At 32.6% G+C, this 259,828-nt stretch overlaps 16 protein-coding genes and 2 long non-coding RNA genes across 29 annotated transcripts; 8 read left to right on the forward strand and 10 right to left on the reverse strand.

The window, feature by feature from the left end:
- Positions 1 to 14,191: 14,191 nt before the first annotated feature.
- Positions 14,192 to 14,995, reverse strand: LOC129895357 (uncharacterized). Its single transcript, XM_055971069.1, has one exon. It carries the CDS (start codon positions 14,725 to 14,727, stop codon positions 14,434 to 14,436), a length of 294 nt encoding a protein of 97 aa, XP_055827044.1. The 5' UTR covers positions 14,728 to 14,995; the 3' UTR covers positions 14,192 to 14,433.
- A 1,595-nt stretch (positions 14,996 to 16,590) lies between these two features.
- Positions 16,591 to 17,387, reverse strand: LOC129896096 (60S acidic ribosomal protein P1-like). Its single transcript, XM_055971919.1, has 3 exons — positions 17,305 to 17,387; positions 16,980 to 17,189; positions 16,591 to 16,816 (listed from the first exon to the last, which is right to left on the reverse strand). Exons 1-3 carry the CDS (start codon positions 17,371 to 17,373, stop codon positions 16,763 to 16,765), a joined length of 333 nt encoding a protein of 110 aa, XP_055827894.1. The 5' UTR covers positions 17,374 to 17,387; the 3' UTR covers positions 16,591 to 16,762.
- Positions 17,388 to 18,333: 946 nt separating this feature from the next.
- Positions 18,334 to 24,902, reverse strand: LOC129894476 (serine/arginine-rich splicing factor SR34A). 2 transcript variants are annotated; one of them, XM_055970186.1, is made up of 14 exons: positions 24,734 to 24,902; positions 23,080 to 23,445; positions 22,814 to 22,932; positions 22,076 to 22,141; positions 21,854 to 21,928; positions 21,633 to 21,750; positions 21,471 to 21,517; positions 21,342 to 21,399; positions 20,551 to 20,600; positions 20,177 to 20,233; positions 19,556 to 19,635; positions 19,403 to 19,474; positions 18,825 to 18,909; positions 18,334 to 18,663 (listed from the first exon to the last, which is right to left on the reverse strand). In XM_055970186.1, exons 3-14 carry the CDS (start codon positions 22,898 to 22,900, stop codon positions 18,643 to 18,645), a joined length of 816 nt encoding a protein of 271 aa, XP_055826161.1. In that variant the 5' UTR covers positions 22,901 to 22,932; positions 23,080 to 23,445; positions 24,734 to 24,902; the 3' UTR covers positions 18,334 to 18,642. The 2 variants fall into 2 exon arrangements, with proteins under 2 accessions (XP_055826161.1, XP_055826160.1); XM_055970185.1 differs by lacking the exon at positions 23,080 to 23,445 and having other exon boundaries at positions 24,734 to 24,901.
- Positions 24,903 to 37,242: 12,340 nt separating this feature from the next.
- On the forward strand, positions 37,243 to 44,015 carry LOC129894359 (polyadenylate-binding protein-interacting protein 12-like). Of its 3 annotated transcripts, none has more exons than XM_055970020.1 (11): positions 37,243 to 37,421; positions 37,531 to 38,120; positions 38,444 to 38,557; positions 38,662 to 38,706; positions 38,823 to 38,895; positions 38,990 to 39,102; positions 39,219 to 39,278; positions 39,368 to 39,415; positions 39,500 to 39,568; positions 43,512 to 43,573; positions 43,667 to 44,015. In XM_055970020.1, the coding sequence occupies exons 2-11, from the start codon at positions 37,620 to 37,622 to the stop codon at positions 43,725 to 43,727; spliced, it is 1,146 nt and encodes a 381-aa protein (XP_055825995.1). In that variant the 5' UTR covers positions 37,243 to 37,421; positions 37,531 to 37,619; the 3' UTR covers positions 43,728 to 44,015. The 3 variants fall into 3 exon arrangements, with proteins under 3 accessions (XP_055825995.1, XP_055825996.1, XP_055825997.1); XM_055970021.1 differs by having other exon boundaries at positions 38,447 to 38,557; XM_055970022.1 differs by lacking the exons at positions 43,512 to 43,573; positions 43,667 to 44,015 and adding an exon at positions 42,067 to 42,508.
- Positions 44,016 to 45,558: 1,543 nt separating this feature from the next.
- Positions 45,559 to 51,904, forward strand: LOC129894361 (polyadenylate-binding protein-interacting protein 12-like). Its single transcript, XM_055970023.1, has 11 exons — positions 45,559 to 45,825; positions 45,952 to 46,581; positions 47,053 to 47,163; positions 47,269 to 47,313; positions 47,430 to 47,502; positions 47,594 to 47,706; positions 47,824 to 47,883; positions 47,973 to 48,020; positions 48,105 to 48,173; positions 51,345 to 51,406; positions 51,492 to 51,904. Exons 2-11 carry the CDS (start codon positions 46,039 to 46,041, stop codon positions 51,547 to 51,549), a joined length of 1,182 nt encoding a protein of 393 aa, XP_055825998.1. The 5' UTR covers positions 45,559 to 45,825; positions 45,952 to 46,038; the 3' UTR covers positions 51,550 to 51,904.
- A 1,131-nt stretch (positions 51,905 to 53,035) lies between these two features.
- LOC129895785 (small heat shock protein, chloroplastic) lies at positions 53,036 to 54,238 on the reverse strand. The gene is made up of 2 exons (XM_055971550.1): positions 53,818 to 54,238; positions 53,036 to 53,583 (listed from the first exon to the last, which is right to left on the reverse strand). Exons 1-2 carry the CDS (start codon positions 54,092 to 54,094, stop codon positions 53,144 to 53,146), a joined length of 717 nt encoding a protein of 238 aa, XP_055827525.1. The 5' UTR covers positions 54,095 to 54,238; the 3' UTR covers positions 53,036 to 53,143.
- Positions 54,239 to 57,675: 3,437 nt separating this feature from the next.
- On the reverse strand, positions 57,676 to 60,347 carry LOC129895409 (growth-regulating factor 7-like). 3 transcript variants are annotated; one of them, XM_055971125.1, is made up of 4 exons: positions 59,651 to 60,347; positions 59,270 to 59,431; positions 58,778 to 59,183; positions 57,676 to 58,667 (listed from the first exon to the last, which is right to left on the reverse strand). In XM_055971125.1, the coding sequence occupies exons 1-4, from the start codon at positions 59,823 to 59,825 to the stop codon at positions 57,944 to 57,946; spliced, it is 1,467 nt and encodes a 488-aa protein (XP_055827100.1). In that variant the 5' UTR covers positions 59,826 to 60,347; the 3' UTR covers positions 57,676 to 57,943. The 3 variants fall into 3 exon arrangements, with proteins under 3 accessions (XP_055827100.1, XP_055827101.1, XP_055827099.1); XM_055971126.1 differs by having other exon boundaries at positions 57,676 to 58,664; positions 58,778 to 59,186; XM_055971124.1 differs by having other exon boundaries at positions 58,778 to 59,186.
- Positions 60,348 to 93,159: 32,812 nt separating this feature from the next.
- LOC129895882 (protein CANDIDATE G-PROTEIN COUPLED RECEPTOR 7-like) lies at positions 93,160 to 94,917 on the reverse strand. Its single transcript, XM_055971663.1, has one exon. It carries the CDS (start codon positions 94,718 to 94,720, stop codon positions 93,398 to 93,400), a length of 1,323 nt encoding a protein of 440 aa, XP_055827638.1. The 5' UTR covers positions 94,721 to 94,917; the 3' UTR covers positions 93,160 to 93,397.
- A 10,311-nt stretch (positions 94,918 to 105,228) lies between these two features.
- On the forward strand, positions 105,229 to 106,895 carry LOC129894542 (LRR receptor-like serine/threonine-protein kinase RGI1). Its single transcript, XM_055970243.1, has 4 exons — positions 105,229 to 105,685; positions 105,842 to 105,931; positions 106,044 to 106,490; positions 106,561 to 106,895. Exons 1-4 carry the CDS (start codon positions 105,229 to 105,231, stop codon positions 106,893 to 106,895), a joined length of 1,329 nt encoding a protein of 442 aa, XP_055826218.1.
- A 13-nt stretch (positions 106,896 to 106,908) lies between these two features.
- Positions 106,909 to 124,235, forward strand: LOC129894543 (receptor-like protein kinase). The gene is made up of 7 exons (XM_055970244.1): positions 106,909 to 107,204; positions 107,286 to 107,592; positions 110,672 to 110,789; positions 110,836 to 111,697; positions 114,818 to 115,011; positions 120,758 to 123,736; positions 123,853 to 124,235. The coding sequence occupies exons 1-7, from the start codon at positions 106,909 to 106,911 to the stop codon at positions 124,203 to 124,205; spliced, it is 5,109 nt and encodes a 1,702-aa protein (XP_055826219.1). The 3' UTR covers positions 124,206 to 124,235.
- A 4,467-nt stretch (positions 124,236 to 128,702) lies between these two features.
- Positions 128,703 to 131,017, reverse strand: LOC129896120 (uncharacterized). Of its 2 annotated transcripts, XR_008767911.1 has the most exons (3): positions 130,836 to 131,017; positions 129,930 to 129,971; positions 128,703 to 129,089 (listed from the first exon to the last, which is right to left on the reverse strand). It is a non-coding gene; the product is annotated as an uncharacterized LOC129896120 (long non-coding RNA). The 2 variants fall into 2 exon arrangements; XR_008767910.1 differs by lacking the exon at positions 129,930 to 129,971.
- A 10,441-nt stretch (positions 131,018 to 141,458) lies between these two features.
- On the forward strand, positions 141,459 to 143,535 carry LOC129894544 (leucine-rich repeat receptor protein kinase EMS1-like). The gene is made up of 2 exons (XM_055970245.1): positions 141,459 to 143,478; positions 143,528 to 143,535. Exons 1-2 carry the CDS (start codon positions 141,459 to 141,461, stop codon positions 143,533 to 143,535), a joined length of 2,028 nt encoding a protein of 675 aa, XP_055826220.1.
- A 69-nt stretch (positions 143,536 to 143,604) lies between these two features.
- Positions 143,605 to 145,267, forward strand: LOC129895497 (receptor-like protein kinase). The gene is made up of 2 exons (XM_055971220.1): positions 143,605 to 144,480; positions 144,603 to 145,267. The coding sequence occupies exons 1-2, from the start codon at positions 143,613 to 143,615 to the stop codon at positions 144,938 to 144,940; spliced, it is 1,206 nt and encodes a 401-aa protein (XP_055827195.1). The 5' UTR covers positions 143,605 to 143,612; the 3' UTR covers positions 144,941 to 145,267.
- LOC129895498 (uncharacterized) lies at positions 144,775 to 147,628 on the reverse strand. 2 transcript variants are annotated; one of them, XR_008767782.1, is made up of 4 exons: positions 146,569 to 147,628; positions 145,765 to 145,845; positions 145,274 to 145,621; positions 144,775 to 144,878 (listed from the first exon to the last, which is right to left on the reverse strand). It is a non-coding gene; the product is annotated as an uncharacterized LOC129895498 (long non-coding RNA). The 2 variants fall into 2 exon arrangements; XR_008767781.1 differs by lacking the exon at positions 146,569 to 147,628 and having other exon boundaries at positions 145,765 to 146,553.
- Positions 147,629 to 157,349: 9,721 nt separating this feature from the next.
- LOC129896111 (GRF1-interacting factor 2-like) lies at positions 157,350 to 161,240 on the forward strand. The gene is made up of 4 exons (XM_055971937.1): positions 157,350 to 157,653; positions 158,278 to 158,354; positions 160,559 to 160,643; positions 160,715 to 161,240. Exons 1-4 carry the CDS (start codon positions 157,558 to 157,560, stop codon positions 161,054 to 161,056), a joined length of 600 nt encoding a protein of 199 aa, XP_055827912.1. The 5' UTR covers positions 157,350 to 157,557; the 3' UTR covers positions 161,057 to 161,240.
- Positions 161,241 to 163,469: 2,229 nt separating this feature from the next.
- LOC129894149 (uncharacterized) lies at positions 163,470 to 171,040 on the reverse strand. Of its 3 annotated transcripts, none has more exons than XM_055969689.1 (17): positions 170,945 to 171,040; positions 170,605 to 170,791; positions 170,440 to 170,490; positions 170,083 to 170,319; positions 169,897 to 169,995; positions 169,742 to 169,797; positions 169,425 to 169,536; positions 167,890 to 168,048; positions 167,463 to 167,720; positions 166,313 to 166,525; positions 166,043 to 166,228; positions 165,828 to 165,953; positions 165,372 to 165,680; positions 165,144 to 165,242; positions 164,561 to 165,057; positions 164,427 to 164,459; positions 163,470 to 163,733 (listed from the first exon to the last, which is right to left on the reverse strand). In XM_055969689.1, coding segments are annotated over exons 2-17 (2,577 nt in total). In that variant the 5' UTR covers positions 170,746 to 170,791; positions 170,945 to 171,040; the 3' UTR covers positions 163,470 to 163,732. The 3 variants fall into 3 exon arrangements, with proteins under 3 accessions (XP_055825664.1, XP_055825665.1, XP_055825666.1); XM_055969690.1 differs by having other exon boundaries at positions 170,605 to 170,838; positions 170,945 to 170,998; XM_055969691.1 differs by having other exon boundaries at positions 170,083 to 170,313; positions 170,605 to 171,010.
- A 13,647-nt stretch (positions 171,041 to 184,687) lies between these two features.
- LOC129894310 (CDPK-related kinase 3-like) lies at positions 184,688 to 193,109 on the forward strand. 3 transcript variants are annotated; one of them, XM_055969939.1, is made up of 12 exons: positions 184,688 to 184,712; positions 184,877 to 185,558; positions 186,438 to 186,568; positions 187,077 to 187,118; positions 187,194 to 187,302; positions 187,410 to 187,488; positions 189,177 to 189,473; positions 190,912 to 191,021; positions 191,124 to 191,228; positions 191,352 to 191,414; positions 192,290 to 192,457; positions 192,538 to 193,109. In XM_055969939.1, the coding sequence occupies exons 2-12, from the start codon at positions 185,007 to 185,009 to the stop codon at positions 192,676 to 192,678; spliced, it is 1,797 nt and encodes a 598-aa protein (XP_055825914.1). In that variant the 5' UTR covers positions 184,688 to 184,712; positions 184,877 to 185,006; the 3' UTR covers positions 192,679 to 193,109. The 3 variants fall into 3 exon arrangements, with proteins under 3 accessions (XP_055825914.1, XP_055825913.1, XP_055825915.1); XM_055969938.1 differs by lacking the exon at positions 184,688 to 184,712 and having other exon boundaries at positions 184,808 to 185,558; XM_055969940.1 differs by lacking the exon at positions 184,688 to 184,712 and having other exon boundaries at positions 185,452 to 185,565.
- A 37,044-nt stretch (positions 193,110 to 230,153) lies between these two features.
- Positions 230,154 to 231,966, reverse strand: LOC129896491 (uncharacterized). The gene has a single exon (XM_055972412.1). It carries the CDS (start codon positions 231,602 to 231,604, stop codon positions 230,483 to 230,485), a length of 1,122 nt encoding a protein of 373 aa, XP_055828387.1. The 5' UTR covers positions 231,605 to 231,966; the 3' UTR covers positions 230,154 to 230,482.
- Positions 231,967 to 259,828: the final 27,862 nt, after the last annotated feature.

The raw sequence follows: 259,828 nt of genomic DNA on the forward strand, positions 1-259,828 counted from the left end.
GTATCAAGTGAACCATAAAGGTAAACTGTAACTACATCTATTAGGTGTATTTCAAGATTTTTATGTACAGCTAAACTGATGAGATATCGAAAAGTTATTCCATCCACAACAGATGAATGTGTTTCTTCATAGTTGACCTCGAGTCTTTAAGAGATTTCTTGTGCGACAATACGTGCCCTATATCTTACAATTTCATTTCATTTTCACACTAAAACCCATTTGTAGCCAACTGGTTTTACACCTTTAGGAGTTTGAACTACAGGTCCAAAAATCTCACATTTAACAAATGAGTCTAATTCTGATTGAATTGCCTTTTGTCATTCCGACTAATCACATCTACGTCGATATTCTTTGACGGATTTAGGCTCAAAACTTTCACTATCTTTCATAAAGTTAAGTGCAACATTATATGCAAAAATATTATCTATCGTAATTTTTGATCGATCTAAATTTATCTCATCACCGATAAAACTTATTGAAAGTTCTTCATTCACTTAAGTCTCGGGTTCACTGATTTCTTCAATATTATCAGGATTACTCAAATCTTGACCTTCTTTGGGAGGTTCTTCTTTAGTATCATTTTTATTAATACTTACGCTTCTTTTCTAGAATTTTTATCTTTTGAACCCAATGGTCTACCACACTTCAGGCGTATTTGGGATTCAGAAACTATGATATTAGTAGATGGTCCTTTTGGGACATCAATTCGGATAGGCACCTTCACTGTACGGATATGTGATTTAATTATCCATTTTAAATCAGTAAATGCATCTGGTATTTAATTTGCTATATTCTGTAAGTAGATGATCTTCTGGACATCCTGCTTACATGTGCGGTTACGTGATCAAAATGAAATAGTGATAAAACCTTCCACGCAATTTCTCTTTTGAGTTCCTTTTTCTCTCCCCCTAATGGCAGAAAAATTATTTAATCAAACTGACAATCTAAAAATTAAGCAGTAAATAAGTCTCCAGTCAACGGTTCAAGGTATCAAATTATGGATGGTGAGTCAAACCCAACATATATGCCCAATTTTCGTTGAAGGCCCATCTTTGTATATTGTGGTTGTACTATATGCACGTATACCGCACAACCAAAAATTCATAGATGGGCTATATTTATCTCATGATTAAATACTAATTGTGACATAACATATTTATTATAACGTGTCGGTCTGAGATGTATCGGTGCTGCGGCATGTAAGATAGCATGACCCCAAACAGTAATTGACAATTTTGTTTTCATTAGTAGAGGTTTTGATATCAATTGTCGGCGCTTAATAAATGACTTTGCAAAGCCATTTTGAGTATGAACATGAGAAATATGATGTTTAATTTTTATCCCAATTAATAAGAAATAATCATCAAAAGCTTGTGATGTAAATTCTCCAGCATTATCAAAGCGAAAGGCCTTAATTGGATAATCTGGGAATTGCGCCCTTAATCTTATTATTTGTGCTAACAACATCGTAAACGCCAGGTTGCGAGATAATAAGAGGCACACATGAGACCATCTAGATGATGCATCTATTAGGACATTAAAATATCTAAACAATCCAATAGGTGGATGAATAGGTCTTCATATATCTCCATGTATATGCTCTAAAAAGCCAGGAGATTCGATGTCAACCTTCAGGGTCAATGGTTTGGCAATTAATTTTCCTTAGTAACAAGCAGCACATGAAAATTCATCATTCGTAAGAATCTTCTAGTTCTTTAACGGATGTCCAATTGAATTTTCAAGGATTCGTCTCATCATTATTGATCTAGGATAACTTATTCGATCATGTCATACCACAAATGTATTTAGATTAGTAAATTGCTGGTTTATGATCAAATGTGCTACAATTGCACTAATTTTTGCATAATATAGGCCAGACGACAGAGTTGGTAATTTTTCCAAAATATATTTCTGACCTGAGACACTCTAGGTTATACCAAGATATTCAGTATTCATTTTATTTAGTATCTCAACATGATATCCATTCTGCGGATATCTTTAAAACTTAACAATTTTTGGGGGGTTTAGAAAAGAATAGTGCATCTTCTATAATAATTTTTGTCCCCTTCAGCAGAAATATAGTAGCTCTTCCGGAGCCTTCTATCATTTTTGAATTACCAAAAATTATAGTAACATTTGCTTTTCTTCTAAGCAAGTTGGAAAAATATTTTTCGTCTTTCAAAATAGCATAAGTTGTTCTACTATCAATTACACAAATATCGTCGTGATTGATCATTGATCCAAATAAAATTTGAGGCATATCCATATTTTTTTTCAAAAAGGAAATAAAGTAAATATTATAATTAATACATGGTTCATTACACAAATTTTACTTGGATTGAAAAATACAAACATAATATTTACTACAGATAAATAAAAGGAAAGTAAATATTATTAGACTTAACAATATTCATATAATCTTCTAAATAATTAAAGAAATCAGCTACATCAAGATGCATAGGCTCAATATTATCTTCAGCGATAAAATTTATCTCTAGATTATTTTCTGCTCTCCTCAAAGATACTTGATATACCTGAACCAAATATTTCGATGACCTAAATGTCCGTGACCGGTGCCCCATACATCCACATCTATGACATATACTTTCTGAATTTTCTTTGGAAAAGCTTCTAGCTTTTCACTCTTTTTTTTGTACTGCTGATCATTTCTCTATGCCAGGCGAGCATCATGATTATAATTTCTTCTTCGATCATAACACGACCACGATTGGGGCAGTGACCTCTTTCTCGTTGGTTATAATTTGCTTCATTCATTTCAGAGAGTGGAAAGAACAAACGGGTCGACTATCATAATTTTTCATTAGCAGTTCGTTGTGGCGTTCAGTAATCAGAAGGTGAGAAAGTAATTCAGAATATTTTGTAAACCTCTTTTTGCGATATTGCTGCTGCAGGAGAATATTTAAGGGTGAAATGTGGAGTATATTTTTTCAAGTTTATCTGGCTCAGTGATTTCTTCTCTGCATAAATTTAACTAAGGTATAATTCTAAACAAGGCAGAATTATATTCAGTTATACTTTTGAAATTCATTAATCTCAAATTTAGCCAATTATGACGTGCTTGTGAAAGCATGACCAACTTCAAATGATCATATTTTTCTTTTAAATTTTTTCACAGTTTAAGGGGATCTTTTAATGTGAGATGTTGTAATTTTAATCCTCGTCAAGATGGTGGTGGAGAAATATCATGGTTTTGGCACGGTCTTGACTAGATTCCGTATTGTCATCTTTGATGGTGTCTGTCAGAATCATCGATTCTAGATGTATTTCGAGATCTAGTGCCCATGTTGAGTAGCCTTTTTCGAATATATCAAGAGAAAAAAAAATTCAAGTTTAGAAATATTAGACATTTTAAGAAAATAAAATTCTTATCCCTTTTTATTACCTTCTAAAAATATAGCGGAGGCTCGTGCTGATAACATGTTGTAAAAAAACTTACTTACCATATTAACAAGAAGTAGAAAGTAAGAGAAAAGGAGAGAAGTTTTAATATATTATTTTCTTCTGCCTTCTTCATTCTCTGATTTCCAAGGCTATTTATAGCCAAGGAAATCAGAGAAAACGCGTGAAGCAAATGGAAACTTATGGCAACTTGCCATGTTGGTGGGTCCCACTAATTAGTGGACATCCACTACACTTTCCAACAGTCTTAGCCCCCGTGAGTCTTTTTTTTAGTAATGATAAGTTATAGAGGTTGTTTAAAAAAATTATATAAAGAAGAATTATTAATACATATGTCTCAAACAAAATGAAATGGATTGATTACATTATTAATTAAAGTAAATATGTCAATATATATATATATAATAAATTATTAATAATTTTGTATTTCAAAAAAAATATTATATAAGAATATATTAAATTTTTTTAAAATTTAAAACCTTCCCTCGATTTCATTCGATTTTCAATTCAGCTCTGATATCTTTGTAGTCAGCCTTCAAACTAAAACAACCATGATTGACTTAAAAGGAGGCCTTCAACTTGTTGTCATCAAGAAATATTTAAATAGATTGTGTTGGTCTTCAGCATTTTAATATTAACTTTTAATAGTATTAATATGCAATTAGTTTTGAATCAAACTGCTGCATTACTCTATTTGGAGTTAGTACATATGTTACTCATTCTATTATGTTTTTTTAACCTAATTATCATTAGTAAGTGGTGCACTAAACGATAATTATATACTAAATGTTAATGATGGCATTTTATTATTATTATTATTATTAATATCCCTTTCTCTCCTATAAATAAAGAGGTCTTCTTTGTTTTGAAATGGAAGAAAATTGAGAGTGCATTAAGTTTGTCAAAAAAAAAAGAGTTCTTATTAGTTAAAAGGAAAGTGTTCTTTTTGTAGAGTTTTAGACTCAACTCTTGTTCAGAGTTTGTTGAGTTACACTTTTGATAAGGTTGTTGTATCCTGGAGGGGACAAGTCAAAGGAACTAATACTGGATTGGTGAAAAAATTTGTTGCAATGGACTAGAATTTCCTTAAAAGAAGTGAGATATCCGCGCCTTAGCCTGAAGAGAATTTATCTTCTTCATTTTATTTTTTCAGTTGTAATCAGTAATTTTGTAATTTTCACTAACAATTTTAAGGGGATTCAAATGGCTACAATTGAAAAATACACGAATATCAAGATGAGAGATCTTAACAAGCCATTTCGGTTCAATGGTAATCATTTCAAGAGATGGAAGGATAAAGTACTTTCCTACTTAAGTCTTCTCAATGTTTCATATGTGTTAACTGAGAAAAATCCTAATAAAGTTGACATCCTCTCCATGAATAATGATGAACTTATTTCTTATCAAGAAAAAATGGAAAGTACAATAATGATTTCTACAAGTGTCGATATTATATTCATAATTGTCTATCTGATAATTTTTATAATTATTATTACAGAACTTATTTTAGTGCAAAGAAAATTTGAAAAGCATTGCAGAGTAAGTATGATACCAAAGAAGCTTGAGCGGAAAAATATGCTGCTAGCCGATTTTTTTGTTTCCAAATGATAGAAGACAAATCAGTGATAGACCACGCTCAATACTTTATGATTATCGTTGGCGAGCTCAGGTCCGAGGAAGTCAAAATTGGAGATAACCTTCATGTTTGTGGCATAGTAGATAAACTTTCACCTTCTTAGAAGGAGTTTCAAAAAATAATGCGTCACAATCAAAAAGAAACCTCTCTTAAGACGTTGATAATGAAATCCGCATGGAAGATGTGTCAAGGGGCCAAGATGCACTTTTACAAAAAGAAGAGAGCAACATTACAACGATGATAAATTTAGTTATTTCAAATAATACTACTTCTGAATCTAACAAAAATGCCTCTTTGAAGCCTAAGAAAAAAAAGTTCAAGAAAAATAATAGTAAACCTCCTTAGAAAAACAATGGTGAAAATAATCAAGTACAAAATCAACAAGTTAAAGATAAGGGACCGTGCTTTGTCTATGGAAAGAGTGGGCATATTGCTCGATTTTTCAAATAGCAAAAATGTGGTCCTACACCTCAGGCAAATGTTACCGAAGAGTCTTTTGTGGCAATGATTACAGACAAAAACATGGTTGAGAATGTTGATGAATGGTGAGCTGATTTCGATGCAAATCGTCATGTCTGTTATGACAAATATTGATTTAAAAAATATACTCCTTTTAAGGAGTTCAAAACCATCATGTTTGGTGATTCTCACACTACTCAAGTTCTTGGAACGAGAGACGTGGAATTATATTTTATCTCTGTAAGGTGTTAACTATAAAAGTTGTGTTTTATACTCCTTCCATTAGAAAAAAATAATATTTAATTTTCTTCTTAATAAAGCAGATTTCAAACAGATTATTGAATCTGATCAATATGTAATTGCGAAAAAAGATATTTTTATGGAAAAGAGGTATGTTTGTGATAGGATGTTTAAGTTGAATGTTGAAATCAATAAAGTTTCTATTTTTGTTTACATGCGCTCTTCTACTAATTTTTGGCATGCTCGTTTGTGTCATATTAATGATCGTTATATTGAAATCATGAGTAGTTTAGGATTAATCCCAGTGATTAAAAGGAATTTTGAAAAGTGTAAGGCTTGTAGTAAAGCCAAAATTACTAAAAGGCCTCATTTTCAAGTTGAAAGAGAAACTGATTTATTAGAATTAGTTCACACTGATATTTGTGAACTTGGAGAAATTTTAACTCGGGGAGGTAATAGATATTTTATCACTTTCATTGATGATTTTTTTAAGTTTACATATGTTTACTTAATGAAAAACAAAAGTGATGCTTTCGAAAATTTTAAATGTTTTTTCCATTAGATTGAAAATCAGTTTGGAAAGAAAATAAAAAGAATTAGAAGTGATCGAGGCCGTGAATATGAGTCAAATGAGTTTAATTCTTTTGTTAGATCATGGAAAATAATTCATGAAACTACTCCTCTCCTTCATCTAATAGTATAGCGGAAAGGAAAAATAGAACTTTGATTGAATTGACTAATGTCATGTTTATTGAGTCTAATGCACCTCTAAATTTTTGGAGTGAAGCTATTTTGACTGCGTGTTATGTGTTAAATTATGTGCCTTATAAAAAGACTAAGTTGACACATTTTGAGTTATGAAAAGGTCACAAATCAAATTTGGGATATTTAAGATTTGGGGTTATCTTGCATTTGCGAGGCTAATGAATCCCAAAATTATAAAATTGGGTAAGAAAGTTACTACTTGTGTTTTTCTTGATATTGCTTCAAATAATACAGCCTATAGATTTTTTAATCTTAAAGATAATATTATAATAAAATCAGGTGATGTTATTTTTCATGAAATTAAATTTTCTTTTGATACTAAAAGTAGTGGTAAAAAGATTGAACAAAATATTTTGTCACTACCTAGTTCTTCTACTTCTACTTTAAAAAAAATAAAGAAATTAATGATTTTGAGTTAAGAAGAAGTAAAAGAGCAAGAGTAGAAAAAGATTTTGGTCCTGATTAATCTTGGAGATGATCCTATCACTTTACAAGAATCTTTATCTTCACATGATTCTATTTTTTGGAAAGAAACTATAAATGATGAAATGAAATCACTAATTTCAAATAAAACTTGAAAGTTAGTTGATTTATCGTCGAGTTGTAAAAGAATTGGTTGCAAATGGGTCTTGTGAAAAAAGTAAAATTGGATGGATCTATTGATAAAATATATGGCTAAACTAGTTGCTAAAAGTTTTAAGCAATTACAAAGACTAGAATTTTTTGATACTTTTTCATCGGTAACTAGAATAACATCCATTAGACTTTTAATTATTATAACAGTAATTTTTTATTTGCAAATTCATCAAATGGATATAAAAAACTATTTTTTTAAAATGAAGACCTAAATAGAGAAATTTATATGAAATAATCCGAGGATTTTGTTGAAGCAGGCCAAGAAAGCAGAGTATGTAAGCTTACTAAATCTCTATATGGCTTGAAACAAGCACCAAAGTAATGGAAAGATAAGTTTGAAGCCAGCATGATTGAAAATGTAAAAACAAATGAATGTGATAAGTGCATATATCATAATTCTTGAAATAATACACATGTTATTATTTGTTTATATGTTGATGATTTATTGATCTTTGGCTCTAGTCGGATGATTTATTGATCTTTGGTTCTAATATAAATGTTATTGATGATACTAAAAATATTCTTAGAAGCCACTTTGATATGAAAGATCTTGGTGAGGCAAATTTTATTTTTGAAATAAAATTTACTAGAACATGTGATGAAATTTTTCTTGACCAGTCACATTATGGTTGAGAAAATTTTGAAAAAAATATAATTTTCTTGACTACAAACATGTTTTAACTCCTTTTGTTTCAAGTGTACACTTATTTCCTGTTCAAAGTAAAAATGATATGATAAATCAAAAAGAATATGCTAGCCTAATTGGAAGTTTGAGATATGTGATTGATTGCACTAGGTCTGATATAGCATATGTAGTAGGAGTACTTAGCAGGTTTACAAGCAATCCAGTAATGAATATTGACATACTATAAAAGAGTTATGAGATATTTAATTGAAACAAAAATTTATGGTTTGTTCTATAAAAAATATCCTATTATATTTGAAGGCTTTTCTAATGCAGATTGGAACACTTTAGCAGGTGATTTCTGTTCTACCACCGGTTACATTTTTACATTGGAAGGTGGTGCTGTTTGTTGGAAATCAAAAAAGCAAACCATAATTGCTAACTCTACCATGGAGGCTGAACTAATTGATTTAGCTTCAGCTAGTGAAGAAGTAAATTAGTTAGGAGATTATTATTTCAAATACCTTATTTTGAAAAATAAATTTCTCCTATTTTAATTCAATGTGATAGCACCGCAGCAATTGATGGATCGTTATTACAACAACAAATTCAGACCTATAAGGAGAAAACATAGTAATGTAAGATCGTATTTGATAAGTGGTACCATTAATGTTGAGTATGTCAAATCTTGTGATAATCTTACAAATCCTCTTACTAAGGCCTTAACAAGAGAAAAAGTCTGGAGCACATCGAGAGAGATAAGACTGAAATTTATAAATCCATGAGTCATATATGAGGAAACTCAACCTAGAGACTAAAGATCCTATAACCAGGTTCAATAGGAAAAACAAATCATATGATGACTTGTTGTGAAAAAAAATGCACTATTTTTAATCCCTCCCTATTATGTTAGTGCATTGTTTCCTATAGTGATTTATGGAGATTAAATTTACAAAATTATTAATGAAAAATCTGTAGTCCGTATGAGTGGAGTGTTAAATTTACAGGAGCACTCTCGATAGATTTCACCTATGTGAGTGTGGAAATAAGCTATTTCCTATGAAAAATGGGCTTATTCTCAAAAGCACTCATAAAATTAAGATTGCACAAGACCGTAATGTGCTGGCTATTAAAGCTCATGTCAACACTTTGATTATTATGTGTGAGCAGTAATATTTTATGTCCGTTAAGTAATCATAATTCAAGTCTGAAATCACTACGACTCTGAAGTAAAAAGTATTGTTTCATTAAATGAAGGTTCAACGTAGAGCACGCCTTCATTATGCATAGTAATCTTCCTTTAATTCATAAACTATCTTAAATAATATTAAAACGAGTGGAAAATTATTGATCTTTAGCATTTTAATATTAATTTTCAATAGTATTAATATGCATTAATTTTGGGTTAAAGTGTTGCATTACTTCATTTGAAGTTAGTGCATATGTTACTCATTCCATTATGTTTTTTAAACCTAATTATCACTTACTAAAGTTAGTGCATATGTTATTCATTCTATTATGTTTTTTAAACCTAATTATCACTTACTAAAGTTAGTGTATGTTATTCATTCTATTATATTTTTTAAACCTAATTATCACTAGTAAGTGATGCATTGAATGATAATTATACACTAAATATTAATTGTGGCATTTCATTATGTTTTTTTTAATGTCTTCCTCTCCTATAAATAGAGAAATCTTTTTTATTTTAAAAAAAAAAATTGAAAAGACATTAAATAAAAAAATTGAAAAGACATTAAATTTATCAAAAAAAGAGAGTTCTTATTAGTTAAAAAAAAGTATTTTTTTATGAAGCTTTAAATTCAACTCTTATCCAAAATTTATTGTATAATGAAAGGAATAAGTCAAAGAGATTATTACTGAACCGATAAAAAAAATTACTACAATGAACTTAAATCTTTAAATTTAAAGAGAGCGAGAGATATAGGGCCGAAAAAAATTTATTTTTTTTATTTTATTTTTTCAGTTATAATTTGTAATCTTGTAATTTTCCTAAAAGATTGAAACAAGCATATGGTCTTATACTATTTAAATTCTTTCAAATTTATAATATAATATTTTTATTTGATTTTTTATAATATTATCAATCAATGCATATATGTATCAAAGGTTAGTAAGAATAAAATTTAGTATTTCTTAATTTTAGGCATGTTTCACATTAACGCCTATATGAACGATGTGAAACAGAGATATGAAACAAAAGAAGTTATGAATTGAAGTTTTATAAATAAGCAAAAAGAGTGTATCAGAATCCAAAAATTTTAACTATATATCAATCTCCTGAATTTACAGCAGAGAATATATGACATATAATCATTGTTGACACCCAATTTTGGCTCTCTGTACTCAAAATTAACGTCTTCAGACTACTTGATCGTTAAAGAACACAAAATATAATTTTTTATATATTTTTTAGTTTTAATTATTTTTTTTATTAATAATTATCCTTATTTTAGCATTTTTATGATTTTTTATTTTATTTTTCCCTTTTAATAATTTATGGATAAACATTCTTAATTTCGTAAATAATAAGATTCTTATGAATTTATTGTCATTTAAAAATTTTAATAGTCATATTATTTTTACAATCATCTTTAAACGTACACAACATAACACTGTAATTTATTCTCTACAACACAATATATCTTAAAAAATATTGATTATATTTTTTTATTTTTTGTGTTACATATCGATATATATATATATATATATATATATATATTTTAATGACTCATTAAGTCATTTTGAGAATGATTTCTCACTCATGTTCAACAATTTAATCAACACAATAAACCAAATAACTTTTTATTAACACAAGAAACCAATTAACTTTTCTTTTAATTAACATAAGAAGCCAAAGAAGTTTTTTTTTTATCAATACAAGAAGTCAAAGAACTTTTGATTTTTGGTTGATTAATTGTTCAAACAACTTGTTTAGGGAGTCTAAGATAGAAGATTTCATCCAAGCTAAAATTAAAATTTTAAAACAAAATTCTTTCAACACCACTCTCTCCATTATCTTTTCTTTTTCTCCCTCATAAACAAACTATTCTCTCCATTCTCTTCTCTTTTTCTCCCTTTCAACACCACTCTCTCTATTATCTTTTCTTTTTCTCCCTCATAAACAAACTACTCTCTCCATTCTCTTCACTTTTTCTCCCTCAAAAAGTCTTCAATGAAGCTTGTCCTTTCAGCTAGAACAAAGCAACCCCTCCCTTGTTGGTAAGTAAATCGAATTCGATTTTTGAAACTGCATAGCTGTTAGTAATTTTGGCGTATCTCATTGTATAGATCTTTGTTTTTAGTAAATAAATATGTTTTGGAAAGATAAAACACGTACCTACAACTTTTATGTTTATGTTGGAGCCTAGATCTGCTGTTATTGGGTCGAAAAATAGGACGCAACATAGGACAAGTTTTGTCCAGATTTTTATTTAAAATTCCAGCATGTACAACCGCTAGTATTTTGATCATATATTTTTTTACAAAATGTATTTTGTGATGATTCTTTTCTTTTTGCAAGCGTAAGACATATATCTACAACTTTTATGAAGGACATAAAGCCCAATTTTGCCGTTTGGAGTTTCAAATTTTAGATACAACATGAGGTACATTTTTGATCGGATTTACTGTTTTGATAGCCTTAAGTGTTGTTGTTTGTTGTTGTTGTTGTTGTTGTATAGCCTTAAGTGATAATATAAAATATTACTTCAAATTTATATATAGTTCAAATTGTAATTGGCCAATGAAAAAATCTTTCCGTCGATTTTCGAGGCCTCCCCATTAAAAAAAAAGACGGAGATTTTAGTTTATATTTTACGTTATATTTTGCAAGCTAAAACAAAGTCCAATAGTTTTAAATCAATAACCTCCGGAGTAGCTCCATCTTCGGGAAACAACAACTAGCTATCGCGATGGTAAATCCGGTAAGAAACTAACAAGTAACAACTCTATCTCTCCTTTGTTTTTATTTTTTTTACTTTTTCATTGTTGTTTTTTTTTGTTTGTTTATAGATCTATTTTATTTTATGATAGATATAATTATTGTGATTTGTTTCTATTATTTTTTTTACTTATTGTTGTTGTCTCCATCATATCTTTTATTAGTGACATCTATTGTCATATATATTTGCTTTTGATTATTTTAATTGATTGTTTTAAAAGATATGATAGTTTTAATCTATTTTGTTTGATGATAGATATAATTATTGTGATTTGTTTCTATTATTGTTTTTACTTTATTGTTGTTGTATCCATCATATCTTTTATTAGTGACATCTATTGTCATATATATTTGCTTTTGATTATTTTAATTGATTGTTTTAAAAGATATGATAGTTTTAATCTACTTTGTTTGATGATAAATATAATTATTGTGATTTGTTTCTATTATTTTTTTTACTTTATTGTTGTTGTCTCCATTATATCTCTCTATTAGTGATATCTATTGTTTGTTGAGTGAAAATTATTATTTTGTTTTTGTTTGACTACTTTTGTTAATAGTTTAACTTCATTTATTTTGGCTATATTTATTCATCACTTTTGTTTGTTGGTGAATTATAATTGATGATTAGTGTATATTTTATTTATTTATAGTTATCTTGTATCTATTTTTAACTTTGTTTGACTACTTTTGCTAATAGTTTAACTTCATTTGTTTTGACTATATTTATTCATCAAAGGATTATAATTGATAATTAGTAATAATTTATTTTCTTTAATACATGATTTCTTATTTAATGGATGTTGATATTATTGTTTTTATTCTTTTTGATTATGTAGGATATACTAAAGCTAGGTTGATTCACTTGTCATTAACTTTAGTATTACTATTTTATTTTTTATATTATCATGTGTTTAAGTTAATTGATAAAATCTTCTCACTTATTTTTTTGTCATATTGTACCTTTATTTTTGTGGGTGTTGGTGCTTGATGATGTAAATATTCACTAGTTGTTTTTTTTTTCTTTTGTTATTTTGTTTATGTTACTATTTTTTTTTGTTGAATTATTGTTGTTGGTTTGAATTTTACATCTTTTATCTAGTGTATTTCTTATTATGTTATTAATTACGCTATTATTGTTTCACTTTTCAAATATCCTATATGTTGTCTCTATTATGTCGATTGTTTCATCAATTATTGGTTGTCATGACTTTCACGCCATTTTATTGAAATAATTTTATTATTTTTAATTATTATTGTAATTCATCATATTAAATAGAGATTACACCTAATAGGTCGATGAAGAAATTACCGTCGATTTCCAAGGCCTTCCATGTTTATAAGACGGATTTTATTTTTAGTTATTATTATTATTATTATTATTATTATCATCATCATCATCATCATCATCATATTTATTCCTTAATAACACTTCTATTAAGTCTTTTACACGTACTCGAAATTTGATTCCTGAGAAAGCTATTCGAATTAAGTTCGAATAATATGTTTAATTTATTATTGTGTATATTATTGACGTTAGGCAAACATTAGGCCGTTCCTTATATTATTATTTTAATTTATTCTTTATGTATATTTCATTACATATTTGCGCAATATTTTCATCTCCTCAATTTAAAAGTTGAGTTTAACTGGGACCTGCAGTTGTGAATTTCGAAGGATGCAGATACCTTCCCTTTGAAATAACTTGAACCACTTACTTAGGATCCATTGAATTTGTAGACATTTTTAAATAATTGATTGATTTCTAATTATCCTAAAATTATGGTGACTCCTTAAATTAAACTATTTTCTTTTAAAATCTCTTTTGAACAATTGAATTGATTTTTTTTACGAATCACCATGACGTTCTAATAGGAATGTAACACTTATTACAGTTACGCCTCTGAGCTTACTATAAAATAGAATTCTATTTTTTGTAGTATATATACACACATATTTTAAAATTATTTTGATAATAATTTATTCATTATTAATATTTTACCAAGTGTCTGTACATGTATTCGGAGATATTTTCTGCAAATAATATTCAAAATTATTTTTCATTTCATATGATAAAAGAATTCTTTGTTCATATGAATAAAAGGCTATTCTTTTAATATTGCATAAAAACTACCTTTTTTATATACATATACCTTTCTCATATTTTTCTACACATAATTGGTGATAATATACTTTACTTACTTAGAACATACTTTTTTTTTATACATATATTCTTATACAATTTTAGTGTATATATTTTTATATATATGTTTGTTATACTTGCAAATAATAATTTTATCTCCTCCCTTTTTGATGAATTAAGTCTAGCTGGGTACCACATTTTGTGGATTTCGAAGGATGCCTAACACCTTCCTTTTGGAATAATGTAAACTCTTACCTAGAATCTAAACTGATTTTTTGCAGATTAAAACGTGAGTCATACAGGTCATGCATCAAATAGGTTTTCCTTATTTTCCTTAATAAATTAGGTGGCGACTCTATACAATAATCAATCTTTTTTCAGAGTTCATAGCATTGATGGAACGGGATCGCATCCCGGGCTCGATCTGGTTTAGTATCAAGGTGTTGTGCTTTATCTAACCTCGATTAAAAATAGGGCATAACAATCATGACTAGAGAAGAATAAATGAATTTTCAATCTCGAAATTTTAGTAAAAATACAAAAAATCAATAGGGAACGATAGTTTCGAAACAGTGGACGCCGTCGAATTCCAGTGCAAACCTCTGCCTCTTTTGCTGCTGTTGCCGCGAAGATGACGGCGGCGTTGCCTCTCCGGCCTTCTTCAGAACACCAGTCGAAGAAGTAGACAGCGGAGAAGCAACGGCTTTGTGATCTGATACAAGAGTCCCAATCCCTTGTTGTTGTTTTGTCTCAGTACTAGATGCCTTAGAAAAACTCAATTTCTGCCCAAAAAGTTCAGCAGAGAGGGCATCAAAGGAACTGAAAATTGACATCATCATCGTCGTTGGTGTATTTATTGCTTCAAACTTGCAAATTACTAGTCCACAAATAACAAAAGAAAATTAAGAAAGTAGTGCTTTGTTGATTGATTTATTTATTTTTTATGTAAGAAATGTGTTGTTGAGTACGAAGAAAAGAAGTTGCAGAAACAGGAGTATATATAGTGGGGAGTTGGATTAAAGAAAGATCTGGAAAGTGGGAGTAGGAGAAACGAAATTTCCAATACTGTTTCTCCAATTCGTTGAACTGGTTCACAAGGCACTTGGTAAACTAACGCGTGTCATTTCGGTCTCCTTGTATATTTTAAAACCGCATCATATCTTCTGGATTTAACTGGAAATTGCCTAATCAATTTTCATCATATAGCTCATATATTTTAATACATTTAACAAAAAATCTGAAAACATCTTAATTTACGTGATATCGTTCAATATTTTATTAACATTTAAGGAAAAATTTAAAAAAAAAATTATATTTAAATCTATAATTAAAATTTTAAAATGCGAACCTAAAAATTTCGTGATATAAATTGAGACATAAAGAGTATTTTTTTCAGTATGAAATTGGTTTTAAATGAAAGGTGAAACGTGTCATGTTTGTTGTGGTATGAGGCATGAATACGTGTTCTTTTACCCCTTTTTTAGAGCAACGGTAGTTGCCATTGTCAAGGCAGTGTGGATAAGCTCAAGGGACCAATTCTATATTGGTGGGCCTGACGTGATCAATAAAGTTAGTTTGAAAAGCTGTTCAACTTGTATATGGATTTTAAAATAATATGTGTTTTTAATTATATTTTTATACTTCATTTTCATCTATTGGATAGTATTTCATTTTCAAGAGACTTATTAAATAAAAATAATTTAATAATTATATTTATTTACTGTATATTGAGTATATTTTTTTATTAAAGTGACATTTATTTTAAAACGGATGCAGTATTAATTATGGGTTCTCGTAGTCAAACTTGGTCAAGAAACAGCCATGATTGACTTAAAAAGGAGGTTTAAGTCAAAATCTTGACGTTGCTCTGTTTGTTAGCAAGTAGTGAATGAAGGAATCTTCTTCGACCATGATTTTGTTCAATATCTAAGACGTAGGAGTTGTTTGACAAGGCGTATAAAGATTTTATTGAAAAACAACATGCATTATATAATTTGTTAAAAAATAAATATTTGTTTGTAAAAGAAATACTGTTCACATTCTTAGTTAGTTTTATACACTTTCAAAGCAATCGTGTCTTGAAAAACTGTACCAAACAAGAATTAATAATACTAAAACTAATACATGCATTACTTTTTCTAATATCTTCGGTCAAACACAATTAATGTAATATGTTACTTACAAACCTGGATATAATGTAACGTACGGGTAATTTGCAATACCCCAACTTCCAAGAGTACATATATATAAGGCAAGCAATTATGAAAGTGAATATACGAAAGTGATCTATTTAGATAAGTTAACGGTAGTGATTAATTAGCTGATCTGATCCTATCTTGGGTAAACTAAGATAAATAGACAACAAGGCAAATCGTGTGAATTATTCTGTTCTCAGTTTAAGAGCAATATACGTGGGCTGATCATCCGGAGTTGCATACTTCCAATAAATCCTATGATGAATAACAATATACATAGTGAAGAGCCACAATTTATATGCAACTCGACTATGAGTCCTTCTTAATTTGCTTAAAGAATCACCTAGCATTTTTGTTTTTATTGAGATTTCCACCCTGACCCTCCATAGTTCTCATGGAAATAGGACATAAGTTGTAGTCTGTGTAACAATCAATTCAGATAGGACATTATGTCTAGTGTACCAAATCACTATCAACATATATTACTCAAAATCAATTCACAAAAACAATGAGAGAACAATATCGGCAAAGCACAGTAATATTTAGACATCAATTTAGTGTCTTCAACACATTCCATGAATGATAAGAATAATGAGCAATTAGCCAATTAACCTTCTCAGGAAAACACCTAATTAAGCCAAATATGAAAAGCCAACAATGTCTTAAAAGAGAGAAACTTCTAATCAAACAAGCTTAATCCCAAGTCCTCGTCACTGTCCTCCTTTATCTCCTCCTGCAAGCACACGTACAATCAAACAAACACGTCATAATAGAATTAAATAGTTGTTAAAAAGGGAAAAGTATCATTCTTTGTTAAACAGACAGACTAAAAAGTAAATAAGTAAATAGTTCAAACGAATTGAAATAAATTACATTTATGACAAATTTGTTGTTACCTTTTTCTCCTCAGCAGCGGGAGCAGCAGCAGCACCACCACCTCCAGCAACCGGGGCAGCAGCAACAGCTACGGCTGGACCGCCACCTGTCCCAACAGTCAAGATGAGATCTTCAATGTCCCTCTTCTCAAATAGCTTGGCGAAAAGACTGGGCCAATAAGACTCCACTGAAATATTGGCTGCCTTCACCACCGTAGCAATCTTCTCTGCCTGAAATTCCATATATATATATATATATATATATATATATGCAACAAATATTATGTTATTAAAAGATTATGAAAAAACAGAAATTAATTAGCGGGTGATGAAAGATGATTATTACAGTAATTGGAATGCCATCATCGAAAAGAAGTAAAGCAGCGTAGGTACAACCAAGTTCCCCAACTGACATTTTTGCACGATTGATAAAGTTGTAAAGAATGATAAAGAGGAAAAAAAACAGTTTTTGTTATAGAAAAGACGTTACTATTTAGAGGACTGTAAATTAAAAGGTACGAAATATTAGGCGTACGTTACGAATTTCAGGTGCTACGAGTCTAACGGCTTTACACAAGAATAGATACTTACCTGTTTACTCTCTTCAATATTTATTTATTTTCCACCCAACTAGTGAAAGTGTCAAAAATTAGTTAGATTATGTTGTAGCGTCGTTAGTTGGATGCCCTTTGAAAATATATTATAAACTTCAGATCAAGCAAATGCGATATAGTAACTATTTTACACATATTAGTAAAGCATATGTACTTCACAAAATACACATCAATTAATACATTTTTTTCTCAAAATGAGTCATTATTTAAATCAATTCATCAAAATAATATGTTTTATTAGAATTTACAAAACTAGAATAAACATATTTTACAATAACGTATAAATTACTTATTATTTTGGTGAAGCGATTTAAATAATGGCTTAATTCGATCAAGAATAAATTCATGTTCCTAAGATTTTTAACGAAATTGCCTCTTAAGCTGGTTACGGTTTCTAAATTTTGCGAGAAGTGACATGCAAGACTATAGTTCTCTCTTCCATATGTCAGGGTTCTTACATATATATCCTTGAACAGTGAAGTGGAGTTCGACTATCCCAAACTCCTCACTGTTTGTGAAATCAAACTTACATGATCCAACTGCATCCCACCCTTAATGTACTAACTAGCTACCACTTAACCCCAACACATGCACTTCAGAGGCAGTTAGAGAGATCACAATCATTGTGATCAACACCACACCGGCGGTCCTTCCCGCCAGTGCCTTTCCTGTAGTTAAGACGGATCACAATAGAATAATTTACGGTTCGGCAATATCAAAAGCCTCAACAAATACCAAGTGCGAGAAGAGACAACCAGATATAGTATCACATCAGCAAACAAATGAAATGAACTGTCTCAACAAGCAAATGTTTAATAGTCGGAAGTGAATTAAGCAGAAAAACCACTGTGCAAAAGTCTACATGTTTGATTGGCCAATGACTAATGACAGCCGAGAGAACAGGATACCGCAGCTCTCAGATAAAACAACACATTACTAGAACAGACCTCCAAAGGTTCCAGTCTTTAATACAGCTCTAGTCCATAGCAGACTCCTATCAAACTTAGAACATAGAGTTTCAGATTCTCCTTTCAAGAGGAGAACACCACTAAACAAATCTTGCATCAGCATTAGCCACTGTTCGATCGTGCCTGAAAGAAGACCATAAAATGCAAACATTAGAAGAGTCCAAACGCAAGGCCAATATGAAGCATCCAAAATTCTAGTCGGGACCATTTGCAACCAGACAACAAAAAATAGAAGTGATCATCCAGAGGCAAAACACTAAATAAATACAAAAAAATAGCCTAACCTGCTGCGGTGATGCCGATCTGGACCTTGACAGTGACCTAGACCTTGACCTTGACATTGATCTGGACAATGACCTGGACCTGGACCTGAACGCAGATGATGAGCTCGTGTTAAAAAACTTAAAGCTAAATTGAAAATAGAAAAGAAAAGGTTATATTAGTACCTACTTAAAAAATACAATTTGTGTGCTTGGTATGACGGAAAATGTTTTCTTGGAAAACAAGTGTTATTCTTACTTATTTTCTAGTGTTTGGTAAGTAAGCAAAAAAATCTCATTTCATGAGCACTTGCATATTATATAGCAATGGAGGCACGATGGGATGGAAAGTGGAGGTTCGGGGGTAGCAGGGGGTGCGATGGTCAAGGGGTGGGGATCGGCGGGATTGGGATGGGTGGGTGGAGAGGAGACAATAAACTTGGAATGTCACTTACACAACTTGTTTTTTCCTACTATTAGGGAAGTAATTTTCCTCATTTTTAAGGAACATGTTTTCCTAGAGAAAATGTGTTCCAAACATATTGACCAACCAAACATAGGAAAATTGGAAAACTTTTTCAGTAATATGCAATGTCATATACCTGGTAGACTTAACAGGAGATGCAGATCTAGACTTCGGCAGTGGTGATCTCGAAACTGAACGGGCAGGTGATCTGAGTAAACACCCAGTAAGACATCAATAGAAAAAGGAATGTACATAAACAAGTTCATTTATTATCTGCAACTTGATATACCTCCTACTCTTCCTTGGAGTTCTACTCCTGCTCCTGCTCCTGCTACGACTTCTTGAAGGACTGCCCTTGTATTCTCTTACCTATATATGAAGGAACAGAAAATTGAAATGAGCATCAACGTAAAAATACATTGTAAATACGAAAATCCCTGCTACTACTAACTCTAAGTACACACGTTCACTGGATAATTGTATTGTAAAAATCCTAGATATCCAATACTTCCTCCGTTTCAATTTGTTTGTCTTAATTTGACTTGGCATGAAGTTTAAGAAAGTACAAAAACTTTTGACTCTTGTGGTCTTAAACTAAATAAATGCATAATGTACCAAAAAACTTAATCTTGTGGCCTAAACATGCCTGGTGGGATGTTTAAATTAAAGAGTTGTCAAATTAGAAAAGAGACATTCTTCTTTAAACAGGCTAAAAGGATAGTAAAACAAACAAATTGAACAAAGGGAGTATTAAAAACCACCCATCGAATCAGGAAATCACCACCATACACCGTGAATATGCTGAGAGATTAAGCATTGACCTAAACTTAAAAGTGTTTCCAAGAGTTTGGGTTGAAAGAAGAAAACGAAAAAAACTGTAGTGTAAAGAAAAACAAGTATAAACAAATACCCGGATGTAGGTTCTTGTCCAAGGATTCCTGAACTCGGTATCATCAAGTTTTCTTATCTGAACGAAAAGAAAGCATGTTAATCACAAGCTTGGACCTTCTCTAAAGAGACACAATAAAATAAGAAACAATCACTATCAGGGGAGTTGTAGATTTAAACATTCATGAGCAATGAAACATGCAAAACACAAGAATTACTTGCAGAGGAAATTATTAAAAAACGACAAATAACCATCCTTCCAATGGTTAATGAACCAAGGAACTTAAAAGTTTGGGAAACTCAACCATGCGAGTAGGGTCGGACTCCTCAATAAAAAGAAGATAAAATATATTGAGTTTAAAACCCATTATATAATGAGGCAGATAAGAAACTTACAGCATACTTCATGTCTTCATAATTTGTGTAGTCCACCAAGCCAAAGGTTCCTGATATGGACAAGAAAATTTAGAACTACAGACATAAACCCAGCTAGCACAAGAACAAAACACAAATGTCACTTAAAAACAATTTTCCTGACTATTCAATTCTTACAAAAATAAAAATACAACATTTGCATTTTTCTTCTTGCACTCCAGTTTTTCTCAAAGGTTTGCTTGAGGCACAATAAAGGCCAAAAGACAAGTGAATTGAAGCATGGCCTCAGCCTCGCTGTCTCAGCACTTCGCTACGAAGTGCCAAGGTGCTAAGATGTACACCTCATTACACCAATGCACCGTCTCAAAGAGGGGAAAACTATTAGTGTTGGCAAAGTGAGATATTAATCATTAAAGAAACATTTTATGAATGAATAACAAAGTAATTAGGAATAAAAAATTGGAAATTTAACATTAAGAAAACTACGCACTAAATCTGAAGAACTTAGAGCTAATAGCATTTGCATTAGAAATTTAATATGGTCTTCAAATGGTGAGTGGTTTCTCTGTAGCACTTCTTTTCCTTAAATTGCATGTGTAATTAATTTTCTTTCTTCCTTCCTTGATAAAAACCTGGCACTTTTGTTGCACTTAAATTCTTGGCAAATTTTCTGATTTTAATTTCCTTGGAGATCAGAGTCGCATTCATGCAGTTTTTTCACCATGATTCCAGTATTCTCGAGTATTGTTTAAAATTAACAAGTAAAAGGATCCTGTTAGATATGTCTTTGAGCATGTAAGACTTGGTCATACCTTCACTGTCACGAGAAACCTCAGCAAAGCACACATCCCCAGCTTTCCGCATATGATCCTGACACATTTTCCAGCAGGTTACTGCAATTGTTACAGATACAAACTACCATAAGGAAATATCTTACTTACCTTCAAATCTTGCCAAGAAGCAGAAGATGGAAGACCTCGAATAATAACTGTATATAAATGACAAGAATAAGTCAAGAGACATCTGTATGATCAGGGACAATTACAACAAAGGCAATCAAGACAGTAAACTTCAAGAGACATTCAAATAAGTTATATTGGAACCTCGGTAATCAGAATGCCGAGAAATGCCATGACGCCCTCCACCACCACCACTGCTGCCATAACTGCCTCGGCGATCACTTGAAGATGATGGCCCTCTTCCTCCATGAGCAAGCTCAACCTATATCATGCATCTAAAATGTGAACCACGTGGAAGCTCATATTTCCTACATAGATCTGTGTATCTATGAATATGAGAGAATCAAGAAGGGAATAGTTTTTACCCTCAGCCTACAGCCATCAAAGTTGTAGCCATCTCTACCCCTGATGGCATCTTCTGCATCTCGAGAACTTTCAAACTAAAGAATTCAGGGAAGGGAAATGCCAGATAATCAGCAGACAAAAGAAGCAATTGACAACCAGAAAAAAAAAAGTAACTGACAGCACAAGGTCAAACTTCAAACTACAGAAAACTGTTTACATGTACATATGCTGAATAAACATACCTCCACAAAACAATAGCAAGGAGGACGAGGTGGAATCTTCAACTCAATGTCCAATATACGACCATACTGCAATACAGGAGAAGTACTTTTTAAGTTTAGGATACAGTGTTTCTTTTATAAGGAAGATTAGGATACAGTGTTAGCAAGAACATATGCTAAACCAGCTCTATATTTCAAGACAAGTCTGGATGCTTCCAAATCGATGCCCTCTAACTGTTTACTCTCAATCGGGTAAACAGTATACTAGTGGTATTGAGCACCACTGCCTCTAGCCTAAAGTAGCAAGTAGGGAAGAAAGACTGAACCTATAACAGGAAAAATAAAAGGAGGCAGGGAGGATGCAGTGCAGGATACCAAAGAAGAAGCCTCCCTCACCATCACACTTTGTTTTCAACCATAACTTAATATTGTTACTAGTACAGCAACATTCTCTTACGAGGCTACACTTAGGCTTTACAACATCAACAACACTTAGACAATAAGAGGCAAATCAAAAAATTTCATCCATGTATACAGATGACATTGTAATGAAATTCACAGAACGAGCATATCTAGGAATGCATTCATCTGCAATATAATCTCAACTGAGGCCGTTGTTTTTTGTTGTTTACAAGTATAACTTATGCATTGAAGGTTGAATCCAGAGACCTATGAGTTAAGTACAATTGATGACTAACTTCTCCACAAGAAAATAAGCCTTTGCAGCTAAGAGTGTCTAAATAAGTGAGTGTGACTGACCTTGTAGAATAGATCTTCAACTTCCAGTTCCTTTATATCTGCTGGAAGGTTGCCAACGTAGATTGAGCGTGAAAAACGGCTACTCATTCTCAGCGATGAAGGGAGAATTCACAGCAAAACTGCACGTAGATGTAACTTATAAACAATTTTTGAGATTCCAATTAATGCTGAAGAGAAATAATTAAACAGTTATTATGGATAAACTTCTATCATTCTGTATATGACTTGACAATAACAGAATCGAGCAGAAAAAATCTGAAGCAAACCAAGAGAGCAATCCTTCAATTGAGCTGTACTCCACAAGCTCCATTGCTCAAATGCTCCATGATGCTCCAAAATTATAGATTCAAACAGAAAAATTATGAAACCAAGAGAGCAATCCCAAGTTAAGCTAATGCTCCACAAGCTCCATTGTTCATATGCTCCAAGATGCTCCAAAGCAAAAATTATTTGAACTAATATTTGATCTCCTCATCCACTCAATATTTTTGCAGATGATAGCTCTTCTGAGAGTGAGGAAGAACCTCCAACTATACATAAAACCCAAATACTCCACCCTGACTTGTCCCACTCCCCCAAATACATCCCTATGTATGATTCCAAAGCTCATTTTTGTTCCAAGCGCTTGAAATCTATCATAAAGAAAGGATTTATGTCATAAGATGAGGTGAGATCGCGACACACTAATGCATTTTACCTTTTCTTTATTATTTTTAAGAGCACTGAGAAATCCTCCTACAAGGCATGCAATATATTCCTTTCCCGTTTAAGTTTAACAAAAAACCAGTTTAGTGCAACTGATGTCATTTCCCTGAACCCTAAGATAAGATAAGATTTCTACATCACCAATTATCAGTAAAGCATTGTTTGAACTGTGGAAACTACAAAGATGAGAATTGGATATGATGCAACATATTTTCAGCGAAAAAGGATTTACTTTTGCAGATCATTGCCTAAATTGTTTTTCAATATTTGGTTGGATTAAAAATAGGATTATATGGCAACCATCAAGTGCGCTAGGATTTTGAGTTTACAGGTTCTGAATTTTAGAAAAGGCATCTGATAGGATTCTAGGTAAATTATTTATTTATTTTGAGAATGAAGAGAATGGGTTCTAGATAAATTAATTATACATATTAAGTGAATTTTTTAATATAAAATACAGGATTTGGGCCAAGGCTACTGGACCCATAAACTGTAATGTGACTCCACCCTGGCAATCATAAAAGATGAAGGATGGTGTTTTGGTGAAATCTTTGAATATTAAAGTTGACAACGACCTTGATGAAGCAAGTGATATGGAGTGAGATAAGAAATATTCGTGATGGAAAAAGACTTCAGTTGTTTTCAACTTTTGGTGGTGAATTTTCAACCATTCAAGATAACCAACATTGGAAAATGATTTCAATGAGGAAAACATTATTCAATAAAATATTCTCTGCCATACCAAGGACACCCATCAAGTATTTTTCATGTTACACAAGTAGAATTTCATCTTTCAATTCCAATATTCCTATTATTTCCTGCCTAGCAAAGTCCGATATGATGGTAGCAGCTCTCTGAAGGGGGAAAATGCTATTGAAGTTAGAAATTCACTGATGAAAAAACTAACACACCGTTATGTACCACAAGAGATACGACCAATAAAAGTTCGAGCTTTTCTAGCAAAAGTCGATGAACAGTGAGAAATACACCCAGGCTAAAACCAACCCTGCGATAAAGAAATGAACCCATTCTGCCACACACAGAAAACGATCAATTTGAACACAGAGCACCCGGAAAATACAGAGATAGCTAATTTCAGTAAGAATTTTACAGATTCGTAACTAGGGTTTCTTCCCCCTCGACCCTTTTCAGGGATTAATAAATGTACCCTAATCGTAGAACAGGGCTCTGAGTAAAAAATCTATTAAATATTACCTGGAATTTCAATTCGGAATTGTGATGAATTTGACGATCAACTTCTTCTCCGGTTCTTGTCGGGTTTCTCTCCTGGTGCTGTGCTGCACTCTTCTTCCAGAGAGTTGTTGATTTTAGGGCTTTTCTGACTATAAAGCAAACGGTCTAGGATCTGTTCCCTTGATCTTTTACTTTAGTTTCTTTTAACCCCTCAGTTTTGGTTTATATACACATGTTCCCTTTTGCAATCTCACTTTCTTCAGGGTCATTTGGTAGGATGTATTATAAGAGTAATGCATGTATTATTTTTGTATACTATTAATAACTTATTTGGTATATCTTTTTTAATCTGTGTGTACTTTATTTGGTAATATATTATGCATAACTAATATCTCACAAGGTATTAGCAATGGATGTATTAGCATGGTTAAAAACGTAATTATCTTTTAAACCCCTTTTCACGTCTTTTTCATCGTATTTGTGAATGGTATTTGTGTGAACAAATAATTTTTAAAAAACAATTATACATATAATGCATATTATTTTAATTCACCGAAATAAACAATACATGAAAAAATAGTCTCATCGTAACTGATATCAACATTAGTAACATCACCATTACTAATGCACTTTATTCAACTCTATTCTTATATTCACTATCAAACGATCCCTTTATTTGGTATTGTGTTATGTATAAATAATACATGACAAATTATAGGATTAATAATAGGTCAAAACTATCCAATTATACGGAAAAAAACTACTATAGTCATTAATCATCCCTATAGTTTGAAATAATTACATATTGTCTCATTAAATAATAATTTTATACCATATTACAAGTCGGATACACGATAAAATACAGATACATAGAAGAGAGGCGAATGAGAGAGGGAAAGAGATGAACTAGAGAGGAGAGCACAGGGGAGATAAGAAAGAGTGAGAGAGTTAGTGTATTTCAAATACATACGACTAGGAGAGAGTTAGTGTATTTCAGATACATACGACTAGGATTACCTAAAATAAATTACACATAATTTTGACCCTATTATCTGAGATACATGTATATAGACGTGCCGAATACACGTATCTAGTGATCGAAATCTGACACGAATGGTAATTTTAAAAACTCACAGAAGACACATATTTAGGTCCTAAACTAGTGGAATTTGTGTTGCTTGCTTTTAACAATACAAAAATTATCAATTCATCAATTAATATGATTAAACACCCAATTGTTGTTCAAAACATTTTTCACATCTATTCCGATGTATTTGTTAAGGTACTTATGTATATAGGGAAAAAAATACATTACATAATGTGTGTATTTTTAATACACCAAATTAAACCGTGTATAAAAAATAATCTCAATTTAACTAATATCAGCACAATTAATATCATTATTATTAATACACCTCAAAAGCAAATTGATGTTCTATTAAACCCTATCTCACTTTAATGGCATAATTAAAGGAGAAATACTTTGATTGTTGATTACTGAAGTTAAATTATTTGATATAACGTAAATAATGGGGGTCAAAAATAACAAGGAAATAGCCTAAGGTTACTAAAGCTGAACTAAGTTGTCAGGGCTCGTTTGATTTATAGGATAAAATTAATAATTTTGTGATAAAATGCAAAAGTATTTCATTTCGTATTTAATTATGGGGTATTATTAGTTCAAAATTATTCTATACCAGGATGTATATTAAAATAATGGAATTAAATAGCTTATATAAAGGATAAACAGTTAATCCCATAAAATTATTTATTTTTCAATCTAATGACTTTTTTGACTTCAAAAAAGACTTTCTTTATAAATATATTGTTTCTTCAGAAATGTTAATAGTTGAAATTCATTAATTATAGGAAAAAGGAATGGCCATTCGGAATGGTCATTTTACTAACAAAAATTAGTCAAATTATTAATTTACTACTCAATGATTATTGTACTAATCAAATTTAGCCCAATTGTTGGTTCATTATCCTATGTAGTCTTATTAATTTTTGGTCTCCATCCCTTTTTTCACTCTAATTTTTTTTTCGCATTTCTTAAAAGATTCTTTAAATTATATAGGTGACAGTAGGGAGTTTGCAAATGAGTTGTTCCGTGAAACTCACTTCTAGTGGTGCAACACCAATCATGTAAAAACGATGGTAAATTTTTACTAATTTAGTGATAATTTAAGTTTGTTGAAGCAATGATTATCGTTTAATGAAATATATGCGAGTTGATTATCATAAAAATCGCCTTTATAAAATTTTGCAAATTCACAATTTAATAGTTCTCATATTGTGCATAATTAACAAATAAATTACGAGGTAAAATTGTCGCAATCATGAATCGTTTTGAGTGAATAATATGTTAAAAAAATGAAATTATCAAGAGGATCTCATATCTAAATTTTTGAACTGTTTAAAAAAAATTGTGTTGGTTAGGACTTGAAAAAAAATGATTTGCAATATCTACATTACTGTATCAACAATGTGTATAGATGTATTTTTTTTGATGCATGTATCACTCATTTGAGGCTATTTTTTAAAACTTAACCATATTTAGTGCAAAAAAAAAACTACTCTATTTTTATTTATGAAAGTTTTCCTTAGAAATATTCTAGGAAAAATTACACAAAATAAACTCAATTGTTAAATTATTTATTTAAATTGGACTCAACCCAAACTATTTACCCTTAATAAATTCATGACCCAAACTATTTACCCTCTTACCCACTTACTCTTTTTAATTTCGCGCATTACGTCATGCTGACGTTAGCATCACTGCTATGAAATAATTCTCTGTGATACTCCATCGGTATATTGATACCATATCGGTATCATATAGGATTGAACTTAATTTTCTATGATACTTCGTCTGTATATTGATACCCTATCAGTATCATATAGGATTGAACTCTTTTTTTAAGAAATAAAAAATAAAAAATTAAGAAAAAATTATTAAAATCACAATCTTATTTATTAAACTCTAAATTAGTAAAAAATATTTTTTTTGTGATATTAATACCATACCAAAATCATATAGGATTGAGATTAATCTTTTGTGATACTTCGTCGGTATATTGATACTCTATTGATATCATGTAGTTTGGCGCTAATATCACGCGTGAATTTTAAAATAAATATATGTCATTTTGAAATAAAAATGAAGTAGAAAAGTAATAGGACATTTAAGGATAAATATTTTTCCTTTTTAGGGTATAGCTGTTATTTTCCCAATATTATATCAGTATTACTGGCCCATTGGGCACGTCAAAAAGCAGATAAACGATACAAGCCCAGTAAGCTTTCATGTATATCCTTAGTCCACCAAATAATCTTACTTGTTTGGGCCTTCCCTCTTATATATGTAGACTTGGAGGAAGTTCTATGTATACAAAATTGGATCATGTTATTAAAAATTGCGAAAAGAATATTTAATAATATAAGCAAGAAAGAAGACAAAAAATATAGAGACACGAAAAGGAGAGTTTTTTTATTCTTTCAAGTAAATTTAAATATGTTCAATATAAGCATTTGAACCGTTATTTATAGTGTTCATAAAGGCATATAAAATGTTGTCTTCCACACAAAACCTTGCTATTCAAAACCAACAAGGTTTATGAGAGCCGTTTCGACCATAAGGTCACTAAAGCACTTGTTTGAGGTCTTAATTTTTTTGGGGCCCCCATTTTCTTCCAAAAATATATGTATATGTATACAATATATATTGTTAAAAAATCTTATATGTTTTTAAATTTGAAAAGATTTTTTTGGGTATAAAATATAATAATTTTTTACCTCATTTAATATAGGAATCATTGTAATAATTGAGAAATGAAATAGTGTTTAGTTAATTATAGCATTCTTTCTTATGTAGTTATATTTTTTGTTGCCTCTTTTATATTCTGACGATTATCATGAACCAATATTATTATTCTTACATTTACTTTTTCGTTCCCCTTTCACTATTTTTATTCTCTCATTATTGAATATTCTAAAGCCTCTCAAACAGTCAAACCTTCTACATTATTCAAAATCTATTGTTGTGTGTTAATAAAAAGATAAAATTTATTTTTTTGTATTTTCTTCAAATTTCAAGCACTAAAACTAATCAACAATTCAACACTATTTTAATAACATTATACCAACTTATCAAATTCAGTGCAACGCTATTTCAATATTTATATAAACTTTTTAAATGTTTTAGTTAATTTTTTATTATTTTAACTTTATATTATATATTTTTTATTGAAACTTTACATTGTTCCCTTCTTACAATAGAATGTCCGTGTATATCCTATCTCTCCAGACCTCATTCATAGGATTGCATTAAATATATTATAATTATTCAATTTATATATGTCAATTAAAAAATATAAGGTCTTTCTATAAAATTTGGCTTTAGGCTCCTAAGCTTGTTGAAACGAATCTCTCAAGGCATAAAAGGTTGCAAGTTGTTTTCCTGTTTATTCTTGCTAATGATGTTGACTTGAAAAAAAGAAAATAGTAAGTACTACAATACATGAAATACTAGATATACATTGATTACTTAATTTGAAGACATTTTTTTTTTGGTAAATATTATCTTCTTTTTTATTTATTTGTAAAAGAGGTAAATATAGTAGTCTTTGGGTACAAAAAAAGTTACTGCAATTAACCTACCCACACTTTCCCCTTTGGAGCCCTAATTGCTATGTTCTTCTTCTTCTTCGCTCTTCTTTGCCATTTTTGTTGTTCTTGTGAAAATGATGAAGAGGCCAAGAGATGTTGCTATGATGGTTTTCTTCTTATTCACACCTGATTCTTTGCTCAGCATGTGTGTTTGTTGCCTTGAATAGGCAGAAGATGACCATTTTCGTCGTCTTTAGTTTTCTGTTTTTGTGCTCTTCTCCTCTTACTGTTGAAGATGATGAAGAGACCATTTGATTTGATGGATTCTTTCTGATTCACATCTGATTGCTCTGCATGTGTGTTTGGTGCCTCGAATTTTATTTTGAAGATGAACCTTTCCTCGTCTTCTTTCTTTTTCTGTCTTTGTGCTCTTCTCCCTTTAGTGTTGAAGATGATAAAGAGACCAAGTGATTTGATGGTTTCTTCTGATTCTCATTTGGTATAGTTTGATTTTGGTGTGTATTGTACCTCTCTGTTGATCTTGTTGTTTTTGTGTGTTTTCTGAATGTTGTGAAATTTGTGATATGCCTTCTTTGCCTTTGATACAAATAAGTGTAGTTTGTAGACCTGCAAAATGACCAAACAATTAGTAAAGAAACCAAACTCATTCTCCTTTCCTGTGTCTCCAGTTTCCCTTTTCCTTTTTCCTCCCTTTCCTTCAATATTTCTTAATTCTTAGATACGGAATTTGACTCTTATCACTATTTAGGATTCTTCGCATCTGCACATTCAACTCCTCAAACAAATAAGACTACAGGGGACCCTCATCTAGGGCATAATTTGCTAAAGCATCTACCAGTTTATTTGCTTTCCTTAGGGTATGTTTGAAAATGACCTCCAAATTTCTCTTGTATTCCTCCACCTCATCTACCCAACCTGCAATATTCCATGGAGGTTTCCATTCTCCGTTCAAAATTCTTTGAATAGCTTGGGAATCTGTCTGAAAAATGATGTTATTTAACCCCTGTTGCTTACAGTACTTCAAGGCTTCCAAAAGAGCCACAATTTCTGCTTCTATACTGGTGGCATAACCAATTTCCTCACCCTTAGCATATATTAAGTTCCCTTCTGCATCTCTCACACAAAAACCATAGGCACTCCTCCGTGGGTTGCCTCTAGAAGCACCATCTGTGTTGCAAGCACACCAACCAGGTGGAGGTAGATTCCATCTAACTTTTGTTACCTTCACTCTTGCCTTGCCTCCCTCTAGCATTTGGACCAGATTTTTCCATCCAGGAGGGATAGTTCTAATTGAGAGATTTCTATATTGTACTAGTCTTTAGATAGAAATTAAGACTAGATAAATAACTGAACTATTAATCTTTCTATGTCCATGCTTGATACCATTTCTTCTCTTCCAAAGTTCCCACATTATAATTGATGGCACTGCAGCATAAATCTGTTTCAATCTGTTAGTAACTGGTGCCATCCACCATTTGACAATTAGCTGTTGCAGTTGCACCCCCTCCATCCTTATTCCTGCAGCCTTGCAGAAAAAGGACCAAGTCCTTTTAGCTGTATCTGATGTTAAGAAAATATGGTGTATAGTCTCCTCTCTAGGATTTATACAACACCAACACTTAGACACCAAAATAAAGTTCATCTTCTTTAAAACATCATCTGTAGGAATTTTGTATTTCCAGCATCTCCACATGAAGAGGGAAATTTTAAAAGGCAAACCCTTTATCCACATGAACCTGTAAATGTCCAGTTTTGGTCCCCTTAGCCTAATAAAATCCCAAGTTGATTTAATTGTAAAATCTCCACTTGTATCTAGAATCCACCATGGTCTATCAAAGTCTCTTTCTTCCTTGGGTGTGGTTATATTGTCTATTATATGATCAACAATATCTTCAGCAATTACTTCCATAAGTTTTTCTCTATTCCACCTCCCCTGTACTATCATTTCATTAACATTTTAAATTCTTGCATCATAAGTATTCCCTGGATTTACATAGTATAAAGCTCCCAATCCAGTCCAATTGTCAAATCAGAAATGTGAATCTCATTTCCTCACTTGCCACCAAATTTGGTGTTCTATTAAGTCCCTGGCTTCTAGCATTCTTTTCCAAGTCTGTGACCCCTGTTTCCATTGCACCACTATAGCATGCTCTTTCTTACAATATTTGTTGGTCATAAAATCTCTCCACAGGGAAGGTTTTGTCCTAAAGTTCCACCAGAGCTTACAAAAAAGTGCTAATGACACATCATGTAATGATCTAACACCTAGGCCTCCTTCTGTAGTAGGAACACACACCTTATTTTAAGCCACCCAGTGTCTACTTCTGCCCCCAATTGTGTTGCTTCAAAAAAACTGAGCAAACATTTTGTGAATTTGTCTGATGATTCCAATAGGAGGGTTAACAGCTGATAGCATGTGTATTGGCATGCTTTGAAGTACATGTTTAATAAGAATTGCCCTTTCTCCAAAAGATAACATTTTACCCTTCCATCCTTGTAATCTATTCATGATCTTAAGAGTCAAAGTATTAAAGAATTCCTTCTTTCCCCTACAATGATAGATAGGGCAGCCCAAATACATAAAAGGAAATTCTTTTCTATTCATGCCAGTGACAATCTCCACTATTATACTGATGTCTCCTGCTACTTTATTATGCATATAAACAACACTTTTGTTCATATTAATCTTTTAGCCAGAAGTCTGCTCATATTTTCTCAAAATCCTCATTATTCTTTGCAAAGAAACCATATCTGTTGAAGTAAAGATGATCATGTCATCAGCATATGCAAGATGATTTATTTTTGGACTCCATTTAGGCATGCCATAACCTTTAAACTGCATATTATGATGAAGTGCATTTAAGCTCCTTGTTAAGACCTCTACTGCTAGTATGAATAAAGTAGGGGATAGAGGGTCCCCTTGCTTTACTCCTCTGGTTGATTGGAAGAATCCTTGTTGTTGCCCATTAACCAAAACAGAGTACCATTTATTGCTAACAATCCTATAGACCATGTCTATACTCTTCTCTGAAAATCCCATCTGTCTGAGTACCTTAGTTAAGAACAACCAAGATACCCTGTCATAGGCTTTTTCCATATCCAGCTTTATAATAACATTTGCCTCTTTTGTTCTCAACCTTATATCAGAGACAATTTCTTGAGTCAATAGTATGTTCTCCACAATACTTCTATTTTTGACAAAACCAGCTTGATTGAGAGATACAATATTAGGTATTTTGGCAACCAATCTCTCATGTAACAGTCTCGAAAAGATTTTGTTCACAAAATTGCTCAAACTAATTGGTCTCATATCAGAGAAGATGTTGACCATATCTTTCTTTGGTATTAAGACCAAATTAGTATGGGTGACAAACCTGGGTAGTTCTGCACCACAGAAGAAAGCCTTCATCATATTGGTAACATCCTGTCTAATGATATCCCAACAGGCTTGATAAAACACCCCAGTAAAATCATCAGGTCCTCCTGCACTGTCACTATTTAATTGGAAAACCACTGCCTTCACTTCTTTTTCAGTTGGTTCTGCTTCAAAAATCACATTGTCTTCCTCAAAGATCATTCTGGGTAAGTGATTTAGAATTTCATAGTCCTTAGGATCTTCTTCTTTTGTGAACTGAGCAGTGTAGTATTTGATGGTTTCAGCAATTATTCCCCCTTCTTCTTCTATCCAGTTCCCATCTTCTCCTTGAATTCTTCTGATCTGCATTCTTTTCCTTCTTTCCTGTACATGAGCATGGAAAAATTTTGTATTTCTATCCCCATCATGGAACCACTGCATTCCAGCTTTTTGTTTCCAAAAATCTTCCTCTAAGTGTAGATATTTGTTTAAATCAGTCTGAACTTTATGCAATTCTTGTCTGTTAGTAGATGTTGGACAGTTTCCAAAAGATTTAATTTGAAGACATGTTTGTCTTTGAATAATGTTTTTATACACTATTATTTTATTCAAAATTTTATATTTGGGCATATCTTTCCATATATTCCTCCAACCAATCAAATGAACCCAAGAACCGCCAAAAATTTAATGTTACTAAACTCTTAATTAAAAAGTCTCCTTAAATAGGGAGCATCTTTCCTTTTAACCAGCTATTCAAATTATTTGGATCAAAAGTATCAAATATAGGGTGTTGCCATATTCATGTGTGTGTTCATTTGTGTTTTGGTGCAACGTTTTAATGATTTTCCTCTCATGTTACTGTCTAACCCCTAATAAAGTTATTTTTTGGCTCGTTAAATTATTATGGACATTAACAAAATTACAAACCATCATTAAAAAAATAATATTAAAATTAGCTACGAACTTTATCTATAATCCGTCATTAAATTGCTTTTAACTAAATGATTATTCTGACATTTCGTCACGAAAAAGTTTAATTAATGAAGAATTTTATTATTTAGCTATACAATTTATCTATCACCAATTTCAAATTGTTTTAGTAGTGTATTCACTTTTATTTGTTCAAATTTTACACTCTTATTAAAAAATAATAAATAAAGTGCTTATTATACCATAATGTCCATATTAATGGTGAATAAAAGGACTTAGGAAATGATTCAGAGATCAATGGATTGTTAATGTCAATGGTAAAATAAAAAAATTAAAAAAATATTTTTTTCTTAATATACTAAAATCAACAAGTATAAATAAAAATATATTTATAATATACTAAACACATAAAACTAGACAGAGGAAATAAAAATAATTTACCAATTTCTATAAGAATCACAGGGAAACCATTACCCTTGATAATCCAGGAGAAAGTATTATAAGGTTGTGACGCATACTAAAAATTACTAGCATATACTTTCTTTCTTTTCATTTTAATTGATCTTTATATCAAAAAAATAATTATATCATTTTATTTTCGTTTATTTTATTTATTTGACTTTTATATTAAAAATAAATATTCTATTTTACTTATCTAATTTAACAAATCAAAAAAAATTTATTACTCCACTTTGTTCCAATACTAGCCTTAGTACTTCTCCGTTCACTCTTATTACTTGTCACTTTTTATAAATCAAGAGAAGAGTATATATTTTTTCTTCACGTAGTACTCTCAATATTAATTAGCTATTCCCCAAATTATTTTTCAGTAATTAAGATTATATATTAATTAATATAAATATTATGATTAAAAAAAATCATATAATCATTATTTTTCAAAGACGTGGAATATAACTTTAGTCATATTTATAGTTCCAAACTATCATAAATAAAATTAATTTAATAAAATATACTTTTAATTAAAATTTTCTTAAATAATGTATTAACTCAACAAGTTCAAGTAATATAAAATGGAGGATATATAATATTAATGCTAGGATATATAACTAATTATTGGTGGGTTTGGTGGATCCTTCCTAAAGAATATCGGTGCATGCAATAATCGTGCTTTAGTGCACGCCAAACTACAGACAAATTAATAATTGGGATGAGAAAACAACTTTTGTGAACTTATTCTGATTCTTTGCATCTTTTTTCGATTTTGTTGATAAATTAATGACCCAATTAATTTATAAGCTTTGCATAAACCTCCCACTTAACCTAACACAGACTTTCTAAACTACCAACTTTAGTTTGGCTCTTTTTAAAGTATCTACGCTACTTATTTTATCATATCATTATGGGAAGGGACGAAATTAATTTATTTTTTTAATAAGGTCCATTTAATTGATGGAGGAGTTTAGGCAAGACTCCTAATTTGTATATTTATCAAAAAGAATAATTACATGGATGAGGACATTGTGAAGGTTGGTAAAATCAATCTTTAAAGATATTTGAGTACAACAAAAATAGAATATTCTGATTAGTATTCTTGCTGCTGATAATTAGTTTGTAGTTGTTGATTAATATCAATTATGTTATAAATAATATTTTTTGAAACAGTCAAATATTCTTAAGAAAATTTATGATTAAATGTATAATGAAATTTCACAAAAAATTCACCAAAAAATAACTTGCCAATAATATTTGAAAATTTAGGACCAAACACTAGCTAAAGTGTCCGTCTCCATCAGCTTATAGGTACCCCCTTACACCTGTCCCAATTGAAATAGTATTTTGAAAACATATTAAAATATTTAAAAAAATTTATGATCTTAAATATAAATTCGCTATTGGAGGATGTTGGGCGTAAAAGTATTAATCTACTAAATATAAATGTGACATTTATTTTAAACAGATTAAAAAAGGAAAAGTAAAACTAAAAAAAAATGAAATTGTGGAAGTACTAGTCCCACATATCAATTTTGTGATGTGATTTCCACGCACATGATTCATGCTGCAATTTGCAATGTCATTCCAAACACTAAATGCTAGATAAATTGACAAAAAAACTGTTTAAGATATGTACCTTCCATGTATGATAAAAATGATTTTTCATAACTTCTTTATAAATAAACTACTACATAGAAGAATATTGATAATTAAAGAAAATAATTATGTAACTTGTTGTAGTGTTTAAATGTGCATTTCATTAATAGTCTAAACGCGCATTTATGTGATAGAGATTGCTGCTTAATGTTTATATTAAAAATAGATGTCAAATAATACTTATCAAATTTATGAAATCAAGAGATAATTTACACTTAGTTTTTAATTTATTTTTATCATCAATTAGTAGTCATTTTCATATTACACTTTTCAAGATATTGTATTTATTATATTCAAAAAGTGATATGGTAAAATTATCTTTTTATTTATAATTTTTTTAAAATTGTATAAAATTAATAATAGACAAGTATTGTTGGACGGAGAAAGTATTAATTAGGATTTCACAAATTGTTTCAAATAAGCACACACCAATTCATAAAAGCAGAGCAAACTTACAATAGTCACATTTATTGTTTGCCTTATTTAATTAAATAATATAGTCACATGTTTACGTAAAGGATTTCATTTATCCTCTACAATTTAACATGAACCTTTTCCTTTCTTAAATTGACAAATATAATATTTATGGTTTTGTGCTAATAAACATGGTAAGAATTTTCACTGAGAGAGTTTGAAAAATAAAAATATTGTGCATAGAATTTAAAATATCAACATAAATTTTGAACTTTCTCAATAGTTGAGCTAGTCTTGTGTTGAGTGGATTCAAAAATTACATATATACAAATAAAAAATAAAAAATTACTTTATACATTGTAATATTCTGTCGATGAGATTCGAGTGAACACTTTAATGTTATCTAAGATCTGGACCTTATCTTATATATTTACACATTAACTTATCTTGTATTTGTATAGAGAATTTATTTATATATGTTTGATTGCGAGCTACTTATTAAAATGAAGAATGAATTTGATGGCGTATTTATAATTAATTAATCTCAATACTCTATGATAATGATATATTCAGTGTAAATTAACAAATGGTGGTGCGAATGACTCCATACTATGTCTAGAACATATTATGCATATGCCTATATGGTGTGTTTAAGTGTTTCTTTATTTGAAAAATTTACATACTTCTGAAAAAAATTCCAGTGAAGGAATTGATAAGGGGGTTGTTTGGTGCAATAGTGGGATATTCCATGAGGTAGGATAGACATTTTTAAAATGGGACAATTAATTTTATTGTTTTAATATAAAAATTGTTTTGTAATATTTTAAATTAAATATGAATAAAGTTAATTTTAAATTTCATTCCAACATTATTATCTTTATCTCATGTATTTTCTCTATTTCATAATTAGGCACTTGGCTTTTATACTTCTTTTCTTTCAAAATAAGTCACTTTAACTGTATAATTTGAAAAACATATTAATTTTTTATTTATTTTGGGACGGAAAAAATCACCAAACGACCTAAGGAGTTGTTTGGCCAAAAAAACTATAAACACAACTAAATACTCTACTATTTCTCCCATTTTCATTTTTTTTGCCCCCTCTCTCGCGTCACAGTATTATCTTTTTTCTGCAGACTCAGTAAAATAATACATCACTCTAAAAGAAAAAGAAAAGTCTTACCCTGTTTTTGCTCTTCCCCCAGCTCACGATCTTTGAGTTTGGGTTTTGTTCTTTTGATTGATGGATAATAATACCATTTAGACCATCAGGTACTATTATCGATTTCCAATTTTTTTTCCTGAAAATACTATTGGCTCATGTTGTGTATATATTGGGAATGACAGGACTGATCTTTTTTTCTGTTTTGCTTTTTCACAGAAGCCGAATTTGGAAAAAAGGGTTAAAGAAGAAGGAGAAAAAGGAGCAGTCTTGGGTACTTTGACACAGTTTTTGCTGAAGGAACAATCATGGCCGTGGATGAGAATGGCTCGTTGAATCGGACGGACGAGAGTGCTGTAAAGAATGGTTCCGGTGCCGTCGATCATCAGCCTAATCAGAACGGTGTGCCACAGTCAACGATACCCACTGATCAGAATATTCAAATAATGTCTGTTGATCATCAACCCCAGAAAACCAGTGTGCAGCATAAGTCTCAAATGGGTGTTTTTCAACGGCTGAAACAAAGCATCAACGGCAATGGAGTGCTGGGTCACCTGAACGGTGTTGATTTGAGAAGAAACGGGGGGCTGGTTGATGAAGATGATGGTGGGGAAGGGTTTAAGAAGGAGATGAGGGATTTGGAGGAGATGCTTTCCAAATTGAACCCCATGGCTGAAGAGTTTGTGCCTCCCTCACTCTCCAGCAACCACGGAGTAGTGCCAATCCCTTCCGGTGGAGAACAATTTGGGTTTGATGCTTTCAATTTTGTAATGCAAGCTGGACTCAGCGATGGAAATTTCAACAGAAGGGTATCTATCTCAGCACTTTTTCTCTTTACTAATTTTTCATGTTTTTCATTCAGTAGCTACTGGAAGACAGCTCATTTGCCTTATGCATGTTAAATGTAATCCATAACTTAATTTAGGAAATTTTATAATTGGTACTATATCATGCAAGAACATATATTGAGGAGGATACAGTTATTGAGGTCTAAAAAGGAGAACATTGATGTTTTTATCTGCCCCATTGTCTGAAAATAGACAAATTTATTGTATCTCACCTTTTTCAACCTTGTTTGTAATGGATCACTGTCATGGAGTCGTGGCTAACAATTCTGGTTGAAATGCACTAGCAGAAGAGAAATGGCTATGGTCTTGGTAGGAGACGGACGAATGTCCGGACGAGCGTGGCCCAGCGTGAAGATGTTATAAGGAGAACAGTTTATGTGTCTGAAATTGATCATCAGGTACTAAAACGAGGGTTATTCAGGGCACCGGGTACTTGTTCATTATTTATTGATTATTTCACCTTTATCTTTTTTCGGGGACTTATTGTTCTTATTTTGTGTAGGTGACTGAAGAGCAACTTGCTACACTCTTTCTTACTTGTGGGCAGGTGAATATGTTTCCCGTTCGGTCATGCTTCCGCATTCAATCATAATTTACAGCATTTTTAAAAATGTTAATGAAATGATATGTTGCCATTATTCGTCTAACCTTTATGTGCTGAAGGTGGTTGATTGTCGCATATGTGGAGACCCCAATTCTGTACTCCGTTTTGCCTTTATTGAATTTACTGATGAAGGTATGTTGAACCATAATCTTTGGTTTGACATTTTTCATTTTTGGGTAAAGTTCTTGTTGTCTAACAGTGACATTCTCCCATGTATGGTCTGCAGAAGGTGCAAGGAACGCTTTGAGTCTTGCAGGGACTATGCTAGGGTTTTATCCCGTGAGAGTGCTTCCCTCTAAAACTGCAATTGCACCAGTTAATCCAACATTTCTTCCAAGGGTGAGAATTTGTGTATATTTCTGGTATTTTCTTTTTGCAAAATTGCCGTTGAAGGCGATGAATGGATACCTCTCCGTTCTAGTACTGAAATTCTTACCTTCGGCATGGATATGTAGTCTGAAGATGAAAGGGAGATGTGTGCAAGAACTATATACTGTACAAACATTGATAAAAAGGTAATTTTGGGTTTGTAATCCTTGTTTCACATGGTTGAAGAGCATCTATGGAGATATTGCTTTATGACTTGTTCATTTTTATGAAATAGGTTACTCAAGCAGATGTCAAGCTCTTTTTTGAATACTTTTGTGGAGAGGTTTGTAGCTTCTCACCTAACTTTTCTGCAAGTGCTTGTCCTAGTTAATGTCCTTACTCTATGCGGTTTTCTTCTCTAATGCAGGTTAAGCGCCTGCGGTTACTTGGTGACTATCATCATTCCACTCGTATAGGTTTTGTTGAGTTTGTTATGGTAACTTCCATGAGCTTTTCTTGGTTTTGCTATCTGATATATCTTACTGTTGTGGACATTTGCTTCTTTCTACTCTTAAGAACTACTAGAACTTCCATTCAGAATGTGTGGTCTTTTACTATCCATGTTTGTAGTTTAGCATTATTTTGATGTTATTACATATTTGAGTGTTTCACATTCAGAGTGTCAAAACATCAGTTTTGTCCCATTTTGGATTTCATGTGGACGAACTAAGTTCTTGGTAGTAGTCTGGCCGTTTATGTGAATTTTTGATAATGTTAACTGTATTTGATTCGAAGTTTTTCTAAGCTTATGTTATCTATCTTCGTCACCAGAAACTAACCTAATAGTCTTAACTAGATAACATGAGCTATGCGAGCATTCAATTCTCTCTGGTAATAATCTTCGGAGGAGACCTATCCTATGGGGAGGGGGGGGGGGGTCACAGACACCTATTAACCTCGGAAAAAATCCCGTATATATCCTTAAGTATGTAGATATATTTCACTAGGCACCCTAATACACAAATGGTAGAAGTGGTCACTAATTGATGGGGCTCCTTAGCTTTGCCCTTAGGTTCAGTGACCAGGTTCGATCCTGACTGTAGCATACCCTTTTTTTTTTTTTGGTGTTGAACGGCTTATTTTAGCATACCAGATTATTCCTTGTTCTTCTTACAAGGAATCTAAAACTTCTAAAATTGAATCAAGATCATCAATATTCTGATTTACACCAATAACTAAAAAGGAGAATATAATTCATCTTGATCATTTGTATGGGACTACTTGTATTTTCAAAGAGTCTTGAATTCCTTTCCTTCCACATTATCCACCAAATGGTGGTTCGAACAATTTCCCATCTGTCTTTGTAAGTGGTAAAGTCACCCCCTGTTCCACCTTGACAAGAGTTCCGAAGTTCTTCCCAGCATTCCCACCTAATACCCCTGAGGTTGATGGGCAAATCCCATAGTTAGATGGCCACTTTACAATGTAGAAACAGATGGTTGATGTCTCAACAACATCTTGAGCAAAATTGTGTTCCCCTCTTCCTTAGATTTTCCTGAGTAAGGACAGCTTTTTTAGCTACCAACCAAGTAAAGCAAGCCTTTGCATTGTTCCTTTACTTTTTATATATGCTTCCAATGCCATAGACTGTTTTGGGATCCCACCTGGTTCATATCTTTATATGTTGAGCTGACTGTATACATTACATTGCTATGCTTTTGCCAGCTAAGTATATCTTCCCCTTCTTGTAGTCCTTTGAATTGCTTCAGATTTTAAAAAAATCAGAATCCACTTTTCTTTTTCGTTTCTTTTGAATTAATCCCTACCTCAAAAAGTCCCAACCCACTTCTCCGTCCATGATAGAAATAAGAAACTAAGAAACTCTTTTTCCAATTCCAAACTTAGCTTCTCTCTCCCTATCTCATATTACCAGTCCCAGGACCGCAATCCACCACCGGAAGTTTCAATGTTTTTTTTCCGAAAGACATCGGTGCCCCCTCCATGCTTAATTCCTGGTCTACCTATGATGATCTTTACTATAATTGAAATGTTGTGGTATGAGAAAGGTCCATCATCTGCAGGACGGTTCAAAGTTCAAACTGTGGATACAATGTAACAACAACAACGACATATCCAGTGAAATCCCACAAGTGGGGTCCGGGAAAAGTGTGGATACGATGTGCTTGTGTTTATTTCTCTATAGCTAATGTGCATGATTTTTATTTGGATGCTTCGTTGTTAGAGTAGTAGAGTGGATGACAAATATTGGATATGGTACCCACTTGATGTTCAGTAAATCTTTGAGGTATATAGTTGTGTAGTTTGAGTTGCTGGACTTATATAGGATTCTATTATCATTTTATGTGGGATAGAATATGGTGTAAAAGTGTGTGACTGTCTCATCTATTATTATTTTATGCGGGATAGAATGTGGTGTTGAAGCATGTGACTATCTCATCTAAAAGCTTAAGCGGTTAGAGAGAGAGAGCACACCTTTATTTATTTAATTATATTCTCAACACGCCGCTTCACGTGTGAGCCTGATTCTTTTTTCATGGTCAAGCACGTGAAAATTCTTTTTGATAATGGGTGACATTGAGATTCGATCCCTCTACCTCTACCTGCTTTGATACCGTGTTGAAGTGTGTGACCATCTCATCTGAAATATTAGACTGTTAGAGAGAACACATTTACTTAGTTATATTCTCAACATGTGGAACAAAAATGCATTTATTAGCAGTATCTCTATAAGAATATCTACAAAATGCCTTTAAAGTAAGATAAATCCTATGTATTATCATTTACAATATAGTGATAATATTTACATTAATATTATCTGGATAATAATTATTTATTGACAAGATACAATCTTTGCATTATTATCCATCGCATAACAATCCTTGTTTTATAATTCTTGCATAACTAATGTGTGACCAAGATCCTTAATTCCTTGACGAGGATGAATATGGGATCTTTTGTCTTTCTATGTTTTAGTTATCCAGGATACATATGGAAGGTCTCAGAATCACCAGATTTGGATAAGCTGGATGTTCGTTTAAAAATAAAAAAATAGATTACTTTATGGAAGAAACCCGACGACACTTAGCAAATTTAATCACTAATGAAATGATTCCTGGACTACAGGAAAACAGAAAAGTTGCCTGTGTTGTCGTTTTGATCAGTTCAACAGATATGTGTATTTGACAGCTAAAGAGTATATGCCAGTAGATTATTAGCAATTCACAGTAATGTGGGTTAAATAAAATTGCAATCTCGGTGATTTTGCGGTTGGCCAGCTTGTTCTATTCTCCATCTCTCAGTGACCAACTTTTGTGCTACGTTTATGGATGTTGCTGTGATGGGAGCCCTTACAGCTTTATTATGTGGATTCTGTACTTTTTGATCACTTGAATGAAACTGGAAAAGAAGTGCTTTATACTTGGTATTACTATGTGAGATACTTTTGTTATAAGTAGATCAGCTTTACCATCCAAACAATCTTCACACTGGAGAAAGTACTACTACTTTAGTACCTGGAATGTCGTGATATCTGGTTCCCATGACTAAGTATCTTTAATATACTTGCATTAAGATATATGATTATTTTTCTGTTCCAAAGGTTCTTTCTACCAGCATGCTATCTCCTCATCCACATCATTCATTGAGAATGTATATAGGGAACCATAAAAAGCATCTATTAGTCTCTTTGGTGGTGGAGGTTCTAGAATTGAACTTACTCACCGTACTCGCTCTAGGTTGCGGTTGCAATCTGCATCCAGTTCTCCTTGATGCCTTTTTTTTAGATGACCGTGGTGTTCAGGCTAGCTTTCACGCATTCTCCTTGATGCATTGCAAAGCTGTTTTCTGTTTGCTTTAAACTCCGGAATTTATATTTTGTGCCAGTGCTGCAAGTCAAACAGGAGATTTCTATATTGTCACACTTTCTGTTTTTGGATGGAAGAATGCCACACTTCTGTTTGCTTCCTCCTTGTGATTAGCTGTAGGTGTAATTTGTTTCAAGGAGGACAATTCTAGCTGTGGCAATGACAAATTTTCTCTATATTAGACTTAATCTTTGTCTTGACCTATTCTTCTTGCCGATTCTTTATTGTCTTCGGAAGATTTATTTATAGGCTCTGTTGCTTACTTTAATGTAACATACATGGTATGGATTTATCTCACTTTGCTTCTTACTCTAGATTAATTTGCATTGATCTTCCATGTTATGATGTCAATGATTGATGCCAAAAATCCCCTGGACTCCTCGTGATGTAATGTAATATATTTGATGAAATTCAAAGTACAAAATTTTGAATTACTCCATTGTACCGCTTATTATGTTTGTTTACCTTTCCCTTAAAAAGGAAATTTAGCACGTCGCATTTCACGGCTATTGCTGTTTAGTATAGTTTTCATGATGAATATTCTGATTATTGCAGGCTGAGAGTGCCATTGCTGCACTGAACTGCAGTGGTGCAATCCTGGGATCACTACCTATAAGGTTTCTCTCTGATTCCAGTAGACTTCGTGATGATGTTTCTTCTATATTTTACTGACATTTCGGTTAATCTTAAACTTTTTCCATATACTGCAGAGTAAGCCCATCAAAGACTCCTGTCCGACCACGCGCTCCTCCTCGCTCGTCAATGCAGTGATATATCACTTTGCGTTCCTCATCTGATCTTATATCTAAATACATATGTAGATACAGATACCATCGAGTACCTCGTGGCATGTGTCTTTTAGTTTATTCTCATTACTCAGCCGGGCATCTCTCACCCACAGGATACTTGTTCTTAATTAGGCTTGTACTGTTGGCTGGTTTATGAGTGCTTATGTTGATGTAGTTTAAGTTTGGTATATTTATGTTCCTCTAGGCAATGCCTCCAGTACCAATACTGACTGATGTTCTAACTGTGACATTGATCCAATGAGTTCCTTGATATTCGGCTACCCCATTTGTGTTCCTGTGTTTTGCTCTTCCTTTCTACTCTGTGCAAGCTGTACTTAGGGTTGTTTGGTTTGAATACAAGTTATGTGGTGATAAACTATTTTGATGTAACATGTAATTCATTCAAGGAAGAATAGACAGTACAAATTCTAAAATAAATATTGTAAAAAAGAAAAAGAAGACATAAATTCCTTTTGTCCTTTTGTTAACGTCTGATTCCGGACATACTTTATTCTTTTGGAAAGAAAAATGTCCCCATACCTCCACTTGTATATTTGCAGAATTTTGTCATCATAAATACGGGTCTGCTGCTATTTGTACTGCTTCATCTTCTACAACCCATTCATTACGAAAATCAGCTTGTATCAATATTAATAAAACATAAATATATGTAAGAATCTAAAACATTGTGATAATCAAATATACTTACTGTCTGAAGTAAAGAACAATAATGAAAACCTAAAACGGGACTCCAATGAAAAATATAAAACTAGTAGGCAAAATGTTTTCAAAAAACTATTTTTACGATAGTAATTTTTCCTAAACTGTGCAAATAGTTAAAAGGAAAATTTATCCTCAAAAAAGTTAATGTATCTCAATCTCTCTCTAGTCCATTTTTTTTTAGCAATTGTGGAGTATACAGGATTCTTTTATTTTCATTTTCATTTTTTCTTAATCACTGGCTATATATTTTATGTTTTCCTTTTCACTTTAAATACTTGTCTTTATGAAAAATTCCAAAGTCATGCCTTGATAAGTAGGACAGTTTAGTACTTACATATATTTCTGACACCATTTTGGTACTTCATAGCATTTTAAATATATTATGCACATGGTTTTTGGGAGTGCTCCGTTATTTGGAAAATTTATACATTTTAGGAATAATTTGTAGTGAATTTGTGCTAAATTATCGATATTTTTGAATTTTTTGTCCAATCGATGTTTTGATGTAAATGGAAAACTCAAGTTGTTGCGTAACAATAAAATGCCAAATGTATGATACCTCGTTTATGTACGTATGGATAACCTGCAAATTACATATCATTGAAGTGTAATACGCTTTAAAATGATGATGACAAATGATATATCATGGGTAAGCCATGAAACAATCTCTTTATTGCTCGTCCATCTCAATTTGTGCAACTTTTTTAGATTGTTAAAAAGAAAAATATTTTAATTTTAAAATTCTTCTTTTAGTTTTAATAAAATAATTTATAGTCATATAAATATCTAACATCTTTTTAAATTATAAATTTTGAAATTAATTTTTTTTGGTGCGTGTGTTAAATCAATATGAAGTAACAATTATCATTTATGAACAACATGAATAATGTAGGTTCTTTCATACATTCTCTATTTCAATTTATGTATTTTTTCAATTTTTTTTATTTAGTGCGAGTAATATCTTATTTTCAACATTTTATATAACATCCTTAAAACACAAGATCTAAAATGTGTTTTTATGCATTATAATATTAATTTAGATTATAAGATTTGTTTAAAAAGAATTCTATTTTGCGATAATAATCAAATTTTAAGATGGAAAGATAAAGTAAATTGTGTTTGTCCTTACCTGCTGTAAGAAAGTCCAAAAACACACACACACACACAGCCGTGGCGAAACGGACCTTCCGAAGAAGCTCGTCTGTTTTCTCTATGAGCTAAATACTCCATCTGTCTCTCTCTCGCGTCATCACTCCAAAGAAAAAGATAAGTTTTGTTCTAATTTCCATTTCCCCCAGCTCACCATCTCTGAGTTTGGGATTTGTTCTTTGATTAATGGACACCGCTTAGACTATCAGGTACAATTATCAATTTCCAATTTATATTTTTTCTCTATTGGCTCATATTGTGGAAACTGTGATATTAAAACCACAGATTGATAAATTGGCAAATGACAGGACCGATTTTTTTTTTTTTTTTCAAAGAACCCGAATTTGGGAAAAAGGGTTAAAGAAAAGGAGAAAAAGGAGTCTTGGGTACTGTGACACATAGTTGTTGCTGAAGGAACAATCATGGCCGTGGATGAGAATGGTTCGTTGAATCGTACGGACGATAGTGTTGTAAAGAATGATTCTGCTGCTGTCGATCATCAGCCAAATCAGAACGGTGTGACACGGTCAACGATACCCAATGATCAGAATATTCAGATGACTATGTCTGTTAATCATCAACAACAGCAGCAACCCCAGAAAACGAGTGTGCAGCATAAGCATGAAATGGGTGTTTTTCAACAGCAGAAACAAAGCATCAATGGTAATGGAGTGCTGGGTCACAATAATTTTCAACATCAGCATCAGAAAATGAACGGTGTTGATTTGAGAAGAAATGGGGGTGTGGTTGATGAGGTTCATGGAGGGGAAGGGTTTAACAGGGAGATGAGGGATTTGGAGGAAATGCTTTCCAAATTGAACCCCATGGCTGAAGAGTTTGTGCCTCCCTCACTCTCCAGCAACCATGGAGTAGTGCCAATCCCTCCCGGTGGAGAACAATTTGGGTTTGATGCTTTCAATTTTGTTATGCAAACTGGACTCGGCGATGGAAATTTCAACAGAGGGGTACCTATCTCAGCACTTTTTCTTTCCTGTTTTTTCATTTTGTAGCTACTGGAAAACGGTGCATATGCAAATGTTAGGTTCTCCAGTTTGCTGTTTGTTCCTCTTTTGGTTGCCTTATGTATGGTAAATCTAATTGATAACTAGCAGTAGGAAATTTGATAGTTGGTATCGTGCATGAACATATATTGAGGAGGAGATAGTTATTGAAGTCTAAAATGGAGAACGTTCTCTCATTGTGACAGAGCTAACAATCTCGCTCTTTTGTAACTATTTTTCCATATGCATCTCCTTGACGCCCTTTATAATACTTCTTCATAAAAGTCAAAATTGAGGACGTTCAATGTTTCTCTGTCCCTGTTGTCTTAAAAAAAGACAAGTTTATTTATTGTCCGTCACTTTTTATAACCTGGTATGTAATGAATCACTGTCATGGAGTCGTGGCTAACAATTCGGGTTGAAATGCACTGGCAGAAGAGAAATGGCTATGGTCTTGGTAGGAGAAGGATGAATGTCCGGACAAGCATGGCCCAACGTGAAGAGGTTATTAGGAGGACAGTTTATGTATCTGACATCGATCATCAGGTACTAAAAAGAGGGTACTCAGGCACTGGATACTTGTTCATTATTTATTGGGTTTTGTCACCTTCATCTTTTTACTGTGGGACTTATTGTTCTTATCTTGTGTAGGTGACTGAAGAGCAACTTGCTACACTCTTTCTTACTTGTGGGCAGGTGAATATGTTTCCCGTTCGGTCATTCCTCTGCATTCAACCATAATTTATAGCACTTTATAATATGTTCATGAAATGTTTTGTTGCCATAATCTGACTAACCTTAATGTGATGAAGGTGGTTGACTGTCGCATATGTGGAGATCCCAATTCTGTACTCCGTTTTGCATTTATTGAGTTTACTGATGAAGGTATGTTGCCCCATAATCTTTTGTTTGACAATTTTCATTTTGGGTTAAAGTTGTTATCTAACACTGACATTGTCCCATGTATGGTTTGCAGAAGGTGCAAGGAATGCTCTGAGTCTTGCAGGAACTATGCTAGGGTTTTACCCTGTGAAAGTGCTTCCCTCCAAAACTGCAATTGCACCAGTTAATCCAACATTTCTTCCAAGGGTGAGAAATTGTGTATATTTTCTGTACTTCCCTTTTGCAAAATTGCTGTTGAGGGTGATGATTGGATACCTCTCTGTTGCTAATGCTGAAATTTTTACCTTTGGTGCTGATATGTAGTCTGAAGATGAAAGGGAGATGTGTGCAAGAACTATATACTGTACAAACATTGATAAAAAGGTAATTTTGGGTTTGTAATCCTTGTTTCACATGGTTGAAGAGCATCTATGGAGATAATGCTTTATGACTTGCTCATTTTTATGAAATAGGTTACTCAAGCAGATGTCAAGCTCTTTTTTGAGTACTTCTGTGGAGAGGTTTGTAGCTTTTCACCTGACCCATCTGAATGTGTTTGTCCTACTTAAAGTCCTTATTCTATGCGGTTTTCTTCTCTAACCCAGGTTAAGCGCTTGAGGTTGCTTGGTGACTATCATCATTCCACTCGTATAGGTTTTGTCGAGTTTGTTATGGTAACTTCCATGACCTTTTCTTGGTTTTGCTGTCTGATATACCATACTGCTCTGGACTTTTCCTTCTTTCTACTCTTGAGAACTACTAGAATCTCCATTAAGAATGTGTGGTCTTTCACTATCCATGTTTGTAGATTAGCATTATTATGATGTTATTTACTTATTTGAGTATTTTACATTCAGAGTGTAAAAACATCAATTTTGTCCTGTTTTGGATTTCATGTGGACGAACTAAGTTCTTGGAAATAGTTTGGCCACTTATGTGAATTTGAGATAATGTTGACATAAACTGAATTTGATTCGAAGTTTTTTTACCCTTGCTTGCTGGAGTGCCAGTCTAAGCTTATGTTGTTATCTAATCTTCGTCACCAGAAACTAATCCTAATCCTTTTTTAACTAGATAACATGAGCCATGCGATCATTCCTTTCTTTTTGGTAATAATCTTCACTACAGTTGAAACTTTGTGGTATGAGAAAGGTCATCATTTGGAGGTCAGTTCTAGTTGTGGATATAATGTGCTTGTGCTTATTTCTCAGTATAGTTAAATGTCCGTGCTTGTTATAGGATGCTTCATTGTTAGAGTAGTAGAGTGGACGGCAACTATAGGATATGGTACTCACTTGCTGTTCAGTATTAATGTTTGAGGTATTTTAGTTGTGTAGGTTGAGTTATTGCTGGAAGGAGAGGGGTCCTTTTGTCAGTCGCACAAAAACCAGTCCCAATATAAAAATCCGCATAACTAATAGTTATTAAGTAAAGTAACCGAGGGTGTAGCCTAGTGGTCAATGAAGTAGTTCAGGATTGTGAGGTCTCAATGGTTCAAATCCCAGCAGAGCTAGAAAAACACTAGGTGATTTCTTCCCCCCTCTGATTTTCATCTCTGCTGGGACAAAGAACACTCACAGACGAAAAGACCCCATATTCACTCCAGATTAATTCTGCACAACTAATCTGTGAGCAAAGAACCCCTTATTTCCTTAACGAGGATCAATATAGGGTCTTTTTGTCTTTCTATGTTTACGTTATCCAGGAAACATATAGAAGGTTTTAGAATCACCAAATTTGGATAAACTGTAAATTTGTTCTAAAAATTGAAATTGGACTACTTATAGAAGAAATCCAACGACACTAAGCAACATTAATCACTTGAATAATGTTTCCTAGACAGCAGGAAATGAAGTGGCCTGTATTGTTGTTTTGATTACTTCAATAGGCTTGTGTTATATTTGGTAGCTAATAAGTACATGCCAGTAGATTATTATGAATTCACATTAATGGGTTGGGGGGGGGGGGGTAAATACAATTGCAATGTTGGTGTTTTTGTGGCTGTCCATCTTGGGATGTTCTGCATCTCTCAATGACGAACTTTTGAGCTGTTGCTTTGTGTTGGGATCATGGATGTAAAATACATTTATAACTGTTGCTTTGATGGGAGCCGTTGCAACTTTTACTATGTGGATTCCGTGTGTATTGATCACTTGAATGAAGTTGGAAGGGAAGTGCTTTATACTTGGTGCTCCTCTGTGAGATACTATTGTAATATTTAGAGCAGCTTTGCCATCCAAGCAATCTTCACACTGGAGAAAACTAGAAAAGTATTACTCCTCCTATCCCAATTTATGAGGGCACTGTTCGTTTTCGAGAGTCGAACTTTTTAATTTTGACCTTGAATTGGGACATGAAATCTTTAAATATTCTAAAATAAAATTTACATAATTTGAAAATTATATAAAAAGTACTAAAAGTCACAATAATTGACAATTCAAAATATTTGTAATGCATATGAAAAAATTCCTTGTCAATCAGTGGCAAAGCTAGGATTTTTGTCAAGGGTGTTCAAAAGTTCCATTTTTTTTACAGACAAAACAGAATATTTTCTTTTGAAAAATAGAACACCCCTGTTAAGGCTCGAACCCAGGTCTTCAAGGGGAATTGGCACATCCTTAACCACTGGGCTATCATTCTTAAGTATGTGAGGGTGTTCAACAATTAGTATATATCCTACAATATCAATATTTAACATATATACCTGCAAAATTTTTCCGACGAAGGTTATTCATCTGACCACCCTTAGTTAGGTGTAACTCCGCCCCTGTTGTCAATGAAAAACTCGTTTGACTTACAAAATCAGAAAGGTGCCGTTTAAATTGGGATGGGGAGCGAGGATTACTTTAGAACCTGAGATGTCGTGAAGTCTGGTTCCCTGACAAAGTATCTTCAATATACTTGGATCAGCATATCTGATTTTCTGTTCCTCAGTTTCTTTCATCTAGTATGCTATCTCTTCATCCACGGCATTCGTTGATAATGGATAGAGGGAACTATAAAAGAGGTTCTATTAGTCTCTTTGGTGGAGGTTCTCGTTTTGAACTTCTTCACCGCAGTCTCTCTAGGTTGCAGATGTAATCTGCATCCACTTCTCGTTGATGCCTTTCCTTTTTAGTTGGTTTCAAAATGAATGACACACTCCTAAATTTCAAAATTATTAACTTTTACACTTTCTATTTTACCCTTAATGAGAAGCTTTGATTAGCACACAAATGTTATAGCATGTTTAAAACCCTAAGTTTCAAAGTTTTACAGCCACACAAAGGCTATAACATATTTAAGATCAAAAGTTTCAAATGTTCTTCATTTGTTTCTTAAACTCCGTGTCGATTCAAACTATGTCGCATAAATTGGAATGGAGTGAGTAGAAGATTTCTCTAGTGTCACACTTTCTATTTTTGGATAGGAGAATGCCACGCTTCAGTTCACCCCCTCCTTGTGATTAGCTTAGGTGCAATTTGTTTCTAGGTTACTTCTTGCTGTGGCAATGACAAACTTTGTTGGTGTTAAGAGACCTAGTCTTCTTGCTTATTCTTTGTTGTCTTGGTAAGATCTATTTCTAGGCTCCCTTGCTTACATTAAGGGAACATAAATGGTGTGAATTTATCTCACTTTGCTTCTTACTCGAGATTAGTTTGCATTGGTCTTGCATGTTATGATGTCAATAATTGATACCTCAAATCTGGACTGCCCATGATGTACTGTAGTATATTTAAGGAATTTCTAAGTAGAAAATTTTGAATTCCTCCATTGTATTTCTTTTAAAGGAAATTTTGCACGTTGCATTTCACAGCTATTTGCTGTTTAGTATAGTTTCATGATGAATTTTCTGATTGTTGCAGGCTGAGAGTGCCATTGCTGCTCTGAACTGCAGTGGTGCGATCCTGGGATCACTTCCTATAAGGTTGCTTCTGATTCCAGTAGACTTCCTTTTGTTACTTCTTTTTACTGACATTTCCATTAATCTTAAAACTCTTTCCTTACTGCAGAGTGAGCCCATCAAAGACTCCTGTCCGACCACGTACTCCTCGCTTGGTGGTGCAGTAATATATCACTTTGCATTCACCGTCTAATCTTATCTTTAAATACATACGTAGATACAGATACCATCGAGTACCTCATGGCGTTGGTCTTTTAGTTTATTGGCGTTACTCAGCTGGGCATCTCTCACCTTCTGGATGGATACTTGTTCTTAAGCTTGTACTGTTGGCTGTTTTGTGAGTGCTTATGTTGATGTAATTTAAGTTTGGTATATTATCATGTCTCTATAGGCAATGCCTTGAGTACCAAAACTGCTAACGGTGACTTCCTGTTTTCTGAGCAACTTCAACTTCAAACTTGAGACTTGAAAGGAGAGTATTCTCCATCTTTGTTCTATATAGCAGGATGATTATTCAGCCCATTAATGTCTTAGTTGGCCCATATGCGTTCTCATTGTTTGTATGTCTTGATGGTTTGTAATTTGCCACAAAACAAGTGTCAGGTCCTTAATGCCACCTTTACGAGGATTTAAGAGAAAACCACCCTTGTTATATACCCTTTAAGGAACAATTTCAAATATATATAATAAATTAATTAGTTTAAAATAAAATAAATTAATTGATTTAAAACAAATATAATCATATTTTATTTACATAAAAATTAGTCAAAATAAGAAAAAATATATATTAATTATATAATATAACTTATCAAAAGTCATAAAAAATATACATTGATTATACATGAGTTATATTAAATATAGCTTATGATACACTTAAAAATTGAATATTACTTAATTATATTTAAAATATACATCAACTATACATGCCTATACAGCGAATGACTTTTTTTTTTATAATTATGTTTACCGATGTGACATAATTATCCCAATACCTTATTATGAAGATATCAAGGGTCATAATCCGTTGGGTTTGTACCAAAATAAATATATAAAAAAAAATGAAAAAGAGTGGTAATTGGGACTTTTCCTGAACGGTTAATATCCATTTAGGAGTAGAAAAAAGTTTTTGATGCTTCTACCCCACCCACAATAACATAGTCAAGTAAGGTTTAATGAGGAAGGTTAAACGCAGTTTTATCCTTATCTTGAAAATTGAAAGGTTTAGATTCTTGATTTAAGTAAAGCTATTAAAATTTAAATATGTTAAATAAATATAATTCTAAAGAATTCATACGGAAAATAAATAGAGAAAAGGAAAATAATTAAAACAAAATAAATATAATAATCAAAGGCAAAAAAAAAATAATGAAATCAAAGAATAAGATATTGAAAATGTAACAAAAACAATACTAATGAAAAAACTAGAAAATTTGATTATATACTAAGTTTTCAACTCAACTATTGGTAAATTGATCTCCTCAATAAGTCGTTCATGTCTAATTACCTCTTCCTCCTTTTTTTTACATCTAAATTTAGCTCTTCTGCTACTTATAGATTTGGAAACACATACACATGCATCAGGTAACAATACTCTAGATTCTAGAACGAGGAAACAAGAAGAGCACAGAAGAGAAGAATGGCAAACACACAGTATAATAGCTAAGCTCATACCATTCTCATATTTTATACTTATATGCAGACTTACATTTCACACAAGGTTACAAAAGAGCCAAGAAAAAGAAAAGCTTAGGAGTTGTTAATTTAGTTGATTTGCACGTCGACCACCTTCTTCTCAACTTTGGTCTTAGGAATCGAGATGAAAAGAACTCCATTCTTCAATTCCGCTTTAATTTTATCTTTCTCAACGTTATCCGGGAGACTTAAACGAGTGTCATAAGAGGTATAATTCCTAGCCCACGAGTGTTCATCATTTCCGCCTTCTTCCTTTTTGTGTTCACCTTTAATGACTAGCATGTCATTTTCTATAGATACTTTCACATCTTCCTTGGAGAGCCCCGGCATATCGAAACGCATCTTGATTTCATTTTCGTCATCATGAATGTCCCAAGGAATGCGTATTTCCCCTGCTGCTCCTGATGCCCTCTTCCTTCCTGTAAATGTCATGGTATCCTCGAATAGTCTGTCCATAGTGTCTATCATCTGCCGCATTGTTCTCATGGGTGACATTGGATCTAACAGTCCTGTTTGTCAGATGAAAAACAAATACAATTATATCAGCTAAAGGAACAGAACAAATTAATCAAATGCAACTACCACAACACTCTCCGGGGTCGTAATGAGACTCACGAGAATATTCCATGTATTTATTTTATCCCACCTTCCATATGAGATAAGTACTAATTTCACCAAAATGGTGGGATAAAATAATATCAAAATTTTAACAAAAATGGAATGGAGGGAGCAATGAGACTTACCAAAAGGGGAAATATCAAGAGCCATCCTCATAGGACGGCGGTGTTCAACGGCAGTAGATTGATTGTTTCCTCCTTGACCGCTGCTGTGGTGTACGTCCACTGATGTATCTTTGTTATCTCCGGTGGCCTGAGCTACGAACAGCCTAGTCGCTGCTGGCCTTCGCATGGACGGAAAGAAAACAGAGCAAGGTGCAGCTACCTTGTTGTTAGTCCTAGAAAAAGTGACATTTGACGCTAATGGAGAAGCTGATGAAGATGTAAAAGTTGTGCAAGCCATTATTATTATTAGTTAGAAAATTAAAACACTCAATTACAGGATATCTTCTTCTTTTTAATTTGCAAGTCGATGATTTTTTGTTGGTTAAGTTGTGCAATAGAAGGAGGTATTTATAGGGAGAAAAGAGGAAGTGTGTGGAGGAATCGTGAAAGTTATAGATAAAACTCTCAAGTGCTGATTGCTACGGTGCTTTCTTTTGCCTTCTCGAAACATCGCATATTTCCCAAATAGGGTCTTTCTTTCAGCATTTTTATGTTTTCACCCCCCTTCTTTTCTCAGGAGGAAAAAAGTAAAAATTGTATAGGTGTTTGATACGATTTAGAGTTTGGAAATGAAATTAAGATTATTTTTAATTTTGTGATTTAAAATAAATCATTCGTAAAACGAAATAACAATAACAATAATATACTCAGTGAAGTAAAAATTTAGAGCTAAATTGTAACTAAATATGAAATGGTATATTTTAGGGCTTTTCGAATGAATCATTTCAGCTATGCGTTAAAAGGTCGACCTAAAAGCTATGTTTCTCTTAATCCGCTTCTATTAAATATTTCTTTCATTTTAAAATAAATGATGTGTTTAGCTTGTACACATTTCTTATAAAAATTATTAGTTCCTAGAAAGTAAAATACATTTTTACTAACTTATTCGTGATACATACCTTGAAAAAAATGAAGCTCTTCAATAATTTGAGTTTTTTTTAATTTTTTTAAAATAAGAATAAGATTGAAAGAATGTCATTACTGTATGTGAAACATCATTTATTTTAAATCAATAAAAAAACGTCACTTACGTTGAAATGAAGGGTGTACATTTTTACTTTACCATTCATCAAATCAAATTTGACAGTAATTATATAATTAGTAAGTACTTAACATTTTTCTGAGAAATAAAAAATGTTGCATTATTTATTAAATTATATATTTTTTAAAAGTGAATTAGTTGATGTCCCATTTTGTACCAAACACCAGTTCAAGTGAAGTGTTAAACCTTCAAGATAGACAAAATAATTTGGCCATGGGAAGAGTAAATAAGCACATCAATGCATTTCTTCATCTCAACTTAGCTTCCCCTAGCCGCTGGAAGGTGAAAAACTCCACCCCATATCTTTCCACTATCCCCATTCTATGGAGCCTATCATGACAGTGGATGATGAACTCATAAACATTCACAGAATTAGTACCATAAAAAACGGGAGGCTTCATTTTAGTGAACCTCCAGAATATATCATGCTCCTCCCCTGTCATACCAATAAAAGGAAAGTATCACTTCGAATGATGAACCAAAGGAACTGATCGATCCATTCATCTCTTTCACGTCCATTTCCAGAGATTACTATGATATGTAGTATTTATATAATTTGTTGAAATTGGCAAAGGTGATCATATCTTAGATCATTTATTCTAAACTATTTTTCATTGAACCAAAAGTGTGGGGAAAAAAACAACAATTTGTAGCAAAACAGATTAAAAAAAATGTGTGGCCAAAGCAATTGTTTTTAAAAAGGGGAAAAAAACTCCTGTTGAGATTGGCAAAGGTCATCATATCTTAGATCATTTATTCTAAACTATTTATCATTGAACCAAAAGTGTGGGGAAAAAAAAACAATTTGTAGCAAAACAGATTAAAAAAAATGTGTGGCCAAAGCAATTGTTTTTAAAAAGGGGAAAAAAAACTCCTGTTGAGATTGGCAAAGGTGATCATATCTTAGATCATTTATTCTAAACTATTTTTCATTGAACCAAAAGTGTGAAAAAAACAAAACAATTTGTAGCAAAACAGATTAAAAAAATGTGTGGCCAAAGCAATTGTTTTTAAAAAGGGATAAAAAAAACTCCTGTTGACAGTGGGATTAGACCCCACGCCTTTTTGGACCAGAATCTTAATCGAGCGCCTTAGACCAACTCGGCCATCTTAGCATACAATTTTGTTATCTAGTTTTCTTATTTAATACAAATACAACTCTTTTTTCCTAGTTTTATGCAATAATAATGTTGCCGATTCTTCAACTCTTTTGATAATAGATAAGATTATGTTGGAGAAATAAAATCTTTTAAAAAGTTTTACAAGTTATACAATTAGTTCTAAATAAACTATTTTGTAATTTTAATAGTTCATTTGTTTGACGAACTCCACTTTCACTAGGTTCATCCCACGCTTTGTAATCTTCTATTCCCAATTTTTTAAAAATAAATTATGGTAGAATATCACTTTCTTTCACTCATTAAAAGCACATAACCAAATTATGGAGCAGAGGGAGCACGATCTAGCTTTTATTGTCGTCTCCATGTATACCCAGTATTCGCCAACATTCACAAAAACTCTTTAGAACTGCTTGATTCCTTGCATGGATATTCACTTTCTTTAATGTTTTCTACTACCACGAGTGAATTTATCATCTTCTATAATCCGGGTTGATCGAATATTATAAGCTCCTGGTTCCAATATCTCAAGGAGTAGATCAAACTCGTCCACATTTTTTTCCCCAACGGAGGGAAAGGGCTTCAATTTTTCAAAAGCAGTAGCTAATAAGGGGTATAGTTGTGTATCTATCAAATCAAATTGAGATATTTTTCAGCCAAGGCAGAGTCCTAAAGACCAGCCAGCTCAAAAAAGAACAGACGCCAGTAGGGCCATTATGAAACTTTAACATGTTATCTCCAGTATTAAAGTTTGCAAATAAAAAATAATAAGGATGAAAAAAAATATATTTGAATTCACAACATTTATTGTGTGTTCTTAAAAAATTTAATCTCGTATCCGAGATTATGAATTATTTTCTCTTGAGATAAAACGGATAAATCATTAAAAAAGTAGTAGTAGTTCAAACTTCAACAATTCCAGCGAACTCAAAAGTTAGCAACCAAATCACATAAAGGCACAACTTTGTTTGTAAGAAAATATATGCAGAAGAGGAGAAATTTCGATTTAGAAAACTAAGAGGAAGCCTCTCTATTTATAGCCGACAAAGGGTGCGAACTCAGCTATTCAGAACAGCTTCATCTGTTCAGAACGGACATAGTATTTTTTGGAAAAGGCAATATTTGTTCAGAAGGGACAAGCCTTTCCGAATCCGCAAATTTTAAATTAATTCTATTTTGGAAATTAATTAGTTAATTCAGTTAATTAATTCATAGAATAAATTAATTAATAAATAATTCAATGGATTAATAATTAATATTAAAATAAATAAATTAATTAATGAGATTGAAACAACGACGGCGCGAGGAACCCTTAAAAGCTAAAGGAAGTTTCTTCACTTGATTCCCCGCATTTTTCGATTCTTATTTCTCATTCACACCTCACTTAAACCCAACACATCTTACCTAATGTAATCTCAGTAAGATATACTAAGAACTTAACCTAACACATCCTACCTAATGTAGTCTCACTGAGATATACTAAGCACTTGCTCTCCTTTCTGTGGAAAGTAGGACCATTATGCCTTTCTATCAAAAGGACAAAATAAGTAGGTCCCTCTTTTTCACACTCAAATTCCATTTCATCAAAGTTGTGTTGTAAACTGTACAGATACGGTGATAAAGGGTAGTTAAGAATCTCAAGTGTTGATAATGACACAGTTTATTCTCATGATAAACCCGAGATTAGATCATTTTAAAGTGTTAAGACGCACAACACTTCAGGAACATAAACAAGTGTACATATTTCCTAAACAACTTGTACGATAGTAATAGTATAAAAGTTCTTTGATCTTGTGTTTGGGAATTGAGATTTGCCTGAAAGTGAAGACAGTCACTTTGGAAACTTGTAGCACCATTGGATTGAAAGCAAGAAAAGTAAAACAAACACAAAAAAAAAGAAAAAAAGAGGAAGAGCCATTCTGGCATTCTATCTTAACCACTGGAATTGAACCGTCTCAGGTGTAATATTAGTCGGAGCTGCAAGAATTGGGCTGTTGCAAACACTGCCATCCGAGTGCGAAAACAATGTCTTTTGAAGAACTCCAGAGGGTGATGAGACGGTCGTTGCTGCAGGGCTGATCGAATCGCCATTGCTTGTGTATGATGAGGCTGGGTTGTCACCAAGACTAATAGATGAGCTAGGGTGTAAAACTTCAGCCAATGGTCCTCCAGATGCAAAAGGGAAACTGTTCTCCCAAAACTTGTGCTGATTAGCATTCATAAATCTACTATCCAAACCCATATCCTCATCAAGGGCATCACCAGCAGCCATAGCAATAGACAAATTAAGCGATGATGGAGAGATATTCCCTAGCGATGGCCACAACGAAGCCTCCATATTCTCATTGTTACTATTGTTGTAAATATTATCATTGGACCATGTGTTAATCAAGTCCCTAGAGACATCCTTTACTAATTCAGGATTTATCATGAAATTGAACTCACCATTGTGCTTGACACTCACATCTTCAGTTCTTTCCAAATCTCTACTTGCCAATAAATTCAATGCCTCTTCCTTGTAGCCATGCTGCAAATCTGGATGAAACCTTCCATCAGCTGTGAAACCTGCGTTTGAGTCCATCAAATGTTCCCATTGTTGTCCAGCATTAGCCTTTGCTACCAACTCACCTTCCATCATCCAGCCCGAACTTCTTTAACCATACATACAAAACACAAAACAATATAACATAGGTAAATTGGGACTCAAGAAAATGTCTTAACATTCACAACAAAAAGAGTAAATCAGCAGCTAAAAGAGAACCTGTGTAGTTCATTGAAAGAGGGATCAGTGGAGATATTTCCCCCCATCTTATCATGGAAAAACAGGGGACCCTGAATTTGCTGAAAGGTAGATCTAAGAGACTGCTTTGTTGAAGGGCTGTTGATTTGACCAGCAGGTGTGGGCATAGGAACAGCTACCGGAGTAGATTCAAGAGGAGCAACGTGAATGCGAGTCTTCTTATTGTCACTGGCGTTGCTAACAGCGGCATGAACTTCCACATGCTTTCTTGAACGGGGACGACCTCTATGCATATGACGCTCACAGTACTTCTGATGAGGGGCTACATCTCTCGAGCATCTCCATTTTTTGCCGTCAGTTCTTTTGCACCTTCCAGGCTCTATATCCCTTATATTTGTGTATCGCTGGCCTTTTACCGATCCAGTAGCTGCTGCACCAAAAAACTTTATCAATCAGGAGGAAACAAAGGCAAAAAAATTGATGAGACAAATAGAGGAAAACAAGAGTTGTTACAGGTAGTATGTGAAGCTCCAGAAGAATTTGTGCAAATTGATAATAGGAGATCTGGAGGAACAGATATAGCTGAGACCATGTACTTGTAGATCATAGCTTGCCTCTCAAGTTCCTTCCACTGCGCCCATGTAAAAGGATACCCTAGTGCAGTTGCCATCCCTCCTACAGAGTTAACAACACAGAAAATTTACACTCTTTTCCCTCCGCTTATTCACTATCTGTCTATTGTTCTTTTTAGGAAGCAGCAACAACACAACAGTAGTAGTATTAAATTCAGATCTTTCTTTTTCAACAAAGGGTTGAAAAGGAAACATGAAGAACAAAAGAAAGTACTACTTTAAGGTCAAGGGGACAAAGGAAAAAAGAGAAAAGCCTTTTTACCTTGGGAGTTGGTAGAAATATCAAAAGGCGGCAAAGTCCTTGCACCACCACCAGTAGCTGCAGGAGGAGGAGCTGGAAGAAGAAGACTAGCTTCATCAATAGAAGAAGTTATTTTGTTAGCCCCACCATCAGAGGAAGAACAGTGAGGATCTTGATGATGATGATGACCCATCATGATCTTGGAAGGGAATGATTCAGTATTCTACAGTTGGTAACTGTAACAAATGATATAGCAATTTTTTTCCACCATCTAGGGTTGATGTTGCCTTGTCCAAAAGGCTAAAGCCATTAATAGCACCCTCCTCCTCTACACACACACCCCTAAAAATGGAAAAAGAAAAAACTCTTTGAAAGTCACTGGCTTTCCTTGTCAATGACTAACAAAAAAGGTAAAACAGAAAAGGAGATATAAGACCAAACCCTGTTAGGAAACTCTTCACTTTACCCTCACCTTCACCCTCACCCTCACCCTCACCATCTTTGATTTCAAACTGTTCTTGTTACTACTACAATGAAGACAAATGAGGCTAAATATTACTTTAGATAATTTTAGTATATTGGGTACTTATGAGGAAGATGGGAATTATTTTGGAGATTTATTAAAGTTTTTTTTTTTTTTTTTGTTTTTGCCGCCATTCTTGGCCTTTGGTTTGCTTCCATTCTTCCAACATTCGCACCGTTGTGTTGTAAGGCAGAAAAATACAAGTAGTAACAAATTCAAACACTTGTTCTCTCTCCTTCATAATTGCATTATTTATCGTTTTCTGGGAAACAAAGTTTCACCACCGTACTACCCCTTTTTTCCATTATTTTATCATATTATTTTTGTGTTTTATTACACATCGTTTGTTAAAAAAACAAATATATGATCTGAATTAAAAGTGTGTTTAAAAAAACTATATAGTGTGTAAATAAAAATTAATATTTTAAAATCGTTATATATAATCTAGACAAATACATTACTATGAATATGAGGTACGTATATGAGATGATGGGATACATGAGGGGCTAAGCGAGTAGAGCCAAGATGAGATATGAGGATATAATATGGAATATCAATAAGTTATTTTTTCTATTTCTACGTAGAAAGTCATTTTAATTATATAATGAATCTTTTTTCTATGAAATATATTTTATAAAATCAAAAAAAGGGCAGTCCGGTGCACTTAAGCTCCCGCTATGCGCAGGGTCCGGGGAAGGGCCCGACCACAAGGGTCTGTTGTACGCAGCCTTACCTTGCATTTCTGCCAGAGGCTGTTTCCAAGGCTTGAACCCGTGACCTCCTGGTCACATGGCATATTTTATAAAATCAAATATGAAAAAAAAAAAAAAAAAAAATTAAAAAAAATTATATCAATTCAATCCAAATTTTAACTATTTGTGTGATTGTAATTATTTTATTAAAGATAAAAAGATAATTTTAAAATAAAACTATTTTTAATTATAAAAATATAATATCAAATAAATTAAGACAAATGGAATAATTTTAATACTTTACTTATGGCTAATACATAGGCTAATCAATATGACACTTTACAGATAGACAGGATTATAGAACATGAGAATATGTTCCAAGGGTAAGTTGCAATATTTGAGCAGTCAATATTGAATACCAAATGTACTTGCATAAAAAAAACTTAATAGGCATCTGGACTTATATTTATTCGTAAAAATTTAATTTATTGCTAATTAATGTTTGATTTACTGTTTTATTCATCATTTTGATTTGATTTGAAAAGTGAAAATTTGAACTAAGACAAATCTATTTGAGAAGCATTACATAAATAAGTTAATCTTGTTATTATGGATGTTCATGAATCGATTTGAATCGGTTATAAGTCAAAATAAAAATTAAATCAATTTAATTAGTTTTAAAATTTATTTAAACCAAATCAAATCAATTAAAATATACATCTATCGGTTTAGATTTAGTTTGGTTCGGTTATTCGGTTATTAACCATACACAAAAATAAAATAAAAGATTCATTCAAAAGAGAAAAAAAGACAATAATTCATTCAAAAAAAATAAATTGTCTTCGTGCCGTTTTGGATCTTATAATTCTTATACTAGAAATTTAATTATGTTTAAATTTGTTTATAGTGTTAGTTAATCCAATGTACTAAACAACATAAACTTACTGAATAATGCATAAGCTAATGATATGGTTCTACAAATAAAACACGTATTATACCTTAATATTTTAAATTAGTGTGATGTATATTTTGCATAAAAAGTATTCATAAAAAATATTATATTATGTATATATAATTATAAAAAAAATATGTATATAATTTGTCGGTTCGGTTCGGTTATTTCTTCAATTTTTTTGAACAAAACCCAAATCAAATCAAATATTTTCGATTTTTAAAAATGTAAAACCAAACCAAATCTAACTAAATAAAAAAATTATTTATTTAATCGATTTGATTTGATTTTTTGATTTGGATCGATTTACCCACCATGAACACCCCTACTTGTTATCTTAAAAATATGGTAATCATTTAAATCTTATGACTTAAACTTATTACATGAAATATCAAAATATAAAAACTTACTAAATATAAGAAAAATAGTTCTTTAAAATAAACCCCAAATACGTAAATAGGACACTTACAGTTACAAAACTAGGAAGAGGAGGAATTTTCAAAGGAAAAGAACACATATTCATATGTACTAAAACAAAATATATCTACCCGTAAATAAAAGAGGAAAATGGGGCACCACCGAAAAATACAATTAATGAGGTCTTTTTTAATTAGAGATTTTGAGTTCGTTTAGGATGGATAAGAGCAGTTAATCCTGAGATAATTTTTGAGTATCTTTAAATTTCTTGTTTGATTGTAAAGGATAGGATAACTTATCTCAGGATTAACATTTAGTACAGGAATAAGTTGTCCCGAGGTGGAATGGTAATCCTAGGATAACTTATCCTGGGATAAAGTATTTGAAATGATGAAAATATCATTCTTAAACTCTTTTTTATATACCACTTTCACATTCATGTATATTAATATAATTTTTAATAACATTTATAATAACACTCACGACCTTAATTAATCGTTGTTTTTATGATAATATATTTTTCTATTAAAAAGTTACATTTTATAAGTTCAATTTGTATTTATGAATATATTATAAGTTGAATTTATTTGTCTAATTCTTATGTTTATTTATATTTTGATTCCTCTTAAAATGTTCACTCCACTACTAAATTACATATTTTTAATTAAATAGTTTATTACTCACTTAAAAATTATATTTATATATCAATTAAAATGTAGATAACTTTAAAATGTAAATAATTTTAATAATAAAAATTCTTTTACTTTAATAAACTTAAAATTGAAGTTTTATTTTTAAGCTAAATAAGATGAAAATTTTATTTTTATCTAAATAAGATGGAAGTTTTATTTTTAGCTAAATAAGATGGAAGTTTTATTTTTAGCTAACTAAGATGAAGGTTTTATTTTAAGGTTAAATAAGATGGAAATTTTATTTAAAGCTAAATAAGATAGAAGTTTTATTTTTTAAATTAAATAAGATCAAAGGTTTATTTTAAAACACATGGCACAATCATGGAAATGCATACATAAAAAATATTTAAGTTAAATAAGATGAAAATTTTATTTTTAAGAATGAATAACTAAAACTTGCAAAGAAAATATATATAAAAAATTAAAATAAGATGAAGGGTATTTTTGTAAACAAATAAGTTATTCTTAGAAATTATGCAATGAATATAATTTTGAATATGATAAATCAAACAAAAAATAAAAACTATTTTTAATATAATTAATCTCAGCATAACTTATCCCAACATAATTAATTCCATTATAATTTGTATCCACACCAAATAACCCCTTTGAATTTGAGTTATGAATATAGAATGCTTTTTAGTAAACTATATTTTTTCTAAAATAAAATTTTATGCCATGCAAATTTAAATTAATCAAATTTTGAATATGAAATATGGAATAAATAAATAAAAGTAGGGCGGGAGAGAGGGGCACAATTAATGGGCAAGGGACAGTTGTGGAGTAGGATGAGCTGTCCCTATCCTTCTAATAAGACAAAGAGGGTAAGTACTATTGCTCCTTTCCCTTCTTTCACTTTTACTTATAACTTATTTTTAAAATAAATTTTTATTTTTAATTATCACTTTTGAAAAATATTAAGAAAAGATAGTTTCTTTTTTATATTTTATCTTTGGCATTAAATATTATGTATTTTCTAAATTATTTTTCAAGATCTAATAATAAATATCAATTAATAAAAATAATATGATAAAATACTTATATCAATAATTATTTTCTTAAGGAAAAAGATTCAAATTTTCCCTTACTTCCACATATTCAGTCAAAAATGTCCCTAATGTATTAGAAATGGTTGAAAAATGTCTTTCTTTCACCTATTGAATCAAAAACACCCTTAATCTATTAGAAATTGTTCAATTTTTTCCCTTCCCTCTACCTATTAGATAAAAAAATTTCTTAACATATTAGAAATGACTCAAAATTTACTAATTTTAATTATATATGTCAATAATTTTTTTAACAGTACTTTGACAATTATTTAGTTTTTTTATTTGTATTCTTTTTTTGAAAAATTCTTGCTTGTTTGTCTTACCTAATAGAAGTATTTGCTTTAAATAAAATATATGAACTAACGTGCGAATTAACCCGAATGTATGTTGTATAAAAATATTATTTTAGTCACGGAGAAGAGAAATTTCGTAATGTATGCCCATAAAAAGATAATTTTTGTTGAATTTTTTTCTGAGTATAAATACAGTATCAATTAACATAATCTATACAGAAAATTCAGTAGTTTTAAAAGACTAAAATTGTTAGACAATGAAAAATATAATAACTTATAAGATGCTAATAGAAGTAAAATGAATTAAAAAGTTGAGTTTTAATTTGTTCAAATTTGAAGGCTAAAAAGAATTTTTAAAAATATTTTGATGTTATAAAAATATTATATTTATTGATAAAATATATTAAGATCGCACGAAATGCGGGCATATTAAATAGGTTTTAATAGTTGATAAACATACTTTTAGGTAGAATAGAAGAAGGGCAAATTTGAACTATTTTTAACAGGTTAAAAACATTTTTTTATCCAATTGGTGAAAAGAGGACATTTTTGAACTATTTCTATACGTTTAGGGCATTTTTGATCAAATAAGTGAAAGGAGGGCATTTCTGAACCATTTCTAATACGTTAAGGATATTTTTGAACCTTTTTCGTTTTCTTAATAGATGTGCTAAGTCTAACAATGACAAGTAAAATTGAATGGAGGGAGTACTTAGGGGTGTTCACAGGTCAATTTGGATGAGTTATTGGTCAAAATTAAAATCAAATCAATTTAATCATTTTTAAAATTATTAAAACCAAATCAAACCAAGTATAATATTTATTTATTGATTTGGTTGTTATTGATTTTGGTTCGATTTGATTTGGTTATGCAATTATTAACTATACACAAAAATAAAAAAAACGATTCATTCAAAAGGAAAAAAAGACAATAATTCACTCAAAAAAATAGTTAAACGGTTGACATTACAGAAATTTCGATCATTGAATTTACATTGAATAAGACTTCAAAATTCACCAATATGGCCTAGACAAGGAAGATACAATGACATACCTAGTCCCACCCAAAATTGTCATAAACACTCGTATACATAAAACGAAGAAGATAAATGTTCTCCTCTTGGGCGGTTTTGTTTTCATAAATAAATTTTAATGAAAACATATTTAAAATTTAAAAGTGTTTGTAAAAAATAATATGTTATATATGTATGATTATAAAATATATGTATATAATTTATCGGTTCGGTTCGATTAGGTTATTTCTTTGATTTTCTGAACAAAATCAAAATCAAACCAAGTATTATCGATTTTTAAAAATCTAAAATCAAACCAAATCAAACATAAATAAAATTGACTTATTTAATCAATTTGATTTGACTTTTCGATTTGAATCTGTTTTTATCCAAACCGTGAATACCCGTGCCTACTCCATCTAACTATTTATCCTCCTTTTGAAACTTATAAACATTTTTAAAATTTATTTACGTATTTAGTAGCTACTTAATATAAATTCTATAAGTCAAAATAATCAAATATAAATTATACATATTGTTAAACTAGGTTAAATAAGAAGTTTTGATAATTACCAGATGTAATAAATGTTATATAAAAATTAATTTTTAAATATTTTTTAAATAAGAAGATAGTATTTTAGATTGTTCAACAAATTATTTTAAAAAATCAAACTCTTATCATATCTATTGAAGGAACTGGATTACAAAAATTTTATACACAATGGAAAGAAATCAGATCTTATGCAATACATGGAAAATAACTGACGATCATTAAATACTAATCGAATTTTAAGTTCAAGAAAGATTTCTTAAGAAATTTGATTTATGGAAATTAGAAGGTCATATGTGAAGGTTGAAATATATATGAAACCCAAATTCAAATGGGATTCGATTTATTTCTTGATTAAGTTCAAATGGTTTTGGAGCAAGAAGACGAGAATTTCGATTATTACTTCTGCTATATAAACTAGTCATAAAAGATCCGTGCTAGCATGGGCCTAATATATGTTATTTTTTTTTCTCGATTTGTGTGATATTGAAAATTATTTTTTTATATTTTAATTTTTTTTAAATTGATAATTATTATAATTTATACATTTTATGTCATTTTAATTAATACATATTATTTAGTTTGTTTCATTTTATGTAGCATCAAAATTTTATTTGTCTTTTAAATATTTTAGATTATTAATTATTGTGGTTTATAGTACCTTTTACATAATTTCAAATAATGTATGTTACTCTTTCTGTCTCAATTTATGTGGCACTGATAAAATTTCAAGAACCATTTAGATTTTGTCTTTGTCTTTTAAATTTTTAAGTTGGTAATTATTGTGATTTATTATACCTTTTACTTCATTTCAAATAATATATGTTACTTCCTCCATTCCAATTTAAATTGTTAATTATTGTAATTTATAGTACTTTTTACATAAACTTTTGAAATTGCTAATCACTGTAATTTATAATACTTCACACTTAATTTTTTTAATATATAACATATTCCAAAAGAGTAAAAAAAATAAAAATAAAAAATATAAAATGAATATAAGTAGACACGTCAATGACCAACTGCCTGCTTCAAACAGCTGAAGCAGGCAGGACAATCGAAAGCTGCTTAAGCAAGTATTCCGAAAGAGTAAAAAAGAAATTAAAAGAAATTAAATACAAAAATAATAAGTAGACACATCAATGATCAACTGCCTGTTTTAAACAATTGAAGCTGGCAGGACAACCGAAAGCTGCTCAAGCAAGTAGCACGATCGGAAGCTGGTGAAGTTATTCCTTTATATATAAGTACATACTAATACAATATTATTGAAGATAAACGTTGTTCACACCTATTAAAATTTATTCCTAGCAAATAGTAGTTATTGAAAAATTTATTTCTTGATTAAGTTCAAACGTTGTTAATTACATTTTACACTTTATTTCTTCTTTTAGTTGATTGAAGAACCTGGTGGCTGATTCTACAATGCATTGTATGACAAAATGAAATAGTAGCAAATATTTAAATTTATCTAAGCATTTTATTATTTTATTTATGTATGATATCTTTTTAATTCTCAAAATACCCAAAAAAACTATTAACTTGCTTTGTTCTTATTTTGCTTAGATATTTTTTAAATTATAATTTTTATAAATAACAATAAGGACACGTTAGTTATTTTAACAGAAAAGTTATTGCTCAACACTAACTTTAATCAAACACTAACTTTAATCAAACTCGTCAATTTCTTATTACTATTAGTTTCAGTAATATTTTAACAAAGATACATGATTGCTTAGTTGTAATATCAGTTTCAACATAAAAAATCTTTGCTTATATTTAATATTTGTCAAGGCTAATCTCAACCAACTATTCCAAAAGAGCTATTTCTTTGAAATCTCAGTCAGTTTACACTACAAAATTTTGAAACGGTCGTTTGGTAGCTGGTTAGAATTATTCAGATATTAGTTATGTAAGTATTAATTATATATGTGGTATTAACTATGTTATCTTCTAGCCAGCATAAGATTAATACACAAATTTAATGAAGTGTGTACACTAACTTGTTTGCAAACCGAAGTTGGTACAATGGAAGTCTACAGATGGAGGTGAAGATGAAGTATGTTGGAGTGTGCGAGGACGCGATTACTATAAAATGTTACTTGTGCAACTTACTTTTACACTAGAGGAGTCATTTTTTTTCTCAATTTTTAGATTAGAAAACTTATTTTCAAAAATTCTGACCAACCAAACATGAAAATGTTTTCCTCCGGACCAAACACACCCTTATGGGAATGAGCATAGTAGATCAAATATTCAAATTAGAGTGCCCCCATGTTAGACTATTGACAATTTGATTTGCATTGTCTCCCTCTTCCCCTCCATACACAAGTTATCATGTTAATATCACAACCAAAAGGTCCTAGCTCCCCATCCCCCAACAACATCAAGAGTAATAATACATTTGAATTATTGTCACTTTTTTAGGTACATTATTGTTACCCTAGTTAGGTGCAAAGAGATCCGAACAATCTTCAATTTGTACTCTTCTTCAATCATTAGTCATATCGGTATGCTTTATTTGATCACTCTAAAGATTGCCACAAAATATCTGCCTAAGCATGCCAACAGCTAATTGGTTAAGCCGTTAGTTTTCTTTTTCTTCTTGTTTTCAAATATCTTTCTCACTGAAAATAAAAGTTACTTTTGTTTTTTTAAAATTTCACAATGAAACATCACCAACGCCCACTAATCTACTTTCAAGTTATGCCATTGAAAGAAGACGGAAATAAACAAAAAAAAGAGCCTTAAAGATTACGAGGATTGATCAGAGTTGCAGTCATGATATGAAATTTATGAGTTTAAAATTTTAGTTTTTTGAAGTTACTAAATTCTAAATCATTATATATATATATATAAAATTTGTATCAAAATTATTGTCTTCGGTCGATTATAAAAACTACTAGTGATAGAGGTCTTTTCCGCCGTATTCAAGGAGAAATTTGTGGTATGCCACATAATTTTTCCATCCATTTTTTAATTTGTGCTATAAAACATGATTTTCTTACCCATTTTTCACAAACTAGCTCACTGAAAAATAAATGGTCTGGAAAAGATTCTCACTATAAACACTGAGAAATTTCCAAATTTTTACACTACTATTTTTTCTTTCCCAATATCGTGAAAATAGACACTAAACAATGGGAAATTTAAATGGAAAAATAATTATATTTTTAGTAGTGAATTAGAAGTGAAGCTCCGCCACTGGAATTGACATAGTGCTGATTATTGGTCAATAAAAGTAAGATAGTGAGAATTATTGGTTAATGGAAGAGTAAAGACTAAACTACCCAACCAGACCAATGGACCGTGCCCAAAATTAGCACAAACTTGCAAGCTTATACATTAATCGACTTGCTTCGCAACTATATGTATCCACTGCAATGGACATTATACACACCGAGACAGATTCAAAATTTAAAATTTATGAATTCATATAATGATTTTGAGTAATATACAATAATAATTGAGTTCAAAGTAATATCAAGTTAATATTTTGATACATATATAAAATTTGAACAAAAGCTATTGAATTCTCGTGAACCCACATCCGAAAGCTAGATTTTCCCATGTACACACACATAGCGATCGTTTGGTTTAAAAGAAACTTGTGGGGAATAAATTATGTAAAAATTGTAATGCATTTTATTTTGTTGTAATGAAAATCATCATGTAGTGTAATTTTAAATTTGTTTTTATACTACATGAAGGGTTATTTTTGTGATTCAATAGTTTTAATTCATATATTATTAATCTCCGTATCTTTTTACATTATATCTCTCGTATAAAATAATATATATATTCCTGCATAACTAAGTCATATATTACTAATTCCGAAAAGTAAATTAGTAACCAACAAAGTAACAGATATGCTGAATTATACGCGGCATTATATTGGTAAGTGGTAACTAAACAAAATATTAACAATGTTGAATTGACACCTTGTGCACCCAACCAAACGGGCCTTTACAAGTTTCAGTTATGTTTGATAAACAATGGGCTTGGACTGATTCATTTGATTGCTCAAGGGACAACTCCAGTCCAAACATATTCAGAAATGTTATAAATAAAATGTAAGCCAAATTAAGAAGAGGGAAGAGAGAGCGAGTAATCTATGTATTTTCTTCTCTTTTCTATATTTCATCCATGTTTATAATAATGGCTATTTATAGGTCTAAAAGAAGAACAATTTATAGTGGAAACACATAATAGTGGAAACCAAATGTGGTAGAAACAAAATATAGTGAAAAAAATTGTGGTTGTGGATAGCATGGACATATATTATTTTACAACACTCCACCTTAGATGTTTATGTAAAATAAAAGTTCTAATGAAAGAAAAAATATATATATTTATTCAAATACGCATTGTTTGCGGCCTCGTTAAAAATCTTATCAGAAAAACTCAATGGGATAAAAACCTTGGTTAAGAAAAAAAGAGTGCAGTACGTATTTACTCCCCCTGATGAAAACATCACTTAATATCTCGAAGCTGACGCATTTCAATTTTGTATCTCATTTTCTCAAAGGCTGAAGTTGGCAACTCCTTGGTAACCATATTTGCTAAATTGTCACTTGAAAGAACTTGTTGGATATCTATTTGACCCTTATTTTGAAGATCATGAGTAAACAATGAATTTTGGTGAAATATATTTTGTTCTGTCTTCTTTGATATATCCTCCCTTCAGTTGAGTTACATGCAACATTGTCTTCATACAATATTGTTGGAACGTCTCTTTTCAAAGAAAGGCCACATGTTTCTTGAATGTGTTGAGTTATTGACCTTAACCAAATGCATTCTCAACTTGCTTCATGAATGACTATTATCTCTACATGGTTTGATTAAGTGGCAACCAAAATTTGTTTTGTTGAACGCCATTATATAGTTGTACCACCACATGTAATTAAGTAGTCCGTATGCGATCGACCTTTATGAGAATTAGACAAATATCCTGCATCTGGGGTATCTAAATATATGCTTAATTTCATTCAAGTGTCTTCGTATTGGAGAAGAACTAAATCTTGCTAACAAGCTTACAAAGAAAGCTTTATCTAATTTTGAATTATTGGCAAGATTCATTAATATATCAATTGCACTATGATATGCTATTTCAGCACTAACAAGCTGTTCACCATTTTCAAGAGGTCGAAATGAATCTTTATTAATATCAAGAGATCTCACAATCATTGGGATACTCAATGGATGTGCTTTATCCATGTAAAATCTCTTTAAAATATTTTCAGTATATGTTGACTGATGGACAACGGGTTCAAGCCTTGAAAACAGCCTCTAGTAGAAATGCAAGATAAGGCTGCGTACAATAGACCCTTGTGGTCGGGCCCTTCTCCGGACCTTGCGCATATCGGGAGCTTAGTACACTAGGTTGTCCCTTTGTTGACCGATGGACAAATATTTCATTTTCAAAATGTTTAATTTGTAGACCAAGATAAAATTTTGTCTTTTCAAGATCTTTCATTTCAAACTTTTTTTTCAGACAGTCTTTTGTCTTTGAAAGTTCTTCAGGAGTTTCAATGATATTTCAATCATCAATATATACTACTATTATGACAAATTCAGATTTAGACCTTTCTATAAAGACATAAGGACAAATTTGATCATTTTTAAATCCTTCTTTTAGTAAATATTCCCTAAGACAATTGTACCTTCGCCCTGATTGTTTCAATCCGTATAAGGATTTTTGAAGCTTTATTGGACAAATTTCTCGAGAATTCTTATATGCTTCAGGCACTTTGAATCCTTCAAAATTTTTTATAAAAATGTCCTGCTCCAACGAGCCATATAAATAGGCAGTGACCACGTTCATTAGGTGCATTTTAAGTTTTTCATGAACTGCCAAATTCATTAGATACCTAAAGGTAATTGCATCCAGCACAAGAGAATATGTTTCCATATAGTCAATGTTGTGCCTTTGCGAAAATTCTTGGGCTACAAATCGTGCTTTATATTTTACGACTTCACCTTTTTCATTTTGCTTATACACAAAAATTCATTTGTACCCCACTAACTTGACACCTTCAGGTGTTCGGATCACGATTCGAAAACTTCACATTTTTCAAGTGAAGTCAACTCTACTTGAATTGTGTCCTTCCATTTTGGCCAATCATTTCTCTATCTACATCAACGATAGATTTTGATTCAAGATACTTCCCTTGTTGCATTATTTCAATGACAACATTATAAGCAAAATTTTTATCGATCACAATATCATTTCGATTTCACCTTTTTTCTGTCGAGACATAACTTATTGAGACTGTTCATTCTCATTATTTCCAGGCATCTAGACCTCTTCTGTAGTCTCTTTATTTGTTATATCTCGAGGCTCTCCTTGAGCAATCTCTTTCATATTATGATCATTTTCTCTTTTTCTTTTTTGAGGATTCTATCCTTAGAACCAATAGGTCTACTACATTTCAGACGTGTCTTTGACTTATTTGGAGCATTTGTAGTTGGAACATGAGATTTAGTAACCTTTGGAAGGTTAATAAATACATTCGGCAATTGATTTATAATATTTTGCAAATAAGTCATCTTTTTAACCTCTTGCTTACATTGATTTGTTTGAGGATTTAAATGAGATAGTGATAATGCATTCCAATCTATCTTCTTTTCCAACTGCTTATGTTTTCCCCTAATATTGGGTATTCAGATTCATCAAAGTGACAATCAACAAATTTTGCCATAAATAAATCTTCAATTATAGGCTTCAAATATTTTATAATAGAAGGAGATTCATACGCAACATATATTTTCAATCTTCTTTAGGGATCCATATTTGTGTGGTGCGGTGGAGCAATTAGAACATATACCGCACATTCAAAAATTCTAAGATGGAAGATATTTGGTTCCTTCCTAAAAGCCAATTGTAATAGGGAGAATTCATGAAAAGTTGTTGGCCTTATTTGCACAAGTGCTGCTGCATGCAAAATAGTATGCCTCATACTTAAAGAGAAAGTTTTTTCCTCATTAGCAATGGTCTAGCTATCAACTGGAGGCATTTAATCAATGATTTTGCTAAACCATTTTGGGTATAAAATGAGCGATCGGGTGCTCAACTGTTAATCCAACTGACACAATAATCATTAAAGGTCTGAGATGTAAATTTACCAGCATTATCAAGACGAATTGTCTTTATTGCATAATCTAAAAATTGTGCTCTTAATCTTATAATTTGAGCCAACAATATCACAAAAGTCATGTTGCCAATTTATAATAAACACATATGAGACCATCTTATATATGCATCTATCAAGATCATATAATATTTAAATGGTACACATGAAGGGTTAATTGACCCACATATATCACCCTGTATACGTTGCAGAAATACAGGGGATTCAATCCCAATCTTAGTTGCTGATGATTTAATAATCAATTTTCTTTAGAAACAAGCAACACAAGAGACAAAGGCGTATCAAAGATTTTGAGAGTATGGATGAACTATTACGAAAAGATGGATCTAAGATATAAATTTGATCCATTCGACTTTAGGTTTTTAACACTACACTATTAAGAACATATGAAATCTAAGATAAAAATTTGATCCATTTGACTTTTAAGTTCTTAACACTGAACCTGTTACAGTGCTATAAAATATTAGTAATATTCAATGTGACACACTTGAAGTTTTTGAAAGATTAAAATAAAATACAAAAGAAAAATTAATTGAAACGCCAAAAGTGTTATCGATAACCACTTGGAGAGGTGTTACTAAACTTTAGAAAGAGAAAAAAATAAGATAGATATAAGACTTAAATTTCTAAACTAGAGAGGTGCATCCAATCATCATCACGTAATATGATACTTTGAATGTGGGTTCACACATCTATGTTTAAATATATATTTTAAAAAATATAACTATATATGATCTAGAGAGGGGAACATGGGTTCACGTGAACTCACAGAACCCCTCCGAAATACGCCCCTGACAAGAGAATTCTTTAGATTGAAGAATTTTCTTATTCTTCAGAGTGTTTCCATGTGAATTCTCAATAATTCTGCGCATTATATTATAATTGGCAATGTCCCAACTGGTCAAGACAAATGATAAAATTATTATGATAAATAAATCATTTATTTATCATGATATGTGATTCAACCACATCAATACTTGTGTGGTATAACCAAAAGAAAGTGCAGGTAATTTTTCAAGCACAAATTTGTTTCCGCATTTATTGTAGTAATATAAAGGTATTCAACCTTTTCTTCATTGGCAGTCTCAATATGATAGTCATTTTGACGAATAATCTTTAAACTTAATAAATTTCTTTGAGACTTACTACAATACAAAATATTATTAATGGTCAATACTGTTCTCCAGGTAGTGATAAGGTTGTTCTGTTAGTGCTCTCAATTTTTTTTGCACTACTAGATATTGTATTAACATATGCCCTTTCATAATCAAATGAGAAAAATATTTTTTTGCTCTTAATATAGTGGGAGTAGTAGCACTATCCAAAATGCACGTATCTCTATTAATCATCTTGGATCCAATTGAAAATTGAGAAATTTATTTATCTTCATAAAATAAAAGTACATTATAAGAGATAAGGTAAGTAACAATATTGCAAGAAAACTTAAGTTTTTTTTTAAAATTTGTTTATTTTAATAGATAAAAGTAATGATAATCAAAAGTACATAAAAATGACAACATATTTTAAATCATACAATAAAATTAAACATCAATTACAATTCCCAAAAAAGTATTCAATCTCCAAATGAGTAATATCATTGAGATCATTAAAATCGTCATCCTTCAATGCCAAATTTACTTTAATATTATCATTGTATATTTGCGAAAATATTGTCTCAACATTATTTTCAAATGTCAAGTGTGACTCTATCCGGACATTAGAAGAAGATACAACATCTCTATTTGTCTTTTTTTAAAAGAAATTTTGATAAAGCATGACAAATGCTCAGGCGTTCGATATTCATTTTTTCAGTGGCCTTTCATACCACAACGATGAAAGTTACTTCTTGAGAACTCATATTGTTCTTCCTTTTATATTGACCATCACTGCGATGATTATTTTATCATCTTCTATCATTGTCACGTCTACGCACATTATTATGGCCTCAATTTTTATTTTTTCTTCTTTCAGGGCCATGTGTTTTACCCATATTTGTCTCCGATAATGGAACAGTTCCAGTGGGACGAACTTCATAATTTTTCAACAAAAGGGTTTTATGTTGCTGAGCCACAAAAAGGCATGAGATTACATCAAAATATTTTCTAAATCCCATTTCACGGTATTACTGCTGTAACACTAGATTTGAGGCATGAAAAGTAGTAAGAATCTTTTGCAACATATCCTTGTATGTTATATTTTTTTCACATAATTTTAATTAAAAAGTTATTTTATATACAACAGAATTATATTTTCATACAGTTTTAAAGTCTAGTAATCGTAAATGTATCCAGTCATAATGAACCCGTGGTAATGCCATTACCTTAAGGTAGTCATATCTTTCCTTCAAACCAGTCCACAATTCAAATGGATCTTTCACTATCAAATATTCGGCCTTTAATCCTTCATCCAAATGACGACAAAAACAATCATAGCTTTTGCTTTGTCCTGACTCGATGCCTCATAACCTTTAGTAATGGTGGTACCAAAACCTTTAACATCTAGGTGAATTTCAACATCGAGTACCCATGATAGATAATTTTTGCTAGAAATATCAAGTGCCACGAACTCCAATTTTGACAAATTTGACATAACGAAAACTTATAAGAGGCTTCGTGTTGAACGTGTTATAAATAAAATGTAAACCAAATTAAGAAGAGGGAAGAGAGAGCAAGTGAGTAATCTATATGTTTTCTTCTCTTTTCTATATTTCATCCATGCATACAATAATGACCATTCATAGGCCTAAAAGAAGAATAATTTGTAGTGGAAACACAAAATAGTGGAAACCAAAACAAAATATAGTGGAAACAAGTTGTGGTGGTGGATAACATGGACATATATTCTTTTAAAATAAGAAAAGCTTAAGGAAAAATTATTTGAGTGAGTACTTTTTAATAATAATTGCTGATTTTATCAATATTTTTTATTTATTACTAACTATAGCAATACATAACAATGCTACGATAAATTTGCTATGTATTAAAAGTAATTACGCATGCAACATAAATGTATTATAAGTGTTTTAAAATATATTATATTTGTTTATTAAGAAATTGACACAATGTATTATAAGTGCATTAAAGTATGTGATAAATGTATTATATGTATTATATTGTCTATGAATAAAACTTATATTATATGTGTTTTATAAATTATTCTCAATAATGTGTATTAAAATTATATTATAAATATATTATAAGTGTATAATAAAAAAATATATTATTGCAATAAATAGCAAATATTTATAACTATATAAGTTTCCCAAAGTTTAATTGGCATCTGCTAGTGAAAAGTTTTAGTTTTGATAGCTAGTTATCCAATTAAATCGTATATATAGGTAAGATAATCGTTACGTTCCAGCTAGTCATATTCCTTGGTATACAACCTACTTGGCTTAATCGAAAACACACCAGGCTTCCTTTCATACTCTATTTAATATATTTATCATAAAATTATAATTTTCTTCAAGATTTTGCACTTACTTTAAACATTTTCCTATGACTCTTTCAAATTCACTACCCTGTACGTAGTCTATGTCTGGGAAGCATACTTGATAGGAGATAGACACAGGCGATAGAGGGGTCCCAAATTAGAAATTCCTTGTCACGATCCAACCCATTAGGCCGTGCGGGCACCCACTATACACCCTAAGTAGGAGAACCCTTACAAAATACATGCAGAAGTTTGACTAAAAAACCATTAATAGCCAAAAAGAGTAGTGAAAACACCGTAAATGAAAATTTTTAAGACTCCAACTTTGGTTACACTTTAACACCCCAAGGATACTAGTTTAAACAAGTATAAGAGCTTCTAAAGATACAAAGTATAAATATGACACAACTCCAACCAAATGAAAGGAAGAGTAGAAGCTGTTGGAGAATCATCTTCGTTTTCACCTAAGAAACACTGACCCTGCAACCAAACTATGCCAAGTGGCATAGCAAGAGTAGTATCATACAAACAACACGTACTGGCAAGCATCATCGGTCAACCCGATACCCATCGCATAATATAAGGAAATCAACGAGAAGAAAATATGCTCTTAAGAAATACACCAACAAACCTTTATGCGCAACTCTTACTATTCTCGATAACCTCATTAAATTCATTCAAGCCTAATTCTCATCCCTTCTAGTTGGTCTGCTGCCAACTCTAATACAAATCAAGAGCTAACCCTTCTATCACATAAAGGAGTTTCCAAACTACGAGCCACTACAACTCTGTCTAACAAGTCTATTACCTTTAGATTTCACACCAACACCTGGCCCAAAAATAATTAACATCTCACTTGGAAAAGGTAAATATTTAAGTAAACTAAGATTTTCCTCTTAACTGTACTGCCTATTGTGGTGGGACCTATCCCACTTTGACGGCCTCGCCACAACGGGATTTCTCCCGCCAGAGCGGCCTGGCCGAAGGCAGTAACTCTGACTTCTCCCTCAATCCCCTTTTTCACATATACCAACATGACACCATTAATATCTGACTCTAAGTCACTAATTTTACTAAACCATGCATCAATTGCTCTCCGCTTGTTTACCACGGTCTCACACCTACAATACAGATGCATCTAGCAACCATAACATAACCTAAACATGCATATTTAAGCACATTACCAATTTACCATTTTAAGAGCAATATACAATTCACCGTGTAATTCTCAATTACAACTGTTAACATAGTAACACCTTGGACTTTCGGTCCTTTCATATCAATTATTACACAAATTGGGCATGCTCAAATATTCATCAAGTCAGTTTTTCTATTATCACATATATAGTTAAGATCAATTTACAGATGATAGCCATATAATATTTCTCTTATGAAACCCATACCCAAACTATTAGTGTGTCGGCGTAACACCCAATCCAATTGTGTCAAAATATGAAATTTGATCCAATATATGTATCGAAATGCGACACCCAATCCAATATCACAATCACAACACATAATCACAGTCCACAACAATAGTTCACATACTTGCACAATCAAGTAATCAGGCTCATTGCATGTAGTTGTTCACAATTAATCATTTCATTAGTTTTATTTCACTTTATTGCATGAACGCGCATTACTCAAACATTTTACATGCAACTATCACTATAAACACCCACATGTAAATATATATATATATATATATATATATATATGGATCAATAGTCCTATACTAGACCCCCCTTAATTATCACAAGTCTCAGGATCTCACTCTAACCCAGCAATTTCCTTACACATTAACTTTACAAGGACCATCAACCATATCAACAAGAAGTATTAAGGTTAACTGTCACGACCTAGCCCCGTAGGCCGTGACTAGTGTCCGAATTGGACACTCGTATACACACATATTATCTATTATCAATCGACAATTAAACACGATATAGAATTTATATGGGTAGCACGTTGTCTCAAACGGTCACTTATATATATACCAAAATTAGCTATTTCTTGGGGAGTCTTAATTGTCAAAAATAAGATAACATAATACGTAAGCCGACAAGGCTTTCACTCCGAATGTAAATGTCCAAAAACATAAGCCATACTAGTACATCAGACAATATCTACATACAACCCACTCATGTGTCTACAGACCTCTAAGAGGATTAACAATAGCATATGACGAGACAGGGCCCCGCCGTACCCCCAAAATACACAAATATATACATTATAAGGATTAGTACCAAAAGTTTAGGCTCCGAGACAATGGAGCACTTCAACCCGTTGAGTAGAATCCTAAGGTGGCGGCTCTTCAAAATGAGTATCTGTACCTGCGGGCACGAAACGCAGCCCCCCAAAGAAGGGGGTCAGTACGAAATATGTACCGAGTATATAAAGCATAAAATATCGTAAAGGAGATCACATCTGAAATAAAGATTCAGGAGTCAAGTATCATAATCAATAAATCACTGTACCTGTGTCTTATAAAATAAAGACATGCATATCATCATCATATATCGTACCTGGCCCGTTATGGGACTCGGTGTCACAATTATATCAATATATCATCATATGTATATATATACCATACCCGACCCTCTAGCAAGGGACTCGGTGAATAGAGTAGTGTACACTGATACCGTACCCGGCCCATTATGAGACTCGGTGCCATAATCATATCGTCATATCATTATAATATCATATTATTATATCACGTACCCGGCCCTCTAGTAAGGGACTCGGTGAATAATGTAGTGGAATCCATACATGATAACATACCCGGCCTATCGTAGGACTCGGTGAATAATACCATAACAATATGCACGAATAAGGTATCATTAGCAACCTTGTGAAATTTGATCATTATCGGAGACTTAATAGAATAAGCAAAATAGTCCATCATTTGAAACCCAAGACAATAGTCATTATGAATCACACCAATTATGGATTATACTAAAATATGAATTATACCACAACATGAGTTATACCAACTAGGATGGCTGGAATCATACACATGAGTCAAGACATAACAATATAAATTTTGAAAATCAAGAACGGTAGCCATCCGAGTATATCTACGAATAAGAGTTTCTTTGGAATTTAAGCATACGTCATTCGTTCGTTTCATATGGATCGTGCCAAAAGAAGAAAATGTTAACTTTACATACCTTTAGCGTTTATACGTATATGTTGTCCAATATTGTCTCAACCTATATTAAAACGTTAAGCACTATGATTAAGCTATGGACAAGAATAAAACGTAGTCTATCGTTAGTAGGTTATTTCTAAAAAAAATTGGACAGCACCTCCCCTATACCGCTCACTTTTCCCACTTTCAAACCAGCCATATAATCATCAACCAACATCAACAATCCAAAATATTGACACAAAATAAGATTTATTATTCATGTTACCAAAGCAGTAAATTCGGAAGTCAAGTACCTCACGTTGTATCTAAATTTTGAAAATGAAAACGGCAAAACTGGACTTTATAACCTTCATGAAACATTTAGATCTCTGTCTTAAGTTTCCAATGCAAAAGAAATCAACTCAAAATTCATTTTCTACAAAGAGATATCATCAAAATACGAACAGCTATACATGAAGGAATTTTCAATCCAGAATTTGGACAGAATTTGTCTTATGATTCATGCTCCGTTTTTTACATAATAACAGCAGATATAGACTAAGACGTAAACATAAGAGTTGTAGGTACGTGTATTAGCTTTCCAAAACATGTTTAATATCTAAAATCGAAGGTCTACACAATGAGATATTCCAGAATTACCACCAGCTACTCAATTCCAAAAACGGGTTTGAACATTCACAATCTTCATACACCTTTTTCCTCCAAATTCAAGAACAACAACTCATCAACAACATCAAAACAATATCAACCATTATTATACATCATCACTAAGATAATTCCATCTATTTAATCTACCTAAAACAACCCTTTAACCCATAACTCTCAACAAATCACCAAACTAGTTTATAACACTATTTTCTCCGTTCTAATCCGTTAAAACTCTAACTAAACTTGTTAACAATGAAAAGGAGACTTTAATATTACCTTAAATTTGCAGCACCACATAAAATCTTCTCCTTATTGGCTGATTTCTAGCTCAAATTGAAGCCAACGCGACATACAACAATTTTCTCTTCATGAGCTTCGGATTTCGGGACTTGAATTTTGGTCGGATTTGGGATTTCTCTCAAGAACTCCCTTTCTCTCTCTCTCTAGAAATTTCCAGAATTATGTTGATCTAAAGTATGAAGGAATAGTTACAAAAAATTAGATTTAATTTCGTGGGCATTGGGCCTGACCCGAATTAGAATTGGGTTGGGCCGAATTCACTATTTAGTTTGGCCTGTCAGACTTAAAACGTCTATATCTTATTACTCCGATATCACATTTCGTCCCACGACCTATGGTTGGAAAGATATTTCAATTATCTACAACTTTCATGTTGAGAGTTTTTCCAAATTCTCAAATTATAAAGAGGTTATGGCCTCCCGAAGTCAGCTTACCCGAAACGTGACTTTAAGAAAAACATATTTGATGGCTTCTATTTTGATTTGGCTTAAGGGTCCTTCTTGAGATGTATTTTACTACACATAAATTATTCATATAACTTGACATCTACAACAAATCATGTCCTTTTAAAATTCAAAATTAAAAGTCCTTGAATTTATAATCGTTAGCTTACGAATAATCCAAAATGCAAAAATACGGAATGTAACATTAACAATCAAGAACTAGACTATTATCATTAGTCATAATATAATCATAACCCACACAGTACATTCCTACCATAAACAGTAATAACAACACATTCAGCCATCTAGACTCCGTGCCCGAAGGACTAAATATGAAATCTCCTGTCAATCTACGATACATTATATAATGGAAACAGATTTATAACTACTCAATTGAGAAACCTACCCTACCTGGCGCTAAACAACTGGTGCAGAAGTTTGATCGCGAACCTTGACTCCTTTAATGAAACTTTAGCTTGTTCTTGATCTAAAATAATGGTATAATACAAAATCAATCACAAATGGTCTAAATATTTTCAGATTATATGCAAATCTCAAATCCTAGGCCAAACTCATAATTTTCCCCACTCAAACTAGGATTTTTCTACTATTAATTTACCTAAACTACCAATTTCATAATAACATTAGAGAATTGTGATAAATAAATCGAGATTAACCATTCTTAAGATTATCCCAAGATCTTACACCCTAAAATCCTCATGAAATCATATTTTCCCCACCTTCGAATGAATTTAAACCATCTCCTAAGGCCACAATTATGTTTTCTAAGGACTAAAAAATCAAACGAGTGTTAGATTGATGAAAGCATTTACCTTGAAGGAGGAAATCGATGGAAAACTAAAAAAATAGCTCCTCCCTTACCATAACCTGACATTGGATGAGTTTTGGGAGTAAAATAATATTTTAGGTCTGAAAATAACATTTAACTACGCGTAGCCCACTCTGGCGGTCCCGCCACAACGGCTTAAATCCCGTTCTAGCTGCTCAGTCTGGACAGTATTTAGTACAAGAGTCATAACTTTTTATTCCAAACTCTGAATGATGCAAAATTTATGGCATTGGAAAGAAAACTCAAAGACTTTTAATTTGATAAGTTATGGGCCACCTAATTCATTATAGATTGAGAGATATGGTCATTTGAATTTGACCTTAGTTTAAACTCAAGTTCAAAACTAAATCGGAAAGACACTTTCAGCTCAACTTTGAGATAAGAGCATAACACGACCTTCATTCATAATTAATGCACTCACATACTAAGGTATTGATCCTAACCTTATGATGAATGAAATTTGTATTCCTTTATCGTAGATATTTTTAAGTAACGATGGACTTGGTCGTTACATTCTTAAAATCGAATTGGATGATAAAAGAGAATATCTTTGTTTGTATTTCCTTCATTTCAAAAAAAGTGAATTGTTGAGGCAATATAATTCACACTCATTAAGAAAAAAAGTTTAGCACAGAAATTGAATATTATTTTTCAGTTTTGCCCTTTTAGTTATTCTGAAATTATAAATAATTCAAAATAAAATCATATATATGAGCAATTAACTCTCTTGTAATTATCACCTATAAAATGTAATGAGGGTAAAAAATGAAAGAAATTTCAATAGCTCTCTTAAATTTTGAATAATTCACTTATTTTGAAGTATTAAAAAAGATCTAACAATTTACTTAATTTGAACTGGAGGGAATAGTTGATAGTTCATGTTCTATGCACATGTTGAAGGGCTTCCGTTTATTTTCACTGGAAAAATAGCTATAGTCGGATCTGACTGCTCTCGTTTTCATTTTCTCCATGTTTTCCAAGATCTTATTTGGATGAGAGTCACATGCTATGAGGTAAACATTAATGGTTAAGATTTAGAGCCCGTTTGGATGGGCTTAAAAAAGTGACTTTTATTTATGAAGTGCTTTTAAAACTTTTAAGTGCTGAAAATTATTTTTATAAATAAGCAGTTGAGTGTTTGGATAAAAGTGTTTATGCTGAAAATAAATTATTGATGTGTTTGGCAAATAAGTGCTGTTAAGCACTTATTTTCTATCAAAATGACTGAAATACCTTAAAGACTCCCTGATATATCCATAATCGGAAGATCCCTGGCTTTGACAACATTAATATACAAAAAATGCATTTGCTCCACCAAATCATAAGTACTAGCATTCTTATCTCTACCCCCAACACCCCATTCTTGAAGCCAAAGGTGGCCTTGTTTTCACTAACCCAAATTCAGGCCTTGGACCACCACCAATTTGCATTTGCATTACATTGCTAGCCATAGATCCACCAGTCTTTGCAAAATCAACCCTTTTCTCTATAACCACCGGAGGAGGTGGTGGGCCAGACGCCAGCGCCGGTGCCCGTGTCCGAATAGAATGAAAAGTTCTTACCTCTAGTTCTTTCTTCTTCTTCGTCTTCTTAATTTCAGTCTCCTTCTGTACTGTTCTTCAAATTGTTGGTGTTAATTTCTTGAAAAGGGGTTGCTCGATTTTTACCATTATTCACATTCTGCTACTCCGTTGTTGCTGAAGAAATGAGAAACATATGTGAATTTAGGGCTTTAGCTGAGAGGGTACTTTGGAAATTAAAATAAAATATAAGGGATATAAAAATAATTTTCATGATCAACGAAAATGGCTTTAAGCCCTCCAAAAAAAAGTTAGGATTTCCAACTTTTTATTTTTGGGTGACTTTAAGAACTTTATGGCTTAAATTTAGCATTTTAAGTTGGTAGCCAAACACCACAACAAGCTAAAAAGGGCTCTTAGTTAACTAAAGTAAGATTCTAACTATTATTTGGATAATATATATTTTACTCCCTGTTTCAAAAAGAATTACCTAATTTGACTTGATCAGAAGTTTAATAAAATAAAGAAAAAATTTTAATCTTGTGATCCTAAATTAAAATTTTATCAGATGTACCAAAATACTCTTTAATCTTGTGGCCTTAAATATGTTGCGTGGAAAACTGAAATTAAAGTGTTACCAAAAAAGAAAAATGATCATTCTTTTTTAAACAAATTAAAATGAAAAGTAGGTTATTCTTTTTTAAACAGAGGGAGTATATATTTACTTTCAAAATTTATAGCAATCCCACGATTATAGCTACAAAATTATTTTATCCAAATATATATATATATATATATATATATATATAATAATAATAATAAACACACCTAGCACTAAGTGGGGTTTGGAGAGAGTAGAGTATAAGCATGACTTACCACTACCTCTTCGAGATAGAGAAATTGTTTCCGAAAGACCCTCAACTCAAGCAAATCAAAATAGTAATTAAAAGAAAATAATAGTAGTGAAGATTAACATGACAACTAATAGCAAACAGTTCAGAGCATATATGCAATGAGCCGTAACAAAAACAACAAAGTGCGATCACATAAACACCATAAACCACAAATGATATCAAATACCAAAATACGCCGACTACATAAGACGGCTAATACTACAACCAACAAGATGCGTTATACTACCACCAAGACAAATACAATTGTGAAACCATTAGAGAGAACATTTGGGAAGAACAACAAGGAATCCATGAGAGGAACCATTTGAGGAGTTCTCAAATGAGCCGCTAGATGAAACAATTGTTGGGGCCATTTAGTATGAGCGGATGAAAGAACTGTCGATGGAGCCATCGTTCTCAATAAATAGGAGTCAATCCTAGACAAAGATACATTCAATAACATAGCCATTTGATCCCCATCTAAACAAACACATCCCTCCTCATCTTTAACCATGACTAGAAAAAAAGTGATGTTTAATTTCATTAAAAGTCAAATTGACAAGGAAGTGTCATACAAGAAAAGACAAAAAGGGTTCTTGAAAAAGGCTCATGAACTCTAACACATTTTATGATATTAAAATGGCTACAGTCTGTTGGAGAAGCTTACAGAGACAAAGAAAAAGAAGAGAAGAAGCAGACGATGAGGAAGCTGAAGAACTCAGCAAAGCACAATGAGGAAAGAGGAAGAAGCTGAAGAGTTTAAAACTCTTCAGCCCTCACATTTGGGGCATCCACGTGGAACCTCCCTCTCCACATAAATATATATATATATATATATATATATATATATATATATATAAAATCTGCCACAAATACACTTAAATTTAAATATATTTATGCCCATATATTTATGGGTAAGTAGAATATAGTTTTGCACAAAATTAAAAATAGCCCATGTCTTCTTGTCTCCATTTTAGCTATTGTACAATTCTATATAAACTAATGTACATACTAAAGATGAATATACAGAAATTTGATATCTCAGCATCTTCCCCTCTTCAATTCTTTACATGGTATCAGAGCTTATCTGAACTCAATCCAGATCCGTATAAAACCCATCATCACCATCTTCAAAATCTGTATCATCATCTTCAAAATCTGCATCATCATTATCTTCAGAATCCCTATTGAAACAAAATGCCTGAAACAACTCAAATTAAGTCGGGAAATGGTGAGAAAGGAACCATGTATGAAAGCAACCACCCTTACCATCTAAACAATTCAGACTCACCTGGTATGACTCTGGTCAACAATGTCTTCGATGGAAGAGGTTATTCAGGTTGGAGGAGATCCATCCTTTTATCCCTATCAGCCAAGAAGAAACTTGGTTTCATCAATGGAACCTGCAAGGCTCCAGAACTGGAATCTGCAGACTTTGAACAATGGAGTTGTGTTAATGACATGATCATATGTTGGATATCAAATGTACTCTCTAAGGATATTGCAGATAGTGTGATGAGTTCCAAAACTGCTAAGGAACTTTGGGACAGCCTGGAGCAGAGGTTTGGCAAATCAAATGGTGCCAAAATCTACCACCTGCAAAAGGAATTAACGAGTCTAATACAAGGGAATAGTGACATTGCAGGTTACTTCACCAAACTTAAGAGATTATGGGATGAATTGGATGGGATAAATGTAATTGCTTGCTGCTCATGTATATGCACTTGTGATGGAAAAGCAAAGTTGACAAAATCACTAGAAGATCAAAGGTTAATCCAATTCCTAATGGGACTAAATGATGTATATGCTCAGGCAAGGGGAAATATACTTATGATGAATCCCTTACCTGGAATGGATGTTGCATATTCATTACTTTTGCAGGATGAGAATCAAAGGGAAGTGTATGCAAACACAAACTGCATCTCTGATTCCGGATCATTTCTGGCAGCAAGTCAAGCAAAACAACAAGAGAACAAACTAATTGCTGAGTTTGCAGCATTCATGGCCAATGGACAGGGAAGAAATACACAGAGATTCAAACACCAAACAATGAAGGGAACAAACACATACCAGAACCAGAGGTATACCAACCCAGCTCAGAACCAGAGACATGATAAGTCACAGAGCAGGTTTAAGGGTAAGAAGAAATATGATCCAAACCTGTCATGCACCTATTGTGGGAAAACAGGACATATACATGATGATTGCTACAGGCTGCATGGATTTCCTGCAGATTTTGAGTTCACCAACTCCAGAAACTATCAGCATCAGATTAAAGCAAATGCAACCTTGAATCAGCAAGCAGATGAAGGCACTGGGAGGACAGATCCTGGAATCAGTGATAAAAATTTTGAAGAACAGTTTAGCAAAAAGCAGATTGCAGAGATGATACAAATGTACAAACAGACTAAGCTGGCAGAAACAGGAATCAATGCAAATGCAGTGGCTGGTACCATTTTTAAATACTCAAATTCTGTACCCACTAAGCTTAAGCAGAATACTTGGATAATTGATTCAGGAGCCTCAGAACACATGTGTTTTGATCCCAATTCCTTCTTATTTCTAAAACCTCTGCCTATGCCTTTGAACATTAATTTACCCAATTCTTTCAAGGTAAGTGTGACCCATATAGGGAGCATCTCCATCTTGCCAGGGCAAGTCATAACTGATGTACTGCTTGTACCAGATTTTAAGTATAATCTACTTTCAATTCACAAGTTCTGTGTTCAGTTTCAGTGTAATGTCCTATTCACTGCTACTGGATGTTTCTTGCAGGACCTTTCAGTGAGGAGTCCTCAAGCTTTTGGTGAAGTTAGAGAAGGACTCTATTTATTGGATTCCAACACTGACAAGTCTAGAAATAGTTTCAATTCAAATGATGTATCTTCAGATCCCATCCCACAATCATTTTCAGTTTTTAATTCAGTACATGTTAATGCTACCCCTAGTGTGAAACTTTGGCATGTAAGGTTGGGACATCTTCCATTTTCAGAAATGAAGCATTTAAGTTTCCTTCCATGTGAATCCACCTCTGATTTTGTTTGTGACATATGCCCTAGAGCTAGGCAAACTAGACAACCCTTTCCTACTAGCAACATAAAATCCACACATATCTTTGATCTCATTCATATAGACACTTGGGGACCCTACAAGTGTAGTACTTACAATGGTTTCAGGTTCTTCCTCACCATAGTAGATGACTACAGTAGAGGGACATGGACATTCTTGCTAAGCACCAAAAGCAATGCCTTCTCTGTACTGAAAAGTTTCCTATCCATGGTAGAAAGACAATTCAATGTCAGAGTTAAGACAATCAGATCTGACAATGCTTTAGAATTAGGGAAAGGGACACAGGAATCAGCATTTCTTGCTTCTCAAGGAATTTTACATCAGTTGTCCTGTGTTGCTACACCTCAACAAAATGGAACTGTTGAGAGAAAACATAGACACCTCTTAGAAATTGCAAGAGGATTGATGTTTCAGTCAAAATTGCCTATGACTTACTGGGGAGAGTCTGTTTTAACTGCTACTCATATCATTAATAGACTCCCATCTAGTGTTCTAAAGGGACAAACACCCTATGCAGTACTTCTTAGACAAGAACCTACCTATGCTCACTTGAGGAATTTTGGATGCTTGTGTTATGCCTCTACTTTGGGACAAGGGAGAAACAAGTTTGATGAAAGGGCTACTGTCTGTGTTTTACTGGGATACCCTTTACAGCAGAAGGGGTATAAATTGTTATCTCTTGATACAAGGAAAGTGTTTGTATCCAGAGATGTCAGATTTCATGAGTCACATTTTCCTTTCAATTCACCTGATAGCTCCCACACACCTATTTTTTTGAACTACCCTTCTTCCTCAGATCATGATCCCTTTTATCCAGCTACACCCTCAGTACCACCACCTCATACTTCTACCTACAGACCCCAATCAGAAGCCACACTTCCTCAGCAGACATCCCCACCTACATCACCAGATACTTCTGCCCCTGCTCCTGTCACAGACCTACCAAGAAGATCTAGCAGGATGTCTCATGAACCTGGGTACCTAAAAGATTACATTTGCAATAGTGTAATATTCACTGATTCATGGATACCTTATCTTGATCATTCTCATAAGCCAAAGGGATATGCTTTCTCCTCCTTATCCCCCCATAATCAGAAACTAATTCACTCTCTCTCTAATATCACTGAGCCTAACTGCTACAACCAAGCCTCCCAACATCCAGCATGGAGAGAGGCCATGAACTCCGAACTTCAGGCCTTAGCAACCAATCACACCTGGGATGTTGTCCTGCTGCCTAAAGGAAAGAGAGCTTTACCTTGCAAATGGGTATACAAGATAAAGCATCTCTCGGATGGGAGGATTGAACGACTCAAGGCCAGACTAGTCGTGATGGGGGATATACAAAGAGAAGGTATAGATTATGGAGAAACATTTTCACCTGTTGTGAAGATGACCACTATCCGGTGCCTCCTGACCATTGCAGCTAAAAAGAAGTGGTCTGTTTCACAATTGGATGTCAACAATGCATTCTTGCATGGTGACCTCCAAGAAGAGGTTTTTATGAAGTTCCCAGCAGGACTGACACCTCCTAGCCCTAACCATGTCTGCCTCCTGAAGAAATCATTATATGGCTTAAAGCAGGCTTCCCGGCAGTGGTATGCTCGGCTTGCAGGAGCCTTAGCTTTCAAAGGCTATTCTCCCTCTTTAAACGATTACTCTCTCTTTTTCAAGCACAACGGGACACTTACTTCTATCCTAGCAGTATATGTCGACGATATTCTCCTCACTGGAAATGATCTGTATGAACTCGAAACTATCAAATGCTTTCTCAACACAGAATTCAGAGTTAAAAACCTAGGTGAAATTCACCATTTTCTTGGGATGGAAATTTTGAGAGAAGATCAAGGATTTATTGTGAATCAACGGCAGTTTACCATGGACCTTCTTCATGAGTTTGATGTCTCTCATCTGCCTGCAGTTCATTCTCCGCTGGATCCCTCCTTCAAGTTTCGAGCAGACGACAGCCCTCGTTTGGATAATCCCACTCTCTATCGTCACTTGGTTGGCAAGTTGAATTTTTTGACCAACACTCGCCCAGATCTATGCTTTGCTGTTCTTGCTCTGAGTCAATACATGCAACGACCCTGTTTGTCCCATTTCTCGGCTGCCTTGCGCGTGTTACGCTACCTGAATACAGATCCAGCTCAGGGAATCCTCCTTTCTTCCGACCCCTCATTTTCTCTACTGGCCTTTTGCGATGCGGACTGGGCATCTTGTAAAGATTCACGAAAATCGGTCAGTGGTTTTTTTATCACCCTCGGAGGAGCCCCAATCTCTTGGAAATCGAAGAAACAAATCTCGATCTCCTTGTCCTCCGCCGAAGCAGAATACAGGTCCATGCGCCGCGTTACTGCTGAACTTACTTGGTTAGTTCGGCTTCTTGAAGACCTTTCTGCCCCAATTTCTCTTCCGATTCCGCTACGCTCAGACAGTCAAGCAGCCATCCATATAGCTCGAAACCCGGTCTTCCATGAGCGCACTAAACATGTTGAGCTCGATTGTCATTTTGTGCGCCAACAGGTTCAATCTGGCCTGATTACCCTCTCATTTGTTCCTTCTAGAGAACAGCTCGCCGATCTCTTCACTAAGCCCCTTTCTGGGGTTTCTCATCAAGCGATCCTGCGCAAGTTGAAGGCACTGACACTCCCCTCCAACTTGAGGGGGGATGTTGGAGAAGCTTACAGAGACAAAGAAAAAGAAGAGAAGAAGCAGACGATGAGGAAGCTGAAGAACTCAGCAAAGCACAATGAGGAAAGAGGAAGAAGCTGAAGAGTTTAAAACTCTTCAGCCCTCACATTTGGGGCATCCACGTGGAACCTCCCTCTCCACATAAATATATATATATATATATATAAAAAATCTGCCACAAATACACTTAAATTTAAATATATTTATGCCCATATATTTATGGGTAAGTAGAATATAGTTTTGCACAAAATTAAAAATAGCCCATGTCTTCTTGTCTCCATTTTAGCTATTGTACAATTCTATATAAACTAATGTACATACTAAAGATGAATATACAGAAATTTGATATCTCAGCATCTTCCCCTCTTCAATTCTTTACACAGTCATCTATTGTCTGTACCACAATGAACCTACGATGTTTTCAAATTATGAAGCTGTAGTCAATATTTTTTACAAAGTTTAGGTATTTTCAAACGTTGTTCAATGAAAAAATATGGTAACAAAAAAAGAGTTTAACAAGCAAAGAATTGAAAATAAAAAGGAACAATTGCGTAAGGTAAAGACGAAATTTACACTATTGTTCCTCCATTATTTCAATTCTTTGTTTGATGACCCTTTTTTAGTCATCATATATTTTGATTGAACTAATGCTGGAAGATCCCTAAACTTCGTAAAAATATTGATTGCAACTTCATAATTTGAAAACACCAGAAGTGCATTGTGGCACGGACTGTAGATGACCGTAGCCATTTCAATATTACAAAATTTGCTGAGTTCATGAGCCTTTTTTGAGGAACTCTTTCTATCTTTTCTTGTATGAGACTTCCTTGTCAATTTTACTTTTAACGAAAGCAAACTTCACTTTCTTTCTATTCATGGTTAGATAGAAGAAATGTATTTGATTGGGAGGAGTCAAATGACTATGTTACTGTTGTTGTGAATTTCTTTATCTAGGATTGGCTCCTATTTATAGGAAAAATTCAGATTTTGTAAATTTTTGAATAGTTTGAATTAGAGAATACTAAGTTGTCGAAAGTAACTATTTTGGCATGTAATTAAATAAGGATGTGTCGAATACAAGTTGGATGTTATCATCTTGAAATACATGTAGTCAATAATTTCGATCTTGTCCGGATCAATTTTTTTTAGTCAAACTTTTCATATTAGGAGAATAAGTTAGTGGTTTAATCTGAGTAAGGTAGTATCCACAAAAGAGGTCATCTAATAATAACAAATGTTTTCTTACTCATTTCAGTAATCAAGAAAGTTAATGTTTTTGTATATTTTAATTTATGTAAGTACAAAATTAAATATTAAAACAAGAGAACATTTAAAATATTAACTATCTTGAAATATAAATTTCGAAAACATTTAAAACATGCATAACAAATAATCAATTTAATAGTTAATCTTTCTAAAAAATAAAAATAGTTACTGAATTTTAAATAGTCATATTTGAATGATTATCGCGGTTACAATGCTTATAAAAGCACATTATAATTTTCTCTAATTTTGACAAAAAACATATTCATAAGAAATTTTATGCTTAAATATATTAAAATTAAATCCTCCTTAAATTTATTTTTCTATCTGTCTAATACTCACCAACATGTCACTCAACTCACATTAAATTTTTATTAAAATTAATTGGGACAAATTAATATAAAATAACTTCACAAAACACTAATTAAAACAATGTATTTACATATAGTGGGAAAGGAAAATAAATCTTTTATTCAATTCTTTAAAAAGGCCACTCAAGAAGAAGAGAATAATAAGTTACAGATTGTCTTACTAATTATTTATTAAATAAAAATAGATATTCTATTCTAATGAGATATATTCTTTTATGTAATTAAGTTAAATTTTAATCATCTTGGGATACATATTCTTTCTAGGCTCATGTCCATCAGTATAAACCGAAGAAACAACAAATTCTATAGTTTTTAATGAGCATTAGGCATATTTCCTTTAAAATGAGCTATAAGTAGAGGGTGACGACACTTCAATATTTTTAATAATCAGGTACTTGTTAATCTTTATCTTTTGCTAACTAATTAGTTTTGGAGTTGTCAATTTCTTTTACAACAAATATTGTTTTGGACAAAGAGGAGAAAGGAGAGTTCGGAAATTTGGCAAAATGAGCAACAATAAAGTTTTTATACTGATAAGAGCCTATCTATTAGTTATTTAATCATGGTTAGAGTCTTAGTTTGGTTAATTAATTTTAACCTTTCATTTTTAATCTATGCCAAAGATCCGAACTCGAGAAAATGGAGACAATGAATGGAGAGGAGCAGATCCGCTATTATCTGTCTTATTTGACAAATTCAACAATCCCGTCATACTTTTAAGGAGGACTACTATTAATTTGGCAATAACAATCACTACAATTGTGCCTCTTTACTTTTCATCTTGTACTTTCATGGAAGTTTGGTTTATATACCCTTCCATGACTTTTTTTGTGATCTACACACAGGTTTGGTATGCCTAACCTCCACTCCACCAAGCTATAGGGTACTTAAGATTTAAAAAATTCTGGAAAGATCTTATTTTTGCACAGATGATACCATTGCTAGTGTCCAGAGCCCACATTAGAACCCCAATTAAATTAGAATCGCGCCCATTCGGGAATGACACCCAACAGAATTTTCTCCATACCCAGTGCTCAAATTCAAAACTTTTGATTAAGGGTAGACCCGTCCCACCACTGCACCACAATCCATGTTGGTCAGATGATAGCATTACCTTTTGCAGTCCAAATTTTATTAGACTTGATCTTAGCCAAAAATGTAAGTTATAATTATACCCTCCATTAAATACTCTGCTGCATTAGCGGAGACCGTTGAGAAATGTAAAAGACGTTACAAAAAACTCATACTTACCAGGTTGAGAACCTACAAAAGGACAAGAGCAAGCAGAGCCCTCATGCAGTGTGTCAACCAAGAGACCATCCGTGGCCAACTCATTGGCCATTCGGAATGCAGCATAACCGGCTTTTAGTCAGCCATCATCCATCTCTTGGTCCTTAAGTAAATCCAAATGCAATAGACACACAAAGACCTCCGATGTATTAAAACACCACATGCATACTCTTTATTTAGCTAACCATGTGAACTATACTGCAGAGCAGCCTATTCAAAATTATACAAAGCAAACGAAGACTAATCCCTAGTAGGGTCACCATATGAAGCTGGTCTCAAGTTTAACAAGAAGGCTAATAACATTTTTATGACTTGATGATCAACATCTGAGTTCAATGCATAACAGAATAGTGCAACATTATAGATAAAGGCACAACAGATATCTATTTAATTGAATATACACACTAATGAACAAACAACTAGGCAGTGATTTCAAAAATGTTAGAACCTTCACCGAGATTGAGTATTTTCAACTTTGCCTCTTCAAGCGTATCCGCATAGTGCGAAGAATAACATTTTTATAATTCAAATTCATCTTCAAGCTTGAGTGCCTCAGAAGCAGCTTCTTCCTCCTCATCATCAATCGCAAAATATGGATTGTGTGCCTTAGGCCTGAAGTTAAATCCCGTAAAGACATAGAAGGCAAGTGTTGCCGCTTCAGCAGCCACCACACTAGTCCACTGATACCGATAGGAGGTAATGGTCTCCAGAGCATAAACCACAACTCTTGTGAAGTATATGTAACATATAACAATAACGTAGTACTGCCTAAATAACGTTAACTTCATCAAATTCACTGCAGCTTTGCCATCAGTCTTAGCTGCCTCACGCAAGTTCTTAATCGACCACACAATAGGAAACAACACAGCACAACAACACACAATATCAACAAGCAGGAAAACCTGTTTCCATGTGTATGAATTTTCACCAAAGGGACCAGTTTCATCAATCACAACCTGTGCAAGATTGGCTACAACTTGCAAAGGAATAACAATCATCAAAACCTTCTTCTCTTTATCTTGCAAGTAAGGCTTCAAAAATGACCAACCAGTTCCAATCAAAACTATCAGAGTGAAGAGAGTAATACCCTTCAAGAAGCTAAATATATAGAACAAAACATCCCACCCATGAGCAGTACCAGTTTTCTTAATGTAAGATTTATCCTCAGCCTCACATAGCAAATTCAATGCTTTCAAGATCACAACAGCAAGCATAAAGAAATGAATTCCATAAACAGATAGACGTTTCTTGTAAAGTGCAAAAACCCAAAAAGCCCCCATCAACACATAGACTAGGAAAAACAAATAATAAATCACTGGAAGAGCAGTCTTGCCTGCAGACAGAAAATCAAGCTGCCCACTTTTCGGGTTGAAATTGTACATAACCGAGTGAACATTCATAGAAATCACCAAATTAGGCATGCAATTGGCAAAAACAAGAGTGAATTGATTGGCATCAGATACACTGAAGGAAGTTGTGAATTGACGAGCAGAGGGTTGCAATTGGTCGAAAGTGAAAACCCTTTTGACGAGATCTGAATGGAGAGTACACCGGATATCACCATCTTGGAGTTGTTCAAGAACGTGCTGCCATGCTTCACGGGTGACAAGGAAGAAACCCAATTCGGATGGAACGGGTTCGGGTCCGGATTTCGGGTTGGAGAATGAGATGTCGGTGACGGTGAGATTGAGACGGCCGAAATGGGTGTAGCCGAATTCGTCAAAAGGTATGGTAGAACGAGAATCGGATCGGATCTGGGTGAATCGGATCTCTGCCACGGCGGTGGCAAGTAAGAGAACAAAGGCTATAGAGAAAAGGGAAGAATTGTACAGAGCAGCCATGTTTTAGGGGATTAGTCTAAACAAAAATGTTTTGGAAATTGAGTTTGGGGTTTTAAGATTTTATGAAAAGGGGAAGGAGAAAGGTGAGCTGGAACTTGCAAGTTAAGATGGGCATGGACTTTATGGTATTCGAGTTAGACTACAATACAATAAATTCTAGATCCATCTTTCGACTTTGTAACGTCTAGTGTGGGTGGAAATTGACCCCATTACGACCCTAAAGACTTGGCCAGCATATCGCAAGTATGTGTATAAAAATAATATATTAATAATATTTTATTTAATTATTTTTTATATAAATATATTTATTTATAAAAATATCCTTTATAATTATAATGAAAAATATGTAAAAGAGATTTTGAAGAAAAACATAAGCAATATGGGAAATTTTCCGTGTATCTTCTCTCAATCACCTCAAGAATATATAGTATTCTATCCTAAAAATGTATAAACTAGGAGATTAATGTAATATGTATTTACACTTGTCACTTTACTATTTGTTTTCTTGTAACAAACTCCAAACGGCTATCACGTGCCATAATTATGCAATGGCTGAGAAATATTTAGAATTATACAGCTGTTACACACATGTGGATGATTCTGATTAATTTGATCAAATAGGTGATCTTTGCCTCTGATTTCAAATAAAATTATTCTTCTATTTAAGAAATTTCTTAAGAAGTGTGCAAAATCAAAAGTGAATAAGTATTATTGGAGTATATAGAGCGTGAGAAGGAACAGGCTTTGCTACAAGCTAGTATGGTGAAATGAAGTAGATGTAAACAGAAGAAATGAAGCATTTAGTAGTGGAATCCGTGTTCATTTTTTATTTTTATTTTCTAAATTCCGACATAATTATCAGTTTAACATTTTGAAATCCGATGGAGCAACATTGTTTGATTTCGCCGCCTAGCCATAGCTATTTTTATCACGGGTCATCTTCCCTAATCAATTTTTGTCCAATTACTTTCTCCAGCTGCTCCAAAATTTGAACAGATTTCAGGTTCCAAACTTCCAGTGACTGAATTATTTTCAGATAAGAAAATCATACAAGTGGCTTGTGGACAATCATTACAGTTCATGCAAATACAGATATCTAAATAGATATACCTCTTGAATGAGTCGCCACAGAATTTCTAACAAGATTTAGACAGAGGAATGGCAAATCAGATCAGGAGAGTACAATAATAGTCCTTGATAAAGAGGTTGTTTCTGATAGACCATCGGCTCAAGAAAAGTATTTCCAAAACAGGTCTGCAAAAAACGGAAAACCAAAATTGAAGAGGAAAAACTTCTGCATAGTTTCTCTTAACAGAACAAGTGATGATCTCTCAAATAAAAGAGCTGATCATATTCTACATCGAATCTCATTGCTTAAGTTAAGAGTATAGATAAAATTTTGAAAACACTAGCGTCCAAAGATAACAAGAAGCTACAGAAATGCAATAAAAAATGTAACGAACAGAAAAGCTTTTCGAAATAGCCTCAAGATGAAATATTAAAACAAGGTTAGACTTGTCACTTCCTACGTCCAATAAAGCAGGGTTCAGGAGTTTGTCTACTCTGAGGAGAGCGTACAAATTTAGAGAACTACTCCATTACTGGCTGTTACCTATGCTAACTTGATTAAATTAAAAGCTCAATGTACATAGACATGGTGTCTTGGATATCGGATACTTAAGAATGCTGAATTGAAGAATAATTCATTAACATAGATGATATATGGACTGAGGCACGGAGAAACCTCCCTAAAGAGGTGAAAAAGGACTATTTCTACGAGATAAGGGGAACTCCTTGTTGGGGGGAGGAAGCACCACAACTAAAGTTTGATATGATGAAAGTATTGAAAATAAATTGGACACGAGAATTTTACGTGGAAACCCCTCTAAATGATAGAAGGGAAAAACCACGGGGTAGAAGGATCTCACTATATTTTTATGGAGTACACAGCTCTCAAATAGAAGGAGAAAACAACAATTAACACTTCTCTCTTGTAAAAGGAACAACTACTAAAGAGGACACTCAAGACTACAATATTTATCTTGGTGTATAACTCTCTTTGTATTCTTACTCTCTCTTTCTGGGATGATATAAATGAGGGCAGGAAGCCCTCTATTTATAGGAGGATGAAAACGCGTATACATTTTTCTGCTTGCAGCCATTCTTGACTTTCATTCTTTTCATTGCAGATTGGCAGCCATTCTTGATTGGCAGCCATTCTTGACTTTCATTCTTTTCATTGCAGATTGGCAGCCATTCTTGATTGGCAGCCATTCTTGACTTTCATTTGATTGGCAGCCATTCTTGACTTTCATTCTCCCACTTGAAGATTTAATTGAGAATCAATTAAGTTTTCACACCATCCTTTCTACCCAACTACTGCAATGTTACGTTTCTGCTAGGCCAATAGAAGATTGACACCATATGAACTTGTTACTGTTGATCGGCTTCGTAAACATATCTGCCAGGTTGTCATTAGTGTGAATTTTCTGAATATCCACACTGCCTTCTTCCACCTTCTCATGAACAAAGTGATACTGAACTCGTATGTGCTTTGTCCTTGAATGAAATGCCGGATTCTTTGCAAGATGCAAAGCGCTCTGACTGTCACAAAATAGAGCAATCTTCTCTTGTTTGTGCCCGAGTTCCTCCAATAACATTTGCATCCATATTGCCTCTTTGCTAGCTTGTGTAGCTGCTACATATTCTGCTTCCGTCGTAGATGTAGCCACGATAGACTGCAGTTTTGAAACCCAGCTTACAGCTCCTCCAGCAAGAGTAAACACATAACCTGTGGTGGACTTGCTTTTATCAAGATCACCTGCATAATCTGAATCAACATAACCTTTAACAATAAAGTTTGATCCTCCATAACACATTGTAACATCTGAGGTACCCTTGATGTATCTTAGGATCCTCTTAACAGTATTCCAATGCTCTCTACCAGGATTAGCCATGTATCGACTAACCACTCCCACTGCTTGTGCAATGTCAGGTCTTGTACATACCATGGCAAACATTAAACTTCCTACTGCTGATGCATACGGTACTCGAGACATCTCCATCCTCTCTGCTTCATTGCTAGGACTCATACTTGAGGATAACTTGAAATTAATAGGAAGTGGGGTAGAAATTGACTTACAGTCTTGCATCTTGAAACGTCTCAAGATTTTCTTCAAGTAGTTCTTTTGAGAAAGCCAAATCTTCCTATTATTTCTGTCTCGGTGAATTTGCATCCCTAAAATCTTGTTTGCTGGTCCCAAGTCCTTCATTTCAAACTCCTTAGCCAACTGTGCCTTTAAATTTGTGAGACGATCTTTGTTGGGGCCTACTACCAACATATCGTCAACATACAACAGCAAAATAACAAAATCTTCATCACCAAATCTCTTGTAATAAACACAAGGATCTGAACTATGTCTGTTGTATCCAAGGCTTATAATGAAGGAATCAAATCTCTTATACCAACATCTCGGCGCCTGTTTGAGACCGTATAGAGATTTGTTCAACCTGCAAACCAAGTTCTCTTTTCCATGTTCTTCAAAACCTTCTGGTTGGAGCATATAAATTTCTTCTTCAAGCTCTCCATGAAGAAATGCAGTTTTGACATCTAACTGCTCCAAGTACAAGTCAAATATAGCACACATCGCCAGGACCACTCGAATTGTTGTGAGTCGAACCACTGGAGAAAATATCTCATTGAAGTCGATACCTTCTTTCTGAGCGAATCCTTTCACCACCAATCTTGCACGATACCTCTCCACTTGGTCATTACCATTGCGTTTGATCTTGTAGACCCATTTGTTTCCAATGGCCTTCCTTCCTTGTGGTAATTGAACAAGATCCCATGTTTTATTTTTATGAAGAGCTTCAATTTCTTCTTGCATTGCTGCCACTCACAGAGATGATTCTTGGCCTTTCATAGAATAATCTTCTGTTAGTAGACAGTATGCAATATTACTCTCCATAGAATAATCTGAGTGCCAAGCTGGTTCTCTTCTCTCCCTAGTTGACCGTCGAACTCCTGGAGTTTCGATCTCAGCTTGCTCTTGTTCTTCTTGCTCTGGTGCTGCTTCAGAAGAAACTGGAACTTCTTCTATTTCTTCAACTTCAGCTGTAGTAGTCTCTGATTTTTCTTTTGAAGTGCTACCTTCTTTTGCTTGTATTTTGTTTTCAACAAATACAACATCCCTGCTGATTACCACCTTGTGGGCTGTGGGATCCCACAAGCGATACCCCTTGACTCCATCAGCATACCCTAAGAAAATGCATTCCCTGGATTTTGGATCCAACTTTGATTTTTCTTGGGTGTTGTACATAACATAAGCAGGACTTCCGAATATATGTAAGCGAGAATAATCAGCTGGTTTTCCTGTCCACATCTCCATTGGCGTTTTCAGATCAATTGCGGTTGATGGTGACCGATTGATCACATAACAGGCGGTTTTGACTGCTTCTGCCCAGAATGGTTTTTCCAACCCTGCAGTTGCCAACATAGCTCTTGTCCGTTCTAACAAGGTTCTGTTCATCCGTTCTGCTACTCCATTTTGTTGTGGAGTATATGCCACCGTAAACTGTCGTTTAATACCTTCTTGTTTACAGAAGTTATTAAATTCATCAACAGTGTATTCTCCTCCATTATCTGTCCTCAAACACTTGATCTTTTTCTCAGATTCAAGTTCCACCCGCGCTTTGAATTCTTTGAAAATTAAAAAAATATCTGTCTTCCTCTTGATTGGATACACCCAACTTCTCCTAGAGTAATTGTCGATAAATGACACGAAATATTTCGCTCCTCCTAGAGACTCCACCGGTGCTTGCCAAACATCAGAGTGAACCAGATCTAGTATTTTCTTGCTTTTAGCAGAGGAACTGCTAAACTTCAGTCTATTTTGCTTACTGATAACACAATGCTCACAAAAGGGTAGTGAGACCTTTTTGAGCCCTAGAAGAAGTTTTTGCTCAGCAAGAATCTTCAAACCTCGTTCCGACATATGGCCAAGTTTACGATGCCACATTATCGTTGATTCTTCAAGTGAACTTGCTGACGCGGTTGATGCTTCTTCTTCTTGGTGTGTTTCACCTTTAAGCACATATAGATTTGCAGCAAGTTTTTCTGCTTTCATCACTACAAGCGCTCCTTTGGATATTCTCATGACTCCACCATGAGTCTTATATGAACATCCATTATCATCTAGTTGTCCTAAAGACAATAGATTCTTCTTCAAGTTTTTTACATGTCGTACCTCCTGGATGGTGCGAACCGTGCCATCATACATCTTTATTTTGATGGACCCAATACCAATAACATCCAAAGCATGATCGTTTCCCATGAACACAGATCCTCCTGAGATAGGATTATATTGATGGAACCATTCTCTCCTGGAAGTCATGTGCCATGTTGCTCCTGTGTCCATGATCCAGACATCAGCAAAACGTTTTCTGCCTTCATTATTTAATATTGCCTCACTGCATAAAATATCGCCATCATCCGAGGTACATGCAACATTCCCTTGAGCATTTGATGGCTCAGGGTGTTCACTCTTCTTCTTGAACCGACAATCTTTCTTGAAGTGCCCTTTCTTGCCACAGTTGTAGCACTTGATATTCTTCTTACTCCTTGATTGAGATCTGCCATGATTGTGACTCCCACTGGGGCCACGTTCCATTGGTCTTCCTCTCACCATCATCAAAGCTTCAGCTTGTTGCGAACTTGCTTGTCTGTCTTCCTTATTTTTGCGCCGATTTTCTTCTTCCAAGACAGCAGCTGTAATTTCATCGAAAACTAGACTATCTGTATTGTTCGTCAGGTTGATGATGAGTTGATCATACGAGTCAGGCAGACTTTGAAGTAGAAGCTCCGCATGTTCAGTCCACTCTATTTTGCAACCCATTGTTGTAAGTTGCGAAAACAGAGTATTCAAAGTATTGATATGTTCAGTAACTGACATGGACTCTGCCATTCGAAGAGTATACAATCTTCTTTTTAAGAAAATTTTATTATGCAAAGACTTGGCCTCATACAACCCTGTAAGGGTATCCCATATTTCCTTCGCCGTCCGCTTTTCCGCTATACTAGACAACACTTGATCAGCTAGTGCCAAGTGTAGATCAGCAACTGCGTTGCTGTCTATGTCGTTCCACTTGCTGTCATCAACAAAGTCTGTGGGCCTGCCATCAATTGCAGCTAAGCAATTGTCTTTTCTCAATATCGCTTTTATTTTCATTTTCCGCAATGAGAAATTAGACCCATTGAATTTTTCAACATCAAACTTTGTTGTACTTGACATTGTTATTTGCTTCACACCCTTCTAGATCGTTTCTGAATATTTTTGCGAACAGTCGTGACAAACTGTACCGTCACCGAAATTTACTATTCACGTGAATAGTAATATTCACCGAATTTTACTATTCACGAAAAGTTACTATTCAATGATAGTATCTTTGCATAAAATAGACAGAATAACCGAGGGCTCTGATACCACTGTTGGGGGGAGGAAGCACCACAACTAAAGTTTGATATGATGAAAGTATTGAAAATAAATTGGACACGAGAATTTTACGTGGAAACCCCTCTAAATGATAGAAGGGAAAAACCACGGGGTAGAAGAATCTCACTATATTTTTATGGAGTACACAGCTCTCAAATAGAAGGAGAAAACAACAATTAACACTTTTCTCTTGTAAAAGGAACAACTACTAAAGAGGACACTCAAGACTACAATATTTATCTTGGTGTATAACTCTCTTTGTATTCTTACTCTCTCTTTCTGGGATGATATAAATGAGGGCAGGAAGCCCTCTATTTATAGAAGGATGAAAACGCGTATACATTTTTCTGCTTGCAGCCATTCTTGACTTTCATTCTTTTCATTGCAGATTGGCAGCCATTCTTGATTGGCAGCCATTCTTGACTTTCATTCTTTTCATTGCAGATTGGCAGCCATTCTTGATTGGCAGCCATTCTTGACTTTCATTAGATTGGCAGCCATTCTTGACTTTCACTCCTTAGCATAAGGAGAAGATACGACAAATGTAATAATCTTTTTGTTAGTTGAACCATTGTATTTTGCTTATAGTATGAAGGCCTATATCATTTTAGCGTCTCTATCCTTGTTGTTCTCTTTCAGAGGTTAGGTCCATGCTCCCCTCTGCTTTCGTAACTTTTTTGATGTTAGAGACATGGTAGGGGTCAAGCCTAACCCCTGATCACACAGTTAGATATGCTACATGAATACCTCAGCCTAGCATATCTTTTGCCATTTGATTGTACCCATGGTAAATGAAATAAGGGTCCTGTAATATGTTCTGTGCCGCATCTTTTTAACTTCAAACTCTTCTTGTCAATCAATACTATTATACATGACAAGGGGACAAGGTCAAAGGACAATATTATACCCGAACTTTTGCATATGATCGACTTGTCAAAGGATCGATCAATGCCTAGTTGGTGAGATACAAACCAACTAAACCTATCCCCAGCAGCTTATTGAAGTCCACTGCCCCCATAATGGAAATGTGTCCTTTCAGCCATCCCAGTTCTTCTTTCAAAGTAAAACTGAAATTTGAGAAAACAATTAACTAGACTAATCAGTAAACATTGATAACAGAACAATCATTAACTCACAAACATAACTGAGGAGTAGACATCTTCAGTCACAGTTAATATTCAAGAAAAATAAGATAAAAAAAGATAGACAGAGAGATAAAAGCCTTCTCACTGAAAATTATTAAGAATGCTGGTTTATTCCTCCTGATTGGGGTGTCCTAGGGAGAAAATTATATTTAGGTTGTCATATGTGGTGGTGTTGGTCAATAACGACCTGCGGGCACTTGTTCTGAACACGGTACTAGGGTGCATTATTAAATAAAATTGAGAGAGAGAAAAGAAACATGGGGTTGGCTCATGGCCAATTCTGAAAAGCATTGTCGTATACCTTAGGTTGTACCTATATTGCTTGATTTGGTGTAAATATTGAGTGTTACTTTTATGAAAAAATTATCAATTTGTTTATGAAAAATAGCTATAGTTTCAAAAAATTATTAAAAAGAGTAATATTTTGGTTATATAGAAAATTAATGGTATCCTAATTTGATACCTCTCCTCCCTCTCTCTCTTGCCCTCTCCTCTCTCCTCTCTCTCTCCTGCCAATAAGAAGAAATATATTTAAATTTATTATGTATCAATTGTATTCAATAAATATAGGTGAAAGTTTTATATTTTATTTCAATTGTATTCGAAAAACTATATTTTTGTATCAATTGTATTTGTATTCATATGAATACATCACGCATTTATCTTCTCTGTCAAATGTATTTTTATCCAATCAAAGAGATAATGATACAGTTGTATTTCGAATATAATTTATACAAAATAAATACAGAATACAATGCAAAATAGTTATATCAATTGTATTCAATAAATACAGGAGAGAGTTTTGTATTTTATTTTAATTGTATTCAAAAAATTGTTTTTTATATTTTTTTTATCAATTATGTTTGTATTTATACGAATACAATATGCATTCATCCTCTTGTCAAATATATCTGTATCTAATCAAAGAGTTGTATTCATTGTATTTCGAATACAACTGATATAAAATTAATATAGAATACAATGCAAAATAAATATAAAATACAATGTGTTGTATTTTGAATACAATTGATACAAATAAATACATAATGTAATGCAAAATAAATATAAAATACCATCCTCTCTCCTCCCTCTCTCGATCTCCCTCCCCTCTCTCCTCTTAATATATATTCATTTTGATACAAATTAGTTTGTTTTGTATTTTTTTCTCCAAAATCACAGAAAAAATATACTCTCTCCTCTCTCTCCCAGATCTCGCTCGCCTCTCTCCTCCCTCCTCCCCTAACATTTTGCTATTATCCATAAGCAAACTATAGCTATAAAGTCCTATTTAATGCTAAAATGTTGTTGTTTTGATAAATTTTCCTATTTTTATATGCCTCTAATGTTTTCCCTTTATTTATATTTTATAGTGTCTCTATCTGGAACTAGCTCGAGATTAACAACAAAGTTAATGAGTTTATATAACTTGACAATTGTTAGAGTGGATTCGAGTTTCATATCGGATAGGAAATAGATTGATTGTCTATTTATATGAACTTGAGCAATGATCAATCGTACCCTTGTGAACTAGCTTTTAAGATAGTGCCATATCTTTATCATCTTTAGGTTCATTCATGTTTAGGTTCAAGTGCCATATTTTTACAAAATCAACAAGTAATTTTCTAATCGTAGTCTGGAGTGGACTCTCAATGAGAGGGCTTGAGACTTAAGAGTTCATCTTCCCAATAAATCATCATATATATTTTACACTAAAAGTGGGAAGATTGTTAGGCAAAAGTTAGATTAAGGTTTTACCCCTATATTAAATTTTAAATGTTATAAACTGTTTAATAAATTAAATATTAAATAGTAAATCATCATATCAGTACATGAATCAACCACCATAAAATCTCTTGAATATGTATTATTTGTATTAATTCCATGTTGGAGTAAATTCATGAATATTTTGTTTTGTTCACAAAAAGAAAAAAATCATACAATTCTATATTATATTTTTTATATATATATAAATATTTGTATTAATGTGAATTACATTACATAAATTTTATTTTCACTAACTCTCCATTATTTAAATATATGTAACTCTCACTAATAATTATATTCATTATGTTTTTTACTCCCACCTTTCATCTATGATCTCAAATGGATTAATGTCATATTCATGACAACTATTTGTATTCTTCAATCCTATCCTATAAATAGAGACACTTGACACAATATTGTACACACTTAAAATAGTTGAAAAATTTTATGAGAAATTCCCTCGTCTCTTTTTAATTGTTTGTTTAAAGTTTATGTTTCTTGTTTGTTTTAATTGTACAGGTTTCTATTGTTTTGTTATTATTATTGAGAATTTACGGTAGTATTTTAGTATCCTTATTTGAATATTGTATTTGTACAATAGTTAGTTATTTTTAATTTCACTTATTTTTAATCAATTTTATAATTAAGGATGTATTTTTTAGTAAATACCAATAGATTTGAAGGGAATAAAATATGTCATTTGCAATATACAATTTATATGAAGTATTTTGAATAAATGTACAACGCACGTCCCCACAAACATGAGTCTAAAAAAAATAATCACGCGCATGGATCTCAAGAACGTGTTGCATTATGTAAAATGAGAGAAACATGGCAAATTTTAGTAGCATTATTCCCACCTTCACTGGAAGCTTCATTTTTTGACCGGCCTCGCTCATAATTCAATAACTTTGAAATCTAATCCAAATTTTCACAAACCAACATAATCACAACATTGAATACCTACTACCGCACTAAGCATCATTAGCTGCCCATACATGTTATGAAACAGCAAGTCTCAAGTTTATGCATAGACAACACTGAAACATTATACTCAGGTTCCAGCTGAAAAATTAGTACTTGAACTATTTACAACACTGAATTAACAATGTTCTTCTTGTTTCTGGTTAATTGCCTTCTATTCGTTGTCAACATCTTAGCAGTATTTTCAGTCTCATTGCCTCAAGATTCTATTCATCTACTTGGGTTTCGGAGCAGTCTTCCACAGCTCTCTCAACAATTGCTCCCTTGGAATCAGTCTGTCTCACACTGCCAATGGAAGGGTGTTTCCTGCTATTCTGACACAACTTCTCATGTCAAATCAATAAACTTCACGGACTTCATTCTATCTGGAATCTTGGACAAGGCCTTTCCCAATCTTTGCTCTCTTCCTCACTTGGTCTCCCTTGATCTCAGTGGCAACCATTTCACCGGTAGCATCCCTGCTATGCTCGCAAACTGCAGTCAACTTGACACCATTCTCCTCATTGACAACAGCCTTTCAGGATCTATCCCACCAGAGATTTTCAGCTCAAGCAAGCTTCTGAAACTCGATTTGGGTGACAGTATGCTCTAGGGCGCCATTCCTTCTGAGGTAGGCCTTTCTACAAGCCTTCAATCTCTCGGACTGTGGAACAATTTCCTTAGTGGAAACATTCCAAAAGAGCTATTTGATTTGCCTAACTTGACACATCTCTACCTCTACAAAAACGTTCTAACAGGACCTCTCCCCGACCTACCATTGTCGTGCTCACTTTATGAGCTTTATATTTATCAGAATCGCTTCTCAGGTTCTTTGCCAATTACCCTAGGTAATTGTCATAACCTTACAGCATTCTGTGCAACATCTGCTAATCTTGGAGGAGTTATTTCCCCAGAGGTCTTTAATTAGGGGCCTTTCAGCTCTCGAATATCTCTATTTAGATGGTAACAACTTTGAAGGGGAAATTCCTGATACCTTATGGAATGGGAGCTTACAAGAGTTGCTTCTTTCCACGAATAAATTTAATGGAAGTATATCTGTAAAGATTGGTGGTTGTCATCAGATAAAATACATTGATTTGTCAGTTAACAAATTAACTGGTAACATTCCCAAGTCTGTAGGACGTCTGAAGAATTTGAACAATCTTCTTTTGTATGATAACATGCTTAGTGATTCATTACCGGCAGAACTTGGAAACTGCACTTCTCTTGCTGAGATCAATCTCATCCGTAACTTCATCAGTGGGGAAATTCCTTCAGAACTTTGCAACCTTCAAACCCTAGCAATATTCAATGCGTTCGAAAATCAAATGCAGGGCCATATTCCAGAATGCATATGCAGAATGAGTGGGCTGGAGGAGCTAGCTTTTTATGAGAACCGATTGACCGGCAAGATACCACCTGGAATTACAAATATGACAACTTGCATTTCTTTCTTTGGCTCGTAATAACCTTATAGGGGAGGTGCCTCGTGGTCTTGGGGAAAATAGTTTCCGTGCTTTGGTCAAGATTGATTTAAGTTATAATAACTTCAGTGGACAGATTCCTACTGAACTATTTAATGGCAACAGTCTTGCAGTGCTAGTTCTTGAAAACAACCGTTTCAATGGTAGTTTCCCAACATATATAGCAAAATTCAAATCTCTATATAGGGTGAACCTTGTTAACAACCATCTGCAGAGGAGTATTCCTGAAGGCATTGAAGAACATTGCGTACGTGAATATTCGAGGAAATATGCTTACAGGAAAGATTCCAGCAGCCTTTGGTTGTTGGACCAATCTTTCAATGATTGATCTTTCAAAAAATATGTTTTCTGGCTCCATACCTGCAGAATTCGGAAAGCTGCAAAAGCTTGAAAGATTGAGAATTTCTTCAAACAGTCTGACAGGAAAGATTCCCCTTCAGTTGAGTTACTGCACAAAACTGGTAGAACTGGACCTCAGTAACAACAATCTTACAGGACACATTCCTAAAGAAGTTGCATCATCTTCAGCATTGAGAAATCTTTTACTGCAGGATTACAAACTTTCTGGTGCTATTCCAGAAAACTTCTTTTTCACGCAAGCTCGTGGAGCTGCAGCTAGGCGACAACTTACTGGAAGGTCCAATTCCATGTAGTCTGCGTAGAATCTTACTTCTGCACTGAATCTGAGCATGAATAAGTTAACTGGTGAAATCCCCAGGTGCCTAAGCAATCTAGGCAAATTAAAGGTCCTTGATATATCAAGCAACAAATTGTCAGGTGTAATACCATCAGAAGTGGACAGAATGATGTCCCTTTCGTTTCTCAACATATCATTTAATAACTTGTCAGGGAAGACCCCCATTTCATGGGAAAAATTATTAAATTCACATCCAGGATCTTCGATGGGAAATCCAGGACTGTGCTTATCAGGCACTGAAGGAAGTCACTGCAGCAAGCATGTGAAAGGATCACATGTAAAATGGAAGATCCTGGCTGGTGCATTTGGTGGGGGAGCGCTCTCAATGGTAATCATAATGTGACTCCCAATTTTGATCTTATATTAGTTATTGAGCTTCTTCAATTTTAAATAATATGAAGTAATTACTTTTATAAAATAACAAAATATTTTCAAGTATATTTTTAAAGAAATTTTTATCATTCTTATAATTTTTAATGATATATATATAGTTCTATATAATTATTAATTTCTATAAATATTCAAAATAAAAATAATTTTATTGTTTCGTAAATTAGTAGCTTATATTTTTTTAGTTTATAACTAAGTTAATTAATTCATTCCGTTAGAATTAGGAAAGCTCGTTAATTAATTATTGTCGATTCGTCTTATCTAATTTTTAGCTGAATTCACAATTAAATCAGTTTGACTATTTTGTTAAGCTTAAGGCTAAGTTATCAATTTTCGTGTGACCATTTTCCTTATAAATTTCAAGTCATTTTTTAGCCCAAATTCGGGCTCAAAGTCATTCCAACCCAATGTTGTCATCCCCTTCTCTACATACCCAGTAACAATAACAACCTACACTACTACAACATACTAATACCTATCCACCTAAATCAAATTATTATAATAATGTTGGCCCAACACTAACTCACTACAATACATATATATTATACTTGTACAATATTAACCCCCCCCCCTTCCTCCTTTTTTCCTTTTCCACCTCCCAATCCCACCTAAACCCCACTTTTTAAAAATTCTCAAACATCATCATTTTCCTACCTCCATCCTTTTTCACCCCACCAAATTCATCATTATTCAAAAACTTCATCATTACTCTCACCAACCTCACTCTTTTGTAAAAAATTCCTTCATCTTCTTCATAAGAAAGGAAGAACAATATCAAAGAAGAAGAAATTAATCAACATTCGCCATTTTTCATCAAGAACACCAAAAAACATTCAATAACATACAAAAAAAGTCAAGAACAAAAATACTGCAAAAACAAAAAAAAAATAGAGAAGAGAAATAGGAGCTGAATTTTACACAAAAAATTAATAAGAATAGAAAAACAACATTTTAAAAAAAATAGTATTCCTATAGCAGAAAGATTTTGAGTCCATTTATTTTTGAATTCAAACTTTCATCGGAACTTCATTTGTGGTGGTGAAGAAGCTTCAAATTCGTCGTTTCAATCACTGTCCAGAAAGAGGTAAAATCTTTTCTCAATTTTATTTTATTTAATTATTTCATGTTTTCTATTTAGTTGATTCCTAATCTTTTTTTTTAGTTGGCATGTGTTATAATGAATTAAATTAATGATAGAATTTTTTTGTCTTGCTTGAAATGTAGTGATATTTTTATCAAATATGTGAAAGCTCTTGGTTTCGTTCATTATTTTCCCAAGTAATTTTCTTTGACGATATAGATTTTCATATTTTTAATTTTTTTTCTTTTCTCATAATTTAGATAATAAATATATGCTTAAATTACTAGTTAGTTAGAACTTTCATGACTTAATTCATTTAAATCTTGCTTTAAAATTTGAGTTAGTATAAGGTTAATTTCATGTTCTTTAGTTACTTGAATATATATATATATATATATATATATATAGATATAGATATAGATATTATATGCATGTTGTTAGTCATTATGGTATCTTATTTTGTTTATATGTGATCATTTTAAGTGTTATGCATATATACATATGTGTGTTTTGATATTTCATTGTGTGTTTTGATATTTCATTCTTATGCCTCAATTACTCACCATTTCAAGTTGAATTTAGTGGTAATTGGATCATGAGTTGTGTTGTCCCTATTCATTTACTGTGAAATTGTAATGCATATGCCATATATATATGTTTGTTTGTTAATATACAGTAGCTCATATTTGTATTATTAAATGTTATGTATGAATTGGTCTCTTAGTACAACACTTGATGAATTAGAATTAATGAGGTATCTCCTCCTTAGATGCAAGTTTCATAGTGGTTTACTTTAGATCTTAGTGATTGCACTTAAAATTAGATGTCTAAGTATCATTTATTCAATTAATAGGAATCACATCTCAATTGCTTTCTCTCTATTCATTTACTAATTTTATCCTTTTTGTTTATTGTATGAACCATCGTCTGGGTCCAATATGGACTTTCTCCATTATTTGCATTTCGACGTTGAGCCACGGAGGTTCAAATGCCCTTTTTTTGAGTCATCCTCTTAAAAAATTAAAAGGAATGCTGATTTATAGCTTGCTGGAGCTGAAAATAGGTTGTATATGGTGTATATACAGTCCGATATACATAAAAATAGTAGTGTATACACTGATATACAGTATATATACATCCGCAATATATAGTGGAATTGGGCCTAAGGCCCAAAATGCAACTGACCCAAAACTTATTCCAGGCCTACAGAAACAAAGTGTTGAGCTAAGTTTTTATACTTTATTCATTTATATTTAATTCAGATTGTAATAATTTATTTATTTATTTACGTTTATTTATTACTTGTGTAGAAGTTGATTTAGTTTGGTTTAACTTAATTGAACTCCCCTAAAAGAGAAATTATTTTTCTGTTAATTTGTTATTTAAAAATGAGTTCATTTAAGTGTTTTCTTTAACTTAGACATTTCAACAAATATAATTTTCTTCCAAATTATCTTAAAGGTTTTAAGTTGATGTTCTTTTAAACCAATTAAGTCTAAAGTGTATTTCCCTAAATTGATTTTTCCTAAATAGCTCAAGTGATTTTCCTTATTTAATCAAAGTCTTAATCGCCTTTAATTTAGTTAAAATACATTAGATCTACTACTTCTCTTTAAACATATTTAAAATTCATTTACTTAGTCATTTAATAGAGTATATTTTCTTGATAAACTATCTCAAGTATTTCAAGTTGATTTATTGCTCAAATAAATCTATTTCTCTTTAATGGCCATTGTGAGTGCTAACACCTTCTCAAAGTGAAAATTTGAACCATTATTCATTTTCTCTAATTTTTAAAATTTAAATATGTTAAGGTCTTTTAAATTAAGTTTTCTTAATTTCTTTAAAAAATTAAGTGGCGACTCATTTTTTCTCTAACAGTTGAAATTAATTTTAAACCGTCTTTTTTCGACATAACAATACTTGGATTCGGCAGAATAACCATCGGCTTGACAAGCGCCAATCAACGTTTAAAGATCTGCCTGATGGTATAAATTTTGAGGACATTCTACGTGCAACAGAACGCTGGAGTGATAAATACGTTATCGGCAGAGGCAAGTATGGAACCATTTATAAGATGGAATCTGTGAAATCCAAAAGGCATTGGGGCTATCAAGAAGTTTGACGTAACTCAAAAAGCATTTCATAATGAAATAAGAGCCCTAAATTCAGTCAGATATCGCAATTTGGTAAGACTGGGAGGATACTGCACCACACCTGATTATGGCTGCATTCTGACAGAATATATCCTTAGAGGGACTCTTCGTGATGTCCTTCACCTGAGAAAACCACCTGTGATCTTGGACTGGGAATCTCGCCACTGTATTGCTCTTGGTATTGCTCAAGGACTGTCATACCTTCACCACGATTCTGTGCCTCAAATCATTCACAGGGATCTCAAATCAGATAATGTAATGCTGGATACGGAGATGGTGCCAAAGATTGGTGACTTCGGGATTGCTAAGATAGTATCAGATTCTGATGATAACTCAACAAATTCCACATTTGTTGGTGGAACCCTAGGAAATAGGATACATTGCTCCAGGTTAGCCACACTTTACTATGCTAGTTTTCAAAGTATACTTCAGTTGGCAAACTACTTTGATGAACTAATAACTTTTAATACTTCCTGCCCCCCTTACCTTGTCTCCATCAATTCAGAGAACGCATACTCAGTTCAATTGACAGAGAAAAGTGATGTCTACAGCTATGGAGTTCTTCTACTGGAGCTCTTCTGCAGAAAAACACCAGTAGACCCCAGCTTTGAAGAAGGATTATACATTGTTTTCTGGGTGAGGAAGAATTTGCAGAGAAGCACCAACAATTTCCTTTGTTTTCTTGATGAAGAAATTAGTCTTTGGGATGTAGAAGAACAATTGAAGGCCTTGAAAATAGTGGATCTGGCACTTCAATGTGCTCAACTTGAGGTAAACACCAGGCCTGCCATGAGGGATGTAGTGAGGTCTCTTATCGAGTTAAATCATAGATGTAAATAGAAGAAATGAAGCTTTTTTAGAAATGATATCATGTTCTTCAGAATTCCAACATAATATGTCATCCTGGGTCTTTCAAAAAATTTTAACATGCAATGCAACAACATCGAATAACAATGCATGATGCTTCAATATGAATGTAGATTGTGTCCTAGTACTTTCTCTAGCTGGTCCATAATGTGAAGAGTTCTCGGATTTTAGAATTAAAAAGAGAGTGAGAAGGAACAGACTTTGCTACAAGCTAGTCCTGATCTTATGGATTACAACATCATGGATTCTAAAAAATTATTCAAAGACTCGAAAAAAAAAACAGCACATCACAATCAGCAGAAAAAGATGATCACTTGTTGGATTTTGATCGAACTAAATGATGGCAACACCATATTACTTGCCAAAATTTACCTTGAAATTGTTTTCACATGGCAACACCATATATATTGACAAGTCCCGGACTTGTCTACAGCTTCCATTTTGGGGTCAATCCTCCCAATTCCCAACCTTCTCCCCTTAGATTGTCACCAACTCCAGGAATTCGGTGCTGGTCTAATATCAAAACTCAAGGAAGTAGCTCAACAGAGAGAATATAGAACATTAACCATGTTAAACGATAAATTTAGATAAAGAATATCCAAAATTGAAGAAGACCACGTAAGAATATAAATAAATTCTTGGAAACAGTGATGTTCACAGAGAAGGCCTCTATAAACTGAAGATTAAGAGGGGGGGGGGGGGGGGGGGGTGATTTAAAAATTTCGATAGTAGACCGTTAAGTCGAATTAGCCTGCAGATAGATGATTTAAACAATACAAAATATAAATGCGTAAATTAAATGAAGACATAAAGATTTATGCTAGTTCGGAACACCAATGTGGTGTCTACTTCCAGTCCCTTTGGGTTACAAGGGTTTCCCCTTGACCTACACTTCTCTCTTTCTTTCTCCTTTTTGTTTACAATTGTATTCTTATAGAAGTACAGAGTATTTGAAAAATGAATGAACTAAATGATTACAAGTTCAAGTGAAGTTGTGTAGTTTTTTTGGAGTAGTCGAGAGGCTTTTTATAACTGGCTTCTGATGATGATTTAGTTGTTAGCTATGAAAGGAATAACCAAGGAATTTTATTCAATCCAGGATTAGTGATTCCTTGATTGAGTATACTTGTCCATATCAGATATGTCCATGTGTTTCCTTCCTGAAGATATTCTGCAGAATACTTCTTTCCTTGTACGTCTGATCCTTTTTTCATTGTGCTATCTTCTTTCCTTCCTTTAGTGTTTCTTCTTTCTTGATCCTTCTTTTCTTGAGTGATCTTTTTCCTTTCATCAGTGTCTTTCCTTTCTTGAATCATGGAAGTTGATTCCTTGATGTATGAGAAGTTTAATTCTGCTTCCTTGATCTGGATGCTAATTGATTTAATTAGCTTCTTTCTTGTCTTGATTTATCTTTTTCTTTTTGATTTGTGTGTACCTATTTCGTGCAATAGAAGGTCTAGTCATTATTCAAAATATCTTAATGCTAACATAAACAAGTGTAAGTGTTTAAGCACTTTAATATCAATATTAAGTGATATTAATTTGCATAAGTGACATATGTTATTATTCTCTCTTTAGTGCATAAAAATGTCTTTCATTATCATCTTTATTTAGTGCAAGACTAATTCATTCCATTATGTATTTTTAATCTAATTATCACTAATAAGTGGTGCACTAAATCATATTATTATGTATTTTTAATCTAATTATCACTAATAAGTGGTGCACTAAATCATAATGGTGCACTAAATGATGATAATGATGACATTCTATTATTTTTTCATCTTTGTATGATTTTCTCTCCTATAAATAGAGAGGTCTTTTTTGTTTTGAAATGGAAGATAAGAGAAAAAAAAATTGAGAGAGTTAAGTTTATCTAAAAAAAAGAGTTCTTATTAGTTGAAGGGAGGTGTTCTTTGTATAGAGCTTTAAACTCAACTCTTGTCCAGAGTTTGTTGAGTTACATTTTTGTGATAAGGTTGTTGTATCCTGGAGGGAATAAGTCAAGAGGACTACTGCTGGACCAGTGAAACGATTTACTGCAGTGGACTTGAATCTCCTTAAAGAGAGCGAGATATCCGCGCCTCAGCCAAGAAGTGAAGTTAATTTCTTCATTTTATTTTTCAATTGTAATTTGTAATCTTGTAATTTCAACAACAATTTTAAGGAGATTCAATATGGCTACAATTGAAAAATCTGCGGATATCAAGATGAGAGATCTAAACAAACTATTTCGGTTTAATGGTAATCATTTCAAGAGATGGAATGGTAAAATACTTTTCTACTTAAGTCTTCTCAATGTTTCATATGTGTTAACTCAAAAAAAATCCTAATAAAGTTGACATCCTCTCCATGGATAACGATGAACTAATTTTTCATCAAGAGAAAGTGGAAAAGTACAATAATGATTCCTACAAGTGTCGGTATTATATTCTTAATTGTCTATCTGATAATTTTTATGATTATTATGATAGAACTTACTCTAGTGCAAAGAAAATATGGAAAGCATTGCAGAGTAAATATGATACCGAAGAAGCTGGAGCTAAAAAATATGCTGCTAATCAATTTTTTCGTTTCCAAATTATAGATGACAAATCAGTGATAGACCAAGCTCAAGATTTTATAATGATCGTTGGAGAGATCAGGTCCGAGGAAGTCAAAATTGGAGACAACCTTATTATTTATGGCATAATAGACAAACTTCCACTTTCATGGAAGGAGTTTCAAAAAACTATGCGCCACAAACAAAAGGAAACCTCTCTTGAGACTTTGATCATGAAAATTCGCATGGAAGAGGAGGCAAGGGGCCAAGATGCACTTTTACAAAATGAAGAGAGCAACATCACAACGAAGGTAAATTTAGTTACTTCAAAATATGCTACTCCTGAATCTAACAAAAATACCTCTTTGAAGCCTAAGAAGAAAAAGTTCAAGAAAAATAATGATAGACTTCCCAAGAAAAATAATGGTGAAAATAGCCAAGCACAAAATCAACAAGTTTATGATAAAGGACCGTGCTTTGTCTGTGGCAAGAGTGGGCATATTGCTCGATTTTGCAGATACCAGAAACGTGGTCCTATACCTCAGGCAAACGTTACCGAAGAGCCTTTTGTGGCAATGATTACAGACATAAACATGATTGAGAATGTTGATGGATGGTGGGCTGATTCTGGTGCAAACCGTCATGTCTGTTATGACAAAGATTGGTTTAAAAAATATACTTCTTTTGGAGAGCCCAAAACCATCATGCTCAGTGATTCTCATACTACTCAAGTGCTTGGAATGAGAGATGTCGAATTGTGTTTTACCTCTGGAAGGATATTAACTTTGAAAGATGTACTTTATACTCCTTCCATGAGAAAAAACTTGATGTCAAGTTTTCTTCTTAATAAAGTAGGCTTTAAACAGATTATTGAATCTGATCAATATATAATTGTGAAAAAAGGTATTTTTGTGGGAAAGGGGTATGCTTGTGATGGGATGTTTAAACTGAATGTTGAAATGAATAAAATTTCTACTTCTGTTTACATGCTTTCTTCTACTAATTTTTGGCATGCTCATTTGTGTCATATTAATGATCATTATATTGGAATCATGAGTAATTTAGGATTAATCCCAGTGATTAAATTTTTTTTTGAAAAGTGTGAAACTTGTAGTAAAGCAAAAATCACTAAAAGGCTTCATTTTAAAGTTGAAAGAAAAACTGATTTATTAGAATTAGTTCACACTGATATTTGTGAACTTGGAGGAATTTTAACTCGTGGAGGAAATAGATATTTTATCACTTTCATTGATGATTTTTCTAAGTTTACATATGTTTACTTAATGAAAAATAAAAGTGATGCTTTTAAAAATTTTAAATTTTTCCTCAATGAGGTTGAAAATCAGTTTAGAAAGAAAATAAAAAGAATTAGAAGTGATAGAGGCCGTGAATATGAGTCAAATGAGTTTAATTTTTTTGTTAGATCATTGGGAATAATTCATGAAACTACTCCTCCTTATTCTCCTTCATCTAATAGTATAGTGGAAAGGAAAAATAGAACTTTGGTTGAATTGACTAATGCCATGCTTATTGAGTCAAATGCACCTTTGAATTTTTGGGGTGAAGCTATTTTGACTGCGTGTTATGTGTTAAATCGAGTGCCTCATAAAAAGACTAAACTAACAATTTTTGAGTTGTGGAAAGGTCACAAGCCAAATTTGGGATATCTAAGAGTTTGGGGTTGTCTAGCCTTTGTGAGGCTAATGGATCTCAAAGTTACTACTTGTGCTTTTCTTGGTTATGCTTCAAATAGTACAACTTATAGATTTTTTAATCTTGAAGATAATATTGTAATAGAATCAGGTGATGCTATTTTTCATGAAAATAAATTTCCTTTTGATTCTAAAAATAGTGGGGCTCAAAGAATTGAACAAAATATTTTATCACTACCTAGTTCTTCTTCTTCCATTTTAAAAAATAAAGAAATTGATGATTTTGAGTTAAGAAGAAGTAAAAGAGCAAGAGTAGAAAAAGATTTTGGGCCTGATTTTTATGTTTTTAATGTTGGAGATGACCCTTTCACTTTACAAGAAGCTTTATCTTCGCATAATTTTATTTTTTGGAAAGAGGCTGTAAATGATGAAATGGAATCACTAATTTCTAATAAAACTTGGAAGTTAGCTGATTTACCACCAGGTTGTAAAACAATTGGTTGCAAATGGGTCTTACGAAAAAAGTTAAAACCAGATGGATCAATCGATAAATATAAGGATAGACTAGTTGCTAAAGGGTTTAAGCAACTAGAAGGCCTAGAGTTTTTTGATACTTTTTCTCCGGTTACAAGAATTACATCCATTAGACTTTTAATTGCTATGGCTGCAATTTTTGATTTGCATATTCATCAAATGGATGTAAAAACTGCTTTTTTAAATGGAGAACTTAATGAAGAAATTTATATGGAACAACCTGAAGGTTTTGTTGAAGCAGGCCAAGAAAGCAAAGTATGTAAACTTACTAAATCCCTATATGACTTGAAACAGGTACCAAAGCAATGGTATGAAAAGTTTGATTCCTGCATGATTGAAAATGATTTTAAAACAAATGAGTGTGATAAGTGCATATATCATAAGTCTTGGAATAATACACATGTTATTATTTGCCTATATGTTGATGATTTATTAATCTTTGGCTCGAATATGAATGTTATTGATGATACTAAGAACATTCTTAGAAGTCATTTTGATATGAAAGATCTTGATGAGGCAAATTTTATTCTAGGAATAAAAATTACTAGAACATGTGATGGAATTTTTCTTGACCAGTCACATTATGTTGAGAATATTTTAAAAAAATATAACTTTCTTGATTGCAAGCATGTTTTAACTCCTTTTGATTCAAGTGTACACTTGTTTCCTGTTCAAAGTGAAATTGATGTGATAAATCAAAAGGAATATTCTAGCGTAATTGGAAGTTTGAGATATGTGACTGATTGCACTAGGCCTGATATTGCATATGCAGTAGGAGTACTTAGCAGGTTTACTAGCAAGCCAGGTAATGAACATTGGCATGCTATAACAAGAGTTATGAGATATTTAATTGGAATAAAAACTTGTGGTTTGTTCTATAAAAAATATCATGCTGTACTTGAAGGCTTTTTTGATGCAGATTGGAACACTCTAGCAGGTGATTCCTGCTCTACCATTGGTTACATTTTTACATTGGGTGGTGGTGCTGTTTGTTGGAAATCAAAAAAATAAACTATAATTGCTAACTCTACCATGGAGGCTGAACTAATTGCTTTAGCTTCAGCTAGTGAGGAAGCGAATTGGTTAAGAGATTTATTATTTCAAATACCTTATTTTGAAAAAATAATTCCTCCAATTTTAATTCATTGTGATAGCATTGCAGCAATTGGTAGAGTTCAAAATCGTTATTACAACTGTAAATCCAGACCTATAAGAAGGAAACACAGTAATGTAACATCATATTTGACAAGTGGTACCATTAATGTTGATTATGTTAAATCTTGTAAAAATCTTGCAGATCCTCTTACTAAGGCCTTAACAAGAGAAAAGGTCTGGAGCACATCGAGGGGGATGAGATTGAAGCCTATAAATCCATGAGTCATATATGAGGAAACCCAACCTGGAGACTAGAGATCCTATAACCAGGTTCAATGGGAAAAACGAATCATATGATGACTTGTTGTGAAAAAATGCACTATTTTTATTCTCTCCCTATGATGTGAGTGCATTATTTCCTGTAGTGAATTGTGGAGGTTGAGTTTAAAAAAAAACTCTTAATGAAAATCTGTAGCCCGTATGGGTGGAGTGTTAAACTTACAGGAGCACTCTCGACAGATTTCACCTATGTGAGTGTGAAAGTAGGCCGCTTCCTATGAGAATTGGGCTTATTCTCAAAAGCACTCATAAAATCGGAATAGTTGAAGGGAGGTGTTCTTTGTATAGAGCTTTAAACTCAACTCTTGTCCAGAGTTTGTTGAATTACATTTTTGTGATAAGGTTGTTGTATCCTGGAGGGGACAAGTCAAGAGGACTACTGCTGGACCAGTGAAACGATTTACTGCAGTGGGCTTGAATCTCCTTAAAGAAAGTGAGATATCAGCGCCTCAGCCAAGAAGTGAAGTTAATTTCTTCATTTTATTTTTCAATTGTAATTTGTAATCTTGTAATTTCAAGAACAACAAGAATCTACAAATTTGGCATCTTTTAAAATGCCTACTCCAATTTAATTACCACATGAGCTAAAGGTGTATTTTTAATTGTCCAACCAGTTGACTAGCGAAAGAAATAAGCAAGGAAGATCTCATAATATTGTTTGACCAATAAAAATTGGGAAAGGGGAAGCATTGTTTGATTGCATTAATTATGAAGCAAGGGTACACAAGAAAAGAAATGCAGCAACATCAGACTTCAGTCACATTCATAATACGCCATATCGATCTTTGGTTGTTTTCCATTTGCTTCTCAGCTTCAAATTCTTTTAAAAGCTGATACACTTTCAACAGATGTATATATGTATCCCTTTCACCTAGTCAACATTAAGCCATCTCAGAATCATGTGTTTTTAGAGAATAATTAAAACTAGTTTATAAAAAAATGTGTTTGGTATGGAGGAAAACTGTTGTTTTTTTAAATAAAGAAATTAAGAAAATAACAAAGAAAGACTTTGAGAGAAAAATATTGCAATGAGGTCAAAGAGATTTTTTTTTATTTGTTTTTTTGGACTCTATTTATAAGAACAAAAACAGTAAAAAGATAATAATAAACTAGCCTAGAATATCTCTGTAAAATATCTTAATAAACTAATTACTAATAAATAGAAAAAACTAGCTAACCAACTATTAAGTAGGATTTATTCAAAAAAACTAAGCAGTAAGATAAAGTTACTGTTGTTCAAAAGCATAATTCTAATGGTCCTCCTTGCTTGAGGAATTGTAGATTCTAGATTTGACTGAAATTGACCTCATTAATAAATCTGCCAATTCATTTTTTGTCTTGCACGGCTTGTGTGCATCTTCTGTTGGATTAAATGAGAAGCTTTTATCTCTTATTTCAACTTGTAAAATCTCTTGTTTATTGAAATCAAAGATTCGACAATATTTGTTTTCAAATAATAATTTAAATTCTTTTTCCATTGACCAACACTCAACAAACTTTTATCAATATCAGGCACATAAAAAACATCTTCAATTATTTTTATACCTGAACTTGAATTGATTGCAATAAACAACATCTGAAATACATGCATTTTCATTTCTGAACATAAATATTTGATTGATATAATCTTCTGAAGGGAAAATCAAGTTAGCTTTGCTTCATGAGCTAACATCACGCCACTACAAATAAATGTTGATCCCCAGGAATTAGTAACAGGTTTAATTCAAAAAACTAACAATGCTTTACATGTCTTTACTGACTGCAGATACCTCCTACCCAAGTTGAATGATCCGGAGCTCACTCATGTGTACTAGGGAGCAAAACAAAGTTGCCGACCAACTAGCTCGTTTTGGTACAACCCTGACAGGAAGTAGCATCACAAACTTGATCAACCTCCTCTTTTTGTTAACCAACTCTTACAAGCAGATTAGGGAGGTAAAACCACATCACGATTAATCTCTGCAGATATTGTGTCCTTCCACCAAGAAAATAGTTCCAACTATAATTGTTGGAAATCTTACGGAAAGTATTTCATCACGAACCCTTATAGAAAATTCTCATAGCTTGAGGCATATCTAAAACACCATACTTAAAGATATTTCACCCAATATAGATGAATCTTCAGTGAGGATGAATATATAATCTATTACTATTCTTGTAAGGAAGAAGACTTTCACTTTATATAGATGAAGAAATCGTCTTTTTGTTTTAGGCCGAGAGACTCCAATAAATAAGAAATATCCATGTCAATAATAAGTAGAGAATAAAGGTAAAAAAAAAGTGGTTATAATGATCTTTTAATTTGATGAAAATGACATTAGAGAGCTTTTAACCTCCTTTCATTAACCACCAATTCAAGGTTAATTAATGGTATGTTAAAAAGGATGAATAAATAATATTTTTTTGAGCTATTAAAATATTTTCCCAACAGTAATCACCCGTTGGACTTTCTCTGACCTGAAATGCACATGGCCGACACACATATAAAAATAATCGCGTGTATGGATCTTAAGAAAACGTGATGTATTATATTTTTTAAAAAAAAACTGAGAGAGACCGACTCCCTCATTCAGAATTATTGAACAACTACCCAAACAAAAACATTAAATATTCTTCTCCTTTTTCCATTGTTTCTTTACTCATTCATTACCTGCTACCCCACTAATTAATAAAGCATATCGTTAGCTGCGGACCACATATTATGAAACAACAGGATCTCAGCCCAAAAAATTAGTTCTTGAACTAGCAGCTCCTACTATTCTCAAAGTGTTTTAAAAGGACAGAAATGTTCTTGTTTCTGGTTAATTGCCTTCTCTTCTTTGCCAATATATTTGCAGTCTTTTCGGCCTCATTGCCTCAAGATTCTGTTCATCTACTTGGATTTCGAAGCAGTCTTCCAGAGACATCTCAACAATTGCTCCCGTGGAATCAGTCTCTCTCACACTGCCAATGGAAAGGTGTTTCCTGCTATTCAGATACAACTTCACATGTCGAATCACTGAATCTAACAGACTTCCTTCTATCTGGAACCCTGTACAAGGCCTTTCCCAATCTTTGTCGTCTTTCTCGCTTGGTCTCTCTTGATCTCAGTGGCAACTATTTCACTGGAGGCATCCCTGATATGCTCGCAAACTGCAGCCAACTTGACACAATTCTCCTCAATGACAACAGATTTTCAGGATCCATCCCACCAGAGATTTTCAAATCGAGCAAACTTATAAAACTTGATTTGGGTTACAATCAGCTCAAAGGCACCATTCCTTCTGAGGTAGGCCTTTCGACAAGCCTACAATATCTTGGGCTGTGGAACAATTTCCTTAGTGGAATAATTCCAAAAGAGCTATTTGGTTTGCCAAACTTGACAGATCTCTACATCCACACAAATAATCTAACGGGGCCTCTCCCAGACTTCCCATCCTCATGTTCACTTTCCCAGCTTCTTATTCATCAGAATCACTTCTCAGGTTCTTTGCCAATTACCCTAGGCAATTGTCACAACCTTACTTCATTCTCTGCAGCATCTGCTCATCTTGGAGGAGTTATCTCCCCAGAGGTTTTTAGGGGCCTTTCAAATCTCGAATTTCTCTATTTAGATGAAAACAACTTTGAAGGGGAAATTCCTGAGACCTTATGGAATGGGAGCTTACAAGAGTTAGCTCTTTCCTTGAATAAGTTTAATGGTAGTATATCCGAAAAGATTGGTGGTTGTGATCTGATAAATTACGTTGATTTGTCAGTTAATAAGTTAACTGGTCAGCTTCCAAGATCAGTTGGACGTCTGAAGAATCTGAACAAGCTTTTTCTGTATGGTAACATGCTTAGTGGTTCATTACCAGCAGAACTTGGAAATTGCACTTCTCTTATTGAGACAAGTCTCGTCAATAATTTCATCGGTGGGGAAATTCCTCCAGAGCTCTGCAACCTTCACGCCCTAATAAAATTTCAAGTGTACGAAAATAAAATTCAGGGCCAAATTCCAGAATGCATTGGCAGAATAAGCAAACTGGAGGAGTTAGCTCTTAATGAGAACCAATTGACCGGCAAGATACCACCTGGAATTACAAATATGACGAAACTTATGTTTCTCTCTTTGGCTAATAATAACCTTACAGGAGAGGTACCACCTAATCTTGGAAAAAATAATTTCCCTGGCTTAGTTAAGGTTGATTTAGGTTATAATAACTTCAGTGGACCAATTCCTTCTGAACTATGTAATGGCAACAGGCTTGGAGTCCTGGTTCTTGAAAACAACATTTTTAATGGCAGCTTCCCAACATATCTAGCAAAATGCAAATCCCTCTATAGAGTAAAACTTCCCAACAACAATCTGCAGGGGAGTATTCCTGACGACATTGAAAAGAATGAGAACATTTCTTACTTGGATGTTCGACAGAATATGCTTGTAGGAAGGATTCCAGCAGCATTTGGTTACTGGACCAATCTTTCAACGATTGATCTTTCCGAAAATATGTTTAATGGCTCCATACCCGCAGAACTTGGAAAGCTTCAGAATCTTGTAAGACTGAGCATTTCTTCAAACAGACTGACAGGACAAATTCCTCTTCAGTTGAATTACTCAGCAAAACTGGCAGAGTTGGATCTCAGCAACAACAATCTTTCAGGAAGAATTTCGAAAGAAATTGCATCATCTTCAGTATTGACAAAACTTCTACTCCAGGACAACAAACTTTCTGGTGCTCTTCCAGACACTTTCTCCTCCTCACAAAAGCTTGTAAAGCTGCAGCTCGGGGACAACTTGCTTGAAGGCTCAATTCCTTGCAGTCTGAGTAAACTTAGGGAACCTAATTTTGCACTGAATCTGAGCATGAATAAGTTTAGTGGTCAAATTCCTAGGTGTCTGAGCAATCTAGACAATTTAGAAATCCTTGATATATCAAGCAACAACTTGTCTGGTGCAATACCATCAGAAATGGACAAGATGAAGTCCCTTTCGTTTCTCAACATATCATTTAATAACTTGTCAGGGCAGATACCCATTTCATGGGAAAAACGATTAAGTGAACATCCAGGATCTGCCCAGGGAAACCCAGGACTCTGCTTATCAGGCATGAAAGGTAGTAACTGCAAGAATGTGAAAAAATCACATGTAAAATGGAAGATCTTAGCTGGTGTAATAAGTGGATGTGTGTTTTCCGCGTTAGTCATAGTTGCAGCAATATACTTGCTAGTGACTTGGATCCAACACCCTTCCCTGCTGAATAAGCACCAGCTCGTCAAGTGTCAGTCAGAAATTGAAGATCTGCCAGATCGTATAAATTTTGAGGACATTGTACATGCAACAGAAGGCTGGAGCGAAAAATATGTAATTGGAAGAGGCAAGCATGGAACTGTTTATAAGATGGAATCTGTGAAATCCAAAAAGGTTTGGGCTGTCAAGAAGGTTGACTTAGCTCAGAGAACATTCAACGATGAAATGAGAAGCCTAAATTCTGTCAGACACCGCAATTTGGTAAGATTGGGAGGATACTGCACCAGACATGGATATGGCTTCATTCTAACAGAATTTATCCCTGGAGGGACTCTTCATGAAGTCCTTCACCAGAGAAAACCACCTGTAATCATGGACTGGGAGTCCCGCCATCGTATTGCTCTTGGTGTTGCTCAAGGCCTGTCTTACCTTCATCATGATTCTGTTCCTCAAATCATTCACAGAGATCTCAAAGCAGATAATGTAATGCTGGATTCTGAGATGGAGCCAAAGATTGGAGACTTCGGGATTGCTAAAATAGTATCAGCTTCTGAAGAAAACTCGACAAACTCCAAAATTGTTGGGACCCTAGGATACATTGCTCCAGGTTAGCCACACTTTACTATGCTAATTTTCAGTACAATTCATTTGGCAAACTACTTTGATGAACTAATAACTTTTAATACTTCCTGCCCCCATTACCTTGGCTCTCCATCAATTCAGAGAATGCATACTCAGTTCAATTGACAGAGAAAAGTGATGTCTATAGCTATGGAATTCTTCTATTGGAGCTCTTCTGCAGAAAAATGCCAGTAGACCCCAGCTTTGAAGAAGGATTAGACATAGTTTTCTGGGTGAGGAAAAACTTGCAGAGAAGCAACAACAATTTCCTCTCTTTTCTTGATGAAGAAATTAACCTTTGGGATGTAGATGAACAATGGAAGGCCGTGAAAATAGTTTATCTGGCACTTCAATGTGCTGAACTCGAGGCAAGAACCAGACCGGCAATGAGGGATGTAGTAAGGTCTCTTGTCGAGTTGAATCATAGATGTCAAAGAGAAGAAATGAAACTTTGATCAATGAAAGCCATGATCAACTTTTCCAAATTCCAAAGTCTTTTTTTCCTATTTGCTTACATAAAAAAGGGACAGTTTCTCGATTAGGGTATGTCATCCTTGCGTTCAGGGCCAAATTCCATCATAACCTGATCCTGGGTGTTCCTGTTTAACTTTGTGACATCCAATGCAACAATATAGACTAAGAAAATGCATGACATCCAAATCAATTTTCGGTAAAAGTGGTTTTGGCGTTCTAGCCCTAACTCTCTTATCATGGGTCACTGTCCGTAATCAACTTTTGCTTGTTACTTTCTCCAGCTGCTCCAAAATCTGAACAGTTTTCAGGTATCAAAATTAAAAAGAGAGTGCAAAAGAACAAAGATTTGCTACAAGCTAGTACTAATCATATGGACTATGACGTCACGGATTATAATAAAAAAACAGCACTTCACATTCAGCAGAAAAAGATAAGCTTTTGTTGGATTTGGTTATAATACTGATGACGTCCACCTTACCAGTCTTCTTTGCATTCCAAACTTCCAGTGACTGAATTATTTTCACAAAAAGAAAATAAAAAAACAGCTATGATGAATAGAAATGGCTTATGGACAATCATTGTATTTCATGCAAATGCAGATACTTTAAAATAAGGTAGATATACCTCAGGTATGGGTTACCGCAGGACTTGTAACAAGACTTGACAGAGGAATGGCAAATACACAGGAAAATCAGATGAGAGAGTAGAGTAATAGCCCTGGGAACAGAACAGGTGATGATTTCTCAAAAAGGTGTGATCATATTGTACATCCAATCAGATTGCTGAATTAGAGTGTTGGTAAATGTTTGAAAACCCTACTGTCCTGAGATAATGTCCCTAGAAGCTACAGAAACTATCCAAGAAAAAATGTAACATAAAGCTTTTTGAAATAGCCTCAATGTGAAATATTAAAACAAGGTTCGACTTTTCTGCTTCCTATGGACAATAAAGCAGGGCTAAGGAGTATGTCTACTTTGAAGAACACATACGGATTCAAAGAACCGGCTAACTTGATTTAATTAACAGCTCACTGCACATAGACATGATGTTCTTGGGTGTTGGATACTTAAGACCGCTTAATTGAAGAATAATTCATTAATATAAAAGGCATATGGACTGAGGTCCTGAGCATCAGGAGAATATTCTCGAAAGTAAAAAAATTATCAATAGGAGGATAGAATGTCCTCAACCACATTATAAAGAATCAGATCCCTACAAGTTAGCAGTCACAAGCAGAATTTGATCTTCACGCATTTCTCAGGCATGCCGAGACAGATTCGAGGGCTTCTACAACTTGATAGGATGGAAATGGCTTCGTTTAGAGTTAGACAAAGGAAACCCTCTGAGATTGTCTTTGAACCCCCAACCTCTATAATGATTGGTGTGGTCTTAGTTGCTTTCCGTTTCATGGTAATACAGGCGTGTTTATCAAACTTACAAATGTCATGGAAGAGCTTGGCATTATGTCCCCTCTTTCCCAAGTGTAAATTTCTTTTACTATGAAATAAAGAAGGGTCAGTTGAAGGGGAAAAAAAAGAACCAGATGCCTAAGTGCATCTCCAACCCTTAGCACTAAATTTTACACAAACGAAGAATTATTTTTTTCTCTTCATTATTATATTATTATTTTTTATTTCATTTATATTTTCTTATTTCATAAAATAAATTTTTTTCTAAAAAACATTCACTATATATAATTTTCGTATTGATTCAAATTATAGTTGTTTAATATAAAATTATTTTATATCATAATTTTTGAAATAACATAAATTGCTAGCAAATATTACATATTATACATAATAATAGATAACACAAATAAAGTGAAATCATTAATGAAATATAATTAAATAAACATTACACAATCGAAAATTTTATTTTAACTTCTATATGAATATTCAACTTTCAAGATCACTATGGTGCTTCCATAAATGCTTTATTAATGCATTACGTAGTTTAAAATGAGCTTCTTTGTCCTTACATATTTAATTTTTGTCAAGGTTAATTGTACTTATATCCAATTCAAATATATAGTAGAACTAACATAAATTTAATTTCAAAAAAAATCAATTAAAGGAAAATAATATATAAAAAATTAAAATTTTAATCTAAAATTAATATTATAAAAATATTACGTAAAACTAATAAAATGTTTTAATTAAAACATACCAATTTATATAATATTTAATGAAAAGTATTGTATAATAAAATAATAATAAAGGTGCTACACTATTCACACACCAAATTTGATGCAAAATTTGGCATAGATTTGAGTAACTTTATATCAAATTTTACACCAAATACTATATTTAATGTAAAATTTGGCATGAATTGGAGATGGCCAAACAGATGCCATTCTTTTTTATTAACACTAAATAAAGCTAACTGTTGCAAAAATCTCGAGTTCTATAACTTGCTTACATTTTCTTGAAAAGAATTATTCCAACCAATCATGATAAATGATAAATATCTCAACGTGACATATCAGTTGTCATTTGATTGTACCTAAGTTAAATGAATAACGGAAGCTGATAGTCAGGTTACCAGACAATCTACAATATGTCCCTTAAGCTGCTTTTCACCTCAAACTCTTTTTGTCAATCAATATTTTTACACAAGACAAGGCAATAACATTAACAGCTTGTTTAGATGGTGATTTTCCACGGTATCGTTAGTAAGAGAATTATGTTTGTTTTTATTGTTTCTTTAATTACATGATATGATATGGTTTGATTTCATGGTTTTGTAATCATGAATACCCCCACTTTTTAAAAATACCATTTTGGTGGTATCCCATTGTTTCCTTATTTTTTCTTCCAAATATACCCTTACTTAATTTTAAATAATTTAATTTATTCTTTATTCTCTATTAAACGTTATCCTAATATATCTACTACTTCTACCGTCGTATTACTCATTCTCCTCCGCAACAATTTTTGAAGCTTTTAGGAATTTCAAATTGAAATTCTCTCTTCAATTATTATTAATATTTATAATAGTTTAGGACATTTTCATAAATTTATCAATTACGATACAGTGTCATATAGTCAAACCAAACAACAAAATTATCATTAAATAATAATAAATCATACAGTCTATTCAAATATAATATTATATTATACAGTACCATATCATACCATACATTATGAAACCATTAAAATCACCGTCCACACTGAGTGTAAAGGACAATATGATACACGAGCTTATGCATATGATGAAGGACCAATAATGCCTAGTGTGTGATATCGGAACCCATTAAACGTATTCCCCGCAGTAATTGAAGTCCGTCAGGAAATGTGTCCTCTCAGCAATCCCAAATCTTCTTTCGAAGTAAAAACAAAACTGAAATTTGAGAAAACAATTAGCTAGACTAACAAGAAAACATAGATATTTATAACAGCACAAACAAAATTGAGGAGTAGAAATATTAGGAAAAGCAATAGCTGGCTACATGTAATTTTGTCCGCTTATTAGAAAACTAAACATTGCCCTTAAAGGTACAAAAACAGTGTAATAAACAAAAATAAGATGAGATTGGGAATGGCGGTGGTACCTGTTGATTAATGGAATCAAAAGCAAATCGAAGACAATGCATAGCAATAGCAATTACTACTACATTTAAGAGATATCGCTTCTCAACATTAAGTAAACTCGATGAGGAGGGGAAATCAACCATCCGCAGTGAATTGGAGGAAAGAAGGGACAACAGAGCTCAGGTGGAAGTTGCCGGAGACCCTAGCACGCGTGTGTGTATTTGTTCACGAGAAAAAAAATATATTCTTAATTAATAATTTGGTCTAAAAAATATATTTGTCGTTAATAGTTTAATCCAAAAATATCTCTATTATTACTTAATGTATCAAAAATATATTATTTTATTTCTTTTTAAACACATACTTTTCTTATTGATAATTTTTTTATTAGCAAATATTTATCTTACTTCAATTCAGAAAAAAAAATAAAAAATACAATTTTTTTATTAGGTTTTTTTTTATCGTTATCGTATGAATCTAATGATGAGGTTACTATGATCTTATATATGACTTATATTATCAATTAAAAAAATACATGTAAGTATTCTACATTAATTGATAAAAAGAGATTAAAAAGAAAAAAAAGTTAATTTTTACTTAACCTATTTTCCTCAAATTTAAGGAAAACTACTTATATACCTCCAAAGAAGTAACAACTTTCCATCGTAACTTAAGTCTCAGGTACGGATTCTTGATACTAATGCAAAATTCAATTTTTGATTCTCAATTCGAGATCTGACTTCCATTCTCGATTCGAGACGCAATTTTCGAATTTCGAATCGGGTCCCGAGTCAGCGTTTAAGGTTAGATCCCGAATTGGGTGTAGGGTGGGGTTCCGACTCGGAGTCGGGTTGTCACGACCTAGCCCCGTAGGCCGTGACTAGTGTCCGAATTGGACACTCGTATACACACATATTATCTATTATCAATCGACAATTAAACACGATATAGAATTTATATGGGTAGCACGTTGTCTCAAACGGTCACTTATATATATACCAAAATCAGCTATTTCTTGGGGAGTCTTAATTGTCAAAAATAAGATAACATAATACGTAAGCCGACAAGGCTTTCACTCCGAATGTAAATGTCCAAAAACGTAAGCCATACTAGTACACCAGACAACATCTACATACAACCCACTCATGTGTCTACAGACCTCTAAGAGGATTAACAATAGCATATGACGAGACAGGGCCCCGCCGTACCCCCAAAATACACAAATATATACATTATAAGGATTAGTATCAAAAGTTTAGGCTCCGAGACAATGGAGCACTTCAACCCGTTGAGTAGAATCCTAAGGTGGCGGCTCTCCAAAATGAGTATCTGTACCTGTGGGCACGAAACGCAGCCCCCCGAAGAAGGGGGTCAGTACGAAATATGTACCGAGTATATAAAGCATAAAAATATCGTAAAGGAGATCACATCTGAAATAAAGATTCAGGAGTCAAGTATCATAATCAATAAATCACTGTACCCATGTCTTATAAAATAAAGACATGCATATCATAATCATATATCGTACCTGGCCCGTTATGGGACTCAGTGTCACAATTATATCAATATATCGTCATATGTATATATATATACCATACCCGGCCCTCTAGCAAGGGACTCGGTGAATAGAGTAGTGTACACTGATACCGTACCCGACCCATTATGGGACTCGATGCCATAATCATATCGTCATATCATTATAATATCATATTATCATATCACGTACCCGGCCCTCTAGTAAGGAACTCGGTGAATAATGTAGTGGAATCCATACATGATAACATACCCGGCCTATCGTAGGACTCGGTGAGTAATACCATAACAATATGCACGAATAAGGTATCATTAGCAACCTTGTGAAATTTGATCATTATCGGAGACTTAATAGAATAAGCAAAATAGTTCATTATTTGAAACCCAAGACAATAGTCATTATGAATCACACCAATTATGGATTATACTAAAATATGAATTATACCACAACATGAGTTATACCAACTAGGATGGATGGAATCATACACATGAGTCAAGACATAACAATATAAATTTTGAAAATCAAGAACGGTAGTCATCCGAGTATATCTACGAATAAGAGTTTCTTTGGAATTTAAGCATACGTCATTCGTTCGTTTCATATGGATCATGCCAAAAGAAGAAAATGTTAACTTTACATACCTTTAGCGTTTATACGTATATGTTGTCCAATATTGTCTCAACCTATATTAAAACGTTAAGCACTATGATTAAGCTATGGACAAGAATAAAACGTAGTCTATCGTTAGTAGGTTATTTCTAAAAAAAATTGGACAGCACCTCCCCTATACCGCTCACTTTTCCCACTTTCAAACCAGTCATATAATCATCAACCAACATCAACAATCCAAAATATTGACACAAAATAAGATTTATTATTCATGTTACCAAAGCAGTAAATTCGGAAAGTCAAGTACCTCACGTTGTATCTAAATTTTGAAAATGAAAACGGCAAAACTGGACTTTATAACCTTCATGAAACATTTAGATCTCTGTCTTAAGTTTCCAATGCAAAAGAAATCAACTCAAAATTCATTTTCTACAAAGAGATATCATCAAAATACGAACAGCTATACATGAAGGAATTTTCAATCCAGAATCTGGACAGAATTTGTCTTATGATTCATGCTCCGTTTTTGACATAATAACAGCAGATATAGACTAAGACGTAAACATAAGAGTTGTAGGTACGTGTATTAGCTTTCCAAAACATGTTTAATATCTAAAATCGAAGGTCTACACAATGAGATATTCCAGAATTACTACCAGCTACTCAATTCCAAAAACGGGTTTGAACATTCACAATCTTCATACACCTTTTTCCTCCAAATTCAAGAACAACAACTCATCAACAACATCAAAACAATATCAACCATTATTATACATCATCACTAAGATAATTCCATCTATTTAATCTACCTAAAACAACCCTTTAACCCATAACTCTCAACAAATCACCAAACTAGTTTATAACACTATTTTCTCTGTTCTAATCCGTTAAAACTCTAACTAAACTTGTTAACAATGAAAAGGAGACTTTAATATTACCTTAAATTTGCAGCACCACATAAAATCTTCTCCTTATTGGCTGATTTCTAGCTCAAATTGAAGCCAACGCGACGTACAACAATTTTCTCTTCATGAGCTTCGGATTTCGGGACTTGAATTTTGGTCGGATTTGGGATTTCTCTCAAGAACTCCCTCTCTCTCTCTCTCTCTGGAAATTTCCAGAATTATGTTGATCTAAAGTATGAAGGAATAGTTACAAAAAATCAGATTTAATTTCGTGGGTATTGGGCCTGACCCGAATTAGAATTGGGTTGGGCCGAATTCACTATTTAGTTTGTCCTGTCAGACTTAAAACATCTATATCTTATTACTCCGATATCACATTTCATCCCACGACCTATGGTTGGAAAGATATTTCAATTATCTACAACTTTCATGTTGAGAGTTTTCCCAAATTCTCAAATTATAAAGAGGTTATGGCCTCCCGAAGTCAGCTTACCCGAAACGTGACTTTAAGAAAAACATATTTGATGGCTTCTATTTTGATTTGGCTTAAGGGTCCTTCTTGAGATGTATTTTACTACACATAAATTATTCATATAACTTGGCATCTACAACAAATCATGTCCTTTTAAAATTCAAAATTAAAAGTCCTTGAATTTATAATCGTTAGCTTACGAATAATCCAAAATGCAAAAATACGGAATGTAACACGGGTTTTGAATCAAGAGTCAAGCTTAGATCCCAAGTCAGTTATTAGGTTTGGGTGTTGGATCAATCGTTAGGGCCGAGTGTCTTGGTCAGGTCCCAATTCAAAAGTTGGATTCTGAATCAAATGGTAGGATTGGATCCCGATTAGAAAGTCGGGCATCTAATTGGGAGTTGGATCTTGGATCGAATGTCGGGTTCCGATTTAAAAGTCAGGTCTTAGATTGGATGTCGGTCAGATCCCAATTTGAAAGTTGGGTCCTTAATAGAAAGTCGATGTCGGGGTCGATTCTAGTTTGAAAGTTGGGTCCTACATCGAATGCTGGGTCCCACTTCGAATGTCTGGTCCCAGGTTAGAGCCGTGTATCAGAATTGGATCATGGATCATTCATTATGATTGAGTGTCAATGTCAGGGTCGAGTCTAGTTAAAATGTCGAATCTCAGATCGAGAATCAGAGTCAGGTGTCGAATTAGGTGTTAGGAAAGAATCTAAATGATTGTCTAGGTCATGTCCGGGTTTGAATATCGAGATTATATATAATTCAAATGTTGGATCCCGAATGGAAAGTCGTAGGTTAGGTCCTTGATCGGATCTCGAGGTTGGATCTCAGATTAGTCATCAAGGTTGTGTCTCGATTTAGGTGTCAAAGTCGGGGTTAGGTTTTATTTCAAATTGGGAGTCAGGGTTAGATCTCGAATCAAGTGTCGAAGTTGGATCCCGAATCGATCATCAAAATTGTGTTTCGATTTGGGTGTCAAGGTCGGGTCTCGAATAGGTTATGGGGGTTGGTTCTAGGGTCAGAATCTAGTTTTCTAAAAAGTATTTTCGACTTTCTAGCCAAATATAAAAGATATTTTCTAGAAAATATTTTTCATTCACCAACCAAACACTTAAAAATATTTTTCACTCACCAACCAAACATGAGAAAATAAGTTAGAAACCAACTTGTTTTCCAAGAAAACATTTTTCATGGATAATATTGTCTTTCATACCAAACACACTTTTAATACCTCGATCTAACCATTTTGATGAAAGTTTCTTTATTTCTCATTTCTCACGAATATTAATGTTATAATAACGTTTCCAACAAAAAGTCGGGATCAGATCCCTTATCAGAAATCAACATAGAAATATAAAGAACAGAAAGGTAAAATCAGACTCAAGATTTTACATGAAAACTCCTTGCTCAAGGGAGAAAAACCACGACCTGTTCCACAGGATTTCAGCTCAAAGCTTCACTAAACAACTTAGCCAAAGATTCAGATTACAAGCTCTTGCAATATAGGAATTGCACTCACAATCCCTTTCCTCTCCTTGTAACAACTCTGTTACAGATCTGAAGCAATAACTCTACTGCTTCGTAAATCACTAGACTCTTAGCTGATTTAGACTTCAAGTAGTCCCCATAACTAACTCTAGTTATTTTGACTAGATAAGAAAAACAAAAACAATGGACTGATATAATTTCCTTTATAGATTAGGAATAGACATAACAAGATTAAGACCTAGAAATTACAACTCTAAACAAGAACAAAATGACTGCTAACTCTATCAGGTCCTTGATCTTTTTCAAGAGCAAAACTTTAGATTCTTAAGAGCATGAGCTTCAATGGATTTTCTTTTTTCAGTGATTCCAAAAAAGGCAAAAGAGAATGGTTGTAAAGAGTGTGTATATCAATGATATACATTGCGTTGGACGATTAATTAGCAGACCTACAGATTTGGCAGAATCTATTTTGTACTATTTGTATGTTGTAGTTATCAGCAAGGTGTCCTTAAAGGGACCAGGTCCTTTACCTGTTCCCTGAGTTTGTTAAATCATTAAAAACAATTAATACTCAACATTATCAATTTCCCCTTTTTTGATGATGGCAAACTCCTTTACAACATTTCTCCTTTATCACCAGAGCTAGAAGCAAGTCTCCCTATAGCCAATATTTCCCCTTTCACCAATATCTAGATAAGCAGTGCAGAAACAAGAATCAAAATCCATTCCCCCTATCACCAAAATGAGTTCATTCCCCTGTCACAAAAATCCCTTTCTCCTATCAATCATTATCTCAGCCTACAATATTCCCCCTTTTGACATCATTAAAAAGAAAAAAAAGTCAATTAAAATCAAAGCATGCATTATTATAGAAAAATCATATCCACTAAGGACAACACAAACACAAGCCAATAAGTAAGGAATTATGAGATTAACCGGAGAATTCATAACCAGAAAAAGGCTAATATTCAAAACATTACAATATAATTGAGAATGTAAACCATTGTGATCAGTTCAGGAAAGAAAATATGACAGCATATAATGACACTAGGTGGATGGGGGGTTTTGAGTGGGGAATTTGGGAAGAAGGGACATTTGATCAGCATGACTTTCATGATGTAGAAGCAGTTTGTCTTTGAGACTGCTGACTTGTGCAGCAAGGCTAGCATTTTCTTCTTTAAGTATTTGCAACTCAGAAGAACCTGGTACCTCTGATTATGTTGAAGCTAGTTGTGCCTTAAGCCTCGCAATCTCAGCATCTTTAACACTTAAGAGGGTTATCATATCTTTCAACTCATGCTTCAACTGCCCCAACTCAATCAGCAATTCAGATATCTTGCTTATCTAATTTTTCCCTCAACATATACGTATTTAACCAAAGTGTTCATGAAAAATGATTGCTTAACAGTTTTTCTTACACCAACACCCAGAGGAACTTTAAAATATTGAACACTTTAGTAAGAAAATATCCATGCACCATTCCATGCTTACCATCCTTGGCAGAGATAATTTTATGCATATGCTCCAAAATGATGACTGATAAGTTCATAGTGTCAAACGTACTCAAGGCTTCCATGATAAACAAGTCATAGGCAGATGTCACTGTCCTTTTCTCTGATCTCGGAAGCATTACTTTGTTCACAAATTCAAAATATAGTTGATACACTCTGTTGAGAAACTTCTTAGGAATCCTGCCGTATTCAATTTTTGAAGTTTCCTACACTCCTGAACAAATTTCTTAGAACACCCCATACTTATAACATATCTGATCCCCTCAGTTTTTACATTCAAAATTTTACTAAGCACAAATTCATCCAAATAAATACCTAATCCTCCAACATTGGTGTATGGGTCATCCCTAAACTCAACACTATAGTAAAAGTCACGAACCTGTTGTTCATGCAGCACATGAACATGGTCTTTGAACAAATGTATCCAATCTTGAATCTCCACAGCATCAGCCAATTCACACATTCCTGGCTTGTCCAGGATATTAGTGTCAAATATCCTCCATTCAAAAGCTTTTGAGTTCTCAGAATTTTGACTTTTTCTTCTTTAGACAACTCCTTCTCAACCTTCATTATTTTGTTACTTGAACCTGATCCCTTGTCAGATTCAGGATCAGATGCAATAAATAACTTATCAGTATCCATTTTTTTAGTATTAAGAGAGGATTCCTACTTTCTGGAGACTGCTTAGAGGATGTCTCTCTTTTCCTCTTGATTTGTTTTTTTTTTCTTTTTCTTCGTTTGTTTTCTTCTTCTTGCTTGTTGGATTTTTTGCAGAGTCTTTCTTTGTCCTAGGATTTGTGACCCTTTTACCTCTAGAATCAGCCTTCTTCAAACTTTTTTCAACAATTTTTTCGCCCTTCTCTGCCTTATTTTTATTATCATCTTCTCCTTTTGATACTTTAATCATTTCATCTTCTTCAGGTATAACAGACTGATCAACTTTTGTAGGGTGGGGTTTTGACTTTGAACCTGCAGTCTCCACTACTTTCTCTTTCCCTTTGCTTGAAACTGGCACCATTTTTCTTCTCAATTCCCAAGATAAGGGCATATTGAACTCATCGTCGTCATCATCAAGAGTACTTATAAATGGTAGGGAAGTTTTTGGAGTTTTGGTCAAGTTAAGAGATAGTTCTTCACAGAGAGAAGGATTGGCATTACATGGTTCTTCTTCCAAAAATGAAGGTACAATTTTATTCTTCATGGTTGCAAGACTTTGTGCAGCCAAGTTTTTCACTACTAATTCTTCACTCATTATAAGAATGTTTGACTCAGTCTTTTTTATTTCTAGAAGATCTCCTTCAAAATATTTCTTTATAACATCATTTGAAGACGTGTCAGGCAAGGACAAAGATAACTCAGGTTCAAAAGAGGGTTTGGGATTAATAGACTCATCTGAGGACAAATTATAAAGTTCATTCAGGTCCAGAGTAGAAGAAACAATGGGAACATCCAGTTCATTTACTTGACTGGAAGCATAAAAACAGGGTTTTGGGGCACTTCACCCGAAAGAAGGGTTAAAGAAGAAGTAGAAGAAGATGGAATGTCAGAATTGCTAGGAAATGCAGTAGGATCAATGTCTTGAAGAGGTTTTAGCATATCCTATGTATTCAAACTTGGGTTAGACATTATAGTATTTGAAGGCAAGGAATGAGAGATAGAAATTTTAAAATAAGATGATGGATTTGCCTAGCAAAAGTTAGGGTTTTGATTTGAAAATTTTGAGAAATTAAGAGGGTATATAAAAGGAAAGGAAGAGGTGTGTCAGGTCCCTTCGAAAAAGTCACGATGATTGAGTTTTAACTGATGGAACAATGGTCAAAAAATAAATGACTGACACGTGGTGATCACAACAGTTCACACAAGCAGTTAATAAAGCAATGTAAATAATACTAACCTTGAGATAGGACCAAGTCCCTCTCCAGAGTTTTAAGAAAGAATTTTCCTCTCTTCAAGTTCTCCTTTTATTCAAGCTTACTTCTTATGAATGTATACCTGCAAATGTACCAAATTGACTTTTCACAGATAAGGCAATGCAAAGATTAAAGATACCTGCATCCTAATCATAGTCAAGCAGAGTTGCAAGCAAATGAAACACCTTCTCTTTAAAGTGCCTTAAGTGAGAGGAAGTTTTTAATCCTCATAGACACGTACTTTATTCATATAGAACGGAAGGAGACAGCCAAAGCAGGAATTGATCTATTCTAAAACCACTAGGCAGGGACCTATTCCTAAGCCATTTTCAGTAGACAGACAGGGAAAGGGACTAAAAACATTCTTCACAAGATGAGAGAAAGCATTAAATGAAGCCGACTTTGTCCATCTCGCATATCAACTTCCTCTATCGATAGCGTAAATCCGTCCAACACAAAGAACGAACTTCGACATAAAACAAGCACTGGCTTACACTTCCCTGCAACACCCCAGTAATCAGATAATGGCACAGTCAATGAATTTTTGGTCTAGTAAGGATAGATATCCTTTCTCATACTACTCTTGTGTCCAGAGTTAGAACAAGGTCCCTTGCTCTGTTTGGACTTTTGTTTAAAGTAGTTTGAGAAGTTTTCTTGAGATTTCTTCCACGCAGAACACTTATTCTTCAGAAGATCATTCCTTCCACAATGAAGATATAGGAGATTATCAAATACAGAGACATATTTGGTATGAGGATTGTAAGGAGGACTGATGTTCAGGCATCCTAATCCTCTTCCACCATTGTGCTTCTGACTTGTCATATTAGCAAGCATTTTTTATGAAGCAGTCTATTTCAAAAACTTTCTCAACTTTTCTTCTGCCTGGACAAGATCTTCTTCAAGTTAAACATTTCTTTCAAGAGCCATGGCTAACTTTACATTAGCTTCATTCAACTTATCTTCAAATTCCAACTGCAAATTATTAGCTTCACATTTTCCTCTAAAGCATTTCTTGTTGAATTTTTGAAGCTCGTGATTAAGTTCTGCATTTTCAACCATTAACACCATAATTTGCTCCTCTAGATCAGATAGTTTCAGTTCAGCTTCATTCAACTTCTCTTCAAGCTCATCATCTACATTTTTAACCTCATTATTGCAGTTTTCACTGCTCTTGTTCACCTTCTTGAGTTCAATATCAAGCTCTACATTATCAGCCACTAAAACCATTATTTGTTATCAAATATTTTCATCTCAGCCACCTTTAACTTTACTTCAAACTCAGCTTGTACACTTCTAGCTTTATTTTTGCAATTTTCATTGCTTTTGTTCAAATTCTTGAGCTTAAGATCAAGGTCTACATTATTACCTATCAGGACTATAATTTGCTCTTCTAGATCAGTGATTTGAGCTACTAGGACAAGCTTTTCATATTGAAAAATATCATTAGGGTTATTCATCATGTCCTTCTCATTTATTAACTCAGTGACTGAGTCAATCAATACTGCTGCTAAGCTTCTCAATTTTGTAGCAGATTAAGTGTGCAGATTCTGTCTAAGGTTAGCAAGAATTACTTCTGTTTCATCTTCTACATTAGCTTCTTCATCATCTGACTGTGTCATGAATGCAAATAATGAGTCAAAAAATTCTTCATCATCTTTTACAGCTATCGTGAAAGCATTTTCTTAATGAATAGACCCCTTAGAGTCGCTTCAGGAGTTTCCCCAAGCAGCAAGAGCCCTTTTTACAACATAGTCAGCTTCAGCCCTTCTTTCTTTTTTATCAAGGACCAGGTCTCTTTTTTGTCTACTCTATTTTTTACATATTCTTTATACTCTATCTTATGCATTGGACAATCTCTAATGAAGTGTCCTGGCTTGCCACATTTGTGACACGAGTTTGTGGCATTTGAAAGTCGACTGGAGTTACCCTTCTTGACAAATCCTCGATGTTTTTTTACTATCTTATGAAATCTCTTTGTCAAATATGTCATATCCTCATCCTCAACTGAAGTTCGCTTGAAGCGACCTTAAGAGCAAGTGTTTTCTCTTACTTCGTCTCTTTTTTCAGACCATCCTAAGCTCGATTCAGTTCATGTGTTTGAAGACTCCCAATCAAGGCATCCATTATGAGAACCTTCAGGTCCTTTGCTTTAGTTACTACATCCATTTTGCTAGCCCATGACTTGGGAAGAATACTTAGAATTTTCCTAACTTGTTTGCTAGGATGAACAGGTTCACCCAGGCTTCGAAGCTCATTGGTAATGGAAGAAACCCTGGTGTGTATGTCATAGATTGACTCTCTTTCCTTCATGGTAAAATTTTCATATTAAGTGGTCAGAATATCCACTTTTGATTCTTTAACTTGCTCAGTTCCTTCATGAGCAGTCCTCAGACAGTCCCAATTTTTTTTTGCAGACTCATAAGCAGAAATGTTTTTGTACTCTTCAGCCTCAATGCCACATACCAGCAGTTTCTTAGTCTTGTAGTTTTTCTCAATCTTCTTCTTGTTAGCCTCAGTATACTGCTTACGAATTTTAGGAATGATCATGGTAATCTCTTCTTCTTTCTCCTCAGTGGTGGGAACATAAGGACAATCAAGAACAATGTCCCAAAGTTCACTATCCTCAACCATGAGAAAATCATGCATACGCGTCTTCCACCAGCTGTAAAATTGACCATTGAATTGTGGAGGTCTGGTTGAAGACTGACCTTCTTCTAAATTTAGTGGATCTGCCATTCTTGCAGGAACTTCTCTTGGTGTTAACTAGATAGAGAAAACCTACTCTAATACCAATTGTTATAATGTACGCCTCCACCAAAACAGTTGGGACCAAGTCCCTTATCAAAAATCAGCATAGAAATATAAAAAACAAAATGGTAATCATACTCAAGATTTTAGGTGGAAACTCCTTGCTCAAGGAAGAAAAATCATGACTTGTCCCACAAGATTTCAGGTCAAAGCTTCACTAAACAACTGATCCAAAGATTCAGATTACAAGCTCTTGCAATCTAGGAATTGCACTCGCCATTCCTTCCCTCTCCTTGCTATACTCTGTTACAAATCTAAAGTAATAACTCTACTGCTTCGTAAATCACTAAACTCCTAGCTGATTTAGACTTCAAGTAGTCTTCATAACTAACTCTAGTTATTTTGACCAGATAAGCAAAACCAAAATAATGGACTGATCTAATTTTCTTTAAAAATTAGGAATAGACCTTACAAGATTAAGACCAAGAAATTATAACTCTAAAAAAAGAACAAAATGACTGATAACTCTATCAGGTCCTTGATCTTCTTCAAGAGCAAAACTTCAGATTCTTGAGAGCATGAGCTTCAATGGATTTTCCTTTCAGTGATTCCAAAAAGCCAAAAGAGAATTATTGTAAAGAGTGTATATATATCAATGATATACATTGCATTGGACGATTTGTATTGGGTAGAAAACTAACCCTCTGCACAAGGAATCGACCGCGTACACACAGACCTGCAGACTTGGCAGAATTTGTTTTGTACTATTTGTTTGTTGTCATTATCAGTAAGGTGTCCTTAAAGGGACCAGGTCCTTTACATGTTCCCTAAGTTTGCAAAATCATCAAAACCAACTAACACTGAGCATTATCAATTAAGTTATAGAAATATATGTTGAGTCAATCCCCAAAATGGACACTTTTTGGGCGCAACATATCCAAAGGCACCTTTCTTAAAAAACACAGACCAAAATGAACAATTCGCTCTCAAATGAGCGAATTGTCCTTTACCAGTTAAGGTTCGTCTACTTCCACCGGGAAAAAAACATAAATATTCTAAAAGGGTTGTCCATAAATGGGTGAACTACAAATTTTTTAAAAAAATTATTAGCTTTTCATGTGAAAGAATCTTTGTTCTAAATTTTAAGTGAACTGTCACGTCTAGTTTGATACATAGAATCGTGAGCTTCTTTAGCAATAAATATATGTTCTTATTCACTTCACATTCTCTCATTATGTTAATATAATATATTTGATCTTTGAAATAAATAGTCATGTCTCACCAATTCAGAAGGTTTATATATTCAATTGAACTAGATTTATGTAAATGCAAAGAGTAATTTATAATGAAAACATAAGTGCTTATATTGTATTGACGTCAAAATAACAAAATAAATCAGAAGTCATTAGTTTATCCAAACAAGCACTAAAACTTATTCAGACAAAAAATGTGCTTAAATCTTAATAAAAACACGTGCATTTAATAGTTTAAGATTTGAACCATTTAGATTCAAACCTCCATTAAGTGCAAAATGAAGGCTAAGAACTTTCCAGCTCTCTAATGATTCAAACTTACAATTTTAATATTGAAAGTGAATGATACTACCACCTAAGTAATGTCTCTTCTCCAAAGCCGAACATCTTATTTAGACATTTGTCAGCTACACACCTATTACCCCTAAGGAGACAGGAGTAGCACATATATTTCAGTTTTATTGACGTGCACATATAATATAATGCAATATGACATAAATAGCTCGTCACTTATTTGCGCAGTGGCAATTGAAGGCCCTCCCACCAAAGGAAATCCACATCTTAATGGAAAATGGGAAGAACAATCTGAAAGCGATGCCTTACTAGAGGACAACCAGATGAAAAAGCCATCATTTTTAGTCATTCAACTTATGGTTTTTAGTTGACTTTGATTTTCACTCAAGTGGTGTATTTTATATTGCGGAAATGTGAAATTGGTCAAGACCCACTGACGGCCACTTGCTAGTCCTAGTTTGAAATATAGAGTCAAAAATGCTCATGAGTCATGGTCCGACAGCCATATAAAAAAACAAATTGCGTGAATCTCAAGAATTTGCTATATACTATTATATAAAAATGAGTGAAAAGTATGGAGCTGACCCTCGTGATCATGGGCCATTTTTTAAAGCATTATCGTCCACCTTCCCAATTTTTTAAAGCATTATAAATACTTCCACTTTCAATTGGATGCTTCATTTACCACCTATTAATAACAATTATTCACCTTTCAAATCTAATTTTCAAAAACCAACCTAAGCACTACTTAAAGTATTCTCCTATCTTCATTGTTCCCTGGGACATTCATTACCTACTACCCCCACTATAAGCATCATTAACTGCCCACACGTGTCTTGAAAAAAACAGGCTGATCTCAACTTAAAACCTAAATTATAACAATCTCAGGTCCCAGCCTAGAAATTAGTTTTTGAACTAGCTCCTTATTGGATGCAACTTCTTTTAAGGAAGTGTTTTAAGAGTTCAGAAATGTTCTTGTTTGATCTTGTTCATTGTTTTATCTTCTTTGCCAGCATTGTAGCAGTCTTCTCGGCCTCATTGCCTAAAGATTATGTTCATCTAATTGGGTTTCGAAGCAATCTTCCAGAGCCCTCTCAACAATTGCTTCCCTGGAATCAGTCTGTCTCACACTGTCAATGGAAAGGAGTGACCTGCTATTCAGACACAACTTCACATGTCGAATCACTGAATTTCAGAGACTTTCTTCTATCTGGAACCTTAGACAAGGCCTTTCCAAATCTTTGCCGTCTTCCTCGCTTGGTCACCCTTGATCTCAGTGGCAATCATTTCACTGGTGGCATCCCCGCTATGCTCGCTAACTGCAGCCAACTTGACACGATTCTCCTCAATGACAACAGGTTTTCAGGATCCATCCCACCAGAGATTTTCAAATCAAGAAAGCTTTTATACCTTGATTTGGGTTACAATCAGCTCAAAGGCACCATTCCTTCTGAGGTAGGCCTTTCGACAAGCCTACAATATCTTGGGCTGTGGAACAATTTCCTTAGTGGGATAATTCCAAAAGAGCTATTTGGTTTGCCAAACTTGACAGATCTCTACATCCACACAAATAATCTAACGGGGCCTCTCCCAGACTTCCCATCCTCATGTTCACTTTCCCAGCTTCTTATTCATCAGAATCACTTCTCAGGTTCTTTGCCAATTTCCCTAGGTAATTGTCACAACCTTACTGCATTCTATGCAACATCTGCTCATCTTGGAGGAGTTATTTCCCCAGAGGTTTTTAGGGGCCTTAATCTCAACTTTCTCTATTTAGATGATAACAACTTCGAAGGGGAAATTCCCGAGACCTTATGGAATGGGAGCTTACAAGAGTTGGTTCTTTCCATAAATAAGTTTAACGGAAGTATATCCGAAAAGATTGGTGATTGTCATCAGATGACTTACATTGATTTGTCAGTTAACAGATTAACTGGTCAGATTCCCAAGTCAGTTGGACCTCTAACGAATTTGAACAAGCTTCTTCTATATGATAACATGCTTAGTGGTTCATTACCAGCAGTAGTTGGGAACTGCACTTCTCTTGTTGAGATAAGTCTAGTCAGCAACTTCATCAGTGGGGAAATTCCTTCAGAAATTTGCAACCTTCAAAACCTACAAACATTTAATGCATTCAAAAATAAAATTCAGGGCCAAATTCCAGAATGCATTGGCAGAATAAGCGAGCTGCAGGAGCTAGCTCTTTACGAGAACCAATTGACCGGCAAGATACCGCCTGGAATTACAAATATGACGAAACTTGCATTTCTTTCGTTGGCTCATAATAACCTTACGGGGGAGGTACCACCTGATCTTGGAAAAGATAATTCTCCTGGCTTAATTAAGGTTGATTTAGGTTATAATAACTTCAGTGGACAGGTTCCTTCTGAACTCTGTAATGGCAACAGGCTTACAGTCCTGGCTCTTGAAAACAACAGTTTTAGTGGCAGCCTCCCAACATATCTAGCCAACTGCAAATCCCTCTATAGGGTAAAACTTTCCAACAACAATCTGCAGGGGAGTATACCTGACGACATTGAAAAGAATGAGAACATTTCTTACTTGGATGTTCGACAGAATATGCTTGTAGGAAGGATTCCAGCAGCATTTGGTTACTGGACCAATCTTTCAATGATTGATCTTTCCGAAAATATGTTTAATGGCTCCATACCCGCAGAACTTGGAAAGCTTCAGAATCTTGTAAGACTGAGCATTTCTTCAAACAGACTGACAGGACAAATTCCCTTTCAGTTGAATAACTCTGAAAAACTGGCTGAGTTGGATCTGAGCAACAACAATCTTTCAGGAAATATTCCGAAAGAAATTGCATCATCTTCAGTATTGACAAATCTTCTACTCCAGGACAACAAACTTTCTGGTGCTCTTCCAGACACTTTCTCCTCCTCACAAAAGCTTGTAAAGCTGCAGCTGGGAAACAACTTTCTCGAAGGCCCAATTCCATGCAGTCTGAGCAAGCTTATGCAACCTGGTTTTTCTTTAAATCTGAGCATGAATAAGCTTACTGGTGAAATTCCTAGGTGCCTAGGCAATCTAGACAAATTGGAGATCCTTGATATATCAAGCAACAACTTGTCTGGTGCAATACCATCAGAAATGGAAAAGATGATGTCCCTTTCATTTCTCAACATATCATTTAATAGCTTGTCAGGGAAGGTACCTAATAGATGGGAAAAACTATTACGTCCAGGATCTGCCCTCGGAAATCCAGGACTCTGCTTATTAGACACTGAAGGTAGCAACTGCAAGCATGTGAAAAAGTCACAAGTAAAATGGAAGACCTTGGCTGGTGTAATTAGTGGATCTGTATTTTCCGTGGCAATCATAGTTGCTGCAATGTACTTACTAGTAACTCGGATTTGGTACCCATCCCTGCTGAATAAGCATCGGCTCGTCAAGTGTAACTCAGAAATTGAAGATCTACCTGATGGTATAGATTTTGAGGACATTGTACATGCAACAGAAGGCTGGAGCGAAAAATATGTTATTGGAAGAGGCAAGCATGGAACTGTTTATAAGATGGAATCCGCGAAATCCAATAAGCTTTGGGCTGTCAAGAAGGTTGACTTAGCTGAAAGAGCATTCAATGATGAAATGAGAAGCCTAAATTCTGTCAGACACCGCAATTTGGTAAGATTGGGAGGATATTGCATAAGACATGGATATGGCTTCATTCTAACAGAATTCATACCTGGAGGGACTCTTCATGATGTCCTTCACCAGAGAAACCCACCTGTAGTCTTGGACTGGGACTCCCGCCATCGTATTGCTCTTGGTATTGCTCAAGGTCTATCATACCTTCACCACGATTCTGTTCCTCAAATCATTCACAGAGATCTCAAATCAGATAATGTAATGCTGGATTCTGAGATGGTGCCAAAGATTGGCGACTTCGGGATTGCTAAAATGGTATCAGATGAAGAAAGCTCGACGAACTCCAAAATTGTTGGGACTCTAGGATACATTGCTCCAGGTTAGCCACACCTTACTATGCTAATTTTCAGTATAATTCCGTTTGCAGATTACTTTGATGAACTAATAACTTTTACTACTTTCTTCCCCGGACCCCTTTCTCTTTTTTGTCCATCTATTCAGAGAACGCATACTCAGTTCAATTGACAGAGAAAAGTGATGTCTATAGCTATGGAATTCTTCTATTGGAGCTCTTCTGCAGAAAAATGCCAGTAGACCCCAGCTTTGAAGAAGGATTAGACATTGTTTTCTGGGTGAGGAAAAACTTGCAGAGAAGCAACAATTTCCTTAGTTTTCTTGATGAAGAAATTAGTCTCTGGGATGTAGATAAACAATGGAAGGCCCTGAAAATAGTGGATTTGGCACTTCAATGTGCTGAACTCGAGGCAAGCACCAGGCCTGCAATGAGGGATGTAGTAAGGTCTCTTGTCGAGTTAAATAATAGAAGTAAAGATAAGTAATGAAACTTTTAGTAGTGAAACCTGTGATCAATTTTCCAAGTTCCAACATCTCATTTTATTTTTATTTTTTTGCTTACATAAAAAATTTGGACAAAGAACCCGCAAATATCGGAAAAACGACAATTACTGTTAACCAAGGAAAATAATTCGTAGTAAAGACAAGATACACTTGGACCGGGTAAATCCTTAACCCTTCCCCCTCTTACTAAGACTACAGAATGTTCTTGTGAATTTTGGCCAATACCGGGTTTTAAAGAATCTTTTTTTGTCCAACTAGATTCTCTTTGAAACAGGTCAGATCATTTTAATAATAATAAGTTTGATCTGTTTTACCGATAAGGTCTACGGTTCGAGTCCGTATAGCCCTATAAAAATTGGGCAAGCTTTGATGCCCCTACTCCCAAGAAGTTGCTGGGAGGAAAGGCATGATTTTCGTCTTGATGAAGTGTAGAACGGGGTTGTCTTTCCATTGAGCCGGGGAGACAATCCAAATCGTAGTCAGTGTCCATTATTTGAAAATGAGCATCCCATGGGGCAGCCATAGCTTGAACCTTCCTTCTCGCAGTCAGCTATATAAATCAGGCAGCAAAGGTTCGAGCAGGATGGCGGTTAGTCTTCCTCGTCTCTTTTGGGTGGGCGGCAGGAATAGCTCTTCTAGCATCAGCATGGATTGACCAGGGACTGGGACGTAAATGCATGATGTTTCAGTATAACACAATCGTGATCTTGGGTTTTCAGTTTAACTTTGTGACATCCAATGTAGCAAAATAGACTAAGAAAATGAATGATGTTTCAAATCAATTTTTGGTAAAAGCAACTTTCACCTTCTAGCCATAGCTCTTTTCATCATGGATCACTGTCCATAATCAGTTTTTGCTTATTACTTTCTCCAGCTTCTCCAAAATCTGAACAGTTTCAGGTATCAAAATTAAAAAGAGAGTGCGAAGGAACAATGCTTTGCTACAAACTAGTCGTTATCTTATGGACTATGACATTCCAGATTATAAAAGAAATCTAAAGAATAACCCCCCACTCAAAACGATAAGCTTTTGTTGAATTTGGTTGCACTAATGATGGTTCCTGCAAAAGAATGCAGAAGACCACCACCTTACCGGTCTTTCTTTGTGTTCCAAACTTCTAGTGGCTGAATTATTTTCAGAAAAAATAGTTATGATGAATAGAAATGGCTTGAGGACAATCATTGTATTTCATACAAATACAGATATTCAAATAAGGTAGATATAACTCAGGATATGGCTTACCAACAGGACTTCTAACAAGACTTGATAGAGGAATGGCAAATACATAGGAATATCAGATCCGGAGAGTACAATAATAATCCTTGCAGAATTAATCAGAATTCAGTATAAAGGAAATATGCAAGAAGTGCATGAATAAACTGGCAGGGATACTCTGCAAGTGACAAATAGATAACAGACATACCTCAGTTACGAAAACTGCAACACAAAAGCACAATACAATGTGCACCTAAATAATCATCAGAGTAGGAGAAGCCCAACTAAAACGTTCCAGATTCCTTTTTCGTATTTTTTATCTAGTTGACTTGGATGTGCATTACAAGACAATCCTCACAACATATTAAAAACATTTCATGTTAAAATATTCACCAGAATTTGCATTGGATATATTCACATGGCACCACATATGCTGACAAATCTCAGACTTGTAATAATAGAGCTCCCATTCTGAGGTAGATCCACTAAATTCCCAAGTTTCTGCTCTTAGCAAGTGCAGCACTATCACATATGATGACAAGTCTCGGACGTCTAGTAATAGAGCTTCCTTTCTGAGCCAAATCCCCTAAATACCCAAGCACTTTTGTGCCACAAAATTAGAGACGAACTCCAGGAATTTGGTGCTTGCTCTAAATTCTAATACCAAAGTTACAAGCAGCTCAAAAGTGAAAATATAAAACACTAAAGCACGTTAAAGAATAGCTAGGATAAGCGAAAACCAAAATTGAAGGAGGAAAAGTTCCGCACAGTTTCTCTTAACAGAACAGGTGAAATTTCTCAAAAAGAGCTGATTATATCCTACATCTTATCACATTGCTGAAGTTAGTGTATTGAAAACCCTAGTGTCCAAAGATGGGGACAACAGAAATATGAAGCTATAAAATGCTAAAAGAAAAAAAAAATCAAATTACTGAAACGATTTCGAAATAGCCTCAAGGTGAAATATTAAAGCAGGGTTCAGGAGTTTTACTTTGAAGAGACCGTACAAATTTAGAGAACTACTCCATTACTGGCTATGTTACCTATGGCTAACTAGGTTCAATTAACAGCTCACTGTGCATAGACATGCTGTTCTTGGGTTATACTCAAGACCAGCTAACTTGAAGAATAATTCATTAATATAATGGTCTATTGACAGCAACATGACAATATTTCAACGACAGAAATTACAATTAGAATAATCAAAATCAATTTGCTCCTAGCAACTTCTAATTTTGAAATCCCTAAGATCATAAAGGGGCTGTGCCCACGCATTAGAAAACTAGCATTGCCCTTGAAGGTCAAATTATACATTTAATCAACGGTACAGACAGCTTTTAGAAACGGATAAAAAGGTGAAATTCGGAACAGTATTGTACCATCTATATTATTAGGGCGCGGGGCGAGGAGGATGGTTTTGAAATGAAGATAAAGATGCAGAAATTGAGGTTAAGATGTTTAAAAGCTAAAAAGGGGTTTTAGTTGGTTTTGACCAACTTAAAGTCTATTCAAATGGGCTCTATATCTTCTTGGTTAGAAGGTGTAAGATGATGGCCGTGGTAGGCTTGAGTAAAAGTAGAGGCCTAAGAAGTATTGGAATAAAATGATTAAAAATGATATGACGCAACTCTAATTCAACGAGGACATAATCCTTAATAGAAGAGTATGAGAGGTTAAGGATTAAGATAAAAAGTTAGTTAGTTATCAAGAATTTTTTTATTCTGTTTTCCAAATTTTAGTATTAATTTTTTCTTTTTTAGTTTTTAAAATTTCGCCTTGATATTTTATTATCTTATTGTTATTTCTGTTTATAACATTTCAATACACACCATCCTCTTCAAATACTAATTGTGGAATTACATTTTTATAATGCTTTAGGGAGTGGTGTAAGGTGCTCAAATCACATATTTTGACCCTCACCCAGCTTAAACTACGTGTTTCATTGAGAACTCGTTAAGTTAAAAATAAAAATTGATTTTATAAAATAATGTGCAAGTAAAAAGGTTAATTTGAGTTTTAAAAAAAAACATATGGTGGTTTAATCATTTATCAATTGTCTTTATTATAATGTACCACCCAAAAATATTTTCTCGTTAATTCGGGTCACTGGGAATAACTTGCCCTTGTGACTCTCATCGTACTAATTTAGCATTTTGGCGTTTTCGCCCGTAACTGCCGGCTTTGGTCTTGCAATTAATTGTCGTCTTCTATTCCATAGACAATTTATATTGGCACAACACGGTTTTAGGCTTCAACGCTTATTTTCTTCCTTATCAATAGTACTCGCTCCATTTTAAAAGTGGTGTTTAAAAGACATTAATAACTTCTTTTTTTAATTTTATTCTTAGTAAAATAATTATTTTATACATAATCAAGAAACTACTAAAGAGTTCAACTATATACTTTTTAAAATATTTATTAAGGATAAGTAGTTATATTTTTTCTATTTTATTTTATTTGTCTTACTTTTATTTTTAATTCTTTTAACAAAGAATGTTTTTTCCTTTTTGACAATTCTTTAATTTTAATTTTCATGTGACATTTTTAATACAACATAGCATTTTAGTATATTTAACATACTTTCACTTAAGACTATAAGATTCAAATGTCTTATTCACTTTCTTAAACTCGATGTTAAGTCAAAACTGGACAAACAAATTAAAAACAAAGGTAGTACTTATTCCTCTTAGGGGATATGTTGTATTTATTTTGAAAATGAGAGAGTAATAGTATTATGATAACATTATCTATTTCTTCGATTTTAGTATTAGTGTATTTATTTTTATTATCTTTTACAACTTTTGTTGTCAATTTCTTTTTTCGATAATATTATTATCATAATTTATTTACTCTTGTATTCATTTTTTTCTTTAAAACTATTTTGGAAAACAATTACTCAATGAGTTTTGATTTAACACATACTTTTAAAAAAAGTAAATTTTTTTAATCTTATGGTGTTAAACTAAAGATACATAAAAATGCACTAAAATATCGTTATTAAAAATATCACATGAAAAATTAGAACTAAAGACTTACCAAAAAGGATAGTAGATATTTTTTTAAATAAATTAAAAGGTAAAGCAAGACATACAAATCGAGACATAGGGAATACTCCCAATATCTTACTGCACAGGCCTATGACAATCCTGCACCACCTTTGTCCGCATTTTCGAAGGTACCCTCTCTTTCAAAAGAATTTTTGGCATGGCGAATTTTTCATCTCCAAGGAAAAACGCTTTGATCTCCTATCATAAAAATTTTCAAGGCTTAGCTCAGGACCTATTACTCATCGTATTTAATTTGATGTTGCTCCTAAAAATTTAGTTCAGAAAACAAGTAGAATCTTTTCATTCCATAAAATATCTTGCTAGTTTTTTAATACAAGATATCCATCATAGTCACTGTGATGTATTCCAATTGATACATATAAGGAAACCAATGTTGAACTTAGTGAAAAACTTATTCTAGAAGACACTGAACAAGAAGCAGCAATTATGCCAAATTTGAACACGGCTCAACCGAAAGAGACTGCTAAGGATGAACATTTGAGTAACAAATTGGGAATAACCAGGATAACTCATTTGATAGAGTAAAGGACTGAAAATCCTCATGTCACATGTTCAAATCTGATTCCTAACACATGATTAATTTGTATGGATCTCGTCATAGAGAATTGAGGATTTAAAGTTTTTTTAACTCTTTAAATTAAATAGCGTCTCGATATAAATTCAGTATTTCGCAATAAAACTAGAGTGATAACGAATCAAAAATCAACTCAGACCAAAAATAAAATAAAAACAAATTCAGAAAGAAAAAAATGAAATTTGTAAATTTTATATTTGCAAACTCTGAAAATAAATCTATTGAAATTAAAAAAAATTAACAAAAAAAAAGTACCTCATTCGTGTATCAATGGATCATCGACTTCTTAAAAAAATATAGATATTTTTACACTGGTAATTATTTTCATACTGTTATAAATTAATTAACTTGACAATTTTATAAAGGAAGAAGAACAAGAGAATATGTATATAGAAAGTATTAATATAGAGAGTAGTAATATAGAGAGAGTAATAGGAATTCTCTTCTTTTATGTGTTTTGTGGGTATTTACATTGAAGTTTAAGGCTATATTTATAGCCATATTTACAAGTGGAGGAAAATATTAGTGGGCAATTTACCCACTTAAAAAGTAAATGGACTATCCACCATTTTAAGTGGACAACCATTTTACTTGGTTGATAATACTCCCCTTGGATGTCCACGAGAAATGTGTCTCGTTAAAACTTTTCAAAAAATAAAATAATATACATTGTTATTTTGAACATCCATAGATGTTGTGCCTCGTTAAAACCTTATTAGGAAAAACTCAGTGGGAAAAAGCCTAATGAAGGAAAAAGAGTACACACATCTGATAATACGCCTTGAGTGCTGCCTCATTAAAAACCTTATCAGGAAAACCCAGTGGGACAAAACCTTGACTAAGGGAAAAAGAGTACAACGCGTATTTTGCTCCCCCTGATGAAAATATCACTTAATATCTCGAAGACGACGCATTCCAATTTTGTATCTCATTTTTTCAAAGGTTGAAGTTGTCAATGCTTTGGTGAACATATCCGCCAAATTGTCACTTGAACGAATTTGTTGGACATCTATTTCACCCTTCTTTTGAAGATCATGAGTGAAAAGGAATTTTGGTGAAATATGTTTTGTTCTGTCTCCTTTGATGTATTCTCCCTTCAGTTGAGCTATACATGCAGCATTGTCTTCATACAATATTGTTGGAGCGTCTTTTGTCAAAGAAAGACCACATATTTCTTGAATGTGTAGAGTTATTGATCTTAACCAAACACATTCTCGACTTGCTTCATGAATGGCTATTATCTCTGCATGATTTGAGGAAGTGGCAACCATAGTTTGCTTTGTTTAACGCCATGATATAGTTGTACCACCACATGTAAATAAATAGTCTATTTGCGACCGACCTTTATGGGGATCAGATAAATATCCCGCATCTGCATAACCGATCAATTGTGATGTGGAATCATTTGAGTAAAACAATCCCATATCAATGGTACCTCGAAGGTATCTGAATATATGCTTAATTCCATTCCAGTGTCTGCGTGTTGGTGAAGAACTAAATCTTGATAACAAGTTTACTGAGAAAGCTATATCTGGTCTAGAATTGTTGGCAAGATACATTAATGCACCAATTGCACTAAGGTATGGTATTTCAGCACCAATAAGTTCTTCATCATTTTCATAAGGTCGAAACGGATCTGTATTAATATCAAGAGATCTCACAACCATTGGAGTACTCAATGGGTGTGCTTTATCCATATAAAATCTCTTTAAAATATTTTTAGTATATGTTGACTGATGGACAAATATCCCATTTGTAAAATGTTCAATTTGTAGACCAAGACAAAATTTTGTCTTTCCAAGGTCTTTCATTTCAAACTCCCTTTTCAGATATTTTACTGCCTTTGAAAGTTCTTCTAGAGTTCCAATAATATTCAAATCATCAACATATACTGCTATTATGACAAATTCAGATCCAGACCTTCTCATAAAGACACAAGGGCAAATTGGATCATTTTTATATCCTTCTTTTAGCAAATATTCGCTAAGACGATTGTACCACATTCGCCCTGATTGTTTCAACCCGTACAAGGATTTCTGAAGTTTTATTGAGCAATTTTCTCGAGAATCCTTGTACACTTCAGGCACTTTGAATCCTTCGAGAATTTTCATAAAAATGTCGTGGTCCAATAAGCCATATAAATAGGCAGTGACCACGTCCATTAAGTGCATTTCAAGCTTTTCATGAACTGCCAAATTCATTAGATACCTGAAAGTAATTGCATCCACCACATGGGAATATGTTTCCATATAGTCAATGACAGGTCTTTACGAAAAACCTTGGGCTACAAATCGTGCTTTATATCTTACGACTTCACCCTTTTCATTTCGTTTACGCACAAAAACCCATTTGTGCCCTACTGGCTTGACACCTTCAGGTGTTCGAACTATTGATCCGAAAACTTCACGTTTTTCAAGTGAAGTTAACTCTGCTTGAATTGCATCCTTCCATCTTGGCCAATCATTTCTCTGTCTTCATTCATCGACAGATTTTGGTTCAAGATCCTTATCTTGTTGCATTATTTCAATGGCAACATTATAAGCAAAAATATTATCGACCACAATATCATTTCGGTTCCACCATTTTCCTGTCGAGACATAACTTATTGAGATTTCTTCATTCTCATTATTTTCAGGTACTTGGACCTCCTTGGTGGTATCACCATTTGTTGTGTCTCTATGCTCTTCTTGAGAACTCGCCTCCAAATTATGATTATCTTGATCATTTATTCCTTTTCTTTTTCGATGATTTTTATCTTTGGAACCAAATGGTCTTCCACGTTTTAAGCATGGTCTAGACTCATTTGCCTGAACAAGTTGTCCTACCAGGATATCAACTCGAACTTGAGCATTAGCAGCTGGGATATGCGATTTAGTAACCCGTGAAAGGTTAGTAAATGCATCCGGCAGTTGATTTGCAATATTCTGCAAATAAATCATCTTTTGAACTTCTTGCTCACATTGATTTGTTCGAGGATCTAAATGAGATAGTGACAATGAATTCCAATCTATCTCATTTTTCAACTGCTTATGTTCTCCCCCTAATGTTGGGTATACTGATTCATCAAAATGACAATCAGCGAATCTTGCCGTAAATAAATCTTCAGTCATAGGTGTAATCATTTACAATTTATTAAATATAAATTTGTAGAATGGTTCAATTTATATTAAATTCAAGATATATTAGTCCAAATAAATATTTTGGATTAATAAAATTGGGTCGATTATTTAAGCCCAATAAATGTGGATTTAATTAAAAAAACTAAATCCATTGATTTGGGCTATAAAGATGATTCCACTTTGTTAAGCCCAATATCATCTCATCCTAGAGGCCCAAAATCATGCCACATGTCAAAGTTAGGTGGCAATTCAAGTCAAATTAAATAAGCCACTAGAATTATGCCATGTGCCAAAGTTAGGTGGCAATCCAAGTCAAATTAAATAAGCCACTAAAATCATGCAACATGTCAAAGTTAGGTGGCAATCCAGGTCAAATTAAATAAGCCATTAAAATCATGCCACATGTCAAAGTTATGTGGCAATCTAAATCAAATTAAATGAGCCACTAAAATAATGCCACGTGTCCATGTGACATGTTCTGACCAATCAAATTAAAACTCTTCAACAAAGAAATTGATTGGTCAGTTCAAACCAACCAATCAAATCACACCCTCATACCACTCCCTACAACTATAAATAGAGGTCCTCATTATTCTGAAAGAGGGGAGGTTTTTGGAAGAACAAGAAGCAAGAAGAGAGCTTGTGGATCAAAGACCGCAAATTCTCTACAAAGCTACAAAGTTCAAGCAATCAAATTCAAGTTCAAGATCAAGAACGAAGAAGAAGATCAAGATCAAGTTACTTGTTCATCTTTACTGTTCGTCATAACCATACAAGTGTTCGTGACGAATAATTCAAATCCAAATTCGAAGACGAAGATTCAAGTTCAAGCTATTCAGGCCCTTGACTCTAAATCACATTCAAATTCAAGTTCAACGTGTTTCATATTATTTGAAGAATCAGAGGATTATTATAGAGATTGTAACCGCATCATATTTTGAAATCAAATATTACACTTTGTTACTCCAATTTTCCGGTCTTGATTATTTATTTTTCTCGGCTCGAAAATTTGTTGTTTACAATAGGTTCCAGATATTTTATAATAGAAGGAGATTCATACCCAACATATATTCTCAATCTTCTTTGGGGACCCATCTTTGTGCGGTGCGGTAGAGCAATTGGGACATATACCGCACACCCAAATATTCTAAGATAGGATATATTTGGCTCCCTTCCAAACGCCAACTGTAATGGGGAAAATTCATGATAATTTGTTGGCCTTATGCGCACAAGTGCTACTGCATGCAAAATAGCATGCCCCCATACTGAAATAGGAAGTTTTGTCCTCATTAGCAATGGTCTAGCTATCAATTGGAGGCGTTTAATCAATGATTCTGCTAGACCATTTTGAGTATGTACATGAGCGACCGAATGCTCAACTTTTATTCCAACCGACATACAATAATCATTAAATGATTGAGATGTGAATTCACGAGCATTATCAAGTCGAATTGTTTTTATTGCATAATTTGGAAATTGTGCTCTTAACCTTATAATTTGAGCTAACAATCTCGCAAAAGTCATGTTGCGAGTTGATAATAAGCACACATGTGACCATCTTGTAGATGCATCTATCAAGACCATATAATATTTAAATGGTCCACATGAAGGGTGAATTGGCCCACATATATCACCCTGTATACGTTCCAGAAACGCAGGAGATTCAATCCCAACCTTAGCTGCTGATGGTTTGATAATCAGTTTTCCTTGAGAACAAGCAACACAAGAGAATTCCTTAGATTGAAGAATTTTCTGATTCTTCAAAGTGTGTCCATGTGAATTCTCAATAATTCTGCGCATCATATTATAACCGGGATGGCCCAACCGGTCATGCCAAATGATAAAATCATTAAAATCAGTAAACCTTTTGTTTACAATGGCATGTGATTCAACAGTATCAATATTTGTATGGTACAACCCAGAAGAAAGTGCAGGTAATTTTTCCTGCACAGTTTTCTTCTCCATATTTATTGTAGTAATATAAAGGTATTCAATCTTTTCTTCATTTGCAGTCTCAATATGATAGCCATTTTGGCGAATAACCTTGAAACTTAACAAGTTTCTTTGAGACTTACTACAATACAATGCATTATCAATTACCAATATCGTTCCTCCAGGTAGTAATAAGGCTGCTTTTCCAGAGCCTTCAATTAATTTTGTACTACCAGATATTGTATTGACATAGGCCTTTTTCATAATCAAATGACAGAAATATTTCTTTTCTTTTAATATCGTATGAGTTGTGGCACTATCCAAAATGCACATATCTCCATTATTCATCTTGAATCCAATTGAAGACTGATAAATTTATTTATCTTCATAAAATAAAAATGGATTGTAAGAAATAAAATAAGTAACAATTTTGCTAGAAAAACATAAGTCCTTTTTTTTTAAAAGTTAAATTATGGTTATTTAGAATTTAAAAAATTATATGATTCAATTATGATGAATGTTACAATAATTTAGTTTATCGAATTATATACTTATTAACCTTAAATAAATATTATACGTAAGTATTAAAAATAAATATAAAATATTATAAAATATTAATATAATATTATTCATCATGTATAGATAATTTGTTTATTGACAAAAATAATACAATCATTATAAATTATTAATGTCTAAAACATCAACAAGAATAAACAATTAGTATAATGACACTAAATAAGACGAATATTATTTTTAGTAACAATATGATATTAAGATTAAATAATAGCACACTAATAGTAATTAATTACAACATTGTAAAATAGCATAATGTAATAAATAATATACAATTATCATAAAAATGTGGCCTTGCTTTTTTTTTTCTTCAAATACATAAACGTAAAAACACAATAATTCGAAGTAAATGACAACATATTGAAAAACATGAAATTAAACACCAATTAAGATCCTTCAAAAAAATCTTCAACCTCCAAATGAGTAATATCATTGAGGTCATTAGAATCATCATCCCTTAAAGTCAGATTTGCTTCAATATTATCATTATTCAAAGGCCTTGCCTCAATATTATTTTCGAACGCCAAGTGTGACTCTATCCGAGCATTAGAAGAAGAGGCACCACCTCTATTTGCCTTTCTTTTGAAAGAATTTTGATAAAGTCTTACAAAATGTTCAGGCGTCCGACATTCATTTTTCGAGTGACCTTTCATACCACAACGATGACAGTTACTTCTTGAAGGGCCATTTTGAGAACTGATATTGTTCTCCCTTTTATGTTGACCACCACCTCGACGATTATTAAATCGTCTTCTGTCATTGCCACGTCCACGCACATTATTGTGGCCATAATTTTTATTTTGTCTTCTTTCAGACTGGCCATGTGCCTTTACCATATTTACCTCCGGTAACGGAGCAGTTCCAGTGGGACGGGCTTCATGATTTTTCATTAAAAGGGCATTATGTTGTTCAACCACCAGAAGGCATGATATCAATTCAGAGTATTTTTTAAAACCCTTTTCACGGTATTGCTGCTGTAATATTACATTAGAGGCATGAAAAGTAGTTAGTGTCTTTTCTAACATGTCCTCATCATTTATAGTTTCCCCACATAATTTTAATTGAGAAGTTATTCTAAATACAGCAGAATTATACTCAATTACGGTTTTAAAATCTTGAAACCGTAAATGCATCCACTCATAACGAGCCCTTGGCAATACCGTTGCCCTGAGGTGGTCATACCTCCCTTTTAAGTCTTTCCACAATTCAAGTGGATCTTTCACTGTCAAGTATTCCATTTTTAGGTTTTCATCTAGATGATGACGAAGGAAAATCATAGCCTTTGCTTTATCCTGACTTGATGCTGTATTTCCTTCAATTATAGCATCACTAAGACCCTTAGCGGTAAGGTGAATTTCAGCATCAAGTACCCATGATAAATAATTCTTGCCAGAAATATCAAGCGCCACAAATTCTAATTTTGACAAGTTTGACATGATGAAAATTAATTTGAAAGTAACAAAGACAACTTAAAAATTAAATTTCTTTAGTAGATATACCTGATATAGAAGTTAATTTTCTGAAAAATTAGAGCTTCGTGCTGATAACGTGTTATAAATTAATTAACTTGATAATTTTATAAAGGAAGAAGAACAAGAGAATATGTATATAGAAAGTATTAATATAGAGAGTAGTAATATAGAGAGAGTAATAATAATTCTCTTCTTTTATGTGTTTTGTGTGTATTTACATTGAAGTTTAAGGCTATATTTATAGCCATATTTACAAGTGGAGAAAAATATTAATGGGCAATTTACCCACTTAAAAAGTAAATGAACTATCCACCATTTTAAGTGGACAACCATTTTACTTGGTTGATAATGTATTTATTAAAACCTTTGTGTCATCGCATATATATGAATAATTTGAGTAAATATATTATTATTTCTTATTCACCCTAGGGTATTTTAATTTTGCCTACAATCCACTCAAGCCGAATAAAGGAAACAAGTCTTCTCTTTCTCTTTCTTCTTTGCCCCTTTTAATCAGACAAATTCTCCTTTTACTCACAGCCCCCTCCTCCTCTTCTTCTCTCCAAAATCACAAGTAAAGGGGTTTAAGCTTCTTCTTCTAGGGTTTTTATTTAGAATTTGGGTGATTATTTTCTTTAGCGAAAATGCAACAACAGCAGCAACCACAGCCACAACCCCCAATCTTGAACTCTGCTCCTCCGTTGCCTCTAAGTGCCATCACCACCGAGCAGATTCAAAAGGTACATCTTATTTTATCTCTTTTTTCTTTAATGTTTGCCTGTAATATATGAAAAATTGTACTTGAAATGATCTTCGTTTAATGTCACTACTGAAGTCAAACATGTTAACTGGAAAAAAAAATAATCTTTCTTGAAAAGGGTTTTTGCCCATATTCGTTTTTATTTGTTTTATGATTGCCCACAGAACTATTAATGCTATGTGTTTGTAGAAAATGTCAACATTTTCCTATTTGTTCATTTGTTGGCTATACTTGTATCGGAATGCTTAGCCAAAAAGAATGCTTAGCCAAAAAGAATGCTTAGAAGATGCTTGTAACCAATTTATGTGTGCTTTCTGCAGCCAATACACGATTGTTCTTTTTTCCCGATCCAACAGTTCGAATTTAAATGCATTAAGAAGGAAGATATTTGTGGATGGTCTTACACATAAATCAGTATTTGTTTGTGTTTGTGACATTTTATTAGTACAACTCTTTGAAGTAGTTTGTTAGATTGCACAAAACTAAGGGTCTGTTTGAAGTTATGAACTACCAATGTACCTCAGTTGAAATGCACGCCCACACGTGTATTATGTTTGGACTGTAATATGTTCTCTCTAATTCTCTGGATTTGTTCTTGATACAGTTCTTGGATGAGAACAAAAATTTGATTCTTGCCATACTGGAAAATCAGAATCTTGGAAAACTCTCAGAATGTGCCCAGTGAGTTAAAACTTCAATACTTCCTACTTATGACATTGGGATTTATGAATATTATTTAAATGGTATGATTAGTTTTGTGTATCTGACATATCAAGGTAGCTTTATTTTTTGGTCGTACTGTTTTCCTGTTATAACACATCATTGCCTCTACATAAAGAAATGTGCTCTCTTTGAAAACTATTGAATGGTAAAGAAATGGTTGGTCAGACTGAGAACATAATAGATATTACCTTGTTGTTTGATGATCAAGGATGTATACCACACACTCTTCGCTAGATAATCTCTTTTAACAGTTCAATTATGGTACTTCATTCGAATTCTTTTTCTTGATCACAAGTTTTGCAGCAGCTAGATTTTGAGGGTCTACAGATTTCCATAAGATAATTGGGTTTTCCAGTTGTAAAATCCTAACTGCATTGAAGGGCCTAGAAGCAAAGGAATTTGATTTATAAATTCATTCTAGAAGCTCACACCCTCTTCATGAAACATTTGAAGTGTTGTTGGAAGCACTAAAGTGTGATCAGTGTGTTTAAGTAAATTGACTCTTGAGATTGTTTTTGTAATTTTCTGATTCCTATGATTTCTTTTTTAACTTTTTAATATCTAATTTCAAATTTCTATCTCCATTTCCTTATAAAAAAGAACTATCCCCTTATGAATTCCAAGACCTAAATGTTTTGCTAAATGAGGAGCTCTACAATAAAATTAAGTAGAACAGCATTGCTCATGGTTTAGAAACTGTATTATTCAGTGTAAAAGACTGTGGCCTTAGAAGTCTCAAAATAGCAAGTGAGCAAATCCATGTTGGAGCTTGCAACATAATTTGTAGGACTACGAAGTACTCAGAAATTGAAAGAGAAAGAGAAAGAGAATGGGTTATAACTGATGAATGAGATTGGAAATGCATGAATAACCGGTTATCTCAGACATGTTCCATGTCTGCCTGAAACTTGAGCAGGTCTGAAATATTTTAGGCATCTCGTGGGGGTCAGATGAGGAAAAGACCAAGAGACTAATGAAGCTATTATAATGGAGAAGGCAAGAGACAGTGCACCAAGTAATAAGGCTAGGAAAAACAGAAGCAACAAAGCAGGACTGTACGTGAATTTAAAAGGTTTGAATGCACTTTCCACACGGAAAAGAAGCTAGTAGCAAATTATATGCAGGGAACAAATTGTTTTTGGACATAATCTTTTGCATAGCTACGTGTATACTAGGAGATAGTTCTGATGATGCTATAAAATAGACAGGGTGGATGGTTCAGGTATATGTAATATGTTTGCTATGTATACTAGTTTCTGCACTCATTGCATCTCTTCTCACACCCAAACGCAGATTAAATCATGAAATAAATGATAGAATAGCGTAAAAATATAAAGTCCAAGGTTAGATTCTTACCCCCAACTCTAATCATGAATTTCATCTTTGAAATCGCCTAACTGAGCTCCCAAAGTCCGAAATGAAATCATAATAGGAACTTGAGGGTTTGTCTGCCCAAGTGTTCTCGTAGAAACGGAATTCTCATCACACCTGCGAGCTCACAGAAGCAGAAAACAAAGCATAGTAGCAGAGGCCACTTCTCCTAGATGACTTTGTTGAAGCTTAAAGATTTCCACGGAAGCGGACTCGCCGATGCGGAACATCTTCCGTATTAACGGAACTCGATGCACAATGCATCTTCTGCAGAAGAGGAAACTTCTTGAGACTATAGTTTATCTATTCTGCATGATGTTGCTGCATAAAGAAATTAATTAATAATGCCCCAGCCCCCAAGTTTGATTAGACCACTCAACTTACTGGGTTGTCCATCTTCGCCTTCAGGACGAGTTCTAGTGAAAGTATTCATGAAGTCCAAAATGACTTAATAGGAATGAAATTGCAATTTAGTGATTCTGACATGCCCTTGTGATTTGCAATCGTGTTTTCTACTGTTTGTTTAGTTCTACGTGTTAGAAAATACATTTTGTGATCTTGTTCAATAACAAGTCTTTTCATGAGACACATATTTAGAAGTTGATTGTTGCTTGTTTAGAAGGGGCACACTTTCCCCTTCTTGAAGTTGGATAGGAAAAAACCGTGTTGTGTCGCTAAAAGAAATATAATTGCATATTCACTTTCTATCTTATGGACTCTGTTTACTTTGCATTATCAATCTCATGGCAGAGTATTGTTTCACACTATTAGAAGTAACTTTTGTGTCTTAGGTATCAAGCCATGCTTCAGAAGAATTTAATGTATTTAGCTGCTATCGCTGATGCCCAACCACAACAATCATCAGCAACCTCACAGGTGGAATAGATGTTTGATTCAGTGTTTCTTGTGAATTTACTTGTCTTTCCCTAATATATAAGTAGCTGCAGGCTCCATCTACTCCCCAACTTGGAAATCAGATGCAGCAAACTCAGGCTGCTCTGCAACAGCAACAAGGTGCCGCTATTTCCAAACTGCCTTTCCAACTCAATGCCCTTCCGTCCCAGGAGCAGCAACAGCAAATGCTTCAGTTTCAGCAGCAGCAACAATTCCAAGGCCAATATGGCTTTGGACCTACTGCCAACAATGCGATGCGTCAACTTATGCAACCTGGACTAAGCAGCTCAGGAACTCTGGATGTACGAGGAAATAAGCAAGGCAGCTTAGAAGGTAATCCTAGTGATGGCCTTGGAAAATCAGCTGGAAGACATGTTAATGGTGAGAGGGAGTAGGCTTTTATTTACTTTTTTCTCAAAATTGTTATGCACCCTATTTTGTCGGTGTAGGTATGTTTGATAAGGATGTTTTAAACTGAGGAACACCTAAAATTATGTTATCAAAGGCAACTCATGGCAAAGCTTTGTTATAGTTTTAAAATCTTGACCTATTGGTATCAACTATCAAGTTTACCTTCCACCGGCATGTCTTTGGTTGAAACACTCCCCCTGCCCCCACCCCCACCCCCTAGTCCAAGCAGCTCGTTTTGCATGGCCAAGTTAAGTTTTAGGATCATAGGTCACTATGGCTTGTGGAATTGACTCTTTTTATGTTTCCCATGAATTTCGAAAGGAACCGGCAAGGCTTCAGACCTAGTAGCTACAACTTGCCTTTGTGTAGCCATTGTGAACCATCACTTTTATCATAATTTTATATGGGGTTGTCTGATTGAGCGTAATGACGAAGAATCAAAGTTGATTTGCACGAATATGCCACTCAAGTAAGTTTTTGAATAGTTGTGCTGAAATTATTTTGGTAACAAAATAGTGAAGTAGATACTATATGATGATTCAAGGTGACTTGTTCTTGTTATTATATGATGATTCAAGGTGACTTGTTCTTGTTATTAAAGACTAGTATACGTACCCGCGCGACATGTGATCAAGAAATTTTTTTTAAATGTTTTTGTTATAAAAATTTAGTCCTGACTAATCAAATATAAAGATATTTGGTCAGCTTTAGTCTGAAATCATTATTTGTTTATTTTCATTTTTTAACCCCTCCCCTAAGAGCCCACACTTTTTTGGTTCAATTGATAACTCGAACTCACAATCTTAAGGTTGGAAGTGAGGAGTGTTTACTGTCCCAACAACTCTCTCTAGTCTTGAAATCATTATTTCTTCATTCAGTTGAACTAATGTCATTCCTTCAAAGCATGATATGTGGATTAAGCATGCATTACGAGTTCAAAGTTTGCAGGGGACTTAAAAACTTGATAACGAAACAGAGATGGGTAGATGAGCGAGTTCATTATTAGTCAAGTTTTCTGTGCATCAGTTGGTTCTGAAAATTTAACATTTATAGAAAAAAAATTAACTTTATGTCATTTAATTGGTCATGAAATTTAAGGTGCTTTTTGTATTATTTGGCCATGGTGAAAGAAAAAGTTGTCATTGTCATTGTCACCGTTTAAACAAAAAGATTATTAAAGTTTACATTTGAATAAATCAGAAGAATTCTATTTTTTTGAAGTTTTAGATAAAGTTATGAAATAAAGAAAAGAAAGGATGTAAAGAAACGTTGGAACCGTTTAAATGCATACCACCATAATTCTATTGCCTGGACCAAAAAAGAAAGAAACACGGGAAAAGAACACTTAAACCTCAAAAAGAGAAAACTATTTATAAATAACTATCTCCTTACTTTCATATCCCACCCTATTTTTAACTGTTAATTTACGTTCACTGTTTGATAACATCGGAGTATATACGTACTATGATGGTATCAAAGAGAAGTAGAGAACACTACTCAGTAACTCCTTAATACCATTAGAGTATATATATAACATGCAATGTTTGAAAAGACTATTCAATTACTGATTGATACAATTAAAGTATACAAATACCATCAAAATATATAAATATTATCAGACTATAAATATAAATATCATCAGAGTATATACTCTGATGTTATCAAGAATGAAAAAGCTGTGATTCACTGAATAGAACAAGGAAGCAGGCGGGTAATTTGGGCCGTAGGTTCAACTCGAGTAAATAGTTTGGATTCAGTGTCAGAGCCAGAATTTTCAATAAGAAAATTCAAAATCTGAAGAAATAGACAAACGAACTAACCAAAGAGAGTCCGACATCTATTATTTATACATTAAAAATTATTTTAACCATGTATAAATAGTATAATTTTTCGCTGAAGGAGATTCGAATGAACTCCCTAACCACCATGTGGCTCCGCCCCTATTTGGATTAGGTGCAATTTGAATAAATACTTTGCTTAATGAATCCAAGTTGTGCAATTTTCCCTTAAAAATAAGTAAATCCTAAACTAATAAAGAACCCAATAACTCAAATAATCCAATTGTTGAATCAATTGGGACTAGTAATAATATTTAACAGAAAAAACATAGCATTTTCAAACAAAAAAAATGACTCATTTAAAAAACTATTGCTCTGACGATAATAATGATCCACATAAAAGGGCTGCATATAGCAACCATGAAACTTTCAGACATAACGTTGCCACTGAAACAACTCATTGTCAATTCAATCCGTTTTAATCAACCCAAAAATAGCCCAACCTGTCTTTTTTTTTACACCCCCAGCCAGATCCTGCAATTAACCTCGATCATGCAGATCATCACATTTTTCCAAACGTTAAATTTCGACAAGAAGCAATTTGCAAATCAAAGCTAGATTCCCAGCAAAATGGAGGATGCCATACTTAGATGAACAATTGTTTCCACTTGATATGAGAAAGGGAACATTACAGTACATTCCAATTTGAATTAAATATAATTTATCCCTCTGGATAATTTCAAATGTAAATGATCAGCCATATCCATCAGCATCCAATATCTGTCCTGCCACACCTACCTATCAGCATCCAAAATCTGTCCTTCCACACCAATCAGCATCCAATATTATGTCCTGCCATACTCGTCTGCATCCAATATCTGCCCTGCCATGCCCAAACATGACTTGTTAATCACCAAATAAACTGAACGAACCAATGCAAGAATAAGCTGGCTTTCAGCACCATCCAAAATTTCCAAGTCAATTGTGCAGACAGATTTCTACTACGTAGGATGAAAATTCGTAAGTAAACCCTCCCTCGCCCCAAATCTAAAAGGAAAGCGAAGTATTAAAAAAGGATGGCAGGTTTGTCAGCAACAACATAAACTTGCAACAGTTGAGCAGGCCACAGCTGATAGAACTAAAAAGAACACAAGTAAAACATTGGGTGTGTTCACTACGAAGGAAAATGTTTTCTTGAAAAATATTTTCTAGAAAATAAGTAACTTTCCTACTTGTTTTCTTGTGTTCGGTGGGTAAGCAAAAACTATTATCCTAAAAGCATTTGTATATAATATATAGACAAATACTATGGGAGGTGGGTGTTGGATGGTGGGGATGAGGGCTATGGAAGGTGGGGGTTGAATATGAGGTGTGTTGGAGAGTGGGGAGGACACAATCAATGTGGAAAGACTAGTAGAGCTTGTTTTCCCTACGTTCATTAGGGAGCTCATTTTTTCTCATTTTTAAGGAGCTTGTTTTCCTAGAGAAAATATTTGACCAACCGAACATGGGAAAATTGGAAAACATTCCCTCATATCGAACACACCCATTATCCAAAATTTTCATTAACACTTACTATCTTCTAGAGCCTGATGAAATCCCAGCATTCCTGAAAAAATAAAAAAACATTTGGTATGAGATTCTCCTAATGGTGGCACTGGAAACAAAACAACAGCTCTTCGAAGTTCAAAACATGATGATAATAGATACCTGCCCTGTCTACCCACTAAATTTGTACCAGGTCTCCCATGAGATGAAACCTTGTTTTGTGAACTACCCATGTCATTTTTGTCAGCAGTAGCTCCATTTCCGAGGCTCAATTGTACGGATGAGGCAGCCCTAGATTCAGATGCATTTAGCTCCATCTGGTCTCTCGGCTTTGTCAAAATTTTTACATTTGAGATGCCCCCAGTAATGTTGAAAGAGGCACCATTAGAAATCTGACTTTGAAGGTTGTCACTAGAATTTGCAGGTCTGACGACAGCATAGTCTTTGAAAACTGCCTTCTCAGATGTTGGTTCAACTGATGGTAACCTCTTCAAACGGTGATTTTGTGGCATAGGGGTGACTGCAATAGGAGGCAAAAGAGAGGAGAATGACGAAGGCGCTGCAGCTGCAGCAGCCACTTTAGCAGCTGCAGCTGTGGCTGCTATAATTTCTTGAGCACCTCCTCGAAGTTGAATGAAGTCTCCATCAATTACAAATAACTAAAAAGGTAGAAAGATTAAATTAGTTACTGATAAAGCACCAGTTCATTACAGATCCACTAAACAAGACATAAAGATGTACATACTTCAGGATGGTTTGCCACAAATTCATCAAGTTTTCCATACTTCTTTTTGTAGTCATGCCAGTGCAAGGGGGCAAGCATTTTACCAAGTCTATTAGGAAGCTGCACATCACGCCATGCATTAGGAACTGAAATCATAAGTAGACAAAAACAAACAAAAAACGAATATGGACTAGAAGAAGGAAGTGACAGAATCCAAAAACAGCTTTCACACTAATTAGCATTACTAACCGTAGAACTAATCCTGATTCTACCACCAGAACCAGGAGGAATTGTACGGACTATGCAAGCCAGTAATGCCTTTTCGTCCAGGAGATTAACCTCTGCTGATTTACCAACTGCGTATGCATTCTTCTGTCCTCCAGCAACATATGTTTCTGTCAAAACAACGCCTGACACGGTATCTGTCACCGACTCAGTTGAATTATGCACATTATTTGGAACTTCGGCAGACGATTTATCAGCATTCGAACTAAACTCTCCCATTCTTAACCCTTGAGACTCCAGCATGTAATTAGCTGAAGAGTTGACAGTGTTCACCTGCAGCATTAGCAATGAGTGCAACATGATTCTGCTTATTAGCACCGTTTAAACACCACCACCCAAAACCCTTCCACCAAACACAAACAACACAAACACAAGTAGCAAGCAAAGATAATTGGAATGGCTTCCTTTTCAGAGGAGTACCTCTGTCTCATTGTTATGTTCATGAGAATCCAATCTTAAAGCACCATTGAATTGCGAAGAAATCTGATGCAAAGTCTGATGTGTCTGTACACCCGAGAGGTAATTTTTATCCATAGCTTGAAGTTCCTACAAAATTATGGTGGATCAAGAAATTAGGCATACTAAACAGGAGAAAAATACAGGTAACTGCAAACAATAGATGTCGGGTGCTCAACCTGTCCGTCTTCACTTGAAGCTGGAACCACTGGATCCTGAGTTTCAATTCCTTGGTTCACATTGAGAAGAGTTTGTCCATTGACAGTTGCTTCATGATCATACTGAGAATCTGATCTTGGCAAGGTTGACTGGGGTTGCAAAGAGTACTGATTGTGACTAGAGATCTGTGAACCCTCTGGTGCAGCCTTGAAACCAATAGGATTAACAATTTAACTTCACAGTGAAAGCAAAAGTAACAAGGAGAACTAGACCGAGATTCTCTACTTTACCTGTTGGTTTGGCCAATGCTGAAGAGACGATACTGCTGGTACTGAGTGAAAATGCCCGACATGAGATTGAGGAACATGTGATGGTAAAGGAGGAGGAATTCCCTGTTGATGCATTACATATGGATGCAGAGCGGCAATTTGTCCAGGTGGAAGGTAGGTTGTCATCCCAAGCAAGGATGAAGGAGCAACTGGCATACCATGTACATGATCCGACTGGTGGAACCCAAGAAAGAGAATATTAAATGTTGTGAGCATAGAAGCAAGGAAAAGCAAAGGAGACGTAGAACGATGTATTTTCCTTCTATTTTTTTTTCTTTATAGGGTGTGGAGGTGGGATTAGGTTAATTCTTAGTCATTTAACGTCATCACATCCCTAGTCAGCAGCAGGCTCCAGATAACATCCAAATAATGTGTTACATTGTTTTTGTTTAAACACAAACCCTTGGCAAAATTCGAGGAAAAAAGCTATATTAAGATCACGCACAACGTTGATAACGATTTGCTCTCTTTTCTGAAGCTAATTAAGCAAGAATCGATACACAAGGTTACACCTCTCATGAGTATCCATTGACCAATAGAAGCTAAGGAACCTACATACTAGGCATAGCTCATGCTTTTTCTTTTCAATGCATAATTCATGGTTCAATTATCAAAAAAGCAATCAAACTTAAGCTATTGATAAAACTACAAGTTTAACGAGAATGAGGACTTTGAAATTCGGTTCAACAAGTTAAATTAGATATGGCATCCTTGGGTGGAATTTTACACAGAAGATACAAAAATCCTATATGCTCACACAGCAAAAGAAATGATGGAACCAAACGCAGCTGTAACTCATAAGTTGTTGCATTATTGTAAACTCATAAATAACTACAGCATAATATTTGACCACGCTCAGTGTTAATTCAAATACAATATAATACGACCAAAGATGAGAATAAGCACCCATTTTCCAATTTCAGACTATTATGACCATATATGACAAAGAAAACACACACACACAAGGCCCTTGGATAATACTTCTACAGCAAATCATCAAGTCCTTACCGACCACTTATTAACAGTGCCTATAACATTGATATAACCAACATAGTTCTAGAAAATGCAGCTCTGGTCAAAAGAATAATGTGAACAGAATGATGATTTGTACCTGAGTCGACACATTCCCAGTTGAAGCAAAAGATGGAATATTTTCAACAGTTCCATTTTGTAGGCCTATAGAACTTTCACCAGGTGTACTGCTTCCACTAGCATTAAGTTGGCTTCCATTGCTCTGCCCAAGATGACTAGCATCTTTAGAATTCAGATTGGATACTTGTGAACCATCAGAGTAAGTTCCACCCCTTGCCTCAGCCAATTCAAGTTGGAGCTGTTGCATGTGCATATGCAAGCGCTCCATCTCACCAAACTAATGGGAAAAAAATAAAAGAAATCTTGTCAGCAGAAGTAACTGCAATATATTCAGCACTTAAATCACTCCAATTAGGAGCATAATAAGTCATATTAAAACCATATAATCAAGGATATTAGAGCAAGTGAATCAACTAAAGTGGATGAATCATCCATCGCTGAAGCACCTGTCGTTGGTAGGCAAGCCAAAGCTGGTTATATTGTTCTGTGCGCTCCCGTAATTCACCTTGCTGCACAGCATCGAATTCCTGAACACGAGTCATCCAAGCCTGGGCCTCCCTTATTTGTTCATCTTTGAACAGGATTGTTTCCTGAGCTATCCTATTCTGAAAAATAACGGTGGCAACAACTAGTCAGAAAATGACATACAACTTAAAGAGGTCAAAAATGACATTATAACCATGGTCTTCTTACGCTACAACAAATGAAAAGGCTCCAACTGATTAAAAATGGAACAGAATAGCTCCAGTATTTTTGAGTAAATCATTTCACAAATGAAACACCCAAAAAAAGTTTGCAAAGCATTAACAAAGTTCTACACATAGTCTACCCTAGCAAGTGGACTAAACATTCAAGTAATATAGAGGTGAAGAGAGGTTGTCGATCCCCTGACCTAGCACAAATTTAAGAAGCTGCAAGTTTGAACTTGTAAGAAGTTGAAACTGGTTGGTACTTGATCAATTTATGAGAAACAAAATAAAAACTCCATGAAGAGAACTTAAACTACAAGAGATTACACTTGAGTAAAACCAATAAGATGAAGTTTAAAAGGTCGACCGAACTTTATGTTTGTTGATGATGGTTTTAAAATAACAAGAATTTCAGGATGCCTAATCTCCCAAAGTCAAAATCATTCTTTCATGGCGTCATGATTAATTTCTAGTAATATTAACTACCTTGAAATTCCTTATTTTTAATGTCCCTTTTGGATGAAACCTTTGCTAGTACAGCCAAAAGAATATTGGGTCAAGTTTGGTTGGAAAACTGTGGAAAAGAAATTCCAAAGTTCTAAAAAAACAGTTCTTCATTTTTGAAAATGAAAATATGTTTGGAAAAATATTGAACATGAAAAAAGAACTTCAATCAAAGTTGAAGAAGAACTAGAAAAACAAGTATTTCAAGGTTAAATTGTTTCTTCAATTTATTGGGGAAAAAAACAACTTCACATTTTAGCTAGTTCTTGAGCCAACATATGTTCGCAAAAAATTTAAAAAGAATTTGCAAAAAAAGGCAACCCATTAATGTTTATGGAACTGTATTACTCATCACACAAATCTCCTGAAGACCTTAGCTAGTTTATTCAAGTTAACGTTATATTCTATGATTTGTTGGGTTTTTTATAAGTGAGGCTTGCATTGATAAATTGCACCAAAATGATGCATATCTATGATTTATTGTGTGAACTTCAACTTAATACTACACTTTACTTGCCTGAACCTAGTTTGATTATATATAATCCCAGTTAAACCACCATGTTTGGTCAAGTGAACATAACTACACCAGAGTTTATGTTACATTTCACAAACCATGTATAATATTCACAAAAACAACAGAGACAGACACACAATGAGGCACAAAGATGAAACTCTATTAATAACATCAAAAAATAAACACAAGTCTTAGTTACAAATTTAAAAAGTAAAGAATCAGAAGGAAAAGAAGATAATCTTCATCATCCCTAATCTAAAAGAGAAAAATGTACCTGTTCCTGCAGTTCAATGAACTGACGCTCCTTTTCTTGAATATGCTCTTGGAGGTCGTGAATTTGTTTCATATGCTGAGCTCTTTCTGCTTCAGAGTTGTCCCTCTCTCTCCTAAAAAATGACAAGTCTTGTTTGGATTATGAGATTGATTTTACAATATCATGCCAAATTTGGAGGATAGATGTAAAAATCATTTCTAAACTTCAATCATTGAGCTAGACAGAACAAGAGAAGATATAACTTGAGTACTACAAATGTAAGAAAACATCAATACGAAAAAGTAGAAGTTGCTCCTCATTTGCACAAAAAAAGCAACCTGTAAGTTTGTAGTTCTTTACTCTGTTCTCTAAGGAGATCCTCTTTTGCCCATGCCTGGTAAAGCAATGAAAAGGATTAGATTCAATAGAACATCAACTACACTCCAAAGGAATCAAGAAATAAAATATATAAGAGTTAGAACTATCAAACAACCGCTTCATGGTCCAGTCTAATTGCATTGAGTTCCCTTTCTTTCTCTTCCATCCTCCTCTCCAACTCATAATTCCTCTGGTCCCTTTCATGTATTTGGTCCTTAAGAAGCATTAAACCAACAACTTGATCAGTAAACCCATTAATGTCCTAAGCAGTAGTCAAAATATTTGTCGAAGACTATAGAACCTGAAGCTTAACATTGGCAGTGGCATGTTCTTTTATCTGAGCATCAAAACTATTCCGGATTTCCATAATCTCTGATCTTGCAATGAGCTGAGCTCGTAGTTCAACCTCCATTTGATGCAACTCTTCCTTTTGTTTTACCACGCTAAGTAGTCTCTGTTGCAGAATATCATTGTTTGAACTTCCATCAATAGTGATTGAACAGAAGTCCACATCAACCGGCTCTCTCCCTTGCTGCACCTTTGTCAAAATCAAATCATCTTCGTTATACTCGCAAGCAGGTTACAAATAGTAATGCAAATACTTCTTCTCGTTTTCCTAAGCTTATCTTAACGTTTTCTCTTAATTTAAAATCATTACCTCATATATCAGTCTCTCATCCGATTGACCTAATCCGGACCGTTCCGTTTCCTACATTTGATACATCGACAAAAAGGTGTAAAACGAAAATGACAATGAAAACACATCCGTCTGGATCAGAAACAAAAGCAATGCGAGAAGGAATTCGCATCATCGATAAGTTACCTCACTACTGGAATTCCGAACCGATTGCTCGGAGACAGCACGCCACTCTTTGCGAGCAGCCTGAGACGATGATACAGGAAGAGCAACACCGCGTGCAGCGGCGGCGGCGGCGGCGACACCAGCCGCAGCCGAAGTCTCCATGTCGGTACGATTCGGTTCTACAACTCCTCCCGCTTTACTCAAAACCCTAAAACGAAAATGAAATCGACGAAACAGATGATGAAGATGGAAACCCTAGAGTAAGAAAGAGTTAAAATGGAGGTCAAAGAAAGTTTGAATCGGGAATGGATATTGGATGATGGGGGGGAAGACGGAGCACAGTAAGAATAAAATGTAGTACCTTTAGAGCAGCGGTTCGTCTCTGGATTTGGGGGGGGTTCGAGAGTAAGAGGGGTTTTTGGGGAAAGAAAGGGGTTTTGAAGAGGACTGAAAAGTAAAATGACCAAATCCTTGACGACTGAAATACTCAAATACTGTGCTGTACTGTTTTTGTCGTTATATGGATTGGATATAAGGATACTTTTATTTTAAATTTTTAAATTTATATTAGTATTTAAAGATTAGCGTTTTGCTATAAAAATTTCAAATATAAATTGAAATTATATCCATAATTATATTTTCAATCTTTTCACATCTATAAAAAAAATTAACTTAAATTTGTTGTTTATACAAAGTAACCTCATTTAAATTATATTTCAACTTTATTAAAAAAAATGCATTCAAAATTTAAATATTTAATTCAAAAAATTTGATCAAGCATAACTTCAATCTTGAAATTTTAAATAAAGTAATTTTTTTTAGTTTTCATGGCCTAACGCACTCTAAGTCTTTCAAATATCAATACAAATTTTGATCGGAGGGAAAGTTATTTGATGTGCAGTTTAATTTATTTATTTATTTGTTGAAATTTAGTTATACATCAATAATATATTCATGGTAATCTTAAAAGAAAGGCTTGAGAAAGAAAAGTGTATGCAAACTTTATCGCTACCTTGTGAGGTAGAAATATTATTTTTAATAAAGCATCGGCTCGAGAAAAATATTTTCAAAAATAGAATAGACAAATACAAAAATAAAAGCATTGGTAAAACTATCATTAAAAAAAAAACTTGACAACAGAAAAAGGTAAAAAAAAAAATAATAGTAATATAATTGAAGAATGAGAAAATAATAAAAATGTTGATATTGATAAATAGACGAGGGAGCATGGTGCTCTAAGCTAAAATCATTTTCTCTCATAGGAAAGAGAGAAATCACTTGATCATATACTAATCATCTATCTTAATCCTCAACCTCAATACATTTATATCTAGAGTTATGTTCCTGGTGAGTTGAAAAACATGTCATGTCGTGTATAATAATCTCTCCCTAATTCTTTCTCTGTCTACCTCTACCTCTTACTCTTCTTGGACATGTTACTATAAATTCCCGCACATTCCCCATTGGGGCATTTATACTACTTTTTTTTTTATAAATTCAGACAATTTCACCTCCGCTTTTAGTATTTTGTCATTCATTGAGAACATTCTCACCTTGCTCTTTAGAGAATTGTCTCTAACGTTATCTCTCTTAATGTGACCACGAATTCATGTGAGCATCCTCACATCTGTTGTATTCATTTTTTGAACATGTGAATTATTTACTAGCCAACATTGTGTTTCATATTACATAGTTGACTTACCTTTGAGTCTAATGACATATTCTTATCCCATAGAATGCCCCAAATGTGAGCCTTCATTTCAATCATTCACTCTAATCCAATGTGTGACAACATCATCATCACTCTCTCCATCTTCTTGGATTATTAACCCAAGATAGTTGAAGCTTTTTCTTTCGGGATAACTTATGTATCAATCTTCACTTTCACATTCACCTCATGTAATGTGTCACTAAACTTGCATTTCAGCCAACCTAAAACCTTTTACACTTTGAGATCCGATTCCAAACCTCCAGCCTATCATTACAATTGTCGCGAGTCTCATCAATCAATACTATGTCATCAACAATAACATACATCGTGATACTTCTCTTTGGATATGATGTGTCGATTCATACATCACTTAGGCATATAAAAATAGGCTGGGAGCTAATTCCTAGCGCAATCCAACCAACTTTGACAAAAAAGTGTTTCAAGTCTCTTCTCACTATTCGCACTCGAATTTTAACTCCATCGTACACACCATTAATCATTTTAATATATGTCACATGTACACCTCTAGACTCTAGAGTATTTTCATAAAATATCTTTGTGGACTTTGTCACATGTCTTTTTCAAGTTAGTGAACATCATATGTAAATCTCCCTTTCTACTCTATACTGCTCTAACAATCTCCTTAGATAATGAATAACTTTTGTAGTTGACCACCTCGGCATAAAATCAAATTGGTTTTAAAAAATTAGACACATCCCTCATTATCTACATCTTTGTCACATTTCTCAAACTTTTATAGTGTGACTTTGTAATTTAATATCCACATAGTTATTGCAATTTTGAATAGCACCCTTGTTCTTGTATAACATGATCATGATACTCTAACTTTATTTTTAGGACATTTTAGACGTCCTAAAAGTGACATTAAGCAATTCAGTTAACCACTTAATACCTATTTTGTCCGTGCTTTTTCAAACATCCACATAAATCTTATTTTGACCGATCGCCTTTCCCCCTCTCATCTTACGAATCATCCCCTAGAACTCCCAAACTCTATACACCTACAATATTTAAAATATCAATTGCTTTCAAAGTGTCCTATATCACGCACCATAATATTCATGCCCCTTCTACATTCAAGAGTTTATAAATGTATACTTGTCATCTTCATTTAATGTATGTCTCTTCCACCAATATTCAGTTATCCTCATCCTTAATGCATCTCACTTAGTCTAGATCACGAGCTTTTCTTTATTTCATTTTAATGAAATTATACAATTTCTTCTCCACATCTTTAATCTTTAATTCTTCATACTAATATTGAAACATTATCGATTTAGTTGTTGTAACTGTTACCTCACTTTCTTCTTCGCAGTCTTATACTTCTTTCTTAAAAAAAAAAAGGGGGAGATCGTAAAATGTAACTTTTCATATTGATATAAAGTTAGTCCCCTAATTATATGCTTCAATTGAAGAATTGGTTTTTTAAAAAAAAACAAATGTTTTCTAACAACATATACATATGATCACGATAAAAATATGCACAAAATTACATAGTTTTATTGTTTATATCACAATAAAACATACATAAAATGCGTAAACACGTCACGTTTCTATATATATTTTATAGCTAGAATTTATCGGAAGACATCTAGAGTTGGTACAACTTTTCACTTAGACACTTAAATTTTGAATTGTTCCGATTGAATACTCAACCTATTCAAAAAGTCTCATTTTAAAAAACTTTTTTGTTACAATCAGCAAAAAATTTAAGAAAGTGCAAAATTAGCATTTTGGATTTCAAAAATATTTAAAATTAATTATAAAATGAAGAAAAAAAGAAAAAACGTTTAAACTTATTTTTTTAAAATATTTTAATAATAAAATAAATGGAAAAAACTATTTTTTATAAAACTCATTCCCACCCACAAGAACCTTTTTTCTATTGATAATATGATGTTTTGCCGGAAAAAGTCATGAGAACAAAATCTGATTCTTTTTTTCAAGTGGACTTTTCTTCTTTCTTTTAAATTTGATAGTTCTAATTATAGATAAATGTGTTTCGGTAGAAGAGGGAGAAGGAGGGAAAAAGAGAAAGAAATCGAAAAAAATGGTGTTTCACCGAGAAAAATTATGAGACCCAATTTCTTTCTTTTTTTCAAATGGACTGTTCTCCTTTTTTTTTTTACATATATTATTGATAAATGTGTTTCGATAGAAAAGAATGAGAGAGAAAATGTGTTTGTAGTGACAACCGATAATGGTGAATCTTTATTTTTTTTGATGAACAAATTAGTAATGATAATTTTTAGATCTGGCAAAAGATGAAGAAAATATTATTTAAACAAAAATATTTAACTCACAAATCATTTTTAGATAAAGTGTTTTTTTTTCTTTTTTTTTAAAGAAAAAGAAAGAGAAGAGCAACAGCCAAGTAGCCAGAGAAGACAACACTTAAGTGTCGTTTGGTTGGGAACAAATTATTAAATAATTAATTATTATGGAATTGTTATCTTGGAATAAGTTATCCCATCATGTATATGGGATAACTTATCCATTACTATAGTATAAATGGTGGAAAAAGTTATTACAAGCTTGACAACTAAAGAAAATATCAAAATTTTATCGCTGAATTATCTTTTTATCCCATAACTATTTATTTTTATCACTCACATCAAACGATCACTTAGACTTTTTTTTTTGTATTTATTTTATTGATGTTATATGTTGATGAAAGAGATTTTTTTTTTTGTAGGAGAATAAATAAATAGATTCTTATTTGAGATCTATTAAACACGCCTAAGAAAAGTTAAAACTACTTTTTTTTATTATGTTAGTATTTTGTGTCTAATATGATATTTTTTTTAATGTATTAAGCTTTTAATTAGAATATTTTTAAATTTAAGTGTCTAAATAAAAAATCACGCCAACTTTATATGTTTACCAATAAGCTCAATCTATATTATATGTTGTGTACATATTAGTGCATGTTTAATAAGATATTAATCATACAAATAACATATATTTGTAATAAAACAAAATATTCTAATTAAATAAAGAAAGAAAGAGGAGAAGTAGCAGTAGAAGAAATAATATGAGAGAATTCGTATATTTCTTTATATATCTTTTTGCATTGCAAAGAATAGTCCTTTTATAGCCATAAAATAAGAACAACTTGCCTACAACTTTCCTAGTAGGTCCTACTTAAATGGAAATCCATTACATATCATTTCATAACATTTCCTTTTGGATGTTCATGTACAAAAGAAAAATTCTAGTGAAAGAACAAATGTCCTGAACAATCATAGATATTGTGGCTTGTTAAAACCTTACTAGAAAAAATTAGTGAAAAAAACCTAGTGAAAAAAAAAAGTACACACATCTGACAATACGCCTTGAATGTTGCCTCATTAAAAACCTTACCAAGAAAACTCAGTGAGACAAAACCATGATTAAGGGAAAAAGAGTACGACGCGTATTTTACTCTCATAATGAAACTTAATTTGATATTTTGGAGATGACGCATTATAATTTTATATCTTAGCTTCTCAAAAGCTGATGTTGGTAATGTCTTTATGAATAAATCTGCAAGATTATCACTTGAACGAACTTGTTGTACATCAATATCACCATTCTTCTGAAGATCATGTGTGAAGAATAATTTTGGTGAAATATATTTCGTTCTGTCTCTTTTTATGAAGCCACTTTTCAATTGAGATATATACGCAGCATTGTCTTCGAATATAACTATGGGTACTTTAACATCATTTTCCAAGCCGCATCTTTCTTTGATGAACTGTATCATCGATCTAAACCACACACATTCTCTACTTGCTTCGTGAATTGTTGTTATTTCAGCATGATTTGAAGAAGTTGCAATAATAGACTACTTTGTAGATCGCGATGATACAACAGTTCATCCGTATGTAAATAGATAGCCTGTTTGAGATCGAACTCTATGTGAGTCTAATAAATAACTTGCATCTGCATAACCAATAAGGTCTGCACAACATTTGTTAATATAAAACAAACCTATATCAATAGTACCTTTTAGATATCGCAAAATATGTTTGATACCGTTCAAATGCATTCGCATTGGGGATGAACTATACCTTGCCAGCAAATTAACAAAAAAAATTATATCAAGTCTGGTTGCGTTAGCAAGATACATAAGTGCATCAATAGCACTGAGATATGGTATTTCAGGATCAAGAAGTTCTTCATTCTCTTCTGGAGGTCGAAACAGATCTTTATCCACTTCAAGTGATCGAACAACCATTAAAGTACTTAATGGATGTGCTTTGTCTATATAAAATCTTTTTAAGATTTTTTCAGTGTAGGCAGATTAGTGGACAAAGACCCCATCTGCTAAATATTCAATTTGCAGACCCAGACAAAGTTTTATCTTTTCAAGGTCTTCCATTTCAAATTCTTTTTTAAAATATTCAATCTTCTTTTGGACCTCTTCAGGAGTTCCAATGAGATTTATGTCATCAACATAAACAACGAGTATAACAAACTCTGATTTTCTTTTTTTAATAAAAACACGTGGATAAATGACATCATTTATATAACCTTTATTTATCAATGACTCACTAAGATGATTATACCACATACGCCCTAATTGTTTCACACCATATAATGATCTTTTCAATTTAATTGAGTACATCTCCCGAAACTTAGTACATGCTTAAGGCAATTTTAATCCTTCTGAAGTTTTCATGTAAATTTCATTATCAAGTGAATCATAAAGGTAAGTTGTAACTACATCCATTAGATGTATTTCAAGATTTTTATGTACAGCTAAACTGATGAGATATCGAAAAGTTATTCCATCCATAACAGGTGAATATGTTTCTTCTTAGTTGACCCCGGGTCTTTGAGAGAATCCTTGTGCAATAAGGCGTGCCTTGTATCTTATAATTTCATTTCTCTCATTTAGTTTTCACACAAAAACCCATTTATAGCCAACTGATTTTACACCTTCAGGGGTTTGGACTACATGTCCAAAAACCTCACATTTAGCAAGTGAGTTTAATTCTGATTGAATTGTCTTTTGCCATTTTGGCCAATCACATCTACGTCAACATTCTTCGATGGATTTAGGCTTAAGACTTTCACTATCTTGCATGAGGTTAAATGTAACATTATATGCAAAAATATTATCCACCGTAATTTTTGATCGATCTAAATTTATCTCACCACCGGTAGAACTTGTTGAAAGTTCTTCATTCACTTGAGTCTCAGGTTCACTGATTTCTTCAAGAATATTAGGATTACTCAAATCTTGACCTTCTTCAAGATGTTCTTGTGTAGTATCATCTTTATTATTCCTCACGCTTCTCTTTCTAGGATTTTCTAGTGGTCTACCACGCTTTAGATATGTTTGGGATTGAGAAGCTATGATACCAGTAGATGGTCCTTTTGGGACATCAATTCGGATAGACACAGAGATATATGACTTAGTTATCCGTTTTAAATCAGTAAATGCATCTGGCATTTGATTTGCTATTTTCTGTAAGTGGGTGATCTTCTGGACCTCCTGCTCACATGTGCAGTTACATGGATCAAAATGAGATAGTGATGAAACTTTCCACACAATTTCTCTTGCGAGTTCCTTTTTCTCTCCTCCTAATGGCAGAAAAGTTGTTTCATCAAACCGATAATCTGCAAATCGAGCGGTGAATAAGTCTCCTGTCAACGGTTCAAGGCAGCGAATTATGAAGGGTGAGCCAAACTCAACATATATGTCCAGCCTTCGTTGAGGGCCCATCTTTGTACATTGTGGTGGTGCTACAGGAACGTATACCGCATAATCAAAATTTCGTAGATGGGTTATATTTGTCTCGTGACCAAATACTAATTATGACAGAGAGTATTTATTATAATGTGTCGGTCTGAGATGTACAAGTGTTGCCGCATGTAAGATAGCATGACTCAAAACAGTAATTGACAATTTAATTTTCATTAGTAGAGGTCTGACTATCAATTGTAGGCGCTTAATAAATGAATCTGCAAGGCCATTTTGAGTATGAATATAAGCCATATGATGTTCAATTTTTATCCCAACTGATAAACACTAATCATCAAAAGTTTGGAATGTAAATTCTCCAGCATTATCGAGGTAAATGACCTTAATTGGATAATTTGAGAATTGCGCCCTTAATCTTATTATTTGTGCTAACAACTTCTCAAACGCTAGGTTGCGAGATCATAAGAGGCATGCATGAGATCATCTAGACGATGCATCTATTATGGACCATAAAATATCTAAACAATCCACTAGGTAAATGAATAGGTCCACATATATATCCATGTATTCGCTCTAAAAATTCAGGAGATTCGATGGCAACCTTCATGATCGATGGTGTGGCAATTAATTTGCCTTGATAACAAGCAGCACATGGAAATTCATCATTTGTAAGAATCTCATGGTTCTTTAATGGATGTCCAGTTGAATTTTCAAGGATTCGTCTCATCATTATTGATCTAGGATGACCTATTCGATCATGCCATAACACAAATTTATTTAAATTAGTAAACTTTTGGTTTACGATCATATGTGCTTCAATTGCACTAATTTTTGCATAATATAGGTCAGGCGACAAAGTGCACTAATTTTTCCAAAATATATTTCTGGCTTGAGATACTTTTGGTTATACCAAGGTATTCAATATTCATTTCATTTAATGTCTCAACATGATATCCAATCCTTCAGATATCTTTAAAACTTAACAAGTTTCTTGGAGATTTAGAAGAGAATAGTGCATCGTCTATAACAATCTTTGTTTCCTTAGGCAGAAATATAGTAGTTTTTCTAGAACCTTCAATCATTTTTGAATTACTAGAAATTGTAGTAACATTTGCTTATCTTCTAAGCAAGTTGGAAAAATATTTATCGTCTTTAAAAATAGCATGAGTTGTTTTACTATCAATTACACAAATATCCTCGTGATTGATCATTGATCCAAATAAAATTTGGAGCATATCCATATTTTTCTGCAAAAAAGAAATAAGGTAAATATTATAATTAAAAATAGTTCATTACACAAATTTTATTTATTTACATGGACTAGAAATATCATTTAGTATACACAAATAAAAAGGAAATTATTTAAATATTATTAGGCTTATTAATATTCATATTGTCTTCTGGAAATTAAAGAAACCAGCTACATCTAGATGCATAGACTCAATATTATATTCAGAGATAAAGTTTATCTCTGGATTATTTTATGCCCTCTTCAAGGATGCCTGATTTAGCTGAACCAGACGTTTTGATGATCGGCAATTCCGCGATCAGTGCCCCATACCTCCACGTTTATAATATATACTTTCTGAATTTTTCTTTGATAAAATTTCTGACTTTTCACTCTTTTTTTATACTGCTGATCATTTCTCGGTGTCAGCCGAGCATCATGATTATAATTTCTTCTTCGATCATGACCACGACCACAACCACGACTAGGGCCATGACCTCTTTCTCGTTGGTTATAATTTGCCTGATTCGCTTCAGGGAGTGACAAAGAACCAATAGGCCGACTATCATGATTTTTCATTAGCAGTTCGTTGTGACGTTCAGCAATCAGAAGGTGAGAAAGTAATTCTGAATATTTTTTAAAATCCTTTTTGCGGTACTGCTGTTGCAGGAGCATATTCGCGGGTGAAAATGTGGAGTATGTTTTTTCAAGTTTATCTTGCTTAGTGATTTCTTCCTCGCATAAATTTAACTGAGCTATAATTCTAAACAATACAGAATTATATTCAGTTATATTTTTATAATCCATTAATCTCAGATTTAACCAATAATGACGCGCATGTGGAAGGATGACCAACTTCAGGTGGTCATATCTTTCTTTAAGATTGTTTCAAAGTTTAATGGGATCCTTTAATGTTAAGTACTTTAATTTTAATCTCTCGTCAAGATGGCGGCGGAGAAATATTATAGCTTTGGCATGGTCTTGACTAAATGCCGTATCGTCATCTTTGATGGTGTCTGCAGACCCATCGATTCTAGATGTATATCGGCATCTAGTATCCATCATGAGTAGCCTTTTTCAGATATGTCAAAAGCAAAAATTCAAGTTTAAAAATATTAGACATTTTAAGAAAATAAAATTCTACCCCTTTTGTTATCTTCTTAAAAATAGCTCAAATTGATGAAGCTTCGTGCTGATAACGTGTTATGAAATAAAATATTATAATTAAATAAAGAAAGGAAGAGGAGAAATAGCAATAGAAGAAATATGCAGAGAGTAATGTAATATGAGATAATTCGTATCTTTCTTTATATATCTTTTTACATTGCAAAGAATTACCCTTTTATAGCCACAAAATGAAAACAACTTGCTTATGGGTTCTATTTAAATGGACATCCACTGAATATCATTTCATAACAATATTTGACATATAAATATTGCACCACCAGAAAGTCATTAAATCCCATCATGTGAATTACACCTCTACCCTCTAAATAGGTATTTTAAACATTTACATTACTAATACAACTATCCTATAAACATTACTTTTGATTTGAAAAAAGTAATACCTATATAATCTATTTTTTAATGGATAAAACATGAAAAAACAATACACGTATTAGCAAAACAAGTATAAAGTTATCTCCTTATTTTTGTATCACAATTACATTTGTTATTACATTTACAATATATATGTATATAATTCATATATTTCTAATCACTACACATTAAGCACGTGCCAAATAAATCGTAAAATTATCTAACGGTAGAAGTGTCAGTGGTTCAGTTCAATTGATTATCTTTTAAAAATTATATCATATCAACGTTTTAGTTACTTAATGATGTATAATATAGATTAAACGTTATTGAGTTTTAATCGTCTTAATTTCAGTACGATTTGATTAATTCTTATTTTTTAAATATTATCTAGAGCTATTGCAATCGATAAAATTTAATGGAATTAAATACCCCCAAATTATAATTACATAAAAATAACATTTTTGTCCATTATAATAGACTTTGAGGTGAGATTTTCATAGTATATATTTTTTACATTCAATTATATGGATTTTATTTTAAAAAATAATATTTATTTTAAAAAAGTCTATGGCCAACAACATAATAAAATACTCAAACTAGTGTTGAGTACTTGAATTGGTATAGCAACGATAATAGATTTTGAATTTAATATTTTAATTTTTTTAAACAAAATTTACTCAAGTGCTTTAATAAAAAACAATTATTTTGAAATTGCTAACAATGATATAAATACTAAAATATCAACATGCACTTTTCCACATTTATTGTGTGATAACCATTCTCATTTTTTTTAATAAAAAAATCTCATCAAGATAATTGTATCATACGTGACATGAGTCATTTTCTATTTTGAGGACCTTTGTTAACACAATTTTTTTTAGTGAACACGTGTAAACTACATTTGCAACCTGTGTTTTACAATTTGTTGTATTCTCAAAAAAAACCATTATTGATTATCTTTTTAAAGCTAAAACTTCACATTTTGGAAAAAAATAATCTTGTTCCTATTCTACCAAACACACACACACACATTGCATAAATACGCCATACATTATTTTGCTCAAAGTAATTAATTTTTACCTAAATAAAATGTGTAATTTAATTTACGAAACTAACAATATTAATTGATCATCCAGTAATTTTATAATTAAAAATGAATATTAATTATTACTGCTGGTCCGAAATGTAAAAGAGCAATTGCCAAATATATTTTCTTTTAGATATATTCTCCTCTCATATATATATTTTCACAACTTTTCAATGTTGTAGAAAAATCAAAGGTGATTTGATCATTTGTTTCAAAGATAATTTTACGCTGAAATCTCCTAATCTTGAATGTCAATTGTCGTAGGTAAAATGTGAATCGAGTTTGTTCCATCGGTTTTATTGATTTTAAAATTAAGAGAATTTCAACATTGGACTTTTTTTCTTAATAAAGAAATTACTCAAAGCAGGATCTTAACTCCCATCTACCTATATTGCAATTGGACCAGACCCACAAATTCAATTTAATTAAAGGTAAGTATAGTTAGGCAAGTAACACAAGGACTGAAATTGTAGCAAACTAAAAATTCAGCGACTAAAAATATTACTTTCTATTTCGTATTTGTTCATTATTTTTTAACGAAATCAAGCATTTTCTTCTTTCTCATTCAGAAGTCCCAGTCCCACATTCAAATTTCAACGAGTATCTCAACTTCCAAAAGAAAAAAAATAAGGGGAAGAATCAACTAGGAGAATGTTTTCAATTTTACCACGTGATTTAGGAATGAATGTTGAGCTGGGCAACCTTGAATGGCGTGAGTCACATGAAGGGAGTTTCGAGGATCTGATAAAATGCTCAAGCTAGAGGTGTAAAATGGGTGGTTTAAGTTGAATTTGAGCGGATAAAATTAAGTCGTGTTAATAAATGGATTGGGTTATTGACCCGTCAAAAGATACTCGAGCTAAAATGATTTTTTCATTAGTCAATTTAGGCTACATATTAACTCGATTTTTAATAAATTTGAAATGGATAGCTAAAATTATTTGAGCTAATAAATAAACGGATAAATTGTTCAAATTTAAACAACCTGTATTTGATTTTGTCACATCCAACTCAAGCCTTAGATTAGTTGCTCTCGTTTCAAATGAAATTTTTTATTTGAATTTCTACTATTGTGTCATGTACCACAACATAATGGATCGAGACAATAACCTAGAACTAGAAGTGTGCAATAACTAACCAATTGCAACATTAATTTATGTATGCTAAATTGAAAAAAAAGAAGAAGAAAAAAGCAAGAAAAGAAAGGCAATTCATAAACCGAAGACGAATATCTCTTTGTTTTGTATAATCATTTGATACTCAATAATCAACACTTCTGACCAAATTAATCAAAATGCGTATTTGATGATTTTTTAAGGTAATTCATAAACCAAAGACGAATATTTCTTTGTTTTGTATAATCATTTGATACTCAACAATCAACACTCCTGATCATATTAATCAAAATTCGTATTTGATAATTCTTTTTTTGAATTTAAGTATGAAAATAAAAGGTTTAGATCTGATATCTTCAAAATAAAAATTCAAAGCTTTATCGCAAAATCTCAAAACAAATCCTTCTTTTTTTCCTAGTCTTTTTCTTAACATGGAAAATTAATGAAGATTCAATATTTGGTAGTTGAATGTATAACTACTTGCAGAGTTACACTTGCTCCCAATAATTGTAATTGTCTAATTTAGTTTGGCACTGGAGATTAAAAAACAATAAGTACAACAATAGTATAACTTTGACTCACCCACATAGTTTTTTGGTAGTTGACTAGTATTTATTATACTTTGCTATTCTCAAATTTCACACAATATTTTCTTTAGAGTATGTTGTCTAATTTACTTGATATACCTACCCTCCCAACCCAATCTATATATTTATTAAGTGCTAGTTAATTTTGGGGGTTATAAATCTATAAGCATTTAGGCATCGTTTGATACGTGGAATACAAATAATAACTTTAAGATAAAATTTAGAAGGAATTTTATGCCATATTTGATTTGAGATTAACTAATTTCAGGATTATTTTGAGGTATTAGAGGATCTTGAAGATTACTCTCATTTTTAAAATTTCTTTGAGATATTAAAGTAGTATGGTTTGAATTGCTTATGCTAATTAATCATGATTTTCTACCACATTCGTTTTATAAGCCTAATTTAACACTATTAGGGCACGTTGGGTTGTGAATAAGTTATTTCTAGATTATTTATCCCGATATTATTATTTCATTCTTAATATGAAATAAAAATAATACTACAATCGATTATCCCGCGATTGTATCCATATTAAACACGAAATAAGCTCATTCTACTGTTAATTCCGCAATTAATTATCTCTTATCCTTTAAACCAAACGAGACTTTAGGTTAACATATCATGAAATTTAAAAATTAGTTAAGACGTAACGTATTAAAAGGAAAATGGGTTATTTCTTAATTAAATATCTGATAAATTTGAACACTCCAAACTTATTAACATGATCAAAATTATTGAAAGTTTAAAACAGGATATTCAAAGATATTATGCATAATGTGAAAACCTATGTTTAATTTAGATTAATTAACATCCCAAACAAATGTGTTAATGTGAAAGGTCCAACAAGAAGACAAGTTGGCAATGTGTTTCACAGGTTTTAACTTAACTTTTTATTCTTTCTAACTTGCGAAATACGGCGTTTTGAAAGATACACACTGTGTGGAATAGTACACGAACAAGGAAGTCTGAAAGAGGCGATTTTATCAAAGAAAAAAACTTGTCGGGCCGTTCAATACCTAAGCTGTTACTTTTTGTCCTTCATTTGCAATTTTCTGTGTTCATTTTAATCAGATTTTGTTGTGTTTAACAGTATAATTAGAAGTGATTAGGAGCTAATAAAGGTTTTGAGATTTCTGACGTGTTGACGTAAGATTTTTTTCTGATCCAAAAATGTCTTTAATGTCAACAATAACTACAGTCTTCACCCTATTTTTTTTCTTTTTGATTTGATTTATTCTTCTTCTTCTTTTAATACTTTGAAATTTACAAAATCCTAGATTATTAATTTATACTCTGTTTTCTGGGCACAGATTTTTCATTTTTTATTTTAGACGCGTTTCTGATTCTCTCTGGCCGGTGTTTGGTTTTCAATTTTTGATTTTGTTGACCGTCACATGAGTGGACTTTGACTGGCCGTGATCGGAATATTTCTTGCCGTCGATGGGACAGTGTTGCAGTAAGGGTGTTTCCGGCGATAAGGGCGGTAGCGTCGTTGCCGTCGGTGATGGAAACTCTGCCGTATCTACCAACAACCGCCCTAAACCACCACCTTCACCGGTACGTCAATCAGTTGGGAATGGCACGAATTACACTAACAACAGTACGCCAGCTCACTCATTTACCACCAGTCCGTTTCAGAGCCCGTATCCTGCCGGAATAGCTCCGTCTCCATCTCCGGTCGGAACGCCGAGGAGGAAATTCAAGTGGCCATTTCCACCACCGTCGCCGGCAAAACCCATATTATCAGCGATCCTGAAGCGACAGGGAGGGACGTCAGTGCAGCCGAAAGAGGGGCCAATACCGGAAGATGAAGGTGGTGAAGGTGAGAGACAGCTTGATAAAAGCTTCGGCTATGCAAAGAATTTGACATCAAAGTATGAGTTGGGAAAGGAGGTGGGTCGAGGGCATTTCGGCCATACTTGTTGGGCTAAAGGTAAAAAAGGCGAACTGAAAAATCAGCCAGTGGCTGTGAAGATCATTTCCAAAGCTAAGGTGTGTGGTATGTGTATGCATTTGCTGCTATTTTTCACTCATTTCTGATCTTATCAGCCTATCAGGGTGCAGCATCACCCAGTGTTCCCAGAGAAGCTATATAATTCAGATTAAATCCATAAGATCTGTGCTAAGATCATAGCTAGCTATAAAATGTAGGTGGAAGTCTTCTGTAGGTTCGGTGTTTTCCCTTTTTGGAATTTAAGAATTTTGTCCTGACAATGTAAAACAGTGGCTATGTATGTCTATGGGATGATATTTCCTTTATTGTAGCGAAAAAATGCATGTTGTAGAATACATGTTAATAGAACTCTAAGAGCAATGAAATGTTTCAAGTCAATGTGACCTATAAGACTAGATTAGTAATGGTGTAAGGCAGTTAATAGAAACTTAGAAGCTATAGCTATTCTACAAGGTGACTGATGGTTTGCTGTGTATAATGTATATGCATACATATCTTTGAATTCTCTGTTGATGTTAAAACTAGTGCACCAGACTTGATGGCATATTAAGACAACTAACCAGGGCCTCATTTGTCTCTGTCAATATTGGTTTTCCATTTAGTCTGACTTATATATGAAATTCTGTAATCAGAGACATTAGATGAAGCAGTTGGATGCTTGTCAGATACATCCATAAACATTTTATTCAATTCTGCTGATCCTTAACACTTTATGGTGTGTTTTTTAACATATATATAAAGATGGACATTCATTATGGTAGGAGAGATTGTAATTCAAATCTGTGCCACCCCCTTCTCCGTAAAGTGGGATTACCTTTGCATTGTGTGAATACTACCTTTTCTGGCAATGACATGGTACATAGGTGTTAAGTTTAACTTGGGAGTAGGCTGTTGACGGGATGAATGTTGTTTGGCAGATGACAACCGCAATATCTATCGAAGATGTTCGCAGGGAGGTGAAGATATTGAAAGCCTTATCTGGCCATCAGAATCTTGTCAAGTTTTATGATGCATTTGAGGATGCCAACAATGTCTACATAGTAATGGAGTATGTATTTCCTTCTCTTCAATTTCTTCTTACTTCACATATGCTGGTTTCCCTAGAGATGCTTTCAATTATTGTCAGAAACTATTCTTTACACAAATTTTATGCTTTGATAAGGTACCTCTCTATTTTATCAAGAATCTTCATTTCCAAACTTTTTCCCTTTGATAGCCTCCAGTTTGTTGGTATGATTGTTTGAAATGGCTTTTAAGATAATTCTTATCATGTTGGTACGCTTTCAAATAGGTCACTCTTGACAGAAGTCTTTTTAGTTTGTCAAAGATTTGTATGTCAGTGTAGGAGTAAGTTTTAGACTTGGATGATCTCTAATGTTAGAGAACTTTAAATTCTCTTAAAGAGAAACTTTTATTAGAATTAAAGGGGAACTAATGGCGCGGAATGCATATTGAGTATTCGTTGGTTAGGATGTGGTTGTTGCTGTCGCTTTAACTTAATTATAAAGTGAGTTGTCTACTTCTTATTTTTCTTCCAATGCTTTCTTTCATTATAGGTTATGTGAAGGTGGGGAACTATTGGACAGGATTTTATCAAGGTAATTTTTGCTATTTCGATGTTAATCATAATATAAAAAGTTAAATTTAAAATGCCTTTCTCTTTTCCTTCCCAGAGGTGGGAGATACACAGAGGAGGATGCCAAAAGTATTGTGGTTCAAATACTAAATGTTGTCGCCTTTTGTCATCTTCAAGGTGTGGTACACCGCGATCTGAAGCCAGAGGTACTACACCTCACTAAGAATGTTCACGAATGTGAATCACATTTTAGGGAGATTTTCTCCGTTTATTCCACTGATCTAACTGCTTCTGTTATTTGATTTACTTGTAGAACTTTCTTTTTGCAAAGAAAGATGAGGATTCACCAATGAAGGTTATTGATTTTGGTCTGTCAGATTTCATTAGACCAGGTAATGATTGCATTTGGATAAAAAATACAATTTAGATTTTATTTTTACCTTTTGGTTGATTTATCACCTGTCATTTAATGACCACCGATGCAATGGCTTCTTGAAAATGTACATAATCTGCAAATAATCCCTTTGAGTTTTAAGTTCTGACTTCCTGTCCCACTTCTGTTTATCGAATTTTATGATAAGGTGGGGCCTACCATATTTCAAAAGGTCTTTGTTAGGATGCTTCGCATCTTTGAAAATAGTCGCTTTTTCGTCATGTGACAAATTTAAAAGATGCAGGTGTGATTACTTGGGTCAGTTTTGTAATTGTAGGTAAATATTATAATATACTACTCCCTCCGTTTCAAGTTGTTTGTCCTATTTTGACTTGACACGGAGTTTAAGAAAGTAAAAAAGACTTTTGAATCTTGTGGTCTTAAATTAAAGATATGTCAAATATACCAAAATGCCTTTTAATCTTATGGTCTTAAACATGCAACGTGAAAAGTTGAAATTAAAGAGTTGCTAAAAGAAAAAGATAGAAACAGACTAAAAAGGAAAGTAGGACAAACAAATTGAAATGGAGGGAGTAGTTGAACTATGGAACTAAGTTTCTTGGACTCTCCAAAATGTTGCCGCATCTGTTTCAAAAATACACTATATCCGACACGCACTCGTCGACATTTTTGAAGAGTCTAAGCAACATAACTGTGGAACACACTGCAGAAAGTAATCAGTAGAAACCTAATCATAATTAGGAAAGCAATTTTTATCTAAAAGTTAACAAATTTCCACAGTTGGACCTGGTTGTTTCTTTAAGAGATATCAAGTAAAGCAGTTTAAGCTTCTTAATCTTAATAGGCAAAGACTCACTTTTGTATAGTCTTAGGTTGTAGTGCTGTTTGTGGAGTTCTTGTCATTGTTCCACATTTTATATAAAGGACATAGATCTTTAAGATAAGACCCAGCAACCTTTACTTACATATTTGGCACAAGAGGTCCCTATCAAAAAATATTTGGCACAAGAGTTGAGCCAAATTACATGGTATAGCACCAAGCTTTCGGTGTAAGGTGATAGCTTAGTGGGAAGTAAGACTTTCAGCTAGAAAGTCCAGCTGTGAATTTCGTTTTCGCTTTCCCAAAATGAGTCCCCAAACTATCATTTAAAACACTAGTTGTATAAATATTGGTTGTCTAGAAATGAAAAGCGGCGGAGTTGATACCTCTCGTTTCCGCAGATGTTCAGTTGCTATAAGTAAATCGAAATATCAACATGATTCTCTTTCTCTTTCCTTTATGGTGATTTTTATCTCCTTGGACAACAAGTCAGCTGTTTAACAAATCGAATTTAGGAAATGCCAAGATAAGTGGATTAGGTGTGATTTGAGAAGTTCTGGTGTTATAGGGAATGCAACTTTTCATTATTATCACATATCACAGTCAGTCACTAATTATTCTTTGCTAAGCCAGGTCTAATACTCCATTTCAATTAAGTTTCATCTCGGTGATAAGGATGTGAAATACTTTATTTTGTTATTTCATTTTAATCGGCACTCCTTATTTATGGTGGTTTTTGCTTATGAAATTTTCTCTGCAGTGTATGTTCATTTACTTGTTGTATCATGTATGAGATTACCTATCCTTGTTGATTTGGTATAACACTGCCTTTAAGATGTAAACAATCATCTCTTCTGCTTTTGCAGATCAACGTCTTAATGATATTGTTGGCAGTGCATATTATGTTGCACCTGAAGTACTTCATAGGTCCTATAGCATTGAAGCAGATATGTGGAGTATTGGTGTGATAACTTATATCTTGTTATGTGGAAGTAGACCTTTCTGGGCACGTACAGAGTCCGGTATTTTCCGTTCCGTGTTACGAGCTGATCCTAATTTTGAGGACTCGCCTTGGCCTGCAGTGTCGGCAGAGGCCAGAGATTTTGTGAAAAGGCTTTTGAATAAAGACCATAGGAAGAGAATGACTGCTTCTCAAGCACTGAGTAAGTTGTTTATGTTCAATTTATCAGCTTTATAACAAAAATGTTCCATTTATCAAGGCCAACACATAGACAGCCCCTCAAACTCAGCACAAAATGTCATTTAGACACCTCTTCTTTAGTCATGACCAGTTGAATACTTCTAATTGACTAAAATGTCTCGTAAATACAAAATGCTGATGTGGCAGACATGCCATGTGACACTCAGTTTTGAGCGTGTAAACATGCCTCTTTTCTGCTAATTTTCTCATTCTCTTCTAAAAAAGCCCCAGTCGTCAGAGATCACCATAGCAATCGCCCTTTCACTCTCTTCAATTTTCTCACCCTTCCTCTCAACCAGTCACCCCCTGAACATATCCTCTTCTTCCTTGCACGAACCACAGAGCAGGGTTTCAGCTCATAACAAAAAAAATTCGGGTCTCAATGTACGGATTAAAAATGAAGTTAACTAGAAGCTTCTAAAAGGCTGAGAGACAACTTATTTGGCAGTCCCCCCATTGAACCCTATGGCCTTGGCTGCAGAATCTGTAGAAACTTCCTCACCATCGATCTCGAAGACGTTCTATCACCACCATCATCGACTGTCTTAGCTCATCAATAACAGCATCCAACCCTGAAGCTTGCCATCAACGAGCAGTCCTCTTTTCATCAGTTCAAATGTTGGTGGTTTCCTGAACACTTTCTTGAGCTTTCACCATTGATTTTTTCAATTATTCTTCTCTCTTTGTTTCTGATTTTAGCCGCTTTATTTTTTCCCCTTGTTCTACTGATAACTCTCGTCCTATTGAGTAGTAGTTGGAAAGACCATAGAAGGTACAAAATCAGCCACCCCAAAGAAATGTTGTTTCTAAAGAATTGGACCATGGTGGAGAAGCAAGATGAAATGCATCTACAGTTGTTGCCTTAAAATTTTCTTGATAGTACCGTTGGTAATGACCCAAACTTGTGCCACCAAGCTTCTTCTATTTTCTGAAGGGATTAAAAGGATTATGAAGAGAAAAGTACTGTTTTTGAGAAGACGAGGAAAGGAGGGGAGGAACTGAAGATTAAATATTCATATTTTTCTGTTTGGGTATTATGGGATAACATGGTTTGTTAGAATGACATGTGTCTTTATTTTATTGCTCGTTTGATACATCATCAGTGTGTAAAAGTCATACGTTTTGTTTTGTGAGGTTTTGTTGGCTGAAAGGTTCACAAAACACAATTCTGTCAAGTATAGGTGTCCAACTGGTCCTAGTTAGAGTTAAGGTGTCTAACTGACATTTCGTTTCAATTTTGAGGGATTATGTGTGTATTTGGCCATTTATCAATGATTTTGTGACAGGGAGATACTCCCTGCTTAGTGTCTGGATTTCTCTGGGCATGTATCAATTTCCATTAATTTTACTGTACATGCGTTTCACCCTGTGGATTTGATGGCTTTCTTTTGCATTTGCAGCTCATCCATGGTTAAGGACTGAAAATCCTTTTGTACCCTTGGACATATTGATTTTTAAATTAGTCAAGTCTTATATTCGAACATCACACTTGAAACGTGCAGCACTTAAGGTAATTCCTATACTGGTGGTTGTCAATTGCTTATTTGGAGCATTCTTTTGAAGTCTTCTATCTTGAGAGTGTAAACCATTTCAATCTATTCTTATAATGCAGGCTCTTTCAAAAGCATTGACAGAAGAAGAGTTAATATACCTCAGGGCTCAATTCAATTTATTGGAACCAAAAGCTGGTTTTGTGTCGCTCGATAATTTTAGGATGGTTGGTGGTCTTACTATATAATTTTTATTTCACAAAAAATTACAATTATTCGCGTAGTGTGTTTGAACCATCTTCCATCTATATTCCAATTCCTAATTGCATCATCATGAATTGATTGTGCAGGCACTTATGAAACAGACGACTGATGCCATGAGGGAGGCCAGAGTTCTTGACTTCATAAATTTGGTTAGACACCTATGCTATTGTAGCAACTTGTTCTGATTGTGTTTGTTTTCTCTCTGATTTCTATCATTTATGTATTGGTACATGCATTACAATAGTAACATCCTAGATATCAATTCATTCTTTTAAGTGATAATCATTGGGTTCTGGAGTGTGGGCACATGCTTATCATGTTTAATGCACTTGTCAATGATAACCTTGGACTTAGAGAGGGCATAGAAGATAACGTTGTTCTGGCAATATTTTCCTGCTTTCTGTGTCCTTGCTGGTTAAAAGTTATGTTGCTCGGACTCTCCAAAAATGTTGCCGTGCCCGTCTCGGATCCTCCAAAAATGCATAGCTTTTGGAGGGATCTGATAGACAAGAGGGAGTTGATCGGATGGTAAGCCCCCCTCACTTACCACCTGAAGGTTGTGAGTTCGAGTGACTGAGGGAGCAACAAAGACACACACCTGGTAATATTTTGGAAGATTCTGAGCAACATAGTTAAAAAGGAACTCTTTGACCAAGATGGCACTCCTCTTTGTTTCTAAATTTAAATACAATGGGATGGTTATCCTTCTATTTCTGCTTCTAGTATATTGTTTAACTCATTTTTTTCACTCTTGCTAACAAGAAATAATATAATCTTCATTCTGAAAGCTCCGCTCTGAGTAGCATTTAAGTTAAAAGGTGTCATTTTCCTATGGCATGGAGGAATAGTTAGTTGCCAAATGAAAAGATAAATCCTAACAGTTTATTGATTCCTGAGAAGCATGCGAAATTTCTTCTTTCTAGATCATAAATCCGTGAACTTGCACCCTGTATTTTTTTGTTTGAACATAACATCTTATCGCTTGTACAATTTTGAACTCATATTTTTGTTTGTTAAATTGAAGCTGGAACCATTATCTTACAAGCAAATGGAGTTTGAAGAATTCTGTGCTGCTGCAATTAACACATATCAGCTAGAGGCTCTAGAAAACTGGGAACAAATTGCTAGTGCCGCTTTCAATTATTTTGAGCAAGAAGGAAATTGTGCCATTTCTGTTGAGGAATTAGCACAGGTAGGCGAAGGGTGTACTGGCCGTGCGTGCCTTTATTTTGATCCATCTTGCTATTTTTGATGTGATATCTGTGTTTGCAGGAAATGAATTTGGGCCCTACGGCTTACACTTTTCTCAAGGATTGGATCAGACCATCTGATAGGAAATTGAGTTTCCTTGGGTATACCAAATTTTTGCATGGCGTGACAATTCGAAGTTCAAGCACAAGACATCATCGATAACATGGCTGCACAGAGCACTCAAGTTGCTCCAAAGAGAGAACAAGAGATTATAATTTCTATTCTTTTGGTTATTTTTTCTTTTGTGCAGTGATAGAAAGTGTTAAACTTATCTAGTGTCAAAGATATTCAATTTATGTTGTGAGGATTCGATCTTTATTCTTTAATACTAGCGATTTGGATTTTGGATCTGTTAAATTGCTTTTTCTGGGGAAGAAAACTTCAAGGAGCATGATGAATTGCTGTTTATCCATCTGAAGCTTAAAAAGTTCATTTCTTCTACAATTTACTAGCTAGGTAGCAGTCCTATTATTTTGGCTTAGCACATTCTGCTAGTGGTAATCAACTTACTTGAAAATTAAAGTGACTGCATGTTTGCAACTGCTGTTTGATTGTGTTGGGCTAATGTAATCCAAAGATATTCTTTGGTGATAGTGCTCGCATTCGATCAAGTCCGTATGATTTTCTTTAAAAGGTCTCATCTTGTTAAAAGATTATCTCTACATGAATTGTACGATTTTCTCTAAAAAATCTCACCCGGTTAAAAGAGTATCTCTACACCTTATATATAGATTATAGCTTTATTTTTTTTTCCAGCTATCAATATGAGTCTGTTTTGGCAAACCTAATAATCTCCATCTCAAATTAAATTTCACGACTCATAACCACAAGTTTGGGCTTTCTTTGGAGATCCACTGGTGCCACTGTGGCCTCTACAGCCTGCGATAGGCTTCTTTTTAGGAAAAATTACCCTTTTACACATATTTTAATACCATATTTACTTGTATTCCCTATTATACCAAAAAATATTCAAAATTTCTCTTTTTCCTTTAACTCTCTCTCCCTCACTCATACATCACTCTTCCTCCCTAAATCCTCGCCTAAATTCGCTCATCTTCATCAGTTTTTGAGATTTTGAATTTCTGAATACATCTATTACTCAATTTCAAGGTTCTAACTAAGGTATATTTAAGTTTTTCCATATCTGGAATCTCACTTCATCTTCATTCAATCCGATTTCTCCTAAAATTTGTATCGTTTGATTTCTTCTGTAAATCTTTGAAAAATCTTCTAAAATTGGTATCCTTTGCTTTCTTCTGTAAATCTTTCTATTTTTTAACTCATATCTTCAATGATACATATAGAATCCGTTCGTGGTCTCACACAGTTGAATAAAAATCAAGGAATTCTTGTTTCACCTGGTTCTTATTCATCTTGGGAAGGTTACGACAAGGTTACATCCAAACATCGTAACGATCCAGCAGTGATGGATAAGCTACGTGAGAAATTGAAGTCGAAAGCTCCAGTTAAACATGCACCCAAAGACCTAGACAACAAGATTGAAGGGGTTACAACACGCCTTAATCTCCCAAAGGTATGAGTTCAATTAAGTTTTTTTTAATGCCGTTTTTATGAAGGTTTTTTAATTTTGATACATATTATTTATGTATCAGATTCTCATGTATCAAGCGTTAACGCTTCTGATACATAGTTTTTTTTAAATGTCATTTTTTTCTGGAGATTTACTACTTCTGATACATCATGTTGAAGTGTCAGTTTCTATTGTATCAAGTTTTAATGATTTTGATACATCTACATTTATGTATCAGATTGTATGTATCAGATTCTCATGTATCAAATATTTTAATGCGTCTGATACATCGTATTTATGTATAAAGTTCAAGTTGTATTTAACCATTTTTCATGTCAATGCAGGGAATGAAGTACGTCATCAAGAAGATTATAACCATTTTTTTTTGTAATAGTAAACATTTTAGATGTATCTGCTGTTTTAATGTATCTGATACATTAATTGTAATGTATCAGAATCAGTAAGCAACTGAAATGTAATAATCTTTCCATATATCAATTGAAAAGATTTGTATGTTTTTTTCTCATCTATCAAACTCGAATATAAAATCAAAGTTTATGTATCATATTCTAATGTATCAAACTTGACTACCCGGGGCATCTTGATTATGTATTACAATAACATTTACCATTTTTTAATGAATCTGATACATATACTTTTGTATCACATATATGTAATAATTAAACTTCACATATATGTATCAACTACACAACTAATGTATCTATACTGATGTATCAGTATATAATTAGAACATGTTATACCTAACTGATTAATCAACAACCTGCAGGAAATAAACTTCACATATATGTATCAGAACTTATTTATCAACTGTAGAACTGATGTATCAGTATTTAATTAGCACATGTTATACCTAATTGATGAATCAACAACCCGCAAGAAATAAATTTCACATATATGTATCAGAACGTATGTATGAACTACAGAAATGATGTATCAGAACTGATGTATCAGTATTAACACAGATTATACCTAACTGATGTATCAAAAAACTGCAGGAAATAAACTTCACACATATGTATCACAACTGATGTATCAACTACAGATCTGATGTATCAGAATTGATGTATCAATATTTAATTAGCACAGTTTATACATAACTGATGTATCAAAAACCCGCAGGAAATAAAATTCACATATATATATCAGAACTTATGTATCAACTACAGAACTGATGTATCAAAACTGATGTATCAGTATTTAATTAGCACATGTTATACCTAACTGATGTATCAAAAAACTGCAGAAAATAAACTTCACACATATGTATCACAACTGATGTATCAACTACAGATTTGATGTATCAGAATTGATGTATCAGTCTCTAATTAGCATAATTTATACATAACTGATGTATCAAAAACCTGCAGTACATAATTGATGCTCTGTTTTTTGGCTTGAAACTTCATGTACATAACTGTTGCCTTTTTAACCAAATAATCTCATTAATTAGATCAGTAATTGATTTAAAGAGCCAATCATACCTTATCTCAATCTACTATTCATAAATAACTGATGTGCATTAACTATTCTACAGCTAAAGTTGATGTATCAGATATATAACTTATGTATCAGCAAAACTGAAAAAAAAAGTCGAAATCGACTTTTGTTTGGATTAATGCTCTATTTTTTCCATTGGAGATGATGCTCTGTTTTTTGGCTTGAATCTTCATGTACATAACTTTTGCTTTTTTAACCAATTAATCTCATTAGTTAGATCAATAATTCATTTAAAGAACCAATCATACCTTATCTCAATCTATTATCCATAAATAGCTGATGTGCATTAACTATTCTACAGCTAAAGTTGATGTATCAGATACATAACTTATATATCAGCAAAACTGAAAAAAAATTGAAATCGACTTTTGTTTGAATTGATGCTCTATTTTTTTCATTCGAGATGATGTTCTATTTTTTGGCTTGAATCTTCATGAACATAACCGTTGTTTTTTTTAACAAATTAATCTCATTAATTAGATCAATAATTCATTTAAAGAACCAATCATACCTTATATTAAGATACTATCCATAAATAGCTGATATGCATTAACTATTCTACAGCTAAAGATGATGTATCAGATACATAACTAATGTATCAGCAAAACTGAAAAAATAATAATTTGAAATCAACTTTGGTTTGAATTGATGCTCTATTTTTTGGCTTGAATCTTCATGTACACAACCGTTGCTTTTTTTAACCAATTAATCTCATTAATTAAATCAGTAATTGATTTAAAGAACCAATCATACCTTATATTAAGATACTATCCATAAATAGATGATCTGTATTAACTATTCTACAGCTAAAGTTGATGTATCAGTTATATAACTAATGTATCAGCAAAACTGAAAAAGGGGGAAATCGGATAATTTTTGTACGATGAGGGATGTATAGTAATTAGACTTTTCTATTATGAGATTTAGGTAAAGTTTACTTCTTTTTATGTGTATGCGTCTTTAAACTACGGGTAAATTAACCGGTAGTGGCAAAGGTAGCAAGTCATGGCCCACACCATCAGTTCACCAATTCTATACTTGTCTCACAAATCATGCTCTAGTATCAGTTGTTTAACATGATGTGATATTGTCTGTTTTACACTAAGCCTGCATAATTAGTCCCAAAATATCTTATACTATAAAGAGTATCCTACATATTGTATATATCTTCTTTTTGTTTTTAACTATCAATTTGAGACTTTGTTTGTACATCCAAAAATTCTCCCCTCGAATTAAGTTCCACATGTGACTCATCACCATGAATTTTGGCTCATTTGGAGATTCATGTGTGCCACCACATTTTTCGAGTAGTTATGACCACCAAAACTAATAGTTTTTTTTTTTTAAATGTGTGTATGTATGCGTCTTCAAGTTATATGTAAAGGTAGTAGATCGGCCTATAGACATGCAAAAGTAGTAAGTCATGGACCAAACCATATTCACTCCACTAATTTCATACTCATCACGTTAGATCATTGATTCTAGTATCAATTATTGGACTAAATCAATTCAAAAATATTTTTAACATGGTGTGATATTGTCTGTTCTGCACCAAATTAACATGATTTTCTCCAAAAGGTTTTGCAATAAGAGTATTCCTACATCTTATATGTAGCTTCCTTTTTTTTCTAAACTATCGATATAAAATTTGTTCGCACGCCGAACATGTCGAACATAAAGAAAAAATGAAAAGATTAAGGGACGGGACGTCTAGGTGAGAATTGCCATTTTCTTCATGTTTTTCTTATGTAGACCACGCCAATAGCTGTTAAAGCAACAAACAAAACTGGCAAATGGTCCATTAGCTAGGTGCTAAAATACATCTTAACAAGTCATATTGACCAGATTGGTTTCTCACCTACTAATCTTCAAACATTATCACAACGTTTATCATCAAGTCATTAGTCCAGTTGTGCCTCAATAATCCCCTACAAGAAAGTCCCTAAACGGATCATCGATCAAGTGGATAAGGTCGAATAATAACATGATATATTTTTGGGGTTCAATCATAGCTACAACACTGAATATGTGAGTCTATCTATCCAAATTTTTGTATAAAAACTGCAAAGCATACTCACTATTTACAACAACAAAAAACTCAAGTATAATCCACAGATTGGGGCTTAGAAAGTTAGAGTGTACGTAGACCTTACTCCTACCTTAACGGTAGAGATTGAGGTTATTTCCGATAGTCTCTCTGCTCAAATAACTAAAACTTTGGAACAACATAGGGGAAAAAGTTTGTCATATAATAAATTAAAACAAAACAAAAAAATAATAATATATCAATGTGGATAAAACAATTTATATTATACTATTCAATTCTCGATGACAAATGGTTTTTAATAGTTCAAAGTTTATTATTGATGATATTATTCTTATTAATTCAAGTTACAAGAGTGTATATTATCGTATGAACTACCAACTATTTCTTTTTTTAGAAATAATGTGCGCATGGGAATCTTACTACAAGGTCTACGGATAAGGCTTAGATTCCTCAAGTAGCATCTAGTGAATAGTTGTGTTCTTATTTAAAGATACCTTTTTGAAGACAAGTTTGGCTTATTTATTTTTTATTGACGATTTGATTTGTTGTATTAAAAATAACATGCATTTCATAATTTTTAAGAAAAAATAGTTTGTTTACCATCCATCTTATTTAGTAGTATAAAAAAAAATTAAGGGACCTCAAGGGGATTTTTGTCATATTCATTATATTTCTTGAGATAACTAATTTCATAACTCTTATTCCACCCTCTAACCGGGATTACTAGTCCCCATACTAATTACTAAGCATTTATTCCAAAATTAATAACCAAATAAGATATAAAACAATATTAAATTCTTATCCAAAGACTATTTATGTTAGTCCAACCTACCAAACAACTCTAACAATATTAAAATTGTGATGTTGGAGCTTATTTCGTTGTACAATCCACTAGGTGGAATCAGACCGTCGGCTCTCGATTGCTGCTTGATTACCTATGTCGGTTGCGATCAATATATAATTTAATAAGGGTACAATAAAAATATTGAAGAATAAAATTGTACATGCACATTATATTTATATTTTTTATTTTATTTAGTTTCACAACGACCTTTTATGCATTACTTTCCGGACGATACAATCGTCCAAGGGCATGAAGGTTGAGACTTCATTTCTTTTGTTTATTTATTTATATCTGAAATATATTGGCCTGATTAATCCGAATACGTATTGGTAAACCTATTAAGCTGGTTAATTAACTCACTTTTGTAACGACTTAACCCAGTTGTTAGGAATAGGCCAATGGAAAAGGATTTCAGGCCAGAAAACTTCGGGTAGTAACTTCGAAAAAATTAGGCCTAGGCCAGATTTGGACGAATTTTGAGTCAGGTGAAGTCTAGGGTGATGTAGTGAATAGTGGAAGATCGAATCTCTGATTTATTTGGATAAACTCATAGCCAAGACGATATGAAATATTTATGGCTTTGCGAAATCGCATTTGGGCGAGTAAAACTCCCGAAATTGAATTTGGCATGAAGAGTATACATTAATACGTCTTGGGAAGAGGGTATATTGTAAAAGGAGAGACTTGGAGACTCTTTACGAGCTCTCTGTCTCGGCTTATCCCGCCATAGAGGGATTATTGCCGCCAGAGCAGAATGGTTCCTGCCAGAGCGGGCAAGTTGTGAGTTAAGTTGGAAAAAACCCAGAAATGATCTTTTTCTGCAAAAACAGTTTCTAAGACTTCAGGAGGCGACCTAGGGCAATTTTCATCAATTTTCCACGTATTTCCATGCTTAAGGTAATTATTTTACTCCCTAAATTTATCCTTTGATCCTAGAACCGAGAAAACTAAAACTAATGGTGGAAAATAGCCCTAAGGTGGGGTTAGGATCATGGATTTGGCCTAGGATGTGAATTGTGTAATATTTCATGATAGTTAGACCATTGTGTTGATCCTTTATGTGTATTTACTGTTTTCTAGACCAAGAACGAGAGGAACGAACCCAGAAAGGAAAAAATCTTGTATTGTTAGGTTGTTGAAGCGTGAATTTGAGGTAGGTGATGATTTTGTTTTCCCTATGTGTATGATATACTTGCTAAACTGCTTCATGATATGCATATGTGTATATAAATAGGGGGACATGCTAGATTATGTGTAAAATAATCATTTGCTGGCCTATTTTTATGATGAACCTATTTGTTGAATGTATTTGTGATTGTAGTATGATTGAATCGGGTGTCAATGGCATCAACAACTAGTGAAATTGTATGGGTTGGATCTCTTCTGACTGAAATTGGGATTTCGGTCATTCCGACACATAAATTGGATCGAGTGTCACGTTTTGATACACATTTGAATCGAATATCGCATTTTGACACATATTTGGATCGGATGTCACATTCTGACACAAAATTAATTGTTTGTAGGTCCCCTAAGAGGATCCTTATGTGAAGTTATAGCATGTTGAAGATATTGAGAATATGGATGGAGATGAGATTGGTTAACTTATTCTGTATATATATATGTCCGTTATGTTGAGTTTACTTGTCTATGATCCGCTTAGTGGCTAATCGCGTGATCCTACCAGTACACCGTTATTTTTGTGTACTAATACTACTCTTGCTCTGCCTTTTATTAAGTACAGGGCATATTCAGCCGGCTACGGAGAGACCTCGCCTAGAGGAGTAGTAATCTTGTTCAAGTCCAAGGGTGAGTTATTCTGTCATGCTGCCGTGGACTTCCTCATTTGTCTTAGTCCTTTGTCCAGGACTCAGATGTTCAGACAACTGTTTTAGTATTATTACTTTATTTTGGGAGTGTTTTCCCTTTTTCTATATTGATATTTGGTTAGATTTTTGGTACGGACGACTTTAAGTTTTTAGGATGTGTTTGCTTCCGCATAATTTGAGTTGACAACTAGTTGATTTCTGAGTTTATGAGAACTCAGCATTTATTCTTGTTTTACCCCTGTCTTGCATCTTTAAATTTGGGATTACTTTGCGATTAGTGTTGTTGGGCTGTTTAGAATGGTTCTCCCACTGAATAGCTAGTGTGGGTGCCAGTCATGGGCCTCATGGCGGGTCGGGGTCGTGATTTCATCGTACCAAAATGAGTCTAGTAGAGTCATGCAGAACGGTACAGAGACGTCTGTACTTTTCTTCGATAGGCTATAGGACTTTAGAAAAAGTTCTATTGTCTTCTTTCCTTCGTGCTATAACTTGATTCCAATTGGTATCTGGAGATCCAAATTGGTAGCTAACCTCTTTCACTCTGTTGTCCGCAGATGGTCAATACTCGCTATAACGGTGTAAGGCCCATAGCTCCAGTGGAGCTAGCCATTTGAGGGCGTGACAGAGGAAGAGGCAGGAGAGTGAGGTGAGGCAGGGGCAGGGGCAGAGGGAGAGCAACACCTGCCAGAGTGGAAGTTCCTATTTAGGAGGTGCTAGTAGGTGAGGCCCCTCCTGCTCCCTAAAATAAGTTAGAGGGAGAGGTAGAAGTTGGAGAAGAAGAAGAGCATACTGAACAGGAGGAGGACACCCAGACTAGAGCTACTGGTATTCCCCCTCTGAATCCCATACTATCTCAGCAGATCATGGCCTTTTTGAGTGGGCAGGCTGACATTGGCGCCATTCCCACCATGCCTGCAACACCAACTTCTGTTGCTCGTTCGTTTGCTGGTGGTAGGCACAAATGCTTTTTTAGATCACTAATGGGTCACGTGATGACCGATACTGAGAATGACATGCTCACCAAGTTCCTAAAGCTTAAACCACCGATCTTTCATGGTATTGAAACTGAAGATGCTTATATTAATTTTTAGAAATAACGTACGTATGAGAATCTTATTACAAGGTCTACGGATAAGGCTTAGATTCCTCAAGTAGCATCTAGTGAATGGTTGTGTCCTTATTTAAAGATACTAAGCGGTTGTTTGATTTGAAGACAAGTTCTGTTGGTTTATATTGAACTGACGGATTAGTTTATTGTATTAAAAATAACATGCATTGTATAATTTTTAAGAAGAAATTGTTTGTTTATCAAAATATCATCCTACTTATTTAGCAGTAAAAAGAGAAGTTTGAGGGACCTTAAGGGTATTTTTGTCATACTCATTATATTTCTTGAGACAACTAATTCTAGGACTATTATTCCACCCTTTGACAAGGATAACTAGTCCCTATACTAATTACTAAGCACTTATCCCAAAATTAATAACTAAATAAGATATAAAACAATATTAAATTTTTATCCAAAGACTATTTATGCTGGTCCAACCTCCCAAACAACCCTAGCAGTCTTAAAATTGTGATGTTTGGAGCTTATATCATCGTACAATCGATCAATATATAATTTAATTAGGGTACAGTATAAGTATTGAAGAATATAATTATACACGCACTTTATATTTATATTTGTTATTTTATTCTATTTCACAACGGCCTTTTATGGATTTCTTTTCTGATGATACTACCGTCCAAGGGCATGAAGGTTGAGACTTCATTTCTTTTGTTTATTAAGGTGGTGAACTCACTTTATATTGAAAGTTTTTCCATTTTTTAAAATTGAAATTAACCAAAATTGTAACAAAAAAATTTCAATCATTTCACCACATTCGTCTTGGAAAACACTTTAATGTTCATTGAAGGTGAAGAAGAACTAAAGAAACAAAATCTTCAGAGATGGAAAAAACATGTAACTATTCTAGGAAAACATTTTACTTGGTACCAAACACATTAGAGGTAAAAAGTAAAGCACACATTACATAGCACATACAAAAAATGAGGAGAAGCACTAAGAATGGTGTCTAAAGTAAGGGAATTGAATCTGATTGGATGACACTACTTTTTCCCTTTAATTAGGGCAATTATATTCCACTTTGGACAAATAATAATAAGGTGCAACCTGTAGTAGCGGCAGGAATGAATGGTTCCACTGTTTCAACCAATTTTACCTACTTACATTAATTAAAATTTATACTGTTTTTTTTTTCCTTTCCATTTGCTCAAACTTAGATAGAAAAAATTACCCGATATCTGTATCGGTAAAAAATAACAAATATCTTATGAAATTAATTGAGGTACATATAAGCTAATTCGAACAGATCTCAATTATAAGGAAAAAAAAAGATCAGTAGTTTGTCTAAATGGATGCAAAAGTTGTTCAACTTTTTGGAGTAGAGGAGTTGTATTAAAGGAAGCCACAAATATGATTAGTAATCAATTTTTTTTGAGAAAATGCATACTAAAAGTTTCCAAAGTCAAATGTTTTTTTACATCTAAAAATTCTCATGTGTGAGGGAGAGAAGAGAATCCACCCCACTTTCCTTTTAGTGTGGCAACTTGAGAAACTCTAGCATCTTCTTTCAAGATTGTCAAACTTTAACCAAGAAAAATTCTAGCACATGGCCCATACATGGTTCTTGAGAAATCTATGCTTAAATTTAGTCTTCTCATTCACATTATGACTAATTATGAAATCCATTAAACATCATTTGGTAGTGGAGCATTAAGCAAAGAAGTAATCATTGGTCTTGATTCCTGCACTAATCTCTCTCTATATATGGTAACAACAACAAATGGAAGTCCAAAGGGTAGGTCTCTCTGCAGTCTTCAAGAATATTGTTTTCAAAAGAATTATTTGATTGATACAATATGAATCATGTTTTCAAAGCAATGTTAAAATAGTACTCCCTCTGTTCCATGTATTAACTGAATTTCTAGAGTTTTTTTCATTGTTTAAAATAGTTGAATTGTTCAAAATTTAAGAGAAATGTTTGAAACTTTTTTCTTGTTTACCCTTTCCATTAATGAAGTTTTTTAATTTCCTAAGAGTAAACTACACTACTTACAAAGTTATATACTCTAATAAAAGACTATTTATATTTATGATTTCACATTTAATCACATTTATGATGCTGATTAAACAAAAAGGTAATAGAGAAAAATATGACCTATACGAGCTATTCCGATTTTCATGAGTGTCTTTAGAACAAATTTCTTATAGGAAGCATAAAAACTACTTACTAAATCTATCAAGAGTGTTTCTATAACTCCAACATCCAACTCATACAAGCAACAATTTTTCATTAAGAGATCGTAGACACAATGTAGAGATATAAGATATTCGTATACTTTACTCTTCTCAGATTTGACTTACACCAACACAATATTTGTATGTTATTGTATTGCAAACACAACCTTCACAAAGTGTCAGGATAAATATATCATCATATTTTGTATTTGAACCTCATAATAAACAAACCATGACAAAAAGTAATTTTTCCTTAAATAAGATTTACGGGACACCAATTTAAATTAGTCGTGCCCCCAAAATTCCGAATATCAAATAATTATGCCAAACTAAAAAAACAAGGAAACAATTGAAGTAACATCATCCACCACTGCCAGCAGTATCTCCCATAGAAAGGAAGCCAAGACTATTTGATAACATACCCAAACAAAAGCTGACATGACAGAGGAAATCGAAAGTGGAACCACAGAAACATGTAATCCATGAACAAACCAAGGCCATATTTTTTTGAGATTTTTAGTGATGTCAAATTGACATTAAAGAAAGGGACACAAGTAGATTTGCAATAAGGTGGCAGGGACCGATCGTCCCTTCCCTTCCCACCAAAAACCCCTTTGTGGAGAAGCATCTTTCATCACGTACAATCTAATTTCATAAATGTGATATAAAGAGGATAAATAAACTGTTTTTATTAGATGTTCGATTCAAATAAAATATCAACATAAAGTAAAAAAAGAAAATATAATAACAAATAAGTAATGCTAAAAGTCGGTTGTCTACTAATTGTCTACCTAATTCCCGGATAACAATGAAATTGAAAAAAAAAAAAACTGAGATAAAGGTAACTCAAGAGGAAAATTTTACACCAAACAAACACTCTAGCCAAATTCCAGAACACAAATTATTTTCAAGCCATACACACTCCTCTAGATTCTTATATAAAAGAACAGAAATTAAAATAACTAAAGTATCTAGAACCATAATTTCTCTTTTTTAACAATAATAGATTTAATAAAAATTCAGAAACATGAAAAAAGAAAAAAATCTGTATTATGAATATTTTTCCAACTTGTTCATTTTCTTTAACCACACTTTTGGGTATATGAACATCTCAGAACAGAGCATTAAAAAAAAGCCCAAAAAAGACTCGATCCAAAACTAGAAATTTACATAATTGAAAGCACTAACAATTCCGAGTCCAAAAAAAAAAAACTACCAACATATGGAACTATAAGAAAGAAAGAAAAAGTTCAGGCCTTGAAGCACCATGAATGGTGATGATGATGATGATGATGGTTATGCAGATTTTCCTTAGCAATCAATCCCTGAACATGACGGAATTGTTCTACATGACAAGGGATATTAATTGGTCCTTTATGATGGAATCCAAATTCTTTCTCTGCTTCTTTAAGTAGCTGTAAAAACAGGGGATGATTGATATAATTGACAGGGATGACAAACCTCTGTTGTTCTTCTCCTTGACCCACTATAACTGCAAGACACCCTTTTGGTATATTCTTCTTCCCATGATGATTATGATGGAAGTTAATATGTGGCACATGAAAATGGAAATTCAGATGATGATGGTGTTGTTTTTCACCAGTACCCATCTCTGTTTTTATCAAGATTTGAACGAACAAACAAGAAATTCAGAAAGAAAAAAAAAGATTGTACAATTGGGGAGTAGTTAGAAGGAAGAGATTGGAAGAGAGAAAGGCCAAGGATCAGAAGAAGAGATGGCTAATTTGAAAAGAGTAAAAGAAGAATCTGTTAAAGATCTTGGAACGTTGCTCATGATCTATCCCCCTTGTTTTCAATATTGTAACGCATATATCTATTTGAAATAAAATTTGTGATGATGATTTTGTTTTCCTCAGAGTGTTTGAGAGAGATAGAGGGGTGTGTTTTTATATAGGGGTTTAGCAACTAGTAATCCGTTTAGGTTTATTAGTATAATAAAAAAAACCTCTACACAATCTAGGAGAATGAAACATTCATTTACTTGTTTATTAATTGATATTAAGTAGGAGTATTACATCTTGAAAAATGATTTGATGAATAAGAACTAATGTTGTTGATAAAAATTATCTTTTTTTGATATGTTATAAGTGATAAATAAAATTAAAAATTTATTTTTGAAATAGTAAATAAGTAAAAGTAGATAAAGGGAGTATTTGATTGTCTATTGAAATTTTTTTACATTCATAACATAGAGATAAGACTGCCTCATACCTTGTTTATGGAATTACAAGATATATTATTGTAAAGTTTAATACTATCTCCCTCTCAATTTATGTTACACCTTTTAGATTTTTCAAAATTCAATCAAGTCTTTTTTTAATCATAATTTTAACTTTTATTTTGTAAAATATAATTTTCAAACATGTAAATTTTATTTTAAAAAATAAATAAATTTATATCTAAATTTATAATCAAAATTAAATTATTTGATCCTCAAAATTTAAATTATGGTAGAAGATGAGTACCACCCTAAACGAAGAAGTAGAATGAAAAAGCCTTATCTAATTGGAAATCGTAATTATTAGTTAAAGAGGTTAAATAAGACGTTTCGGTTTTACGAAGGGATAAATACGTAAAAGGGAAGCTGCTATTTGCAGGTCAAAAATTGCTGTCACCACTACTCTAGATGATAGTTTAAAAGAAGTCTCTTTAGGGCGGGAGAGGGGGGCGGGGGAGACGTGGAAAATAAAATAATTAAACAAAAAGGGAATTTGAGCTTTTAATTAATTATTAAAATATTATTTTTTTTATTTTTAATCCCTATGATATTTAATTGAATATATTAAATTTATTTTAATTAATTAGTATATTCAAATAATATACGTAAATGGAAAGCATAATTAAAGGTCAAATTCCTAGTTGGTAGCGGGCCAGTCTTTAACTGGATTGGTTTGCCTAAAGTATTTTGATAATTACTAGTTTAAGATCTTAAATTAAATTAAATACCTCCAAGTTATTAGTTCCTTATTAAAACGACACACTGCAGAAATTATTAGGCTTTACTCCTTACCATGAAAGGTTTATAGCATACGTTTTTAATGCGTTTTTTGGTTTTTGTTAATACAAAAATATTAGGATAAGGATTAGCAATTAGAGAGAAACATCTCACTTATGATCATTTTAGTTTTAAAATGAAAAAAAAAACTATAAAATAAGTAGGAGTAGATTTGTGATATTGGGGTCATGCACATTACAATTTAAGCGAATTCCACATTGAAATGGAAAAATAATAAGTTCAAAATCAATCATTGAAATTTTTTTTGAGTTAAAACTCAAGAGCTAAATGCAAAGTGAATAATACATTGATAGTTGAACTAAAATTATTACAAGATTCCTATCTTTACTTTTTTTTTTCTATCGGGAGATTCCGCTTATAATCTCATTGAACTATATTATAGAAAAATAAACAGTATTAGATCCTCATTTTAGTGGGAGTTATCTATTTAAAATATTATTATTATTATTAATTGATTCATTCATTCATTTTGTAGTCACGATCACAACAATAAAGTGTCGCTTTCACTTAGCATATAGTACTATATGCTTGTATCACAATACAGTTCTTTTTATATATATATATAACAACAACAATAACCCAGTGAAATTTCATAACGTGGGTCTGAAAAGGGTAAAGTGTACGTGGACCTTACTCCTATCAAGATAGGACGACTGTTTTCGAGAGACCCTCGGCTCAATAGAAGCATAAAAAGAGGTCAGATAAGGCTAAGAAGTTCAAAACATTATGGAAAAACAAATAACGAAAGTGACACAGATAAAATAGAGTAATCAAAGTACAGAATGTAATAGATAATAACAGAAGTCAGAGCACAAGAAATTATAGTGCGCTAATGGGCCTACTAATATGGAAGAATAATGAGACTATGTACTAGCCTTCTACCCTAATATGAGTTCTCCACACCCTCCTATCTAAGGTCATGTCCTCGGTAAGCTGTAACTGCGCCATGTCCTGTCTAATCACATCTCCCCAATATTTCTTCGGCCTATCCCTACCTCTTCTGAAATCATCCATGGCCAACCTCTCACACCTCCTCACTGGGGCATCTGTGTCTCTCTTCTTCACATGCCCAAACTAACTCAGTTGCATTTCCCGCATCTTGTCTTCCACTGAGGTCATTCCTACCTTGTCCCGAATAACCTTATTTCTAATCATGTCACTCCTGGTATGCTCACACATTCATCTCAATATTCTCATCTCGGTAACTTTCATCTTTTGAACGTGAGAGACCTTAATTGGCCAACACTCCGCCCCATATAACATAGTCGGTCTAACCACCACTTTGTAGAACTTGCCTTTAAGTTGTGATGACACCTTCTTGTCATATAGCACACCGGAAGTGATCCTTCATTTCATCCACCCTGTCCTAATACGATATGCGAAATCATCATCAATCTCCCCGCAGCCTTGCATGATAGACCCAAGGTACTTGAAACTACTTTTCTTTTGGATGGCCTGGTCACTAAGCCTAACTTCCGCACCAACCTCCTCAAGTGTCTCACTGAACTTGCACTCTAAGTACTCTGTCTTTGTCCTACTCAACTTAAACCCTTTAGACTCCAAGGTATGTCTCCAATCGTCCAGCATAGCGTTAACTCTACTACGAGTCTCATCGAACAGGACTATGTCATCCGCGAAAAGCATATCATATGGCACCTCACCTTGAATTTCTCGCGTCAATCCATCCATCACCAAGGCAAATAAAAATGGACTAAGAGGTGATCCTTAATGCAACTCCATCACAACTGAAAGTGCTTAGAGTCCCCTCCTACTGTTCTTACCCTGGTTTTGGCACCCTCATACATGTCCTTGATCACCTTAATGTACGCCACAGGTACATTTTTAGCCTCCAAACATCTCCATAGTATCTCTTGTGGAACTTTATCGTAAGCCTTTTCTAAGTCGATGAATACCATATGCAAGTCCCTCTTTCTCTCCCTATACTGCTCCACCAGTCTCCTCATAAGATGGATGGCTTCTATAGTTGAACGTCCCGATATAAATCCGAATTGATTCTCTGAAATAGACACGCCTCTCCTCACCCTTTTCCCCACCACTCTTTCCCACACTTTCATAGTATGGGTCAGAAGCTTGATACCTTTATAGTTGTTGCAGCTCTGGATATCCCTCTTATTATTTTATAGAGGTATTATTACGCTCGACTTCCATTCTTCGGGTATCGTTGTTGTCTTAAATATGACATTAAATAACCTAGTCACCCACTCCAAACCTATCGAGCTTGTGATCTTCTAAAATTTCCCAAGAATCTCGTCAGGTCCAATCGCTTTTCCCCAACGCATCATATGCACAACACTCTTAACCTCTTCAACCGTAATACTCCTGTAATATCCAAAATTGTGACACCTCCTTGTATGTTCCAAATCTCCCAACACAATTTCTATGTCCCCTTTTTCATTCAAGAGTTTATGGAATTATGACTGTCATCTTTGTTTAATGAGGGTCTCCTCTATCAATACTTTTCTATGCCCATCTTTAATGCACTTCACTTGATTCACATCGCGTGCCCTTCTCTCCCGCGCCCTGGCTAGCCTGAACAATTTCCTATCCATGTCTTTCTCTTCTAGTTCAGCATAAAGGCATTCAAAAGCTGCCCTTTTTGTCATCGAAACCACTGACTTCGCCTCTTTCCTTTATTAAGTTCCCTATTCGTCCACTTCTCCACCTCATAACTTGCTTTCTATCAGCTTCGCATACGCCATCTTCTTTGCTTTCACCTTTCCTTGCACTTCTCCATTCCACCACCAGTCCCCTCGATGCCGACCACGGCTACCTGTCGAGACTCTCAACACTTTCCTTGCTACAACCCTAATACAACTAGCCGTCATATATATATATATATATATTTGTCATTTGTCTTTCTTTGTGTATTATAAGCTTGAAATTTGCTAAATGAAATTTGAATTTAATTCAACTCCAAAAACTAGTTTAAAAAGACAGAAAATTTCTGAAGACCGCTTCTATCACCGCTGTAAGATTTTTTTTCCATTCAATATCACTCCTCGCTCGCCAAAATTTGTCCAGTCTTCCAAGTCATGTGTTGCACATATACTTTCATTCCCTTCAGGGCGTGGACAATTTACCTAAAACTTATCTTAACTTTTTTTATCTCTCTCTAAGAGCTTCCACCCTTTTTTCTCCTTTGGTGGATTCAAATTCGCAACCTTCGAATTGAAAGTGAGTGGTTACCATCCTAGCAATTCCCTCTTGTCGACCTTACTCAATTTAAAAAATTACCTTAAAAGGAAAGGATTGTCCAACATCATATAATGAAGCCTATAACCCTTTTCTACCACCGATATGGGATTTTTTGTTGTAAAATTTGTGAAATAAATAAAAGAGGTTGTTCTATAAGTTAGCTGAGTCGTTTAACATAATTTCTAAGAATAACAAAATCAAAAAGTATGTGAGTTGAATTTTATCTTTTTGTTCGGAGTATTTTACACATGATTCTTCCTTACCGGAATCGATCATAGACAAGTGACGTTTGCTTAAATCGTTGAACATATATACTATTAAAGTTTGAGTTACGGTAAATGAGAATATAATTGATCCTCCAACGAATTGAGGAAGTAAGTGACCATAACTTTTCAGTTACATCTACATCCATATTTCCCTTTTTTTACAAATAAAGTTATTCATTTCAATATACAGGTGGTAAGCAAATCAATATTTTTTTTAAAAAAAACAATCATTTGATATAAAAAGCATATATTGTGGGGGAACTCTGTTAAGATGCGTAACTTTTTTTTTTTTTTGCACATTTAAATTATTTATTTATATAAAGGACGGAACGTACTGCTTCTTTAAAAAAGATAAAGTAGTGACATAATTATTATTGATTAGACTTTAGATATTATCACTATTTATGCTTTAACAAAAGCAAAGGGTAGAATAATTTGAGCAAAAGAAAAATATAATTCGAGCTAGAAATAAGAAAATCTTTTGAAAAACCTGTTTTACGGAATGGGCCCCACTAAACGCCGATAAGTGGGAAAATTGTGAAGAATGAAATGCCAGGTCATCAATGTGGGGTCCACGTATGCATCATAACATCGACGGTTGACCCATTTTTTACGTTTTAAAACTCTTTTAAGTAAGAGTATCAATGATTAGTGAAAATATATTTGTCTTAAATTACCGAAACTGACCCTTCTAAAATTGACAATTTGTTGTAATTGAAGGTGAAAATATTGTCAAAGGTACGAGGAGGGGAGTGCGTGGCAGACAACCATAATTCTTATAATTATAGGGTTTTGCAATAATTGTTATTTTAAAAAACTTAAGGTATAATTAATTATTAATTTTCATCTATATTCTTATTATGTTGTGTATCTTGTCTGTATTATTATACTTTTTTGATGTCTTTATTATTTCTTAATCTTTTACTTGAGTTTGAGACACTTGAGCCGAGGGTCTTTCAGAAACAGTTTCTCTGCCTTCTCGAGGTAGTGGTAAGGTCTGAGTTCACTCTACTCTCCCAAACCCCATTTAGTGGGATTCCACTGGGTAGGTGGTTGTTGTTGTTTCATCTATACCCTTAATAAATATGATAGTGATTAATATAGTAAAACAGAAAATATTAGTAAATTGAAATCAAAGAATTAGTAAGAATAATTTAAGTAATATTTTTTTTACATGAACAGGAAAAAAAATATGATAAATAAAATGAATCGGAGGGAGTAAAGCTAAAGTATTAGTTACTGTTTCATGGATGCATAAAGTGATTCCAACTAGAAGAATCAATTTTGTAGAATCTCAATGTTAGTAGTTTGATTAATATGACATTATTGTTTATTGGATGATGTTAAATTACATTATTTTTTAAATTAAAATTTCTTTTAAAATAGCAATTTTGATCTTTGAGTTATTGAATCATTCTAATTTTAGTCCTTATATTAGTTGGTTAAGATTTAACTTTTAAGTAATTTAAGTAGGTGTGTTTGATCCTTGAAATTAACAAAAGTTAATTACTTAACAGACTCTTTAGATGAAGAAAAACAAACAGAAAATAAGTATACTACATTTGTTTTATGAACTTGACAATTTAAAGCTTTATAATGTCTAAATAGAAGTATCTAAAATCATATACAACATTAGTTTTTTGAATGATTTAAACCTTTTGAATAAAATATTAACAATAATAAATAAGCAGAAGATAAGTTTTTCTTTTATGAAATTGGATTAGAATAATGTAAATGTAAGAATCCCCAATACAAAGAGAACATATGCCTTTTTCCTCTTTTTTTCCACACGAGGACATTTGTTCGTTTGATGAAATAATTTATTTATTTTAAACAAAAAAAATCTAATAGTGTTAAATGTTAATTATATCATTTTCCTATTGCTTTTCAAATGTCTCTTAAAATTTATGAATCACTTGACTTCCAGATACATTAGCTGACATCCGAATATATAGAGGAGCGATGTATCCAAAAGAAGAGGGATGTATCAGATAGGGATAGTACATCCAAGTACATAGGAGAGTGATGTATCCGAGAGGGGAAGGATGTATCGAGAGGGGAGGGATGAATCGAGAGGGGGATAGGGAAGTATTAGTGAAAGGAAGTGATATATCCGAGAGGAAATTTTTGAATTTTTTTTTAAATAGTAATTTTTTTTAGAGATTATGATAAAATAAAATATGTATTTAGATAATTTAGATTAACATAATTACGAGTTAATTACTGGAATGGAGCCGCAAGTTACGGTATAAATGGGCCAGAGTCCAATCTGGTGCCAGAGTAGTAATCTACTATCACTATAACAATAAAAGGGAAAAATTAAGCGGATAATCAAACATATATTAATTAATTAGTTAACATAGTTATAGTTTAAATTAATTATGGCTAGCGATAAATATCTAGCTGTAATTACAGTTTGAGTTTTGCATAATTCGCGCGATTATACAGTTGAGTTTTGTGTAATTCGTGCAATTTATACAAACGTTGTGCGCGAATCGAATTGTATAGCGAAATATACAAACACTACAAATTATATAGTGAATTATACAAACATTGTGCATGAATTGTAAAGTAAAATATACAAACGTTATATAAAAACTGTGAATTGTATAGCGAATTATACAAACGTTGTTATAACTATAGCTACGAATTGTAATTAACAAACTATAGCTATGGAGCATAATTAAGGTATTTTTGAGTGGCTATATGCGAAATTCCCCATAATAAAAACATAATCTACTATCACTATAATAATAAAAATAACTTTTATCGACTATAAATATACACATTAACAAAGAGAGCTCAAAATTTTATCGGTATTAGTTAATTGCCATTGGATCCAGTGTCGATATAAGCTTTAGGGACATTTACAAAAACTGCTAATTGCTATTAAAATTACATATTTAACGGCTATTAAATTATTACAGTTAATTAATTATCGCTAATAATTATTTTTTATTTAGTGTATATGTAGGTGATTAAATTACATTGACAATATAAAATAATTATATATATATGTTAAACATTTCGAGAAAATGGCGCATTCCCTTTGACATAACGAGATGGGTCTATCTAGATAGATAGATAGCTAACAAGAAAACTTTTACTTTGGTTGCTTAAATGAAAGATGATAAAAAGTACCTAAATCAATCTATTGAGATTTTCCTGCTTTTAGGATAAAATTTTACTTTAATTATGGAGCAAGAGATAAACCACTCCCCCACATCTCAATTATTCCTAAAGATAAGGAAATCTACCATATGTAGTATTGCATGTTTTTTAGTTTAACTAACTATTTGATATTTGAAATTTATGAATCTGACTAATTCAGATTCACGATATTTAGAATAATCCATTAATAGAAAAATGTTTTCTAATCCTTGATAGGAATTTTTCCTTTTTTTAAGATTCAAATCCGACACCCTTGATCAAGAGTGAAATTTTTTTATTCTTGTCTTATAATATAGCCATTTAACTTTTAATGAGGCTGAATTGCTAGACACTTAGCTGTATAGCTGCAATTAGGCCATTAAAAATGCAAGCTGTAGTGGAATTTTGCTAGTTACGTGCACCCAATTAATAACCTGATGCTTGCATTTTTGAATTTATTTGAACTAACATGTGTTAATTTGCTGATTTAAATACTGACCTTTGAACTAGTTTATGATTCTACTATCTAGTCAGCAAAATGAGTTTAAATAGGGAGAAAATTTTGATATACAATAGGAAAACAATCAATTGATACGTATAGCTAATTAAACCTCCTAAAAATAAAATATATTATTTTCCATGTATGTATGATTCTTGTTTTTATATTTTCACAAACCACAAATTGGATTCTTTATTTCCTTTATAAGTTGCAACAAGATATTTTAATCCCTTTCAAGCCAAAAATAAAAAAGAAAAGAAGAAATAGTAATAGCTAGAAAAATGTTTATCAAGGGGAAATCTTAATAGTTTTTTACTGCTTTCGGACCTTATAATTTGTTTGACTTACTTTTTTTTTAGTGCGTTTGAAAAATAGAATGACTCTTCCCTTTATATCAAAATTTTAATTTTAACTTTTTACGTGAGATGTTTAATATCATAAGATAAATAAACATTTCAATAAATTTGACATATCTTTAATTTAAGGTTACAAGATTAAAAAATCTTCTTTCTTATTTTTTTTAAAATTTTTGTGTCAAGTTACAATAGGTGAAACAAATTGAAATGAAGAGAATAGTTACTTGTTATCTAAACTTCCACTTTGTTGATGGAAATGCGATCCTCATTTTGCAATTCTAAATAAAAGGTGCTTATCATAGCAAGAACCATAGACTTAATTCCTTGCTTGTTATGCAAGATGGATCATTGCTAAATGAAATTTCAACTAAAAGTTCTTCCTTGAGTACTACTCATGAATTTGCATTAGGCAGAATGATCTTGAGTTATTGATGATAATATAAATTCCTCAAGTACGAAAAAACAAGAGAGAAAATGTAAGTGTCTTTCTGTCCTATAATCATATTGGCATTTGGTAGACTACTTGGTATTGAACCAAGAGTAATCAAAGATATTTAGCCTTCAATTCACCAAATTGAATGAGATTTTTTATTAAAAAAATATATAAAAAAAGAATGAGAATAAATTAATATTGGACCAACAAATTGGATCTTAACATTTTTAGTCACCTTGTAACAAAAAAAGAATAAGGATTATTTTTTTAATCATGAGTTTTAATATTATTGGACTGATGTATTGTGTATAAACTCCTAAAATGCAAAATATTTCTTTGTTTCTTAAATAAACTCGTGTCAAGTCAATTATACTTGCTCGACAGATGCTACATAATCTTTCCGTTCCGGCACCGGAAAATCGATTTTCCGACCTAAATGACTTCTTGGAAAAGTTAGGTTAGATTCGTTCCGTTCGCATTATGTATTTTTTTTACCGTGGCCTGTCTAAAATCTGTAAGATATTAAAAAATGTACAACTTTGATGTGAAGCGAACAGTAGCTTGGTGGCAATTGGGTGCAGAACTATGCACCATTAATTAATTAGGTTAACTTACAGAAATATCAATAAGTGTAGGAGTTAATTATTTAAATTCACTTTAATTTATAATATTACGAATCTTACTAAGTTTTGGACTTTGGATAATGTATCTGGCGTGTCCAGATATGTCCAGACACATTTATCTCAGATACATGAAGTCAAATTAGGCGTAATTTATTCTAAATACACTGTATCCAAGTGGATTCGCATGTATCTGACTTTCTCGCTCGCCTCTCTCCCTGTATCTAGTATCCAAATGCATGTATTTAGTGTAATTCACATGTTTTCTTGGATACATAGACTATCTCGCTCGCCTCCTTCCTATCTCGCTTGCTCGCCTCTCCCCCTATTTTAATGTCTCTGGTATCAAAAATACATGTATCTAGGCGTATCTGACTTGAAATTTAGTACGAAATTATTAATTAGTGAACAATATGTAATTACTTTAAACTATACGGTGAATTAATAAATATGGTTGGAATCTTTGTCTTATTAAGTAGTTTTTCTAACTAATTAAACAAGGGTTATAATATAGGCATAATACATACATGCCCTTTAATTTAATCTCAACTGACATCTATAATATCCAACTTTGGGTGTTAAAAGTAGACACTAACGTGTTCTACGTGGCAATTCGTGTGGAATGCACTTGAACTGATTTGTAGATGTCAGTAAGATGTGTGTGTCTACCTTTTTAACTTTATACAAATTTAAGTGTCCACTCGTTCACACCTATTGGAGTTAGTTAAATAACAGAAAGTAGTTGTAATAGTTAGTTAGGACTAATCAAGTGGTTAGTTAATTAAGCTTGTGATTATTTGTGATGTGTTCGAGTTATTTGCAGAATTAGTTAGCCTCTAGTTCATTATGCGCGTGTATATATGAAATCATCCTCATTGTATTACTCACTTGGAATGAATCAGAATTCAATTACTCTCCAATGTATCTCTTCTTAGCTTAAGTTTCAATAACATCAAAAAATGGAGGTCATAAATGTCAACTGAGACCAATTAAAAAATACATTAATGTATTATGCCTGCAATGTAACTCTCCTTACACTATTTTCCCATAATTAATTAACCCCTTGTTGGGTCACATTCATCTTTTTAAATTTGAGGTCCCATGAGTCCAGCCATGACTAAGAGATGAGCTAGGAGGGAGGAAAAAGTGGTACTATATGATATAATGTCACGATCCAAATACGGATGTGATGGCACTCATCTCAATCCACCGAGATAAGTCAGCCGAATAACCAACGGAAAGTAAATGCGGAAGTAATTGAGATAAAGCAAGGTTTAACTTAGTCAAAAATAAGTAAATAATCTCAAAATCCCCCAAGACTGGTTGTCACGTATACAAGCCACTAATACATTACCGAAGTACAAAAAAAAATACAATCACAATGTCTTTGTCTCTAGAATAGGACTAAAACATAATAAAAGAGTAAGAGGTGTCCGCTAGATGGATGTAACAGCTACCTCAACACTCGAAATTGATAACCTCGGCTGTAGTGGAAAATAGTATAAGATCAAGCAGGTCCGGGCTCACAACCTACACAAGTGTGGAAGCAAGGGGTGAGTACCAAATAACACGGTACTCAGCAAGTGGATAGCTAAAACTAAGCAAAGCTCAATAAATACAAGTACTCCTATCCTCTCAACCGAACCTCCTTAACTACAACCTGCATAAAATCAGCCCAACTCTCCACTTGTACAATAATAACAGTAATACAGTCCACGAATACTCATCAATAGTCTCATCAATGAATCATATCAAGTCAAGTTCAGCATATACAGAACAATAAAGGGGTAAACACGAATTCACAAATATCAACAAAATGCGATGAAATGCAATGAGATGATGCATGTTTGTCCTATCGGTACACATCCGCTGAATTACAGTCCGAAAACCATGGGGGACATTTCTGTCCATGTAACCTGCCACGGAGCGTGTGGCCCGTCCCCTCAATACATATATCCTGCCACGGAGCGTGTGACCCGACCCCTTTATTTCATAATATCTGCCACGGAGCGTGTGGCCCGACCCCTTTGTTTCATAATACCTGTCATGGAGCGTGTGGCCCGACCCCTTTGTTTCATAATACCTGCCACGGAGCGTGTGGCCCGACCCCTTTGTTTCATATTACCTGCCACGGAGCGTGTGGCCCGACCCCTTTTATTTCGTATCATTTTCAGTCTCACATAATATGTCAGAATCAATGAAATCAATTCATGTTCATTTAATTCACGATAATAACATGACAACAATAATAATATTGCCTATCTCACATCAACATAGTCATTTCACATGTCCAAAATAAACTCATAATCACAACATATCAATTCCACCAATACATGTCATTAGATCACCATTTTATACCCCTCATCTCCATTTGTAAGGTCAATCATACAGTCAATAACCCAGTCCAGTTCTCATTACTCCCTAGTATATATGACACGGAAATACAAGCATCTATAAGCTTAAACTGAGGTTTAGAAATTCACTTGCCCTAATTAATCAATCAATTACACCGATACTTGAGCCTTCCCTTTTCGTTGGGTCTCCAAATCAATGTAATCTAGTCAAATAAATAACCACAATAAGATTTTGAATCTAACAACACCCATATTATTATATGTCTAGCCTAGATCCAAAACCTACCCAAATCTATAATCAAGTTCTTAATGTTGACGTCAAATAACATGTCAACTCTCATATTTCCAAATTTTAAGCCTAGGGTTAGGTTCTAATTTCTCCAATATCATAAATTTAATGGAATTCATAAAATATAATATACCTAATATTTAAGTATCTATCCAACATATAAAAATTTGGGAACTAACTCATTCTATGTCATTGAAGTCAAATTTGAAATTTTCTTTCCGATTATATTCACTCATGATAAAATAAACTCACATGTCAAATTTCAGCTGAAACGGATCGTTATTCGACCCCCAAATTAAGATTTTATATGAAGAACCCTAGGGTCATATTTTCTTATTTTAGCATTATTTCTCCACCAATATACCCTAAAAATATGTTCATAATCGCATAAAAATTTAATGGAAAGGATGAGAATAATTACCTTAACGCTTTGAAATGAAAATCCTTATTTTTCTCTTCTCCTTTATTTTTCTTTTCCTCCTTTTTTTTTCTTCCTCCGTTTTCTTTTTCCGTTTCTTTTTGTTTTACTCGCTTTCTTGTTTCTATCTGATGGCTTAATGCCATCAGATTTTTTTTGTATATATATATAATTTTCTTTCTTTTCTTTTATTATTTTTTTTCCTTTTCCAAACTAATTATGTATTAAAATTTACAAATTCTACTAACTTATTTTAATAAATATAAGAAAGGTGGTATAGGGTATTAAATAAATTAACACTTTAACCTATCAATTAAATTAATTCTCTAAAATTATTCTTCAACTAATTAATCAAAGTTACCGAATAGTCTAAATAACCCATTAAAATTTTACGGAAAAGGTCTCGTATAAAAGAAGGAGGACTCGTTCTCAAAATGACCTAACGGGTCATTACATATTCGCAACTCGTAAAAATATTCAAATCAAGAGGCTACAAATTCGGATTATTTTTTAGGCACTGAACTTAATTAGGGATGACAAATACAAATTGCAAAGGTGAGGTGTCATAATGAATTTACATAAGGACTCCAAAATAGAAGACAAAGTGCTGGGGTCCTCTAAATCCTTTGCCTTTAGGTTAAGGACAAAGTAATAATTAACTATATATGAGAAAAGCCTTCATTAATGAATATACTTCATCTATTCCATATTAATTAAATTTCTAGAGTTTTTTTTATTATTTAAAATAATTAAATTATTTAAAGTTCAAGAAAAATGTTTGAATTTTTTTTCATGTTTACCCTTTTCATTAGTGAAATTTTATAATTTTCTAAAAGTTAAACTACACGACTTACAAAATTATACTCTAATAAGAGACTTTGTATTTATAATTTTCCATTTAATCATCTTTATAACGTTAATTAAATAAAAATATGATTCAGATTTTATAATTAAATACTTTTTTTAATATGTGTGCATTACCTTAAAAATTTAATTAATATAAAATAAAGGGAGTACTTCTCTTTGTATTTATGTCCTCTCAGAAAAGGGTCCATTTAAACTTTTTCTTTTCTTTTCGTTGTGACAATAGTGCAACGTAAGATCAAGTCGAAAATCAAGTTATCTTTTTACTTCTTCAGTTCAATAATACTTGTTTATTATTAACTTTACATAATTTTTAAAAAATTATAAATAAAAAAATGATTTTATCATATCATTTTTTAATATAATAAATACAATATCTTTAAAAATGTAATAAAAAATAACTATTAATTAATAATAAAAATAAATTAGGAATTAAATTAAAATTATCTTTTGATTTTATAAATTGAACAAGTATTATTAGATATTTATTTTTAATATAATAAATAAATAAAAATAAAATAAAAAATATGATGAAACTAACTTTTATTTTATGTGAAATTTATAAAAACCTGAAATGTGGATAACTTTTATGTTAATAGGAAGATAGATTTAATTAGACAGCAGACATAAAATTAATGTGTTGTCTCTGTCCAACTGCCGACACTTGACGATTAGTTCACCGGCCAAAGTCATCAAACTATGAATCATGTGGTACATCGAATTTGAAGTTAATTTTATTTTAAATTTAGTTTGAGATATTAGCTAATTTCTAACATAATCTTTTACATTAGAATAGTAGTAATACTTATTTCATATATATACAAAAGGCTGAATAACTAATCTCATAAGGCATCGCACCATCTTACAAAATGAATACTGCATCTATTTCATATTAACTGAATTTTTAAGATAATGCATATATATTAAGAAAAATGTTCAAAGACAAAATTTAGGTCATATTTTGCTCTATTATCCTTTTGTATAATCAGTCTCATAAAGATGATTAAATGTGAAATCATAAATACAAATAGTCCTTTATTAGAGTATAACTTTATAAGTAGTGTAGTTTAACTGCTAGAAAATTACAAAACTTCATTAATGCAAAGGGTAAACATAGAAAAAAAATTAAACATTTCTCTTGAATTTTGAACAATTTAACTATTTTGAATAATGAAAAAACACTCTAAAAATTTAATTAATATAGAACAGAGGAAATAATATATAGCTAAGAATTTTCTTTGAGTAACCAATCCCCAGAGGATTTTAATATATATATTATATGCGCAATATTTGTATTAGTTGACCAAATAGTGCTCATAATAAAGTTTACATGCAATTATTTTATAAGCGACTTGGCCGAATAAATATCTCCGTTGAGGGATATAGAAAACTAGAATTAAACGCCAAGTTTTTCAACCCTCAATTTGATGGTGTAATTCGCACAAACAAATCTACAAACAATATTGAAAACCTCAAAGAAGTCTATGAAATTATACAAACTAGGGAGTAAATGATAGACTTTGAGGAAGAAAATTTTGTTAATCGAGTTTTGAGTCGTCCATATATCTAGCTAATTAATACGGTATATATAATCAGTAACGTAACAACAGAGCTCTATTCACAAAACCGAAAGGATCGAACATTTATCCGACCATTAAGTCTTTTAATTTCACCAAATTCCTCGGTACAATACTTATTGAGTCTTCAATTTCAAAAGGAGGTATGAATTAAGAGTTTTAAATCTTAGAAAATTTTCTGACATTACCATATTTCCTAATAACGTGGGTAGAGTGATCATCTGAAAAATCAAAAATTATACTGTACAATTATAGTAGTGGCAGCTATATTATTGCATATCAATTTTCGTCTATATTACATATACAACCAAGATGTAAAATCAGGCTTTGAAGCAGCAGAAATGGTGGTTGTGATGAACGTCCTTGTGTATCATACCCTCAACGTAACGAAACTGGTCGACATGACAGGGGATATTTAAGGGACCATTGTGATGAAATCCGTAGACTTGCTCTGCTTCTTTCAACAATTGGGTGAAGAGAGGATGATTAATGTGCATTACTGGTATTACAAATTTCTGCTCCTCCTCCTCTCCTTGACCCACCAACACCGTAACGTATCCTCTCGGTACTATATCCCTCAATTCCTCCTTCGAATGATGAAGGTGAAATGGAAAATTAAATTGAACATGAAAATTCAGATGGTGGTGGTGATGGTGTTTATTTCCGCTCCCCATTGATAGACTCAAAACAATTGATATAGTTTGTGGAAGCTGAGGCAGAAAAATTAGGAGAAATTGATCAGAGAGAGAAAGGCCAAGGATCAGAAGAAAAGATTGCTAAATTGAAGAGGGTGAGGGAAGAGTCGGTTAGAGATTTTGGTATGTTGCTCATAATAATATAATATATATGAGATAAAAGATTGATTGAATCGATCTGATATATATGAGGGAGTTTTCTGATCTATGATGTAATGGAGGGTATTTATGTTAGCAAAAAGGCCAAAGGGAAAGGAATGTGTCAAACGCCGCTTAATTAATTACTTACGGAAGAAGAAAAGGTGTGTTCCAGACGCGGAACAACTGAGGCTAATTGTCGCCTCTAAGAGGTTAAAACCTTGCAAAAAAAAAAACGGAGGTTACAACTCATAAGGACATTACAAAATATATCATATATTTATTTGAAATAATGAGGGATTAAAAATATTATAATACGTTTAAATTTATCTATTCACTAGTTGTATCTATTCATTCTTTATTAATGTATTAAATTCAATTTATATTTATTACTCTCTTCGTTCATTTTTACTTGTTCACTATATTAAAAATAGATGTCTAATAGTATTTTTTTCAATTTATGAAATCAAAAGATAATTTACACTTAATTCTTAATTTATCCTTATAATTAATTAATAGTCATTTTTCCATTACATTTTTTAATACATCGTATTTATTATATTTAAGGAATGATATGATAAAATTATCCTTCTATTTATAATTTCTTAGAATTATGCAAAATCAATAATCGATAAGTATTGTTGGACGGAGAAAGCATCTTTATTTACTCTATATTTGTGTATCCTCACTTTGATACTGAGCGAATAGATATGTACAGCATACACATTATGAATTGATATATTGATACAGAATGAGTTGTAATACAAAATTATTGTTACATTTATAATTAGTTAAATTATTGCTATAATTAATAATTAAGGCTTTAAATTACTGCTACTTGTAAAATTTCTTCTGTTTTTCTACAAAACACTCCAAGAGCCCGTTTGGATGAAATCAACTTAAAGCCCCTTTTTAGCTTTTAGACATGTTTGCCTAATGTTAACTTTAAGTCATAAAGTTCTTAAGATCAATCAAAAATGAAAAGTTAGGATTTCTAAAAAAAAAATTCTAAGTGCTTAAAGTCATTTTTTTAACCATAAAAATTACTTTTAGATCCCTTATATTTTAACTAAATTTCCAAACTATCTTTTTTATTCTTTTAACCCTAAAATTTACATCATTTTCCTCATTTAAAGATTTTTATCCAAACACTCAACTGTTTATTTATAAAAATAATTTTCATCACTTCAAAGTTCTAAAAGCACTTCATATATAAAATTTAATTTTTTTAAGCTCATCCAAACGGGCTCCAAGCCTCATTTTGCATATTGACGTGGCCGTAGGGGTTAAATTATAATTATTTAGCAAAATTAAAGGTCAAATTTGGCATATTCAAGCTCATGTCATGCTGACGGCTGGCCCTTGAACTGGGTTAAGTGTGTATTTATGGAAAAGTTTGGGTTTGAATTGAATATCTAAACTTCTATTTTCGTATTATTTTGCACGTGTGTATTTGACCTTAGTTTGAAAGGACCGGTAATAACTTCCTTTTCGTTTCGGGAACGTATTACTACCGTATAGATACGACTAGAAGTATCCATTGACATATTTACTTCTAGTTGAGGATAGTTCTATAAATTTAGTACTCTGTTTTAATTTTTTTTTTATAGTTTATTTTATATTTAAAATTAAATAAAAATATTATAAATTATAATAAGTAACAATTTAAAATATTTAAAAATTATATAAAATTTAATTCACTATCAAAATTCTATTAATGTCACATTAAATTAAAATGGAAAAAAATAATAGATATTATTTAAAAATAACTTTATAGTCAAGAATGTAACTTTATCGACAGTTCCGATATAAAAAATCATTGAGCTAATAGTTAAAAAAAAATTAAAACTTGGCACAATTTATTAAATGTACATATAAGCTATGAGAAGCCTTAATTACCTTCTCAAACATGAATTTTTGAAATTATTTACCCTCTTAAACTATGAAAAGTCTTAATAATCTCCTCAAACATGAATTCTTGGAACTATTTACCCTCTTAAACTATGAGAAGTCTTGTTTACCTTTCAAAACATGGATTTTTAAAATTATTTGCCCCCCTAATAAGACATATGATTAAAATAAATTACTTTGTTTCAATTTATATGATTCGCTTTTCTTTTTAGTAAATTTCAATAGGAATGACATATTTTTACATTTATTTAAAATTTTTATTTTACCCTTGATGAAATGTCACACAAATATTTATGACTTATTTTAGACCACATCTTTCTTAAACTTCATTTCAAGTCAAACAACATTATATAAATAAAAATGAAAATTATTTTTTTACTAAATATAGAAATATATTATTTCTTTTGGATTTGTCTAAAATAAAAAGTGAGTTATATAAATTAGACATAATAATTTTTTGACGGACATATTAAGAATAGACAATTTCAAATTTTTATGTTTGAAAAGATAGTTAAGGTTTCTTATAATTTATGAAGTAAATAGTTGTAAAAAATTATATTTGAGAAGGTAATTAAGCTAGGGCTTTTAACTACTGACTAAAAGCATTTGACCATTGCTTTGAAGATGTTGTAAACAATAAATTTTTGAGCCGAGAAAAATAAATAATTAAGACTGGAAAATTGGAGTAACAAAGTGTAATATTTGATTTCAAAATGTGGTGCGTGTTACAATCTCTATGATAATCCTCTGATTCTTCAAATAATATGGAATATGTTGAACTTGAATTTGATTTAGAGTCAAAGGTTTGAATAGCTTGATCTTGAATCTTCGTCTTCAAATTTGGATTTGAATTATTCGTCACGAACACTTGTATGGTTATGACGAATAATAAATATAAACAAATAACTTGATCTTGAACTTCTTGATATTTTCCTTCGTTCTTGATCTTAAACTTGAACTTGAATTTGATTAGTTGAACTTTGTAGCTTTGTAGAAAATTTATGGCCTTTGATTCACGAACTCTCTTCTTACTTCTTGTTCTTGAGAATAATGAGGACCCCTATTTATAGTCGTAGGGAGTGGTATGAGGGTGTGATTTGATTGGTTAGTTTGAACTGACCAATCAGATTTCTTTGGTGAAGAGCTTTGATTTGATTGGTCAGAACATGTCACATATACACGTGGCATTATTCTAGTGACTCATGTAATTTGACTTAGCTTGTCACATAATTTCGATACGTGGCATGATTTTAGTGGCTTATTTAATTTGAATTGGATTGCCACATAATTTTGGCACATGGCATGATTCTAATGGCTTATTTAATTTGACTTGGATTGCCATATAACTTTGACACATGGTGTGATTTTAATGACTCATTTAATTTGACTTGGATTGCCATATAACTTTGACATATGGTGTGCTTTTAGTGGATCATTTATTTGACTTGAATTGCCACATCATTTAAACTATTTTCTTAAATTTAATATAGTCCAAATTAATTTACAAATTTAAATTCAATATAATTTTAATGTTTACCAATGTTCTCACTTGTTCCAATATCTTTAACGAGCTGTCGTTGGAACAACCTCTTTCATCCTCACGGATTGTAATAATAGAGTCATAATTTTTACTTAGAAAAATCAAAATACGAAAAAAAGTGCATAAACGAAATTGCCATGGAGGCTGACAATATTTTTCGCTATCATTCTTTCTTCCTTGCAAGTAGTTAGTCTTCAATTTTAAAACGATTAGAAAGGTGAATCTTCAAAGTTGTTTCCTTTCTAATTCGGAACAGTAAGAGGAAACTGAAGTCTAGTGAAATCTGTATTGTAATTCAATTTTCAACATCCTCATCATGGGTACACATATAACATCTAATTGAGGAAATGAAAAGAGAAAAACAAAAAGAAAACAGGGCTAGACAAAGGATATTGATGGGACCTAAAACGAGAAATACGCAAGCAAATATATGGCAGAAACGAAATTAGAATTTCTAACTTTATGGGTTAAATATTTATACATATTAATAAATTTATTAATTTGAATTCAATCAAATCCACATACAAGCTATACCTACTAGCTCCGCCCCTGATACACATAAAAATAAAAAATCAGGGCCTGAAGCACCACAAGTTGTGACTATTATTATCATGGTGTATGATATCCTCAACATAGCGAAACTCATGGACATGACAAGGGATATTGATAGGGCCATTATGATGAAATTCTACTTCATCCTCTGCTCCTTTGAGCAACTGGACGAACAGGGGATGATTGATGTGCATTACTGGTATGACGAATCTCTGTTGTTCCTCTCCTTGACCCACCATCACCGCGACGCAACCTTTTGGGATGTCTCTCAATTCCTCAATATTATTCTCATGATGATGATGAAAACTAGGCAGATGTAGTTGAACATGAAATTTCAAATGATGAGGATGGTGTTTGTGTCCGATCCCCATTTCCTTTGAAATTGTATAAGATCCGCTCCAACTAAAAGAAATTGAGTTTGTGGATTTTATTTATTTATAAGAGATGTTGAATTTGAGATGAGAGAATTGGGGATTAAATGAGTATTTATATATGCAAGCAAAAGGTGGGAGAGGAATATGTCAACTGTGTGCATAGAATGCTTAACACAGAAGAATTAAGGCGTGTTGCACACTTCCGCCAATTGCCATCGACTCAGATACAGATAAGGACTAGTTTTACAGCATGCCAGCAAACACGGAGGTGAACTAAGAGTTTAAGTTATACTCCATTCACACGTCTTATTTTAGTTGTCATGTTAAAGTTTTATACAATTTTTAATAGCTATTAATTAGAAGTGTTATTTAACTAATATACCATTTAATAATTCTCTAATCTTTATTTATTTATGCGACTCTTAATTTTAGAATAATTAATGTCAAGGATAAAGTTGAAAAAATATAATTAATTATCTCTTAATTATTTAAATTGACAACTATTATAGAACAACTATTTTTAATATACATGATAACTAATATGAAACGGAGGAAATATATATTATTACTCTCCCGTCCCAAATATGTGCTGTTTTATCTCCTATTGCCTTAATAAAAAAATAATTACATTATCTTTATTTATTAGATGTTTCTTGATAATTGAATATTATTTAAAAAATATTTTTTTATATAAAAAACATAATATATAAACACATTTTTAACTTGGTTTTAATTGATATTCATGTTATCTTACTTTGGTGTGAGAAAGTAAACATTGATTGTATGTATGCGAAACCAAGTTAAAACCAATTACTAATTAATATTGTGAATTCTTAAAGCAATAAATATTTTTTATTAAAATGGCATTTATTTTAAAATATAAAGAAAATGTTATCTTTTTTAATTGGTAAATGTTGATTATACACTGTTATATATGCAATCAAAAGACAAATGTGATATGATGAAATAAAAATTCTTAATATTGACAGGGTATATATAAAATAAATTGGGTAGAGTACTATATAACAAAATAGCAAGAGGGATGAAATAACAATATACATCAAAATTCTACGGTCAAATGACAAATTCAATTCATCTTTATGTCAGGTTAGGGGATGGTTCAATGTATTATTGTACTCTTTAATTTCACGTGTTAAATTGTAATCCTACTATATTTTGGGAAATTGCCATATACTATGCGTGTTAGACCTTCTTTGGAATAATTAAATAACTGTCCAATAGAAACTAATTAAGCGCGAAAATATTTTCTTTTTTGAAAAAAATTAGTTTTTAAAAATAAGAAAAACGATATGCTTAGTGGAACTACGTAAAATTAAATATGTTGCATAAGTAATATTTAAAGTTTATTATCGCCTCCCTACACACCCAACACTTCCGATCCCCACCTCTCATCACCCCCGAACTCCCATTCCCAACGCCATTCCACCCTTATATTGTTTGATAGATTATATATAAATACTTTTGAGATTATATTTTTTTATTTAACTTATCAAATAGTAAAAAAAAAAAAAAAAAAAAAAACTTACTATTTTTTGTATGAAAATATTTTTCCAGAAAAACATTTCCTTCCTACCAAACTCATCCAAATTCAACTAACGTTATCTATTTGCATTTATTTACTGGAAAAAAGAAGGTGACAACCTTTGAAAGTTTCTTCTTTTTTTTTTTTTAAGAAAATTATAATCTGTATACACTTCATTTTGACTTCATCTAATGGTCTTGGTTGGATTTAAAAGATCTCCAAAAGTCATGCGCCAAGCCGCCAACCATTTGGCAATTGAATGGGTAACATTTAACAACTCAATATATATACGTCATGTATTTGAATTTATTTACTTTATTAAATCACCTAACAATAAAAAATTACATTAGTTTGATGAATACATTGAGTATGAATAAATTTTTACCCAGTCAAAACCAACACTTTTGGGAGTGCATATTATAAGCATGGGAGGTTGATTTGTTTTGTCGTAATATTAGTCATATAAGAGTATCGACATTTTTAAGTTCCTATTAGTTTTAATTTAAAAATTAAATGAAACTTGTAACTCATCAGAATTGAAAAGCTGTAACTCATCGTAATTGTTTTATTATAGAATGTCATTAATAGCTCATACACTCAATCAATATTTCTCACCTTTTTTTACGTAATTAATTCATAGAACAATTATTATATAGATTAAAAAAAAATATCATAATTAAAAAAAAGTAAAAAAAAAAAGAAGACAAATATTAATAATGTAAAGATAAAATAGACATTTAAAAAAAAGTTAGACGAGTGACTACTTTTTAATGTTGAGAGGAGAGTTTGGTTTTTAAAATCAAATTGAAATGTAAATAACTTTCATCTTTTTCAAAATTATAATCCAAACGTGTCGTGTTTTTTTTTTTTCTTTTCCAAAAGTCAAACTAGCAATTTTACAGAAACTAACCCAAAACCAAATCTATGCCCCAACTATTCACCAATTATAAATTCCAATTTTTTGAAAGTTCTATCATATGAAAGCTTAAACTGGAAATTTGTCAACTAATTAACTACCTTTAGCACTTTAGCTAGTTCAATTAGCAAACATGACATTATAATGGATATCCTTTATGTTTTATGGTTGAGGGGAATTTGGCATATTGATGTGAGAGCCTCACAATGAGAATTGTGTTGACTAAGTAGACAACACTTATTAAAGATTAAATATACCCCTTTTCGTGAAGCCTTTGAGCACCACAAAATTTGAAGGCCCAATACATTGATATTGAAATCCATGTTATTTGTTTATGGATATGTTTTTATTGAGCCGATGATGTTCAGAAACAGTCGTCCTATCTTGATAGGAGTAAGGTTTACGTATACTTTATATTTTTCAGACCCACATTGTGGAATTTTACTTGGTGGTTGTTGTTTACATATATGGGTAGTTAGCTAGCTGTACAAGATTCAACAATATTATTTGTGGGCTCTAACCTGGATTATTTTTCAAGGAAAAAAGTAATTTCAGCTAGCGTGTGATCATATATTCAAAAATATGTTTGGTAATAAAGTTTGAGCAGATTTTGATAATCTGATCTTCAAAAATATTTTGAAGTTCCCCAAAATTACTCAAATCAGTTTTTAGATTTTTGAGACTTTTACTCACAAATTTTTTTTTAAAAAATTCAAGTAAAATGCATATTCAGATATAACTTTAAAATTTTAAATTTCTAACTTTAAAATCTATGACCAAACAATAGCTAACCTATGCAAAAATATACATTAATTATATATAAAATATGTATTTTCTTTTGTATATTACAATTAATGTATAAAGATATACATTTATTAGTTATTATTGATGAGAGGTATACATTGTAGAAGTCTCCATTTTTTTTTGGAAGAATTATACAAATCGAATAGTGATAAGAGTTAATTACATTATATTCCTACTCTTTTTAAAATTACAAAAATCTCTTAAATTTGATAAAATCCGAATACATCGCGTAAAGTGATGTATCCGAAAATAGGAGCGATTATGAAATTATATAAAAAAAATTAATGATAATTATTTTTTTAAAATATGATAAAATAATTGTGTGTTTAGATAATTTTTCCTTTTTTTCCCTTCCTTTGGAAAGGCCACATAACTTGACGGTTCAAAATAATATAAAGTCCATTAAAGAAACTATAGGCTCTCACTTGAATGAAGGGAAAATTACTTGGAGAGAGAAAACATATTTTATCTGTTTCGGTCGATATCCGTTCCTTGGAATTGTATTCATTTGCTATGTATTTGTTGGGTCTGATATAGAGCTAATCAACACACTAATACTGAGAAAATAAAAACACTGTTTCATGAATTTTGTAAACTACCTTGTATAATTAGTTAAACTATTTCTAAAATTGATAATTAAGGCCCGAAATACTGATGTTTCTAAAATTTTCCTTTTGAATGAATGCTTACATTCAAAGTTCAACTAGAGGCTGTTCCCTTTTGAATTAAAATACGTTTAAGTTGATCATAAAGATAGTAAAACGATGTTGGCGAACGGAAATTAATCGATGAATTTTGACATGCATGTTGAGATAAACCAGTAACACTTCATGATATATTCACATCAAATTGGTCAAAATTTTAACTTGTGCGCCCACTAGGTCACACGCAAATTATAAAATACTTTTCCATCCCAAATTGGTCTCTCATTCTTTTACCCAAATGTGCCAAATAATTTATTCGTTGCTAATCCGTAACAATAATAAAATCAGCAATATTTCTCATATCAAATTGAAAAACTTAATTATACCTAAAACTTTAGCCAGAAATAAGTTAGATATTAGTATAGAAACATTCTCTGTAGCATGGGAAAGAAAAGATTTGGCTATTTCACAGGCTATAGCAGCTAATTTTTCTTTTCTAATGATCCTGAAACAACTGCCAATTATATGGTACAATATTTTCTAACAATAAAATAAAGAGGACATATGAAACTATACTAACTATTAGTTCCAACTCAAATTTATACTGAAGAACTATAACTACAACTATTAACGCCATCTGTTGATTAGATGTAAAATGACCATGATGTCCTTCGAAGGCTATCATGGCCACTACTCATTACTATGAATTCCATTCTTCCACCCTTCCTCTGTCGCCGTTCGGCTGTCCTAACGTAGCTCCGGGATTCCAACGGCAGCTGCTTGCTCTACCGGCGGCAAATGCATCTGCAATCGGCTTAATTACCAAAGTAACCTCCCCAACCGCCACACACCACGCAGCAGCTAAGAACATCACCAGAACGGCAACACCGTGGATAGGATCTTCCGCCGGCCGAATTGGCAACAATACTAAACACAGAATCTGCAAAGGCAACGCAATCATGAAAGAGGTCGCCAGCAAATTCACCCGTACCTGAGTTTTCCTGTTAATAACAAAGGATATAACCCTCCAACACGAAAAAACGAAGGCTAACAAGTAAGCAACAGTAAATCCCCCAAACAAAATGGAACTGTACAAAGGGTAAGTGCAGAGCACCGTCTTGTTCCCCAAGACATCCGTGGAGAGGAAGGAGCTAGAATGCATGTAGTTCGGTATATGATCCTGCAATGGGGAGAAGAACACAGAAAGGATCTGAAGCACCAAAAGGGGTAAACAAATGGGCCAGACAACGATAACAACCCAAATTCCACTTGGACTCTGTTTCTTAATGGACACGTTCACTAAGAAAAGAAGAGTGATTAAGAACCCCGGTTCGAATAAGCCCAGGGAGAGAACCACATGAACTTTACACAGACTGTCTTGTTGATTTAGGGTTAGAGATGGTAAGAATGGGAGAATGTATTTCCGGCGAATGAAATGTAGCCGGAAAACTTCGTCTAAAGCCCAGAGAAAAGCGAAGAAAACGAGGAGTAAACGGACGGTCCAGAGAGAGTTGAAATTTTGAAGATGCGGATATTGACGGGATCTAAGACGGAGATGGAAGATGAAAACGAAGGAAAGGAGAGAAAGAAGGAGAAGACCAGAAATGAAACAAATTGTGACGAAATCAAAGGTTCCGTCTGCAACGGGAGCAGAAGGAAAAAGCAAACTAGAATTTGAATACGGATCTGTTAACGGAAAACTAGAATTGTAATCGGAAGGGATATGGGAAGGCGATGATAATATCGTAGAACCTGGAATTAACGGAAAAGATGAAAGAGATGTTTCGTAGCCATTAGCAACAAAGAAAGGTGATTTTCTCATAGATAAAATTGTAGTGGTTGGTGGTGGATGATTCGCCGGCCACCGTGCCGGTGACGGTGGTGATGAGACGGTGATTTATTGTTTGTGATTAGTTGTTGGAATTGCATAATTGTTTTGGGGAGGTCGGAAATGGCGGGTTAGTGATGGAAAAAAAAAAAAACAGGCAAATTGCAGAGCTACAAAAGATTTGAGATTGGAGGAGAGAGAAGAAGAGTCGGATATTTTTGGTTAGTGGATTTTGAGGAATTTCTCCTAATAGCCCGCTGTTTTGCGCTCGCCATTTGTATTCTAAAAATACAAAGTACAAGCAAATATCAACTGGGTACAATATTTCAATACAGATAAAAATAGTAATAAGTCAATTAAGCAATGACAATAGTAATTCAGGATTGAACCATTTCACATATATTGCGGTCCCAATAAATTTAAATGAGAAAATGTTCAAAAATATCTTAACATATAAGAAATGACTCAAATTCGTCATTCTTTCACTTATTGTATCAAATTTGTCCTTCTTTCAATTTATTGGATCAAAAATACTTTAAAATGAGTTAAAAATATACCTTTTTCCCCTATTGAATCAAAAATACTCTTAACCTATTAGAAATTGTTCAAATTTGTTTTTTCCTCTGCCTATTAGATAAAAAATCCCCTTAACATATTAAAAATGACTCAAAAATTTACTAATTGTAATTATATATGTTAATATTTTTTTATAACAGTACTTTAACAATTTTTTTTTATTTGTATTTTTTTTGAAAAATTCGTACTAGTTTGTCTTACCTAATAGAACTATTTGCTTTAAATAAAATATATGAACTAACGAATGAATTAACTCGACTGTATGCTGTATAAAAATATTGTCTTAGTCACGGAGAAGAGGATTTCATTATATATGTCCATAAAAAGATAATCTTTTTGAATTTTTTTCTGAGTGTACATATAACATCATTTAACATAATTTATACAAAAATTTCAATAGTTTTAAAAGACTAAAATTGTTAGGCAATGGAAAAATATATAACTAAGATGCTAATAGAAGAAAAATGAATTAAAAAGCTGAGTTTTAATTTATTTAAATTTGAAGGCTAAAAAGAATTTTTAAAAATATTTTAATTTATAAAAATATTATATTTATTGATAAAATATATTAAGATGGCACGAAATACAGGCATATTAAATAATATTTAATAGTTGATAAACATACTTTTAGGTAGACGAAGGAAAAAATTGAAATCAACGTCCAAAAATGGAGCATCTCGATACAGTCATTCTTTCTAATATAGCAGTTTGCTCCCAAGTTTTCAAATATTCTTGGCAAGTAATTTTTTGATGAAGTTTCATTATGAGTTTGGCCATAAATTTTTTCAAAAATATTTGTTTGTTTCAAAAAATATTATTTTGTATCCATAAATTATAAAAATTATTAAAAATACCCATAAATTTGTATTATCATTTTATAATGAACATGTTCCATTAAAAAAAATCTTATAACATAATTGATAACAATCTACAAGAACAAAATAAGGCAAGAGCAATATATTAATCGATTTAAAAATAAATTATTATTTTTTTCCAATTTTGTTACTCAAACTATTTTTTTCCGTAGGAGTTAATAACAAACTGTTCTTTTATAAAATCTTCCCACATTCTACGAATAATTTCTTTACGACAATAAATGATTGGTTTTTTTATATAATATAAAAGTTTGGGATAATTTTTAAATTTTTAAAACTCTAAAACTTGGGATATTTTTCAAATATATTTGCCTAGTAATGATAAATTATATGGACAAACACTAGTTCTCAAAAAAAAAAATTAAATTCTTTTAAAAAAAACTATTTAGTACCAAACGACACCGTAATATCTGCTAGCTTGTGATATTTTTCATATGTTTAAGTGAGAGTGGATATTTATGAATCATTTTCATTAGTTGGATTCTTCTCTACGTTTGCAAGCTGGTCCTAAGTGGAGTAGTTAGGCTATCCTAGTCTGAGCTGGAAGTAATAAAGATGCATTTTAAACTAAAAAAAAGGTAGTACAAGCATGCTATGAAAAGCTTGAATCATTATTATCCGTAGGAAAACGATCAATAATTACATACATATAATACTTGAAAAAGTTTTAAAATGATTTTACATTCTATATATTTTGTATATTATTTTAAAAGCAGAGTTTGCTTCTGCTAGGTAATCTTAATTAGGTATTGAAACGAGTTTAGATCAAAATGGGGATTAACGTACAAATTGTTAACAGTTACAAAACGAAACTATTTTGAGCTATCGAGATACAGAGTAAAATAAAATAAACATAAACAAATAAATATTAATGCTGAAAAACAGATATCTCGCTCTAGTTAAGAAAATTTAAGCTCAATGTGATACAATCTACATCTGTTTAGCAATATAATTTTTTGATTTGTCCACTTCAGAATACAATAATCCAACAACGTCGTGTGATTTATACAATTTCGAATTAGTTGAAGAGTCCAAAAACTCCATCAAAAGAACATATTCCTTCAATATAAAATTATTTTTTTTGTATAATGAATAAGTTGAAAACTTAAAATATTTTTATTTATTTCAACTTTCTCTTTCACTATACTAACCTCAAAATATAAATCTTTTCTCTCTTTTCATTTTTTCTCTTACACACAGCACAAGGAAGAAAATATTTTTCCATATAAGTGTGGGATTTCTTCCGAATAAATGTCAATAGTCATTAAATTAATGGGGCAAAAGTGGTTAAATGGGTTGCACCAAAAAAAATAAGTAAACTTTACCTAAATCCCATAGTGAAAAAGCTCAATTATAATGTATCCCTCATTTTTTTTAAATTATCCGATTTCCTTTTTTAAAAAAATTTCTGATACATTACTCACCTTCCTGATACATCAGTTTTGGGGTGTAAAATAATTAATACTTGTGAGTTATTTATGAATAGTAACGTAATTTAAGTTATGATTGATTGTTTCACTCAATTAGAGTGCTAAATAAGGTAAAAAATCTTTTTAAGAACAAAACAGAGCATCAGTGCGAAAAAAATTCAATCCAAATTTCAATTTTCATCAAGCGATTCAAGATAAATATCGCGATACTACTGATTACATGTTCTTTACAAGATTAATCATTCAAAATTTCTCAAAACATCTGAAAACAAGAGGGGCAGAAAAAAATGCATTTTTTTCTAAAAATAATTTGCGAGTCGTGCAAAGATCACAGATGCTATAATTTAAAATGCCTAACAATGTCAATGCTCTATGAGAAGTTATGGTATCAATATCATCAGATCATTTTTGTGACTGTAGGTAATGTCTTCAGAAGTGACGGAGAGGATCGTCGCACAGTGTGATTGAGCAAAATCATGAATGTTAAAATAGTCAATGCTTCAGCCTGATGAGCAGTTCCTAGAGAAACTGGGACAGTTTTTTTACAGTTTTAGAGGTTGTATTTGATACATATTTCAATTAATTAGAATAGTATTTGAATATCAATAATTGATACATGGATGGTTGGTAATTATTTTTATTGTAAGTTACTTGGTAGTGATGTAAATTCAAGTTCGACAAATGAGGATAGCTGATACATTATCATTCGACATATAAAGGGTTGATACATTGAAGATTGTTTTATTTTTTTCAACTGAATTGTGGCTGATACATAACATGTATTGATATAGGTTGTATATGTATCAGAATCATTAAATATAGATACATGGGATGCTGATACATAGACAGTATATATCAAAATAATTAAATATTGATACATGATAATCTGATATATAATCAAGATGTATCAGAAGAACTAAATCTTGATACATGAGATTCTGATACATAAACAATATGTATCAGAATAATTAAAGCTTGATTTATGAGATGCTGATACATAAACATGATGTATCAGAATCATTATATTTTGATACATGAGAATTTAATACATAAACAAGATGTATCAGATACACTAAAGGTTGATACGTGAGGTGTTGATACATAGACAAGATGTATGAGAAACATTAAATATTGATACATGATAATCTGATATATAATCAAGATGAATCAGATTCATTAAAGCTGATAAATGAGATTCTGATACATAAACAAGATGTATCGGAATCACTAAATCTTGATACATGATATGCTGATACATATACAATATCAGAAGAATTCAAGCTTGATAAATTAAAATCTAATACATTAACAGTATGTATCAGAAACAGTCAAGTTTGATAAATTAGAATATGATACATTAACAGTATGTATCAGAAGTAGTAAAGTTTTATACATTAGAATATGATACATTAACAGTATGTATCAGAAACAGTCAAGTTTTATACATTAGAATATGATACATTAATAGTATGTAACAGAATCAAGAAGCAGTCAAGTTTGATATATGATAATATGATATATAAACTTTCATCTTATATTAGAGTTTCATACATGAGAAAAACTTAAAAGTCTGGTAATTGTACATTCTTCTAATACAAAATTCAAAAAAAAAACTCGACGTCCATCGGTTCTCCTTGACTAGGAGATATGAAATCTCTCTTAGGTTTTTTAGGATCATCGTTATCGCTAACATAACCATCCTTGGCCTTCCGACAACCATAATTCCACAATAGTGTGGCATATCTTGAACGGAAGAATTTGGCATGTAGTCCAGTATTTGGAATAGAAATTCCATCCTAAATAACTTTATACCTTCTTCACCTATTGATGATTCAAAATTATCAAGAAAATTAGCCCTATATGCCGTGCCGAATCTCAATGGGTGGGACGGGATCTTCTTGATGAGATATTTCATTCCCTACATTGACATGAAAAATGGTTAAATACAACTTGAATTTTATACATAAATACGATGTATCATATGCATTAAAATATTTGATGCATGAAATTCTGATACATATAGAAGATGTATCAGAAGCAGTAAGGCTTTATAAATTATAATCTGATACATAAATGCATATGTATCAGAATCATTAAAACTTGATACAATAGAAACTGACACTTAAACACGATGTATTAGAAGTAGTAAATCTCCAAAAAATGGCATTTTAAAAAAACACTGTGTATCAGAAGAGTTAGCTCTTGATACATGATAAGCTGATACATAAATGATATGTATCAGAATCAAAAAACCTTCATAAAAAACTTCATTAAAAAAATCTTAATTGAATCCATACCTTTGGGAGATTATGGCGTGTTGTAATCCCTTCAATCTTGTTGTCTAGTTCTTTGGTGCATGTTTAACTGGAGTTTTCGACTTCAATTTCTCACGTAGCTTATCTATCACTGCTGGATCGTTACAATGTTTGGATCCAATCTCGTCGTAACCTTCCCAAGATGAATCAGAAACAGGTGAAACAAGAATTCCTTGATTTTTATTCGACTGTTTGAGACCATGAACGGATTCCATATGTATCATTGAAGATATGAGTTACAAAAACAGAAAGATTTACAGAAGAAAGCAAATGATATCAATTTTAGAAGATTTTTCAAAGATTTACAAAAGAAATCAAACGATACAAATTTTAGGAGAAATCAGATTGAATGAGTATGAAGTGAGATTCCATATAAGGAAAAATTAAAAGATACCTTCGTTAGAACCTTGAAATTGAGTAACAGGTGTACTCATAAATTTAAAATCTCAAAAACTGATGAAGAGGAGCGAATTAGGGCGAGGATTTAGGGAGGAAGAGTGATGTATCAGTGAGGGAGAGAGAGTTGAAGGAAAAAGAGGGATTTTGGAAATATTTTTGTATAATAGGGAATATAAATAAATATGGTATTAGAATATGTGTAAAATGGTAATATTTCCAAAAAATAATGACCATGTTATAACAATTTATATCCACTAACATATATATTTGATATTTTAATTTTAATATTAAATTATATAAACACCACAGTCTGTCGAATCACGAAAAGCATGAATAAAAATTTCAATTAAATGGTGATACGTACAATATACATAGAATATTTTTTACATTACTTACCAGAAATAAAGCGCCAAATCTATATATAACTAAAAAGGAAGAAAGTCTAGCCTAGGATCATGCCAAGTGGCAATGTAGGATCAAGACATGTGGCAATTTAAGAACAAAATAGTTAAGTTAGGTAATAATTAGTTATACTATTTTTGTGTTTAAATTTAAAAATAATTACATCACTATGTAAAATATATTGAAGGAAATCTGTTTTAAATTGGGAAGTTATCAAACTATAACCACCTGCACGTTCTTAGCCCAATTCCACATTCACACTAATCACGCACACATTAGTTAGGACAAAATTAATTAGATTAAGTTTCTAATTAATTAAAAATTAAATTCTAAAATTGGGTAACTAAAAAAATTCATACACCCATTAGATAGAAAAACTAACATCACGTCTTCAGTGGTCATCTTTAAAAAATAAAATATCAATTGATTAAATAAATTGACATGAAGTTTCTGAGAGTTTATACTTATAAAAAAAAATATGAGATTTTAAGAGTTATTTTTCTTTATATTTTGTTGCTTTTTTTATATAGGTATTTTAAATATTTTGTCTCACCCTATGTTTCTCTAAGTCCTATTTCTAAAATAAATGCAATTTTTTACATAAAATTGGTAAATTTTAAATATACAAAATTAACTATAATAATTTTAAGTCGAGAAAAAAGTTATAAGTAAATTATATAATATAGTTTGTTAGTTTAGGATTAATGTAGTTTATTTAAATTTGAAATGAAATACAAATATTCCTTTTTAATTAATTTTTAAAAATTTATATTATTTAAATTAAATTTTAAATTGAGAAGGAAGTCATAAATAAATAAAATTATATAATGGAGATAAGAAAAGTAAACTAAAGCACGTCCCTAAATAATCTCCACACTAATTCACAACCACACGTTTTTTACACTCTACACGCAAGAAAATAAAAGGGCTTCGTATTTGTAGCAACTAAATACAAATTTTTATCTTCTTTTTTTCGTTCTATTTTAAAATATTGTACGTATATAATAGATTGATCGAGTTTAGAGAATTTGTGAGCTTAGAAAAATTATTTAAGTACTTATTACAATCATTTTTCAAGTTTTAGAATTTTAGGTATATATATCAACTCTTTGCATGATATTATTAATATGTATTTTGAAATCTGTTATTTTAGTCCGATTATATGTGTAAACAATAAATTTTCTAGTCGAGAAAAATAAATAATCAAGACCGAAAAATTGGAATAACAAAGAGTAATATTTAATTTCAAAATGTGGTGTGTGTTACAATCTCTATGATAATTTTCTGATTCTTCAAATAATATGGAATATGTTGAACTTGAATTTGATTTAGAGTCAAGAATTTGAATAGTTTGATCTTGAATCTTCGTTTTCAAATTTGGATTTGAATTATTCTTCACGAACACTTGTATGGTTATGACGAATAATAAATATAAACAAGTAACTTGATCTTGAACTTCTTGATATTTTTTTCTTCGTTCTTGATCTTGAACTTGAATTTGATTACTTGAACTTTGTAGCTTTGTAGAGAATTTGCGGCTTTTGATCCACGAGCTGTGATTTGATTGGTTGGTTTAAACTGACCAATCAAATTTTTTTGATGAAGAGCTTTAATTTGATTAGTCAGAACATGTCACATATACACGTGACATTATTCTAGTGGCTTATTTAACAAATTAGAAAATCCATATTCTATAAATAAGATTAGAAAATTCATATTCTATAAATTAATATAAACCACTAAAATCATGTGACGTATCGAAGTTGACTTGAATTTGCCATATAACTTTGACACGTATATTAAAAGAGGAGAGATAGACAAAGGACATATTTATTATATTAAAAGAGGAGAGACAGACAAGGACATAAGTGAAAAGTCTTTTAATTATGATTAGAAAATCCATATTCTATAAATAAGATCCCTGAAATCTCATCAAAACAACAACAAAAACTCAGTGAAATCCTATAACATGGGGTCTGGGAAAGATAGAATATACGCAGATCTTAATCCTATCAAGGTAGGACGGCTATTTTCTGGAGACCCTCGACTCAGTAAAAGCATAAACGCATAAAAAATGTTAGATAAGAATAGAAAATTAAAAGCTTTAAGAGAAAAACAACAAACAAATAACGAATAGATAACAAATAAATAAATACAAATAACAAATAACAAATAACACATAACGAATAAATAAATAATGAAAGCGACGCAGATAAAATAGAGTAATCAAAGCATAGAAAGTAATAAATAATAACAGAAATAACCGAAATCAGAAGTCAAAGCGCAAGAAATCGTAATGCACTACTACGCCTATGAATAGAGAAGAATAACGAGACTATGAACTAGCTTTCTACCCTAATGTGGGTCCTCCACACCCTTCTATCTAAGGTCATGTCCTCCGTAAGCTGTAACTGCGCCAAGTCCTGTCTAATCACCTCTCCCCAATACTTCTTCGCCTATCCCTAAAATCTCATCATATATTAAAATATATATATATATTTATAATTATATTTATTAATTCACCGCGCATCGCGCGGATATATTCAATATATAGTTTTTTTTTATCATATTCAAAAGATATATTTTTTCATACTAATGACATATGTTAAAATAATGATATTCACTAATAATGACAAACAATAAATTTTAGGGCGAAGTTAGTCAAAGGAATTTTCTATTTAAATTTAGAGTTATTCGAAATTTATAATTAAAAATAAACTATGACATTATTTAGGTTATTGGTACATTAAATGAAAAGGATTAATTAAGATATCATAATAGAGAAATTGATCTATAAAATAATAATAGATATAATGTGAGGTTATTTATTCATTGAATTAATTTGACCAGTAAGATAAATAAATAAATAATACATAAAAAAAGTTAAATAATAGATAATGTAACAATGATATGTAAAGACGGAAAGAGAAAAAATATTTAAGACAATATAAGCTAAAATTCAAAAGTAATTTATAAACATAAATTATTTATTAATTGCACTTTATATTTTTGTAACAACAATAATAACATAGTTATTATTATCTCACGTGCGGGGTTTGAAGAAGGTAATATGTACCTATACCTTATCTGTATCTATCTATTTTTGTGGGATAAAAATTTTATTTTTAATACACCATAAGTACAAAAAAAAAAACTCACTAAAGAGTTTTTGCTTAGTTTAAAATTAAAAATTATATTTTCTTCTAAAATAAAAAATATTGAAGTCACGAAAAGAACAAATAAATATTAATTAAGATAATATAGAGCAACTTATTTTGAGAGATTTTAAAATATTCTCTAAATCATATTATTCTTATAATTTAATCATTTTATACTTTCAAATTGTTTGTATCTAATGAAAATATTTGAAGTACATCAAAAAGTTATTTAATGATTTTATTTATAAAAAAATTTGTTCAATTATTATTTTTTTATTATTAGATGTATTTTACTGCAAAATAAGATAATAATTAAATATTTATTAATTATAATATAATCTAACATATTCAATTACATAAAATCTCAATTATAATTATAATTTAATATACCATCCGTGCATCGCGCGGATTACTATACCAGTAAAGACTAAAGGGAAAATGTCCAATTAGCCTACTCTTCAATTTTGTGAAATGATTTTAATATGCTTCTCTCATTAATGATAGTTATGTGAGCTGATAGATAACCCTATGTCACCAATTTAGACTTACTACTTGGTTCTGATACTTGAGACTAAACGAGTATTTAGAATTTTGATTGGATGGGTACACTAATATTAAAAAGTAGATCTAAAATATAAATTTGATTATTTAACATTTAAGTTTTTATCATTAAAAATTAATTAAATTTTAAAATTATAGGTCCAAAATTAATTCTCATCTATTATATATATATATTTCGTGCCAAATGTATTGAGATCAGCTGAATACATTAATTGTGTATTATATCATCTAATAGTACTAGTTATAATATACACATTGATTTAATTATATACAAATTTTACAGTCCTAAAGAATTAAGAGATAAACTTAAAATTTTTGAAAGATTAAAGATCAAAATCTTAATCATCTCATCATGAATGGAGACCCTTGTTGTTTATAGGAGTACTTATTGAGAGTATTACCTGATCGTAGGTAGGTAGATTAGCTAATAGTATGGGATTGTGGTCGTTGCATATATACATCTCATCACACTACGCAGTCATTCTGCAAATACACAGTGAGTTGTCAAGTTCACTTACATTTCTCTGTCCCACTTTCCCAAGCTCTCAGTTCCAGATATTATTCATTTGATCATGCAAAGGTACAGGTAAAAATAATTCTATGGATACTTTCACGACACCATACAGAATAGTGTATTTAAATTAGTTGTTATGATATTTATTTATTGAATAACTTTTTAGTATGTACTTCGTCTCAATTTAACAAACATCTTTCATATTTAAATAATCAAATCAGTCTTTTTTTATCATAAATTTTTTATATATATTTTAAATATTTTGAATTATCAATTATGACAAATTGAAATATTTACTTAATTCCTTATGATTTCATCATATTGATATGAAGAAAAAATTATAACTTTTAATACTTTTAATTATATTTATTTATTGAAAATAACTATATATCTAATTGTTCTTTCATTAGAATTATTTTTTTTAAATGGACATCTAAGAGGGAGTATTATAATATATTTAGTGGATGTCCCTTTTGTTAGTAGGGCCCACTTAAAGTGGATAACTTGCCCACTTGTTTTTCTTTCTCTCTATAAAATGTCATGCTTTGGGTTGAAAATATACACATAGATACATACGTTTCTTTCATCTTTTTCTCTTTTCTTTTTCTTTTATTTTCTTCTTCTTAAATTGCTAAGTTAGTTTATTTTATAACACGTTATTAGCACGAGTCTCCATCGCTTTAACCTATATTTTTAAGAAGGTAACAAAAGGGATAAAAAATTATTTTTTAAAAATGTCTAATATTTCTAAATTTGAATTTGTTGCTGTTGACATATTTGGAAAACGCTACTCATTATGGCACTAGATGCCGAAATACATCTAGAATCGATGGGTCTGGCAGACACCATCAAAGATGACAATACGACATCTAGTCAAAACCGTGCCAAAGCTCTCATATTTCTCCGCCACCATCTTGACGAGGGGCTAAAATTACAATATCTCACATTAAAAGACCCCCTTAAATTGTGAAAGAATCTTAAAGAAAGATATGACCACCTGAAGTTGGTCATACTTCCACAGACACTTTATGATTGGCTAAATCTGAGATTAATAGATTTTAAAAATATAACTGAATATAATTCTGCCTTGTTTAGAATTATAGTTCAGTTAAATTTATGCGGAGAAGAAAGTACTAAGCAAGATAAACTTGAAAAAACGTACTCCATATTTTCACTCGCGAATATGCTCTTGCAGCAGCAATATTGCGATAAGGGTTTTAAGAAATATTCTAAATTACTTTCTCACCTTCTGATTGCTGAACGTCACAATTAACTATTGATGAAAAATCATAATAGTCAGCCCGTTGGTTCTTTGTCACTTCTTGAAGTGAATCAGAGTAATTATAACCAACGAGAAAGAGGTCATGGCCCTAGTCGTAGTTGTGGTCGTGGTCGAAGAAGAAATTATAATCATGATGCTCGGCTGGCACCGAAAAATGATCAGTAGTACAAAAAGAAGAGTGAAAAACAAAAAGCTTTACCAAAGAAAAATTCAGAAAGTATATCTCATAGATGTGGAGGTATGGGCACTGGTCGCGGACTTGTCGGTCATCAAAACGTCTGGTTCAGCTGTATCAAGCATCCTTGAAGAGGATAGAAAATAATCCAAAGACAAACTTTATCTCAGAAGATAATATTAAGCCTATGCATCTGGATGTAACTAATTTCTTCAATTTCCCTGAAGGAAATATGAATAACGATAACCCTGATAATATTTAAATATTTTTTTTTGAATATGCGAAATAATATGTTTGTATTTTTCTAATCCATGTAAATAAATAAAATTTGTGTAATAAGCTATGTTTTAATTATAATATTTACTTTATTTTTTTTGAACAAAAATATGAATATGCCTCAAATTTTGTTTGGATCAATGATCAATCACAAGGATATTTATATAATTAATAGTGAAACAACGCATGTTATTTTTAAAGACGAGAAATATTTTTCCAACTTGCTTAAAAGAAAAGCAAATGTTACTACAATTTCTACTAATTCAAAAATGATTGAAGGCTCCGAAAGATCTACTATATTTCTGTCTAAGGGACAAAAATTGTTATAGACGATGCACTATTTTTTTTTAAATTCTAAGAAACTTGTTAAGTTTTAAAGATATCTGCAAAAATAAATATCATCTTGAGACACTAAATCAAATGAATACTGAATATCTTGGTATAACCAAGAGAATCTTAGGCTAGAAATATATTTTGAAAAAATTACCAACTTTGTTGTTTGACCTATATTATGCAAAAATTAGTGCAATTGAAGCACATATGATCGTAAACCAGAAATTTACTTATCTAAATACATTTGTGCTATGGCATGATCGAATAAGTCATGCTGGATCAATAATGATTAGACAAATTCTTGAAAATTCAATTGGACATCCGTTAAAGAACCAGAAGATTCTTACGAATGATGAATTTTCATGCACTGCTTGTTATCAAGGCAATTAATTGTCAGACCATCGATACTGAAAGTTGGCATCGAATCTCTTGCCTTTTTAGAGCGTATACATGGAGATATATGTGGACCTATTCATCCATCTAATGAATTATTTAGATATTTTTTTGTCCTAATAGATGCATCGTCTAGATGGTCTCATATATGCCTCTTATTATCTCGCTTCCTGACGTTTGGAATGATGTTAGCACAAATAATAAGATTAAGAACGCAATTCTTAGATTATCCAATTAAGACTATTCGCCTTGATAATGTTGGAGAATTTACATTCCAAGCTTTTGATGATTATTGCTTATCAATTGTGATAAAAATTGAACATCCTGTCGCTCATGTTCATTCTCAAAACAGTCTTGCAGAGTAATTTATTAAGCAGCTACAATTGATAGCGAGACCTCTACTATTGAAAACAAAATTGTCAATTGTTGTTTGGGGTCATGCTATCTTACATGCAGCAGCACTTGTACATCTCAGACCGACACATTATAATAAATACTCTGTCTTACAATTAATATTTGATAATGATCTAAATACAGCCCATCTACGCATTTTTGATTGTGCGGTATACGTGCCTGTAGCACCACCATAACATACAAAGATAGTCCCTCAACGAAAGTTGGGCATATACGTTGGATTTGATTCACCCTCCATAATTCACTACCTTGAACCGTTGACAGAAGACTTATTTACTGCTCGATTTGCAGATTGTCAGTTTGATGAAATAATTTTCCCGTAATTAGGGGGAGAGAAAAAGGACCCCGCAAAAGAAATTGCGTGGAAGGTTTCATCACTTTTTCATTTTGATCCACGTACCCGCACATTTGAGCAGGAGGTCCAGAAGATCATCCACTTACAGAACATAGCAAATCAAATGTCAGATGCATTTATTGATTTGAAACGGATAACTAAGTTACATATCTTTGCAGTGAATGTGCTTATCCGGATTGATGTCCTAAAGGACCATCTACTAGTATCATAGCTTCTAAATCTCAAACACTTATGAAGCGTGGTAGACCATTGGGTTCAAAGTATAAAAATTATAGAAAGAGAAGCAGAGGGAATAACAAAAATGATACTACAAAAGAACTTCCGAAAAAGGTCAAGATTTGAGTAATCTTGATATTCCTGAAGAAATCTGTGAACCCGAGACTCAAGTGAATGAAGAACTTTCAATAAGTTCTATCGGTGATAAGATAAATTTAGATCGATAAAAAATTACAGTGGATAATATTTTTACATATAATGTTGCAATTAACCTCATACATGATAGTGAAAGTCTGGAGCCTAATTCCGTCGAAGAATGTTGACGTAGATATTATTGGTCAGAATGGCATAAGGCAATTTAACCAGAATTAGACTCACTTGCTAAACATGAGGTTTGGATCTGTAGTCCAAACTTCTGAAGGTGTAAAATCATTTGGTTATAAATGAGTTTTTGTGTGAAAACAAAATAAGAGAAATGAAATTGTAAGATAAAAGGCACGTCTTGTTGCACAAGGATTCTCTCAAAGACCCGAGGTCAACTATGAATAAACATATTCACCTGTTATGAATGGAATAACTATTCGATATCTCATCAATTTAGCTATACATAAAAATCTTGAAATACATCTAATGAATATAGTTACAGCTTACCATTATGGTTCACTTGATAATGAAATTTACATGAAAATCTCAGAAGGATTAAAATTGCCTTAAGCATGTACTGAGTCTCTAGAGATGTACTCAATGAAACTGAAACAATCAGGGCGTATGTGGTATAATCGCCTTAGTGAGTACTTGATAAATGAAGGTTATATAAATAATTTCATTTGTCCATGTGTTTTTATTAAGAAAACGGAATCAGAGTTTGTTATACTTGATGTTTATATTGATGACATAAATCTTATTGGAACCCCTAAAGAGGTCCAAAAGACAATTGAATATCTAAAGAAAGAATTTGAAATGAAAGACCTTGGAAAGAAAAAACTTTGTCTAGATCTACAAATTGAACATTTAGCAGACGGGGTCTTTTTTCACCAATTTATTTACACTGAGAAAATCTTAAAATGATTTTACATAGACAAAGCACATCCATTAAGTACTCCAATGGTTGTTCGATCATTTGAAGTGAAAAAGATCCATTTCAACCTCCAAAAGAAGATGAAGAACTTCTTGGTCTTGAAGTACCATATCTCAGTACTATTGGTGCACTTATGTACCTTGCTAACACAATCAGGCATGTTTAACATTTTTTATTAATTTGCTGGCAAGGTATAGTTTATCCTCAACGCAAAAGCATTGGGACAATATCAAACATATTTTGCGAAATCTAAAAGGTACCATTGATATGAGTTTGTTTTATACTAACAAAGATTGTGTAGACCTTATTGGTTATGCAGATGCAACTTATTTATCAGACCCACATAAAGCTCGATCTCATACAAGCTATCTATTTACACACGAAAGAACTGTTGTATCATCGCGATCTACCAAGCAGTCTATTGTTGCTATTTGTTCAAATCATACTGAAATAATAGCAATTTACGAAGCAAGTAGAGAATGTGTGTGGTTGAGATCGATGATATAGTTCATCAAAGAAAGATGTGGCCTGAAAAATAATATCAAAGTACCACAGTTATATTCTAAGACAATGTCGCATGCATAACACAATTGAAAGGTGGCTTCATAAAAGGAGACAAAACGAAACATATTTCACCAAAATTATTGTTCACACATGATCTTCAGAAGAATGGTGATATTGATGTATAACAAGTTCGTTCGAGTGATAGTCTTGCAGATTTATTAATAAAGGCATTATCAACATCAACTTTTGAGAAGCTAAGATATAAGATTGGAATGCGTCGTCTCCAAAATATCAAATTAAGTTTTCTTCAGGAGGAGTAAAATACGCGCTGCACTCGTTTACCCTTAACCAAGGTTTTGTCCCACATAATTTTCCTGGTAATTTTTTTAATGAGGTTGCAATCAAGACGTATTAGCAGATGTGTGCACTCTTTTTTCTTCACTGGGCTTTTTTCCACTGAATTTTTTTCTTAGTAAGGCTTTTAACGAGGCAGATGTGTGCATATAAGGGGATTATTATAATATATTTAGTGGATGTCCCTTTTATAAGTGGGGCCCACTTAAAGTGGACAACTTGCCCACTTGTTTTTTTTTCCTATCATTGATGGCTATAAAATGTCATGCTTTGGGATTGAAAATATACACATAGATACATACGTTTCTCTCATTTTCTTCTCTTCTCTCTTTCTCTTATTTTCTCCTTCTTAAATTGTTAAGTTACTTTATTTTATAACATAAATATCCTTGTAAATTGATCATTTTCACCCGTCTGCAAAGCGTGTGTTCTTTCTCCCTCTTGACCCATCTTCCCCCATTTTTTCAAACGATCAGTTGGTTGAAGGTTTAAACTCAAAGAAAAAAAAAACATCTTCTCTCTTGAATGAAATCAACCCGAAAATGTAAAAAACTTTTTAACTTATTGTTAATTTTCAGTCGCTAAGATTTAATTTCTTGTTTTCTTTAAAATTTGAGAAATCAAGTTATTTTTTGTGATAAGATTTTGAGGGAAAATATTTTTATCATATCAAATACAAATCTTGAATTGTATTTGTAATGACGAGAAGTATCTGATATTACATGTATTATTTCTGCTAAAACGAAACCCTTGCAAAACCCCAATCCACAGAACTTGACGAAACTCAACTCTTAACAACAATGGCCGCAAAAATGGACAATTCCAAAAAGTGAAAGCATGCTCCAACAGCCGGAGGTAAATCAACTCCCAAGAAACTAAAATCATCAATCGAAAATGGGCCTATTAAAATTCTTGGGTTGATGAGAAAACGTGTCAAAATGGCCCTCATAATTATGCTATATTTTTGAAAATTTGAAACAATTTTAGGTATCAGTTTATGTATTTTCTCGTTAATTAATAAAATTGAATTTTGTTTAATAATTTAAACTCTCTGATAAGATGCCAGGATAGTTACATATAATTCAGGTAGAACTTGAGTTCGAGTCTCATGCAACCCACTATCAAAAATTAAGACACACGTGCTTTGCTCATAAAAAAATAAATCAAAGCTCTCTCACGAATAAAACTCTCTAACTATTTACGGTTTTAGATGATATGTAATTTATAGGGAATGAACGAGAAGAACTACACAATTTTATAGCACAAAGATAAATCATAAAGTAGCTCGAATTTTCTGTGGTCATGTTTTCTCCAGAGTGAAAAAACCAACAATGCTTACCAAAAAAAGTACTGATTTTGCTAAGAAAGAGATAGGAAAAGCTGCACATAGTTTATCAAAAAATGAAAAGCTACCATATGTAGATGCCAGATAACCTATTTATAAATTTTCTCCTCTGAAAGAAAGAAAGAAATAAGTTGCAGAATATATGTTTCCATAAAATCTTCACAGCACGATACTCGATCTCCACTACAGTTTACACCATTTAAATATATATCGCATGTGCTTACCAAAGGCAAATTACAGCTCATAGAATTTCAATAGTGTTAAAGACACTCGAGAAACAAAGTCTGGGTAGCATCGATGGTCACTAACAAATGTATATTCAGTGTAATTTCATAAGTATAGAATGCGATGAGTGACTGTAGATAGATCTTATCTTAATCCTATATTATGTGAGTTAGAGAGCTTGTTCTCGATAGAGAATATTTTCAAAAACAGATTTCGCAAATACAAGAGTGCAAGTTATGGTCAATGCATTGTAGAAAGGAAAATATAGTGACACTTGACAAGGATAATAAAGATAAACGGTAATAATGTAATCTAAGAATAAGAAGGAAAATTGTATGTCTATCTATACCAATTCGTTCATGCTCTTTTCATTTTAATTTGTTACTTATTTTTATTTTTAGTTATCTTATATTTTTGACAAAACTTTAATTTTATCTTTTCAAATGATATGTTTAAAACCCACGAGATGAAAATATATTTTGCTACATTTAACATTATCTTTAATTTAAAAATCATAAAATTAAAAAAAAACATGATAAACAAATTGAAATAGATGAGGTAAATTAAAAATCAGATCACGAAAGATCCACTTAATTCTGAAGTTCGTTCAGACTCTTCAAATACGTTATTGTATTTGTGTCAAATACTCTAAATGTGCATTATTTTTAGAGGAGCTGAAACACGTTGATCAGAGTTAAGAGTAGCATAGCCTAATTGTCATCTCCAGTATCTGTATATTAACTTTTTATTTTTGTTGTTCTCTCTTTTTTGGGTATATGAAGAAACTAATACTTCATGTTTAGAAACCCTAAAAAGGTAGAGAGTAGCATGAAAGCTAAAACATATATTATAGATCCAGAATATTTTTGTCATGATATTTGAGGGGCCTTTAATCAGGGGTGAATGATGAAACCTAGTAGAAGCAGAGACAAACAAATTACACAGCCATGATAACTAGGGTTGAATTTAACATCTGAAAAGAACAAAAACAAAAAAAGAAGAGGTAGAGACAGTAATAATGAAATCACAGCTATTCTGCCCCAAATTACAGAAAAATTAGCCTAAAAGGAGTCAAAAACTCATTATTATTCCAACATTCCTGTCGGTAAAAGCCTGATTTTGCATGCCAATTAAAGCCCCAAAAATTGAAATAAAATCGGAATACACGTGCACTTTACACCTTATGAGTCAAATTTCACACAAATTCAAATTAAGGAAAAAAAATTTAAAAAAATCCCCCAATCAGAAAAGATGTAAAGGAAATCTTACCTGAGGCTTCTGCAGCAGACACCGACAGAGAAACAATTAGGAAATGGAATTTTTGTTTCCAAATTGGGGGGAATGAAGCCTGGTCCGAAGAAACCGTCTCTTCGTGATCCATAAAATTTAAAATTGAATAAGTTCGATCTATAGTATTACTGAACCTATTGTACTTGTAAATGATCACAGAAGAGATAATGACTTCGAGCCAGACAACATTCCCCTCAAATCTGGAAGCCTCTCTTCCTCCGATCCATGTATTAATTCAACAATAATTCCCTGAATATTGATTCGGAATTGAAATATGAGGTGTTAATCAGTTAGTTTAAAATAAAAAAAGTTGCTAGTGGAGTAGATGAAAACAGCATGATGATTATTACAATGATTTGATTCTGATATATGGTGCTTTTGAATGTGTTTTTGTGGTGGGGAGGGGTGTATATAGGGGGTGGGTAAAATGCAGGGGAAAGCTGTTAACCTTAAGACAGAGTATATAGGGGTCTGCTTTTCCGTTTTGTACGCTGGAGTATTTATCCCACCACGCAAACAAATCTGATGCAACGAGTTCGACTAAAAATGCGTTGGCAGGAATAATCAATTTATGTGTCCTTGTTCGTTATGATATATCATTTGCTACACCAACTAAGTTAGCTTTACTGGTTAAAAAGATTTTTTAAAACTATCATTATTATTTAACTTGTGATATTTCAAACTATTTCATAATAGACGTGATCCTAATTAAATATTTGTTATTGCACTGCATACAGCTTAAAACTCTTCAAACTTTGACGAGCTACCGTGATATTTTCTTTTTGCTTTTTTGAATATGCTTACGATAATTACTTAAAAATATACCTAATCAACTGTCTTACTTTCTATTTTAACTGGTTTAGAGATTTACATATTTTTCCTACAAATATTTAATAGTACTTTTGTTTTATCATCAAGGAAATTTTAGAATTAAGTAGTTGTTATTTGCTAAATAAGGTGGATATGAAAAGTATTGGTGTCCTTTTACACTATAATATAGAATGAAAAACATGTACCATGGAATCTTGAAGTATGATACCAGTCCAAAAACAATACATCCTATATCTTCTCCACATTCCACTGTCTCCTCTTCATCGTTACTTTTTTTAGATACTTTACTTTTTAAATGATATGATTTTCAATTTTTTACCTCAAATTTGTGTCACTCTCTAGGGAAAAAGAATTATCAAATTAGGTGTACTTGTTATTGTCAAAATTTGTCTCTTCGCTAATAAGGGTCAAGGAAGAGTAGTAACTACGTAGTTCTTCCTTTTTAAATAAGATTTTTCTGAGTCCTTAATATGAAGCTTTTTTTTATTAGAGGGTGTTTTATTTATAATATTGTAATTTTCAGTGCGAATTCAAATTTAATCAGGTCACAATATGTAGTGAACATCGGATGAGAAAAAAATAATAAATGGTTCCATCCTTTGCATTTAGTTTGAAAATTGGCCAATTTGATTCGCATGTGAAATTTTGTCACATCATAATAAAAGAAAGAGAACAAAATGTGTAATTTCGTTAACTCCCTATTTTCCATGAAAGAGAATTTAGTTTCTTACATTATTTTGTCTTTACAATTCATTTGACTTGATCGCACAATGCTGTCCTTTGCTTTCAGTCAGCATCTTGTGAACAGAGTATTCTTTACGTCGAAAACTTTATTATATGATTGCATAACATTTTAATATGCAAATTACAGTGTTGAATAGTCTTTGCTAATTTCTAGACTTACATCTTTGCACGTGAATTAGGTCAAATTATGTCCAGAAAAGTAAAACACAAAAGATAGGACAGTTTCGCACTAGCCAAAAACTTCTTGCTTTGTAGCTTTTAAAAGACTCATGATTGAGTCGAGATGCTTTGCATTCATACGAAGGTTGTCACGGGACTTATTGTCCATTTCGGGCCTAGTCCCTCGAGAATTTGTCTTTCAGATTATGTATTATATGAATTTAATTCATGCCTAACAAAATTCTTTCATTCAAATGTGAGATTCATCTAAGATGTCATTTGAACCTCATCTTCAATAACCTGACAGTTTAAAGGTCTGTTATTCCTACTTGATCCATCCTCGATCAAGGGTGTCATTTACTTGTACGAGAGATGAAAAAGAGAAATTCAATTCAAGTGTAGTGAGTGCAATAAGAAGGTAAATCCAAAGATGTGAGGGCTTATGTCATAGGCTTGACCAAAGGATGACTTGAGATGCATGAAATTGGGATTTACAGAGATCCTACCCCTTAGGCTTTTTCATTTGAACGTTTTCTACAATTGACGCGGTTTTAAGTCTTTGGAATTGGGGATTCCCTAAAAGTGGAGTTGGTGAGAATTGAGGAAAAAGGGAGCATCCGCCAATTGGCCCTTCTTTTTAACTTTTTGTCTCTTTCATACTCCTCTTTTCACTATTCCGACATTAACAGCATTCTTATAATTTCGTTGGAAATGACAAAACCAAAACAACAAGTTTAGTACTCTATAATCTTGCAAATAAAATTCGAAATATTAAAAAATTAATTGTGATATCTCAAAAAAAATAAAAAAAATGAGAAAAAGCACAAAATAGTCCTTTATCTTTTGGTTTAGACTCAAAATTATCCATAAATTTTCACATAAAACACTAATAGTTCCTCATATTTACAATATTGGGCACTTTTGGTCCTCTTCAAAACTTTTGCCTTTTTTTTTAAACATTGATTTTGTCCACTATACATAGAGGCATAAGTTCTTATATTGTATATACTAGGGAATTTGTCCGCATTTTGCGCGGTATTTAAAATTTCCAAACAAAGAATTAATCTTTTTGGATCAATATCAATTTTTTTAATTCGGTGTTTGGTACTAATATTAGAGCTCGAATTTGTGCCGCGTAGGACCTTATTCGAGAGGAAATGCTCCCTACCAATGATTTTTCATACTCATGACTCAAATTCGAGACCTCTGATTAAGAGATGGGTAGCCTCTGCACCACATCATTTGATGATGATGCCACATTTTCTTTGTTTTCCAATTATAACATTATTAATTGTTCTTATTATATTATCGAGATATATACCAAAATGATAAAGATATAAATTAAACTTAACAATTAATATTGAACAAATGAGAGAATTTATTCTGAAGCAATAAGCTAAAATATAAGCATCATACTGAATGTTTCACTCACCTGAGACTGCAACAAATCAAAAATTTCAAATACAAAATATTACCTTTTAAAAAAACAACAACTCTAATTTGGCTTAGAGGCTTTTGTAAGAGATGGAAACGTGGGAAGCAAAATAAAAGAACACATATACATACCAATACAATGAAGAAGAGAAATGATAACCTTAATGTGAATTTTCATGAAACTAAATATGAATTTATATAGATAAAATAAAGAAATATCATAAGATATCAAATTAAATTGTGGAGGTTATGAACATGAAAATTATGGAAGTTAATGAATATCATTAAAAATTAAAATTAAAGAAGTGTAAGTCATGGGTAATTACTCCTTATAAATAAATTAATAATGATAAATACCTAAAATATTAAAAATATTATCATTTTATAATTAGAAGAAGGTCAAAAAATATTAAGAGTAAATAAATTAAATAATATAAAGAAAAATACTTAAAATAACAAAAAAATTATCATTTTATAAAGGTCAAAAAAAATATTAAGAGTAGAAATTAGAAATGTGTGAGTTATGAATAATTACTCCTTCTAAATTAGCATGTGAAAAGTCCTTCATTAATAAAATATTTATTTGTAATAAATTAAGTAATTTACTTTTACAAAAAATATTTGATTTAAATAAAAAAAAGACCAAAAAAAAGAGAAAAGAGAAAAATATAAATAGAGATTATAGAAAGGTGTTGCGTCATCTTGTCTATGTTTCTCGTTTATTATATATAGAGATTTGAATATACTTATTGAAAGAATAAGAAAGCTCTATTCCTTTGTCTCTATATTTCTATTGCTATCATTCTTTAATATTTTTGTCTTATTTGTTTTGATTTTATAGTAAAAAAATAATATTTTTTATTAGATTTACCACTTATTTTTTTTTAAAATATGAGAATGTAAAAACACCATTTTTTTAAAAATCAAAAAAATATTTATGAATTTTTATTATATTGTATCGTTGATTCAGTCATATCATTTCTTTCTGTTAAGGCTGTGGAAATTCTTTAGTTATAATGATGATTCTTTATGATCATGTTCTTCGATTAATATTGAATAGCAAATTTATTCTTTCAATTACTAAAGGGCCATTATTTGGCTATCAACACACAACTAAATAATCACAATTTTTTAATTAAAATTTCTCACTGAAAAATGTTTATTGTTTATTTCTATAGATATTTTGATTGAAATAGTGAGAAAAAAAAATAGGATGATTTACATTATTTTAGTGAGAATCAATTTTTCACATTGTGTTTTATCAATGAGCTGATTCGGTGACAAAAAAATATGTTTTATTGCACAATTTTTCTATTAATTCGTGATGCGAATTCTTTTTCTAGTAGTTACAAAACGCTGGTTGGCTAATGTTTTAGTCTGCAATTGCTATAGATTTTTCTCTCTATATATAAATATTCAACTCCTTTTCCTTTGGAAGAGAGATTAATTGACTCAAAGTTTTTCCGCCCATATTCTATTAGTCTGCTGGGTTTTATTTTTATAATTTTTGTTAGCATTTGTGTTCCTTGTTTTATATTAAAAGAGTTTGTTAAATTTTAGAGGATATGTACTTATATCAGGTGATATATCTTTGAGAATCATGTCTTTGACACATCTCAAACTTTAAAGATTTTTACATGTTTCCTGATCAAGTTTTTTTCCTAAGATTTCCAACATAGAGAGAGTGAAATATACGCAGACGTTATCCTTACTTTACTTTTGTGATATTGAAAAGTTGATTCCGATAGACTCTGTGTTCAAAATGATCACTGAAAATGACAACCAAAATCCAAATATTTCACACACTTTAATATCGGCTTTATAATTCGTTTCCAGACAAAATCTATGGTTGATAATGAAACAAAACCAAGGTCTAAAAAAGAATACAGAATTAAAGTAGGGAGACATTTCTTTAACCAAAGTCCAAAAGGCCACCATTCAAAACTACAATGTTCTAGACTCGAACCAAATGACATCATATTCAATGTGTTCCTTGTGATTTTTCGTTATAAGCCCTTATTCTTCACAACAAATTTAACAAATCATAACCATTTGATTACCAGACGTGTTTTAAATTGGTACCGTTACTTCATATTTGAGTGTAAATATATATCTAAAAATACTCTAAACATCTTAGAATTTTTATGTAATGGACGAAAATATATATTTTCAACTAACTGATGATTAAATTTCCTTACGAAGAGCAAAATCAGATTTACCAATAAGGCACTAACTGAAGGATCAAATCATTTATGTCAAATAAGCAATGCTCTGATATGTAATCTAATTGGGCCCGGAAATACCAATAGTAGTATGGGCCGCTCCTCCCTTGGGTGAATTCTAGTTTTGGGCCTAGAAGTTTTGTAGTAATGGGCTTAAAGCCCAACCTTTCTTATGGTTAGACAAGTGCCACTTCTTCAATTTCATCACTTCAGCAAATTGCAGCCTAACAAAATGTTATTCTAATTAATTACCTTCAATGTCCTTCATATATAAGATATTAAAAGAAGGTGATTTTTTTTAAAAAAACGACTTTAATTTAGGGCATAATCTCAGTCTGTAGCTACAACTTTGATAATTATCATTCGTGGCAATTCTTTATGAGGCTATCCGTCTGTATTTAATGTATTCACGTTGCTTTGTTAGTTGTATTCAAGAATATAGTTTCTCATTCAAGGGGTTAAATAGGGAGAATTGCTGAAATTAGTGTGGATACAACTCGTAGTCTTTAGTAAGTCGACCATCATCTCAAAAATAATTTATTAAAAGTTATTTTTGATAGAACTTCAGCTTAAGCAAAGTGCTCCTTCAATGAATAATTTATTATATGGTTCGATAAGTAATAAATCCAAGAGAACATTTTTGTGAAAGCACATACTTAAGTTAGTGATTTTGGTTACTCGCTTTCCTATTTGAAACAAGTGCTGTCAAATGAGATGTAAATAACTTGTATAACTAAGGGTGTGTTTAGTAAATCACTTGTATAATTAAGGGAGTGTTTAGTACGATAAAAAAATATTTTCTTTTAAAAAAGCTTAATTTCTTACTTATTTTTTGATTTTGATTAGTAAATAAAAAATATTATTATGAAAATCTAGGAAAACTTTATGGGGATGGCGGTGGATGGAGCTGGGTTTCTGTTAAACCATGGAAAGACGACAATTAATGTAGAATGACACTTATGAAACTTATTTTACTATTTCTATTAGAGAAATCATTTCCTCATTTTTAAGAAACTTATTATTCTAAAAAGAATATTATTTTTAAAAAACTGACCAAGCAAATATTAAATAATTATTTTTTTACTTCATACTAAACACACCCTAAATTATCAACTGTCACCTTAACATTCAATAAGAAGTGAATACTTGACTTCCGTTTCAATCAAGGTCAGAGCTAAGGGCTGCAAAATTAAGAGTTCACAGATATTCCTTCGTTTGAAACTTACATTATATTTGTAGAATTAAATTGTATTTATATGTATATAGTGAATCCTAGTGTTTATTTTACTTTTATGATATACTTATTTTTTTATAATTTAATTTTCATAACGAAAATTTTGATTCGCCATTGATTTCAGTGCGAATGAATTATTTTAAAATTATATTTCTCCTCAGTTCATCAATAAAGTCAACAAGACATTTTTTAATTTTCATGAATATGAAAACAGTTTGCTTTCTGTTTTTTCTTCTATGGATATACTTGCTTGTAATAATGATAGAAATATTATTATGACACACAGAGGCGGAACTAGAGGGGTGCGAGGGGTGGCGACCGAACCCCCTTCGTCGGAAAATTGCACTATATATATATTGCGATTTTTTTTATTCATGTACAAATATAATTTTTGCATCCCCTTAACAAATGGAGATTGTGGATTAGTGGATAAGGTGCTTGTGATTGAGCCTGCGATCGTGGGTTCGATTCTCAACAATGACACATATTTTTACTTTTTTCATCCAGTTCCTTATTTTTTAATTTTCTTGAACTCCCTTATCAAATATTCTGGTTCCGCCCCTGATGACACAAAGATGATGTTGTTATGTTTGGAGATGCTAGTTTATAAAAGGAGAAAAAGATGGCAAGCATGGGAGGGACGGCTATGAATACATAAAGATAAATGTGTTGAAAAGGTCACAATGGTCGAAGCAACAGCTAGCAATTTGTACGGCGCTGGCAAACATTATGGAAAGGAATAGTCAGCGGTGTACAAGTCTTATCAAATGTGAAATATGTGATGAATATGTTACTCAAAAGAAATGTAGTTTCATGGGAGATAGAAATTACTTATGAAAATATTTGGAAGCTTATAAATTTCTTTGTAGAAGTTGATGTGGTGCATATTTCAAGATCTTAGAATATGCTAGCACACAATTTAGCAAAAAGATTGATTTCGTTATTACATAAAGTTACTTGAATTTCTGCTTTTTCCTAGTTGGATTGTAATTTACTAATATTATCACATTATTTAACTCAGAGACCATTTATGGATTTTATATAAATAGTTTGTTGGCTGTAGAAAAATAAATAAATAAATAAAGAGTTCAATTGGTTGATCTTTTAGTATAACAACATTTCAATAGCTTGTCCTTAACTATGTCTTAGTTGGTTTGGAGGGTAATTATCCACACGGATAACTCCGGATCGATCCTCCCCTCAATATCTTATGAATCAAATCTATCGCATAGGGCTTACCTATTACGATTTACATTTTTTATTTGATTTCCAGGCTTTGTGAGTTATCTTGAGGTTAAAAAAAAAAAAAAAACATGTCAATAGCTTCAGTAGAGGTCTAGAGGAGAAGTTGCCCAAATAGGGTTTGAAATTGGGATAGGTATCCTAATACAACCCCACATTCACTCAACATCACACACAACCACCCTATTTAATCTTATTACAATTCTCCACACGAAACTCGTGCTCCAACAATTGTCTAATTATTAAAGCGAAATTTTCGCATATAATCACTCAAAAATATCTTAATTATGTTTTATAACTATAATTTACTAATTATAATTTGTAGCTATAGTTTTAGCAACGTTTTTTATAATTCACGCAATATTTGTATACGTTTGTATAATTCGCTATATAATTCGCAGTTTTTTTATAGCGTTTGTATATTTCACTATACAATTCTTGGACAATGTTTGTATAATTCGCTATACAATTTGTAGTGTTTGTACATTTCTCTATACAATTCGATTTGCGCATGGTATTTGTATAAATCGCGCGAAATTATACAAAACTCAACTGTATAATCGCGTGAATTATATAAAATTCAAACTGTAATTACGGTTAGATGTTTGTCGAGCCATAATTAATTTAAACTATAGATATGTTAGTTAATTAACTAGTATATGTTTACTTATTCTCATAATTTTTTCATTAAACAATACCACCTCCTCTGGCCCATGGGTGTTCAAATAAAACCAAAAAATTGTATCGAATCGACAATCGAACCAAATGTGACTATAAATTAATCATAAAAGATAAAGTAAAAATTATGAATTTAAAAATATTACTATATTAAATATAAAAAGGTATCGTTCTCTTTTGACTGATAAAACAGAAAAGGTGTCATATGTATAAATGGAACGGAGGGAGCAATATTTTATTTGGTCTTGTTCACGATAAATTGGGAATAACGAATACGATTGTCATAAACAATTATTACAGCTCGCAGTTAACTTAGTGTGAAATGTATTTCATTTTACGCTTTCACTAAGGTGTTAGCATTTATTTTTTGAAAAATATAATTTATATTTGAAATTACTATTAAAATTTAATTATTAAAAGACAGATTAAAGTTTGAAATAAAAAGTTTATTTTACTTTTAGAAAAATAAGAAAGAGAATAAATATTTTGTTCCCTGTACGTTTGATTAAAAAGAGAATAAACAATTTCCTAAACGTGTATCTTTCGAACGATTAAATAGAAAATAATCAAAAATTAATAAATTATATATATAATTTTAGCTTTTGTATTTATATTTTTGCTTTAAATTATCTTAAATTTTCGTGTCATTTGCACTTTTGCTCCTATTTTGTGTTGATCTGTAATTTTTGTCCCTCGTAATAAATAATTTTTTGTGAGGCATAAATTTATATTTTTACATCATAATTATATCCCACAATTTATAACCCGTATGTTCGATCAATAAAGGATAAAATTATAAATAACTCATTTAAAGGGTGATTCGTGCAATTTCATTTAAATTTACCTAATTCAATGAAGATATAATTTGCGTAGAATTTCAACTATAATTAGGATTTAAATGTGTTTAGAGAAACAGATATAACATCATCATATACTTACATGATTTCCATACTATAAGGGTAGTGGAAATCCTTCACAAATATATAAAAGCATTTAGTGTAATTAAACCCAAATATACTACTCTATCCGTCCATTTTTACTTGTCCATTATTAATTTTGCACATTTTTTTAGAAACTATAAATAGAAGAGTAATTTTATCATATCATCTTTTGAATATAATAAATATAATGTCTTAAAAAATATAACAGAAAAATAACTATTAATTAATAATAAAAATAAATTAAGAATGAAATGTAAATTATC

This window comes from Solanum dulcamara, chromosome 7 (assembly GCF_947179165.1).
Source record: "Solanum dulcamara chromosome 7, daSolDulc1.2, whole genome shotgun sequence".
In the NCBI taxonomy this organism is placed as follows: domain Eukaryota; kingdom Viridiplantae; phylum Streptophyta; class Magnoliopsida; order Solanales; family Solanaceae; genus Solanum; species Solanum dulcamara.

Bases quoted from the DNA above. Each gene is read 5' to 3' on its own strand.
- LOC129895357 (XM_055971069.1), bottom strand. From the start codon at position 14,727: ATGATGATGTCAATTTTCAGTTCCTTTGATGCCCTCTCTGCTGAACTT.
- LOC129896096 (XM_055971919.1), bottom strand. From the start codon at position 17,373: ATGTCAGTTGGGGAACTTGGTTGTACCTACGCTGCTTTACTTCTTTTC. The intron at 17,190-17,304 runs GTAATAATCATC...ATGGAATTTCAG, and splicing joins ATGATGGCATTCCAATTACT to GCAGAGAAGATTGCTACGGT. The intron at 16,817-16,979 runs GTAACAACAAAT...GTGTGCTTGCAG, and splicing joins CCGCTGCTGAGGAGAAAAAG to GAGGAGATAAAGGAGGACAG.
- LOC129894476 (XM_055970186.1), bottom strand. From the start codon at position 22,900: ATGAGTAGCCGTTTTTCACGCTCAATCTACGTTGGCAACCTTCCAGCA. The intron at 21,751-21,853 runs GTAAAAACTATT...TGCATGATATAG, and splicing joins TTGATGGCTGTAGGCTGAGG to GTTGAGCTTGCTCATGGAGG. The intron at 20,601-21,341 runs GTATGACCAAGT...TGTCCATATCAG, and splicing joins GGTTTCTCGTGACAGTGAAG to GAACCTTTGGCTTGGTGGAC.
- LOC129894359 (XM_055970020.1), top strand. From the start codon at position 37,620: ATGGCCGTGGATGAGAATGGCTCGTTGAATCGGACGGACGAGAGTGCT. The intron at 38,707-38,822 runs GTGAATATGTTT...TATGTGCTGAAG, and splicing joins TCTTTCTTACTTGTGGGCAG to GTGGTTGATTGTCGCATATG. The intron at 39,103-39,218 runs GTGAGAATTTGT...ATGGATATGTAG, and splicing joins ATCCAACATTTCTTCCAAGG to TCTGAAGATGAAAGGGAGAT.
- LOC129894361 (XM_055970023.1), top strand. From the start codon at position 46,039: ATGGCCGTGGATGAGAATGGTTCGTTGAATCGTACGGACGATAGTGTT. The intron at 46,582-47,052 runs GTACCTATCTCA...ATGCACTGGCAG, and splicing joins ATGGAAATTTCAACAGAGGG to AAGAGAAATGGCTATGGTCT. The intron at 48,174-51,344 runs GTAACTTCCATG...TGATTGTTGCAG, and splicing joins GTTTTGTCGAGTTTGTTATG to GCTGAGAGTGCCATTGCTGC.
- LOC129895785 (XM_055971550.1), bottom strand. From the start codon at position 54,094: ATGGCTTGCACAACTTTTACATCTTCATCAGCTTCTCCATTAGCGTCA. The intron at 53,584-53,817 runs GTAAGTCTCATT...TCTGACAAACAG, and splicing joins TCTTGATATTTCCCCTTTTG to GACTGTTAGATCCAATGTCA.
- LOC129895409 (XM_055971124.1), bottom strand. From the start codon at position 59,825: ATGATGGGTCATCATCATCATCAAGATCCTCACTGTTCTTCCTCTGAT. The intron at 59,187-59,269 runs GTAACAACTCTT...TTTTTGGTGCAG, and splicing joins TGGAGCTTCACATACTACCT to CAGCTACTGGATCGGTAAAA. The intron at 58,668-58,777 runs GTTCTCTTTTAG...GTATGGTTAAAG, and splicing joins TCTTTCAATGAACTACACAG to AAGTTCGGGCTGGATGATGG.
- LOC129895882 (XM_055971663.1), bottom strand. From the start codon at position 94,720: ATGGCTGCTCTGTACAATTCTTCCCTTTTCTCTATAGCCTTTGTTCTC.
- LOC129894542 (XM_055970243.1), top strand. From the start codon at position 105,229: ATGTTCTTCTTGTTTCTGGTTAATTGCCTTCTATTCGTTGTCAACATC. The intron at 105,932-106,043 runs GTAATTGTCATA...ATCTCTATTTAG, and splicing joins TTCTTTGCCAATTACCCTAG to ATGGTAACAACTTTGAAGGG. The intron at 106,491-106,560 runs GCAAGATACCAC...ATAACCTTATAG, and splicing joins TTATGAGAACCGATTGACCG to GGGAGGTGCCTCGTGGTCTT.
- LOC129894543 (XM_055970244.1), top strand. From the start codon at position 106,909: ATGTTTTCTGGCTCCATACCTGCAGAATTCGGAAAGCTGCAAAAGCTT. The intron at 115,012-120,757 runs GTGATTCTCATA...ATATATTTGCAG, and splicing joins GCCCAAAACCATCATGCTCA to TCTTTTCGGCCTCATTGCCT. The intron at 123,737-123,852 runs GTTAGCCACACT...CCATCAATTCAG, and splicing joins CCTAGGATACATTGCTCCAG to AGAATGCATACTCAGTTCAA.
- LOC129894544 (XM_055970245.1), top strand. From the start codon at position 141,459: ATGTTCTTGTTTGATCTTGTTCATTGTTTTATCTTCTTTGCCAGCATT.
- LOC129895497 (XM_055971220.1), top strand. From the start codon at position 143,613: ATGATGTCCCTTTCATTTCTCAACATATCATTTAATAGCTTGTCAGGG. The intron at 144,481-144,602 runs GTTAGCCACACC...CCATCTATTCAG, and splicing joins TCTAGGATACATTGCTCCAG to AGAACGCATACTCAGTTCAA.
- LOC129896111 (XM_055971937.1), top strand. From the start codon at position 157,558: ATGCAACAACAGCAGCAACCACAGCCACAACCCCCAATCTTGAACTCT. The intron at 157,654-158,277 runs GTACATCTTATT...TTCTTGATACAG, and splicing joins CCACCGAGCAGATTCAAAAG to TTCTTGGATGAGAACAAAAA. The intron at 160,644-160,714 runs GTGGAATAGATG...AAGTAGCTGCAG, and splicing joins AATCATCAGCAACCTCACAG to GCTCCATCTACTCCCCAACT.
- LOC129894149 (XM_055969689.1), bottom strand. From the start codon at position 170,745: ATGGAGACTTCGGCTGCGGCTGGTGTCGCCGCCGCCGCCGCCGCTGCA. The intron at 168,049-169,424 runs GTACATTTTTCT...GTTATTTTTCAG, and splicing joins TCATTGAACTGCAGGAACAG to AATAGGATAGCTCAGGAAAC. The intron at 164,460-164,560 runs GTATCTATTATC...TTATTTTTTCAG, and splicing joins TTAGTGGGTAGACAGGGCAG to GAATGCTGGGATTTCATCAG.
- LOC129894310 (XM_055969939.1), top strand. From the start codon at position 185,007: ATGGGACAGTGTTGCAGTAAGGGTGTTTCCGGCGATAAGGGCGGTAGC. The intron at 187,489-189,176 runs GTAATGATTGCA...CTGCTTTTGCAG, and splicing joins GTCAGATTTCATTAGACCAG to ATCAACGTCTTAATGATATT. The intron at 191,022-191,123 runs GTAATTCCTATA...CTTATAATGCAG, and splicing joins TGAAACGTGCAGCACTTAAG to GCTCTTTCAAAAGCATTGAC.
- LOC129896491 (XM_055972412.1), bottom strand. From the start codon at position 231,604: ATGAGAAAATCACCTTTCTTTGTTGCTAATGGCTACGAAACATCTCTT.